At 40.0% G+C, this 288358-nt stretch overlaps 1 protein-coding gene across 2 annotated transcripts; it reads right to left on the reverse strand.

The window, feature by feature from the left end:
• Window positions 1-13184: 13184 nt before the first annotated feature.
• UNC5D (unc-5 netrin receptor D) lies at window positions 13185-181630 on the reverse strand. 2 transcript variants are annotated; one of them, XM_055696359.1, is made up of 16 exons: window positions 181413-181630; window positions 102427-102645; window positions 95517-95660; window positions 91017-91120; window positions 65909-66089; window positions 64878-65045; window positions 63422-63586; window positions 51607-51711; window positions 49089-49466; window positions 47671-47755; window positions 35747-35915; window positions 33796-34023; window positions 30832-30981; window positions 25558-25722; window positions 23492-23670; window positions 13185-21242 (listed from the first exon to the last, which is right to left on the reverse strand). In XM_055696359.1, the coding sequence occupies exons 1-16, from the start codon at window positions 181507-181509 to the stop codon at window positions 21038-21040; spliced, it is 2742 nt and encodes a 913-aa protein (XP_055552334.1). In that variant the 5' UTR covers window positions 181510-181630; the 3' UTR covers window positions 13185-21037. The 2 variants fall into 2 exon arrangements, with proteins under 2 accessions (XP_055552334.1, XP_055552333.1); XM_055696358.1 differs by having other exon boundaries at window positions 51526-51711.
• Between the last annotated feature and the right edge of the window lie 106728 nt (window positions 181631-288358).

Raw genomic sequence — 288358 nt, forward strand, 5'->3', positions numbered from 1 at the left:
ATAAAAGAGGGAAGGAGAAAACTAACTAAAGTGCATTATAAAACGGTCTACATCACAACAGGAACACATTAATTCAGAGTAAAATTAGCAACCTTCTGCTAACAGAATAATGACTATTTGTAAAGGTTTATCCTATTGAAAAAAAAAAAAAAAAAGAATAAAGAAAGGAGAAGCCCTAATTGTGTTTGTTAATTCACAACATCACTACTACTGTAAAGAAAAGGAAATCCGAACAAAGCAGTAATCTGCCTTGTATTCTTAGAAACTAACACAACTGCTGGTTATCCATTGCTGTTATTTCAGCAGCTCCCATCTTAATTACAATGAGAAACACAGAGAACAAAAGAGTAATTTCAGATTAGACAAAACTATCGCTTCCCTAAGGTTCTTAACGTTAGTTCTTTGTGTGGCTTGTTTTGTTCTTTTCTGTCCTCCTTGCCTGCATGTGAGGGTAAATACTGCGAGGGATGTCAGGACTCAGCAGTACCTTACACCTGACCTAGCTTCGCAGGGTCATAATGTAGCAACAAAGGTTTCTCCAGATCTGAAATATTATTTTGGTCTAACTCACATGGTTACCTGCTTCATCTTTTTATTTAATTGTGTATGTAGTTGCAATGCAGAGTTTATCTATAAAGTATTTATCTCGTTGTTTTAAAAAAGACGGTTTTCTGGTAGGTCAGCGTGCGTCTCTTAATCTCTGTCTAGTATTCTGTCCTTACTGTAATATTTAACGTAAGGACCTGAAGAACAACCAAATGCTACCATCCTGGCAATGATAACAGTATTTTGTCTCTAGATGATAGCAAAATGGTAATCACAAGCCCTGGTTTAGCCAGTTGCAGATAGTGTCATGTGGCGATGCTGTACCAATGACAACATAAGCGTCTGGATGTTCCCTGCCCATTTCAGAGCAGAGCACCCGCCTAATGCACCTGCCGCTGCCGTGCCCCGAGCACAACGCAGCGCAGCGGGCTCTGAGTGCTGCCCGCTTCTGCCAGCTAATGCAACAAGGCAGTATCTCTCAACACTAAGCAAGAAAGAACCTTGCAGAAAATTCCTGACACACCATCTTACAACTTAGAAATGAGTCGGTTGGGTTGTTCTGCCTTTCATTCTGCTCGTCTGCAGGAACTGTGTTCCTTACTCCTCCAGACAGACGCTGCCATAATCCTCATACGACTGGGCTGTGTGCCAGTACATTTTTAAAGTGTATTGCTCCTGACTTGTGTGTTCATCTTACTTGTAACATGATTGATTTCAGTCATTGGGCCAGACATGCCCTTCCAAATTGTCACGCTTAAGGGCACCACTCCGGGAAAATACAGACACAAATCATCCCCAAAATAAAAAGGTCAACTAGTATTGAATTAGTTCATTTACAGAACTCTGTGGAATTAGCAATGTACTCTTAAATGGCTTCTTGATTGAGGACTTTTGCCTCATTAATCCTAAAGAACCTATGAACACTGTTAAAGTCTAATAAAATAATGAATGAGACTTCAGAGGCCACGGACACATACTGCACTACAGAAGGCAACAGGCTACTTGTAATACGGAAATACACAAACAACAGTGGAGTGTCTGTCAAAGCAATGAGCCCTTTCTGTGATGAGAATGTCCCCTACTTTTGCTGTGATAAAGGCTCAGAGGCTCAAGTCGATGTTACCTCCAAATATCCAGAGTTCCCAGTTTTGCTAGTATAATCCAGGCAGTCGTGAGGCAGCTGTAGTAGGAGTAGGGTGTGTTAGCACAGACGTGGCCACGCACAACTTTGGGACCAGTCTGACCAATGCAAGGCAAGGTAGACATGCCCACAGATTTCTTCCGAGAGAAAATTAGTAGGATACAATATACTTTATCTCAGTGACTCCCTCCTCCTGTCACTGATGCAGTCGTTCCTCATCTAGTTTTCTCATGGCTTCTTACGTTTGCCCCAGTGTCTAGATCTTAAGCTGTATCATGGTCTTTTGACATTCACTATGAGCTATTTTAGTCTTCTCTTTGTTTCTCATTTCCCTTTCTTTCTTTCTTACCTTTAATAAAGAAAGCCTGTTTTTGGTTTTGATCTTATTTATCAGAAGTCTGTCCTTGCTGATGGCTGTGTACTGTATCATTTGACCTCTTTCACTGGAAAAAGGACTCCAGGTAAACCTACTAGATTTTTCAAGTATTGGCCAGTTTAGAACTGCTGCCAGCTTAATATTGCAGTATTACTTGATTTCTTCAAGTTGCTTATTAACATCTTCCTCCTCTCCCCTTCCCCCCACTCCCCTTACCTTCCTCACCTCTTTCAAAGAAGAAAGGGGTCTGTCTTGGGTGTCTAGATACCACCAGTTCAGCCAAATACTACATCCAGTTTTGCACGTAAACCAGCATATTTACTGTGCGATGTTATTACTCTAATCTTTGTCTTTCCTCACTGTCTTCATAGATGCTGTTTGTGTGTGCATCTGACCTAGAGCTGCATGTGTAAATTAGACTGTAAACTCTTCAGCTCTGGGAGCAGGGCTTTTTTTAAAAAAAATCGCTCTGAAAATACCTCAGAAAATTTCTGGTGCCATTATGAATAATAATGAGGATAATGAGGCAATTTCCCTTGTTAGTGATAAAAAAAAACCCTGAAAGTATTGGGAAGGATGGAGGGAGTTATTAGCGTCCTCTTGCAACTTATCCACAGTCAGCAGGAGCATTCACTTGACTTGTCAAGTAGTCAGGAAGGGCACTGTCCTGCTCCAGGTGCTTACTGCCTCCCACATTTCTGTGGCATCAACACGGCTGAGTGCGTTGCTTCTCTATATATCTTCACAGGTAACACCCCCTCCCCCCCCCCCCTTTTTTTTTTTATTAATGTCAAAAGACATTTTCAGCCCTGCAGGGGACAGACAGCATTACCGTCTGGTCTCATGTTGAGTTATTAATTTAACCAAAAATTTCAATTTCAGATAGCCTGAGGTTAGTCTTCTGCATTGGCAGCCCCTCATCATTCCAATAGTGTCCCTAGTAATAACCTTTGCCTGCCTCATTACCTTTTTGCATGCATAATAGCACCATGTACTGTGGGATTAAAATAAGCATGGATAAAAATGGTGCATGGTTGTCTAGGATATCTTATAGTGGTTTCTTCACCTGTTCAGAAAAATGACAGTCTGTTCAGCATGTAACTTATTCTTCAAGGAGTAACAGGGGTGGGGGGAGACACACTTTCAAAAGACTAACATCCTTTTTTTTTTTTTTTGTACACATCTGTAATCTCCGTAAACTGTATTGCAGGGTTTTAATGAGGCTGCTATTTGCAAAGATCTTTCTCCAAGTGTATTAGATGGCAAAGAGTATTCAAAAGAACAAGTAATTAGTGGAGGACAAAATGCAAGGAAAAAACTCACAGCATCTTTTCTGCAGTCAAAGTTTAATTGGATTTGTATCCAGCAAAACTGTTAAGTTCTTTTTCCCCATAAACGTTAAGTACAGAGGTTTCACCACTCTTATTACGTCCCCATAAATTAGTTTGATCATAGCACACCCTTTAAAGAACAACTGTTGCTTCCTCAAAAAGTTTGTAAATCAAGCCTAAGCTTTATGTACTTTTTCTTCCCTTGAATTTTATTATTATTATTGATACTTTCATAAAACCAGGATCTGTGTGTCTTGTTTCTTACTACGTCTCAGTTCTCTGAATCTGACACTTTTGTAGGTGGCTGTGATAAGCAGAAGATAGTGATAATGAGTAGTAAATAATTGCTAGATGTGGGCAAGCTTCTGAGAAGCAAACCCAAATGTTTCCAGGTAATGAGGGGGAAAATATATCTCTGTATATGAAATGGGAATAAAGAAATTGAGGGTCCTACCTCCAAAAGTGTTCATCACCCAGAAATGGTATGACATTTCTGAAAAGACCTCAGCTTCTAATTAGCACCTTTAAAAAGTCAGATTTTTTCAAAAGGCATGTGTGCCCCAGCAGGAGTGATGGTAACGTTTCATGTATTTTTCAGTTACGGCTGTTCCATGGGTGCAGACTTGGATGCTGTGCTTTTGGAAGGGGTGTAGCACGTGCCTCGTGGGGCGCTAGGGAAAGCTGTGTTTTCCTAGGGGAGGAAGGGCAAATGTGGGTTTGAGGTATGTTTGTGTCTTTCCAGTTGTGATTTGCCTTAGGAGCCGCACGTAGCTTTGAGGATGCGATAGGATAAAATAAAGGGAGTTACAGCAGTCCAGTTGTGACTGCTTTAACGAGAAGAGTATTTGTGTGGGGAAGGGAATGCTGGGGGAAAAGTGTAAAATGGCTTTTCTTTTTCTTTGGTTTTAGAGGAGTCTGACCACTCTGGATGCATCGATAGTAAATAGAAAAGTCTGAGCATGTGCATTTCTTGGAAGAAGTTTGCTTTGGGGGAAAAGGTAAAATCAGAGCAGAAGGACAATGCCTGACTGGCAAGGAAACAGAGATAACAGGAGGAGGGAACTAATGGTATGACTGTGAGGATGAAAATGCCATGTTTTGTAGTGGGCTTCTCTTTCTAGGATATCCCTATGTATGTTAGGGAAATATTTAGTCATATATATGGAAGATAAGGAAAGACATTGCAAGGAAGCAGCCTATTCCAAGAATCATAGATTTGAGAATTGATTTGATGTACATATTCCCAGGTCGGTAACTTCAGTATAAAACCAGCCTTCTCCTCCCTCTATGGGAGTTGCATAGGTCATGTAACGTATATCCATCTTAATGTGCTGTTATACAGAATCATGATTTTTCCATTCATATTTTATTTAAGGGATCATTCTCTTTTTGTATTTTTACTTCATTACAAAAGCATGATGTAAAATGACGTTCTCATTTTTAACTCTCCTTTCAGTAATGGGTGTCCTTACTTTTCTAGCAACAGACCTCAATCTTTATGCAAATGTTATTCAGAAACAGTAAAACCAGTAGTGAAGACAGAAGAAGCAACAGCCCTGAAATGTGCACAAAGGAGAAACGTGTCTAAGTAGAATGATGCAGATTTTCAAATACCTTCAACTCATTCCCGTATTAGAGAAGCTGCAGTGGTTTCCTTAGTTTTAAAGAGCAGTTCTTCAGTGTACATGGCTGTCAGTCGAGCAGCTCAGGCTACCTTGCACCTACCTGTAGCAAAAGGATCGAGCAGTTTGAACTGCTTTTGCCAGCAGTGTGTTGGATCCCCTCCTTTTCAGTTTGAGGAGCAAAGCAACTGCTTTGGTCCTTCTTGCAGACTATAATAAAGATGAGAAAATCGTGTATCTGCTGTGTCATTTTATATGGCTTAATCTTTAGAAAATCATATGGCTGCAGTCAAAAACAAATGAAAATATGAGGACAAGGTACAGGGGCACAGGAGTGATCTTTGACTCATTCTGCCTTTAACTTTTCTAAATTACTTTTTTTTCTGTTTTGTTTTGGAGTGCGCATGCAAGTGTCATGTCTATGTACAATGTAAATGCCAGCTGCTGAAATAGAAGTTATAATGCACCAGAATAGGGGTTGGGGGTGGGGTGGGGGGTGGGAAGGGAGCTGAGCAACACCACATAGAGCAAACACAGAGAGGACTTCGGATAAACATGCCAAGTGTGGTCAGCAGAGGAAGCCGAAGAGCTGGCAGGAAAGGTACTGATGAACAGTAACAGATTTGCCTCTCTGTGCTTGGGAATTTCTGTGCATCTGTCTTCAGTCCTCCAGCTTCTTTCCACTCTGCCTAAGAAATTTTAACTCCAGTCTTGCAGCCTCCAGCACTGGTGCATGGAAGTCTTTGAGGGGTCTGTATTATTGAGTTGGAACTGGACGAAAGGAGAAATCCACTTAAGTATCTTTATTTTTCTTTTTAAATTGTTTTTATTTTACCCTGGTGTTGATTTAGGCATCTGCATCAGAAATTTGTCATAACCCAAAGATCAACAGTCAGTACTCAGCACTTTAAAGTGGATGTACATCATGTTTCATAGAAATACTTGGTTTCACTACATTCATTACATTCAAAACTAAACTAGTTGCAAAAACTCAGTTTTCTTACTACTTTAGAGTATGATTTTAGTTCTTGAAATCACCACAGGCAGCCTGGTGGCATAGGAAATAATGGTTTTAATGTGACTGAAGATACTTCTGCTGTTGTGATGGTAGAGGTGCTCCCAGCCCTGCTGCTTTCACTGGTTTGCTGGAAAGTGTTGAATAATCAAATGGGTCATTTCTGCTCAATTGCTGTAATTTATTGTCCCTCTGAATCCAGATTTTGTGAATGTTAATGAAAAAAATACCTACCACACCAGCTCATGCCATTCTTTTTTATGACCTTATTAAATCTTACACTTTCTTATCATGCAGTGACAATTACTGGAGTATAGGACAGAACTCCTTCTCTGCATCAGCCATGGCATGTACACTTTCTCTTGTCACTGGTACAGGCTGAATGATTTAGATCAAATGAGCAGTCTTGAGAGATATTTTTACACTCTTGACAGGATTATATAACAAGAGAAAGGCCATTAATAAATACAAAGGAATAAGCAGAAGGGAGAAGGCAGGTGAAGAATGGGGAAGTAAATCTTTAGATCTGTCACTTCATAATAAAATAACCTTCATGTTAAGATTTAATGAGCTGGTTATCCCACTAAAAATGGAGGAAAATACTGTCATCCTGCATATCCCAGGGATTTTTGGCACAAGACGTATCTGCCTACCAAGGCAAGACTGGAGGGGTTGGGTTGTGTGCGTGCACATACATACCTAGTGTAGTCTCTCTCCTTATTAGTGTGATATTTCTGCCTCTAAAATCAACCCAGCGCAGACATGTATGTCTGTGTCTGCAGGCAGAACAAAACTTACGCTCTCTACAGTGGTACAGTGAGACTAAAATACTTCAGTAAATGACAGTGTTTTATTTTTACATACTCCTAGAAAGCCAGTGTTACCTTCTTCCATCATGAGAATTTCTTGGCTCTTGTGTTGATTTCAGTAGTTACTTTTCACCTACTCTTCACGTTAATTCTGTAGAAAAATTATCCTTGTAGCAGGCATGATCAAGAACTAAGAGTCCTCATTCACAGTGAAGTATGCTTTACTACTAGATGATTCAAAACAAAACACTTTTAGTATTTCTGATATAAGGAACCAAACTTTTTAAAGAGCCTGCTTTAAAGCGTATTTTGAACTGTATATTCATCAAAAGGCATTTTTGAAGAGCTGAATGATTTATTCGTATGTAAAAGAGCCATGCAAATAATGTGCTTTGTCTATTGTAATATGTAACTCACTGCCACGCTATAGAGGCACTTGTCAGGTGCTCCTATCTTATGAATGCAATCACAAACCAGTGTCTTAGCCATATTGTTTTTTTCAGCCTCCTTACCCCACTAAGAAAAATAGCACATAATTTTTTATGGCATGCCTGGCATAGCAGTGTTGGTAAGTAATAAAGATCATCAGTGCTCTGAAGAGTGAAAATAATATAATTTTTTTTTGTTGTTGTTGTTCTGGAGGGTGGAGGAGTTAGAAGTATTGCTGCGTTCAGTTCAGAGTGAGAAATCAGAGGACCCCAAAATCAGGTTAACTGACATCACACACAAAACGTAGCACAGAATTAGACCCAACTGTCCTGAGTTCAGCTTGAGTAATTAGTGCTGTTTCTCTCTTATTCTCTCTTTTCCAGTAGGTTTTACTACCTTAAGCAAGGTCATTCTAATTTCTAGGCTAGCAGTATAATACCGTTCCACCGGGGAATTAAACATTAAACAGTATGGCACTTTGCAGCCACCAGCACAGTATTGTGTTAAGGAAAGAGCTTTCAGCAATGCTCCATTAAAGAAAACAGCAGAGAATGCAGCAGTTCAAAGCGCTCGAGATGTGCCATCTGATCGGCCCTCTAGGTCCCTCCTCTCTGATCTCTAAGATTTTACACGGTGTGCTTTGAAGCCAGGTGGGGAGACCGCAGGGGCGGAGTGCTGTTTTCTTTATATTATCAATCACATGTTTTGAAATCAAGGCTAGGAGTCAAACAACATACTGTAGCAGAGTTCATGCTTCACTGTGTAGTACTTTTTCCTTCAAGAGGACAGAGGATCTTGATCAAACACTAACCGATATGCTGAATATTTCCAGCACAGCTTTTGGTGTCAGAGGATTTGCCAATGTGATGGTGGCGGGGCTGTGTCTTACAAAGCCTGTCAGATTTTCTAGCACTCATGAGAGGTTCACCCACACTGGAAAACCAAAATGCAGTTACTTCAGGGCAGATAGTTTTGATGCTACGTTAAGTGTGAAGTTGATTGTAACAATTCCTAGTCCACAGATCTCTTCTTTACAGGTGCAGCGCAGTGACAGGACCTTACCAGCCCTCTGACAGCTCTCGGTTTTCTGGGAGGGCAGTGCTTCCAAGAGCATCATGAAAGTTTTAATTGAAATGGGTATAGCAATATATCTGTATCCTATAGTAATATTTTCTTTCCTTCTTGTTGAGTGAAGACAACCATGGGAAAAGTGGGATGTCCAATTGCTGGGTAATTGCAATGTCAAACATTGGTAATCTCTGCAAAATGTAGCCACGCGTCAGCGATTTGGCTTGCTTAGGGTTGGTTGGTTGGTTTGCTTTTTTTACCAACAACGCTTTCTGTAGGACTGCAGGCATTGACCATTACTTAAGGTTTGAATCTGCTAGTGGCTGCTGTTATTTAGTAAATAAAGCTGACAGGGGAAAAAGCAAACAAAAACAAAATAAGGGAAAATAGCCTTGAAGCCGTGGTAAATATTGGAATTCTAACTACATAAAATCAAACCAGTATCGCACAAGTAGAAGAGGAAAAAAAATGCAAAAAAGCACAAACCTCCTTAGCAGAGGACAGATTGGGATTTATTCAGTTTAGTTTAAATTAGTCTGTGGTGTTTGTAACCAGGAGTAGTTCTCTCCAGTGTTGCCTCCTGTCACAACAGAAGGGTTTGAGGATTTGAGTAAGCAACCAAATGGCCGTAAAACAAAACAAAAAATAAACACATGCAGGGAAAGAATCCATTTATCTCCTTATCTTTTCTCTTTCTACCAACCAAAGCCATCCTTCCTACCACATATTCTGTATCAGCTCCATGAACAGCTGTCGAGAACATACTGTACAAAATCCTTTGGTTTATACAGCAGGGCCCTGGGGAAATTTGATGTCACTACACAAGTCTGTGACCTGTTCGAGTGACCAGCCATGACTGTACTGTGAAGGCAGCTCATGGCTTCATTATTCCTCACAGATTCCGTAATTATTCCTTCTCAGTTCTGTGAAGACAGAACAGGACTGAAAATTAGGCAATGGTATGCATTGTATGTTGAACTGAAGCACATTAGACTCTTTAGATGAGCTATCATACATTAAATGACCACATGCTCATTTTACTAGATTATGCTTCACAAAAATCAAAAATAGTTTGTAGGAGGATGTTAAAAGTTACAGGAAATGAGGTAACTTTGCAATTCCATTAAACTTCATAATGCTACAATAGTTGAGTTGCAGGTGTTTTGGGGACTGGACAGCTAATTTCTTTTTTTTTGATTTTGAAGTTGTCATTTAAGTGGTGTCACATGTTCAGTTATTGTTGGCATATTTAAGCTTGAAGTAGAATAAAAGTTTTTTGACGTGATACTTTGTTAAATGCAATCTTTGGGAATTGTTTGAAAATTGAATCCATTTTACATAAGGATTTCTGATATGCTTAACGATAGGCGAGTTTTGGTCCTTTGCGTTGAAAATGTTGTCTTAGTTTTTTGCATTTTCAGGATGGCACCCCTTCCTGTAACGTCTTCCACACTTTTGTCAGTAGCAGAAAGGTGGGCATTAGGCTGGTAAAACGACAGGGACCGCTGCTTTGTGCCTGGCACTCTGAGGGAGCAAGGAGCATGTGTTCCTTGTGCTTCTCCGGGCGAACGTGGTGGGAAGGAGGCAGCAGGGCGAGCGGTCATGTGTGGGGGGTGGCAGCCTGCTTTGTGGAGTTGGAGAAGCAGTTCTTGCAAGACCAGGTTTTAGACCAACCCAATAGTTTTGCCTAGATCCTGTGATCTTCTGTAGGTGGAAATTCTGCCTAAATCTCATCTGTTAGGTGGTTTCAGAGCACAAAAACTTTCGTGTGTACAGTGGCTATGTAAATTCCTCTCGTTTTCTTGGTCTTCCCCATCTGAACTTGAGAGTGACATGTTTTTGACCAAACATCCTCTAAGCCAGACTATGATTTCAGAGACCAAAATCACTTTACTAATCACAACAGGTGGGACCCTTGTTGTATTAAATAACATTTACTAGTCGTTTGAATTACAGTTTAGGTCTCCACCTTCTTTCAATTTTAGGTTTTGTCTTCTTCCAGCAGCACCACCCAGCTTTCACTATCTTCGAAGACAGATCAGTGCTTTATTATACTTGAGTTTGTGAGCTGACATTCTATCTGTGTTCAAACCAGGTATCTACAAACAGCATATGCTTTAATAAATCCTAATTCTTCAAAAATCCTTAAGTATGTGCAAGATGAGGGGAACTGAGAGTAATTATTATTTTAATTGCATCAATAAAGATTACCTCCTGACGTTGGCAGGGGGAAGATACTGATTCTAAGAGTGAGTTAGGTAGCTGACTGTTTAAAAGAAAACGAATTAGTATAGTAACAGTAATACCGAGGTTCTTCGCTAATGTCAGAGTTCATCAAGAAACTGTGGCAGGGGAGGAAAGACACTTGGGGGCAGGGGCGTACTTGGAGTCGTGTGGTGTTCTAAGTAGTTTGCACTAATGCAAAGGTGTGGGTTTGCGTGTTTGTTTTTTTAAGATTAGAGCTCTGCTAGGCTCAGTGCTCCGATGTGCTTTGTGCTCTAGTCCTCTACAGAGAAGATGGATAAAATGGGGGAGGAGAAGGTGAGCAGAGGGAAGCCAAGTATAGAGTTGGGAACAGAAGCTGCAGTGGAACACCAGTAGTCTCCAATCCCTTCCGTAACAGCTGTGTTACAGGTATGCTTAGCTGTGCTATAAATAAAGGGTACAATAAATAGGGGGTGTGTGTATTTTTCAGGACTAAGGAAGGGGGAAGATTTGTTTAATTTTAACCACACCTTTTCCTGAATTCTCCAGTGGTCACGCCTCATGGCTTCATTGTGAAGGTAGTTACAGTACAGGGCATGGAAGCAATGTGGATTAAAAATGGTGAAACCTGCATTCCAGTGGTTAGGGTTTTGGTATTTGTGGGTGTCAGAAGACATGTGGCGAGGACGCTTTTATTGAAGTGTACTTTTCTAAGAATTAAGGCTTATTAAAACATGTGCTGTCTGTAGACACCTGTTTTCATGCCAGTTTGGCTAGAAAAAGTTGGACCCTCAATGTATGGTCAGATGACTCTGTAATACCAGAAGAGGATGGTAGGAGGGGAGCTGGGGCTTTTTGCAAAGTGATAATCTGGTTCTCAAATAATCAAACCTTGTGAAGGAAGGAAAGCAATTTAATTTGCCCATCAAGAACAAAGAAGCCATATCTTATTACAGCAATTTTATAATTGAAGTAGAAAAGCAATTTCCTTTTAGGAATGCAAGATGCCCTTGTATTTTTGAGTACTGCCTCTATTTCTGATGTACGTGAGTGCAGCAGGGCACTAGGCGTGGACTGGGGACTATGGATGTGTGAGGGAATGTGGCATGTAAATAACGAGAATGCCACCCTGCTGCTGTGTTCAATGGGGACCGTAATTCTGTTCAGAAATACTCTTGACAGCAGCCTCTACTTGCAGTATAATTTCTAAGTGGCTGTTCATTAAGTCACGATGCAGTGAACTTCTAACCATAACATACGTTATGTCTCTGCAAACATAATTAATCATGAATAATTTTACAATGAATGTCAAAGGCAGTTAACATGATAGTCCTATTTATTATAAAGGGTGGCCATTACATTATATGGTGTATGGTATCTGGGATGATAACAACTTAAATGCATGCAATAAAATGTTTGAAGGATATCTTGATTTATAACGTCTTGTCCTAGCATCCCTTGCTATGTATATATTAATCATACATTTTATAACATCTCACTTAAGGTGAGTGCCATATCCAGAGTCTCATTTTGTCATGCTAACATTATTTGTAGTTGATGCTTAGTTGTATGTGTTAACGTGACAGAGCGGTAACCAGTGTAGATCAAATCCATCCAGAAAAGGGCTATGTACTATGACTAGCAGAAAGCTAGGGTTTTGTTAAGATACTGGGATCTGGCTGGGATGGCTGTGGTGGGGGGTGTGACGAGGAGTGTGTCACTGTTCCTCAGACAGCGAAGCAAGGCTGACAAGTAGCTAAATTATAAAAACAAACCCAAAAGCCCACGGTGTTGCACTGGCTTGAGCCAAGGGACCGTTGTTCCCTGTGGCTTCTGCCAGCACTGGTGATGGCTGTGCATGCGAAGATAAGCACGGATGATACTTATATTCTTGCCACCTCCCTTGTCAGTTTGCGATGTATCGGTGATAGCTACTGAGAGGCTTCCTGATTGCTCTGTTGCTGACAGGGTATTTCCATTAAGTGGGATCTAAGGTTATGGACACATCTGTATGGGGAGGATTAATTGAGTTCTTATCTGGTGCGTCTCAGTAAAGGGTATTACAAATCAAGAGAGTACATTGGCATGGTAAATGGAACAGGACACGTAGCTTTGTTGCCAGTGATCCAGCATTCAAGGTACAACCACTTACGGAATGTAGCAATGGAGTTACCTGCGTTTCAGAGGGAATTGCCAGTGTATACACATACACAGGGAGGGTCTGTATCTTCCGTCTTGCAAAAAGCAGAATAATATATATTGCTTTTGCAGTGTGAAGGACAAAGATGTCCTCGTCCTGGAGTATTGTACATCTGTTCAGACAAATAAATAAGGCATTTTAGTGAAATACCTTTAATCACATTTTAGGTAGAATGTACTTGGCCTTCTTTGGGGCATAGTTCAGACTAGTATGAGAAAGCAGGATGATGTCCTTGAATTGTTTCAGTGTTGTCAGTAAACTTCACTTCTGGTCCTGTTCCTGTAGCTTTTGCGGGTTTTCTGGAAAAAGGTGGCCAGTACATAGTTCTCCAGCATAAACTCCCATACAGCGCTCACTGTAAAACCAGTGAGGCATCCCAAAGCACTCATTTCAGAACATCTTGTTTTATCACTGAAATTAATGTGCCACTCGTACAGTAATCTAAGATGTCAGTAAAAGACTCTTTATTCATAAATAACTGATATGCAGTAGTTTACGTCTGTACATTTATCTTCAAAAGGCTACAGCCATACAGTTTTTGCAAACTCTACATAAAACATCCAAACTGTCCATTATTACTTTTTCAGTACAATATAACACAGCTGTTTGGCATTACCAAATATATATATGTATATATATTTATATATGTACATGTGCTGAAAAAAAGAAGCCAGTGCAGCCTTTTCCAAGGAGTCTTTCCCAAGTATTTTACTGTACAACATTCAGAATTTACATTGATAGAACAAGGCACAGAAAGTGTGGTATGAAGCCAAGGCCATGCTTTTTATTTAATTATTTTTCTGTCTCTCTTCCCTACTCCTTCAGCTTCATACTAAAGAAAGCATTCAAACCTCTGCTCTTTTTTCAGTTCTAAACACACTGAAACCATGGGGAGGGAAGAATGCTCAGCCAAATGAGCAAGAACCAACATTTTCAGAACCTATTCACTGCGAAAATAAAGGAGCAGAAGAGAAAATAGGTCTCTCTAGAGGAATACTTGTGGTTTTCTCTTTTTTAAAAAATAATAATTTATTTTGTATTTGATTAGGTTGAAGTTCCCCCTCCCCTTTTCACCAAGAGGCTGGTCAAAATGTTGAAAATGCAATGGAAATCAAGTTAGCTCCAGTCCTGCGTAACACTTTAAGTCTCACCAGACTGACCAGCAACACATTTTACTTCATCCAAATTAACAGAAGGTGTACACGTAATGTTTTTGTACCCATGTATAAACAGAGATCAGCAGAGTCACAGTGGGCATGAATTTGATTAGAAGACGGGAGGAGGCAGCAACATCTCCCGAGTCACAAATTCTCTGAAGTCAGTTTGCTGTTCCCAAATATATATCAGAAGCATGTATATGCCACATCCCCGATGAGGCACATATATCTATCTGTGTGTGTGTGTGCATGTGTGTGTGTGTGTACTGCTTACTGATGCATCAGGGAACTTTGTGAGGTTCTGTAATGGTATCCGGGTTCTAGGCCAAAAGTGGAAAGAATACAGAAGTCTACAGCTTAATTAAAAAAATAAAAAAATTCCTCCCTCCCTCTCCAACTTCAGTGCATAAATGGGGAAAAACTGAAGGAGTTGCTTGAAAAGATACCATCACCGTAAGGTTAATATTCCAGATCTCAGTACGGGAAATACTAGGTCTTACTGGTTTTTTAAGCTGCAAAAACAAAGCTTCCGTCAGTTCTAAGGGAGTATTCATTAGGAAACGTTCTTGTTTTCTATAGCAAATACACTTGCTGTTAGATCTGCCTTCCCCCTCCTGCTGTATCAGAAATAAACTTTAACCAGGCTTGGTGCAGAACACCCTTAACTTCATGTTGTGCTACACATTTCCTTTTGGGATTAGACAATAAGATTTATATACAGAGACCAGATAACACAGGGGTTTAACATCTTCTTAAATCTGCAGAAGTACATCCTTAACCAAGGTTATCACACCGGGGGCAGACAAACTAAGTAGCTGCTGACAAAACCACGGCTCTACAGTAGGTGAGTGTCTAATCTCATTAGATTACAGTACACCACATTACAGATCAGGGATGGGTCATCTAATCTCCCTATCCCTTAGCTAAATGTTCACAAGTGACTTCAGCTCTAGTTACCCTGTGACAGCAAGGCAAGGAGGCTACCCATTGAGTCCTGGCTCACCTGGATTCCCTTGGAAAGCACAAACCAGTTATTCAATACAACTGAACAGCTTATTTAAAAGCAGCTTTTGCAATAGCTTGAAAATTACAATACACCCCTAACCCACCCAAGCCCCAGACAAGAAACACTAGTAGAATCTGTACTATTCACCTCTAATACAAAAAATATAGTGGCAAATTCCTAGACATTTATTTTATTTTTGGACAGAACAGTGAACATGGACACCGACAGATTTTTCTTTTACTTGCAGCAATGAGTAGAACATCTGTTCAGTTTTCTGCATTGCGGACACTGTTACTATCAAATGATTTCATAAGTGATTCTTTAATCTTAGAGTGATTTATTTATTTTTGTCCATTTTGGAAAGGAGATTTTTGCTACCATTTATGCTAGTATTGGCAATGAGAGAAAAGAGCTAGACTTTACTAGAAAATGATTAATGATCTTCTGCCAGCATATTGAGTTTTGTTTGTTGCTACAGGTATTGTGTGTTATATACCTAGTATTTTAAGTTACTGTCTTTGCTCAGGAATCCTTTATGTTTTAAGTAATTTCAAGTAGACAGCCATTATATAGCAAAGAAAGGATGTATGTGCCATTTTACATGCTGCTGCGGAAGAACCGCCGGCCTCTTCTGAGGCAGGAATAGTGTCAAGGGAGTATTTTACCAAGGCATGTACCACAAACGAACAACTGATAGAAAACATTCTTCACCGGGTTTAATGTGAAAAAGGTTCTTGGTGAATAATGTTAACTAGCTCTACTGCTGTGTAACAAGTGGGAGAACTTCCCAGGTACCATTCAAATCAGTAAAAGAAAGGATAGACAAATCTTCACATCATTCACAGTTGTTAAGGACTTGGAAATAGTTTCTGGTTTTCCACTCAGTTAATTACCATACAAGAAATAATGCAGCCCTTTGCTTAAATCTATGTTTTACAGGCAGAAACACACTGGAGAAAAAAAAAAATAAAAATCAAACCATGACCAGAAGTCCACAGCAGTTGCTCACTTGTTGTAGCTGCACTATATACATCAACTATATTTTTTGTAGTGAAAAATTGTATCTGGAATTGACCAGTTACTGCATGTTTTAAAACCCTCATATAGCACTATCTTTCAAGTGGAAAAAAAAAGAATAGACCTTTAGTATGATGTTAATACCATGGAGTCCTATGACAAGATCCCTGTTCTAGTGATTTATGCTGAGTAAGCTTCTCTCTTAACCTACTGAGAGCAAGCTGTGCACAGGCCCACAGAGGAAGAGACCAGCTGTTGCCAGAGATAAAAATAATAACAAAAATAATTCCCTATATTTTAAAAAAATTGTGTCAATATCTTTTCATCTATTACAAAAAGCCCAATAAAATTTTTGTGGGAGTACATCTTGGGTTTATGGGACTTGCACTGGTAAATGAAGTTTGAATTTAAATCTACAGAGCAGGGTTCCTTTCCTTGTGGCTTAAAGGATTTTAATGTAAACTAGTAAGACTGCAAAAGCAGTGTTGTAAAAGCTGTAAATTAGCTTTATGATGCTGCAGTCTGGCAGAGCTGTGAAGCACACCATTTTGGTGACAAAATTGTAAGTCATTTTTAAAACACAACTATTAGTCTTAAATGACTCACAGCACAGAAAATATCTGGGAAAGTGCTTAGGAAGATGAAAATATACTAGAGCAGGTTCTTTGGTGATGTAAAATCAAAATGGCTATTTCACCATATCAGACTCGGGGCAGCTAGATGGAATCTTAAGTGTGTAACATTACATTTCTCTTCCTTTTACTTTCTAGTTTTTGAAGAGATTTTAAAAATTATTTTTTGAAAGACAAAATTTATAAAAGAGAGGAAAGGAATAGATTTTTAATTTCTGGCCTCTAATCCTTCTTCAGATGCTCCGACATCTGTGTTTTGGATCAAATCGTAGATAAATGTATAGAAATTTCCAAAAAATAGATGGTAAAAATGTGTTTCTGGAATTTTAAGATTCCTAATAATGATCAATATTATCTATTTATATAGCATTTGCATACAAATTGTAAATTATTCTGAGGGAATACCGTCTTGCAAACCATAGCTACAACATCCTGGGGGGGGGAGCTGGCAAAAGTCAACTGCTTTCCTCTGTAGAAAATAGGAAGCAAACATTTAACATCTTTTACTTTTATTGTTTAGCTGTTTGTTGATATTAACAAAATCCATGTGGCTGCCTCATTTGTATGGTAGCAGATGCATTTACCTAAAAAACATTTTAATTTGTCCAACTCTAAAACCAGGACTGTGCATAATAAAGGGAGGAGAACTGGCATAAGCCTCTGTCAGTAGAAGTGCCAAGTACTATTGATATCCTCCCACGATGCTAATGTGAAACAACAGAAAGGGAGCACCTGAAACAGGCACGTCTGTACCCGACACGTCAGGTAATCAACAGGTGCAGTGGGGGAAAGGGAAAAGAAAAAACCCTGTAGCCTATTTTTCCACTCAGAAGTCTAACTTCATTTCTTATTGTCCAGCTTCTGCCTACCGATATTCATCGTTATCACAGAGAACAAATTATTTCCTTTTATGATTTTTTTTTCTTAATGATTTTTGACATCATCTCTGTCATCTCAGGTTTTTTTCAGCTACACATTTTTTCCTCACAGGTTTTATTTTCTGGCTGTTCGGTATGTATCAGCTCGAGTACTTTGCGTAGTGAAGTCCGTTAATGCATTCTCAGTTGTTCTGCACTCTCTCACAGGTGTTTCTTGTGGCTTTATGCTACAGCAAGATCTTAACTGATATTAATTGATATGTCTCTGATTTGATACTGAGTGTGGGAACAGCAAGAAATTGAGGAAGTGGAGGAACTGCGTGATTTAGCCCGTATTCCTGTTGAAAAGCCAGTTATTGGTCACTCCATCTCCAAAAAGACACGGAACTAGAGGTGGTAGAATAACAGCAAGGATGTTCAAAGATTAGGATGGGCTCACCAGGGCTTTTCAGCCCAGACAGAGTGTGAGCAGAGATGAAAGGTGAGAGAAGCCTGTAAAGGCGTGTGTAATACAGACAAGGAGATTCCGTAGCAGTTCCTCAGCGTTACTTCTTATAGGGAACCGGGGGAGCCCGGGCAATTGTCAGGCAGCACGTGTTAAACAAAAGGAAAGCTTGGGAAGGAAAGGCTGTTTGAAAAACGCAAAAGATGGTTGTGGCACTTGTGTCTCCCAGACATTGCCCATGAAGGCCAAGCGTTTCAGTGGGTTCCAAAGGGATCAGTCAGTTTTTGAAGGACGGTATCAGCGGATCTTAGCTACAGTGGTCAAGGTGCAGCCCCCTGGCGAGGAGGTCCTTTGGGACAGGGCACATTTCTTACGCGGTTTCCCCGAACGTTCAGCCCTGGTCGCCAGTAGATGCCACACACGGTGGCATTCCTGTATGACTCGGCTGTGCAGCCAGGTGAGCTCACATCAGCAATCAGGCTCGTTTGGTTACTGTTTCAAACCCCGTTCCAGTGGGAGAGAGGTAAGTAAGCAGCATTGTGGCATTTCTAGCCCACTTTTCAATACAAGAGTGTCAAAAAAGTAACAGGTTAGAAAAAGTCAGAGTTCTTGATTCAGATTCAGAAAAGTAAGACCAGTAATGAAGAAGCTGCTTTAGCAAAAGTGAAGAAAACTCAGGAAACAAGACCAGAAGGGAAACAACAATACTCCATTGAGCAATGTAAAATTAATATCTTACCTCTGGCCCAAAATTGAACAGCGTCTTTTCTGGCATTGTAAGGAACTTTTGCCAGTAGGTTAGCTCAGAGCCCAGACTTCATTGGATTCTGGGGTGCAGCCCAGGTACCTTCAGCCCGAGGACCCTGGCAGATGCACCTTGGGGGAAGTCAGCCCAGACAGCTGCTGGCTTCACCGACCATTCCGAGTTGGGTGTCACTGTACACAGGGGTTTTTCAAAGCTACCCAAGTCTTGCTAGTAACCACTGTGTGTTTCCTGAGAAAAAGCTGTAAGTTCTGAGCTCCACAGAGCAGCTCTTCTTGACCCTGTATCCTGTGTGTAGCTCACATGTATGTAGAAAACAAGAGGAGAAAATACATACAGCTCTTCAAATGACACGGCTGTGGTGCAGCACCTGCAGGGTCATGCCTGCCCTCCGTTGTGGTGGCTAACCCAAGCTAGTTTGGAAATTAAACTGCGTCTGAGAAGCTGAGAACAAATTAACTGCTGGAGAGTGACTGTAGCTGGTTTCCCAGACAACAACAGCTCACTAAATCTCCACTGCTTTTCTGTGGATGCCATTCCTTATTTTTTTTTTTTTTTTTTAATTCATGACATTTTGCCCAATGAAGAACAGGTTTCTGAGGAGGAGGACTGTAAGTCACTGGAAATATAATTCAAACACAGATAGAACCATGTGCTGCTGAAAACAGTGACAGCTTGCTGCCAAATAACCTGGTATTTTTGTCTCAGTCTTAAATATGCTTGCAGCCTTTATGATTTCCCATTGCAAACAGGAACTCGCATGTCAGGCTGCATGAAATACTAAAGTGCAGAAAATATTTGGGGAAGTCTTAAGTATTTATAAAAGTCTTAAGACTATTCCAGCCTGCTGAGCTGGGAAAGCAATGAAATTTGCAATTTCAGATCAGCAAGAACAAGCAGTCTTACATCAAGAGCTGTTTGTCATATTTTCCGAACTGGAATCCTGGGTGAATAAATAGTTTCAGGTTATTATAGATTTGCACACCAAGTACCTACCCTCAGCCAAAATGGGGTAATCCCGCCCCACCCCCAAATGCTTGTTTTCAATTTCTTGCTTTTCCATGAAGTTCCCAAACTCTTGTGTTCCTGCTTTGTACTGATTGTATTCCTATCACAAAAACTGATAGCCTAGGCACAGAGCTAACGAGCACCTTGGCTAATTTTAAAGAATATATGAGTAAAAACATTGGTTAAATTTGGCTCAGTACTAGTTCCACTAGGACACTCACAGTGACAGCTCTTTTTTTGGTTCAGTTGAAGTAATAAATTATTTTTGTGTGAAATGGATAAAAAATGAGGATTCTCTAGCTAGGTTCTGGGTTTGGTGGTGAATGCAATATGTTTGTAACTAAACCAAACGTAACATAGCCAGCTTTGTATCTTGTGAAGTTTCCAAATTGTACGATGAAATCAGGCCAATTTTTGGCAATACCATGTGGGGGTTATTGTTTCAATCTGAAACAAAACCAAAATTAAGCAGTGCTGATTGACTTCACCTTTACTTTTTAGATTAGCCATAGAACATGGAATAATAAAAAAATGTGTAAGCTTGCTAAAACAGGGCTGGCAATTTCCTGTGGTTTATTTGGTTATTTAAATCCACCCCCAAAGCAACATTTTTTGACCAAGTGAAAGTTTGCAGACCAAGTTAGAAAATTTATCTCTCACACACACTAATTTCACAGAGAAGGGTTCTGTTGTTTTGTTAACAGAATAGGCAGGAAAGCTCTGCAGCAAATGTACGTTCACTAAGTGATTAAATTTTTAAAAGAAATGTTTGGAATACACATGGATACCAATATAAATAGTTACGAGATCTAATTCCTCAAACATCTGAACAGGATAAGGCCAGATTTTCAGTTTTCCTGTAGAAAATGACAAAATGATGCTATGAAATGACATGTTAAAGCTACTCTTCAGGTGTGGTAAGTTAGAGATACAGGACAAAGGGGACTAACAGCCCCAAGATGACAATCCTTTAAACGAGGTTTAACCTCTAGTGGTTCTAAATATTCAATATCCTATTTGTTGATTTTCAGTAGGCATTACATTATCATTACAGTCTCCTAAATCCTTTACGTCATAATATTTACCTCCTATGGCTCTGTATCTCACTCCTTCCTGTCCCAGGAATGATAGCTGTGTAGTTGTGGTTTTGACATTAAAACGTGAATTTTAAATGAGAGAGGACAGGGAGAAGCTTGTGTTTCCCTTATTAGGTGTAACAAGATGGTTTTTAATAGGGCTGCTTCTGCTCCTCCAACTGAAAACTGCATTGTGGAAATGAGTGTCTGCTTCCACACTCACGGTGCAGAAACCCTTATTTCCTCCCTGCCAAAGAGAATCTCTGGTGTAATAGTCAAAGCTGGCCATCAGTTCTTGAATGCAAAAAGGTGACTAAAGTCCATTTTGTCTGCTGTAGTTGAAGTCAGGCTCCTCAATCTCAGTTTCTGTTATGTCTGAGATTTTGGAGTGTGTCCTTCCTATTTCTTCCAGGGCACAGGCTAGGGAGTCAAGGTCGCCGTCATGCTGATGTCGGGCTTCCCAGAGGTCCAGAATGACGGCAGACGGGCTGCTTTGTGTAGCAAAATAGGAGAGATTCCTGGAAGGAGGGGAGAAAAAGGTGAAACAAAAAAGCTGAGGAACAGTATCTACTGTAGCTACCTTGGATGTGAAAGTGCCCTCTGTTGTGCCTCGCACTACAGATGTGTTTTAAAAAACAAAAAACCTTCAGCAAGACCTAGATGAGATGAGTTGAGGGAACCCTCAAGGGGACACACGGTGGTGCATCTATTCTTCACATGTCACTTGTTCAGTTTAGCAGGAGGAGTGAACAAGGACTTGAGTATTCTGCTTTAGATAAAAGCTGGCCAGCAGTACCATCCTGTGTGATTTAGAAAGCAAGTCAGTTTTAGAAAGCAAGTCAGTTTTGGAAAGCATCATTAGTAAACTCTAGCAAGTATTTGGCAGGGAGAGGAATTATATAACTTTAATTCACGCTTGTGATTATGTGAAGATATGACAACTTTTAATTTTAAAATTTATATTTTATTAGCATGTAAATTCTAGGACTTTGCAGGGGTGATATTTGCAAAGGATTTGGTAAACCAAAGTGTTCATCTTAAACAGATTACCCTATAATTCCTGGTATTTATGGGCTTTGGACATAATCATCCAAATAAATACATTAACTTCACATTCACAAGCATAAACATTATTTATAGCACATGCATTATGTATAGATACTTACACATAAATATGGGAAGAAACAGATAAGCCTGTAGCACAGAAAAGGGAATTTGGACTTGAATGCCATTGTTTGGTTTTTTAAACCAACTCCAAGATAATTAAATATTTGCTACTGACCATTTTTGGACTGTTACTCATCAGTAAAAAACAGGCAGATACCACTTTTTTCCTCCAGCTTTGCTAATTACCCTTCCTCAGTACATTAACCTCTATTGGCGACAGAAAGTTAGCACCCCGTGAGGAGTTTGCGCTCGCGTGTATGTGCAGGACAACTCCAGCTCTCAAGTTCCTTGTGGCGCTGACATGGATAGCTTCAGTGCACTGGAAGAAGTTTGCTGTCTGTCCTGAGGAGCCAGGCTGTTGCTCTGTGAAGTAACACCTTGCCTTCGACAGAACTTTGGAATAGATGGGGGAAATAGGATGACACTAATGGATTACGCTGCACAGCAGCTACGTGCCAGTCTGTGAGGTCATGTATTTATGCTTTACCGTCTGGTTTTATAACTACATTTTGGGTTGTTTAAATGGCTCAGCTATCTATAAATTTGATTTTATACAAACAGATATTGCAAAGACCCTACCAGGTGTCTCCAACACAGACTCAAAAGGTAAAGGGCCATCACAGCTGTGGTCTTGCACCGGTCAGTGTAATCGCCTTAGCACGCTGCCCCGCAGTTCCCTGAGAAAGGGAAATCTCCAGCTTCCTCGACACGTGAGGAACAGAAACCAGAGACTGAAGTGCCTGACAATAGGTAGTAAACGCTGCTAAGTAAAGCAGAATTTTCTGACTCTTTCACTGCTGCAAGGCTATAAATTATTTTTCCTTTGGTTCGGGTGTGGTTTATTGAGATACCCTTGCATAGCAACAAGTCATTTTGCTTGACTTAAGTATTCCTCTACCCTCTTGGGAACATATTTGTGGCGATAGTGACAATTAGAAAATATAGAAAATATTTCTGTGAGTGAACTGCCTCCACCAATTTAATTTTGTGAAGCGGAAAGAGCAAAATAAGTAGTAAATTGGTTTTTACAGCATCTTTCAGTTTTAATAATCATAATATTATTACTCCTAAACATTAGAGCATGACTTTGTTTTTTTAAATATGCCTTTTCCTTAAAAAAAATAATGTGCAAAATATGCAATTCTTTTTGGAATACAAAATACATAGGTAGAAGCCCAAGCAACAGGCTATATGATTTTTTTTTTGAGAGAACATGCAACTCCTAAGTCCTTTAAACCACTGCTTTCGTAGTACACAGCAGTGCCAAAATCCTTCTGCAGTCTTGTACTTTACCATGACCCCACTCTAGCTGGTGTTCAAAGAAAAGGTCCAGCCCAGAAGAAATAAAGCAACCTTAGCGGCAGGCATCAGGTGGGACAGGGCACACGTGTTTGTCCCAAGGAGAAAGCAGTTCCTGTTTTCAGCAGCTAGTTGTAAATAAAATAACGTATGAACTGCAGTTTATCCTTGAGAGTAAGTATGTTAATTACTATGCATACATCTTTAATACCAGCAAACAAACAAACAAAAAACCTGTAACGGCAACAAATTATTCCCCTTGCATATGTAAATATTCACCTTTCAAAGTGCCTTCCATTACCTGTTAATGCTGTTTTTCTGTGCTAACATCTGCCAGTCTTTGCCTTTGGCGTTGGGTGTGTCAAATGTTGCACAGATTCGTTGTCTAATAGAGTAGGGGATTTTGAATGCTTTCGGACCCATCTGTGCAGGGAAGTTGCTGTCATCATGTGCAAAGAACGCAATGGTTTCTCGTTCATTCTACACGGAATAGAAAAGCAAAGAGTCAGTCGGGGCATCAGGCTTTTTGCCTGCCCGTGTCTGCAGGCGGCTCTTGCGGGCACCGTGGCAGAGCAACACCAGGAGTCCTGCCGTATGCACCTGCGCAGGAACAGGGAACGGAGGTTTCTGCACAGCCTCTTTGGAATGAGAAGAGCTGTGCGGGCAGACAGTTCTGTACTCTTTTTGCTGCCTTGTTATGCAGGGACCTACCTGCAGCGAGCCTGTCTACATACACCTATTGGTCTATCAAGTCTGCTTCTGGAGGAAGAAAGAATCAAACCTGAGATTCCAGCTATAGTTTGTAGAATTGATTGACAACAGACAATTAAATAGCTAAGAGGTATTTTTCTGATTTGTGAAGGAACTGCTAGAACATCACAAGCACTTCCATATAAAAACATTTTAAATAGTGTCATTTTCCTTCTCCAAGTTTCCCCTTTTTGTTAATTTGTGTTACAGATGAAGTCCAATAGAGACTAGATCAAATGCCGCAAAAGCATATGGGTTCCTAAATTTTTAATTGCTTAAGCCTAAAATATGGACACATAAATCTTTCATTCATGACTTTTTTAAAAACACCTAAATTCTATAATTGTCTCGGTACTTCCATATTAAGAAATCTCTTTGGAATCCAGGTTCTTCTGTAGATCTGGCCTATTCTCCTCCTATGAAATTATACCGGTCTTGTGTAGTAGTCACATTTCCATGCATTATTCGTTCCAGTGCAATGCAACATAAATATTAAACAACGATGCTATAGTCTCTTCATATAACATTTATGACACATCCCAAAAGTCATCTGCGCAAAGTAGTAGCAGTGCTCTAGACATATCGCATGGTCTGACTTTTAAAATTAAATATGCAGAACAGTAGTAGATTTCCATACCCTGCACATGTGAGATAAGCTACTGCTACCTGGTTAGTTCAGGGAACTGTACAGCACTGAGCAATTCAAGTATTCAGTTGTTATTTTTATATTTATTTTACAGCCAAATTATCCTCACTCTTCAATCACTTTTTGAGATAGGCATGAGAAAGCCTTCTGTACTAGCAAATCCATTTTAAGACAGAATGGTAACATGCTCTGGGGACTTGTGGACAGATAGGTCCCTTTAAAAATATGGGGGGGGGGGGGGGGGGGAAGGCAGCTGCAACATTGCATTGAGAGAGAGATATAGATGGAATGACAGACATTTTTTATGAAGTAACAATAAAGAACCAGAAAAAAAGCTTGGCCATACTCTGAGGATATTTTTATACATAATGGTGTTTGTGGTTTTCTTACTCAGTTGCTGCGTGCTCTGCATAGTGCATTTAGCAATGGGCATATATCTTTAATCCAGAAGTATTAATCTGGATCAGTCAACAAAGATGCTCAATAATCTAAAAAGAGCTGCTGAAGCTTTCATTGCTGGCTGTAGGACACATCCCCAGCTTGCTTGACTCTGCTTTCTTTCGCCTGTGCGCAAGGCTGCAGTCCTTGCAAGACTGTGCGTGTCAGAAATGCTCCGATGGGTGAATCGCCCAGCCCAGCAGCACACTGGCCGCAGGCAAGCCCTCTGTCCGCATCTCAGCGCTCTGCAAACTATTAAAAAATGTTTTGCAAGAAAACTATTACCACCAGCTCAAATATAAATTATTTTTAGTGTTGTAGAATATCTGTGCTTTGATTTCTGCTGGAAATGAAATGTGTAAGGCTTTATATACTTGTTACGGTTTTGAACAGGCCATAAGAAACTACATAGAGATAGAAAGGCTAAAAATGGGGAGGGATCACGTCTCGTACTACTTGTACTCAATTACTTCATGTAACTCCTACTACTTAACAGCAACTTAACAAAGCAAAAAGGAGAGAGAAAAGTTTACCTCTAGGATGGATGTCTGGATCTGCAGGATTTGCTCGTGGCCCTTGACTTGTCGGACACAGATCTTGCAGGACAGCTGCGTGGTCGCAGGGGTGTAGCGCTCCAGTGAGAAGGCACAGTGCAGTGGCTTCTGGCCGCTGCACCACACGCGGGAGAAGGGGACTTCCTGAGAGAGGAGAGTGTCCCACAGGAACGGGCAAGCAGGCGTGAGAGAGAGAGAAGTTGTGACAATCACAAAATAAGAAAAAAACTCCATGTTTTTTCTCTAATTGACTTTTTACTAACATCTCTGCAAACTCAAAGCAGGACAAACCAATAAATGACAATTCAATTGATAAACACTGAGATGTTACATTTACTGAAAACTTAGATTTCATTCGGTTACACGAATGACAAGAGACTCTCATCATTAATGAAACTTAAGAAGGATGCACTTTGCTCACTCCTCCTAGGCAGGGACTAGAACTCTAATCTGTGTCTCCTTGCCATCAGCCTGTAACTACAGAATCCCAAAAATCCAGAACTTCCCATCAGAAACTGTACGCCCCCTGTAAGCTCATGCAGCCGGAGCTCGACAGCCTTTCTTCTGTATCAATGTTCCATCCATACTGAAACACACCCTGTAGTGGTTTTTATATATTTATATATAAATATTTTTTTTAAAATATATATATATTTTTATATAAATATATAAATAATTTACCACTGCATGTCACTGGGCAGTCCCAGTTTTACTTCTTACTTACTTATTAGTTTCATCCTGTTATATTCTGTGACTACTTTCAGTGACTCCTCTACTTCAGCCAGAGGCAGTTTATGGGATGAATGCCCTCATCAAATGCTATATAGACAACTGCAGCAATTAATCATCAGAGATTTCTGCTTTGGTTGCTTTGAGTTCCTAAAAATGTATGGAATAGACAGGAGAAGTACATAGGCGCAGCTAACTTCTGTCCTACGATTACTTTGTAAATACCAAACTTCTCTTACTGGTCTCCTCTCCTTACTGCTTTCAGAAAAATTCTTTTTTCTCTTTTTATTTCCAAACTGTCATCAGCTAAAAACCCACTGTGGTGTTCCATATTGTAACCATGAAGGCATGTAAATAATAAAAAACATTAAACCAAAAAAGTTCTCTATTAATTTCAAAATATTGGAAAATAGTGTAGAATTGGCAACCTATTAATATTTCATTTTATTACATCTTAGCATTCCTCCACATGATTATGGGACAGCATTAAACAGCTTCAATGAGCAATTTTTCTAACATGAGAAGAACTAGTTTAAAGATTTTTACGTTATTTTTTCTAGAGGATTATGAATTTTCAGATTGCTCTCTCCTTTTTTAATGCACTATTTTTAAATTTTAGAATTGATTTGAACAGCATGTGAAGCTGATTCTTCAAACAAAACGCACTAATTACTATATGCAGATTTAATCTGGGCATGCATACTGCTTCCATTTTTCAGAGCTTTATAAAGGGTTAATAAATGACACAGACAAGGACATAAAAAGCGCTACCTGTAGGCATCTGTAATTCCTTCAGTATTTAACACTGGCAGTTATAACTGAGTGACCTACCAACTAGTCACTTGTCATAATTAGCTGTTTAGATCAAGTAAACCATGCATGTAGCTCTCATGACCGGTTTATATACGGAAGCTCACCCAAGAGCTTACAGCTCAGAGAACATGCATGTCTTCATTCTTGCCTTCTACAAGCAACTTGTATTGCACCTGGGCTGTGACCTGTTCTTTGTCCCTGAAGAAACTCGGCATGCCCCGGCCATCTGAAAATATACAGCTTCAAAGATCAGCCTCATGCTACGGTTCAGTCTTGACTTTTTATTATTTATTTTTTTTTAACTAGGGAGAATATAGTCGTACTCGTAGCTGATGCGCAGTTTATGGTTTCTTAGGAGAGTCTCAGACTATCGGTAATGTTGCACTAAGTGATAATGATAAACTCTGCATTTAGATCCTGAGGTGGTAGCAGTAGCAAGGTACCAACACTGATAAAGAAAACATTAGCAAAATATTAGAAGTAGAGGAAGTGTAATTAGATTTTTCCAGAGTAATCATCTCTGCTTTCAGTCACAGTGCAAGAATCACTCAGCTGAAAATTATATGAAACATAATACAGGGGGCAAAGCATGGCGGCACGATGAGTGCCTAAAGTATTCCAGAAATGCTTTCAGTTTTATTCTCCCTTTATAATTAAGTCCTAGGGAATGTAAATCACCTCATAGCTACAGACAGACACGGGATCCTCCAAGAGACACAAGGTGCTAGGAGGACAGCTGCTTTTAACCCCCAAAGGTGCCCGTCTGGCTTAACATGCTTGTCGCAGCCTCCTCCTGCCCAACACCCAACCAGTTTTTAAGGGTTCCCCCCGGTTACTTGTGAACATGGTGGGAAGGATGCCAAGCACTCAGCATCTGCTCCTGCAGGACGGCCAGGACAAACAAAGGCACTTGGCGTAGTCTGGAGAAATTCTGACTTCCACCCACCATTTACTGCTTTTATGCCACAGTTTTACATGACGATTTATTCATCTATCTGTTCAAGCCTTGAAGCAGGATCTTTACTTATCCCACCCATTAACATGGAGCTTTCTTCATCATACTATCTGAGAGTGGTTTGATTTGGTGGACCAAATAGACAGTTACGGAATAGGCTCTTCAGTTGTTTGTGACAACCAGAAGCGCCAGCTTCTTTGTAAAGCATGGTATGTAGGAGACAAAGCAAGTACAACACTGGAGGAAGCTGCACATGAAAAACTACTGTTTTATACATAAAGAGGCTGGAACCAAATCCGAGCTGTCAATACAGCTGGGACATTTCACTGGGAGGGAAATACAAAGCCAGTGGAAGTTGTTCTGCAGTTTCTTTTAGAAACAATTATTATATTTCTCAGCTGTCCAAGTCATGCAAACTATACTCAATTATAAGATGTAAATACTTACTTGGCTTCAGTATCAGCACTGTGTGGGACATTTCTGTCAGCAGAGGTTTTGTACATACTTCTTTTTAACCCTGAGTGGCTGCTGGGAGGTGGTGTGCCTGCTACGATCAAAGCCTTCAGCAGGGCTGCCATGCTGCGCCTGCCTACAGCATGCGCGGCACTTGAGCATTCTTCTGTGGGTTATGGCTCCCTCATCTGACTTTTTATTTTTTGTTTTTATCTTGCAGCAATAAATTTAATAGCTGCTTTGGACTGCGCCACTTGCATTAGATTCAGTAAAGTGAGGTCCTTGCAACATGTGAAGATTAATAGAGAAATTTGCATTGGCTATCGTGTCTTGTTTTAACAGCACCCTGCAGTTCAGTTTTGACTGGAAAATCTAGACTATTACTTGCCAACAGAGAACAAAAATACCTGAGTTTAATAAACCACAAGCAATATATTTATTCACAGAAGTTGTACACAGCATTAAGAAAAGTGCTGAACTGCACACCGAGTATTTCAAGGCCTCTGAGTCAGTCTCGGAACTTTGCACGCACCAGAGTCATAACCAGCAAACGAGGTAATTCCCCCAAGAAATAACAGCTTCGCAAAAATTATCAGGCAGAAGTAATCTTCCCTGAATCCTTAACTACAAAGAAACATGGAGGCTAGAGTAGCAAAACCTTTCTTTGGTTATCAGCAAAGTTGTTTGCAGACAGCACGGTAAGTATTCTTTCCTGCGGGCCGTTTCCCTGTTTGATCATGCCATGGTGTTATTCGGGTTCTCAGGGGCTGTTCCTCCTTGGCTACTTGCAACGCCTTCCTGCAGCAGTCGTGGCAAGCGCTATGGACAGGAATTTCTACTGCGTCTGATATAGGGGAGTGAAAGTGTTCATCTCTGAACCGTTTCCTATTCTGTCGCTAGATCTGTTGAAAGAAGTTGCCTGGCTGCAAGAAAAGCATGGGGGATTTTTCACCAAAGCAGTCACCATGGCGAGAAAAGTTTGGTTAAAACTTCGCTGGTTTTTCCTCTGGTATGCTGGACATTTAACTAATTCTGCACAGGGGGCCTGCAGAAGGTGTTTTGTCTGCCTTCTAAAGAAGTCAGAAGAGATTGACATAAGATACTGCTACGTATTTTTAGTTCAAATCCATGTAATGTTTATTATGAAAGCAGTTTTCAGAAAACGGAGGCTTTCTAAATAGAGCTTTGAGGTTGAATTTTATACTATCATGCAGATTTATTCTCCAGGATTGGACAAGGGATCAAGAGACAGTAAATTAATCAAAGTATGGAGCTGTGTTAATAATAGGGTGTGAGGCAAAATTCCATTTGTTCTATAAGAGAAAACTCCCATGATATTTTTTTTTTTTTTTACTGCTTAGGAAGGTACTGGTTTTAATACAGTAGTGGGGCATCCCACTGATCGGTTTGTCTTCTAAAATGAAGTTAAGGGAGTAGAATAAACAAAGCACTTAAAATCAAGCTGTTCTTCATATGAAGCTGAAAATGATGTGGTTTCCATAATTTCTTAAACTGTAGCATAAATTATCCTTACATTCTTAATGATACAATTATTTATCTGGATATAGATCAGGGTTTTAAGTTTCAGAGCCTGTTACACTCATGTTTTGGAGAACACAGCAACACATTTAAAACATCTTTTTTGTCGAAATCCTGAATACTAGATCACTGTCTGTCTCTATGCTTCTATGAAAGGGAAGATTATATAGTCAAATTAAGTTCCATATTTTAAAAACCAGCCCAGTCTAAGTACCAGCACATTGCTTATAATTTCCAGAAACCCATATGCTTAGGAATTCTTTTGTTTGATTTTTACTTTCCTGTTTTCAACAGCCTCTTTAATTAATATAGTACAGAAAAAAAAATTTGCTCCTCCTCAGTTCTAATTTTTAGTATATACATGCTGTAATTTGAACTCATGACATTTAAATGATTACATTTAAATGTCATTTTCAGCCATACGTTCACAGTTATACTGAAATCAGAACGACAAAAATCTTAAAAAACACCTTAATGGGTGATAAATTTTAACTGGAATATAGACCTTCCCTTGGAGGAAATTGAAATGGGGGAAAGTACAAGCTTGCATTTTTGTAAAATGAAAAATTCAAAGCATCCTGTTATATTTGAAATCTGTGTTTGTCAAAATCAGAAGGCAACGCTTTTCTGTTGCATACTCAAGAGAGTAAACCCACACCTTTCAAAAATAAAAGGGGCCGTTGTCTTATTTGGGTTATGCCTATACCAGTGAAAATTTTTACTTCCTCTGAATTCAAATTTAAACGGATAAAATTAAAAAGTACCTGACATGCAGTAAATGGTTTGATTCTCCAAAGGAAAGGAGGGATATCAAGGACAGATATCTGAAGACTGAAGGTGTTCCCTTTGAAATGCAAAAGTTTTGGTTCCTCCAGTAATTGTCCTCCTTGGAGCCTTTCATCCGAAACCACTTCCTGCAATGGCAGAGGAGGAAAGGATTTTTTCAGTATTAGGAACAAATAATATATCTAAAGGAAATTCATCTTCACGAGAGGTGCCTAGTTCACCTACAGCATATCGGGACACAGCAGTGGAGTCTTTCTCTTGTGGGCCAGATGGTGGGCGTTGGCATTTATATTTCACCTCTGGAGTGAAAAGGTTGGTTAGGTGCCATCAGCTCTTACTGCCCGGGGTGTTGTGACAGTGGATGTTCTTTGGGCCACCTCGGTTCCGATACTCACAAGAACTTCGGACCAGAAGGAAACTTTACGGGACTGGCAACACAGGAGTGGCTGTCCTCACGTTTTGGGGTTTTGGGTCAAAGCCAGCAGGTTTTTTCTTGAAAGTTACTCATGTTTGAATATGACTTTTTTTATTGTCCCACAGGATCACTGTTACAAAGAACTCTACCAGAAGTTCATTACCCCGAGTCCTCTCTAACATCAGCACGGAGGGGGAAGCCTACGTCAGCCCATTTCCAGGTAAAGCTATTTCCCTCCAAAGGGAAAATGGAAACCGGTTAAACTGTGACATCATTGTAATTTAGCCCCTTGTCCGTTCTGGACAGAACAAAACTACCCTTGGTATATTAATTAAGCTTTTGAATAAAAAGCTCCTACAGGTTGTGTCTAGTAATCCTTAAACACTTGACGTACAAAGCTCAGTGAGATATTTGCTTAATGGACTAAAAGGAAGATAGACAACATGAGGCATGCTTGGTGAATAGTCTGCACAGTTACAGATCGAGACGACAACAGTTTTGGTGAGAAAACAGTCTCAGGGTTTAAACAGCGCTAGGAACACCACACCAAGGGTACACGTCAGACAAAATGTTTCAGATTCTCCTCTCTTGGACCTTTCAGAATTACCGGACAAGACCCTGAGCAATCTTGGAAGGGCTGACTGAGCAAGTATTTACACTACAGCCCTCTAGAGTTCTGTTCCAACCTTAATTTTTATGTAATTCTGTGAATTTAAAACATCATAGTAAAAAAATCACCCTTGCCTCTATTTACACAATATTTATCCCTGTACTGTTACAGTAAAAACACTAGTGAGGAAGGAAAGCTTGCAGACGTCTTTAAAAATCAGCTAGCAAGCAGTCTTTCAAAATTACCTTTAGTCCACATAATTTATATAAAATCTGTGTATATCAAAGAGGTTTAGTGCTTCTCAGTAGCAAAGTTATTGTTAGAAGAGCTACAGGAATCATTGTGACCTTCTGAAAATATGACTGCTAGAGCTTTCTGAAACTGCAACAATGGATTTCTATTATAACCCAATTTACAGGCGTTCAGTTTGTGTTAACTCCCGATGGCTGGGTTTATATGGAAGAAGGAATAACAAGGGAGACTTTTGTTTTTTATTTTCAACTGCAAAGGGAGTAGCTTATTTCGTATCTTTTCTCAAAATTCCCTGAATGTGTTGAATTCTTTTTTCTTAAATGTACCATAGTTCTATAAATACTGCTCTACCTTTAATAATGCATATGGTCCTCAATTCCACAAACATCAGCAGGACTACAGCAAAATACAAAGGACTTAGTTCTCTAACGTTTTTTGAGAGCCAAGAGATAGTTTCCCAGCACACTAGGAATTACAAAAAGGGCAAAGTCACCTATTGGAAGAGTAAGGAAAGTTTTTACACAGAGACAAAGTGAAATATGAAGGAATTTTGTATCTTGTATCAGACTGTACTGTAAAGGATTAACAGTGTCAAACAGAACTTGGTAAGCCCAACTCCAATACTTTATCCAAAACCATCTGTATTTTCCATGTTTACCATGTAATATTTACATTAGCATGAAGATGATGCAGCACACTTTAAGGGAAGTATAATTTCATAAATATACAGTTGTCTCATTATATACAAACACCCTGTTCTAATTTCTGTGAATGTGGAAATCTGGTAATTATGCTTCTAAGGATTTTCTACAGACTCATCCAGGAAAATACTGGTAGCCCACAAACTGTGTAAATGTTATAAGGGGTATAATTACAAAGCTATTGTAAGACTTCAACAATCCTTTTGGTGGCTTTGCTTTTATTAGAAGCACACAGACATTAGTGTGTACTTCATTAAGATTCATGTTTTATTCTGTTCGATAGGAATAGGAAGCAAAAATTCATCTGTAGCAACTGTCTTCATTTCCATTCCCAAAGGAAAATAATTTTGTTAAAGTGTCTGAGAATCAGCTAATTTTAATCACCACTTTGGGATTGTTTTGTGGTTTTGTTGTTGTTGTTGTTTTTTTAAAGGGGAAATGCACAATTATAATTTAATTTTTGTTTAAAAAGATGGCGAGGCAATCTTCCGTCTTGCTCAAATTGCAAACAGGAGAGGAAATCCTGAACTGACTAATGGCAATGTAAGGGTAACGAGCGTGATAAATACTGTACACCAAATGATAATGACTTACGTTTTCTGCCTGTAGCAGAGCAGCACTCAGTTCCAGATGCAAGCAAGCTCTGCCTGTGCCACGGAGCAGCCAAGGCACCGAGCCCAGCCTAGCATCTTTGCTTGTCAGCTGTAGCTTTGTGCTGCATGAGTTTTGGTTAGGCTAGAATGTGGGCGGAGTGGGTTTCCATCTGACAGTCTGGCTGTCCTAAAGCTCTTGCAGTGTAAACCCACAAGTGAAACAATGGGACTTGGAGCAAGTCACGCAGCAGCAAGATAACAAAAATGCATTCTCATCTGCGTGAGTTCCAGACTGCTGCTGTTGCCCAGGGACTATCCCCAGGAATAAAGGCATGTCAGTGTTCTATGGAAAAATAGATGAAACCATTTACCTGAAATGCACAAGGTGTGTTATCCATACAATATACTCTCAGATTGTAATCCAGAGAATTGCAAGACAGGCAGCCAAAAACCGCTACTTTCAGCTGTCGAACGGCACAGTCAGAGATCGGTTCTCCAATAAGAGCATAAGTTCCAAAGCTGTTTAAGAGAATGTGACAGGCATAAGGATCCAACAGGCAGTAGCAAGAAGTAGTTTCCTCTTCCACAGACATCACTTCCTGCAAAATGAAATTCAGGTTTAAAAAAAAAAAAAAATCAATAGGCCTTGACAATAGGAGTCATGACATTATTTGTTTAATTTTATCCAGCTGGTATGTGAAGTATTTCTGAGAGCCAGTCTGCACACTCTTTACTCATGCTGACCTCAGGGAAGGGGAGAAGGTAGACTACCTATGGGAGTGACTGCTCCCAATTTAGCCCTGAGTCAGCAGTAGGACTTGGGGCAATATATTTTGCAGAATTCAATATGTACAGCATCTAATAATAATGATGATGCGTAAGCAATTTTAGCATGTTTTTTCAAGCGCTCTTGACTTTCTAGCCAATTTTCTTTCCCAATGTCAAGTTAAGAAATTACCTTGAAGACTAAAGTCAATAAGCAAACCTTGAACAATAGTTGGTATTTGACTTCCTTTCAGAACATTCATTACAGTTGCATCTACCTTCATCAAAATCTACCTACCCCCTCTTCTGCCTTTCATGCTTAGTTCTGCATTACAGCATCATTAGATGAGGTCTTTGAGCAGTCTACAGCCTGGTGTTACCTCCTCATTAATTCAAGGGTGTTTGTAACCAACATTGATGGAGCTAAGGATTGAGTACATCTAAAGTAGGAGAACTAAGCTGAACTTCAATTGGTTTAAATGAGAGCAACAAACAACGTAGTGGTTTAGGGGAGGAAAAGGATAGCATGAGTTATGGTATCCATGAATATTTTAACAACTGTTTTTTCCCCTCACAATGCAATGAACCAAATAATTCCATCAGCAGCAGCGCAATAAACTCTGATTGACTATGGATTTGTGTCTAGTTACTGGGTTCGGCGGTTCTAATAACAGGTACAGCGAACACTTTACAGTTGGGAAATTCAGCACCTTTCCATCCTGTGTGGATTTCTGTAGTGCTTCCTAACAGTTTGGTTCACGCTTTAGCTGTCCCTTTAGGAATATTATTAGTAGGCTGTCTCCCCAGATGATGCAGAAAGTTTAATACGTTTGAGACTGCTCCCTACCAAGCAGTTTAAGTCAAAGATGGCCAATGAGCTTAAAAAAAATAGGTGGACAGACACAAATGCTAAATGCCCATGTCACAAATCTTTATTTCTCCAGTAAATCAGGATAAGAAAATACATGTTCAACTAAAAAAGCAAAATATTTTATTTAATGTACACTAATCCCTCAGAGGTTATGAGCACTGCATGATCACTGAATGCCTACTAAAATGATATGTACAAAGAGACTAGATTTTTAAATCAGAAGGATCCTTCTATCTTATAATAAAAAAAAAAAAAAAAAGGAAAGAAATTTCAAGTGTGTATTTTTAACTGGTTCCGGAACTTTCTTTATGTTATGATCAGTTCCTGCATGGATATAATGATCTGTTCTGACTTGAGTCTCTTTGGGAGCTATGATCTATCTAAACAATATTTTTTAAAATAAATGGCTACTGGCTCCATTATCAAGTCATCTGAGAAAATGAGTACTTTCTCATGTCACATGGGCTTGATCATACAATTGACCCTTTTTTGCACATGTTGGTAAAATAGTTGAAAACAGTTTAGCTGAATCTTAATAAAATGCAAAATATTTTGTTATAAAATTGTTTCTTTAAGATGTCTGTTTCTATCACTCACATAATCTTCGACCTGCACCTGCATGAATAAGAGCAATCATGCTTCCATCATTAGTACAACCTTCCAAGCGGGAGCAAGGCTAAACGTACCTCCCATTTTCCTTGCTGGGTCCTTTTTTTCAAGTGAATATTCCAGTGCTCTGAACTGACTTCTGCGCAGTGTGGTATCGTCAAGGCAAAGGGGGTACTGACCGACAGATCCGAGGGGCCGCAGGTTACTTCTGGTCCTAGAAGAACATCTGTGCCTTCTGGCTGCAGGCTTTGTGCAGGGGAGAGACAAAAACAGCTGTCAGGCTCTTTTTAGCAAGGAGTGAAAACTTACTTTAACTGCAAATTTTAAAATATTTTAGTTAAAAGCTGAGTGCCTCGCTTATCTGTTACAGAAAAGGATAAGCAAGCCAATTACTGTGCTATTTTCATGTAGAAGCAGTAACTGGACATGAAACAACTATTAGGCCACATCTACTCACATCGTTGGTTGGTCAGTTTAGAATTCTGCTCTTTACATTGAAATCTACTTAAATCAAATACAACACTAAAATTACTCTGTGCAAGTAAGCTTTGCTTTGTGCACCAGCTGGTAGTATTACCATCTAATTCTGCCTTCAAAGTCTGTCACGAACAATATTTTCACAGTAGCGAAGATAAAACAAATTATGGTTTAAAAACACAGTCTCATAAATTTTTCCAGATTGAGTGTGATCTCCCTGGTTTGAAAACACATTTATATTCTGCAGAATGAACCAGCTAGGTAGCTTGTAGCAGACATCAGGGACAGGACTTCTTTGCTTAAATTTAGAAATCTGCAAAATAGATCTGTGCATGTGGGCTCCATTACAGTCAGTGGAGATCCCATCAGCACAATTGAAGTCTGGGGATTCATCTAATCTGAATGTAATCGCCTGTGTTTGGTTAGATTAACTGCTTACTAAGGTATAAAGATGAAGTATCTGACAAGAATCTTCTTCTCTTTCATTCAAACCTAAATTTAACTCTGTCCCACATCACGTGTTTTCTGTACCTCTTACAATACCTGTGCAGAACCACTGACAAAACAGATGAGGCTCACTACTTCGACATTAAAACTAGCAATTGAAACATCTTCCCTGTTGGATGGGGGGTGTGTGTGTGTGTGTGTGTCAGGGTTTTTTTACACTGTAGTCCTTCATCTGGGTCATATGATCCCAATTTTTTGCTTCTAAATTAGTGAACATGTAGTTCACTCTTAAAATTAAAGCAAATGGTGCTTCCAGGATAAAAATAAGGGGAAGAACCTCAACCAAGATACAAATAAGAAGATACAAAAATAAAACCGAGATATAAATAAAAGGAAAATCCCTGCTTTTAAATTAGGATACACTTCCACTGCCATGCCACAAGCTAACAACAAGATAACAACCAAACCATCCTGCACTGCCGAAGCCAAGCCCAGCACTTCACGGCTATGCTGTTAAATTCCAAGTCACCCAAGCTGGCCTGGATAATACATTTAAGTGAATGTAGCACTCATGTAGGCACACTTATGTGTAGCCCTGCACTTAAATCAATCAGATTCCAATCCTGCAAATTGACTTTGCACATCTATCCGAGATCACCTGGGGGTAGCATTCTCAGTGGAACTGTAATGGTAGGTGGTCAGAAAATGCAGTTAAAAACCACCATGCTCGCTAAAGACCTTAAAAGTTCCAACAGCTTCAGTGACATCCCTTACAAAAGACTACATGTACAAGTATTTGTGAGATGCAGACTGGAATGAAAAAAAAAAGACAAGACGCTAACAAAAAAAGGCCGATTCTGCTTTTGCTTTTTCTTTTTCAAGTGTCATAATAAATGCTCCCCAAGCCTCAGTGCTTCTAAGTGCTTGTAGGATTCTTAGGCTAAAAAAAAAATAAAAAAAATCAAAACACAAACACAGCCTCTTACTACAGCTGCCATGTTCCTCTTGAACAGCAGGTACAGTGAGGGGGAGGGAAGAGTGGAGAGCACAAAGCACATGGTGCTCACGCGCCTTGCTGCAGCAAAGCATCTCGGCCGCGGCACTGACTGCCGCGTTCAGGCACGGGAGATTTGTTGAAGCGATACCAGAATGACTACTCTAAGCAAACAGTTCAAGCACAAAATGCTTTGCTTCTGCTTCTGCCTATGAATAACAATTTTTCACAACTCTTGCATTGCTAGGAAAACACTGGTTTTGCACAAAATACCGTCACTTAACACGAACCAGTGCTACCCTTTACAAATGGTATTTGATTTCCTTAAAACCCTTCCAGCAGTTACCCAGATCACCTCTCCTTCCAGTTAATCTAAGAAACCATTCAGTTATTTACAAATACAAAGAAAAATGTCTCAGGATTATCAGAAACCCTCAAGCCAACATCTATACGTATTTATTTTCCAGTAAGTTGTTCAGTTCATATGATTCCTCTCTGCTGTACCTTGGCAAAGGCTGGTGCCTTCCGTGCCTTATCTCTGTTCGATGGAGCCGCAGGAAGGGGGTAACAAATGCACGTTTCCAGAGAGTCAGACCTTAGTTATTTAACTTGGTCGGTGCATTTCTATCCTATCTCTCTCCCAACACACACGTCCTTTGCCAGGTGGCTGCTGCTGACAAATGCAAAAAATATGGGGAGGGTGGGGAGGTGGTGGTGGAGGGATTTTCCTAAAGTTACCTCCAGTACAAAGCTTGACACTTCATCTTCGATAACGGCAGCCAAGTAGAGATTATTTTGTTTTCAGCATAACAGTCTTAGAGGATGTGAACCCAGAGCTTTAGATATGCCATGGTGATGAATCCCATCAGAAACAGCTCAAATTTTTCAAGCATCAAGAATGAAACAAAACAAATATACAAGACAAAAAAAGAAATTACGTCAATAGTGGTAGGAGAGTCCTGGTAGCAGCCTAGCAAAGCTGATGTGAAAGACAACTGGGAGGCACCCCACCCCCCTCATTACAATAAATAAATTAAAAAAAAAAAAAAAATCCAGTCACAGAAACAGCATAGGCTCTGGTCACTCTGGTCACAGCCGCTGCCAGCCTTCCTGCGTGCGATGGCTGGCTGCACACATCATGGGGAGGAGAAGCGCACGGACGTGTGTGAGTGACCGACGACAAGCCCGTCTGAAAGGAGCTATTTAATTGCCTTGAGAGACTCATTCCCCATGTAGAACATATTGGACAAACATATGGGAGTTATGGGAATTATTTAATGCCAAATGAACTGAAATCAGTTAATTAGATGAACTCTCACACTTGTTGCAAGTAGCAAGAGTCTTTCTGTGCAATAACTGACATGGCATTAAGACTCGCATGCAGTTCTGAGCCATTTATTCGGCAACACAGGCAAGAAGAACATCACCAAATGCGAGTGTTTAATATTCCCATTGTTGCAGGGCAAAACAAATCAATAACTAGCTCTGTCCCCTCAAATCCATCAAAATCAAAGGTCTGTAAGTTTTCCAGTAAAAGAAAGAGAAAATATTTGGTCACTGCTGCTGAGCAAGAATTAGTTGGGTTTTTTTCTAAAAATACCGCACTGTAAGGAAACATTAGGAATTTCACTCCACAATATTCTGCCCTCTACAAAGTACTAGTAAAGAGGTTTCTTGCATTTAGAGCTTCATTTTCAGTTCAGAAATTGCTGCTAGAGGGACATTTGTACCTGAAGCCGGAACGCTGAGGAAATTCTCTGGGGAGGATCTAGTCCCTCCAGGAGAGGTCTTGTGCCACTCCAAGCCCTGCTCATGTCAGCTGCCAAAGCAGCTGCTTCTGCGTCTGTCAACCTGGCCTAAAGCAACAGCAACTGCTGCTACAGATGCTCCATGTTCTTGCCACTTTCTGCTGTGCACAGGCCCTAGCGTTGCAGGTGTGGGGGTACCAAGGCGTGTATTCCACCCCAAAGCGCTGCTCCATTAAAATTCTGTGTTGGGATACTGTGAGTGTTAACCAGAGAAGCAAGGAAGTGAAGAGGAAACAATGCTGAGTGCCCATTCTTCCCTCGACACAATGACTTTCAGAGAAGAATTTAATATTTGCCTTTCAATATTTACTCTCCCAGTGACTTATTACAAGCTTCTGCAGCAGGGACTGGCACATCCCACTCCTCTAAATGAACCGTGATACCTGTCTGGCAGCGAACACACCTCTGCCTGGCGTCTGGGTTTCTCATTGCAGTTCATCCTCTGATGGCAAAAATACCTGCTCTCAGACTGCCACAGACACTGAAACTCTGGTTTTCCCTCCCCTTTGCACTGACACTTACACACATGAATGTGACGTAAAACCAGCAAAATAAATGCACGGTTTAAAAAAATCAATTTGAAAGAGGAACAGCATGATATTTAAACTATACACCCATCGAGCCTGCAGTTTCCAGCTGAAATGGATTCTGTTGCTGTGGGTTGCATTTGTGAGATGAGAGCATTTTGCCTTCAGAAAATAAAGGTACATTATTTGTCACGTTCATATACCACATTGCTTGTAAATGCACACATTTATGAAACTTTCATTTTTCAGATTATGTAACTATGAAATATTTTAAGTCTGGGCAAGACCATCTGGATACATTCTGTGTACGCCACAGAACTCCAGTGTGTGAATAATATGTATAGGCCTTGGACACTGGAAGTTAGGTGTGCAGCAGAAATACATTCCGGTTTTCGTACTGTGCATCCAAACGTGTTCAGTTACCACTGAACCTTCACATTTATGCTAAATTCCCACAAAACAAAAAGACAAAGAAAATGGGGGGGAGTAGTAATATGAGACCTGGTCTTCACAGTCCTCTCAGTTTTCTTTTCTCCTATTTTTCCACTCTAATCTTCCAACTCTAATTTTGACCGTATAGCTGGAATCTCTGAAAATATTATTTTACAGTATTTTCATAGTCATTGCTTCTCGATTAAAATTTTTTTGCAAATATTTAGCATATAGCTGCACATTCACAATTTACAAAGTTTAGTCAATCTAAATTCACAAGTTTCTGTATGATACTAACCAACCACTAATATACAACTCCCATGTTTGATGGCAGAATGCAGTGTGAGGGTTTCTCTGTGTTCAGGGACCCAAATCCTTACAGTTTATACCAGCACATGTAAAGAAAAATATTTTTTTTATACTATAGGTGACTAAATGGTCATCTTAATTAAGAATCACTTTGTTCTCATCTTTCCTTGCATTGCAGTGGGTATGTCATTGAAACATAATGTTAAAATGACAGCAGCACGTAGAGCGAAGCGTAAGAGAAAAAGTTTGCAAGAAAGGAGAAACAGAAAAAAAAATGACAAACAGGAAAAATAGAGATATTTCAGGGCAGATTATGCCCTCTGTTACAGCTCCGTTAACCTTGTTTATGGAATACAGACCGCATTCAACACGGATACTGCGCTCTCTGAATAATTGCAGACCGACCTTTTTTCTCTGATACAGTTTTCACACAGGGTATTTTAGAGAGCTTTACGTGCATTACAGGCATGTAAGAGAACTGCAACAAATCTGCCTACTGCTTCAAAGTGAATCGGTAACATAATTGGGACCAGAGCCCAGGATCCCAAATACTTGCCCATGCCTCGTACTGCCCGCCCCATCAGTAGGTTCTGGCATTAGACGATGGGATTATCAGCCCTCGGACTGGAATATCAAACCTTTCACTGCATCCAAGAACACCTACTTCTTCATTAGCACATGACTAGAAAGTGTAAAATCCAAACACAGAAGTAGATCAACCCTCCCCTGACTGCTGAAGTACACGACAAGGTTTCCCCCCCTTTACCTGAAGAGCATCAGTAAGTGGCAAGTTTTGGGGGGTAAAATACTGTCCCCAGTGTTGCTGACTTAGAAGAAATTATCTCTGCAGGGCTCAGCACATAAGAATCATAATTTGGCACCTTTCAGCCTGTCTCTCTTCAACACCTTCCTTTCTTACAATTCTATTTATATTTTTTTAAATAGAGTATTATGCTCCCTCTATAGAAAGGAAAGCTCAAAGCTGAATTGTCATGCAGAAGGTGTCAGTGCTTCTATTAATTTTGATCCAGCTGTTCTCATCTTATTTCTAGACCTAGTAAGACCAGTTACTCTGCCACAGCTGGCAAACATCTCTCTCTTTCGCAACAATCTAATTGGATTGCAGTATGTATTTTTATTTATTTTTCACTTCTAAAACCTCTTCAAGCATGTATTCTGGCAGCAGGTGGTTGTGCAGCACTAGCATTTTAAAGATGACAGCCACACACCAGACCTTCTGCTGGCTCTTCCAAGAGGAGCACGTGGGGCTCAGGAGTCAGCTGTTGTCAATGGACGTGCCATCTTTAGTAGAATCCTGAAGTATTTTGGTGCTGTCACCTGCGCAGAGCTGCTGTCACATCTGCTGAAACGCTGTTTTGCTTTTCTTGGAGAAATACACTTGACCTGCCTCTTGGTGGGGAGAGTTCGAGATGGGGGGACGTGAACAATGGCCTGGGGGTGAGGAGTCCTTCCATGACAGTAACCTACAGACTCTGGCTGGTTTGTGGTGGGACAGAACTAGCAAGAGGATCTCCCGGCCAACAGTACCAAAACTTAACATCCCCGTCCTGGTAACCAAGTGACAATTTCTGACTGCACAGAACCCCTCACCAGCTGCATTTCCCTGCAGCCTGTAACTAACCGCACTGATGCATCCTGAGGCAGCTGGTTCAGAGAAGAAACCAGCAGACAGCGGTCTCTGGTCCAGCGGGGCTCTGCTTGGGCTTTCTGGCTTCAGTAGGAAGTCAGAATTATGCAAGGAGGCAAGAGACATTTCACTCTAATTCTTGCTTGGGCCAGAATCAATAGCTTTGTTGTTTCTTTCACAAACATCAATAAGCTGTACTTTCTGCCAGCATCAAAGCATGGACGTGGTGTTTGAAGGCTGAGCTTAGCTATTTTTCTCTGTAAGTAGTCCTTCAGAGATTCTTTAGGAAATTCTAGCTGCAAGAAGAGGATCTATGCAGTGAAGCCCCTATATGTGTCCCTAAAACTTTTTGGTTTGATGTCTTTTTGGTGGGACCACGAGTTCCATCACTGATCTGTTCAGTTACATGAGACGCTAAAGAATTTTCAAACCTGAATTTGATTTCTCTTTAGGATAAATGAGTTTCTCATTCCACAGAGGATTGTATCAATTTACAGCAAAACCAGCTGATAATCTCATCACAGTATCTGTAGTGCACAGACAGGGATTTTTTTTTTTTTTTTTTCCCCACTACAAAGTGACAGGGAATTCAGCGTACCTCTGTCAGATCCCGTATCATCTCCATTCCTCTGCGTCTTTGAATGTGTATCTTACACCAACCACCTCAATAGATAAATGAAGATTGGAAGTGACAGCTAACCCACTAGTCCTAAATAATCTAAATCTGACCAATTTGATCCTTATTCTGTCTCACGCATTTAAGATCCATAAGGTACCTTTTACGGCGAGTTCAAATCTCTGCAAGAACAGTGGGCTTCCTTCTTCTGTGCACCTACTGATCTCGTTAACTTCCGTACTACATTCAATTCCATTGACCACCATACGACGTGGACAAGGTTTCATTCAGAAATTACAACTCAAGCAAATTAATTTTTAATGGGTGATACGTCTCTCATCTTCCCTACACACGTACAAACCAGGCACTGGGGCTGAACGGCCACACTCTGCCACCCTCAGTGCGCGGCGGCCGGTGGGCGACGCAGGGGAGGGCTCCCGGCACGGCAGTGCCCGCGGCCCCCGCCAGGAAGGTCTGGTTTGTTCCACCCAGTTCAGGTGGGCAAAGGATACATCGGTCTTGTCTCAACTATGTAAAGAAAAATCCAAGTGTTTTGATGGAAAATGATGTTTGCTTTTGTCTCACTTGATAGAATTTCACTTTAAAGAAGGAAGGAAGGAAAAATCTCCCTGTGATAATCTTCAGTTGGGTTTGCTACCTCTGCTCCTGCCCACAAAAAAGGAAAACAGTAGGCAAAATTTGCTGCTTGTTTTTAATTAACCTATTTTAATTCATTTCTGCAGAACCCTCACGCATAAAACAGCTGGGGTGTTTTTTTCTTCCTTCCTTTTACATATTTTAATCTTTCATTGAAAATGATCAAAAACCTGTGGCAGCAGATGGGGATGGAATATAGAAGTTTTCACAAAGGACTGCAGATATCAGAGGAGAAAAAAAAAAAGATTTCACTTTAAGTTTCGAAAAATATTTATAGGCAGCTTTGTATCTTTCGGTTCTTAAAGGGCAATTCCAGCAATCATTCGGCTGTAAGTTATTGTAAGTAAATATTTACTGGATGTACAGTTATTTTCCTCTTTCCATGTCTCAGGTATACCACCAATTTTTACAGAGCTTTTAGCTGAGTGTATATTTAAGATGAAGGAGATGAGAGAAATAACTGCTGTGGAGAACTATAACCAGCTCTCCCGTCTCCAGTTGTACCAGCCTGCCCTTGATTACTACTTCTGAAAAATGTCCCTCTCACAAGCACTCGAAATGAGGCTTCATCAGTGAACTGCTCTTCTCCTGAAATTATCCTTAATCAATTAAAGTATATACTACAGATTATTCATTTATCTCTATTTGGAATGTAAATTGTGAAAGGGTAGTTTGAGAAGGCTAGGAAAGTTTTTTAAGAACTTTCTTTTGGCAAAACCATTGTTGGAGTCACAGCTAAGTCTGGAAGTAAAGGTAGGACCAATAAATTCTGTCAGTGTACTTAACTACAATTTGCCAGCCTCGTGCAGACTTAGGAGCAGCAGAAGGACCAAACATCAAAATAGATGACATTAATTCAAGAGAAGTTTAGATTAGAGAAAGGAAAAAAAAGGTCAGAAAATTTAACTGAAAAGCCTCAGTGGAACAAAGCTGCATTACAGAATTAACGAGCCCTGTTACAGAACCTGCACATAGCACGTTCTCAGCGAGTTTAACTTTTCACTAGGTGAAGACATGGTCTTGTACTTGCAGGCGTGCACACAAGATGCACCAACTGACTTGTGGCAACTGAAAAAGGGGGACTGCAGAGTGCATTTCAGTAGCTTATTTCAATTAAATAAAGTTTGACTATCCCTGTCACTTGTCATCTGATAACCTCAAAAGATTTAGCAGTCATTTATCCCCCAGAGAAGGGCAGCAGAGAGATTAATTTGTCCATGGCTGAAATGTGGTCATTCGGAAGTGTGGAAGAGTAGTAGTACGTGACAGTTTAAAGACAAAGAACACCCTCCTGCTTCAGAAGCTGATCAGGTACCGAGATGTTCCTATAGGTTTCAAAGGGGAAAGACTCTGCCTTTAATAATTTTTGTCTTTAAAACCATTCTCACATACCTTTAGTGAGTAGAGAAGTTTTGTTTAGCCTTTGAGGCTTACCTGCTGCAGTAGAGCTCTATCTAGCACAGAAAAGGGAGGGATGCCAAGGTGAGCAGTGCTGTAAAAAAGATGTAAATTGCAGTTTCTGCTGCCTGCAGTGTGAGTACATTCCTGAGAAGCCTCGTCCAGGCACTAGACTGACTCTACTTAGTCACAAAATGAAAACCCAATGTAAACAACAGGTCAAGGAGGTGAAGTATACTTAGTGGTAATGAAAACAAAGTCTTAAGTGATCCATACCACAGCCTAGTGGCACAACTTAAAGGCTGAGAACAAGATTTCTAAATGTTCTGTGTTTGCTGACACTTATAATTTAAAAGGCAACATCAAGGTTCCTTAAACTGGGGCAGCGTGGGGAGGGAATAGACCTGAACAAAGTACGTAAGCCAGAATGACTGTGGCTGGCTTTCCTGAGCATACCTCACTGAGAAGCTAAAAGGCAGGGTGTATTTACCTGTATTTTACCTTATTTTACCTGCAGAAGGACAGAAATTCCTGGAAAACACAGGCAGGAAAGGGGGGAAAACCAGACTGATAGAGGGGTTCTGTTGTGTTGTCTGAACACAGATGCTTGCGCTGGGAGAGGGACTGGGACAAGTACTTAAAACAGCAGGTGGAGGTTTGATGCAGACAGCACGACTAGTCATTAATAACACTAAAAGGTGTAGTAATTCGAGAGGTATCTTAAGTATTGCTTAGTGTCTAGACAGTAACTTGGGATCACGTTTCTGTTTTTCTTCCCTGTTCTTCTACTACTGTAATTTCAGACAAGATGTTTAAGAAGTTACTTCAAATCCCTTTTAGTTCTTCATGTGCAACTTGAGGCATCCTGACCCAGTATTGGCACTGCTGGCCAGTCCTGCATCTCAGTCCGGCAACTAGACGCATGATTCAGTCAACAAAAGGTTGCACTTTTCACCCCAAGCTCTTCTAGTCCTTTTCACCTCGCCTCTTAAGAGAGTAGTGCAACCTGAGTATCGCCCAAGTCCCTCAAATTCACAGGGAACTTGCCAAGAACCAAATGCAATAGTTCTCTAAAGTCTTCACTTTAGAGTAAACTTACATATGAAACTAAATAACACATGCTTTCACCTCATGAAAAAAAAAACACCACCAAAAAAAAAAAATTGTCTTAGGGAAAAAAAAGCAACCATAGGTCTAAAAATGAAGAGTATGTTCAACCAACCTTGACGGTTCAAGACTATGTCTAGCATTTCATAAGCTTTACGTTCCCTCTGAATCCAGGTATTAGTCCAGTGAGCATGCTATGCTCAGCCTGAACACGCTCTCTTAATTTGCTGGATTATACTCAATTACATACCACTTTTTTAATTCTACTCTCTTGTAGGGTTTGATCAGTTTGCAGCTGAAAGCGAATGAACCAAGCAGGCACAGAGAGCCGAGCCTGGGCTCTGCTGCTGGGTGGTCTGTCAGGCTCAAAGACGCAGGGAGCGCAGAGCACTGTGGTTCTTCATAATCCATGTTGTCTGAAAATTAAAGCCACTAGGAAGTCTTTTTATGGAAACAGCTATCAAAATCTACTAAACTCATCTCTTTCTCTGGCCACGTTTAGTCTTAAAAATAAAGGGGAAGATCCACTCTGAAGCAAGTGACTTTGAGCCAAATCCCATTGTCTTTCCCATGCAGAATGAAGGCAGCCTGAAGTGATTACAGTGGAACCGATGACAATACCCACTTGTGCAGCTGGCAACAGAATTTAGTGCCCTGCATCTAACAGAACATTTTTGAAAGTTTTAAAAGCATCTAGAAATGAGCTAGGATTCTTTTGTACGACAGACATTTGCAACATACATAATGCACCAACATATAAAAAGCCACCCCTATGACCTCCATTTGCCAAACCATAGTTCTTCTCTTTGTTTCTTTTTTCCTTCTTGTCTTAGAAATAAATATGACAGAGCTGAAACCTTGCGAACATCAGTGAATATTAACTTGTCTATTTATGGAAGACCACCAGTATTTCAAACATCACCTTCCTGCCCCACTAGATGCAATGTTGAAAATACCCTAAGGATCAAAGTACAGTTTAATTTCTGCTTACAGCTGCTGGTGCTGGCAAATCCAGCTGGGGGAACAGATTTATAAAACAAAATATTTTTAGAAATGGTCCTGAGCATTCACTTACACACATCATCTAGGCTACCAAACATCTGTCATGATGTAACAACAATTCAGTACTTGCAGACCATAGGGTCATTCAAAGCGATGACCTGGATAGTGCATTTTAACCTCCTGCCTGCATATTATGAGAGTCTATAGACCCAAAGGTTCTAAGTAATTAATGAAAGCACCTGTGCTGTTAGTACACTTGTGACATAAGTCTGCAAATCAAAAATGATAAAATCATTGACTCAGTATTTAGCACTTCTACATCGGTCTCCTTGAGGTATCCCATCCTTTAACAGCATATGCAATAATTCCATGTGATTTCACAAAAGCATCACACAAAGATCATTTTTGCTGTCATTTATACAGATTGAGCATGTCTCAACAGCGTGGTCACAACCAGTAACAGGGAATATGGAGTGACTCTTGCACATTCCATGCTTTAGACAGTGTTGGCAAGAAATTCATTAAATGAGGCAGTTCCACAGATCGCGCACACATGTGTGTGTGGTTTTATGTCCTCACCTGGACTCCTTTTGAGTGATGGCAAGGTAGATTTCCCACGAACTCTCTTCAGGAATTGCTCCATGTGGTATCAGCAAACTGACTCCTACAAAAGAGCAAAGGCAGAACTTACCTTTGGGAAAGGCACTAGGTGTCAAGAACAATGCGCAACTGGCCTCTGATTTACAAGACCCAGAAAGGCCGTCTACTAGAGCAGAAGAACGCTCCTCTGAAATAGTGGTTCTGACTACAATGTTATCAGATGAAAGGAAAAAAGGTTAATAATATGGTCCAAATAGTTATTAACATTTAACTGTCTTAGAGCCTGGAGTTCTATAGATTCATAAGCCTAAAAACTTCTTGCTCCAACAGAGCTCTTAAGCGGTTACTTCCCATTCTTTTGTGTCCCTAAATGACACTGGATTCATAGTCGAGATGTTACTGAAGGCTTCTCTTCGTCCTTGGGTACAGGCAGACTTCTTTGTCTACTTCACCACTTGCACAAAAAGGAATAATGTACGGAAACAAAAGGTAACATCAGCTGCTTAGTTAAGGCTCCCAGCAAAAGTATCCAACATCAGGAATTTTATTTAGCATGATATGAACACAGTAATGTAGTGCAATATCCTGCAGGACTATGATTTTAACATCTTTTATTTGATTCTAATTTCATGCCGTATGTTTTTGGCTAATTTAACAAACAATTTCTTAAGTCTAAAATATCTCTCCCGAAACTCTGAAGTCACAAAACAAACTCTACTTCTTACAGAATGCAAATTGAGCTTCTCTGCTGTGATGTTTCAGTGCATAGCCCAATCTTGAAATGCCAGTTGACTTTGAAGTGCCCCACTATGGAAATCTGTCAAGCTATTAAGCTAAAAGAAAGAGAAACCCAGAAAGCCAGGAGTAAATGCTAATGAGAGCCACACCAGAGTTTTCACGGAGAGCGGAAGCTATTCTCCAGAGACGTCTGTTTGTTAGATGCTGCAGACTTCAGTAACATAATGAAGTCTGACAATGTTAACGCAGTCAGATGTTGATGCATGTAGATTCTGCTTTGAATATGACCCCATTATATAAGATGCTGATCCAATATCAACCTCCTTCCTGGGGAGCCCTTCTTTTGGATCAGGATCCAAGTAAGCAAAAGCTTTGATTAATATGACTTTCATGCTGAAGACATCAAGAGAGGCAGCAATTTATAACAGTTCAAATAGGCATAATGCCTCTTCACGACTCATCCCAAGCTTTCTTCTGATCAGTCATCTCCTGTGTGGGCAACATGCTCTACTTCCCAAAATCTGTATTAAGGGAGACCTATTTTTTCTCCCCCCCCCCCCCCCCCCTTTTTTTTTTAAACTTATAGAACACTACATCAGAAAAGATAAGTTTAATCTAGAATTATTTTATATGCTTTTAATGAAAAAGGATCTACCCACCTGTGTTTGGAACCACTAAACGGCCACCCAGGTGTCCAAAAATGGCAGTTGTCTTCAGCTCACTTGTTGTTGAAATAGAAGACAGGTTCTGAATATACGTCGCCTTGTTTCTAGCCTGTATTGTACCAAAAGCTCTATTATTCCCATGAGGAAAAGTTCCAGAATGCGCCTTTCCATGATACTCAGCCCTCTCTGTCACCCCTAGGGACACCATGAATGAACTCTGAACTTTGACTTTGATGTCTGACAGTGGGTTGAACAGTGAAGACTCTGTCATCAGCTCCTTGTCCATGGGATCCTGCAGGCAGATGGGCCCGCTGTACGTTCTGCTCACGGTCAGGTCAGGCTGCATGGAGGAGTTCAAAAGCAGGGAGTTACCTGGCAGAACGAAGCAGATCAGGGCGTCAGTTACGGCACCGAGATGTTAAATCAGAAATCTCTTTCTGACCTCTGCACCGTCTTCTTTATGACTTGCTCTTCCTGATAGCTCAGGGCTCAAAATCACAGAAGGCAATGTTGAAAAACCGGATGAAATGATGCTGTAGAACTAACGGGTACTTGATCACTATGTTTTCACACTTCAGGCAACTCCAGAGTGCATGAATCCAGGAAGGAACTTGCTTTTTGTTTTGGACTCAGGTTTGTGTGTATGCCTTTTTTTTTTTTTTTTTTTTTTTTTAACATTAAAACCCATTGGGTGAATACATGTCTTCCTGCAGACTTTCCTTGAGCTTACACAAAACGATAGCTTTGTGCCTGAGGGAAACCGGCTTGAAAAGAAAGTGGGACAAGAATAATGTAGGAAAAATTATCCATTTTGGAGCATTTTAGCTCAGAAAACACTCTAAAAAAACCAAAGGAATGGATATCAGATTTAGGGCCTGAATCCTTTAGCTGGTTTGACCTTTTTTTTGTTTGTTTTTGTGGTTGGTTTTTTTTTTTTTGGTGGTGTTAGTTTTGTTTGTTTGGTTCTTAGTAAATAAAAGCTTTCTGAAGTAACTAATTTTCTGGAAATTATCTGTGCTGTATCCTTGAAAATCTGATCACTATAAGGGACTGCAGGCTGGGTTGCTAACATTATAAATATACTTCTCTGAAGAACAAAATTTGGGTCACACTAATCCGTTGTTCATATGTCAGGATTGTGCTCTCTTTTCTCAGCAAACTGAACAGAGAAATGGCCTTTTTTCAGCTGAATTGTTTTGTTTACAAATGCTTTTACTTAGAAAACCCACAGACAGAGAACCCAAAGTGAGTGAAACTGAGCTAACAGCATCCTGGCATGAGAGAAGTTAGCCTGCTCAGGCATTTTCAGAGGATCCAGAACTAACGTTTTTGAACCATTAAGTCACACAAACAATTCTCCAGACTCAAAAGAAGACTTTCAAGGCAAACTGAACAGCAAAGGAAAAAGTTGCTATTTGAGGCAGTCATTGAGAATTACATGACTCTGATAGAAGGCTTAGATTTTTAAATGAATGAGTAAACATCCTTCGAACATCCTTGTCTACCAAGCCCTTTTTCCAATTTCTTGCAATTTATGCCTGGCAAGGAACGTCTCCCAGAAAATAAAGTCACTGTCAAAACAACAACAAAAAAAAACTTGCACAAAACAAACTCTGCAACATATTTTACTTCTCTGAAGAGAGAAGAGACACGGGGATACTTCCACACTCCACCAACACACCCATCCACTCACAGTAAGGCAGGTCTCTATGTTAGAATGTCAGTACAGGATTAAAGAGACGTATCATTTAAAGGTAATCAACATTTGTATCCCTCCCCACCTTTCTGACCAAAGGAAATAATATTCCAGAAAACATCTGAGTGCTGCTTTTATTAAAAGTAATTATTTCTTCCATATTTTATTGTATTGTGACTTTTTGAAGTTTGGGTTTGTTTGTTTTTTTTTTTAAATCAATACACATTTACACACATTTATTTCCCACAGACCTCAGAATGCAGGTGTTTGCACGCTAACAGCAGCTTATAAAAATACTTAAAAGTTGTGTTTGTCAAATTAACAGTTAAAAACTAATCGCTTTTACTGCAGCAAAGAAAATACGAGATCTGTAACTGAATAGGAAGGAACTACAGGCATGCGCTCTGGGTTTCTTTGGATTTGGTTGAGCTTTTTCTAAGTCACAAACGTCAGCGTGGAAGAAGCTAGTGACAGTATTTCTAAAGCACTTAGAGTGTGGTCAGGAAAGATTATGTGTTTGTCCAAGTTGCCGTGAGAGATCAGTAGCAGAGACAGTACGAGACAGCTCTAACCACCAGATCGTGCTCCGTGCGCTGCGGCTGCCCCTTCCCTGGCTGCCAACGCATCTGCTCAGCAATAAGCTGCGATGCCTTCCCACCGCCAGGCAGAGCAGGGGCTCAGTATCTCTGGGCAGTAGGAGCTCTGGAGAGAAGAAAATGAAATCACAACACTAACCTTGTCTGACTGTTTTAAAATTAAATGTCTGGAAGCCTCCTGTCAGTGCAGATGAATCAATCACATCGACGCCGTACTCACTCTGACTCCGTCTGTAAAGGGTGACGCCAACCACCAGCACAGCCACAGCAATGACTGCTGCTCCCAGGCCGGAGTACAGGGCAATGTCACTGGCGGTCTCAATATCTGAAAGGAGAGAGAGCGGGTACCAAGTCAGCAACACTCACGAGGCCGTTCTGGCTGGCCGTGAGCAGAGGTGATTGTATGAGGCCCCAGATGTGGCCAGGGAAGTAAAGCTTGGAACAGAAATGTGGAGCAGATCACAGCAGGATAGTGGAGCACAAAGGAACACTGAAAAGCAAGCACTGAAAGCATGAGCAAATTTCCTGCTGCATCACTCCGTACAGGCGAGCATACGTTGTTTCAGGGATTGCATCACGGTCTTTACAGTTGTGGGTTTTTTTGTTTTGTTTTGTTTTTTTGTTTTGTGGGTTTTTTGTTTTTTTTTTAATGGGGGAGTTGGACTGGTAGCAGTCAGGAGCAGAGCACTTGCCACTGAACCGCCTTCTGTCTCAGCAGCACACCCTGCTAGCTCAGGCTCCTTGCAGAGGTGCGCCATCGTTTCCCATTCCAGCCTGGTGGAGATCGTCACGGTCCCTTAAAGGGAGGACATGGGACAGCTGCCGCTAGGGAGGGCTGCTTTGGCTATCGGCACAAGTCTCAGCTATTGCCAGCTTCCAGGGACATGCAAGGTTTAAGTCTAAATTCTGGAGCTAAATCCAGGAGACCATGAATCCCCTGACAAAATCGTAGCGAAGGTTTCCATGCCCCCCTCTTTATTTTCTGTGTGAGCTTTAGTATAAGAAGAAACAGTCCATCCTCTCAGCTCAGAGAGGGGCCAATTAGATCCCATGTACTTTCTCAGACTCCTCAAGCATCTTCAGTCTTTAAAAACAGGTTGGAAACCAAACCTTCCCCGTGACTGCACCCATGCATGCGTTAAGCTTACAACCCAGTTTTCCAAGACTTCAGACTTTTACAGCAGAGAAAAAGAATTCATTGCTTTGAAAGAATGAATCCAAATGAAACCTGCAATATTATGTAATTGAATTATCCAGTCCCGCTATTCTAGATCTTCAGGGACTTGGGACCACGTACCATGAAATTAAATTACTTGGCAAGTACACTTAGTGGGTCCTTAGATAGTTCCCTTAATGCCAACCTCCAGTTTAGAGGAAGAGATAATCATGTACTCACCCTATACATCATCTGTTATCCTACTATGCGGTGCTTCTGCTGTCAAGTGAGAAGCACTTGGTACAGAGAGTGCATTTATTTATAATGAATGACAGTGACAAAAAATAACTAGGAAATCCAGACTACTCAATATCAGTAAATAAACTGCAATGTACAGAAATAGGGTAAGAAGTTAAATTCGGCATTTAATAAATAGCCAATTACTGAAATTACTTAATTAGTATTTGAGAGGAGGCTTCTGTTGTGCGTATGTTTTTCTGCAGAATTTCAGATAACTTAATTTTAGCTGAATTTTTAAAATGAACGTGAAACTTCAGACCATTGAGATGAAAGAAATGAGTACCTATGGGCAGCATCAGAAAAGCTAATTTTCCTGGCTCACCAGTTTCTTACGTAAATGAGATGTCTGGCAAGTAACAATCCCAGCAGCTGAACTGCCCAGGAGGGCGTGCGGGCTGCCAGCGGCGGTGGCCGAGTACCAACTGCTCTGACAGGAGCGAGATGCCGTATGAATTGCGGCGACGAGGAAACCCAGCGTGTAAACACTGCTTTAAGTGGGCTGGAGCACATGGGAGATTTGCTGAGAATAAGGCAATGTCACTGGTTTTTGTTGTGTATTTTGTTTTTTTTTTTGTAGTTGGGCAGTTGAATCAAAATTAAAATAAACAGTTTGGCTCAAACATCCCTAATAGAAAACACCCTTTCCATCCCCATTCTCTAAGCGCTCCCTGTCAACCCCAAATACAACAACACTCCAACACCACATTCAACCCCAAATAGGCATTCTGAAATCTATGCTAGAACCACTGTTTAGCCCAGAAAATACTTCTACAAAATTCTGTTGAATTTTCAAATAACCTCATACTGCAAAAGTTTTCCATTTTTAACATGTTTAGGATGTGCTGAGAAGGAGAGAAAAAAATAAATCACAAAGTTTCCATGCAAATACCAGCTTTCAGAAGAAATCCATCTTCTGTGGCATGTCACAACAAGTAATCACAACAGAATACACTTGTAAGTAGCTCTTATCCAACTTCTTAGAACATTACGATTGCTGCACAGTTCTACTAAAGAAATTACTAGAGAAAAAGACTTTCTGAAGGTTCCCCCCCTGATTTTTCCATGAGATGCCCCCTTGAAAAATGTTGTAAAGAGAATTGCAAGCATTTGAGGTTCAGATTTAGGAATTCTACAAAGTACGCCAGTAGCTGACAACGTAAATGCACTAGACCAACCGTGGGAGATGCCCATGTTCTCCCACGCCAGATGGAAGAAGCAAACGCAAAGACAGGCCAGGCAGGCGGACGGGCCGTGCCACCACCAGCCTGGGACAACCCGCCCCGCTGCCCAAGGGCCTCTGGCACACGGGGCTCCCTCCAGCCTACTCTCGGATCAGGTGCAGAAGGAAAAGTACAGACATTAATGGCATTTCTCTTTCTGTTCCCAAGCTATATCGTTGTTACAGGGAATCAATTATCAAACTCTGCTGTTAACTTAATTTTTGTGGGTAACTAGTACAATGAGTAAGCCAAGAGGAGGAATGTTCTGTATCTCTGGTGGTAGAGGAAACCTAAGAGCAAGTGGGTTCTTCTCCTTTCCAGAGGGCCGTAGTGAGCTGATAGTTACTTCACCGTAAACCATCTTTAGGTCTTCCATTTTGATCACTACTTTAAAACAGAAAAGTGCTGCAAATTTGAATTACCTCTTCTACCTTCCTCAGAAAATAAATTATGAAGTCTGAAACATGCAGAAATAACCTTTCAGTAAAAAATTACTGCATAGTGGCAACAGGTAGGAAATACAGGAGTTGATCTTTCCCTATCAAAACCAGAACATAAAACACACCTCAGGTTCTCACCTGTAACTGCAATGTATTACTCTAAATCTGCTTAAATAGTTTAAGTTCTTCTTTTCAATTGCTTCAGGTGTCAGGTAATTTAAGTTTCATACTTTTACAAATGTACAACACTTGCACACAGGGGTACAAGATGAGAGCAAGAATACAGAATTTTAAAAATTGAGAGCAGTCCAACTCAAGCAAAATTTTTCTGGAGATAATTTTGTTTTCAGTGACTACACTTAAGTATCCCTAGAACTTGAATTTGACACTTTTCTATAAATCGTATTATTAAAACCTCTTACAGTAATTCTTTCCAAATTATCTTTAATAAAACGGTCATTGTTCTGTTTCCTAGAAGAACTGGAAGAGTCATTCAAGTGCTCCCATAACTATTCCATTGCACAGGGAAAAAAATCGCCCACAAACCCAAAGTAACTATTTGAGAGGAAAAGGATATCCTTTTCAGAATTCAGGAGATTTTTAAACAGCTTTATCTTAAAAGAGTAAAACAAGAGTGACATGGTGTTCCTTTGAATTGTGCCTATGGAATACAACTGCTTAAGAAAGTGGACTTGCATTTTTTTTTAGGATGTTAGTATTTCTTTAGAAGCAAATACTGGGTTTTTCGAAGTAATTTTAATCTCGTCACCTTTCTGTCTTTTCTTATGGATAATTCCTTTTATGGAAGACTAAAAGAAAGTAAGAAAAGCATGGCAGATTTGGGGAACGGGGTAATTTTCTGCTTTTATTTTTTCCCAGAAGGGAACAAAGTGAAAAACAAACAAACTAAAAAAGAAAACATTTATAGTCAACCAATTACTATTTAATGAACTGTATCCTCCCAGCCCAGAGGAGGTAGGGACTCTCATAAAGCACTACGATTTTTATACATTTCAGTTACAGGATACGTGTTTGTGGTAACTGTAGCCTATATTTCACTCCACCTCCTGACACTGTTACACAACATTTATTGAAAGCACATTTGATGGTAATGAAGTTTCTATTAACTATGATTAAGTTTCATAAAGCACCTGAAGATAATTTAAGATGTGCAGGAGCAGAAAATGAAACATTTGGTTTAGTACATTAGGAAACATAATTGATTAAATTATCTCATTTACAATAAGTGCTTTCCAGGAGCTATGCAGGGCATACATTTCCCCCCACCTGCCATCAGAGTTTGCTCAGAGATTTGAAAGATTTTTCCAGCCTCCCATCCTCCCCCACGTCCCTGTCACTCTCACTTTCGGTACCCCTTAGCAACTTGAAGTCCATTTCTTCATATCGCCAGTCTTTGAGAACAAGGGTCAAAAGTCAGGGAATCACGTAAGAGGTTATTTAGTAGAACAGGCTGTTTCTCAATTATTGTCATAATTGACTTTGATTTTGCATCAGTGATGATTCATGCAGTCTTAAACTAAGTTCCTGTTTTGCTGAGCAGCAACAAGCTGTATTATATGTTTCTAGCCCCACAGTTATAAAGAAACCCTTTAATTCTCCTAGGTATCTCATATGCTTAAATCAATCCCAATGAAATTACTTTTTTAATAAATCAGAAAATAAAGCGATTTGACTGATACTTTTTCAAGATTCTCTAATTAAATGGAAACTGCATAAACTAAACGATACCAATTGCCTGAGCTAAGTTATGACACACACCAGTTGTATGTGACCAATTAGGGATGATTCCAGAAAGACAAAGACAAGACAAAATTAAAAATGCTTAAGCAGGCAAGACAGCCACAGCACCTTTTTGAGTATCTACATTTGATTCTGTCTATCCTTAGAAATACTTAAGAACTGGAAATGTAAAGGACAAATACTCTCATGCAAGCGTTCTGTGCGTTTGTATCTGTTAATGGGTGGTTATCATGCACCTACATGACTACACCGTTTCAGAGCCGAGAGCCTCTAAATTTAAAGTCACGTGCGTTTCACTCACCAAGGGCTGTAGCCACCTGGGACAATAACTATGCTCCTCTACAATTACTATTTTAATTGCATCCCAATTTCGCTGCAATTTGGTTACGTTCCTTTGTAACTAGTTATGGAGTTGTCTGTGGATTACACGGATTTCAACCTGACCAGTTCCTTTATGAGCCTTTACAGAGAGCGGAGGTCGCTGGGATCTGATAACCAGCCAGGCTCCCTTCGAGCCAGTACGAAATTCTGCTGCAGAGCGGTTTGACGCTGCAGCCTGCAGCGTGTGAGCTCCAAGGAAATACAGTTCAGATTAGGATCTCCAAATGTTCTTCTAATGATTTAGGGCCCAAGTTCCATAAAATTTCAAATAATCTGATCACCGTATGCCCCTAGATCCTGGAGGAGTACGACTTAAACCCTACATATTTTATAATACATAATAGGAGATTTTGTCTTCAAAGACGATACAACCAATTGCATGCATTACTTCTCAGTACAGGTGGATTCTTGTTTTAAGTCCTTCAAAGGAATTAAGCCAAAGAGTCAACAATCCTCAAATCCTCAAAACTTTGTGCACTGTTTATGAAAAAAAAAAGCAATGTCTTTGCTTTAAAACAGAAAGGCCTCACAGAAATTGTGGTTTTGATGAGATTGTCTTTTTTTTAAACAAAACCCAAAATCTTTCAGTTAGTTAGTTCACTCCAAATGTGCTGCTCTAAGCTAAAATTCCACTGAAATCAATCTAAGACTAAGAAACAGAGTGCAGGATAGAAGCCCCCCCAAGCAGGATAAAACCAATAAGTACACGCTCTTTACAGGGTAAAAGAATAGAAACACCCTTTACCCGTTGATAAATGGAGGCCAAAGTGAGCTGAACAAGATCAGAGCGAGCCAGTCCTGGAAACAGATTTGAACCAAGAAAGCCAAACTCCTATATTATATTCTTTTTTTCTAATTACAGGTTCTCAAGAGATCAATTTCAAGGTAAGCATGCCTGTAGAAAGGGCTCCCAGTCAGACACAAATTACTAAAGAATGGTCACTTTGCTATTTTTAGTCTAAAACTTACGATCACAAAGTTGCTATGAAGATGCTTTCAGTAGATGTGAAAGCCTTTCATATAACCTTCGGTTTTATTTATCTCCTAAACAAATAAAACAGAATGGCAGAGAAGATGAGAAAAATCATATTTACAAGAGAAAAAAAAACCAAACGAACTTACTTTGGGATTTTATTTCATGAAGAGGTTTTTTATCTGAGAGAGAGAAAGAGAGAAAGAGAGAGAGAGAGAGTTGCACTTAATAAATTTACATGGAGCATATCTATTTCCCATATCGCTTCTGTCTAGCTCTATAAATGAAACATTTTCTCCTTGTTTGCTGACAATATGAATATTTTATATTGTCCATATTTTTCCCCTTCATCTTTTTTTTGCCCCCCTAAATCTCTTTCAGGATGCTTCTTTGCAGTAATTTCTCACTTGGTTAATTCAAGTATTTGTTAGCTTTGTTGGACGCTTTTATTTAGAATATTATACATCTCAGCAATAAGGACAATACTTTGAAGTGGATCACTTGGCAGTTTGGAATTAATTATTTCTTTGTAAGTTAGATATACGGAAAGGACACTTAAAAAGTAATTTATAAAATATAAAAATGTACTATATATTCACACCTATGTATCTAAATGTACACCAATAATGACATATGTGTGTGCATATAAAGAATGTACAGCATCAATATACTATGATAGATACACAAATATATTGTTAAATAGTTTTTCTACAGTAGCGCATCTCTCAAAAATGATGCTTCTCTGTCTCCCCCGCAATAAGCACTGGGGTTATCGTTATAACCCGGTACCTGAAAAAGCCCCCCCGTAGCCAAGGGGAGCTGGGGCTGGTGCAGCCCCGCAGCGGGCCCGCGCAGGCTCCAGGTAACGAGCCGCTCTCCGCGCCTGTCGGCCCCACGGTCCAGGGGGAACATGCCTGCCATGCCCGAGACCCTGCGCATGAACCCAGGGTCCGAGCGGGGCTGCCCCCCCGCTGCTCCCTGCTACCCCCCCGCGCTGGCGGCTCAGGCTCAGGCGTGAGCAGCCTGACTGGCAACTTCCCAGCGCCGTTCGGTGAAAGGTGGTCTGAAGAAAACAACACAACATGTAACTTATTTCTATAAAATTCGACAAAGGCTAGCAGTTCGGCAGAATTATACTAGTCTATTAGACAGAATAAAATGCAGAATATAAATCCTTAAGCAGATAGACTATATCAATTTGTAGGGGCTTTGTGTTGTAACGAAAATCCCTTTGAGCTGTTCCCTGATTTATCTTTTGGATTTCTTAATGTACGAAGGATCTGGAACTGGCTACCTCTGGCGGGGTGTGTGCAGGGAGGGTTCTTCTTGAGGTGGTTTTTATTTCTGCTAGGAAATTATGTACATAAACACCAAATTAATAGTGTCAGACTTGAGCTCTGCAATGGAAACAGACACTTCCATGCTGCTGACATAGTGCTATCTACAGAAAACTGCAACAGGATTGAAACGTGTTCGCCACATAAACCGGCGGCATTGCCAGATCCAGCAGCCTCTGGGCAATATTCAGTGTCACGGCTGGTTGAAAAATGGAAAACAAAATTATTTGTGATTTATGATGCATTAGTAAAAACATATTTATAGTTCATCTGCTTCTGGCCTACTTGTTTGTTTCTTTTGGGGGCACTGGAAAAAGAAATCAATAGGTTTTGAAGTTATTACAAAATAACTTTAAAGCAAGGAGATAAAAGTAAAACAAAAACCTCTACAAACCCCTCTCTTTTATTAAGCAAAGAAAAAGCTTTCACCTCTGCAAGACAGAGAGAAATCCACCATGGAAAAAGAGTACTACCGAGATTACTGGTAGGGAATAAACGATGGAAGAGCAAATAAGCAAGAATCTAGTACATTATTATGATTTGGGAATAAAGAACCTGAGAGTAGACCCTGTTTTATCACCATGTCATTTACTGTCTCCAAATTTGAAAATTCAAGCTAATGATTAGTACTTTTTCTGCTAGCTCAGAATCAGGCCTGAGCTTTCCATCCTGGCGTATTACATTCTCACCTTTACTTTCATTTAAGTTCTTATTTGTTAACCGAAGAAATGTTTTGTTTCTATGTTTGCCTCATGAAAGGAACAAATTTAACAAGTTCTGCCTGATAAATAACCTCCAAGAGATTAGTTTTCTGTAGCACAGTACTGCATTTCCCTCACAATTCCCCATGGGATGAGAAGCAGAGCAGAAAAGGCACGTATTGGAAGGTGAACAGGGGAAAAAGATTTTTAAAAAATAGGGTAATTGCATCAATTCTTATTAGCTGAGAAAGCAATTACAGTCCTAAAAATAATTTGACACAAGTATATACATACAGCACAACCTGTAAAGGAGCTATAGTATCGCACTCCAGGACGAAAGAAACAAGAGGAACTTAATACTTCAGTCGATCCGAGTGCCTATGGAAATCCTCCTGCCAGAACCACGCACTGCCTGTCCCTGCCCGCCACAGCAGCAGCAGGAGACGAGCTTATCTCAAACGCAAAGAACTCGCAGCTGGCTGGCTAACGGGGGCAGCGTCCCTATCGCCAGCCTCGAGCATCCCCTGCTTAGCGCGGCGCGTTCCCTTCCACCCGGTGCTGTTACCTGGGAAGGGTAACACTGACAACATGCTCAACTTCAAGTGACACTGGAGTAGATAATTTTTCCACGAAATACCTGGAGATCAGTTTCTGATTGCAACACTAAGTGAAAAATTGCTGGCGTGTGCAGCAGAGCGAAACCGTCCATTATATATGTCATCGAATTAATTGTAGAGTTCAGAGCTTCCCTGTCTCCCATCTCGCCTTGTAAAAGGAACAGAAATGCCTCACCCGGTGAGATTTCTGCAGGGAAAATCCAGCAGCAGCAGATTCCATGCCCCACCCCCCCACATTCAGCATAAACTGAGAATTTATTTTTTAAAATTTTAAATAGTATCGGTTTGATGTCAACATATGGATCCCTAGTAGGTTTAGATGTTAAATGGCTTTTCGCTTCAGTCATAAAATGTGGGGTTTATTACTTATGCCACTTATCCTTTGTGAAATGATTTTGATAGTTCATTTTCAACACAGAAGTTATATTTTACAGACTATGTGTTTCGCAGTTGACACTAAGATGATTAAATCTGTGCAAAATTTACTCATATTTTAAAAACTGCTTTTTGTATCTTTTTACCCATAATGATCCATTTCTTTGTTTTACAGGCGGCAAGTTCTTCACACGTATTGTATTAAGAACATTTAAAGTCTATTAAAAGCATTTTAAGTCCCATGTGTAGAAAAGTGATTTGCTTCTGAAAGAGAAAGTTTTTGCTATTCCAGACATTTGTTTTCAGACATACACATCACTTCTGTTTGCACATGGTTGTGCAGAATAGTTATTTTCTTAAAATGGCATCTATAAAGTGATTCTAAATATTGATGAAGAATTTTATTTTTTTTTTTTTTTTTCAGAAAAGACAATGATGAAATCTCATGCTAGTTCAATCGATTTCAACTTGTTGGGGCATTTTTCTTTTTTACTGCAGTGCCATTAGGTAAGTTAGTGGTTCATTACTAACAATATTCTTTGCTCCAGTAGCTGTACAAACTCAAAGCAGAGGGACAGCACCTGATCCAAAGAGCTTGATTTTGCACAAAGCATATGACAGACAATGAAAATAAGGATTAAAAATTTAGGTAGTTATTAAAACTCAGTTAGTTGCCATGTTGTAACTACTCCAATAGCGCATCTATCAAATAATTAGCCCATGTGATACAATAGCTTGTTGTTTTTACAACAGCGCTCAGAGACCAGACTGTACCTGAAAGCAGCTGTGCTACAAGGACTCGAGGAGTGTCAGTGGTTTCCCCCATGGAACGAAGCCATCGCCATCAAGTAAAATGCGCATCATCGACTCTCAGTGCTTAAACCACCACAGCTCTTCCCCAGGCCGTGCGCTCCCTTCAGGCTACCAAAATAACCATCACACCGTATTTGCTCTCTACCTCTAAAGCGCAAGTGCAGCGTGGAAGGTGACAGCACTGAGATGCAACTACCCGACAGGAAAGGCTGCTACTCTCCAGGGTGGACAGGTGATCTTTACCGTTATTTTTCATGGAAGCAGTGCCCTGAGTAGAGCCACCTCTCATTAACTGCTGAGAACCACAGAAGGAGCCAACTAGATGGTAAGTCAACCCATGGCTGTCACAAGTAACGGTGACTGTGCAGACATCAGCTGCATCTTGTCATGCCCCTTTCAGCATATCCTTCTGACTGCCTTCCAATGGATATGCTAATCTGCACACATGAATGGATTCTGGATTTATCAAACCATCTGCAGGGAAGGGTATTCATTTAATGTATAGGAAGGAGAAAGACCTCACAAAACATCATGTGATCACCGCATTGGTCCTCAAAAGTGGAATGAATCGCAGCGCTTACAAATTCTCACTAGTTTTTCTTGTCCTTTTGAACACTGAGGCTTCTCTGCCCGACACCTTGGAGCTGGAGAGCTGGTTCCGTTAACCCTGGAAACTTTAAGTAGTTAGAGCCATATAGCAAGGCTGCGGGGTATCCCCTCCCTCCAAACCCAAACAAAATCTTACTTCATGTCTCAGCTGAGGTACACATGTTTCTGAAGCCTGAATAAATATACAGGATACTGTCTGCCATTAAGAATGCCTTTAAATCTCAGGGCAAAGAAGGGAGTTCATTTTGTTTAGAAAATTATTTTCCTCATCTCACCAGATGTACTCCACTGAGGAACTGGCTGGGCACAGTGGCTGCTCCTTTCTCACTGAAGCTGCCAGCCAGTGTGAGGAGGGTGCACGTGGGGGAAGGCCAGAGGCACGCACACTCCTGTGAACGCCTGTGTGGTGGTTAGGAGCACAAGGCTTGGGGTTTATAGCCATACTCCTCTGTTGCGTGCACCATGGTGGAAGAAGAAAATGACTGCTGGGCATAACATGAACACATCTATGCAAAAGATCAAGAAGGAAGGGTAATGCCGTACTGTGGAAACAAACAAAGAGGACCACTTAAACAGAAAATTAAAGTAGACATGTCAGTTTACATCTCTCAGCCCCAGCATTCCTGATTGCTCCCGTGGCTGCCATTTCATCACTAAAAACCGATGAGGTGGACGGTATCACTCTATGAACAGGGAGCAGCATTCAGTGCAGGAACAAACTTGCAAATTTCTTGTTCCTTTTGAGATTCTGCAGCCGTCCCGGGTAGTCTGCGACTGTGCAGCTGCAGGGCTGATTTTCTTGGCTCCTGGTTTTTCGCTTATAGTAGCAACTACCAAATGCCAGATGCTTTCCAGACATTTATGATGGGCAAATCCTTTCACAGGGAACTCACCACGAAGTAGATTTGCCTTTATTTAACTTCTGTGTTCAAGACAAGAAACGCAGCAAACTTCCATCTTAAAAACCTCTTGCACCAAGAATATCTGTGTTGGTGCTTTGCCAGTTTACTTGGAAGAAAAGGTAGAAGGCTAAGTAGTACATTCTGTGAAATATGTTGCAGCAGATGGCCGTAATTACACATTGCAAAAAACCTTTATTTGGATTTTTAGAATCATCTGATAATTAATAGGTAAAGTATGTGCTACACAAATCCAGTGACTCAGAAACCACTGTGAATTTCAAACTTCACATATGCAACCCTCTGAAAAAGATCTATTTTTTCCACAGTAACATTTCAGCCAGAAGAGCTCTTCTCACATGGCTGTGTGGCCGATATGCCACGTTACCTGGGTTACAGTACACGTTTTAGGCTGTACCTCCTAAATCCAGTTCAGTGCTACCTGTTACTCACCTTGAATGCAAAGCCCTTCAGTGCAATTCTCTGACTCTTGACTCAAGCCCTCGCAGTACTTTCCTCCATTTCTTGGAGGCGGTGCGATACATTCCCGAACTCTCAGATGCTCGCATTCTGGGCTGCACACAGACCACTCGCTCCACACCTCCCAGTTTCCATCCACTAAATGGGGAGGAAGGAAACACAAGCATCATCACTCACGTCAGCTGGTGTAGTGAAGAGGTCCTACCAACAACGCTTGTTTCATGTTCCTCCTCAGGTCCCAGCAAGTAAAACGAAGTATAATTCCCAGGAGAAATAACTACAGTTTTATCAGATGTGAAGTTAAAATCTAGCATTAGAACATACCACCTCAGGCGTGCAATATGGAAGCTTTTAAAATAGCACCAGGATAGAACATTCTGCAAATACAGTCAATTAAAACTGCAGGAGGAAACACTTCCTTTGCCACCCAGTCATTAGCTCCTAATGTTTCAACACAAATTCTACCTTAAAACAGGCTGATGTAGAGAGCCCACACATTTTCCTACCAGAGAAATGATGCTGACATTTAAAAAAGCAGGAGCATAGCTGGCCTTGTAGGCTTCTGGCTAATGCCCTGAGCAACACAGCGGATCGGTATGTTGCTTTGCTGACTGGTATTTACAGCTGTCTCTGACCCCGTCCCAAATGAGAAGGGTTCCCACAGTTCCCTTTCTTTTTCATGCATAAATCTGATTGAAGGACAGTGAGATGAACACAGAGACATATAAATGTAATACTAAGTTCTTTAAATCCCAGTTCAGGACACGTTGCATCTAAAAACTAATAAAAGCTAGAAGAGAGATTTGCCAGAATCCAGACAAGTTACGCAGTGACCACAGGCAAATGTAAGTCTCTTAAAACATACATACATACAGTCCTCCTGTTTTCAGCTGTATATGCGAAACACCAATTCCAAATCAGGTAAGGGAGGTTTCAGGTGAACAAAGGAAATGTACAGCGTCCAGGGATGTAACACCAGCCTCCACAAATACCATAAGCTCGCTTTCCAAAGGTTAATCTACTTGCAAGCTAAAGAGCACTTTTTAAGTCAAGTTCTCAGCTTAGGCTTCTATGTTTCTCTTTCTAGCGTTACTAACATCACCTCCCCTCTCCCCATACCCCCACCCACTTAGATGATTTTTCACATTACATCAGTTGCTGTTTTGTTATGAGTATTTAATTAGCTTCAGTATAAGTTAAAGCACCGGCAAAGCACTGGCAGATGAGGCCACAGGTGCTTGTCCCTGCTGCTCAGGCCCTGCACAAGGCTCTGAGCTGTAGACTCAACAAGGATGCGAAGTATTTCCAATTTCCTTTTTGACCTCAGTGGGCTCTTCAAAGCACAATTGTCTACCTGGCATGTCAGACTGAAAGAGCTCTCCCTTAAGCGTGACATCCAGAGTTATTCCTTAGACTGTGCATATCTCACCAGGGCAAAGAGAAGTGCAGGTAATTTTCTGCACTGACATTCCTTCACAAAATGCGCCTCCGTTGAGTGGAGCAGGGTTGGTGCAGGTCCGCGATCGCTTCTGCCAGCCCCGACCGCACCGCGCGTTGCAGTTTGACCACTCGGTCCACGATGACCAGCCTCCGTTAACTGCAAAACACAAACATGCTTGAGGTTGCGGTGGGTGTGCTGAAAGACATCAGCGAGTCTGACCAGATCATTTCATTCAAAGGCAGAATTTAGTTTTTACATTCTACAGGTAAATTCCAAGCTGAAGTAGAAGCATTGCTGCCTATCAGTACACACCTGCCTAAAGGCCACGGTGTCAAAGAACATGAATGTTTGTTTTGGAAGAGTAATATGCTGAGAAGTGCAATGACTGATAGAGTCTGGGAGGGATGTAAAAGCAGGCATCTCAATTCTCATAAAATAAGTTTTATAGAAATAAAGCTTTATATAAACTTTATTATAATAAAACTTTATATAAAAGATCATAAACAACACCTATTCATTTTTTAAAGGGTGATTTAGTAATGCTCTGCCTCCACCAATAGAACGTCACACGCGGTAATAACCGTGGCGAGCAGCAGCGGCTGGTAATAAAGCAGCGGTTCCGCTCCTTTGTCCTTTGCCACGTAACACCCAGTAGTCACGGCAGAAGGAGAAAGGCAGCCCCTCAGGTACCTCCTTCAGGTAACCCCTGGGGACGTGCTTCAGGGCTTCCTGCTACACGCGCGGCTTATTTAGGCGGGTCAGCGTGTCATTGGATCTTCTTAATAGCTGAAGCAAGGATTGTTACTGATGGCGTAACTTCTGGGAATCCACCCCAAACAAAGTCGTAATTCTAACCACTCTAAAAGCAGGCGTGACCTCAGCCCTGAACAGCAGAACTGAAATTCATTGCAGCAGGAAGGAGGTTAGCCATTTGATTTTGTACCAGGTGTATGTTAAAAATATAAAGTACTCCAGCAATAAAAACACACACATGGATTTTTTCCATAATTATCACTGACCATACACCACAACTGTTGCAGACATGCTCCTTCTCTTGGCAACAATGTTGGCAGCCATGCAGGTGTAGTTCCCAGAGTCAGACAGACGTGCCTGTCGAATGATGAGGTTGTGGTCTGCTCTGGTGTCAATGTTCTCATCCAGGTTGGAATCTATGGGCTCCTCATTCTTTAGCCATTCCACCTGGGGAGGGATGGAGCAGAGAAGAACATGAAGTAGGATGAGATGGAAATCTGCAAAATCGTATTTCAGTGATTATATTATCTTTATTATAAACATTAAAGAGAAAACATTCGGCTAGGAAGGGATTCCCAAAAGGTAGACATTCACAAATTCTGAAAAGAAACTAGTCCCCTTCTGAAGACCCTGGAGCTTATTAACGGAGGCACACCAAATGAAATGCTAGGACATAGTAAAATAACCTTAAAAGTACAAAAAAGAAACTGGCAAAGAGCACGTTCAGAGTTGCAAGGGTGAGGATCATAAGGAAAATACTATTTTTGTTCTACTGGGAGGAAAGAAAAAGGAGATGAGAAAGAAGAGGACAGGAGAAAAAAGGAGGAGAAAATTAATCACACTTTTCCTTGTGTAGTAGGCTTCAATATTTAATCCAAGGAATCAAGAAGTGCTCATAAAAAATACCGGACCATTCTAGTTGAATGCATTTCATTTACCTCCTGGTTCTCATCACCGTAAGTATTTAAGCTTAAACCTGAAATAATTTTTCTAAAATAATTTGCATCGTATTATTTCCTCTGTATCTGTTCTTGAATCTATACCGTGTGATTTGGTTTTATTGTAAATATTCATCTATTCAATTGTTGTCCTAATTAGGAGAGCCCTTTCGGCTTCCCTAAGAGAATGAAATAACAGGGGTAGAAGTTTGTAAACCTGTAAAGCTAAATGAAGGCACTTGATGTCTTGGGCTAATGACCTCATTAATCTGCTAGGGAAATACTTCCTTCGACTCAAGGAGCAGGAGGAGAGACAGGACCAGCGGAGATTAGCAGTCCAAGTGAAAGTCAGCTAATGATTGCCACTTCCCCCGCCCCCGCCCCCCCCCCCCCAACCTCTTCACAGTTATGCCCTGTAATGGATTAGGGTAACACGTAATAAGAATTAATTCCACTTTTTTAAGAAAGAGAAACAGAAGGATGAAATCGCGTGACATCACAGACAGTGGAAGAGCCAAGTCATCATAAAGATTCCCAGTTTACATAAACATTAAACCAGAGACCACTGGTATTTGTTGTCAAGGTACATAACAGCCATGAAATGCCATGTACAATACGTGTCAATACATCTTCTCTAGCTGACCATCCAACCCATCTCTGAGTAGACCCAAGAGTTATCTGCAAGGCATTTCTCTACAAACATTAAAAAAAAACCCCAAAACAGTTAAGACACGCTAAGGTGCTGTTACAAAAGTGAAAAATTAAAAACAGAAGGGGAATCCACAGATTCTATTAAAAGACTGAATAAATATGAGTTATTTTAATAGCTTTTCTAGACCTGAAGGAGGTATGGCTGTACCCTGAGGTCAAATACACTTCTCAGTTCAGATGAATAACCTCGTTTAGGAACTTGTGGAAGGGTTTGGAACTTTGTGGTAATAAGCTTATGGATTTGTTAGCTACAGGCATTCATTAGCACACTGCTCTGCGCAGATGGTCTGCAATTTGTAGATTTTCCAGTTTATAAACAAATCTGCAAAAGCTGACCATCAAAGCCAATTAGATTTCATGCCAGACAGCAGGTTCCCCTTCCAGCAGCATCAGTCATTTTGGTTAGCTGGGGACAGGAGGTGTGTGACCGACACATCCATAGCTTCTCACGTCCCGGCACTGCAGCGGTCAGCTGGGAGCTTACCTTGAAAAGAGTCTGCAGCTGTGGCACTCTTATCCTGCCTAGACGGTGGCTATGGAATTCAACAGATTTACACATCTATCAAAAGAGGCTTTACCTGAGAATGAAGTACTCGTATTTCATACTGGAAGTAGTTAAAAGATTTTAGCTTTTTATACCCTTTTTCCCAAAACCACAGTTAACCAGAAACGGTAACAGAGACAGAACATCGCCGTCCAAGCAGCCAGGCACACCTGTCCTTTCTGCATTCTTACAAGACTGACAGAACGCCGCTTTGGTTTTCCTCTCAAATCCTTTTAATGATTTTTCACACAGTCTCCATCACTAAAGTTTAAAGCACTTTCGTACGCTGCAGTGCACATCAGAATAAACATTTAGAGTGAAGCTGCAAGGCAGTGAGTTTCTAAGGTGTGCCCACGGCATCCCAGGAGGCAGCGCCTGGCACAGGTACGCTTATTTAGGCAAACCCTGAGGAGACTTTTCACCTCTCTGTGCACCTCTGTCTCACTGTGCATTTGCTTTCCTTAGTATTAGGAGATGCAAGCATACTTTGTTACGGATTTAACACACCCAGTAGCTTAGGCATCCGAATTTCCATTGCTGGAAGCGCCCTAGGCAGTCCCACGGCTAGCACTCATACGCACCGCCTCTCATCCCCCAAGCTAAGTGACACGGCTGACACTTCCAGCTGCATTGACCGCAGGTGGCCAGGCACATCCCTGGAGAAGTAACCAAACTGCCTTACTAAATCCAGTAACGCTAACCTCTTCCCTTAGTAACAGCGATTTGAATGTTATTACATTTTCCTTTGGTCTTGGAAGATGAGGAATCACAGACCAGTCTGGGTTGGAAGGGACCTTTTAAAGATATCCAGTTCCAGCCCCACTGCCATGGGCAGGGACCCCTCCCAGCAGCCCAGGCTGCCCCCAGCCCCGTGCAGCCTGGCCTGGTACCCTGCCAGGGATGGGGCACCCACAGCTGCTCTGGGCAACCGGTTCCAATCAAGTAATCCATTTATCATTCAGTTTCCCTTTTCTGCAGTTAACTTTAATACTAATTATCAGAGGGGGTTTCAGCAAAGAAACTAGGAATGCAATTTAAATTATGGAACAGCAGCAGTAGTATAAATCAAGTGACAGAAATTCAATGGTCGCAGTCAGAATTAAACTCACTTTACATGCTGTGTAATGACAAACATAGTAATGTCCAAAGAAACGACTAAACATCTAATATCACCAGAGTTCATCATTTCACAAGTATATTTACAAATTTTGCATTTTGACACTCATCAGGTCAGGGGCTTTTGCAGGGTGGCGAGGTGGAGCACAGAAGTGTTTGGGGTCCTCATCACACAAGCACCGTGGGCTATTTTTCCTGTGGACAACTTTTCCAGGGGGGAGTGCACACTGATCTGTTGTGCGCCGAGCCTAGGACTGCAAGGCTTGGTGAATGAAAAACATTTACATTAAAGCAAAGCATTTAAAAGAATGATGATCACAGCGAAGGGAGAACATTAAACAGACAGAACACAAACAGGAAAGTGTTGAGAGATGCACGATCAAAAGATGATTTATAAGTGAGGGCATGCATTGCCTTTTGCTTCTTATCTGGAGGCTTGACGACACCGTGAAAACTCATCTCTAATTCCAGCCTCCCCCTCCCTTGAAGGAAAAACAGACTTATTCGAACTCATTCACTGCCTTTGCCTCAGCAGACAAATGCTTTCAAAGATGGAGAACTAAGGGATGAATTTATAGGAAGAAACTGATAGAGTCACGATGACAAAAGGTTGTTGTTGCTTGCAGTGATGGAACCTTTGGAAAAATTCAGTGCACACACAAATACACACCCCCACCCACCCCCAACCAGGCAAAATAAAGGCAAGAAAGAAACCTAAAATGTCTCTGTGCTTAAATGAGAATTGCCAGCCTGCAGTGGATGAAGAGTAGACTCAGAACTCATTAGCATTTAACTTCCCTCGCTTTATCATCAGTGGAGGTCATACAGTTGCTTGTAACACAATGAAATACATTTCTTTTTAAAATACAGGCTGTCTGATGATCTTAAATCTTGAACAAGACTTGAAAACTGCTATAATATGCCATAAGTTTATATAAAGATATCTGATTTTTCCCCCCTGACATTAAATCTGCTTGGAATTAAAATACCCCCATCAATTTCTAACAAAGGCTAATCACGTAATGATCTACCAAAGAAATGCAGAGGCAGATATGGATTAACTCAGCGACTGCATATTGGGTGGCAGCAGATGAATTAGCATAATCATAAATTTGTTCCAATTACAGAAAGCAATTATCAAAGACCAGCTTACAGCATTATCAAAGTAAAATCAGTTAAATACACCATGTCCTAGGTAGATTATGATGGGAGTTACCAAACTCTTTTTCTTTAAAAATGAAGCTTATCACACCTCATCCGTATTTCTGTCTCCTGTATACACATCAGAGCAGCCTGTCAGCCTCACATCACAGGAACACAACTGCTGTTTGAGCTGCTGCAGGTGATGGAGTCGCACTGTGCTTAGCATGTGCAAAATAATCTGTATGCATACAGATACTACGGACATACATCTTCTAGTTGCCATGTAGCAAATTCAAACACTCTAGGGAGTCACAAATATCTGTGAGAATATTGATGAAGGCAGAGCCGAGCTAGAGGCTGTAGGAAAACCCTGGCAGAAGTTGCTACGATGCCCTTAAAACTGCCCACTTTATGGCATCCGCGGGAGCAGAATGCTACGCCCCAGAATCTCAGCTGCTCTTGAGCCTGATGGCAGTACCACCAGGAGCACTTTACTCCATGCTGACAGGCATGGTGTTAGGCCTTACACAGACATCACCTAATTCAAGACAAAAGCTGAGTAACTGCAGATGAGGAAATACCATTCTTCTGGCTACGCATTACTCCTCCTTTGCCAGATTGGAGAGGGGGGCCATACAGCTGTTAAAGCTTTTGTAAGACTAAAGAATATTCCTACCTGCAGTAACAGAAATTACTTTTTTTATTTGGTTGATTTTAATACCAGACTTACTATTTAAATCTTAGAGATCAGAATAGGTCAGGTGTTAGTTACAGGCCTTTAATGATCTGATGCACTAAGAGTTCTTCATCAGTTGCTCAATCTAATTTAAACATCCTGGAGCTGGCTGCCCATGACCTAATTTTCTGTTCTTTCTTGCGTATCTTGTTTGAGACTATAAAGAGATTTAATACCCAACAATACACCTCAGAGTTCTTGTGGGCACACATGATAATTTTGTAGGTCAGAAGACAAAAGACCTTAGTACTCCTGCTTCTAAATTATACTATCCTGCCCTTTAAACACATCTGACTTTCTCAGGTGGTCAATAGATAGAGTACATATATATCAAAGATAATACAGTTAGAATGTCAGCTTCTCTTGAAGAAAGAATCAATTTCTTTCTCGATTCATGATAAACGGTTCAGGATTTTAAGATGGGAAAGGTGAACACCTGACTTACAGCAGCACAACTGTCTCTTACAGCATTGCCATTTTACAGATTTTAAATTCCGTCACAGATGGAGAAAGTAGTACACAAATCCTCACCCCTCCTTTAAGCCAAAACCACTGTTCGTTATGTTCTTAGAGAACAAGCCAATGTTTGTATCTTTTGGATAAAACTGCTTTGTCAATCCCAGATTCACGTAATATTTTACAAGCGCGTACAACAGAGCAGTGTTCAGCGCTTCGGGCAGGGAGTGCAGCACAGAAGCAGGTATGCTGCCGCTCGCGAGGGTGCAGCCGACACCCCAAGGGCAGCTCGCGCCCCGACACCCTCCGTTTCCCTGCAGGGACCGTGTTTCAGCGAACCAGACACAACCAGAAGCAGCACACCAAGGAGGATGACCAAACAGCGAGTTTACAAGTGACAATGACAGTAAATATTTCTCAGATATTTGGTCACACCTGACTAGACGTTAATTTAAAACCAGTGATCTGAGATGAAGTGCTTTGTAACCCCACATTTTGTCACTGCCTCATATATTTTCCAGGCTTTTTTTTTTGTTCTGATTTCTTTATTCGCAAATTTCTCCCCCTCCATACATCTGCCTACTGTAGCTGATTGTCTTGTCATTACTAACAGTAGCTTTAACTTTGCAAGGGTCAGAACCCTGTATCTGGTAAGAAATATGATCCAAAAGACATGTTTAGTGTGAAACTGTTAAAAATACCTGCATTATGTTAAAGATAAATGCAAAGATTCCTGCTGCAGAGGACAAAAAAAGTGTGGGGGGCAGAAAGGGTTGGTGGTGGGGAGATACCTTGACACGTAGACCATTTAAAGAAAATGTAACAAGAAATGGAATGTAGGTGCATTTTTACGTGTGTCCTTTGTCAATAATATCTGTTTCACATACCCATCATCTCTTTTTTAATTGAACAATCCTCCCCCACAACTTTCAACATATAGAGAGGAATAAAGTTTGCACATCAAACTTTGACCTGACAGAACCAAGCTACCCCAGACTGACAAAGAATCACTAAAATAGGTAAAACTTGGAGACACCTCTTTGAACATTAATTCTGCTTGCACTGCTGTAATGGCAACTGCAGAACGGTGAAAAATTACCTCATTTTACCTGGTATTCCAGTACCAGTTTTGCTGTTGCCCATGAAGATACTTATTAATTCAATATAAATAATAAAGAAGGCATCTCTACTTGAGCTTTTAGCTCCCCAAGAACAAAACCAACAGTGCTGTATATACAAAAGAACCAGGCAATACCATATTTTCCCCTCTGGAACATGACTTCGCATTAAAAAAGGAGAAAGAAAAAGGCCGAGAACTTCTAAAGCTCGGAACTATCTAATTTCTAGCTGAAAGCTTTTTTTTTTTTTTTGTAACTGCAGAAGAAAACATGATTGAAGCCAATTTCTTTTCTACAAAAAGGTTTATTTTCATAGGAAATGTTTGCAATAGATTCTCCTCCAAATCATGATTAACAGCAGGTATATCAGGCTCTGACACTCTCCGCTGCCTCGGGAGCAGGCAGACAGCATCGCTGGGGTAACGGTACCTTTTATGAATATTCCCTCCCACACTAATCAGCTCAGGCCTCTGGCTAGAAAAAGTTCTTTCTATCTTATCATCGATTGAGGTCTCATATTCCCCAATCTTTAAAAGACTTACTAAAAATGGCTTTTTCAATGACCTATAATGTTTAGTGGAAGACAGCAAGATACATTCCTTTTAATTCCTTTCAGATCTAGCATGAAACTCCTGTTTCTGAAAATTCAAGTGTGTCTAAGCTGGAGAAATCTTCCTTAATGTTACAGTTAGAATGGATGAATATAATTGGAGCACCTGCACTGCCTACAGTGATGCATTAGGATGGCAGCATATCTTTGTTACAGTTTTATTTTGCTTTCGGCTCTAAGACTCAAACAAATAAGTAGCAGAAGCCACCATCAGCATAAATCATCATGGGAGATTAATATAAAAAACAAAGGCCAGTTTGCTGCATACAAACCATTCATTTCTACCTTTATAATCACACAGTTATTTTATAGACACAATCAAAAAACATTAATCTTCCTTGCTAGGAGCCTATCGCTAGCAACACACAAGATGCAGGTCAACTGTACCTGCTGCATTTTTTTAAATTAATCCACTGAGGGAATACTGTTGCCGAATCGTTTAATCACAGTGCTGTCATACTGTTCTGGTAAGCATATTTTTCCTTCATTAGATTGAATATATAATCTCATTACATAAATCTGACACAATAACTAACTCATAAATCAGCCTGGGCTTTTACTGGTTGAAGTGTGGAAAGCAGCGCAGGAATCTTCTCTCTGACGATGCACTCAGTTGTTGCAGGAGGGATCACCTGAAAACTCAAGTGCTGCATGCTGCTAATACACATTTTCTTTCTTATTATTTCCCTTTACGTGGCATGTAGCTAGTGTATTTGCTGCATAAACCTCCGACAGCAGGGAAGCCAAGAGCGATGATGCTCGCTCACGGCACCCTCTATGCCACAGCTCACACTACGAGCTGTGTCCAGTTCACAATGATGTTGGCATTTTTTGTGTGCTTTAAAATCACAACCAAAAATTCACATTGCTGAAAAATGCAGAGGAGGGGAATAAACACAGGATGGGGTGAGTCAAAATGAAATTAAAATATGCTTTTGAGTAGGTATAATGGGAGAGGTGACAGCCTGTGTGTATACGTCAATTTATAATGCTAAAGGTGGGCAAGGAGTTGACTCAGACATGCTATTTTAAACAAATTGTTATAAAGATACATTGCTAAATATGCCATTACTAATGGTACATTGTCTGATTGTCAAAGATATAATCAGATCCCCTAATAAATTTAATCTTTATTCCTATTTTGGGAGGAATAAGTATCTAACATTAATTGGAATACTGTTTTTTTTACCTACCTGCAAAAATTATGAATGAATCAGCATTAAATAAAACCAAAGGTTATTATGTGGGCTTACATGGTAGTTTTCCAGTGGGACAGTGCACACAAATGACTTGACTTCAATTATTTCATGGTAAGCAGAAATAATCTAGTTGAAACTCAAATCCTAGTCCCTTGACTATAAAGCTCAGAAATATGGGTAAACAGATGAGACTCATTCTAGGGCTTTTCTTTTTCTAAAGAACTCAGAATCTAAGGCTATACGGTAATCCACAAATCTTGTTTTTAAAGTATGCAATGCACACCCAGTACTGTGAACAAGGATGGTTAGCAAGAAACAAACAGCTAAAGGCTCCAGGGATAGCATCATGGTGCCACACAAGTGAGGCTGTACTTGTTTTTCAATGCACAGACAATACAAAAGCAATTATAAGCGTGGTTGACACTGAAAAACCATTTTTAGATAAGATTATTGGAAATTATGTTGACAGTGTTTTGCTAACATGGCATCCTCATAGGCAGAATCACATTTAGACAAAATTCTTAGAGATAAGAAAATAATCACAGAAACCTTACAGTAATTGAAAACAGCACAAACTGAGATCTCTCTTCTTGCATTTCTAACTGCTTCTGATGAAACAGCACCACACGGCAGTGCAAGAACCCAGTACTGTCCCTACCCACACTTCAGGTTGTTGCTCTCAAGAAAACTTAGAAGAAAGGTCCAGGTCTTTGAAAACTGAATGTCAGGAGCATTGCTCAGGTAGTGTGAATATGATCCTGCCTAGAAGTACAGTCTTATTTGCTTTCCGTAATCACACCTGAGGTCAGCTGGTTAGTTGTCATTAGTTTGGCTGGTTGCATGGCCTCCTCACCTTGACTGTCACAGCAAGCTCTGTACTCCTGTTCCAACTGTTACAGCAAACAAGGCTATAATTTTACTGTTCTCAAGAGTTATGGTGAATCATCAATACATAACGTTGCTCTTTTTTTGTTAGTAGCCTTCAGATATGATAATTTCAAGAATATAACTGATAAGACCAGCTAACAGAAATATCCTTTAGATCCATTAATGAATCATCTTTTCCTACATATTGGAAAAAATATTCAAACTCTATATTTAAAGAAATACAATGGTTAGTTAGCAAATGTGTAACATTTATGCTGCATCACTAGATGCATACTAAATGCAACTGAGCACCAGATTCACAGCTTCCTGCTTTCTCTTGTAACATTTTTTGCAATTAAAAAAGGTGTTGATCTATGTCCAGACAGGTAAAACATTCCCTAAACATTTAACATTATGGCATTTTCACAGTACCCTAAAGGTATTTATTCCAGATTATAAAAGGACCAGGCCAAGTATATTGCATCAGCAGAATCTGAACAGAGAGAACCCTCCCTACCTTAGACACAAAATGCATGTTGTATAAAGAAACACAATTTGAATAGGAACAGGGAAGCGATAAGAATCTTGGGAAAAAACTGAACATAAGGGCATATATACATCTCCCTTGCTTCTGGGAGAAGACAAGCGGTTGGTCAGAAAGATCAACGTATTTGGGGATTCCTGATCTTGAGAGGGAGACAACTTGGTAGAGGAGCTTCCTTAGCCATAGAAAGGAAAATTCAGTTGCACAGAAATTACAAAAATAAAAAGGAAAAGCAAGAACAGCTTCAAGGGTGATTTAAAGAAAAAATACTACAAGGACATGGCTTCACCACAAGATACTTTCTAGCAGAAGACATTTGAATCTGCACTGCAGTGTAGTAAATACGGAAACACTTTACTCCAAGGACATGCTGCATTTTCTCCTCTCACCTCTCCCCTCCTCGATTAGAGCATTCGTCACAGGTGACAGTAAACCGGCTGCTCTTGCTATGACTGTGAGGTGCCATTTAGCAAAATGGGCGCTGATGTGACAGGATCAAAAATCGCTAATGCAGTCTGGTTTACTTCGTGCAAGCTATGCCCAGGAGACGTTTTTGTCCGGGTGAGTAGCAGTGCTCTCTCAGAACCCGCACTCAGTCTAGAACTGACTCCTAGCAGGTTTGTCCCACTCTCACTCAATCCTCCCTGCAGTTCTTCATGCACCTTCCTTCCTTTGCTCCAACACAAACAGTACTTGGCATCTGTTCCTGACATCTTGAATGACTTCGGCTAGAAAAACCAGAACCAACTCTAAGAGAAGCTTTCTCTGTAGCTTTGAAGATGTCCTATATCCTTCCTGCCTGTTTCCGAATGTATAAAATAGGGAAGGTTTGAGGAACGCTCTGCCATGCTTCTCTTTCACTGGCTCTTGCATCTTGTCCTTTCACAACAGCCCACTCCCCAAGCAAAAGATAGCAAATTACTGAATTCTAGTTGCCCATGTGAGATCGTCAAGACTTTGTCAAAGTACATAAATAAACCAACAATCAGAGGATAATACAGCTTTCTACCAAATAGATTTGATCCTCACAAACCTTTGCTTTCAGCATTCAGATTCAGAAGTTTGAATCCCATTGAAAAGGGAATAAAAGCAGCTGCGCATGAAAGTATTGTGCAAAATGTTCTATATGCTCTTCACAGACTCGAGATACAGCAGGTTTGTTGCATCAGAAAGTTATAAGTATCAGAAGCCTGCCAAACATGTTGCAAATCTAATCTTCAGAAATCAGGGACAAAAAACCCAACCACCAAACAAACCTCTAGGCACTGGCACAGCGCCAATAAATAACCCCAGCACTCAGTCCTCTTGCTGACCAGAACAACAGGCCAGTATTGATAAAGCCTCCAACTATCTTGTTCAGTCAAAACATACACCACAGTAGTTTCCAGATGCTTGTAGACTCTCACGCAATTACCTTTATTATTTAGAATTACAAACATAATGATAAAGTCTTGTAACTCATCCTTTCATGTTCAAGCATTCAAAATTAAGAACATTTCTGAAAACAGTACCAGAAAAATATATGCCACTGCAAAACAGCATGTCAAAGAAAGAAAAGCCCCAAAGCACATCTCTTTATAAAAAGGAATTATCTATTCAGGGGAACTACAAAGTTATCTCACACCCCCCACCCCTCATTTTAGCAATCTAATTCAGAAATGTTTTGCTCCATATTTTTTATTTCACAGCCTCAGTACCTCCTGGGTATACTGATTCACTCAGAAAAAGTCAGATCTCAGAAGGAAAACAAACATTTTTTCTACTGGAGGAAAACACAGTACACAGTTTGCTTGCTTGCATGAAATCCATCACATATACTCATTTTGGAGAGAACATCCAAGGGGTTTTTTTCAAATAAAGGGTGTATGTGCAGGGACTAAGATGCTTCCAATAGCTGCAAAATGTACAAAATCAGCAAAAGAGGCACCTGGAGATATCACTAAGGAGACAAGAAGTGAGCTGACAAATGCCATTGTTTCAAATAATTGGTACCGGTAAAAAAAGGGGTACAAGGTAAAAAATGAAGTGACAGATTCCGTGCTTTCAAGCAGCACAGTGGCAGAATAATGGAAAGAAGTATCATCTCAAACTGCATATTAGGATGGCAGAAGGCAACAAACACGGTGTAAGTGTTCCTCCTCTCCCTAGCAGCTGGTCTAAACGGGAACGCCGAGGCTGCAGTGGCTCCTAGAGGAACAGCTCTCAGTCAACTCGGCAGCATTCCGCATACTCGTGGTAAAGTACATGGGTTGAAACCATGCTAAGTATCTATGGATTCCAAGACGAACCATAGCTGGAACCTAATTATCTTTTTTACTAAATGATAAACATGTATCAGAAGCAGTTTGCACAACGCTGGTCTACTGTGTATCTCTTCTGGCCAGCAGACGTACCAGTGCTGAACAGACAGACTGCATTTAGGCACAGCCACGAAAACTGGAATTCGGTGACATCCGTGTTACCGAGCGAGAACAACTGTTGATCTAACGCATACAGAGCACACATCAATAGGTTAGTTTTATGCAGCTTTTATACAGTCTGTGACTCCCTGAGATCGCTTGCATAGAACGCAGTGCATTTTGTATATGAGGCCATGGAGACTGGGGGGTCTTTTATGATAAGCTTGAACGATGGGTCACAACCCAGGATACATGAAAAGTGCTCAGGGCATCCCTAAAAAAAGCCACTTAGAAATTCCTCTTGACTCAAATACTCAGAAGGCATTACTTTATCTGCCCATGATGTCACTTTGTTAACACTGCAGTTTAAAACAATATAAGACAGTCAAAGTCTTAAAATACATTATTATATGCAGAGGCTCAATAGCCAGCTATGTGTGACTCGCAGCACACCTGGCCGACCTTGTTTGCTCATTCAAGTACGTTTTAAAGGAGATGCTTGTTTGCTACTCAGCTGTCTGCAGTGGAAACAAGGATAAACATGAGAAAAAAAAGCATTGTGTTAACAACATGGGCCCTCTAACATTTCAGAGTTGCCAACATCCAAAAAAGAGTATCCAAAACATGTTCAATGTTAAATAGCTCATCAATACAATTTTTTTAAAAAAGTGATTGTAACAAAAAACAGGGAAAAAAATAAACTCGCCATTAATCTAAGTGGCACCACCAGATATCCAAATTTATGTAACCGGCTGTGTTGCCCTGAAAGGCATAGAGCTAACAAAACCCACTAAAATGTGTGTAATGTATTTAAAAGACTGCCAGTTCTATGCAAGACCACATCCTTTTTATTCCCCACTTACACAGAATAACTGAAATCTAAGGCTTTTTATTTTAGCATATTGAGCAATAGCATTAAAGTGCTTTTTACAAGCCCTGATAATCACAAGCCTTTTGGCTTTGAAACCTGTTCTTTGTTTGAACCTCTACAGAGTATTACTCCAGGCTGTATACTGCGTGTATTACAGCTGCTGTTGTAATACCTAATCCATGATCTAGGTTGAGTTAAAAAAAAAACAAAACAAAAAAACCAAACACACACCAAAGTTCAGGGTGTTGAAGATGAAGTACTTCAGGAAAAAAAGACAGAAATGTAATGCTGAAGCAGACATTTCTCTCTAAGAAGACAGGTGATGAAGGGGAAGGAAGGAATACTAGATTTGACCAAAGATGAAACAGCATATAAAATAAACTGAATCTTGATTCTGGTTGTCTGTTGTCCACGCTTCTGTGAAGTAGTCACAGGCTTAAACAAAAAGTCTTTAATTAAGCAGATGTTTTATAGAATAAAGCCCTACATATTATTCAATTGTCATGTTCTGAACACAGTCCGTCCACACCAGCATGTCATGCATTATCCGTAATAACTGCACACTTCTCAGTCTTTGCTAGATGTGAAAATAAGCAAAATCAAAATCATGGAGTTGCTCTTAAAAGCAGCTAAAAATCTGAACAGGGCCCATCTGCATGTGTGCAACGGAGAGAAACGGCAGACTTTTAAAATGCAGAGCAAATAACATTGGAGAAGAAATTACTAGAATAATTGAGCAATTACGAGTAAGTTGCCACATGGTTTTGGTAGAGCAGAATCAACATTTAGAGGTTGTTCTGTTGCATTCGGTAAGGTATGCTGAGAACTGATAAACGGAGATTAAAGGGAAGGTAATTTGGTACTTCTAAAACCTGTAAGGACTCTCCAATAGAATTTTATGTTCAAAGTGGGTTCAAAACTGCTTTGTCCACACACTCAGCCATTCAGTTTCATTAGCCTAGTAACCGCTGCTTTAATCTGTGGTATTTTTCACCGCACATACTGTGTTGGATAATGTCTAATAATAAAAAAAAAAAAAACCAACAAAAAAACCCCCCGATTTTTTTTGGATCCTTGGAGGAGTAACAGAAAAGAGGCAGCAAAGATGTACATACCTGGAAGAAATACCTATTTCCCCCAGCTAAATGAATAACTGGGCTTCAGTCTGCAAGTGGTGCTGCAGTTACCAGAACCTTCACTCCTCAAAGACACAGGCAATTAAGTCTATGAAAAATCACAATCTGTTCAAGGACTCACAAAATGTGATTTGCCTCTGGAAACGTTCCTTACACTCAGATGTGTGTAGTGACTTCCAAAGTGATACCTGTACCTCACAGTTCTTTACTACTTTATGCCAAAACTGATCTTACATATGAGTGTTTTCCATGTAGAATTTTAAGTTAATTATTTGTGCGTTCCCAACATCTCCAGAAGATTCTGTGGGAGATATATATATACTGTCATTAAAATGTTTTCTAGAATAGGGGATTTCCCCCCCCCGACATATCAGCACTGTAAAGGTATACTTCATATAGAACACCACCATAGAGCATACATACCAATTCGACCAGAACGTTGAGATCTTGTATGTGCCAGCTGGTTGTCACCCAAATAGCCCGAAGGTTACACGTGGCTACTCTTAAGTGTAGCGCCTCAGAAGACCTTATTGATCATTTTAATACCTTTGTATCCTGTAAGGCTGACCTACTAACCAGCCATCACAACATAGCATGGACTATTTCAAGGTGAATGCATCTGTTTAGAGCCACGGAATCGGTTAGGTTGGAGAAGACCTTTAAGATCAAGTCCAGCCGTTAACCCAGCGCTGCCGAGCCCACCACTAAGCCATCCCCTAAGCACCATGTCTACGCGTCTTTTAAAGACCTCCAAGGATGGTGACCCCTCTGCTGCCCAGGCAGCCTGTTGAGACATTAACAATTACAATTAAACTTGGATTTTTCATACAACCAGCTTCTTTTCCAGAAACAATGCTCCTCATTAACAGTTTGGAATAATGCCTCGGTAGCAGGCTGAAGATCTGAAGGGTAAGACGACATTCCCTCCCACGGAGAGGGGGTGCTTTGGAGACCGCAGTGCATTAATGGCATGTGTGCTGCCAGCCCGCTACAGAGAAACAGCCAGGGGTTCTGAAATGTTGAAACCTACTTTTTGTTACTAACAGTAAGAGTTAAGAGTTTGCATAATTCCTTCGCAAAGCAAAAGGAATATATTTATTTCACTGTTGCAAATGCAATGACATCTAGTTTTGTCGTGTCTAAGTTAACTTAAATTTCTTACAGCTTCCCGTAACTTTGTGATTTTAGAAATGTGAACGTTGGCTGCAGTGGTTGCTTAAAAATACAACCAGTCCACAGAAGAGCTTACCATGTAGATAAATAATAATTGAGGCATATTGCACATACCTGAGCTCCGTCCTGGAAGTGAAATGTTTTCAGTGAAAAATGAAACACTTTTACTGTATTTGCAACTAATATACCTTAAAAGTAAAGCAAATATTGATATTCCAGACACAAGACCCAGGATCTATAACTAACTATATAAAATGCATGCTGTTTGCATTTAGTAATCATACTCTGTTTTCTATAACTAGAAACAAGATTCATCGAGGACTATAATTCACCAGCCTTTTTTGCCATAGTGTTTTACTACAATACCATTATCCTGCCATATTACATTTTACTGTATGTATACAAGTCCCATAAATACACAAGCCTATGTAAAATAGGCAGCAATGACTCTCAGTACTTTTGGAATACTTGCAGCTTTTGAATTTTATGTGGGTTTCACATTTTGTTGATATGTTTGCAATGGAGTATGTACTGCCCAGAAGAGAAATGATTTTTGCATTTCCATTAAAAGCTACAGCAGTAAATAAACCATTGGAACTCATGCAGATATTCACTGGAACATCTACAGCAGTCCATTAAAATGTCAAAATCTGTGTTAAACATTTGAAAAAGTAGCACTGGATGCAGCACATTTAAAACTTAAATATATGCATATATTAAATGATAAAGATATTTTAAGAGTATTCCACAAACCTCTGCAGAGCACTCAACACAAGTTTACACTCATCAGTAATAGTTTAGCACAACAGCTGCCATTTTATTGAGAAAAAAACCCACCCCAAAACCAAAAAAAAAAAAAAAAATCAGACAGTTGATGCAGAAAGAGCTGCAAGTTGCTAATAATGCTCAAATATGAGCTATTCAGAGATTTACACTCAGAGAGTATTCATTTATAATAAAAGGGATTTAGAATAAATGTTAAGGTCAACTTCTGCTCAGATTTGCACCTCATGCATCACAATGGACTTCAATACTGTTACAAATCAGGCATTTCTAGTTGGGAATTGGCTCCCTGGAACCAATACCGTATTCAGCACAAAGCCGCAGGTCCACATTAAGCACCGCAGCATCAGCCCAGTAAAGATAAGCAGAGTCTAGTAAGCTAAAGATGTTGTGTTTTGGTTTTATTTATTTGAAAGCCTGAGGTTTATGAATGCTTACCTCTAATTATCATGGCTTAGATGCCACTTCAATACAAAGGGACTGGCATTTCCAAGAAACAGTATAGGTCTACACTACCGATGACGACAGAATCTATCAAATTCACCACAGGCCAGCTGTGCACGTTTCAGTGGCTGCTCCAGAAGGTGCTCCATTTTACAGGACTATCAGTTTCATACTCTTCTTCAAATTTAAGACATACTAAGTTCACATTAAACCCAGGTCTCGGGAAGGTGATAGAAACTCCTTCTGATGGTTAATTTCAGCACAGAACGCAGACGTTCGCTATCGAATCAAAGAAGCATTTATAACTCCGATTATCAAGTCCACTGAATTCAACAGGACCAACCCTATGACAGCTTGAGAAATCTAAAGCCCTTTTGTCACCGGTGGAAAATTCAGCAGTAACATGCCTCCAGCATACCGCAACACCTGTCTAAGATTACTAGCTACCAAAGGAAGCACTTTTTTTTTTTTTTTTTTTTTTTTGGCTCTTGCACCAAAAATCATTACTATTTTACTCTCTGAAGCACTAATAAGGTTGAACATAAGGAACAGAGATTACCCTAAACTTAATTAAATGGATATTAGTTGAGTATTTTCCAGGCTACAGTTCAAGATTGGTTTAACAACAGTCATGGAGTGCAACATTATGACTATTAAGAACCAGAGAGTAAGAAGGAATTACCATCAGCGAACTGGAGAGGATGTTATAATTTATCCTGTTTGTTGACTCTGTCCCAAACCATCAGGATGTATTAGTCATATTGATTCCAGATGCTACACCTAAGCTGGTACAAAGCTGCTCAAAATGACGAATCAAGTTGTCCACATTCTTCATTGTTTCACTTTGAAAGTAAATGATTGTGTCACTGAGAGGCAGTGACTCCAGTGCTCAGTATGTTCTTAAAATTAATAGAAAGAAAAATATCCTTTGGCAAGAGTACAGGAAAACACTCCGGTGTGATTAGGGTTACCAGCCTGCCAGCATTACAGATATGAAATCATACCAAAGCTGCTTTTTATAGTCAAGGTAATAGGTATGAACAGCACTATATCACGTTAATGGCAGGACTGTAATACATAGAAAATAGCAGTACAACATGTATTCCTCAAGGATGAGGGCTTAATACCTGTTTAGAATCTCACGGCTTGCATCTCCATTGCTTTGCACTTTGCCTATCAATTTAAATCTGAAATTTGTAAAAAGCGGCTGGGTGAACTCGACTGGCTGAGGCCCCAGATGTCTTTAACTCCTTTAAACGTCTTTGTGATCTTAATGCAAAGGGTCACAGAACCTTACGTAATGTGGTGGCACCCAGAACTCTTCCCATCAGACTGTACATGGTGTCAAGCACAAAGATCCCACCACCGTTCCCTGGCCCTGCCACCCGACCCACGCAAACGCTGTTTTACACCCGTAGGGGCCCCAGGGGAAGCCAGATTTATGCTGAAGGTGAACAAAAGAAAAAGGACCTGGAAGAGTATTCACTTAAGAGCAGAATGACTCAAAGACAGGAGGAGGAAGGAGGAGAAAGTATTAGAATGAAGAGGAGACTGAAAATGCTGATACTCGGCATATACAGAAAAAGCAGCAAGCTTGTCAAATGCAGCAAAACCAAGGATCTGTTTTTTAAGTCTTCCTCCACCCCCATTCCACCAAAAGAGGAGTTTCAAGAAACTGAACAGAACAAAGACTAGAGAAAAACTATTTAAAGGAAAACTAAAAGGTCAGCTGAGAAGATAAGGAAAGAATATGTCAGGAAATTCACTTGAGAAGATGTACAGGAGAAGAAACAAAAGGTTTCTATATTGTACTCCACAAACCAGCCCTGCCTAAGCAACACCAGAATTACATGGACAGAAAGCAAAATCGAGCTGTACCACTTGCCGACTGAACCACACACCGAAGCTCTGACTTCAGCGCATTACTACTTGCACGATCCCAAGACGGAGCACACAACTGCCTCTTGATAAACCTTTTCCAGGATTGGGATAAACGAAAACGCCTGAGAACTTGAGAAGCAGGGGTGGGGAAGTGAACAGAGACTCCTGAGCTCCGTTAGGCACCATGCAACTCATTCTCTGTTTATAACCGCGCTCAGCTATGCCTCATTGCCTCCAGCCAGTCTTCATTTCACATTTTCAAGGCTGAACTGTAGCTGTTTATAAGCCACACACAGGACATGAGAACCTGGCTAAAGCTGAATGTGAAGTATATTTTATGCAAGGCTGTAGGTTAAGGATATGCTCTAGAAGTCATCTGAAACCCAAGTAATACTTTGTTGGTGCGAGACAAAGAAGTGCGCCATGAAAAACTGCTGTGTCTTCCTAGGAACAGTGTAAAGTAATAAACTAAACTTACCCAACAACAACAACCACCAAGCGCAAAACACACACAGAGAAAACTTAGCACTGTACACTGGGAAAAAATAATATAAATCAAGCATTGTACCTCAATAACAAAGCACTTTTCATAGCACCTGAGGCCAGTCGTCCATGGGGCTGGCTGCCCACTAGGACCTGCAGCGGTATCCGAGCGATGGGCTGTCCGAGCCACAGAGCCCGGCGCATGCCGTGCGCGAGCCCAGCGTGCCGCGAGGACTGGACAGGCTGGTGCACCTCACCTCAGCTAAGCTGCTCTGCGCAGACCCTGCAAGCTGCAGCAAAGGTTTCCAGGAACAGACGCTGGCGTGTGAAGGAAGGCTACCGCAAAGGCGGGCCAGCAGGTAGCGCAGCTTGAAGAAATGCATCATGTATTATGTCACTGTCAAATGCGCCGCTTTTAAAAATGTCTTTTTAATAGAGAGAAGCCATTCTTCCCTTCACAAACTTCTTCAAAACGTTCCCAAAACAGCAAGCTGTGTATAATGAGCAAGGTTAGTCTTGTGAAAAGATGCAGATAATCAGCAGCAGCAAGGCTAAAGATGTTCTGGCAAACTCAGTATTCAACTCCATGTTTCCTGAGCGGAGAACTGAGCCCTCCCTTTCCTCTCATTTTCATCATGCCAATGAAAATCAGAAATACTTTCTCTGATATCCACGGAGTGAAACAGTCTTGGCAATACAGGAACTGGGCCCAGAGGTCCAAGCCCAAGGCACCCACCTGGCAGCCCAACAAAAATGACCAGCAGACGAGGATTCATCAGGGAGTTTAGCTGATTTGTACACCGTGCCGCAACTGCCTCTCTGCATACACTCCAAGCTAAATGAGGCCTCTATTGCATACAATTAATAAACATATCTATGCGGAGAATCTGTTGTGGGACTGAAAGCCAGAACTGACTCTTCCCTTGGCCAACTCTGCATCAATAGTGAAAGAAATGGCTCCGGTCCCATCAAGCCTGTGCCAGCAGAGACTCTGTTATATTTAAATCAACATTTGCCACAGCAGGGAATTATCAGATGCTCTACTTAAATTCAGTTTTTTATGAGTTAAACAGCAAAATAAAAAAGAAAATCCAGCATTTATTTGGGTTGGGTGCTGATGCCTGCAAGCACAGCTGCTCACCAGCTCTGTTTCGCTTGCCATGTGAATGCATAACAAGAGGATTTTAAACCTTTTTCCAGTTTGCCTAGCATCAGGATTTGGGTTTTCTTACTCTTACTGCTGTAGCAATGCACCCAGAACGCCCCAGCCCCTCAGCAACCTTGCAAAGCAGAGATGTGCACAATTTTCTCATGTTCCCTTCTTTGCAGAGGCAAACTCTGGAGCTGGAAACCTGCAGACAAAGGCTGCAGAGACAGAACTACAGGGTGGGCTACAGCGTGAGGGCGGCTGACCTGGACCTGCACATAAACTGAAAGGCAGCATGTTCCAGGAGCTGAGCCATGGTGCTCCAAGAGATGGTATGAGGTCTTACCACATTCAGAGGTAAGGGGCCTGTCCCGCCCATACAGAATTCAAAGCAGTTTCAGAATTTGCCAAGGTTTCTGAACGATTTGAGAGGGTCAAACAACGGGGAACACCTCAGCTACTCTGTTTCCTTGACTGCTGTTCCCACATGAGGTTTCGTTATCGGTAAAATCAGGTACGTTCAACAGTGTTTCATGCACAAGAGATGGACTTTGGCTGCATGAACTGTGTAATCAGATTCTTGGAAAAAGAACGCAGATCAAGAGAGATGCTCCTTTATGTCTTTTACTTAAGACCTAGCAATGACACAAGCAATGAAATTTGCTGCTAAATGAATCAAGACAGTACAGTGCATTTCAAGGCAGCATTAAAATCAGTGCTTGCCTCAGCAGGATTTGGTGCTCCCGATTTGTGCCTGTACAACATTAAAGCTGAATTAGAACACTGCCGTTCTTTATTTGTAATCTTCCTTGTTTGCTTTCACTAATGTGCTATTTGGCTTAAAGACTATTTACTAAAACTGAGCTGTATAAAGACCATTGACAATGTCACATGAGCTTCCATTATTTGTAAATTAATTTACACAAGCCAAGTTTTAAGCCATATACAGTTTAGATACATTTAAACTGTGGATCCAAACCTTTAATCTGTATCCTCCTAACTCCTTTTATACATATTGTGTGTGGAAATTAATGCATATAAGCAAACTTAATCTCCGTATTTTCATTGCTACTGGTGACGAGATACAGAAACCTTACTTGTTCTGGAACAGATGGTAGAAACAGAAATTTCTCCCAATGAAATTAAACTTGATCTAGAGCAAGTTGCTTTAAAGAACCTCTCTGTGAGCTGTGGTCTTGATCTCTGTCTCATCCCTGCTGTCCCACCCCAAAAATAAATAAAAAATAAAAATATTAGTACTGAGAGGCACCACTGGCAAAAACGCTTACTGTGATGACAGCTCAGGAATTCTCAGATGCTGCTACTCAGTTAAATGCTTTTTTTCTGCGGTAAGAGGTTGCCACTGATGGCACATAATGGCATAAATACGCCTGGGAATCGCTGATCTATTTAGTAACGAGTTCCTCTGCCTACTAAGAACTGCTGAGATCCACTCACGCAGTTTTAAACAAGCACCAGCAGTGAGTAAAGCCACTTAGGTGAAATATTTGAGAAGTGACTAGATATGTGGAAAGGAATAGTGGGGAAGAAGGGCTCGCCCATTCCTGGCGATTCTGAAGATACTATTTTGTCAGCCATCACTAAAAAATATCCCTGCTTTCCACATCTTGTAGGACTAAGGACAGGATTTTTCATTAAGAACATTTACTTTTAATGCTTCTATCCTTGGATTTAAGAAATCTTCAGCACCTCTAAGATGCAGAAAAACAATTCCAGAGATGAAGATTTATATTCTTGGTAATGGGGCAGACTCACATAAATAATTGGGCTGAATCTGAAATTTCATTCCAGTTGTAAAGTGTCTGTCTCTTATTAAGCTGCAGTGCATGATTAGAGGTTTGACTGTATCAGTCAGTCATAGCCACTGTCAGAAATAAATCGCTAGATTAACTTGTGACTATGGCAAGCACAGGAAATGTGTGCTCTTCAGGAAAATAATGTTCCTGAACTTCTGCACTTGATAGAATAATCAAAATCTTCCCAAGGGATTCAGACAAATATTGGCATGATAACATTAAAGGGGCTGGAGTCTCCTATCCATTTTGTTTTCAGTTTGCATTTCCAGGTCCAGGCAGAGAATGGATTAAACAGACAAACAAACAAAAAACAATGCCACAATTAGCATCTATTTTGCATCTAATGAAACAGAAGACGAGCTTCTTTGTCCGTAGTTATTTCAAGCCTTATGTTTTCATCTAGGGCTTCATCCAAACTCTAATGAAATCAGTTCTTGGATCAGAACCATAGATTTGTTGCCAGCACAGGGTCTACACTTCTCAGTACCCACAAAACAATTATTGAGCAAGACTTGCTGGCTATCTCAGTTATTTCTCATCCACATGTTCTACAGAACAGGTCATTTTTAACTTGAAAACAACAAAAAGAGTTTATAACCTCAAGCTTACTGCCACAGACCAGAACCGTTACTTATTTGAATCTGGTACCCAGTTTCTGAAACACTGAATTATTTCCAGTAGACTGTTTACCTTGATGAACACAGAATTAGCCTTGTATCCTGAGCCTTTATGTGAAATTTAATTGTCCAAAGCAAATATGACCTGTTAAGATTTACAGGCTTTATTAGCAGCAATAACAATTTTACAAATCAACATCAGTAAATCAGGGTTTATTGAGAACTCCACAATTTTTATCTGTAGAAAGCAATTAAAATGTCAGTTTTTCATTGGATACAATTCCTAACTTTCACAAAAGACAGATATCCTGTTTAAACATTGAGTGTAAAGCAGTGTATTTTGAATAATTCTAAAATTCTCAGTAAAAACCAAGCAGTGCTGACTGAGAATTACCATTTTTTCCCCAAATGGCTGAATTCCAACAAAGACAGCATTTTTGGCTACTTAACTATACAGAAATTGGAAAACAGTCAAAATGTATGCAATCAGTTCAGCAAACCAGACTTGTTGGGTAGAAGTGTACATATCATTATTTGCTTCTTCAGGTCTCAAAGAAAACAGATTTTATACAGTTTTTCCACTTTTAGCTCACCTTTAAATGCTGTATTTTTAGAATTAGCAAGAAACCCAAACTGACAGACACGGTAGCATGCTCTTCAGACCATGAAAACAGTCAATGTAGAAAAATGCACTCAAATCTCCTAAGGAAGGTACTAGGATCCTTATCACATCAAGGAACATTCCTTCAGTGACCATACAGTGCAATGCAAGACACAAGGGGTACTTGAGCCTATAAAACTTTGAGAGAGTAGATTAGGCAACTGAACAGAAGAAAATTAAACGGTGGTGGGTGAAAGGGGAAGGGAAAGAAGAGGAAGACGACCAGAATATGAAGGTGCTGGACAAGGCAGAGTTCCCCCATGAACACTGGGCTGCCAGCTCCCAAGGCTGACACACCGCCAGGGCTGCAGGGCAGATACATTTCCACAGCTAAGAGATCTTTTGCAGTCCAGCAGTGGCCATATCACACCTCATTTCACTTCGTAACTGCTTGTTTCCAGCCTTTTTCCTACAACTCTGCTCTTGATTTGGGGCATTTTAGTAGTAAACATTCACTTCTTTTACTATAAAGTCTGTCTAGTTTTGTGGAACAACGTTAACCAGGGTGAAAGGAATAAGCATAGCGGAAGGTTTTACCAGAGAGATAGCAAACTTATCTGAGAGAGGATACGCTGGCAATCTGGGGGGACATGCATTCAGAAAACCTCGTTTAGCAACGTACAGCGTTCGAGAGAAAAAGGTCACCGAGGTTGCCAGCTGGTGGCTTTGGGGAATCTCCACAGGCAGTGATTACCATCCCTTCTGCAGAGAGCATGGGCAGGGAATCCTTCACAGACCAAGGATGTTTAGGCAATTACACTTTTGGAAATTTGTCGTCGACAAAATAGATATATTTACCAAAATACAAATTTCAATAATGTTGGCAATTCTCTGTAACGCAGTATCCATTTTTCGAGTAACACAGGAATAAAAATAATGCATAGCTGCAGAAATCTGAGTGACAAGAGTAATGCACATTAGATGCCTAGAAGCAAATTCATCTGCTCACCATTCTTACTTCTAACTCATTTTCCTTTTGGTCTTTAACACTTTTACCTGCTTTTCAGTGGCTTTAGCACCCTAGTTTGCTGCATTTCTCCTCTCTTTATTTTCAATGGCATCTGCTCAACATGCTTCTCCTTAAATGAAAGGACACATTTGGAGCTTATTTTTCCCTACTTTTTTTGTTCCTTCAATCAGAACATTCCACGGCAATTGTGGAAATAAGGGGCAAAAATAACCTCTGAGTGATACTATTTCTCTTACTCATCAGCACATGCTGACGAGCACGCTGCAGTGTGCAATTAGGAACAGGCACAGTGTTCCCGGGGCTGCACTGCAGCCTGCACGTGGTGACTGCAGCACACCCAGGTACGCAGGAGATTGGAACTACAGGTCTCAGCCTTGCCATGGCAGCACTGGCTCCAGACTACCACCACCGGTCTGCTTTTGATGGGTAAGAACAGTGTGATGCCATGCTAGCTTCTACCGGATTATTTTTTTCTTTAATGCCTCCCTAGCAGATTTTTTAAACACAACCCACTTCCTCCAAGAATAGTCTGGCTATTATCATTTTAAGGCATCCCTATTAGTTTCCTGTTAAGATTCCGCTCTCTTGACAAAAAGCGTGTTTAGAGCTAAGCAAAAAAACCCCAAATTATTATTTGCAGCCGATTTTCTCTCTCCAGCAATGATTTATCATAATATTTTCAGTTTTAATTTGTTTCATCTTTCAATGAGAAAAGTAATTTCTGAGAAAATAAGTAACAATCTGTTTTTGGTTTGTAAACATAAAACTTGCAAATTGTATCAAAACTAGGATTTTTTTCAGCAAACATTCCTGAATTCTGATAATAAGCTATACTTCTTTAAAACATATCATCAAAAAAACCTGTATTTAAAGCAGGCTGTGAGAGAAGAACACGGTAACCAACACAGGAGCTTGAAAACCACATGTTAGCAAAGCCCTTTTGCTTCCCTGCTGGCTTGTCACCAGCCCGGAGGCATCAGCCACCAGCAGTGACTTGCCCGAAGCCTCACCTCAGCTGCAGGGACTCCCTCGGGTGGCCGACAGTGGAGAACGATCATCCCTTCGATAGGAACCTCCTTCCCTTGTGGGTCTTGCTCAAAGTTTTTCCGTAAATCTGCAGAGTTTAATGCAATAATTCATTATACCTCCAGAAGCCGTTACTCCCCAAGCAATACTACACAGGCTGCAGAATCGAGCAGCCATCCCGCTTTGCCATATTCTCCTCTTAAGTGTGTGCAGAAAGCGATGGGCAACGGAGAGCTACGCATTCTTCCCTAGGCGAGAGGCTGGGGGACTCCATCATCTTTAGCTGCGTTTCCATTTCTGCACCTTTAGAAACGATGTGCGTGTGACTACAGAGACAATTTCAGAACCCACAGCCTCGGTGGCTGCAGTTGTACATTCCATCCCTCCAGCTCCTGCCTTTCCAGAACAGGAGAATTAAATGCAAGAACAACCACGTGGCGCTGTCAGGGTGCTGTTAGGGCCAGCTGAATGAACCCCAGACTGGGTGAAAAATTTTCCTGGTGTATGCTACTTCAGAAGAGTGCCAGGGTATTTTATACAACATTCTAAGCTAGGTGTTTCGTTTAGATCGCTGACGCACTGCACGCTGTAGGGGAAGGAAAGGAAGGGCTGAGCCATTCCACACGTGCCGAACTGGCCGATCACAAGATCGCTTCGTTTCAGATAGGTGGCCCAGCCAGGCATTCCGGGTAAAAACAGGGTGAATTGTCTCAGAGTCACACTGGTGTGGCCACAGCGCTCCTGTGTACAAGTGCCTGGGCAAACCAGAACAGACACAAAAAGGAAACCTGTGTCCGATGCCACTGACCTACCCCAGGTACACCAGGAATATGTAAAGTTTTGCTTGCTACTCGCTACGCGTGCTTTGAGAGTTAGGAAGTTTCCATTGGACATACTCATTTTCTTCAAACAGTGTCTCAGATTCCACAGTGTGAATTTACTGATTTAATTTTCTCCATTGGTTACATTTCATGAAATAAAACCCCTTAAACAGCAGAGGCTCTGAATCAGTTACACTTCAATATATTTTACAAAATACATTAAGACTTATTTTAGCAAGCTGGTCACTGGAGAAAGATGCACACGGTGCATGTATTCTCCTTTTTATGATTCCTTGCTAATGTTGGTTTTTTTTTTTCCTCAGAGATAACCAATATCTTTTCCAGTACTCTATTTAAAAAGTCATTCATTAACAGTCAGGCTGCAGTTGTGCCTACAAATGCCTTTATTAGGATGAAAAATGGAGTAAGATCCATCTTCTCATTTTCTCTGCATTCCACTCTATCATAAAGAAATACTTACCTGCTTTTTCAGAGAAATATAAAGTGCTGAAATGCTTTGGACTTGACTCACAATTCAGAAACTCTATGCTTTAAGCACACACCAAAAAATAAAAAAAAAAAAAAAAAAAAAGAATAAAAAAGTCGACACTACCACAGCATGCATCACAGTGATAGGTGCTGTGAAAAGTTATGGCTTCTGTGTGTCATCACGGGTTAGACCTACACATTCTCATCTCTGGTCCTCTACAGGGTATTCCCTCACACCGAAATCCACGCCCCAGATTAAGTAGCCGGGGTGTTCAGCACGGGCAGGATGACAGAGGTCCATGAAACGCTCTGCCCTGGGAACAGTGCGGGAAGTTTACAGGTGATGGTTGGCAGCTACGATTTTTTTCTGCCTGGGGTACTAACAAGTCCCATCATCTCTGCACTCGAGAATTGCTGTTCTTTTCATTAAAAAAACCCAAACCAACAAGGCTTCAAGTAGAAGTAGCAGAGCAAATGGCCAGTACAGGAACGCAGTTCTCAGGTGAAACATTGAGCCCCGCTCAGCACCGTACATAAAGCAGAAATGAAGAGCGCTCTCTGGAGCGCCCGCTAGGTTAATGTGATGTCTGCCGTTATGGATGGCAGCTGGGGAAGTGGTTTGCGGAAGAACCGGTACCACAGCGATGGGTTTAAAAGTCCCAGCACACTGCTCCACCTGCTTCTGCTCATTCTGATTTTTACTCGTATTGCCATATTATGGGGTTGGGAAATCACAGTGCAGAGAAAAGTCAATAAAAATTCAATTCAGAATAATAGTCCTTTGCAGCTTAGTAATACAGGGGAATTATTAGCTCATTCAGTGTTATGACAGTTAATGCAGTAAAATAAAAAAATTGAATTTACACATATTTACACATTTAAACTAAGTCAGCCAACAAAAAGATCTGTCATTTATAAAATCAAGGAGTTGCTACATTGTCCTATTACTTACCTCTAATGTTTATTTTAAGTTACCCTCTTAAAAGAGCATAATTTTAGAAAGATTTATCAAGAATTGCTAGAACACTACCTGATACAGTTACCATTCAGAGTTTCTTGCTTGAACTTCCCCGACCCACTCCTCCACCCCCTCATCTCCTTCAAGAAGTATTTCTCCCAGTTCTTTGCAGGTTGTTGCCATCATTTCCTTGGACAAGTTCTTTAAAGACCTGAACTGGTGATTTAAAGGAAAAGGGTTCACAACAGACTGGGGGGAAGTAATTTCCTGAATTCTCTGCTAGTGCAAAAAGATGGTTTCAGGCTCTGATTCTGCTATAAAAATGTAGCAGATCTAATTGCAAGGTAAAAATTGGATGAGGCTTTGAGTATCTCCACAGCCTCATAGTAACAATTGTATTTGGGTTCTGTCTTTTTTATGTCCCTTCTGCTATGATGGCATTTATTGCATTTTCCATTTTTTGCGTCTTTCCAATAACGATCTGTTGATTGTGAGTTGTAACACTCCAGCACACTATTTCAGATTTGAAGAACAGAGATAACAGAGTCTGAAAGCTTCCTCTGAGGACAACGGTTGTCCTCTGCTCCCCACTGTATTAAAAATTCTGGAATGAGTCTCCTATGCTCGAACAGATAAAACCAAATAACCCCCCTTCCCTCGTAACTCTAATTAACCTACAGTGCTGTTACTTAAACATTTGTCAGCCTAAAAGACCAGAGTTACTCCCTTTGTGTAAAGTAGCAAGTAATGGTGCCCCCTAAGCCAACAGCGACGGCAGCTACCGTAACCACGTGGCCTTCTTCAGAACCACTGCTGGTAATAATGACCATCCCTGTTTGGTGTGACTAGAAAGACGTACATTTTAACTGAGTAATTCACAGTTCTGCACAGTGGAATTCCTTTCGAATCCCATTATGGCAAGCAGCAGGCACATAGAATCGTAAGTAGCTTAACAGCACAGCGTAACTATATAGGGTCCAGTTTTTAATACCAGATGTCACATGCAACTGGCTCTGAAGTCAAAGCACAAGGCCTGGTGGAAGGATATGAAAAAGCAGATGTTAGCACCTGGGAACATACACCAGCCTCAAATCCACCTCTGTCTCCCTCCAGTAACCTTCGGTCACAATGGGGTTGGCAGTGAGATGGAGCAACCCCACCACCCAGAGGTTCCCAAAGAGGACTGCTGTCAGCTGTCTTCCCACACCAGAAGGGCTGATCCTGTGTGATGTCCAACATGGGAAGCACATGCTGGGCTGGTCGTTTCTTCATTATGACACAGGCAATATTATGGGCTGATTTTGAAAAGCTGTTGTCCAGTTTTCCAGTCCAAGGATGAGGCAATAATACTTTCACCTTGTTACAAGAAGGAAATTTTTCCGAAGCCACATTAACTTGTCTGAATGACAGATTCCACCATCTGATGTAGATTTCACATCAGCTACATAGTTAAAGAAGTGGAAGACTACCTGCCTTGCTTATGAACAATTCTTCTATCTTCACTAGTGGCTCTTGTAAATGCCTACATGAACAGCATTTAAAATTATTCTTTTCTAAAGAACGTATGCTTAGTTCCATTGAGGAATGACGGTGTTTCTGAAGCAGTCTTAGTTCTGTTTAGGATGTTTGGATCTCATGTCCTCAGAAAAAGGAGGGAAGATATTTTTTCCTCTACTGATTGGAATTATTCTATTTTTCCTACTTTTATCTCATTTCCCCCACAGCTTATCATACCTGAAGACCAGCGATATGTTTCGATATTGAAAGCCAGATTTAAAATACTATATGACAAAAGCTTCTAATGTATTCTTGCCTTTTTTTTTTTAAACGAAGTGTAGCAGGCAAACATGGTCAAATAGTTTTTCTTTTTTTTTTTTAGATCAAATGGGAACAAAAGGGCACTTCTAAGGGGATTTTCAATTTGCATTAACCTTTTCAATTATATTGCACTGTTGTGACACTGTGCACAATCCAGATTCTCTGAAACAGATTTACCGAGTGTAAATGCAAATCAATCAATACACATTAAAATAAAAGAGAGCTCTGAAAAACCCCCAAAACACGCATGCTTCCCACAATACTCCTACAGCAAGTCATAGGGAGGGCCTGCAAAGACAGCACTACCTTACCAGTATCCATTTATATTTAATCCTAAAGGAACAGTGTGTTTCCATACCTTACAAAACCTGGAATAGCAGAACATTTACTCTACTCACACGCTATGCGGACAGATGCCTTCCTACTCTTCGAGGTCCCTAGATGGCTCCACGCAACACATTGACACCAGTAATCTTCTGGCCCATGAAAATCTTCCACCTGCTGTCTCGTCACGTTGATGAAAACCTCTCGAACTTTCAATCCTGAAGGGGAAAGATACAGAAAATTAGCTGATACAGGCTATCGTACTTGGGCATAAAGCTAAGGTTAACCAAACCTTTTCTTTTAATTAAACAATCCCATTTTTAATCAAGGCAAAGCTTTAATTACTTTGACAATAATATATCGCCACTAATTAAACTCTAAAAGCTGATTAGGTCATAGTGCATTGCGTTATAAGAATTACCCACCCACTGTGGTGTTTGCAAGAACTTAACGCCTCCCCCTGAAACCTTGTCTCTTCTGCCTTTTTCACCCAGAATGTTTATCTGGAATTTTATAGTATAACATACAGTAAAAATGTCTCCTGATCTAACATCTCGGTGCCCTTGAAAACGATTCTGAAGCACCCTGGTAGGCCCCCAATCAAGTCAAACAGGCAGAACTATGCACGTATGACAGGAACTAATCAAATGCCCCACTGAATTCAGCCTGTTCCAGCCGCTGCTGCCGCGGTTCTGTCCAGCAGGCATCTCCTTGCACGTGGGTCATGCTGCAGCAGCCCCCTCCCCCCAAAAGCTAAGCTCAAGCCATTACAGCCTGGAAGGAGGAGAAAAGAAAGAGAGGGGAATAAATTTCACAGCTCACAAATGGGAGATGGTCCCCTTTGCCACCCTGTCCTTCTGGGAAGCAAGTGAAGCAGCTACAAACCTGGAAGTCTTGCCTTTCTTAACACTCACAAACAGAAGCGTGTATTACATCGGACAGATATCTTGCTTATTTTATGCAGTTTCCCAAAGATAACCTTGCTAAATTATCTGCAGTGCAATGTTGCTGCTGTCTACTTCAAATTTGCTTGTTGTCTATCAAAAAGGATGCTTACCCCTTTCCTGGGGTAGGAATCAGTCACACCTAAAGAGCTGACAAAGTATCTAAGGGAATAATCAAGGCTAGCCAGGAGTAAAGATGGGAATTTTTCTTAGCCTGCTACCAGTTTTGTAATTGCCTGGGCACAGGTGGAGTTGGGCAGTGTTGCCCCTCAGACAAAGCTTGAAGGTACATCAGTACAAGACGCCAAGAAGCCTTGTAAACCTGACACGTCATTTTATACACTTGGGATGTTTGTCCTACCTGCAGCTACCCTTGCATGAGAACCTCGGGGAGAGGAAATATACTCCAAGCCTGGGTTAAAAGGCATTAGGAATCATTTGAAAGAGCTAGTCAGAAAAACATTAATTTGAAAATAGAAAACATTCATGCCTACTACTTTCTTCTTTCTTCTCCTGTGCAGTCCCAAGATACTTATTTCCCCTTCACTAGAAATGAATGAAAACTCAATCTTAAAATATTTCATGCCTGTGAAGTTTATAAAGCAGCAAGAAATTTCTAAGCCTGAACTCCATAAAAATTGGCTTCCACTTAATCTCAGGCATCATTAACAGCTGGGTATTTCACTTCTGAAAGGCACTAGGAAGTCAGCGTGCTCCTCTGGTAAACAGGAGAGATGCGGCCCACTGGGGATGCTCACTGAAGGGGCAGGGAAGGTCAGACAAGCTTTAAGTACTATAAAGCAATACAAAATTTTTGCTGCCTTTCCAGCAACAGGCAAAGGGAATTTTTACTTCTTTCCATTTAGCCTGTTTGGCTTGCTATATTTCACAACAATACCTGAAGACATGGACAAACGTGGGACACCTTCCCTAAGTTGTAGCCATAATTATTTTAGTCACTCTAAATATTTATTCACTCTGTAATAAACAAACAGAGGTTTCCTTGTTGGTTTTATTTGCATTTTGTTTTTTTTTAAAATATGTCGATGCAGTCTTCAACAAAACTGTTTACAAAACGTCCCTTTATTTTCTGACACGGTGAAAACAAGCCATTATGAAATAAACACAGCACATGGAACTCAGCAGTTCTGTCAGAAACTCCCCTCCTTGCTGACACACTGACTGTAGAATGCACGATGGAAATGCATCATCTCAAACTGAACATCCAGGCTGCTCCGCCAGCGATGACTCCTTGGATTCTTCAGTCACACAACCATTCTGTAGAGGGATCTTCACGGGTTAAGGATAAGAGCAGCTACAGTTAATTTCCATTAGAGACCATGAGTCCTGGTGACCTGACGCAGCAAGTCTTGACTGGCTGAAGATTTGGCACCCCACCATGCTATACGACAGTGACAGACATACACTTTCTTCTTAATTACCTACAGCACATCAAGCTGTGTGCCTGAACGACTGCAACCCAAGCTACAGCGCACCAAGCTCCAGAGCCTCCAAATCCCAGCTAACCTGCACCCTTGTCCAACACGGTTGCAACCCACCTACGGACAGATTTCTTCGACACAGGTGTAAACGCATCAAGCCCTTGAGAAGCACCGACCTTTCCAAGCTGGCCCATCTCCAGTCAGGAATCCCTGCTCCGGCACCCTGTGAGCCGACACGCACTGCTGTGCAGCCATGCACATCGCATCTGCCTGCGTGTCTCTGCTGCCTGTACACACAGCGCTGCTCTGTGTGTTGCTGTGAAGGTACAGCCGCTTGCTCTACCCGAGTACCTCTAGCTATTGTGCCATCCCATCATCAGCTTGTTCCCACCATGACCTCTAAGTAGCATCTTCCAAGGCAGAGCATACTCCTCGTCACCAGCCGCTAACTGCAGCCTTGCTGACAGCGCTGCCGCTCGCCCGCCTGGTTCTGCTACACCATCTTCTCAACTCTCCGTTTCTGAGCTACTCTAGGAATCTTTGGAAGCAGCAAATAGTAAGGAAGGTACGAGAACTGCGTATCATACAGCTTACTGGTGCATCCATGCTAACAATGACAGAATCTTTACTGATACCAGACAAAAACAATCATCACATGATGATGATTTTCTTGCGAAGCAGAAGCCATTTCTGGGCTTATTGGTTCTGAGCAGTCATCAGTGAATACAGGCATCTACAGCTTCAGATTGGTTAAGGTAGAAAATTCTCCAACTGAGTTCTGCCGTTCATTGACACCTTATCTAATTAATCTATATAGTAGCCTGTATTTTCTGAGGCAGCATTTAATGTGGTTTGAATCAGGCAAGTGAACAGCACATGCTTCTGAGAAGCTGGAGGTTCAGCATTTTGAGAATAGGACGGGTAGGAATTCAGGTCCTTTTAAAGGTCTCACAATTTGCCAATAGACAAAATAAATGTATCCAAAATAGCAGAATCACAGAATTGTTGAGGTTGGAAGGGACCCTCTGGAGAACATCTCATCTTTGGGGAAAGTTATGTTTTGTTTATGGAGAAAGTACACCCATTTTCATTTGTTTTAGAAACAACTACAGAAAGCAAACCTATTGGGAACAGAGACATATTCTTCATTTATCATCCCTATATTTCACCAACAAATATACCCACCTACCCTCTGCATCCCGAGAAATGCCAGAAAAATTGTTCATAGAAAATGACACAGAATGAAAAATCCATGCAAATAAAACCAGGCATATAATAAACAAGAGCAACATTTTACCTGTGACTTGTATAACTCTAATAAGCACTGCAAGTCCAACCCTTTAAATTATTGTGCAAATTATAACCATCATCTTTTGTTATACAGTACAGCCTTACAGAATATAAAATTATGACTATGGTACTGATATGCTAATAAGCTTTCTGCACTGTTGGATGGTTTAGCTGCAGATAGACTAATGCTGGCAGCAGATGAATAATTGCTCTCCATGTACTAAACATAACAGAGCTGCACAGAACTTCAGCATTTGTCAGCTTTATTTGTTTAAATGAGAAAAACACTGACAGCAGTTATTGCTGTAATCCTTTTATTTATCAGACAAGAAAACTCTAGCTAGTCTTAGCAGGTCTGATCCTCTGGTGAAACTGAAAAGTTGAAATATTTGCAGACTAATTCTGGGGTGCATGCTGCAACGTTCAGGCAAGAACAATAAATCTGAAGGAAATTAATCAAACCATAATTATTATATTTTTATCACAGTAGCATCTACTAGCTCAGGCTCTCACTTTATGAAGCAGAGTACTCAGAGAGCGCCAAGCTCCTGCTCTGCCACGTTTACAGAATAAACAGAAAAGGCAGGCTACGGATCACTATCTTTTCTGCAACTCAGGAAATAAGGCAGGAGAGGATGAAATAACTTGGTCTCTAACTGACCGACTGCGGCAGTGCAGAGATGGGAACCTGCGCCCATCGCAGCTGCAGCACGTGTTTTCTTGCCTGCACTGATTTTCTGCTCAAACAGCAGCAAACCCACAACAGCAGAGACTTCAGCGCTAACTCTTTGAGCCCACCTGGACCCCCTGCATTCTCAGGCAGCCAACACGTGCTGCAGCCTGCAACTGCAAAGCTTAGAAAGCCACAAAAATCCTTCCTCTCTGGCTGCTCCTCCTCTTCAAATTAACAGTGACTCCTGTGTTACTCATAAGATTTTTATTTCTGTCCTATAAAAACAAAATCATGCAAAATTGGATTCCATGTTCATCACACTGACAAAACACACCCGTTGTCTACCAACAGCTGTCCTTCCTGTCCTTTTCTGTGTACACAACACAGTGCTGTAGGTAAAATCCATCAGAACAGCGTGCCTTCAAGTGCCATTGCCAAGTACTTCTTGCATATGCCTGGCTAAGAGCTTGCTGGCAGGGATTTATAGAGATGCTAAGATAACATTTCTTGTATTCAGCACTAAATTCCCTCTTGTTTGGGTTTCTTGTTGCTGTTTTTCACCACTTTTCTACACATCTCAGGATTTTAGTCCCATAACAAAGAGTGGAAGGATAGAAAAGGACAGACCCATTTTAATTTAGTGTAGCTGCCCTTCAGTGAGCACGCCAGAATCGCACCCTGAACCAGAGGCACCATTCCTGGCATAAATTCTAGTGCAGTTATTCACAGATGGAGCCCACGCAGTACGCAGAACGCTCTGCATGCTTGGTAACAGACATATTTATGCCCCAGATTTGACTCCAGAAATGAGGGCACTGCCAGGATGCACATTAATTCTAAAAAACCCCAATAGTCTGCTATTTACTGAAGGCTAAGAAAGAGTTCCAAAATAATTTATGGGTACGGATACACCATGGTGAGAGAATATCCATGTCTGTCCTTCAACATTACACTGTATATAGCCTTTACTTACATTTTTGTGTCCTGAGGACCATTTTGGCAGGTTTTGGAATACACACACACTGCACTATCTGGACCGCACTTGTGTTTCGAGAACAATACTTTTAGGTTTAGCTCTGTCCCTGGGCTAAATTCAGATCTGCAACATTTATATTCCAGATCTCACTTGCTAAGCCTGTGCCTCCATGTCCCAAACCTCAATGTACCTGGTGTTATTTAAAAAAAACCCACCTAATGTTACTTTATCTTTTTTTTTTCCTGTTATTAATCCAAGGCTTAGAAAACATAATTGCAGTATTCACAAGACAGTTTTTCATTAACCATATGGAAGAAAAACATTTAGGGACGACATTTCTTCTACATTGATTCAGCAGTGCCTTTAGAAGTAAAGGTTATGCCTATTAAATTATTTTCGAAAAGGTAACTGTAAAAATTAAAATTCATCCAGATTAGCATTTACAAAAAGCCTTTAGTATGAAGTTTCTTCAGAATGTGTCACTTAAAGAATGCCAAACACCACTTTAGGAGACTAACTTCTTTTTAAATGGCATTTTTTTCCTCTAAAAAGGAAATTCTTGTATTGATAGAGAGGATGTTATACATACACTGCTATTTCCAAGACATGGAGTTGCCTAGCAATCCTGGAATTTAAGGAGGAGAGAAAAGCAATAACAAAACAGAATTGTGAAATTACAGGACGGTGCAGCATTAAATTGGTTCGCAATACTTACCAAGATGCTTCTAAATGAGAAAAGATATAGGGTGTGCTGGGAGCATGATAAAATCTGTTGATCATTTTCAACTTTCCCCCTTCTCATTCTCCTCTTTTAACTACACACTTTCACAGAATGGATCTCTCCTACCTACCAAATAGCTATCATGCTTGGGGGTGAAGGCAAATTTCAACCACCACATTGGTGATTCTTCATGGTTCATCCTGACAGAAATTTCATAAAAGCATATGTTCCCTGGTTTCTAGTTCCCACTTTAAATTACACCATTGAAATACAGAGAACTACCTTCCCCTCCACAACTGTTATTTTCTTTCAGAAAGCTCACTGTCTGCGGTTAGTGTTCCATCAGGCCCTACATCTCCCCTTGGAAAAGTTGTTGGTGCATATCCAGTTTGTTACAGTCCCTGTGTAACACCTCTGACATCTACAGTCATTGTAATTCCCTTTGCTCTCCCCATTTACACTACGCTGCTTCTGCCAGGATCTGTATTCCCCCTCTCTGCCTGTCACCTCTGTCCTTTTCTTACCCCCCTCCATCCACTGCTTTCCCTTTTGCATTTTGGCAAACTGCTTCTCCCAGCTCTGCAGAGCCACGTCTACGTGGTACATCACAACCAGATGAGCTGGTTTTACAGACACACCAAGCCAACCAAAGCACGCTGCCACAGCTGCCCAGCAAGAGGCTTGTGCTGGTACACTGTGCCCTCCTGCCATGGCTTACTGGGTGCACTCAGGGCAGAGCGGACACTGGCGCGTGACCCTTGAACGGGAGCCAGCTCCTGCTCCTTTAGCTCTGTGCAACCCTGCAACCATCCGCTCAGTCGCATGACTCTCCCGCCTGTGCATCTCTGAACGCCATCTCCTGGTCTTTGCTCGGTTTTGTACACTGCTGACAGACACTGCCTTCAGATACATCTCCCGAAGGACAATTTAGCCCTTACCTGTAGTCTCATCCATGCTTTCCTCAGACACGTGCTCATTTTGATGGACCCATTCACCATTGCACTTGAAGAAAATCTGCATAGCTGGCATAGCTTTACAGCGTAAGACAATGGGGTTGCTTTTTATAATGTAGGCATCATCTGGTTCCTCCATAAAATGAGGCAGTGTTCCAGGAGCAGATGGGATAGACTCTGGAAGGGCTTCACTGTTATCATTTCCTGAAAGGGAAGGAAAGGAAAATACACATTTTTCATGTTGTTGCACCCTTTGTATCATCTCATGTAATTGATTAAACACCATTTTGGATTTTACTGTGAACTAATTTTACTAGAGAAACACCTGTAGAACTCAACAGCTGTCAGGATTGTGCTTTGCAAGGAACCTGACACACATACACACACAAAAATATCAACTAATTTAAGAGTAAGAACCATCAAGGAAATGGACAGAACAAAAGCAGTTTTCTGATGATTCTGAAGCATCATCGCTATTGTCGATTTTATAGATGGAGAACCGAGGCACAGAAAGATTACATGAGTCACCTGAGGTCACACAGATAGCCTGTGGAAGAAGGAGAAACTAAACCTTGCTCTCGAGTGACTGCCCAGTGCCTTAACTACCAAATCTTCCTTCCTTTCATGAAATTTAATTTCCTTCAGACAGTTGCTGCAGATTTAACTACAGAGAAATATATTGATACGAACAGCATTACTGTAGCACTCCAACACTGGAATAAGTAAACTGTGATTTCATACCCACTTAGAGGAAGTTTTCAATATGCTTTTACACTGTTCCCATTTACCGCAGCCCCTTTTAAGGTGATACAGAAGTGGAAAAGTGGTTTCTGTAGGGCCAGAAACTGCAAGACAGTGAGCGTTCTCAGCTTGTATCGCAGGCAGTAGGATCCAAGGGCATTTGTTCCGCAATGCATAACCCTAGGTGTCTTATTTTCTGAATTCCTGTGCTTAGACATGAATTTAGAAGCACTGGAGTACAAGATTTTCCTTTACTGCAGCTCTTCTAATTGAGTCAAATCCTAGCTGCTGCTCTCAGAACTGGGAAATTCCCATTGATTTTTAGCAATGCTGGGATTTATTTTAGTAGTTTTTTGAGAAAATTCAGAGAACAACAAAAAAATAAGTCAGAAGGGATCAGTGTATGAAGGAAGATTAGAAAGTACTGAATACACACAGCATAGTCAAATGATAACAGGAGGACATGGTCTATATGCAGATGAAAGGGATGCAGAGGAAGAGGAATAGCTGAGGGCAATATGTGTGATTTAACCAAAAATGATGAAAGATAAGTTGTGATGATATGAAGTAAGCCTAAGAACCTTCACAGGCCTAGTAGATTACGGAATAATGAAAACATACTTTGTCTGTATTAAAAACAGGTATCACTTAACACTCAGTATATCTGCATATGCAAATAAGGCGCTGTGTGTGTGCTGTGAAATCATTACGATTTTCAAATGAATTCAATGCTTTAAACTGCATTCATAGTGTATTTTATAAAATATTATCATAATTTTTAGTATTTTACTACTAAACATTTATGCCAACTTTCATCTTGTCAATCTTCAGTAATACTGTGTCCCTGCAGGCTTTATTAAGTCCATGCTTTATAGGAAATAACAAAAATGTCATTAGAAGACTTTGGAAAGTCTTGAAATCCCATGCTCCCATCAATGCTTTGAGTGCTTCACAAGGCAGCAACACGCTGGTATTGAGGAAGAACAGTGGACAATCGTTCAGGCAGAGAACTTAGAAGAACCCATTGATATTCCACCAAGTTTGCAATTCCGGGCAAGAAGCAAAGGACGAAATCCCAGCCCCAATGAAATTAAGGGCACAATTCTCCTTGCAAGTGGCATCCAGATTTAATGTTATGGCTTTACATTATTTTAAAGTGTTATTGATGAGAACCTGAAAACCACAGATTCTTCACCTCTTGTAGGATTGCCAAGCTGTTTTCCAGCTCACCTCACCAACAGATAAATTGAGGGAAGCACAAAATATTTTATGCTATCACCAGCAGAGCGGTTTTGGGCTGTGGAAGTGGCTTGCTCCTAAAAAAACATTTAACATACAGAGGTAAGTCAAGGTGCATCTTTCACTTAAGTGTAACTGGCAATACATTAACTGCCCTTGAAAATCAAGCCAACAAAGACCACAGTATACAAAAGGAGGAATGATTTTCTATAGCCTACCCCCAACAGGCTCACAGATAGTTATTACTGTATATTTGCATGCTGTACAAATGTAATTGCTTGAATTCCCTGTTGCACGACATTTTATAATCCAGATGAAATCAGTATTTGGCAGGAATTTACTTCACTGAGCACAAGTTTGTGCAGCTGTTAGCAGGGGTAAGCAAAGCAACTCGGTAGCCTGTCCTGCGTGAGGTCAGGCTGGAAGGCAACTCTGTGCCTGTAAGAAAATTCACAAAGGATTTGCATTCCCTGCTTGTTGTTTGTGGAGATACTGCTTTTCTCCATATGGCTACCTAATCAGACAGGGACTGCAAGGACACCCATTCAATGTGCTGCGATATTTGGGAGTTTTGCATCATAAATATTTAGTGTGATTTATGATACACAAGACTTACTTTATTGGCCCCTTTATCATGCTTAAAGGTAAGAGTCACGCAGCCATATTTCAGATACATTAAAATAAATACTCTTCTGCATTTAAATGTTGCACTCTAACCCTAATTAACATGCCATTTCTTGCCATGCACACTCTAACCCTAATTAAGATGCCATTTCTTGCCACGCACACTACCAAAATGTTTGATGACGAGACAAGCTGCAGTGTCTACAGCTCCCTGGGACTGGAACAGGTATGACCACACTCTGAACAACTGCTACTGTCTACTTAAGCCACAGCTAGAAGAGGGAATTCATCACTGAATTGAGAATGCATACTCATGTCCATTTTCAACAGTTTCCTGATGCCAAGAGTGAAGTTAGATTAAGAAATGAGATATTTTTTCCTTCACTTTCAAAGGCCACCCTTTTCTTTAGTCTTACTTTTTTTTCATCCATGCTGCATCTTCTACTAGCAAGGACTCCTTTCCAGCCTTGGAGTCTTTCCAGCTTTTATTTCAAAGCTATATGTTCTTACCAGTCTGTATAAGTGTGTCCTGCTAAAGAAATGACAGACCTGTACAGAACTTGTCTGCGAAGGCTCTCTTGAGTGCTTTACAAATCTTAAAAACCACAGAATAAACTAGAATACTTTGCTATAGCAGAAATGTATTTGTTTCACACACGACCATATCAAATGCATTTAAAAACAATGTTAAGTCTTACCTCTGAAACATTCCTGTTCAATGACCATAGTACAACAATTAGTAGAAAAAAAAAAAAAACCCCAAAACATTAGCCCTTGTACAAGCTATCCACCGTGAGATGCTTACGCAGTGGTGTTCTGCAATTACCTTAAATTGCTTTGGTGACAAACACTGGTAAGATGTACTTTCTCTTCTGGTATCACCTACCAGATCAACAGACTCCATACGTGCATGCAGGCATGACAGAGCTGAAAAACGTAAAATGTTCTTGTTCTAGGGGATACTTCTCTCATCCCACTATTCCACTAGTTGGTATGTTGCAGTAAACCTAGAACTCCTCCCCTCAGTACACTGAAGTTCATTCAGTCTTACTGCAGTATCAACAAAATTCAAATTTGCTACATCCTTCTTCCTGGATTTTTGCAAGTGTTGAAGGGCAACCTCTGACACACTGGTACCGCTCTGTGCTGACCATCACTTTTCTGAGCTGATGGGCCATTTCCTCAAGACCACAGGAAGAACTGGTCTCATGGCTTCAAACTGCACTGGCTAGCGTACTGCTCATCTTGATGCTACCGCAATCGGAGGTCATGCAGCAGACTTGTACAAGCTTCAGGGAAGGGTAAAATTATGTGAACAAAGAGACTAAAGAAAGGAGTATTTGGCCCAAAACATGTCATGGTCAAGTCCTAAGCAATCTGGCCACTGCCCTCGATAGCAAAGCAAGATCAGACTATTACGAGGCATTTCAGTTCTCTCTAAAAACAATCCAGAAGTACTTAGCTGAAACAGGAAGATTTATTGAGCCAGCCAAGTCTGTATGATGGAACTCGCCTCCCTCGCTGATCATGTGAACCGAATGCAGTGCATTGTTTCAGAGGCACACTTCTTGGAGATACACTACAGAATCTGAGCACTCCTGAATATAAAATAAAGAAGCCATATTTACATCTCTATGACTATACATGATTAAATATGTAAATCACAGGAGCTGTCACAGACCTTAATCACATCAGTGCCAATTAGATAAACTGTAGGAAGATAACATCTAGACTGATGTTCTGACATTCTAAGGACCAGATACTGCCCTAAGCAGATAGAAAAAAATCCCAGGGTCAAATCCTAAAAAATATTATTCAGAAGGCTATTACTGATGTTATATAAATATACACACGTTTCATGATAAATTGTATTTTAGCTGAGATAACTACAGTAGCTGCTGACCAAGGCAAAGCCTCTCCTAAGGTATACTTAATACTTGGAAACTTAATGCATCTCTCTTTTGTGCATCATGTTTTTTGTAGCCTAACTTGTATTCAAATTCATCTGAAAGCCTACTGGAACTTTGCAAGGATTCTGATTTCAGCTTATTAAGGTTTTCATTTATAACTGTCACTTTTCAAGATTCAGACCATTCATAGTTATAGAAAAATGGCTGGTTTAATTCAACAGTGAATGACAGAAGACCAAACCATCAAACAATCCTTGTATTTTTCATTCCTGGAAAATTACCTTTCAGGAAGTGCTTTGTGTTTTATGTTCCGCACACTAGTCCAATAGGGACTTTAAATCTTTTTATGACAATAATAGAAACAAAAAATAAAGGAGAAAAAAACCTTAGGAACAAACACTGGATTCTTCTATGAAATAAATATACTGCTGTTAGTTGTCAGATCACGTTAGAAAATCTTCATAGCAGCAGACCTGAAACCTCCAGTATTTCAAAACTGATCAGGCCATAATTTAGAAGTTAAAGTGAGATTTTAAAACAATGAGAAAATCCTGAGTTCAAAACTTTTTTTTTTCAAATTAAGAATTATTAAAAATAAGTAAGTAGCATTACTTTTTATATTTAAAGTCAGAAAACTTGCTGGAAATAAATGTGAATAATCCTTTTGCAACAATCACCCTCATAAGGCAACTGCATCCCTCAGTGCGACCCATCGTGGCAGATTCCATTATCACCACCATCACCATTCACATTATAGACCCCAGTACAAAGTGAAGTATTCTCTAACCCCGTTATCGCTCCACCTCCTTCCTCCCACCCTTGCAAGAAAGAACACAGAGTTGTCTTCGGGTTGGAAGCACAGATACAAAGACTTCTCCTAAGTTTCTAAACACAGGCCCTTTTAAAATTTGGTGGTACAAGAAAAACAAAGCTCTAGACAGAGTACCAAACCTGATTATTTTTCTACCTTAGCTTCCTCCCACTCTAATTAATCATTCCTAAGATCTGAGGATCCCTGCTTTCCCTTTCTGCCTGTGGGAATTTTTCTTTGGGTTTTTTTTTTTTCCTAATTTATGTAACTGCCCTGAAGACTATTTCCTTTATTAGCTGTGCCCACAAGGAGACAAAAGCCATTTTGACATAAAAGCATTCCCTCTGACTCCCTTGTCTTGTTCAAAAGTTTTTTGCCCTTTGCTTCCTTTTTCCAAGTCTGCTACATTTATAGATCTTGGCATTAGCATTTTATTTCTTTGTCAGTCTTTTGGATATTTTCTGCACTCCAAGGCTCACTCCCCTACAGACAATTCGTTAGGAAAAAAAAAAGCCTTTCCCCAGATGTAACATCCTAACCACTCCTTTTGCACAGGTCTGTCCACTAATTGAAAGACAGCTGGTGATAACCGAAGTTCTGGACACGCTTTCTGCCCTTTCCATGCATCTGATGCTGCTGATGCCTGTTGAACTCTGAACCACCTGCAGTCATCATTTTCTACAAAACTAAATAATGTCTTATTCTACACGTAAGCTCGTTTTCACAAGGAAGTCAGTAGATAAAAACCCTCATATTACAGAATACATAAATTCTTTATGCGTGGAATGGTTTCATAATGGATTTGGGGTCATTGTTTAGTCAGAAAAGCAACTTAGTGCGATTTGTCTGTGTTCTTTTAATCAGATGACCCTGTCCCATTGCAACAACGGGGGTTTTTTGGAAGTCACTCAGATATTGATGGAAATATGGGATTTTGTTGCCCACATAAAATCCTTTAATGCCTTTGTTATTTCCTCTAGTACGCGGATTTACTAAAGCCTGTAGGGACACATTTAGCAAAGATTGACAATACAGGAACAGTAAGAATGGTCAGTAATATAACAGGCACGCTGATGAGTTTCACTGCCTGAATTCTTTTAAACTCTATACATTGAAGGGGAATCCAATTACTACTTATTCAGCACTCCTGGTAAATGATACAGAACTGCTTAATTGGTATGACGGCCATAGAGCACCTACTGTACAGCCATTTCCATTTGCTGCCGAATCTGTATCAATATATGACAGATCTGTGGCCAGGCAAAGGGGCAACAACTGACGTTCTGTTCCAGACCCTGCAATCTCAGAGCTGGTGTCTCCTCAGTGCTTCCTGCTTTTTCTACTTCAGTATATTCCCCAAAGATATAATCTTTAAACGTAAGAGGAGTGCCTTAATTTTTTAAAAATGTTTTTAACTGCATTCCTGTTTTTTCTGGCTACTGTATAGCACAACGCCAGATCTAGTTTTATTAATGCATATGTCTGCATGCACCTCCAGTGCCTGCATCAATGCACAGATTTCTATATATATTATCTATGTACTGTGATCACTACTATGCTGATACTACATTTGTGGTACACATTATATGCCTCTTTCAATGCACTCCATTTTATCTGTGCAACCTGACACATAAGGGCACACAAATGCAAAACTACCATGCAAATTGGTTCTCCCCTTCTCCAAAGATACATACTTTACAGCAAATTCCAGAAAAACTTCGTAAGACTAGGAAAGGGAAAGAACAAAATATTTAATTCACTGCATTGGGGATTAGGATAAATAATCTTTCATATTCTAAGAATATTTGATATTCAGTTATGTCCTGTGCTGCATGAAGTTATATGTAATATGCTGAGGAAGAAAAATGTCCTATAGCTGTTTGGTGAGCACGTGTGAATGATGCAAAACTATGGCATCCAGTGAGGAAATTCTTGAAAACTGTTAACTACATATGGCAAAAGCTAAAAAACTTTCTTCCTCCTGCTCCTCAACATTTAAGAAGACCACAGTCAGTGTGGGAAGGCTATACTAGAGTCATCTCTTTTACCAGCATGTGATCCTGTTGAGGGACTCACTCATGAGACACAGACTAAAATTTTCAAAATTGTTCCAGTAACTCGGCCTTCAAAGTAATTTCTGTTACCAAAGGAACTACCAAGACTTTATCCTTGATGCCTTTAAATATTTATAAATAAATCTCAGCCACTGGTGACTCTCATCATACATGTCAGAAATAGTCCTCATGCGTTCCTAGTCCTGTTGGGAAAGACAGGCTGGAGCTGGGAATGAAGAATCCACACCATTACCTAAAACATAGTGGTTTTCACTAAACGCAAGCAGAAGACACAGTATGAATATGCTACAGCAAAACAATGAGTAAAGAAATCAGTACTGCTTATGTTCAGACACATTCAATACCCAGTGTTATTTTCCAGCAGATTCCACATGACAATGATTTGCTTAAATGAAGACTATTTAATTCAGTAAATAAATATATTAAAAGCAGCTTGGGAAGAATATTTTCAGAAAGAAAATGTGCTTATATACCTGTAAGTACACTATGCATTCACAAGTAAGAACTACAATGTGTGTAAACCTTTTCTCATTAAAAATTTTCCCACAATGCCTATAAAATTTCCATATAAGGTTTAATGGATTAATAAAATCTGGATTTAATTTAATCAGTAATTGATTCAGGGGACTCTATGGCATTAAATTTTACTGTCGGTATGATCTGATTAAGCATAGCTGTGTTCGCTTACATTTGTGCTACTATGAATTACGTCTACTTTGTTTTGGTACATGAACCACGTTATAAAAAACTGGACAGTTTTAGAAGGAAACGCCACTGTGTGTGAAAGGTATGGAAGCGAGAACCCTTCTTAGTGTGACTTCTGTGCCTAACCAAAGGTTATAAGATACCTGAAGCACCTCCAGGCATATGGAACAGGTAATTAGCACTGAAGCATGTACATATATCATAAATATATATTTAGGGTCATTTTTCTTCCCCCCCTGAGATGTTTGTTCACTTCTCAATTCAGTAGGGCCTGAAATCATAATTAGACAATATCCCATAAGTATAAGGTAATAATAAAGCATCAAAGTGGAAAAACATAAAGTGTCACTGATGTTTGAGCTGAAATGACTTTCTGATAGGAAAACAGAACAATGTCAGTGTAAGCCTGTAGAGACGATACACCAGTAACGCAAACCCGGCGCTGCTAACAGACATCTGCATCGACAACAATCTCCTCTGCAGGAAACACCACAATGCCAGTGGAAATGAATGTGATGTCGGTGAAAGCATCTGTCACCTATGCACTCCGCTTCACTGGTGCCTTGGCGCAGGGCGCAGCTGAGCAGGTGTGTACAGCACATGAAGGGAAATCTTCCAGAGGAAGACCTGGAGATTCAGTCTCATCCCGACTTTCCAGTGTAGGACAGTGCACTTAAGGAAACCTCCCACTACCATGTGGCAACTGCCCACCAGGGCTCCGCTGAAGAATAATGCTTAACGTACCAAACACAAAAATAATTACCGGCTATATGTGAGATACACATGACCTAAGAGTATTCTGGGTTTGCTGTGACACCGAGGCAGAGACAACTGGAGAATTGTCAAGCAGATGAACTTGCTTTGGAATAAAAAAAAAAACCTCTGCAAGCAGCAGACATCAAAATAACGTATATTTGCACTGGTTCTCTCTGTTTGTGTGTATTCTAACTGTAGCTTTTACAGTTGTGAAACACAAATAACCTAAAACCCAAAGAAATTAAAACCCAGGATCATCTTCCATGACCAACTCTGCTTTTTTGAAAAAAACCTGGCTAATAGCACAGTGAAGATTCTAAGCTGATAAAATCATATTACAGTTAAATTATTTCTACTCAGTTTCCAAAACGGACTGAACCTTGTGGCAAAACTCATGGCTTAAGTGTTAAGTACCTACCAAAAATGTTGTGAGGAAAACCCCTCTTTTTGATGATGTTTTTATACCCAGGAGCAAGGAAGACTATGAACAGTTTCAGAGCATTCTGCAAAGCAGAGAGAATTTGGAAATGCCTTTGAAATCAAATAATACAGCTGCCTTTTTTTTTTTTTTTTTAACTGGATATTCACTCTACCTTCCAAGGAGAGGGCATTTCTCCTGTTTCCCAGTTCACATGCAAGGTAGTTGCCACTTACCTTTTTAAATGGGTCTGAAACCTATCCCTGCTTGAAAAACTTGACCATGGCAGTGAAAACCCACATGCCTCCATAACTAAGTCAGGCACTTAAAAGGATGGGTGTTCCTCTGAACAAAAGGATTGCCTAAAAACACACTACTTTTTGTAAAAAGTAAAAAAACACATGATGACTTCTGTATTTCACATCTTACCAAAGCCTCCTAAATTTTCAACACATGTTGAAAGTCACAAGTGCTGTATATACATCTCAGCAAGCCAACTTTTGATATCAGTATATTAGTTTCATCAGACCCTCTTGCTTCCTATGGATATAAAGTATAAACTTCCAGCAGCTGTACCATAATCCTTCTCATCAAATATTTGGGCGACAGGTGGAAAATTGTTCTGCCAGCTGAGGAAGACAAAATCCATTCCTCCTGGCAATTTTCTGCAATGAAAACTCCAAAAAATGAATGTGCAATAAGTTGTGGAAATAAACCTAAAATATTATCACACAAAAGCAGTGTGCTCAGAATCTTTAGCTGCAAACTAACCCTGCTTATCTGAATTTTAAAGAATCTCATTTCTTCTTCTGTGTGCATAGGACTAGATATTAAGCTGGATGCTTCTACTTGAAACTATTAGTTACATACCTGGTGGATTTTTTTTTTTCTTTTTCATTTTGCTTTCCTTTGAAATGCACTGTGGCTTCTCTGATCATTAGGTGGGGTTTTGGGGTGGTTTTTTTGCATGCATCAAGGAAGTCTGACAACAGATCTGGGAAGCACATATTATCAGTTTCATTTTACAGAAGGGTAAGCAGTCAAGTCTGAAAATGAACTATGTGACTAAGAGCAAGCCATGAAAACAGGAAGCAAATGCCACAGAGCTGTTCCAGTACACAGTAAACCCATGCTAAGCTGCAGACACTATTCCCCTGTTACTTGGAAGGCTTCGGATGACACTGTCTCTAGCTTGTTAGCAGGAAAGAGGAGTGAAAGTCAATATATAATCATGGAAATAAGCTGTCGCAATAGGATTAAAAATCAAGACAACTGTGAAGTATACGATGCATAACTTTTAAGTGCCTGGTCCTCTATTCACTTCAACAGTCCTTTCCTACGTAACCAACTTCACCTCTACAAAGCCATGAAAGGTTAAATGCTTTTTCAAGAGTGATAAAACAGACATGCAAGAGAAAGGCACAGTGCACAAAAGACTACCCACAGACTCACAAGCAGCAAGTGGAACTATCTGGAGAATGACAGAATGACCTGCCACAGTAGTGAGCAACTGAGTGAGCCTGCTTTAATAATTCACTGCTCCTTGGCCAAAACCCCACGAGAGCTAACCATGTACACACTGCTTGCCCATTACAAGGCAAGGCAACGTGTTAGTCTGACCACTGATTCCTCTCACTGACAAGGAACACACACGGAGCCCCTTAACTGGAACTGAGCAGAAAAGCTGTACATCCTTCATACAGTCCGATTTCTAGTATTTCTCTGAACCAAACCCTTCCCCCCCTTCACCAAACAGCGGCAACAACATTACCATCCAAATGTCTCCTCACACAGAATCCATTGGAGAAAGACCCTATGAAGTCAACACAATTTTGCTGTGACTATTCTTTAAGAATACAAAGCATTACTCCTTTCATGAGCAGGACTTCTTCCATGGAAAGGATTTTTATGCTAATATATGTGAGGCCATTTTCTAAGTCCTCATTTATTCCATTTTCCTTACTTTTTAATATCTTATGAGCTTTAGCTAAGGGCTCTATACTTTTGGCAGAAAGCAAAATTTAGTTACATTTATTTATATAAAATGGAATAAAGTTTAAAAGCAGCACACCTTTATACACAAATTCTAGCCTCAATTCTCTGATTCTGTCAAACAACCCAAATAAAAAGTACTTCTGCAGCTGTACACAGGGCTACACTTCCAGGTGTTTAAGTGACTGTGACAAAGCTGATACCTACAATTGATCACATCACCTGCACTGATCAAAAGAATGAAAGCGGTCACCTTCCACCATCTCCACCGACTCTTAACACTGACCATAAACCACCAGCTCACTTCATACTGCCAGGTCCTGGCGGGTTTATCCAGCAGTTTTGGCAGAGAACCAAGGAAAGAATGGTACGTGGAGACCAGCTCCCATTCACACAGCTAGAGTGGGCCCTTTTTATAAAAAAAAAAAAAAAAAATGGAAAAGAAAAAAATAAAAGCAACACTTCAGCAGCACCGCCTTCCCTCTAGAATTTAATATTCGGCTGACATTGCTGTGCCCTCTCTTTAGCCATTTCACGAGAAACCTACAGTTCAATGAAATTCATAGAAGTAACTTTCCATAAACCACACTGTTAATGGGTTGCAGGAGGGTAGGGCATTTATTTTCACCAATGAAGATTAATACGTTCATAAAATATTAGTGGTCTTTCCTGTGCCAACAAAGATGAATGTGTTATCCTATTGTAATCGCTTATGTATTCTAAATCTATTTATATCTAAGTTATACATATTTATAAAAATGATATATTGCATTTATTAAATATTAAGTGGATTACAAACTTGAAGAATCTTTCATATATTCATACATTTATTTAACATCTAGATTTTTTCCTTAAGCAGTACACAAGCAATATAAATCTTTAAAGGAAAAAAGATTCTCCAGCATTCTAAATAGATGAATCTGTAACAGTCTTCCAGCACGCAATGTGTGAAGAGTATTAAGCTAGAAGAAAAAAAAAAAACAAACCACTACTTTAAAAATTCTATGAGAAAATATGTGGTAATATCAGACTCGTACATGTAAAGAGGATCAACTGGATGAGAACGACAATGTGTATCTGGCTAACAAACAGGACTGAAAAGACCAAAGCCTCAAAGGATTACTGAACGACCTCAAAACAACCCTGTAATTCTAGTACATATCAAACACCTACTATCACATGCCAGCTACACAGGGTTTGTCTTCAACGGCAATAGCATTAGTTATACAAATTTTAACAACGGTTCCCTGGAAATATGTCATATTTATCAGGTGGTTGTAGGGAGAGAGGGGGGAAGCTTTGCTATCCCACTGTGCAGCCGCGTATTTCCAGATGGTGTAGTAAGACCACCAGATGCGTCACCTTTGGGGCTGATCACCTTTGGGATCAACAAATTGCCTTGAAGATTCAGGCTTTGTTGTTGCCTAGGATACTTAGCCTGTTTAAGGTGACAAGAAATGAACTCTGAATAAATTAACCAGTATCATTTCACTAACTGATGTTCCATGTGCCTCAAAGGGCTGCCAGCTATAACGGTTGCCATTGAAAAGTCAAATATTTATTTACAGTTTCTACACTATGAGACAGGTCTTGCATGCAGCTGGAGACAGTCTCTACTACAATTTAGCACAGAAGCACAAGATAAAGCAGGCGATATAAAAGCGAGGGAAGGCTTCCCTGGAGTGCTCTACTCGGATTTTCTGTAGATTTAGAAGATAGCTCACATTTACATTGAAAGCTATACATGTAATTCTTCCGCACAGAAAGGCAAATAAACTGTCTTGCTAAAGTCTACATTTTAGGGTGTTTTAACCTAAGGACATTTTTAGAACTTTAATTTTTCAGTTTACATATTAAAAAGTACCTTTGAACTTCAAGTGTTTATGACCCAGAAAGGGAATGAATTAGAACCAAACTACAGCAAGGCTAAAATGCTCATTTTGATCTTCAACAACGAAAGAAAAATAGTGGACTTTTTCCACCTGTAAGAACATTAGGAAAAAAAAACCAACCAACGATTATTTTACTAATGATACTAAGAGTGCAGCAAATAAAATATGAAACTGCTTGGATTCCTTTCAAGAATAACAAATAATTCACCAACAGAAAGTGAATTACGTTAGGATAAAGTTAATGTGTTTATTAACGTAAAAGCCAAGGGGAAATGATCATAATGTAACTTATTTTTAAATATCACCAACTCATTTTTATTAGTACCCAGCAATCTGCAGAATGCATTTGAGCCCAAATCTAATCAGATACACGCTAACAACTCTAATCTGCTGCTCTCCTTCCACGTTCCCACCCCCCAAAGACTGAAATCAACTTTGAAATTATGAGGATGGGATTCTTCAGCTGCTAGTACTGCTTGAAAGACACTCCACCTTGATTGCTCTCCCTTGATCGGCAAGACTGTAATACTAATTTGGATCAGCTGCACTGCGATACACCAAAGAGAATAACTTCCATGGGCAAAATTAACCTGAAGTAAACTAAAAACGCCGATTTCTCTATAAGTGATGAGTGTAAACTAGGATTTCTCCCAAGTACAATTACTGACTTTACGTCTCCTCTTACTAAACCCTGGGCCAAAATACAGTACCTGCTGATGCAAGTACTTCTAGCTCAGCAACAAAGCAATAATAAATATAATGAATTCATACCCAATTCATACTTGCACCTGTGCTACAATGCTTTGCTACACCAGCATTTTATTTACTGAATGAGCCACAGAGCTCTTTCCTTCAACTTAATTCACAAATCAGTTGTTGTTATTAAAGCTAAAGGCTTTGATATGCCCAACTACCAATTCAACTGCTGGAGGAGATGCTGACTACAGAGCTATTCTCATTCTGCTTCAAACTGGACTACAGACAAATTGTTGTGTTGTTTGCAAGCAAGTGATAAGGCTGCTGTTCAACTGCTGATAATGTATTAAAAAAGAGGGGGCAAAAATAAACCACACATATGCCAAACTGTTCTTCTCTTAAAACTACTGCAGCATCAAAGCTGTTCTGCAGACAAATGTCAGTTTAATTTCTTTTGTAAATGTTTGAGGGGAAAAAAATCCCCACCTTTCTTCCTCCACCACCAATTGATAATGCATACAATTCTTGACAACAGATGTTGCACAACAAGCCACATCAAGTTTTTTTCTTGGCTGCCAGCACAGGAAAGCTAGGCAGTACTTGTTTAATGCTATGTTCATAATCTCAGCAGAGATCTTCCCAGCCTGTCCATTTAAACTCCTCAAAGCCCTGCATCCCTGTAAGAAAGGCAGGTATTGATGACCCATTATTCTCAAACACCGTGGGCACGCGAATGCATTGGAGCCAAGAACAGCGAGTAGCATACAACATCCTTTGAAACAGAAAGATCAGGGAATCCTGATTTGTCAAAAGACTGATGTTTGCATGAATAAAGTAGGATTTGTCTCGAGACAGTTTCTAAATATGCAAACATTAACAACTAGCCTTATTATTTCTAAACTCAGATAAAAATACTGTTCTTCTACAAAAATGTATGGAGATCCTACTTGAGATTTTCAAAGCGTTCTAGAATTGGATGTTTTCATAACTTAAGTTTCATATTAATAAATACTATCCTTTATCTTCTGTTCCTTTAAGAAAGAGCATAGAAACCTCAGGTTCTGTGCCGAATAAAAGTTAAAAAGCCAATTTCTTCCCTTGTAATTCGTATTTAGATAAAACCTGCAGTAATACTATGAGAAAAGCCTTGAAAATAGGTGAATTGGTTGAATATAAGTTGCTATGAAACCAGCTCAAACCTACTTAGTCAAAAGGCTCATTTTAGTACTTGTCGGCCCTAAGATTAGTTAAGCTTCACCAGTGTGGAGGCGATGCCTGATTTGGCATTAAAACCTGGCAAGATCATGGTTTGATCCCAAGTAACTCAAGGCAGCCATCCCATCCAAACCCATGTGGGTTATCACATATGTAGGAGCTGTGATAACTAGGGATAAGACAAGAGAGATCCTGAGCGGTATGCCTATAGTGATTTAGGCATACTGACCTCATTCTGTTCAGATACCACTCTTATACCTGCACGCACTACTACTAATATCAGCAAAAATATTGTTCCCACTTGAAAAGTTGGCATTTTTCATTTATTTTCTTCTTTTGCCTTGTACAGTAACCTTGCTGTGAATCAAGCAGCAAAATCAAATACCAGCCACTGTCACAAGGACACTACGGCATGGAAAAAAGTGGTATGGTGTTTAAATTGTTAACATCTGAATAGACAACAGCACAATTCCAAATACAAAAGGAACTTTCCCTCCCACACATTCCCTTTTTTAGGTATAGCCAGCTACCAAATACATGAGTAATGTGGAACAAAACGTTAATCACAGAGCTTCTTTGGGTTTATTTAAAGGTACTGTTTTATAAAGGTATAAAGTAAATTAAAACTGGGTCCTGACCTGAGAAGAAACAGATACAGTGACTTTTCTGCCAAGTAAAATACATAACAAGGAACAGAAGTAAGAGGAGGTTGTATTTCTTTCCTGGCACGTACAAACAGCTCTCTCCATCTCCTCCTTAGCTAACATAGCCTCATATAGTCCACTGTGTCCAAAGGTACGCTAATAATTTTAATTACATGCAGTTGTTATGTAATAATATATTATTACCATCTTTTGTTAAAATTCCTGCAGTTCTCACTGAATAAGCCAATCTGTTACTGTTAATTCCTTCCAGGAAAGTAAAAGAGGTTTTCTTTTCAGAAGTCATAACAAATTCCCTAAAACATAACAGTAAATACAGCATTTTCAGCGCACGGTGTTCACCAGCAAACATTCACCCTGTTATTTTACTAGTCATAATGCTATTAAATAACAAGTATGTTCCTACGACTGACAAATACAACTTCCAGAAGAAATGGATTAAAGAGAAAAAGATGATGCCCTAAATTAACTCATCTGCTACTGAAACTTCTAGGTTTCTCCTGATAAAGTAATGTTCCTTCCTACTGTGTTCACAGAAGACAGTATTGTGCCTGTGAAGAGATCTGGGTTCAGTTAATCTTAATTACTGAGGCAATGATATGGAAATGGTAATTTGAAAAAAAACACAAGCTAAGAGAGAAATACAGTTTTGTTTCTTCTAGCCTAAAGTGAGAAAACAAGCTCTTAAAAGATATGGCCTTTATTTTATTTTAATGCTGATAGCTTTTGAGACCACTGCAGCAATGCATGCATCAAAACACAATTTAGGTACACTCAGTATCCGAGAGTAAGACATCACAGTGTGATTCTCATCAACTGAGTCTTAAATCCCTAATGATCTAATTAAAGTTGGACTAAAGAATGCTGTAGTTATTTTTGCTTCTTGAGGTAACCCAACCTTTATAAGAAATTAGGTGTTAAAATACATCATCCTAACTATAATATACAGTGCACAATTTAGATAGGGTTTAGATGAGAAGAACACCAGATTTCCACATTCCTATAAAATACAGAATGGCAAATCATGTTAGCTGTATTTGCAAGCATTTCCATTTCTTGTTGCACTTTACACAAATTAAACAGAGAGATGAATTAGATTTAATGATGGATCCTGAGATTCTGAAATTTTATTTTATTTTGATTAGGGAAAAAGCTTTATCTGCAGCTAAGTAATACCAGTTTTGGAAGCAAACATTCACAATGCTTTTTTCTTACCAAAAAATGAGGTATTTTAAATACTATCCAGTTTATGAAGTATACAGTATCCCTCATAATGGGAAAGACCCAATTAACAGATGTTTTCTACATATGGAGAGACCTGAATTTTTTAGATCTTTCTGTAAATTCCAATCACAGCAACAAGTGATATTTCAAATATTCTAACATGTGCAGCAACTGAACATAACACGACAAAGGCGGGGTGGGTGCGTGGGAGTGGAGGGAAGCCAGCGCTACGGGCAATCTTAGCGCTTTCACTCTAATGGATAAGCCTGTACTGGCTATTAGTTTTATATCTAAATACTTTTTCAAGGTATCCCCCCTGCTTCAATTATTGTATGAAATAGACACACGAGTGGCTGCACCAGCTAAATGAACTAGACACAAAGATAGAAGCAGGACAAGGACATAGTACAATACACATCTTTTATAGTTTATTGGTATAGTGGCACTGCAGACTGGTCAGTTCTTCATTAACCCACCTGCCATGTACTGGTCAGCCTTCATCCAGAGCACTGCTACCCTTGGCTGTCACGTACATAACCCAATCTGTCTAGGTACTATAATTCAAATTCTGAAACAGCAGTTCAGATGAAAACCCAAAGGACAATCCAGAAACAACCACATTCACATATTCCTGTGCTCCCTCTCCAATTAAACGAATGAATTCACCAAGTCAGACATAACAGGGGAGGAAAGATAAGGCAACACAAGGAAAAAGAAACAACAGGAAAATTGCTCCAGAAGGAACACTGGACACAGTTACCATTAATGTTCCAAATCAGCACAAGTTATCTCCATCCAATTGTACTCCTGACACATGCTGCAAGTGAGAAATAATACAATACCTTCTCAAAACCAGATTGGCTTGCCATATCCACAGCTGCTGAAATACCTTTTCAGGAGCATCTGGCAGGTTCTTCTCAAGCCCCAGAGGAAATGGAACCCAATTAACGTGTGGTCTTTACTCTTAGTATTTCCTATTGACTATGCCAACTTAGTCTGGAGTTGAAAGCTTGGATCCATTACATCCTTCCTTCTGGCTCCTAAGTATCATGGAATCTCTTCTCTCAAGACAGACAGCATTTAAATTCACACGCTTCCTAACAAGTGGTAACCAATTAATAGGTTGAAAACTGAAGGCATTAAAAGCCAGGAGAATAGCTGTGCTTACTCACCTTAATATCACTATTTTCAAAGCATAATCTTAAATCAATCTGGGTTTTACTATTATTCTGCTGAAAATGTCCTGTAGCTTTATTGGCCAGCTTGATTAAGCCAATACATCTGCAGTGTCACAGCCTACAGTAAGCAGATGTGCTCTACAGATTCAAGATTTACTGCAAAGAGTATTTTCAACTTTAATACCTTAGTGAATTTCAAGGTATGACTCGGGCTATTTTCCCACCCAGTATAGCCTAAAATTTGCAATACATACTAGTAAAAGATCTAACCTCCACAGAACGTGTACTATCTATACACGTATATAATTAAATAAGAAAAAGCTTATAAAACACACCTTATAATGTATTGTACATAATAACAGTGGTCGTTTAAAAAAAACCAAACAAAAAACCCACCCCCAATAAACCAAAAAACAACCCACACACAGAAAAGATGAAAAAGATGCATTTATGAGAATACAATGCATTAGCATTGCCCTCCTTTTTAGATTTAATTGCTATCCTAACCTCCATGCAATTAAAATTGAAATAGTAAAACATTCTAGCACACTGTAATATTATACACATAGCCCTGTGAGGCATTTCAATTTATGTATGTTACTGTAGTTCTCATAAGCTGTTTTCTGCACTAGAACATGGTAAGATTTCTGTAGTGCCCTCCAGTTAATTGTTTGAACAAATAAATATTTTGCAATTCTACTTTAAGTCTTCTTACAATGAGGTATCTTTTCCTAAACCCTGGAAAAAATTAAGGTAAGATACCCTACCTGAAATGAGAGAGTAAATCCTTTCAGTTTTCTTGAGCGTGCCAATCTTAAAGATCCTTCAAACAGAAAACCTAAAAAACTCATTCCTCAACAGCCATAATGATCATGCAACACAGCCTAGAAATACCTGGCAGATCCCAAGGAAGCAGAGTTACTGGCGGATCGGTAACACAACCCTAGTGCGAACACCTCTGTCCTCAGCTCACACGATGCTCACCGCGCACCGCGTGGCTGCTCTGCTCGAAGCACCAGCCCCTGATGTACCTGGTTGGGAACGGAGAGCAAGCTTCCCTGCAAAGAGCTGTTCCTGTGGTCAACGGGATACACCTCGAAGGAATGCTTCCTACTGTGGGCCTTGACAGCGACTGGAACCATTTCACCTTTTTGACAGGCTAAAGCAAATTCAAATTCAGATAAGCTTGTACAGAAACCATCCCCTATCAGCAGAAAAGAACAATCTAAGGCGTTCCAGATCACAGCCATGGCAGATAGCTAGCTTAGCATCTCCTACGAAAATGAAATTTCTGTAATAACTTGGCACAGAATGATTTCTCATTCAGTTGCTTACTGATTTCTTAAATAATTTCTCCCCGCCACCCCCCCCCCCCCCCCCAGCTTACATTTCCTTTAGGGTGATTCAGAATCCAGGGGCGGTAACACTCCCGTGTGATTCCAGTGAGCCGTAACTAATTTGCCTCAGTTTCCTGTAACTTTTGCTACCTGGCAGCTACTGTCCTAATCATGAAGTTAAACTACCTCTGTATTCAGCTACCAGTGGCGGAAGAAAAAAAAGAGCCCCAAAACAAAACAAAAGAGAAAAAGAAAAGAAAAAAAAAATCCATTTGAAAATACTCTCTCGAGAACCTCCTACACTAAACGCCCCTACAGCTGACAGTTCTGTGCAGCACAAAGATTAATAATTTTCAAAACCTGACATTTTCCATCTGAATCGCATGCTACTTTGTGAAAAATCTTTTCTATATCCTGCTCCATGCTGCTTTTCAAAGAGAAGGGCATTTTAGGCTTTGACTGCTTTTGTCATGTTAAAGACCTAAAAAGATTTACAGCTGTTGGCTCTGCAGCAAGTTGCTCGTGCTGCAAACATGCACTTTTGGGTAATACTGGCAATCTCTATTTGAATAGATTATCCACTGATGATGTTCACTTGTACTGAAATCTTCAGACTGGCAGATACACACCTGAATTAATAAAACGCACCCACCTTTTTCCCCTTCTTCCACGCAAATGACTTCAGGCATTCACCAGCACTGCAGCTTACCCTTGGATGAATTTCATTGTTTTCAACTTTGTCTACCCATGTGGTTTCAAGCAATTTTACCAAATGCTGTGTGTTCTGATCTTATACAGTGCAGAATGCTTTACAAAGAAGCCTACGGCTGGCTGCTCTCTAATGCAAGCTCTGGACCCCAGACCATTTAGCGACATTACAAATTCCTGCATTTTGAGTAAGGAAGCATTTCGGAAAGTGCCAGGCCAGCATCCTGAGAGCATTTATCCTCTAAGCAAGACTGGAAGAAACTTTGAGGTGGGCTTTTTGGTTGATGTTTAAAGGAATATTTTTGCTTTTTCTTTTTTTTGGATTCCATGAAAGTAGAACCTCATCTGCTCTTACTCAGTTAACAACCTCTATTTCTTTACTGCATAGGAAAAGCCGCACTATGACCCAAAAAGGTTTTCTCACAGATAGAAGGCTCTCGGGAAAGAAGCCACAGAGCAGTGATTTTCCTTAAGTCTTGGTAAGGATTGTACTACTTCTTCTTGCAGAGGAGAATGCAGTCCCTTCGGATTCCAATTCACAGTTCAGTTTTTCTAAGCTGTATTACTTCTTGTCCAATAATACAAGACATCACATTCTTCTTCATAACTTACCCCAAAATTGCTCGTAATCTTTACACAGAACAAGCCAAATGAGTAAACAAAGCACCCATTGTACAGGGGTTTTCATGCCATTAGGAGCTGGACTATTTCAATTTTGAAGCGGAGGCTACCTGATGGCTTGAGAGGCAGTGTCATTATATGTAATGCAACCTACAAACTAAAGTACTGGACTAAATCAAGAACAGGTCAGAAATACAGACTCTGGTACTGAATGCTGTATAATTTATAATGCCCATGATAGGCCTGTATAACCCATAGCTAGAAACCACACCTGATAAAAAAAATACTTCCCCCCCCCGCACCGGGGAGGTGAAGAGGGCTAAATGGCCACCTTTGTGCACTCCCAACTCAAGCCCCACTCTCAAAACAAAAAGCAGCAATAACATCCCAGAATACTTCCATTTTTTCCCCAGCATGTCAAAAATTATGGAGTACGACATTAAAATCCATCTCCTTCAAACTCTACAAACATGATATTGAAGTTCAACTTCTCAACGTTAAAAGGCATGATGCTTTATTAGCTATAATAAATGTCAATTTTCAGTTAGCAATTTGATGAGTAAGACACAAATTACATTGACAGCTGAACCCACTTAAGTCCAGTATAGTCGGGGTTTTGTCATACCTCACCTGCCAAGACTTTCACTCGCAGGTACAGCAACGTCCTGGTGAGGGACACAGTGAAAAATGGGAAGTTGATCCAATATATCCCCCTAATTCCTTCATTTACCATTTAAAGCAGCACATATTTATACCCTGCAAACCCTGTTTGTATTTCTATTCAAGTACTGTTTATCTGATGACCCCTAATTATCAGTCTGCAAAAGGAGAAGAGATGCCACACTTCCAAGAGAAATATCAGCACAAAAATCTTAAAAGTGACGTTGGTTAGTTTCTTCATCATTATGAAGACACTAAGTGTCTAGAACCTTGTTTTCCTGGTACTATGTGAACAGCTAAAAATAAATTCAAACTGATGACAGTGAAACAGCATTAAGTTTCCAATTTAGCACAGAACAGCACTCATATCACTTTTAAAAAGTCAATGAGATTTAAGCACATGCTTGACTTACAGCTTATGCTTAACTCATTTGCCAAGTCTAGTTAATCTGAAGAATTGCATTCTATCAGTGACTGATACATCTGACCTTCCTGGAGCTGGTATCAATTTATAACAGAATATTTAACTCTTAAATAGGATGTTATTTAGATACATGAATGAGAGTTTGAGTCAGTATCATCCCTCTATACGCCTCCGCCTTAAAACACTTAGGATCAGCAGCATGGAAAATTGCACTGATGAAACAGACTCCCTGCAACTTGTCTGTGCTGTAATACTGGAATTTTTTATTGCTTCCCAGCTTGATCCCATTGATCTATATCACAGGAAACAGACAGAAACACAATACTATATATATACACACACACACAAATACAATATATAATACACAACATATTAAAAAAGACAAGTACCTATTACAAAAGCATGGCAAATCTATTCTGATTTGCCTCAAACCTCAGCAGGTTTGTCATACACCTAGAAGTAGCTCTGCTAAATCAACAAATACGCATTTCACATTGGGAACTGAGAACAGAAAGAAATTATACTGATGACAATCTTTTTATTAATAATGTACAAAGCCTTTCCTCAAAAATCTTCCATAGCATGTCAAAGTCAAATAAGCATTTTCAGTCTTTTTTTAAAAAAGCAGAACAGAACAAAGCATAGAGGTTTTTATCTTCCCTTCCAAATGCCAACTGATCCTAGAAAGTCTTGCAAACGCTACTGTTGCCTTACCTTTAATAAGTTAATGATGCTGAACAAAAACATTGCCACAGATAAATGACTCGCTGAACTAAGTCAGAAGAGATGACATTGACAGCTAATCCCAACACACTGACTACATCCATCTATTCATTTATGTGGTCTCCGATAATGTGGTAGCTGACTACCTTCCAAAAGAGCGACTGCAGTGAAACTTCCCTCTTCCCACTTCCGCAGCAGGAGGCAAGCCTGATTAATATTATTCCAATTATTATTATTAAATTTTAGGAAGAAAAAGGAAGTAAAATAGCCATAAAGCCCTCTATTCAAATAGTGGCAAGTCCTTAAAAAAAAAAAAAAAAAAAAAGAGTCATGCAATTATAGGAAAAAGAATGCTATGTTAAAAAAAAAAAAAAAGTAATAATTCCACTGGGATTCTGATCAATTCTTTTTGTACTTAACATCACAAAGTTTTCCAAGACTGTGAAGAAAACAAGGCTTTTGACTTCCTAAAGTCTGCATGTTTGATTCCTATTTGATTTTTGCTTTAAGCTTCAGTAACGTTTGCTTCTTTCTGTATTCTCCCATTGTTGGAAAACCCCATAAATATATATGTATAAATATATACATATATAAGGAAAAGAAAAAAAATTGTAGCTAACACTGGCCCTGTGCATGAGGCAAAGAGATTAGGTTTCGGTTTCTGGCTTGCCAGAGAGAAAGTGAATGTGGGTTTGAGCAAGTACCTTGTTTCCAAGCTTCAGTTTCTGATCCGTAAAATAGCACTTCGTTCTCTGTGCTTTTTCTGTTGCAATCTCTTCACAGGAAAGCTCTCTTGTCAGTACAATGACTTGCATTGCTTAACACAGCATACTGTAATTTAATTATGTCTGGAAACTGCAGCATACCAAATAAGAAAGCCATTATAGCAGTACGAAAGGAAATGAGCACCACAGAGAGAACAGAACAATAATAAGCAGAAGTGCAAAAAGCACGTATTTTGAAAAATAAGGATTTGAGTGGGGATTTTCATTGTGTTTTTTTAAAGCTGGAAATCTGCAGCCAGCTCTCTAATTAATGCTTGCATTGGTGCTGCTTGTGAACTATGAACGTAGATACAATGGTTGGATCACACAGCTGCCAACATTCTATTACTTCCTCCAACAGTTTCTGCAAGTACCTAATATCCTCAGACATAAACAACAAGAATTCAATATAGAAGTATTTTGGGCCTCTTCACCAAAGCAATAAGCTAAGTAACAAAAAGAACTTGCATTTCAATTCAGAGATGACAACTTCTCTGGTGAAAGTAAATCGATGCATACAATACAATTCCAGACTACGAACTGTGTTTTCAAACAGAAGTTCTTGACACCACCTGCAGCACAAGATACGCACACAGCCCAAGCGCTGCACCACTGAGTCACACGTCACTGTACATGCTACGTGAACTGTGGAATGAAAGAGAAATTGCAGGGAGGAAAATGGAATTTCACACAAACCTCAGCACAACACCACAGCCTTTTTTTGGAAAAGTCATAAAATTAAGGATTTTGTGCAGGAAAAAAAAAAAAAAGCATAGCTGTATTGGGTTTGCACAACAACATTTTGGTAGCGGGGGAATACAGGGGTGGCTTCTGTGAGGAGCTGCCAGCAGCTTCCCCCACGCCCGATGGAGCTGATGCCACCAGCTCCGAGACGGACCCACTGCTGGCCAAGGCCGAGCACGTCAGCGGCCATGGCAGCGCCTCAGGGATAACGGATCTAAGGAGGGAAAAGCTGCTGCACAACGGCAACGGCAGCTGAGGATGGGAGTGAGAGTATGTGAGGGGAGCAGCTCTGCAGCCCCCAGGTCAGTGCGGGGGGAGGCAGGAGGGGCTCCAGGCGCCGGAGCAGAGGTGCCGCAGCAGCCCATGGTGAAGCCCATGGCGAGGCAGCCTGTCCTGCTCAGCCCATGGAGCCCACGGGGGAGCAGATACCCACCCGCAGCCCCTGGAGGACCCCATGCTGGGCCAGGGGGATGCCCGAAGGAGGCTGTGACCCCATGGGAAGCCTGCGCCAGAGCAAGGGAAGAGTGTGGAAGCCCTCCGCGAGAAGGAAAGAGCAGCAGAGAATGTGATGAACTGACCGAAGCCCCCATTCCCCATCCCCCTGTGCCGCTGGAAGGGAGGAGGTGGAGAAAATCAGGCATGGAGATAAGCCTGCGAAGGAGAGGTAGGGGGGAAGGTGTTTTAAGATTCAGGTTTATTTATTTTTATTGTACTCTGATTTGATTGGTAATGAATTAAATTATTTTTTTCCCCAAGGTGAGTCTGTTTTGCCCATGACAGTCATCAGCGACCCATCTCTCCCCATCCTTCTCTTGACCCATGAGCCTTTGGTTGTATTTTCTCTGCCCTGTCCAGCTGAGGAGGGCAGTGACAGGGTGGCTTTGGTGGGCACCCAGCCTCCAGCCAGGGTCAATCTGCCACAGTAGTTTTTGTACGTTTGACCAACTAGATGAAAACACGTGCCACTCCAAACTAAACTATTAACTTTTAGCCAGTTTCCCCATTAGGAGGAAAGAAATAGTATATCCCAGAATCTGCCAGCCTACAGTTACCCTCACCTATTTAAAAACATACACACACGCACACATAACATTGCACCTGACACCTCGTATCTAGTAAATGATCACAAACTGGATCTAGAGTGCCCCAAGCCCCAGCAGCCACATCCCTTCCTCATCTTTTACAAGAAGCACTGGGAAGAATATGGAATTATTCAGGAACTATGTTCAAATGCTCTGTTAGCAATATTCTTTTCATATCTGCAAGATGATAAAAATCACTTGTTACTTCATTGCTGTTTGAGTCATCTTCTCCCTATGAAAAGCAGCATTATTAACCTAGTAATGTTTATCGCCAGCTCCGTGACTGAAAGCCCCTTTGTTCCAAGACTTGAAGATTTATTTGTCAAGTCTGACAGCTCTGATGTGGCCTTGCAGTGAACATCAGTGTTTGAAAAGGAATTTATAAAATCATGAACTATAAGAAATAGCCAAAATCATGATGAAGCTTGGTATTTGAAATAAGGAGACAAACTAGATACCTAGATAAAAATCTGCATTTCCATTAAAGACTCATTAAGATGACATGAAAGCATTATGGAACACTGAAATGCTAGATCTCACATGTGTTTAACATATAGATTTTTATAGAAGATATATGTATCTCTCTAAGTTCCATCTAGAAATCTTCCATTCTAGATCTTGAAAAATCAACAGATATAAATGGGACATAGACGCTTAGTGTAAAAGATAAGATACAGTCTTTGCTCTTGCCTGTGTAGTAAAATTAGTGGTGTTATCTTAGGCTGAATTTAAATACTTGAGTTTGGATAATAAGCCCTTGATATGATTAACCTTATCACGTTTTCACAGTGCAGTATTCTGACATATTTTAAATAATTTTCTTAATCTGAAAACTCCATAATATCTTGTGAGAAATCTAACCTATGGGCACAGCCAAGCCCATAACCATTCAGTTACATCAGAATCTAATCAAAAGCACATAAACCAACTTCAGTAGATTCACAACACACAAAAGTCAACGCATACATCCAAAGGAGTGTTACACACTGGGTACTCTTAAGAAGTCATATTTAGGCAACATTTGGTAACGTATTCCCATACATAATTGCATATCACATAAACACAGAAATTATGAGCCACCAGATCCCTCTCTGGTATGAAGTTGCATAGCTTCATTTAAGTCAGGAACTGAATATACAAATCTTTTTATTATCCACAGACAGGCTTATAGATTTATATACATCTATAATTGGCTTTAAGACTGGACTTGACGTTAAATCTGAATCTGTCAGAATCTCCATTATGAGACATACACAAGCTTGAGTGTAATACAGCAATGAGAGAAGCTGCCAGGACTCTGCGTATCTAGCTGGACTTGGACACTCTCCAATTCCACCAAAAGCTGTTTTGTCAATGCAAGAAGAATAAATCAGAGAAGATGTATTTCACCTTTCCGAAAGCCAAGCAATCAGCTCATCCATCATCTTCCATCAGTAAGAACTTTAGTAAATAGAAGCAGAATAGGAGTCGATAAAATATGCTTAAATACCACCCAGGCCTTTACTTGCTGTGCTTTTAATTTGGTAAATAAATGCCTTCCGTTGGGCACGCACCCTAGAGTCTTTGCCGTGACGTAGATTAAGTGCTCTGTTAGCATTGCATTGCTGAATGGATCTCAGAGGTATAGCTAACTATAATGGCCTTGAAACATTCAGCCTAAATCTCCCTGCTGCTTAATTTCAAACATTAAAAGGTGCATGTGGGGGTAAGAAAACTCTGGAGTTAAAAATATAACCCTTTTTATGGTTTTATTTAATCTGTTAACTACACAAACAAGAAACGTGTGTCTTACAGGCAAGAAGCAGAAGTGTAGTAATATCCAAGAAATCTGGTAAAATATATTGTTAATTAAATTGAGTTTAGCCCCAAAAGACACATTTTGTCTCTTTTTTTCAGGCTTAATTAAGAATAATATCAAGGGGGGGGGGGGGGGGGGGGGGGGGGGGAGGGAAATTCACCATGAAGTCACCATGTATGAATTAAGCAGGACGGGCAAGAAAAGGGGCTCTCTGTCGTGAGAGTTCTTGCATGACTGTGAGGACTTCTCTTTCTGGTCATCTGTTAATTGATCTGTTTTTAAAGAAATGCATACTAAATGCTGAATATTTAGTTAAGTTTTTATTATGTTTATACAAAATCTAGTGCCCTGTCCATAAAGCGTAGTGAAAGAAGGAAAAAGAATGCACAAAGTCTTGATTTTCAAAAGCACTCAGCATCCGTGGTCATAGCTGCATTTCAGAAGGATCAGTACCAACCTGGAAAAGAAACCAAGCAAGTGACAATCGACAGCGTCGGGTATAGGCAATATTTGGACCCAATCAGCCAAGAGGCTGGTAGCAAACCACCAGGTTCTGAACATTTAGGCCAGTAAATGAAATCATAGTTGCTACGATCATGAAACCTATTCACACTTCGGTTGACTGAATTGTAAAAATGTTCGCGTGTGTTGCTGCTTTGATTTTTTTCAGACTTTTTTCCAGTTAGGCAACTGCAGGATTTTTACAAGAAAGGACTGATGTTATTAGCCATCTCTGAGGGACTGGTGACCAGAACAATGCTGCACTCCCTCCATTTCCAGGACAATCAACGGTAGCAGTGAGCTCCTTTAGATCATGCTAGAAGCCATCATCAGTTGATGGTAGAGTAAGAAGAAGCAGAGAAGCCCAGAAATTAAAATGAAAAATGGTAAATAGAAAATTCACTTTAACCTCTATCTACCAAAAAAAACAAAACAGCAACTATAGTCTCTTGAGTAAAATGATTTCTTTGAATAAAGAAAGGATGATGGAGACAGGATGGTAAAGGAGAAAGAATTTATTTATAGTTAAACCAAAATACAGTAAGTAAAGGGGAGATGCTGACAAGTGAAAGCATCTCTTTTAGTAGATGCATGTGATTGTTTCTAATGTACTGTTGCACTTCAGAAGAAATACAGGCCATCACGTAAAGAAGACGGCACACAGTGACAATGCCTACATAGTCAATGAGGGATTTTTCACAGTGAATTCACAGATTTTGATGGACATCCAGTGGGCTTTTAACACCAATTTATTTTGAGATGGGGCTTAGCAAAGCTGTGCCAGACATATGCTATTTGTAGAATCTTGTTTTCTGCCGTTTAAATGACCTTTACTCTTTTTTTACTACTGTTTGCCTGTAATCCATGCCTGGCATAATACTGAATTATTAATCGCAATGCCTGAAGTCTGGGCAAAGGCTATGTGAACGCCAGGATGCACCACAATGCATGCTCAAGAAAGGAGGCTCCGAAGAGGTCAGATCCCATGAAGGCCACTGGTACAGGGCTCACACTATTGCAAGAACAGTAAAACACTTTGGATAGAGGAGGACAGAATGCGCTACTTCGCTTTGTCCCTGGACATGCAGGGATCCATTACCTATGCCACTTCTCCAATTAAGAATTTTACAGAGGTGAAGAGTAACCTTTTGGATTTCATTGTAAAGACTGGCCATAAGAGCTTCCTGGTATTAAACAGCATAACTGCAACTTGTTCCTAGGGTAGGAAGAGTTTTATTTGCAAAATCACATTCTAACTGTCACAGGGTGGAGGTTGTAAAGCGTTGTGGGGTTTAGTATTAGCCAACAGGGCTGCATGCCCTAGGAAAGCATATAGGCATTGATACATCAGCGAAGGGCATTTAGCACAGCATGAGACAGAATGCCAAAGAAATAGGTCAAAGGAGGAAACTACAACACTATCAAGACCAGGATTTATCTAAGGGATTTCTACAGTTGATTAGCATCACCCACCACAGTATAAGTGTTCTTTCCGTTCTCCTTACTACCACACTGCAGCTGCTTCTGGCCCTGCCAAGCAATGAGCTGAAAGATTTCTTTCTGGAATCGCATAACCAAAATGCCTAAGTGTCTTTGAAAACACACAACTGCTTAGTTTCTTTATATTGCTGGCAGATTTCATACATAAATTAGCTGATGTTATGGATGCTTCAAGAGTCACTTCTTTTTGTTCCCCACATGCTTTCCTATTATGCTTAGTAATGCACTACACAAAACACATGCATTGTGAAGCACCACAGGGAAAAGTAATAAAAGTATCAGTAGGGAAGTAGCAAAATGAGGAAGGGCGGGGGGAAACATTCAGCAATCTTTAATGAGGTCCTTCTGGTCTCTAGCCGCAGCTTCTAAGAGTAAAGCAATGAATTTTTTTTTTTTTTTTAAATTAAAAATCCTTAAATATAAACTTGATCAAACCTCAGTTTTTTAAGGCAACAATACACTGCTTCTTTTGCAAGTGATTTTGATGTCAAAGAGCAGTGTACGTAACAAATCCCATCTTTCTCATTTTTATTAGATTTCAATATGTAATTCTGAATTTTAAATTAGTCTTATGTCTGGAATAGACAGTCATAACCTTGTTTGTCCTTTTTTTCTGGTTCAAGAACAGAAATTTTCACCAGAGTACAACTTTCTAACTGGCAGTGGCTTCTTCTATAGGGTGAGAAATGTGTATTTCAAAGACAAAAAGCATAAAAAGAGGACCATAATCACAGTCTCCTGGCTGAGTAAATTTCTCTATCTCGATAACCATGCCCACCAAACTGAGCAAACTGAGCAAACGCTTAGTCTGTTTTTCAAAGGACAAGTCAAGAGAATAGCTGAGGCTACAAAACCCAATGTAGAAGATCAGGTCAAAAAAAAATGTAAGTTGCACCCCTGTCTCTTGGGTCACTGGGGACAAGTGACTATAAAGTGCACATGAGCTTGCTGGGGAATTTCTGTCTGAAAATGCTAATTTGTTGAAGCTGCAACTGGAATTGCTCAGGGATTTGCTCTTCTTTCCCCTTGCCTGTTGGACCTGCTCCAGTGGAACCTGTTCCATGTTATATGGTTAATAAAATATGAATTGAGCAAGAGAAAGACGAGGCTATTCCAGGTGAGGCAAGTAGGAGAAAAATTCAGCTTCCCCTGAACTTTTCACTACGTTGCAGTGACAGCGTGGCTTTTTGCGCTTTTGGTTTGTAACACGATCTCAGATGAAGCCCTCTAGACACTGCTGTGATCCCACCAAATGCCAGGCACTTCAGGCCAAGCAAAAGACAGTAGATAGAGTTATCAAGTATTTCTTGCACTTAAAACAGGATTCATTGCTTCCAGTACAGAAGGCAAATACCCTTTGCAAAACACAGACTTGATTCAGCAATACAGGCTCAGCATCTGCACATGCAGCTCAATGACAGATTTTCTCCCCATACACACTAGAAGCTCTCTCCCTCCCTCAACACCACCTCTCCTGATGCTCCGTTGAGCCATTCCTCCTCTCCTGCTGTTCCACAGAACTTTCCTCTTTGCCATCAGTTGGTTCTTCCATAACCTGAAACTCTTGTTACTGCCCCGTCTCCTTGTCCCCAGAAAGTAGTCACACTCACGGTACTTTTTATCTCTTTTTAAAACCAACATAAAAATTTATCTCTTCCTCCGTAGCGATATAAACAGGAAAAGCTAAACATGGATGCTCTTAGGAGAATTCAGATGGCCTGGCCAAGTTTGTTTCCTAAAAGTCACATTTTATGGGAACTATATTATGACTGTGAAATATCACCTCCTGGTGATGACACAGCAGGTAACAAACTGCCTCCTACTGCCAGGATAACAGCTGGGAGCTATTAAGGAACAAGGGACACAGAAAGGATAGGAGTGCAACAGAAAAAGCATGCAAGAATTGCTGCCTTTTAATACTCATTAGTACAAGACTGAGACAAAGAAAGGCATTTTTCAACTTCATAAATACTTCTGACAAGATGCATCTGGAATAAAATAATCCACAGTTCTGTGAAACTGCTGCCAGTAGCAGGCAGGTCTGTGATGGCAGCGTTCCCCCTTCCAGGCACCAAGACCAGCTGCATGGACAGGGCAGTGCTATACCGAAATCCCGAGACACGCTGGGTACAGACATGGAGCGTGAGCAACAGAACAGGAGTAACAGAAGGGAAAATAAATGCAAGGTATGAAAGAGGAGCTGACAGCAGGATAGCTTGCTAGGGTCTCCTTCTCATATGCTCCTCTTCAGAGTGCCAGGTCCCACAAAACCTACCGAGACCCTGTTCAAACCCGCTTTTTTAAGGATGCATTGCAATAGCTATCAGAAATCTGGCCTTACTTTGCTCAGTATCAAGAGCCCCCAAGTGCATCGAGTCAGAACTTTATTATGCCAGGATTAGGAGAAAAGGCCAACAGAACACTCGGCTGCAGTATCTACATCTGGATTTATCCTCTACAGTAATGTTTTCCCTAGAGTCCACGTGCTTGATTAAAATTTTGAAACCTGACATTTAATGCTCGATGAACTCTCCCCTGAATAAAGGAGCTTCTTAAAAGGAAACAGCTAATTTGAAATTGTATTTTATTTTCTTCAATGTAAACTGTTACAGGTTTTCAAGTGGCTTCTGATAGCTGCTGCTTATATATCAAGAGAATTTCTCACCATGTTACAGTGGTTTCCCTTCCAAAACAAGAACAATTATTCTGCTTGCAGCACACAAAAATTGTTCAAATTGGTTCTGTCATCTTTTTTCCTTATTACAATCCTTTTCTAAATATCAGTGTTGTTAATATTTTTCTACACCTCTTACTAACTGTCCTCTGATTTCATGGGCCTCTTCATGTCCCTGTCACCTGGTTTAGAAGCAACGTCTTCCATGTATGCCAAAGGACTTGCCCATCAAGAAACCAGATTTTCCCACCTGTGGAATGGCAACACCCATCAGGAAGACAGAACAGGCCGGAGGAGGTGGGACTGGCCCCTTCCTCTGCTGGAATCTGTCATCATGGACCTGCTGGAGCCCTGATTTCAGGCTCTGAGTTAGGAAGTATCTTTTTTAGAATTGGCACGCTTCCACCTCTGCTGATTCCATGTGGGATGGTAGTGTTTAGCAGAAGCACAGAACAGCCTGTTTAAGTTTTCTAGCAAGATTCAGAGTTAACCTAACAAAGCTTTCAATGCTGTCGGCACCTGCAAAATATGACTTGTCTGGAAATTATATTCTATTTAGCACACTACCAGGTATAGCAGGCTACAGATTTTTATCTCAGCATGCCTTTCCTTATTTTATGTTGTCCTATTATTTGTGACTGGGTAAAAGCGTCATGTCTTTATTTTAAAGATGTCGTGCTATGGGAAAAACCAAGGTCGACAGCTAAACTCAAGAATTAGAACACCAAGTTTTGTTTTTGAAAGCTCTCAAGTCAGCTGCATGCACAAATCACCCACTGTTCAGCACCAGCTTTATGTTGACCTTACATCTGAAGAACACTGAAACACAACAAACCAACTCCATGTATTATAAACACTCCCTAATGTATTACAGTTACAGTGAACTTATTTAAATCGCACTTTGTTTATAGTTGAAGAAAAATTAGCATTTTCCTATGTATTTAAGAACCACCCTGTACTTTGTACCTTGAAGTCTCTCTATCACTCAGCATCTTATCCAGCCTCAAAAATCACCAAAGCCTTTGCAGCTTCTTAGAAAGGAAAAGCACTGATCTCCTACTATTAAAAGTTTATTCAGATGAAAAATTTGCTCATTTGCCAGAATTTACCATCAGCTTGGTATTCATGGGAATAAAGTATCTGCAGACAGCAAATTCTCAGATATTTCACATTTCACAATGAGTGTAAACAGTACCCTTTTGAACAAAGTATACTCTGGACACTTCAAGATTCCATTTATTTTTCCTCATCCAGGACATGACAATCAATTATATAATCAACTCCATAATTTACTACAACCCCAACCCTTATGCCTGTGCTGCAAAAATGGGTTCTATGAATTGTAAAGAGTACAGAACAATTGAAAATTTGCTCACAATACTTGACATGTTTGAGGGTTTGGAAAATTTTGAATTAGACATGTTGTATGTGCGTCCTCCCTTTAGCATATTCAACTTCCAATGGAGAAAACGAACAATAAAGTTCAGTCTAGCACTGAAAGTTGCTAAAATGATAATTACATGAAACAACACCCCTCCTTACTCTCAAAGGTACATATGATTCAGCCACGTTTATCTGTATCAGGAAAAAATATTGAATGGTAGTGTTCTATTTCCAGAAAATACTCTTAATAGTAGGTATCACACCTCAAGAGCAGACTGCTCGCTCTGTTTGGTGCAGTAGCTCCCAGTTGCTCCCCCTCAGCCCCTGGAGACCTTCCCCAGCACTACGCTGATTATAGCCTTTTCAGCGCATTTCACTGTCGAGCCTGCTTCCCGACAAAGCAGTGCTCGCATCTGTATTTTTTGTAATGAGGTGATCCTATACTAGGTTCCGGACAGACCTATAAAGGCTACCGAACAACAATTAACAGGATAATGACTATGAGTTACCAGTTTACACCAGCAAAGAAAATAATCCTATTTTGGGAAAGCCAAATGACTCCCCGAATGATTTTGACTAACGACACTGTAATTTACTGTAACCTCCAAGTTTACAATTTTATTCCATTCACATGTTTCCAAATTACACCAGAATTGTGTTGTTTGCACTTTTAATCTTGTAAAAACTCTCTGGCAGCCATACATATTCCATGGGGGAGGATTCCTAATTTATGTAAAGTATTACAGAAGATGATCTATATGACAGTTTGGTATAAAATGCTAAATGCAAGTCATTACTCACTGAAGATAATTTGAGAGTATTGTGTCAGGGGAGACATTAGATTACAGCGGATAAAAAGTAGGAATAGGTATTCACATATTTATTCATATTTGCATAATCAACTGAAGGAGATAGTGGATGTTCTCTTGGGCCCAACTAGCATACAATGAACTGAACAACAGTTTGGAAACTTTCTATCATTTTTCACACTATCAACACAATACTACTATTTTTTTTTTCCTGGTCTTGCAAAGAGAGATGCAGTTCTTATCCCAGAAATCAGTGCACTCCTAGATTCTGTTATTGCTTGCAACTAGCAAAAGACATGGTGTAAGCTAGATGCTGACTAAGGAGATGTAAGTGGTGCAAGGCCATTTTGGTAGCCTGCATGATTAAAGTTTCTTTCTTTATTGCTTCAAATCTACAGTTGTAGGATTTACCTCATTCTCCACCATGGGGAAAGGGTACCCCACATCTCCCTCCTTTCAAGCGTTAGAAGAAAGGGTAGCAATACAATAAAACTAAGCAATACTTATTTATGTGTCTATCCATGAAATTCATGGCTGTTTCTGTGCTTTATGACACACAACCCAGGGACTTTTGCTGAAGTGGCTAATGAACATATCTGAAGAGTTTGTCTCTACCAGCTGGAAACTTTATCATCTTCCTCTTCAAATAGGAGCTATTTATTTTATACTTCAGAATGCGACACTCAAAATTACAAATGTCCCACTGCAAATTATTCCTTTTCTTCCCCTCCCCCCCCCAGACTACATACCAGCTCAAATGCATTACAAACCAATTCTATTCACCAGCTGCACAGCTGGGTTTACAGTAGTGAACATCAGCATTTTACCTAGGCAGTAGTTAATGAGATATCTGGAAATGGCACCCACACATCAGCAGATTTAGAGCAATTTCTCCCAAATTAACGACCTGTCAGAACCTCACAAACACCCAGAAAGCTATTCTTTCCAGTTCTGTTAACCAGCCAAGAAGAACTACGTGGGCTCCCTGTCCCTCCACTCTTTCCCAATTCTCCCTATGCTTATTCCAGCTTCCACAGCCTGAGGGTTTATTTTCCCGTGGCGTTTCTGTACTCAGAGCTCTGTTGGTTTAATGATTCTGTGTCCTGTTGTGCCCTCTGTCACAGCATACAGTTTATACAACTCTTTTTCAAATGTCTTCCAGAAAAGGAAGGCTGGTAGAGCTGATGATGTTTTGTCTTTCTTGGTTCCTTCTGGTTGTGATTACCCCAGATACACACAAACACTGTCTCAGACAGATAAGCAGCTCCATACTTCCAGTGCTCTAATAAGCAAGTTTAATTGAAGTGACAATGCTTTTATTGGGGCACATTACTGTTCCCTGCATCTCCAAACTTAGGACTACATTGGTCAATATATAATTGGGGTAGGGAGGAGTCAAAGGGGGGCCTGTGCATCCCTCTAAGACAGCAGGATCCCTCTGCAATGCATTAAAAAAGATTTAGAAGGAAGAACTAAATCCTCTGTGCAATTGCAATGATGCTTTGGTGCATATAGGTACTCCCAATAGGTATTTCTTACTGTTTGATAGGACAATGTATCTATCTGGCCCAAAGAGACCCTTGTGCCACAAACATGCTTCTTCCTGAGCAAATAAGTCATTTAATAATACACTGAACTTTGTCATCACAATGCCAATTGTAGATTTCATTTAAAAAAAAAAAAATCAACAACAACATGCAGTTCATCTTGCAGATCTAATGGCCAGACTGCAACTGCAGAAAAAGAACCAACCTCCTAATGGTGAAAAAACCTACTTCATTACCCTCCCTTGGCTATTTAAATACAGGACTCTGTATTTAAATCCACTTAAAAGGAAATAAGAATTCCATTCATAATGTGTAAACTACTATTCCAACATGAAATGCTTAGGCAAGAATGTAATTGATTTTCCAAAGACAGAGGATTTGGCTGGGGGGAAGAAAGCCCCAAAACCCTATCCACTACTGGAAATGTTTCAGAGAAACACCAGCAACTGTAGGCTTCTTTTCCAAACCTGTTGGTTACACGTAACACCTCAAGAGGAAGTTTTGGGGAACTTTTCACCCTACTGAGTGACTGAATCACTTTCAATATAGTTTCTAATATATAAGCAACCTTTTTGGTCCAGTTGTTGCCAAGAAATTAATGAGGCAACCCCCCCCCCCCCCAACTGAATGACTTTCTTATGCAATTCAAACACGAACCTTCTTTAACATAACATCTCTCAATATTTTTATTTGTAATTTAAACAAAATACACCAAAGCCAAATACATTCTAAAGTGTCAAACCTAGAATGCTGGCAAAGCACTCTACATACATACTACAGTGTATGCATGTAGAACGTTGGCAGCAAAGTGCACATCTCACATTTTTAAAAAGTTGCACACCACGCGTACAATCTGACCAACATCTTTGCTTCAGCACTTGTTACACGCATGCTAATATAAAAAGTCATCAGACAGATTTACAAGCTTGTATTGATATACCCTTAGATAAGCCAAGTTTGAAGTCTTATGACAACACTGGTGTATAAATAGATTATCTTCTGTAGAAGACAGGGCTCCATGCTTTCCCCAAGACAAACCCCTCTGAACGCTCCGGAGCCATCCTGCTGCTCTCTGTCACATAGGAAGTGCCACAGCCACCCTTGCAATTTCTCGCTGGCATGCATACATTCAAACATAAAACACTATCCACAGTAGTAAATGTCATTTGCAATACTGGCTTTATTTTTGTTTTTAAAATCCATATGTCTAGAGGATGATATACTGACAAGCGGATATTTTTTAGTTAGGTCACATTTCCATTCCATGATTTCACACCAATTCATAGATAACTTAGGATAAGTTATGATTTAGACTTCAGCCTGGTGAACTTCCTTAAATTACCCTTTCACTTTTTTAAAATAATGTAGGCTGCAGAGGGTTAAAAGCTACAGTTTTCAGCATCTAAAAAGCCTACAAACATGCAGCTTAACAGAGTGTTTCTTGGGTAGGTGGTTGAGCATACTGAGGAAGCACAGATGGTGTCTGGTGAATAGTGCAAATTCGGGTATCTGTGAGCCAAAATAGACACAACCTGAATTTCACTTATGTTTTCACTGATTCCATTGGGCCTTGCTGTCTATGAAAAACACTGGGACAGAAATTCTTCCATTCTTACTGGTCCAGCATAGAGTATAGGAAGAGGCACCACTACTGCTGCAGAGCTCCCACTGCAGGAAGACTTGATATGGAACCTCATCAATCTCGAGGAGATTTTCAATCCACTATTCAAGGCTATGCAGGACAAGACAGAGCTGTCACGGACAGTTTGCAATAATGCGTTCTCCAGTATTTTTTCCAATGCTGCCCAGAAAAATCTAGAAATGTTTTGTATATCATTTTAGTACGTTTAAAAAAAATTATCTTTAAATCAAATTTACTTCAGATTTATTTTGACCTTATATGAATTTATATTAGTGCAAAGAAATGCAGCGAGTTAGGGATTGTGGGTTGAATCTGCTTTTACCTCCTGATTTTAAGATCTGTTTGCTAACTTCTCCCATATTGTTACTATACAAACGTGAGAAAAGAATATTGATCACTGTCATTGACAAATCATTGAACACTGTGTATTTTTTCCCAATATATCACAATAAACATCTGTGATAAGTAATACTATACCAGCAGCAGGCTGTTAATACACACACACGACACATTACTACTACAGGTTTAATGTTTCAGTATTTCTCAAGCATTGACGGTAGCATGGGAGGCAACACACTGAGATGAACTTGAAAGACTACTTGAAAAAAATGCTTGAATGAATGGCGCTTTCTTAAAAAAGTAAAAAAAACATAAAGAAAAAAACAAGAAAAATAATCCAAGCACAAGCTACCTGCAGTGCACACCCGTGTTTCCTTTCTGGAACCACAGCAAGTGGCTTGAATCACTCACAGACTGAACAGAAATCATTTTCAGACATATTACATCCACATAGCTTCCCTGTCATTCTTCCTTCTTGTCCCGTCTTTTTCCAAGCCCACTGCTTTTGCCATCCCTTACCAGTCTTTTGTATTATAAAATAAAATTAAAAAAAGAAAGAAGTGCTCCTTCAAACATCATAGAGCTCCTTAAAGAAATCTATGCCTACTTACACTGTTCCAAGGTGAGCATTCCTACCATGTTTGAGAGAATTAAATGTAACTTCTTAAATTTTGTTTTACTTGGAATAGCCGCTGTCCGCACACCAGAAGGACTGCGGACAACCTCGGCTGGAATGACATTCAGAGCTCAGGACAAGTCCACCCACCAGATGGGAGATTAAAGTAATTGCTCAAATCCAGTTTTGAGTGTCTGGCTTTTGGACACAGTATCAGCTGCTTAAGGCTTTGTGATTTCACTGGGATGAAAAGCAATAGTTCTATAATTTTGTAAATTAAAAGTATAGACAGATGTGAACTAATTTCTCCAACATCAGTTCTGTAAGAGTATTGTTTTCTAGGAGCATTTTGGAATAAAATTTGCACTCCTGCTCTTATGTCTGTTAATTTACAGCTCCAGGGAATGTTTTACCCAGGTTTTTCCCTGGTTTCATTCAACTGCAGCAGATGAGGTTTATACATGAAGGTCCCACTACTCTCAGACCCTCATACACACAGAAATTTTTCACTGGTGTTTGGTCCCAGTGAACTCACAAGACGGTAGTGCAATCATTCTCAAACAGTAATGCAGACATTATGGTGAGATAAGATACACAACCCAAAAAAGGCAGATTAGCTAAACCCATTACGGTTATACAAAACCCAGTGCGATGGGGAACACTGAAAATGGTCCCAAATGCAGCTTGGTTACTATGGCTGGTTGAGCTGCTGGCCTAGGACTGGGATTAAAACGTTTCATTTTATTTCTAACTTCTTTACTGTCATAGGCAAGGGTTTTCCTTATGATGCCTCCTTTCTCTTCTGTTCTTTCCTCTTCCATACTTTGGCAAGCTGATGAGCAGGTCTGTTTTCAAGCTTGCAAAGGCTTAAATGCCATTTCAGGTTTCAGAGAAATTTTGAAACATTTTATGTTTTCAAATTGGAGAACAAGTGAAGCACTTCAACTTGTTTTCCTTTTTTGTAAACAAACTGCCTAGAAAAGTCAGCTTAGAAGTTTTGCTAATTAAAGAGTTAACCCTTTGTTTCCTGCACTAATATATTTAGTATTCCTTGGAAACTCAATAGCAGAGAATGCAAGTTACATCATGCCTGTTTCCACCCAGAGGCACTTGGTAATTTTAATGCATTCAGAGTACGGACTTAATTGCATCTTTCACAAAACACATTAGGTTTTGTTTTAATATTATTACTGTTGCAAGAAGTTCTGTAATATTTGAGCTTTTTTCCAGCAGACAAAAATCTAGTATTTGAGAAGTTTTCTAAATTCTTTAACATCCAAGTTAAAATTAATTCAGGAGGAAATGCTGGCAGGACAATTTATTTGCAAGGAAAAAATTTTAACTCTGATAAACTCAGTTTGAAATATTTCTGAATCTCAACACGGTATTTTCAAGAGCTTGATTTCATTTTCTAGACTGCAGAAGCATACATTCTACAAAACAACCAAAGGAATATCAAATTCATAGCCAAGAAACAAAAGTATCTCAAAGCTCCTTCAGATGCTCTGGTGGTCTGGGGGTTTTTGTTGTTTTGGGTTGGGTTTTTTTTTCACATGGGCTATATCCATTTGCCTGTTATTTACTGGCAGTCCAAAAAAAACCCCAACAAACCAAACGCAAACCAGCTATAAAAATATTTTGGGTTTTTTCCTTACATGAACACTCTGAACAGCAAATACGCATCAAAATTTCAGTGAAATTACTTTTCTTCATATTCTAATGACTGTCTAATTTTAACCACTCAGTATTCATACGCAATTTCTAGACAACTGTATTGGAAAGGCATCATATATTTTAAGAGTATGACAGAACAGTTAGTTAAATGTTGTATGAAAGATTCATTGTAAATTAAAAATTAAAAAGTATTCAACAGCTCAAAAAAGACCCATCTGTTACTATAAATAACTCTTTTTTTCTTTATCTTAATGTAACCATATGCCATGGGATAGTAACCAATATTAAAGCATTCTCTTCAAATCTCTGTTTAGGATTAGAGCATACATAACTAACTCTGAACATTTAGCACAGTAAAACACATGTTCTGCATTTTTTTCTAAAGGTCTATGACGGAAGCCTCAGGATGACTTCATGACAAGAACATAATTCAGAAACAGTTCATAATTACTGTACAGGGGACATGTGGAGAGCGCCGTTCAGCCTTCAGCCCCAGAAGCTACAGTTGGGTATGGCAGGGCAGGAACACTGGTCGCCAGAACGACTCTCCCAGCCTTCCAGAGCTTCTAAAGCTTAAACCCTTTAAAGGCACGTCTGAAACACAACTTTGTAAATATCTGCATATTAGGATTATGCAAAATCTGCAAAGATTAAAAGGGATACTCAGAGCAAAGGGAAGCACAGTCAAAACAGAAACAGAAAAAAGCTCATGAACTACTTCTCAGAAAAACTTCTCCAGTCGAGATCTTTCCTACGGAAAAAAAATTTTCTGCATGTGCTTAGTGTTTCATGAAGTAGAACTATTGCCAAAACTTGCAGCAGACTACATCAAAGAAAAAGAAAAGGCAAACTATGCTTAGCCTTGAGCTATCAGACAAAAAGACAAGCTTTTCAAAATAGCACCCATCCTCCAACTGTTAGTATTTAAAGTATGCACCACTGCTTCTTCACTGTCACTTTTACTTTTTCTAACCACATTCAATTAATATAACTGCACTATCCTGCACTACAGTTACATCTCCATTTTATTATGTAGGCTTAGAGTTTTGTATCTTCAAAGGATGATGGGACAAGCACTACCTCTTAGCTTTCAAGAGGTAAAGGAAGTTAGAGATATAAAACAAAACCAAAAACAAAACAACAAAAACCCAACTAAACCCCCCCCCATGCAAAGGAAGACCATCTGGATATCTTGTTTTATAAGCATCATGTTTTAGATTTCTGACATCATTTTAGGTAAGGTAAAAAAAGTCCATTCTGCTACCACATGACTATTATTCTTACCACTGTTTCAAAAATGTCAGCAGAAAAATAAGAAATATTATTTTGTTTCACAGGAAACTCATACTCTGTCACACTTTCATTACCGTATAAGTAAAGGCACTATCACTGTGGTGTCAAGCAGGCAATCTTAATGTCTTACATTAGTTATTACATATAGTTATCCTCCCTGGTATGTGATAAAGCAAGAATGCATGACTGCTGATATTCACTGTTATGACGAGTTGAGAAAATAATTTCCATTAATCTGAAGTGATTAAAGTTCATTTTGCTTCTGTCTGCTGCACATCACAGAAGAACATATAATATGCCTGAAGTTTCTCCAACACCCTGTAATAAACCTGCGCTGAGTTCAGTTTGTTTAAACAGTGCTGTAAACGTTCACATGTAGCCATGCAGTGATTTCCCAAGTAACTGAAATTAAATAGACAAAAATTCCCTTTGGATGAATGTGAAACAGTACACCCTTAAAAGACTGCCACTGTTAGAAATGCAGATACACAGACAGGACAATCTTCTTGCCTAGCAATGACTAGAAATGAACCGACATTGTACTAAACAAGGCAAATTGTAGAATACGGGCACAGCCAGCGTTCTAGAAGAACGCAAACACCACCACATCCACCTAGGCAGTAATTGTAGCCAAGTACAAAACCACATACCATGCCTTCCACAGCATCAATTTAAGAAATAATACTAAAAAACCTTTCAAAAAACAAAACAAGACCCAGGGATTTGACCAACTTCCAGTTTTGCTGATTTTCTAAATTTAAAACCCACATGAAAGCTCTTAAACAAGAAAAAGATGAGCTTGATGAGCTAAGTACAAACTGATCCAACATTTTTCCTGAAGAACGCATTTGAATCCTAGTAGTGTTAAAGCCTGACAGTGAAGGATCGGTACAGACAGAAAGGAACATGTCCCTCCCTCCTTGATCTCTCCATAAAGATTTATCTTGTCATGTCACCATGAGGCTGGATGATCTCAAAAGTCAAGTCACCGCTCACTAGCCCGGCCAGGGTAACAAGTGATGAGATTACAGACTGAAACCTACCGAACCGGGAATCACCGCTGTCACTGTGCGGTCTGTGAGCAACTTTGACACTTACTACGCCCAGAACTATCATGGGCCAATTATCACTCTTGTCGTATTTTAAGTCATATTTTTTACCTGAAAGCATGACAATAACCAGCCTTAATGACATCAAAAATATTACAGGAATAAAAAACCTTAATACACACCCACCCCTAAAATCCCAAACCACCACACACACCCCAATACCCCTACAACCCATCAACCCAAAGAAACCCGTCAAAAAAACCTTTATTCCTATCATTCAGCTCGGTGATATCTAGTAACATTTTAAACTTTTAATTTTACATACAATTGATAAAGCTGAACACCCTATATTTTACTCCTAAGTATGAATGAAAACCAACACAAGGTCATCTCCACAGAGGTCCCCATCCATTCTTGTTAGCTTAAACAACAGCAATTCCACACCTGCATACTCATGACTTCTTACTTAAAATCCTAAATTAAGATTTAATACTTCTTGCCAGTGAAGATGCATATACTGGGCTAAAGAGAAAATAAGACAACAGTCCTGCCTCCTCTGCAAGGTCAGGTCATATGGAAAGACTCCTCTTTCAGGGAAATAACATTTACAGCAAGCCCTGACTGCCCTTCAAAGAAAAGGAGGAGAATTACTGGAAGGAATGTGTCTGTGTGTTTGTATAGTAATCCACGATGAGGGTGATATAAACACACAAGCCTCAGTTAGGCTCTGTTTATGCTCATCAGAAGTCTTCACAACACTACATGTACGATTTAAAAATAACCTGCCAGTGACGGGAAAGAAGAAAGCTGACAGGGGTAAAGATGAGTTGAAGACATAAATGTTCACTTCCAAGTGTTAATGCAACACATGTACTACACACTTACATACAGCTTGTCTCAGATAAGTACGATGTGTATTTTAAATTACCCAAGTTTTTGTTTTTCTACTCAGGAGAACACTGCAGTAAGACTTCACAGGGCAGACCCGACAATATAAAAAAAAAAAAAACCTGACTGTTTTGCAAGATGTCCAAACAAAGTTTACCATGGATTTACTGTACTGCTCATGCCAACAGAGCAGACAACTGAAGGCAGAAGCAAACAACGCAGTCTCTTTCCAATGGAAAGAAGCAAGCTTTCTTAAAAAAAATGATTTCAGATGAACAGGAGGCAAAGCTTTCTTGACAGTGAGAACTGAGAATGGGGAAGTTTCTCTATGGAAAAGTGGTGGGGACATCACCGGAGACTGTTGACGTTACTCTAGATACCTTAGAAAGGGTTCTGTAAGGAACAATTCTGCACCGACAGCCAGCATGAACTAAGGTAAATTACAGGTGGAGCCTGAAACTACAGCTCTCCAGCTAAAAGTCATGTGTATATACACACAAAATTGCACATCTTGAGGAAGGATCATCTAAAGCAGACATGAAGTGATGTAGGCTTTATGCAATTCAGACTATTCATATTCATTAATGTAACAATAACAAATAATATTAAACCTGCTTCTCAAAAATGCATCCAGTTAGGAAAGGTCAGCAATGAAAGTGAATATGCAGGTGGAACTGTAACATCATTACTATTAAGATCAGAGATACAACAGCTTTGTGTCCACTCTCACAGCTGTATTATTCTCTAGTACAAAAAATGGTCAGCACTGTAATTTTTTAAAACATTTTACTATTAGAGTCTAAACTATATTCAAAGCATCAAATGACACCTCCACAAAATGTGCTTTTTCAGCCCCCAACACAGTTTAAAAATAAATTTTGCATCTGTTAGCATTCTATTTCTGCATTATAAAAATAGCAGGAAAAATCCTCAAAATTTTAAAGATAAAATGTTCAATTGAAGATAATGCTATTGCATCAGTGTTAGATAACTGTTCACAGAAGCTGAAGATTCAATGTTGTAAACCTCTTTATGAGGCTTTAGTACTTAGAAATGAAATTGTAAATGGGGAAGCTTAGATTGCTTTGCTTTAGAAAATTGTTGCCATTAAACAGTTTACAAAGAGCCTAGTGTTTCAGCATCATTATCCCCAATGTGTCAAAGTAAGCGGTTTCACAATATTTAAAGCACTCCCGACTTCCTCATAAATATCATTTATATTCCAAGGCTGCTATTCAGTGTATCAAGAAATATCATTTACATTCCTCTATAGTTACATAGCATGATTACCTGAACAGATATACCCTTACCTGACATAAATAATGAAAAAACAAAAGGCCACAGCTGTTTAAAAGGTTTAATAACTAACACAGTATTGAGTGTTGCACTGCAGTTTGCTTGTTTTATAAGCACAGAAAATATCTCAGCGTATATAATCTGAAAAAAATTGTTCAAGTTCTTTGGTCACTGTGTTTACAACTAACTTCTAGTTGTATACATAGGACTAGTACATACTGCAAGGGATGGTCAATAACATGTGGTGTGTAATTTTCTACCTTTCTAGAATTTCATCTAAGATTTGCTGTGTAAACTAAACTGACGCTTCCTTTACTTAATTCTATTATAGCTGAGCATCATTTGCCACCCAACCTAATATCAAAAGATGCTGTTGGTTTCTGTGCATCACACCACTGCAAGTACATGTGCCTGGATATGCACACATCTTGGAATTTAGATTTGGATTTATCCTTCAGCTTCCCTATCATCCATTCCCAATTCTACATTTCATTCTTTGGACTGCTGACATTCAGATGACAGTGTTGGGTAATCAGCAGCCATACTGACAGATCATCAGAATGGCAGCTTACAGTACAGGATACACAGTGAATACAAGGTTAAACTCTGAAGAACTGGGATAGGAGGGAAGGGCGAGAATATCTATGTGAACCACCGTCACAGCAGCATCTGCACACATTAACCCACCGGCAGGGAGGAAGCCAAAATCCCTGTTCCAAGACATCAGTGTGTCTGTAGTAGGTCTGTAGTAAAAACTGTCACTTTACATCAGTGACCTCATGATCCGGGGAAGGGAGAGAGAGAGAGAAAGGACATCAGTTATATTCCAATTAGAGAAAAAAAAGCTCTATTTGGAGCACACAGGATACTAGAGTCTTTAAGTCAATGAACCAGACTTCACAAATCCCCGTGTGCATGGAACTACTAATTTCAATTTGCTCCCTGCCTCTCGCGTGGACACCTGGCATAGAAGCAAAGGCAGGAACAGGCACTGACAGAAAAGGGCTATCTGTTAGCCATAAATCGAGAGGCACCTTTAAGTAGACACTCATCTTCTTAATACAAGCAAATGAATACTACAAGGAGCAAACCAGATGGTTTAAGTAAACTGTTATTGCTACGGAAAAGGCTGCTTGCTGAGAAAATCTTGACACAGGTCAGATAAATTCTTCCAGAACGTATTAAGGAATCTAAATGCATCAAATAAGGATAGACGATCTGCTATCTAAGTTGTTTTACAGGCCATTTCTCATGAGCTACATTGCTGACCCAATAATTCACTTTCGAATGGTGACAAAGGGAAAGGAAAAGCACCATCACATACAGCCTAGAACAGGAAAGATGAGGTTGAAAGGGAAAAATATTAGGGAATGAAGAGAGGCATAATGACAGAAATACAAATGTAGAAGATATTTCCCACAAAACTTCCAGAAGTAAAAATAACTACAGGAGATTGCTTCACTGAGAAAGTGAAGCTTCCTTGCCCGCAAACATCTCCAAGAAACTGATGTGAAACAAGCAAAATTCATAGCTCAAGTTGCTGCACTGGGACGGTCCTCTAAGACAAAGTAACAACATAGCATTTGTGTCACAAGGTGGGTCCAAGCAGGCTTGTCGCACTCAAAAAAGAAAATTCTGCATTGCTTATTGAATCTGTTCCACTGTGCTTGCTTTAACACGACTGAAGTCAGATGCAGGCTGCCATGTAGGAAGCTTTGCTAACAGGTTGTGCTGTTACGTTTCTCCTGATCCTACTAAAATTTGTGAAGCATCCCATGAAAACTACCACCTCCCTGGGCAAAGCATTTTACCACCAACTATGGCTAAGAGATGCCTTCTGAGCAAGAACAGCATTGAACAGTCAAGAATATAAATAAAACTTAGTTGTTGATCCACTGTGCAGCGAACATTTTATGTCATTGTCTTGTTTGATCTCATTCTCAAAGTCTACTCCATAGCCAGTTGTTCCTACAGTCTTATTTGCAGAACTTACTATATTTAAACTGTTCTGAAAAGGTTTTTATGTATGGCAAAATAAACACCACTCAGATCGGGATGACAACCACAGATCAGTCTGGAGTGGATTCTTCAGCTACAGGACTAACTGAGGATTAAGAAAGACTAACTAGTTTGTCTTATAACAGCTTGTTAAAGTACATCTACCTGGAAATAATTTTGTATCATTTTTTAATATAAACTCCATTTATTTCTACCATGCCTGTTCGTAAGTTTCGCTAAGGGTAACAGAATATGGCGTTCTGCTTTAACAATGGAAAGAAGCATGGATTTAAGGAAAAAAAACAACCAAACAAAACTAAGGAAGTAAACTGATTTTTGCAAAGAACTATGAGAAAAGCTTCAGAACTCACAGGACAGTTTAACATGGTAAAAATTAAGCTGTAGTTCATTCAGGCTTTTAAAAGGTATCACTGTTTTACAAACAATTTATTATCTTTCCACTAGCCCCCTTTTCAGCTTTTCCTTTCTTGTATAATCACTAGAATAACACAGGAAAGAAGCCAAATCGTTTTCCTGTTTCAGATATTACATTAGTTAAAGCTTCTGTGAAATTATGGGGGGGGGGGGGGGGGGGGGGGAGGAACAACAAAACCAAAAATGCAAAAACAAAACCAAACCACAACAGATTTGTAGTCTTTAAGGAACTTTTTAGCTCCTTTGGTTTTTCATTTTAAAAAGTTAAATCATACCAGCATATGATATATTTAAACTTCAAATAACAATTATCTTTCTAATAAGGTGATTTTTGTTATATTAAGTTAAAATTTTGGACTCACATGGTTCGTAACATCCCATAAATCATTATTAAATCACAGCATAATACAGAAGTCACTTTCTCCATGTTTCAGGGAATAAATTTAATTATTTTACTCTAAAATTTAGGCCCACATATTTTCATCCAAGTCTAAGGAGACAAGTGAGCCTCAACTAGTGCGTCACACAAGGAACGATGCGTGCCTGATTAGGGGCAAGCATTAGAACTCTGCTGAAAATGATTCTGGAAATGGCCACCTCTGCTTTAGAGAAGCAGCACTGCTCCATCTTAACATACAGGTCCTTTCCCTGCCATCACCCTTCAAAGGCAAAGTCTCCTCCTTCAATTCCCCAAGCGTTGACCTGTGCATTTTACAACTGCCATGCTTTATGAAACATTTTAAGGCAGTACAGCCTCCCTGTGCAAATGCAAACACAACAAGAAATGCTTCTATCAGTTCACTCCCTCAATTACACCTGCAACAGCACACTGCATAGCATCAAAAGCATCACCTATGTCATAAATATATGAACAGTGTCTGCATGAAAGAAGATAGGACAGAAACACAGATATTGCTTTATTTTCCAGCATTCATGACTTCTCTCCCTACACTCTCCCGACTGAGATAAAAAGAAAAAAAAAAATATCACATGGCTAACCCTGTGAGTGTCCAGCTCCTCCTTCCTTTCCATGTCTTTGCTACTATTCTGCTTGATTTTGCCAGGAGCAAAAACAACCTGGGGAGTAGCTACAGAAAAAGATATTTGTCCCATTTTATTTCTTTACAAGAAGACATCCAAGAGAAATCCAGCAGTTTTATATGTTTGAGGGGAGAAACCCATCTTTCTGCACAGATGTGCATCTTTTGTCATTTGGCAGAGCTGAGGCAATTCAAGTCCTATGACTCTGCAGAGAAACTCAATTGCTATGACATCCCAAGGCAGTTTCAATTTACAATTAAATTGTTACAATACAGAGGTTTGTTTCACTGCATCACTGATGCAAATTCCTGCGCACTGGTTAGTTTAGGGGGTGAGCCTTCTACACAATTCTTCCTGTTCTTGCCCATCTGCTTAGCCTGGTTTTCCACCTTATCACACCTGCCACGCTCAGTCCCACAGGGCTTACACAGGAATTCTTCTCCTACTTCTGTATACAGCAACTGCTTAGGAATAGCGTGGTTTGGACCCAATGCTATAAAGGATAAAACAGTATGGCAGCTTTATAAAATCAGTCAAGATTCTCAAATTTATCCATCAACAGCACAGAAACCCTGATCGCTGCTCAACAGGAGCACAGTGTTTTACTTCTAAGCATTCGCAGAACACCCCATCTTTCTAGACTCTGAATGCTTCCTTGTGCAACAATGACAAAGACTACCTGATGGAAAGCACAGCACTTGCATTCCAGGGAACTCACTTCCCACAGTGATACTAGTTTATTTTGTAATCTGAACCAAATGATGCCCTTTCAGGTTCCCCATTTTAAAGGGGGTCACATTCTCCTGATAATAATCTGCTGCGTAACACCAACACGTCACACAAGCTACATTGCGCATGTAAGTAATTAATTTATTAACAGTCACTGTTAGTACAGTGTGTAACCTTATCCAAGAGCAGCAGCTGTGCTATCTCTGCTTTCCAGTTGAGAAGTTACCATTGTCTGAAAATCAAGTCCTTTAAGAGAGTACTTCAGAAGGTCAACACCTACAGCTTCTAATCAAACTGTGAAAACGTTATATTACTTTATAGAGGCTGGACTGAAAAGAAAAGCAATTGGTATTGACCTTTCAATAGCATACTAAACTTTACCCAGGCCTCTTAGGACAACCTTACAACTGACCTGGTTTTGCTCAATTTCTCTTGAAAAGCAACAAACATTACATAAGCAAAGTGAAAACCACACAGTTTCTTCTGTTAACATCGAAGTAGATTAAGTAAAACAAACACATAGAAGGCTCAGAAGAGTTGTCATAATTCTAATAAAGTACTGTTTTAATAATCCAAACTTGGGTATGTCTATAGCTACAAATGAGCAATGTACACGGCCAATTATGAACACATGGAACAGTTCGTAAGATTTGCCTTCAGTGGGCAAGAGCTTACATACATTCCCAAGAATGTTGTTGTTCCATATACATTAAAAAAAACCAAACCAAAACCGAAACAAAAGACACTAAACAGCCAAAAAATGAAAACCCAGCCTGCTGAAGACAGGGCACTTCAGTCTTACTCTCTGTTCAATTAGGTGAGTTCAGCCACACTGGAGAACAGAGCAGTACAGTGCTGACCACTACAGTTACCCAGTGCTAAGTAGTAAGCAACGCATACCCTCACATTCTTGACACCACTAATACCATTCAGCATTTGATAGCCCACTCAAAAAAGTAAAATGAAAGAAACACTTGTGTATCACTGGACAAACACAGTATTTATATTCTGTGAAAGATCTGGAAATTTTAAAAAAACAAACCAACATTATACAGGTATTAGATTTTCACAATTGACCTACAAATCAACATTCCATGTTTCTAAGCCAATCTTCACATCCAATTAGCTATTTTATATAAGATGGGTTAGATTAAGTGTTTTCACAAATTCTCATCTGTTCTTAGGAGCTACTGGATGCCAAATAGGTCTTGAAAAAAACCTGACTGATAGCACTTAACTTACTCAAAACCACTTACAGTAATGCAGTCATTGATTCTATTACTTCTCGTCTTCACGCTCCTCAAAATCCAGGTGGAATAAGGGAAAAAAAAAAATCTAGCTTCTGAATAAGTATCAGAAGACTTAAATAAAGTAAAAGAAAAGTATACAGAAGAAGCCAGAGGAAGCCCTAGATGTCCTAAAATCTACTTTTTAATCATTAGTGTATTAGCCAATATACCAAAGGGTGTGGCCTACAAGACCAAATAATTTGATCAATTTTTATGAACCAATGAGGCCTTACAAATGCTGAGAATCTAATTCATTATTTGATCTTTCTCACCTTACTGAAGGTCGTGTTTCAATAAACAGACTAATAGGGAGATACCTTTCATCATATAGTAAATATACAAAAACTAGAAAAGCACAGTTGAAAAAATCAAGCATAATGAAGTAATTAAAATTATAATCCTTCATGTAACTCTTACTCTTTATAGAACAGACCATATATGTTTTCAGTGATTCCCTATTTATTCATCCTACCTATGATGTATCATCAGAGCTCATACAGTGACGGTGGAATATACAAAGAGGATGCTTCATCTAAATCCAAACAAGATTAGAAATAGAAACCATCAACGAGATACATTTTTATCAGCAAATTCTTTCACACAGACTCTGTAATTTTCTCCCGTTTGATCCTTTAATATTAAAGATGCTTTGTGCTTCAAAAGATATTAAGTCAAGGACTTTGTTTCTAGGCTTCTAACAAACCTTTACTGCCAGAGTGCTATATCATAGTGAGTTTCCTACCAGAATGAAACCTCAGTGCTTCAAGAGGGTTGTTTTGTTTCTTAATACCACCATCAGTTATAGAGCTCTAAAATCTAAACTTGGATTAACACTGATTGAGTTTTGAAATGTTATTGATGAAAACACTGTTTCATGCAACTTAGTCTTACAAACATTATTTAAATTACATGGTTTTGATGGTAATTTAAATAGTTACAAATGAATAACAATTTAAGAGATCAACAAGTACCTCAATTGTTTTTAATTTGTACATGACAAATATCTTCTCAGAACAAACAGAAGAAAACAGACAGGCACAAATGTGAATTGTCAAGAATAGATGTTACCAGGTCAGGTTTTCACTATTCTGATACTGTCCAGATTCAATTTCATCTTGAACTGAGTAATTGGTTCATACCACAAATAAATTGAAAGGCATGTACAAGCACTCAATTTCTAAATAGTCAGGCCTTCTTTTAATCTTCTTTAAGGACAATAATTATTTTTATCTTCAGAATTGTGTTTATCCTCCTCTTTCCAGCTCACAATGTAACAGTATTTTGAATAGGAAGAAGGAGACAAACAACAGCAGAGACTTCAAGGAAAGAGCAGCTGCAGAAAACAGGCACTTTCAAGGGATGGAACAACAAACACCAAGCTACATACCATTCCCCCCAGGGTAAAAGCTTTACTGTATGACAGTGTGCTGCACCTACACAGTAATTTTTAACCAGACATCACTTCACCCCCATTTTGTATAAAATACTGAAAAAAAACCCTAGAAAGCTCAAGCATCAGCACATTAAACAGGCCTGTCATGGTTCATATCAAGTTCAGTTTCATAGGCCTTTATATTAAAGCCCCCAGCACTATCACTATACGGTAATCAAAAAGCTAAACTGATCCCCTCTTCTATGTATATTTCAAATCTTCAAAACACAGGTTAGAAATCTAGACATATAATTTGTGGCCTTCTCTACACAACATACGGAGCTTTAAAACAATTTCAGATTAGATCTTAATGGAATTACACCACTTTAGTTACTGTTGAAGCAATAAATGCAGTAATCCTGGACAGCATCTCTTCACCCGGCAGTTGCTGTGCAAATGATGGGGCTGCCATTTGCATACACCCTGCTTTAAAGGCCTTAAGGCTCCTTCGGAACAATCCAAATTGAGCTCCCAAAGTTCTCAGCTACATTTAGATGGTTTCAATTACTGTATATACCCCATGGGCTGCAATTGTGTTTTCTTTTCTCCTTGCAACTCCTAAATTGGTGATAATGTAATGTATTCTCTCACTCTGAGATCAGCTTTTGGTATGAGGGGATTTTACCTGAGCTAACGTTCATTGCACCCATATTTAAAAGCAGCTCTGGAGCTCTTACGCTCTTACTCAGGAACACGCAGCCGTTCTTGAAACAGGATTCACGACAGCCATTTGTTTAAGTGTGGCCTAGAATCAGAACTTAGACGCCTTTCTAAATAGAAGAGAAATAACAATATAGAACGGGTAAGGAAAGATTTTGTTTGCTCTGATCATAAATATTTGTTAGCACAGAAGTTTTCACCTGCCATCCTAGCAATCACCTGGTCATCATCATTCGAGAGAGAGAGTTCTATTTACAGATGTTTTATGCATACATCATGCTATCAATAATGGAAGATTTTACAGCACGTTTGTACATAAATCAAGACTCTGGCAAAGGTTCTATTCGTAACTCTCAAATACACAGCCTACCCTTAGCTACTACAAAACAGGCAAATATTTTATAAAAAGAACACCGCTATAAATTGCCGAATTTCCAGCTTTCTAAACATTTTGCTGCCATAGCTCTCCTGAGAAGCTGACTGTATGGATTCTTCAGGACAGCTTCCAAGAGCTTAAGCTTAAATAAAGAAGAATAAAAAACGATGTTACATGCATTTGCAAGAGCTTGCAAAAATGCAGTCATCATCATCGTCTATAAAACATTTTAACTGAACACTAATTTAAACAAAACCTTTGGCAACAAGCAGCTTTACACCCAACTCACTGAAATAGTGCTTCTACAGCCAGATTTATCACTGAGTTGAGTGATGGCACATGCCAGAAAGATTTACCTTTTTTAGATTAATCAAGTCATGGAACAGGAAAGTTTCTTGCCTAAGGTCATCGTTAAAATCTATAAAAGCAGAGCCAAGCCTCCTGCATTTCAGTCCAGTGCTTTAACCAAATAACAATGGATACTTCTACATATATAAGCCAAAAACTATACCGTAAAGTAGCATTTTTGCATAGATTCTTTTTAAGGATTATCTGAAAATGCCACTTGCATACCAGTAAAAAGAGAAGAAAAAGTCATAAGAGAAAAAAAATCCAACTTTTTGAGCAAAGTGGAAAAGGAGGCATTTCTATGGTTGCTACCATGTTTGTGTCTCAATGCACTTCAAAGTAGCAGTGGTAGGTGTGGATATACACAGCTAGTTAAAATAGCAGAGAACCACCACTTAGACGAAGCTGGCTGGCAGTTCTGATTATCTTCCCCTCAAAGTAAAATCACATATTGTAAAGAACAGCTCCTTGATTTTAACCTGATGCGTTCCACCTCATACTTATATGAACACTAAACCCTTCTTCAAACTCCCAATTCCACACCCTTCCTCTCTAAGGTACCGCAACACTCTTCACGCTACTTCCATCAGGTTGTCTTTCAATCTCTCTCCAGAGAATAGGTGTCTGCACACTCAACAGGTGCAAAGGTGCGGAGCAAGAAGTGCTGCGTAATACCAATTCACACCAGCTGAGTAGCACTATTTCACTTTCAAAAACTCAATACAGATATTAAAGGCAGCAGTCAGGAGTGTCTCTTCCCTATCCAGGATGAAAAGAAAGCACTTTTGTTTTGCAACGAGAACCTATTTTGAAAGAGAAAACTTCCTACGTTACCTAAAACAAGCACTTCAGCTTGACTCTAGGAAGAAGGAGGGGGAAAAAAATCAGACAGACATAAGAAAAAAAAAAGAGGAAAACCCCTGTGCTGCTAAGTTTAGCTACTCCTTTTCACTTGACTAGATTATGGAAAAACGACTGTCAAAGCCCAGACAGGGACTTGGGTATTTCTTAACCTGCCATTTAGAACTCTTTTGTCTCACATCAGCATTCCTGCTTTCAAAGAGAGCGGTACTCAGAAAAAGTATTTTTGAAAGACAGCGCTGAATGGCACAGCTGTCAACAGTTATTTTTTCACAAATTTCTAACCAGCATACAGACTTCCAGACATCATTCCACACAGAGCTATACCACATATTTTTGCACCTGGGGATGCTAGTAGGTTTGAAGGGACAAACTCCAGAAGACAAAACGTAGGCAGGGGATTGCCAGAGTTGAAAAAGACTGCCTTCTGGATTTACTGCCCCCAGCAGCGCACACTCACCTCTCACACTTGGTGCTTTCCCCCTCCTGACACGGGTTGTGTCAGAGCTCAGCCTTAGCAGGGGGAACGAAGCAGCAAGACTTCAAACAGCCCCAACCAAAAGAACAGGAAAATAGCACAGGGGTTGTGTCATTTTCTTCTACAGACTTTTCAAGACTCCGTGCTAAAGGGGTGTGAACTGTAAGGCCACTTTCATCAAAGCTGAATAGTAAAGACAATACTTAAAAAACAAGATGAAAGGAAAATTTTCAGGACAAGAAAAACACGAGAGGAAACACTTAGGGAGTTAAATACATGGGTAGGCAGAGGGCAGCAGAGCGATACCGGCAATCCTGAGCTCTGGCTGCTTCCCAAAATACAAACCTTTGGAAAGTCTCCCCATTGTTAGCTCATATAGGTTCACTTGAAATACTGTAGTTGTCGTGAGACACTGAAGACTTCTTCAAGCAGATGGACTCTTAGAAGTGAAGCTTCTAACAAAATAACAAAAATTACCCAAGTATCAAGCTTAATACAGACAAACAGCTCACAGAAAAATGAAGAAAAAAAAAGGGGGGGGGGGGACGGGGGGACGACCAACAATATTCCAGGTAGGTTTTCTCTCCTCTGAAGAACACAAGTTAACCATACCAATTATTACAAGCGCACGTTACCTCTAGCACTCGCTTTCCTGCTCTCTAACCCAGTAACAATATTCCTGGCTGGAGCTTACAAAGCAAAAAAGTTACTGTGGAGGTTTGAGTTCACTGACAATAAATGGGACGTTTAGGGCATTCCAGAATGCTTCAATCTGTCTGTAAGAAATGATGATGTGTTAGCAGTGTATGTTTCCTATCTGTAACAGTAAAATCTGTTTCCAAAAAACAGGTTTTGATGGTCCTTTTTTCATAACAACAGTGACTGACTTGACCTCAGTAAACAATTTGCTTCTCGTTAACACGGACACTTAAAAGAGCAATTCCAGTATCAGTTCACAACATCAGGTTAGGTGCACCCACGGAGCAAACCGGTACCGGACTGTAACAGTGTCTGTTAACACGCCGTCGCGATTCATGTGTACAATGAGAAACTAGGAAATTATTTCCAACTTTGGAGCATTTGGCAGATTTTTGTTTCTAGTTGCATATTATGACAGGTCCTATGCTGAATTCTTTTTAAAGGATTCTAAATCCAATTCTATCCAATGAATCAGAGCTCTGTACCTTATTCAGAGGCTTTTTAGATGAAATCTAAAATGATCCCCAGCCATCAGGACGCATGCACTAGTACACAAGGCATTGAAATTATTTTTCATCAAGCGAAGAATATCCTATGGACAGATACTTAAATGACTGTGTAGCCTATGGTCATAGTTTCTGACATTTTCAAGTGACAGCGAGTGCTACAGGCAGTCAAAGCACAATTACGTATCTGACAATTATGTCATCATGGTTAAGCAGCTTGGATATTTTTGCAAGCCTGTGAGAGGAGGTTGCAGAGCAGAGGTCATAGTTTATGAAATTCATTGACAGCAGTAATCCTTCTAAAAAACCCTTAATTCACATGCAATTAAATCATTCTTTAAATGGGAAAAAACAAAACAATGCTCTTCTAGCAAATGCTTCTGTAATTCACTTCTGAGGCCAAGTGCTCTCATCTTTCCACTTCTGGTCTGCAGATGGCCTGTAACCATCCTCCAGCAGTAGAATCTGGGGTTTGTACCTTAAAGGCCCATCGCTGAACCTTTCTACTAGCCCGTGGGGAGGCAGCTGTCACACTGCTGTACCTGGCTGGACACAACAGTGATTTCAAGAGGTCAGACAGCAGCACCGTTAGCATTCTCAACGATTTCAGTGAAACTACATGAAAAATCTTCACTGCGTTGGTCAGACTCTCTTTGTATTCCGAGCAATAGCAACAGAGCCACCAGAAAATTCAAGATTCTGGGTTTTTTTCCTGCCAAGGTATCCTATTCCACAGCTACTGGAAGACACATTGCCAGTCACAGGGAGATACTGTGAAATACCTAGCAAGGTATCATCCTAGGGCCGTGTACAAAGAGCAAGAGAAGCACGACTGAGTTCTCAGGCAGCAAAGCCACAGACCACAGCCCTTCTACCTTAAAATTTCTTCCATTAACAGGCTGTAGCCAGGAATGCTTCTCCCAAACTGTCTGAAAAATTGACAAGCTATCAGAATTAAAACATTTTACGTCTTAGCAGGCACATACATGGCCTAAGACATTCCCTCAGGAGAAAGCTCAACTACTTTCTGTTCTGGCAGTCTTACAAGCGTGACCTTGGGCACAGAGAGAATGAACCCCTTGCAGTATGTTTGGTGTATTCACACTGCTACCAAGTATGCTCACACAGGCTGCTGGGAGACAGTCTGACGAACGGAAGGGGAACAGAATGCAAATACATTCAGCTGCTCCATCGGCCAAACACTCAGAATGGTACAGACTTACGCAATGATACATTCCAAAATGATTTGGTGAAAAGTGACAAAGTTCCAGATCAATACAGCTAGTATGATGGCTTCCAATAAGGCCAACTATTCCCAAGGCACTAAACTAAAGCTGGTAATTCCAAGCAATACTCTTCATGACTACAAACCCGAGCTACACTTATTCAGCTGACCTAGTAACAAAAAAACCCAAGACAAAACAACACCCAAAAAAGAGATACCCAATTCCCTTAACTTGTATAATCCTATTTAAGCATATGTTGGATACTGGAAACATACAGTCTTCTACAGTCAAGACACAAAATTCTCATTTTATGGATTTCAGAACTCCGAGAACAAGCAGATTAATCAGGAACATGGTTTGGAACATTCTAACTAAAAATTCCTGCAGCTCTTCCCTCATGTCACCCATGTTTTTATCTTTGACAGTAAATCAATACTGGCTGTTAATTCAAAGCATAGCATTTATGTGTTTGCACACGTTTACATAGAAAATGAGGGGCAGTGATTTCCCAAAAGCTATACTGCTTTTTACAAAAAGCAAGAAGTTAGATTTGTGGGACTAATTAAGCATAAGATGACTCTTTTTTGATCCCTTTACACTGTATGCTAGCCTTCAGAATGTTATTATCAGCACTGAGGCATAACTCAGGAACTCAAAGCCACCTTATAATCAACTATGGAAGTAATATGGAATAGATCTTATTCTGAGTGTATGTAAAAAAATGCAAGATCAATCATCTTCAGGTAAAGTAGCACTATTGTGCCAATTACATAAAGTATAATTAACCACAGAGGATAGCTGTCTTCACAGCATTTTGTAAATAAAGGTTTACTTCTCATCTGTCAAACCTCTTGTGGTTAACCAAACTTTTTTCAAGTACATTTAGATTATCTGATCTGTGGTAGTTTGCATCACACGTACACCAGAGTCTGCAGAAGAAAAATAATGGATGCAAATCCATTCAACAGTTTGTTTGCAAATCAAGTGTAAAGTTAAGAGTCTGCTTCCCTATTCGTTGTGTCAACCCACAAATCCTCAACCGTCTGGTTTTAGATAATATTCTGCTAAAATATTAAAATACACATTAACAGAGTAACACTAATCACTCTTCAAAAAAACCCAACAAAACATAGCTATGGGACTATTGATGCACCAGTTCTGTAATACAACATCCACACTCAGCTTTTTCTCAGAAAGAAAACAGTTTGGCCAAATACTTTGTTTTCTATATAACTTAAAATAATACAATTGCCAAGGACATTAGGGACAGCAATGAACATAAAATTAGTAATTTCTTTTGCTAATTGTGGTGAACAGAGCCACTAAAAATACGGTATTTTGTTAAGACTTTAAAAGCCAGCCAGTTCTAATTTAAAATCCTCAGAGCTTCAAGCTGCCCATTTATTTCACTTACATGAAGTATTTGCCCCCCTTCCAATTTGTCGTTGCATTCTCTATTCCTGTCAAATCAAAAGCCTCTTTCTGTTCAGGCTCTGGTGTCAGGCTCTGGCACAGCTGCCTAGAGAAGCGGTTGGATCACCATCCCTGGAAGTATTTAAAGGTGTGTGGACGTGGCGCTTCAGGACATGGTTGAGTGGTGGGCTCGGCAGCGCTGGAGTAACGGTCAGACTTGATGATCTTAAGGGTCTTTTCTGACCTAAACAATTCTGATTCTCAGAAGCTCTGCCTTCCATGAACTGAATCTGTTTCTACAGCTTCCAAAGTAGCCTCCTGCAAATGATTCTAACAACTTTCTTTTGTTCGTGACTCAGTACATTACATGAGCAGGCTTCTAGGCCCAGCACTGCAAGACTAATTGGTTTTCACCGTATATATAATAGAAAAGCTTGTAACATTCTCAGTCATAACTGTAGCAGGATAAAAAAAAAAAAAATTAAAAATGTAAATAGGCCTGAGAAGTCACATACTGCAGATGTAATTTAGGAGAGGCTATTTTTATACTTTAATTTTAATGCAATTTAACATATTGAACTAAAAATGGTTCCTTTGAGATGCACTGCAACATTCCAACTTTAACAGCTTCTCAAGTCTGAATGATAATGCATTGAATCTTAGCTGTGTGCCAATATTTTATTATTTAAAAAGTCATTCTCATTTAGGTTTTGATCCATTTTATGTTCCTTGACACAGATTAAGTTATTACAAAATTAATGAAAATTGTCTGCATGACAGCAGATTTTTTTCTTTGGGCCTGCAAATATAATTATCCACCCACAGAAGAGAAGGAAAAATGAAGAGAGGGTCTCTATTACTGACAGATACTGCCCTACATTTTTAACATAGGGAAAAGAACCTGCTGTCAAACATGCAAATCATTTCCGAGTAAGCACCTTCCCAAGGGACCATGTTTACAACAGATAAAGTAGTAATTGGGAATGCAGCAACTTTTGTTGTTATATTAGCAGGAAACAAGGCAGCATCAAAGCAAATCTCTGGTGAGGCTGCAGCATGCAAAGTCAAGTCTGTGGCAATTTTCCCTGCCAATCAAAGGATTTCCTCTGGATTTCACAAGCTTTGTAAGCCAGACCTCCTCATGAGTAGATCAGCGCTCCTCCCTTGAGGAAGGCAAACTAATATCCTTTGGTTTTAGTACGAGAAAGACAAGGAGAACTATGACAAGGGCGGACATCACATACCATTAACAAAGTATGAAAGAATACTGTTTACTACAAAAAGAAGAAAAGTCGTTTAGCGGACCATTTGGCTTACTCCTATATTCTAGAAGTCGGAAACAACCAGCTTTACCTCTAGAAAGCATTATCAACAGTGGCAACTAACAAGGCAGTCAAGACATGACTTCGGATGCTGTAAATACATATAATTCACATTAAAACGTCCGTACACCGCACTGTACTGTCACCAGTGTCACAATCCTAGATATCAGTTAGAAATATTTACCAAATGCATTCACTAAGCTATCTTCACCTTACAGATAAGAAAAAAAATATTCTGTAGTCTGAGTGTTATGCATTTGGATCACAAACAAGACTTCATGTGATTCCCTTCCCTAAAGCATTATCAGCCTTCACATCACCTTTCTGAACACAGGGAGGCTCTCACAGAGGTGCGGTTGTAAGGGTGACCCACAACACCTGACCTGCAAGGACAACAGAAAGTCTCCTGCCTATTCATTAAAGAGAAAAAAATAGGAGTTAAAAGGATGGGTTTGTACAACAACTTGACACCTGGGAATGATGAAGTCTAAGAGCAGTTGGGGGATCATAGGGACAGCTTCCAGAGAGAAAGCCCATAGCACATTCAGTGCAAGGATAATAAGCATAAAGACTTCTGAAGTGAGTTGGTTTGGAAAGTAATAACTAAGAAAAACTGTAACATTCAACGTGCTCTATTTTTTTTTATTTTATTTTGTTGTTTGGAGTTTTAGAAAGTAATATCCACTTACAGATGCAGAATTGTTTGGGGTGACTTAAGGCTATTTAATAAAATTCTGCAATAAAACTATTATAGAAATATGTGATCTGGACAGCTAATACACAGCTTAAAACTTTTCACGTATTGTGAAACATGTGGAACATGTCAGGCCTAAAGCTTGTACGGTCACCTGAAAATGAAACTAATTCAGGGAAAAAACCCTACAAAACAATCAGCGCCCATCACGGCATCGCAAAGCGCACGGACACATGCTCCCTTGCCAGTACCTTCTAATCATACACATATTCCTGAAGTCCACACAACAGCCAGCTTTATGTTTTATTCACAACCTGCTCCAAGTCAGATCTAAAGCCGTTGTCCAAGAGACAGAACTGATTTCAATAGTAAAATTTTAGTGAGTTGTATGCTTTCTTCTCTCCCCCATCTCACAAGCACTGAAATCCTTCCCCAAAAGCTTTAAGCTGAAGAACCCAAGTTAAGAGCTTGAAATGAGGAAACCAGAGGCTTATTGTGCACAGCCTCAGGAGTTATGCTGATCAGAAAAATGGTGATTAGAAACTGAGCCCATGCTTCTGGATAGTACGTTAATGCCATCACCAAAGTACCCACACCCCCGCTCGCTAGTCTTTAGTACTGTTTTCTTTCCATCTTGCTCTCTCTCCAGCTTCTGGCCTACCACGCTACCATTTACTACATTGGATATACCACAGCTCACAGCAAACAAGATGAGTTTAGCCTTTAATCTAGCTACTTTCTAGGCAGAATGCCTACATGAACTCCAATGACATTTAAAATTGCTCACATGTCTCCAGTGTTGGTGAAGGCCATTTGTGATGATAATACCATTAAACAGTTGTCAAGACAGATTTGAGAGAAGTCAGCAGTTTAAGGTTCCAGAAAGTGTTTTTCAGCCTTTTATAAAAAGCTAGGGAATCTGTAAGACAAAGATATTCTTTTGAAGTTTCTTTTAAAAATGCAGACATTGAGACATGACATTCATATTTCTGATAAGCAATAATTTATTAGTTCACAGCGTTACTAAGAATTTCTCAAACTTTTTAAAAGCCAGCACTGTTCTGTATTTTTTATCTCTCACGGCCAGACTGATACAAAGAACTGTCTGATAGCGATATTCATAGGTGAAAGGCATCTATTTAGGTCATCTCTTCTGCTTGCCTTCAAGTGCAGAATTATTCCTAGTAAAACATTATTTGTATTAGACTCTCTGGGGCTAAGATAAGTCAAAAGAGGACAAAAGACATACTGGCTGTGTTTACCTTGCCACTTTAGCAACTGTAAGGCATCTCTGCAGACCAGACGCAAAAGTTATGCATGCAGAGACCCTGAAAGCATGTCTCAAGTGCCTGTGGCTGCAGAACGCCTTTTCAGGCTGAGAATTCTCCAGATGTCTCTGTGCTCTCTGAAGGTGCGTACGACTCTAGACAGTCACGGAGGATACTGGAAAAAAAAGACACCATGTGGCTGGAAGGCAGGAGGGACAGGGCTCATGGCAGGCTTACAGTCTTCTCCATAGCCTTAAAAACCACCTGCATTGATAGAGTGAACGTATCTTCCTGAGCGTGGCCTGATGGCTGGGAGTTTCAGCACACTGTGAGTTTAATTCCTAAGTTTTTGTAAACGTTTTGATAAAGGACAGTTCTAAGGAATTATTTTTAGAAAGACAAAAGTAATAACTTTGCAGATATTTGTAGAAAACTCCTTTCGGAACACAACATAAAATAAAAATTATTCTCACCTGCCTACTCAGCACCAGCTGAATTCTTTCTAGAGCAGTACCCAAATTTGCAGCACCAACAAACAGCAAACTACACATTCGTAACTCAAAACTTTTATAGGTTACTTTTGTTTTCTGTATATGATTTATAAACATACACACATAGACGTAATGCTTTGTGTACAATATTTAGGAAGTCTCATCCACAGAGCTGCAGCAGAAAACAAAGTCTGATGCAGTATCAGTATCTTGATCAAAGGAGTATGAAATTACCATGTAGCCTCCTTACGATAGCTTTGGAAATTTTTCTCTCCAAAGCCCTCTGATAAAGGTGAAAACTAGGAAAACTGTTTCTGGAAGAAACACCATACATAGACAACCAAATTAAAGGTAATCATGACAGACTCAAATGAACTCACTTTGGAATTAGTGCAAGACGATTTAGTTTGTGCAACAAAACCAAACTCATGCTATAAACCTAGATGAAAGAATTAGAAATACGTATGCAAAAATGCAAAAAGAGGTGCAGTAGGTCAAAGAAAATACTCTATCTGCTTCAGTCTTTCTGAGTTAACGATGGAAAACAGAGGATGCAAATCTCATTGATAACTCAGCAATCCAGTAAAATAAGGAAATTTCATTCAGACTCTTTCCTTCCCTGCTCCAAAACTTCACAGTATGAAGTATTTGAATAACTACTAATATTTTTTCTTAATAATTACAGAGCAGTTGATAAGCATACTGGCATATACAGAAACGTCTGCCAAAAATCTAATATAAAGAAATTCTCTGCAATTTTGTAATAATAGTCAAATACTGAGACTACTGAGGCAGGCAGACATCTTAGGTTTCACACTGTTTTTTTAAAGACAACTACCACTTCTAGAGAAACAGTCATACGACAAGATCTAGATATGAAGAACCTTGAGGTTTGAATTGCTATTAATAAAGACAAGAAACCAAACACAGTTTAACAATGTTGTGACATTTAAACAGCAGGGCACCGTGCTTTTTTGCTATTCTAGTCATGGTAAAAAGCCACTCAAATACTACTTCACAGGGCAACTTAAAATTAGGGAAAACTATTAATAACAAGGAGTTACTATGTAATTTTACAGAAGGAGGAGGTATATGTAAAACAATCATGTCTCAAAGAAATCTCAGAATAATAATCAGCAGAAAACCTGTTCACAAAATACATGTAACAGAGATGTTCCAGCACTCAAGAAATCTCACTGAGAGAAGCTGGGAACATAACCCAAAGTCTCCTGAAAGGTTTTAGTAAGCCAGGGCAACACTGGGATTTCACAGCAGAGTGGAAGACGGACAGAATATTCTACAATATCAGGCAAGATCATAGTCTAGGTCACATGTAAAACCACAAATAGAACCCTTTCTCTACAGAACATAATAAATATCTTTAAAACTGCTATTGCAGGCCCTGTTGAAGCATGTTACGGGGTGGTTTATGTCCTGATTACATGCAGCTGCTTACACAAAGTCCATCTTTTCCTTGTCAGATGGATTTCTTCTGCAGCTAATTGGAAGCCAGAGAACTCTGCTTGTGAAAGCCAGCAGCTATTGCAGCCTGCCTCCACTAGAATTTGTCTTCTGAAAATATAATGAGGTCATTTTTAAAAGATGCAAATAAATGGAGAGGGGAAAGAGGAGGAGAATCCAATGAGCAATGAGACAGTCCAGGTTATTAACTAGCATAAGATGAGAGAAAGGAGGTGGTACTATTCAAAATCCACACCTTTGCTCAGTAGTTGTTGCTGTGAACACAACTAAAACATAATACTGGCAATTGGTCTTCATTTGGCAAAGTGTGATGCAGGCTAGGAACAATTTACAGGCTACGGGCAGTTAATTCTTTCTTTATTCTCTTGTATATTACAAGTACAGGTCTACAAGAACGCAATGGTGGTTTTTTCCTGTTTCCTCCACTCAGAACAGATGAGCAATGCGCACAGTGTTTCCTTCTGCTATAAGTAAGTGATTATTGCTTTTACTTGACATTTGTTATCCATTTTCCCATCAATGCCCAACCCAGGGAACTGACTCCAGAACCTCCCCTCTGAACGCCACGTGGCACACGCTCTGCCACAAGTAAGTGTCCTTCCATAAAGTAAGTACAAACCAAAAAAACCTAAAATGTAAGTGAATATTTGTTGAAATAGCCCCCACCAGTCTTTCATTTCTGCTGTGCTCAAAATGCAGGCTAAATCAAGTAGTTTACAGGCATCTACTGGAAGATATAAACCAAGCAAGAGAACAGCTTCAGCACATGCACTTTCAGTGTTTCATTAATTCAGTAGCTTCCTAGCTTATTCCAGTGTGGAAGAAGACTTATTCTTTATAAACATAAGGATTTGCTGCATAGTATTCTATGAAAATTTAGGATTGAGCTAACAATTGTACAGCTTGCCCAAACTACTGCAGTATCAGGTTCATTCTTTGTATCCCTGCAGTACTGAAGAATGAGGGAGAACAACAAAGGAGGAACCAAGGCACAAATAATGAATTTCACTTTCTTAAATTTCACTCTAGACCATCGCTATCTGTTAAGAGGAAAACAAACCATAAAGGGTGATCAAGCGCTCTAGACAACCCACTGAAGGTAGTCTAAAGCCTTACTCATTGGCTGAGCCCATCAACCAGAAAAGCCTTGTCAGACCAGATCTAGATGTGCTGAGTTATAGGTTACAAGGGGGTAATCTCCTAAGAGCAAGATAAAGGGGATTTCAGTTTAAATGCCGATTTCATTATGCGACTAAGCACATTGTGTATTCTCACATCAGCATCTCAGTTATCACTTCAAGCATGGAAAGCAGACACAGAATCAGGGACAGCAAATGCTGATTATGAACTCAGTTTCGTACTGTAGCAGACACACTACATTTAACTTACATGCTCACAATGAGCAGCCTACGAGGAGTACCACCACCAGCAGGACAGTTACAACTTACTAATTTATTGACTCATCTTGCGCAAAGGGAAGGGTGTCATAGATGTTTTAAAAATGTAATGTGATCATTTCTATAGATACTACGCAGAATAACAAAATAACACAGCATGTTGGAGATTTCTATTGTACCCCAGCTTTTCAAATGTATATGTATTACCTTGTTGATTTCTGCACAGATACACAGTTAGGTGTTATACTCCAGTGGCTGGAATAAAATAGTGGAGGTTTTCTTAATTTTAACCCACTGTACAACTAGGGAGGCACTTTTTATATCACTACTTACATTCACCCAATTATGAAATGAATATTTGGTAGAGACTGAATTTACCCGAGAGGTACTGACCCTGTTTAAGTAGTGAAGTTTTCATTTCCATCCATCAAGAAGCTTGTCTATCATTTGAAAGCAAACATGAAGATAAAGAAAAGACTGCAAGTAACCATACTATAAATGAAATTACTTTCATTCTTACTTGCCTCAATGTCACTCATGGAAACCAAACCTTTCTGGATGCATCTTAGAAGTCACATACAGCAAATGAAGAATTGCTGAAAGATCCACATATCCTCCTCTGACTGCTGAACTGGAGGTAGGAAATATGTAGGCAACTCATACACCTACCCAACTGCGTAATCTTCTGTGAATCCTGTAGATCTCTAGTCTTCTAACCAGTCCCACAAAAACTATGCACAAATATGCAAACGTGTGTCTGCAGGACCACTAACAGCTACCCAACTTCTTCAATTAAAGTCTTAAAAGATTCTTGACATGATAAAAAGACACTCTCAATAGTCACCTTGTCATTATCTTCTCTTTATGAAAAGAACTCACTTTGTGTTGTTACTGAGAAATTTGTATTGCCAAATCAGTGGAATAGGTTACTACAACAGTAATAGCCACAGGAGATTTGCTGATCTCCAGCAGAAATAGCTTAAAGATAATGCAGAGGTCAAAATCTGTTTTCATAAATACAAGACATCACCTCAGTACTCTGTATAGAAGTCTATTCATGGAACAGTCTAAATCTTTATTAATACTTGCCAGTGACAAATCTGTTTTACTGGGAAGCCACTCAACAGCCAATATAATACATTCACCACCTAAAAAATAAGGCTACAATCCTTTGATCAACCCTATTTGCTCTACACTTCTAAGCAAGTTCTTCCAGACAATGCACTAAAGCAAAACAAGTACCCTTGTTTCCAGTATTTTAGTATTAAAAACTATCAAGATGCATTGTCTGTGGACAGCTACGTAGCAATAAATATTACAAAGCAGTCTACACAAAAAGGGTTGCAAAGGTGACTGTAGCCTGCTTAAAGTCATAGCGCTACTAGCAAGCGGAAATCACAGATACATTAGGACAGCAGCAGCAGAATGCTTAGCTGCCCTGATCAAAATCCAGCTTGCTCACTAGTATCTTGTACTTCCTTCACAAAACCAACACACATGTAACACTGTTCTGTACCAGTATTTCAAGGACAGCTGGGGAATGGCTGAAATACTACATATGAGTTACCCACTTTTTCTGCATTAAGGAGACAACAGAGACAAGGAATTGCAACAGAACTTCCTTCACTAACAGAGAAAGCGGTATGTTGCAACATCCCTTTTGAGGCACACATCACTATCAAGAGCAAAAATAATAGCTGTGTTTCATTGCTATGATACGTGCAGTATCAGATGCTTGAGCAGAATTTCATGAATTGTTTTTATTAAACCACTGAGACAGCACTTTAAATAGCCATGAAGAGGGTTTCTCTTACTGCTGCAAGAACAGCTTGGGCTTAAAACAAGTTCTGTGCTTGTTCCTAGGAATGGAAGCTATTTTATTTATATAGATTGTATTTCCTCATCCTCATTCCCTGTCTAACTGCTATCTCTTTTCAATCTCAGATCCAACTTAATCCCACAGAGGCAAGAGAAAAGAAAATCTTCAGCCTAAACCAAGAGAAAAGCACTAGAAGACAAACAAAAAAGCAGCTAACAAATAATGAAACAATGTTTCCACCTGGAGGTTTTTAGATGTCAGCTACATTTTGTTGAAAATACTGGAAATTTGAAAGTCACACTGGAAACTCCATGAAGTAAGCATGGTGTGTGAGCACAACGCATGTCGCAACAGATAATAAAGGATTTCACCACAAAGCTTGGTTAAATAAGAAGTCTTGATAATACACATTGAAGTGTTTTGAAAGATAGTGCAATGTGTTCAATTCATTCACAGCAAAAAATCACCCTCTCTAGCTTGATTTGAAGTTTTTTCAAGAATGCACTTTAGCATTACCAAGCTAAAGTAATTACATAAAAATGGAAGCAAACTTCCCTCAGCTGTGGCAGATCTCATTATAACAAACTACTGTTTATAGATGTTATTTATTCCATATGCACTTGACTCCCCTTTATTAAGTGATCCATTTCTCTTGCATTATCTTATTAGAGATACCTATTTTAGAGGCAAAAGGTTGCTTGGAAGTAGCAACATGCCTATGTGGGAAGGGAACTTTTTCTCTCCTTTCCTTCCCCCTCCAACATTACTGCAGGAAAGAACAATCAACTGTGGAAAGACTGGAACAGTTCAATGGGCATAAAAGAGGTACTAGTAATAAATTAGAATATTGCAGCCCTCTTTATGGGTTTCAGACATTGCTTCACAACTGATACCATACATGAATTTTAAGCTGGCTGCTGGGTCAGGCTAGCTCTGGAGAAGCACGACAAGCCATTACTATGCATCATCATCAGCTAGGGCTTAATAGTGAGCCTTCACCGCAGAGAAATACAGCTTGCTTGCAGGACACTGGAGCCCAGATCAGAATGAGTATCTCCTAAGTTACTCTAGCAACAGCAGAGCTTTTTGCTCTCCCAAAAGTTCAGATTCTTTGCAGGTGGAATGCCCCTTTACAAGTACCTGTGCAAAGATCAACCCCATCTAAAGTAATCAGAAGCCAACTTAGAGCACAGGGTCCCCATTATTATTATTATTATTTTAATCAAAGCTTGTTTCTACAAGTTTCATTTGAGGCTGAGTCAAAATTCATTGCTTCCCTTTTTGTGTGACATGTGACATTCCTTCTGCGTGACATGGCAAAAAGACCCACAGGGCAGCAAACTGTAGTCCTATGTGTACAAGCCAATGTTTTGGCTGGACACGATATGTCATTCTGTCACTGGCCAGCTTAAAAAAAAAACAAACACACAAGAACAACAAAAACAGAAAGCAAGAATATGCAGCTGTTTACTTCCAGATGTACTGCGCACTGAAAAAAATGAAGCAGGTACTCCCCCACCTCCGTAACAACTCTTGAATTAATGGGGTTCCTTCCTGTCTACCCCATATGAAAAACAGCTTGATCCCCTATAAAACATTTTATACCTTTAACAAAGCATTATAAATCTAGATCAACTAAAGCATTTCCAAAGAAAAACAACCACCAAACCTCCACTGTGTGAGCTGTGAGCATTCTGTGGATTTTTACTGTGTATGCCTGCAAAGAAAGCAGGGGTTAAAAACACGAACCAAAACCAGGCAAAGTCCTATTTTCCAGTAGCAGCTTTTTCTACCTTCTCATGTGAAGTTGCTTTAGAGGTGAAGTGTGACAGGCCAGGATGACGGAACATTCCAGGTTGCATGGTACTGCAGCAGGTGCAGTACAGCTGAACGCAAGGGGACCGCAGAGCGGTTGTTACTTGTTTCCATTGTGACAGGTGTATCTTTTGTCCCCACAGGACTGAGGAGACTGTAACTGTAACTGACATTCTGAAAGCACAAAAACCTCTCGAGAATAGTTCTGCTAGGTTCTTAATGGCTATGATTTCATTGAGGGGGGCTTGTAGGCTGGCTAACCACCACCACAGCAGGCAGCAGCAGGAGTCTGAATTAGCTCCAATACATTTAGTCTTATTTTATCTTTTACGTGAGGTAAATCTCTAAAGAGAAACAGCAAACAGTCCACACAATGCCAGAACATCTGGGCAGCAGAAAGAAGGTCCTTCACCTTTCACCTCCGCTACCCCTTCATTCAACTAGAAGATGCCAGAGAACATTTATAGAGTATTTCAGTAACAGTACTTTCAAAAAAATATAGAGGGAGATCAGTCAGTTTTCTGTACCCCTCCTCCCTTTTACTAACATTGCTCCTGCCCTTTGAAAAAAAAACAAAATCTCTTGAGTGCTTTCATATCTTCAAGGGGTAAAAGTGCTAAAGAGCATGGCTGTATTTCAAACACAAATGCACAAATCAGTTCATGGCTGCTGAAGCTGTTCTACTGGAAATGGTAAAACCAGCCAGCTAGAAATGTCACACAGTTACAGACACAACCTTACATCAAATAGGTGATGAGAGCTCAGAACACTGTGGTCACCATTTACAGTGTTTTACTAGTCTGCTCCCCTCCTACCACAGTATTCCATCACTGTTCAGCTTGTGAAGGGGTCTTGCTCTTACATTTGCCAGCTTTTCTGCATTTAATGTATTCATCAAAAAAAACCCTTGGTGATTAGAAACAGCAAACTAGAGAAAAGCACTAAATAATATTGGAAACTGAAAGTCCTTAAATTATTCACAGATTTCAAACAGTTTTTTAAGTACACCGTGGCATTTCAATAGCCATGTAATTCAGTCTGACATCATAAACTACAGCACTGTGATGCTAATTTGGGAGACGATTACAGCTGTAAGAGGTTGATTCAGTCTTCATTTACACATAATCTGTGGTTTGTCTTACGAAAGGACTAAGGATCTGCTAAATTCTAAATTTTAGGGGTGCATCACTCCACCCAGATGTAGCTAAAATAATTCCACTAACCAAACAGTAACAACACCTCATTACAACTCACTAGTGGTTAGCATCACTGAAAACTTTCTAATTTTTACCTACAACTTAGTGAAATATCATATATGCTGCAAAATCTCATGATAACCTTCTGACGAAAAATTCAGCATGTAATATGATAGTGAGATCTTACTTGCTGGGACTAATATCTATCACCATACACTCTCCTTTTACTACTGCACTTCTAATCGTTGAACTGCAAGACCTTTGTGAGGGCATTATTATAGTTACGTAAGTCAAAAGTTACAGCCCAGGGCTCTCACTAAAATCAGGGAGTTTCTCCACCTACTATGTACTCTTCTCTCTCCTCCACAGAGTTTGTATGGGGAGGTGGAAGGAAGATACAAGTGTTCGCGTTCTATTTCTTTAGGGCATCAAATGAAGTTATACCAGTTTATCTCTTAGAAACTTAACACATCGCTGTCCACTTCAACATGTGGATGAAGATATGATGGCTCAGAAGATAAGAAACCCAATCTTCAGGGCCTTTTCCTTACACTAGGGTACATCAATGGGAATTTTGCTACTCATTTTATGGAGTAGGAAGAAAACCATCACAAGGGTAACCCTGATTTTTATTCTCACTATTCCAATTTCTCATTAATTCCTTAGGAAGGAAGCAAGGAGAGGTTGGCACGTCAGTTGCTAAATTACAGCTCTCAAGCTTGAACTGTTAAGCCATGTTTAGTACAACTCAAAACAGAAAACACTACACAATCTTTAGGAAGAATTAAAGATACAAGAATGAGAGCTTGCATTCAGGTAATTGAAACAAAGTTATCAAGCTCAGCATAAGGCAGGTACCACGTTACTAACTCCCAGATTCAATCAAAATAGAGCAGGAATATTTAAATTGTAGTCTAAATTAGATCTGCAACAATCTTCACAGAAATAGGCAAGTCAAGTAGCAAAGTTATCTTTGGAAAAAAATCTATTAACCATAATGGAATGATAATCCTCTTAGATTCATTGATGCTGACAGATTAAATACTTTAAATTCATCTTTTATTTTGTTAGCTCATTTGACACAAAATAAGTCCTACGTTTTTAATATTATAGTGGGAGTAGAAGGAGTTTTGCTGTTACTGTGGCAAATTCAGTAATAATGGAATGCCTCTGGGTATTCAGTAGAACTATAAACGATGTTACCAGATGACAACTGGAAAGGACTAACTTGCTTCCACTTTCAACATACTACCACTATTTATTAGAAACCAAATTAATTTTACTGAATTTGCTTTCTATTTAGAAGAAGCCTAAAAAGCTGGACTGATAACAAGAAAGAATGCACAAATAAACATGTTTTCCCTATAACAAAGTTAAAAATAGGGTTACATATACAAAAATAGGGTTAAATATACTGCCAACCTTCTGCTCCTGAAGTCAGGCCGGCGTACCTCCAACAATGGAGCAGCCTGAAAGCTCCAAGCAATCCTCCTCTGTTCTCCTCCGAGAAACCGCCGTGCTTCAGCACCAGCAAAACACCTTACAGCAATGTTTCTCAGTCCCAGATGCAACTGCCAGACAGACTCCCCAAACCTACATACAGACCCTTTCTGCTCTACACGAAAGCCCTAGCTACAAGATTACTTACTGTCCTGGTATTTTACTCACAAAACCTTTCAAAAGGCTAGTTTCATACTTTGGTTGATCAAAATTAAATGTTGAGACCTGGAAACTTTTCGTTATACAAAATTATTCACTGCATAGCCCTTTGCAATAAATTGAGATGTTAGCATTCACTCAAAAATAAATAATATATACCAGGCCTGATACCGCTCTAGGTTATTACAGGTCCCAAAAACCTCAACCAACATCAGAATGAATGCAGCAGGCAGAAAAAAAAAGACAAATCTCCAGCATCTCACTTCATGTTACTCCATCTTAGCTTAAGATATACCAAGTCACTTCAACCTTGGATCTACACATTTGACCCATTGATTCTATCAGGATTCTATAGTTTATAATGCTAAATACGCATTTTTTTCACTGCTATATTTATCACCAGAATACTTGTCAGCTCCTTTTACTCTTTTTATAAAAGGGAAATCACTTATTATTTGACTATGAGCCATATAAGGAGGCTCAAAGTCTTAAGAACGCACAATTTTCCAGGAAAAGAATATATCCAGAATTATAAAGCTATTTTAACAAATCTGTATTATTGCAAAATTACTTTGCTCTGAGAACTACATGATGTGAATAACAACATTCAGAATTTTATCTGGAAGCCTTCATTTAGGATGTACTGCTAAAGAGGAATGACATGCATTAAGTATATGCACCGGCTACTGCCTTCAAGTGTGTCCCCCCTACTCACAACTGACCTGCGGTACAGAGCTCCGACAGGCGAAGTGTTGTTAACCGCTACCCAACACAACGTTTTTATTTCAAACAGCCCATGTTCTTTACAGCCAAGTTGAAAGACACAAACCAAAAAGTTCCAACTCAAAACTAGCACTGTATGTGTCAGCAGCAGCAAATACCTCCTGAATCATAGAACGGTTTGTGTTGGAAGGGATCTTAAAGCCCACCCAGTGCCACCCCCTGCCACGGGCAGGGACCCCTCCCAGCAGCCCCCAGCCCCGTCCAGCCGGGCCCTGGGCACTGCCAGGGATGGGGCACCCACAGCTGCTCTGGGCAGCCCATGCCAGCACCTCACCACCCTCACAGCACAGAATTTCTGCCCAATATCTCATCTAAGTTTACCCTCTTTCAGTGTAAAGCCATTACCCCTTGTCCTATCGGACAAGAAGGTAGAAGTTGAAATTAATATTTCAAAGAGTAACAGCTTACCACAGATCTTTAGCAGTTTTAAATCTGGCCTAGAACACAGCTAACCTGAAGCATCTGTCACCATAAAAGTCATAGACACATCTGTGGAACCGCAAATCAGATACGGCTTTACATGAAAGGTTGAATTCAATTAATAGAGCAAATTTGTTTTTCTGTAATGCAATTCATTAATTGGAATGGTGCAAGTATAGAAGCAATTTTGTGAATAACTGTTCACAATTTATAAGAAATCTCCATGTTTGCTCTTTTTATGTTCACTGTCTGCCAGGATTCAAGCAATTCAATTCCACATGCAGAAACGCTCACAGAAAAGAAGTTTTAGATCCACAAAAGCACTTTCTGCTGAAAAAAAATTAAGCATATCTAACCACACAACAAGATAACACTTCTTTTAACCATTTACACATGAGCAACCTGCAATGGTATTTCAGTTTTCTGTGCAGCGAGTCAAAGAGCACTAAAACATGCACAGTACAAAATCCAAAATATTTGGTTTATCCTTCTACAAATAAAACTCTCATCAACCAGAAGCAGATTTTTCTCAAAAAGCTTTTTGACATTCAACACAAGTTAGACATAAAAGCCTGTTAAATGTTATTTTAATTCTCCATTCAGCCTAAAGACAAAAAGCAGGTCTCCTGGAAAAAGGCAGAAGCAATTTTTAAAAAGTTTTCCTCTTGTTGTTCCTATTGCTTTTTCAAAACAGGCATGGACGCAACAAAACAAAAAAGAGCTCGGCTATACTATTTCCATTCATTTTGACTACAATTTTTATGTTTAGACACATTCAATAAGCTCTATCTACAGATTAATTATGCACTTCTATTATGGCAGTTCAAGTATTCAAGCATCCATTGGACCTTCAAAGTACAGAGACCATTTAAAATTACGCCCGAACCCTTACTGGGCCGATACTGTACACAGGGCCAGGGAAGTTAACTCTCACCACAAAGTCACTTTCTGCAAGGTTACACACCGGTCAGCTCTGGAGCTGCAACTAAATCGCAGGTTCCCTAATTCCCTAGTCATGACAGTTACAGAACTGGTAATGACTGCAATTATACAGTCCAGACAGGACAGAAAACTGGTCTGTAGCATTCACAGACTGGCTGCTACAGCTTTATGCCACCTCCACCTTGTAAAGCTGCCTGGCATGCCCATTAAAGGCAGAGATTTTACTCAAAACATTTTTTTCTGTGAAACAGTAGATGCGTAGAGCACATACTTGGCATCTAAAGCGAGCCCCTTCACAGGCCAGCTTCCCCTTGGATGGCAACCTAGTCGTGGCCAGCATCAGTTGGATGCAGAGTGGCTAACCAGCATTAGGACTTGCCAGTTTGCATTGGTCTTCCATAGGAACTGTCCAGATGCAGGCTGCTTCTCCTTCAGTGGCTTGCCATAGGTTTGTGTCTTTCGAAAACTCTTCAGGACATTGTTATCCAGAAATTAAGGTCATTGGCGGCTTGTATTTTTCTCTTTCCGTGACACACTAAGCAGAGGTTTCCAATGAGATGTTCACAGTAAGAATTTCAAACATGTACGGTAACACTTCAGCAAAGCATATAAAGGGTAGGATAGCTGTGTGCTGAAATTCTGTTTACGATGCATGCATGTAATCTCACATATATATTCTTGTCTGAAAAACCACGTTAATACATCATTGTTCTACCTCAATACAGACACAGTATTGCACAGAGAATACCTTGTATAAGTAAATTAATTAGATACTGCCTATTCATCCTCTTCAATAATCCAAAAGCAAGCTAATTGCTGAATAAATTCAAGCCATGCTAAGCTTCCTAACAGAAATATTTTAACCGAAATGAACTCAGTGCATTAGGGCTTCACTGAGGTCTATAACTTTCTAAAATTCAAAAAAGAAACAGGCAAAAAGCAGACAAAAGCACCTACAGCAGTAATCGGCAGAATACTCATTAGGGTACATCACATTTGAGTGTAATTGCCCTCCAGCATCCCCTGCATGGAAGTTCCTATAAAGCATTTGGCACTAAACAGTATCAGGCAAGTAACTGCACTCCACCAACCAGAAGCCTGCAATAACGGTTTCTTTATTAACAGAATTTTTTTTAATGGTGTCAAAGAAGGCCACAAAAGGGTGGGTGGGGAGGGGAAGACGGTTGAAAATGTCATTGATCATAATAATGCAGGTGAACTACAAGGTTTAGATTACTTCATCTTGTACATGGTATTTGCATCTTCTAATGCCTACTTGCAAGTGCTCTGAAATGTGGTTTATTGACCTCTAACAAGATATGATGAAGCACAGAAAAATTCATACTTGCAAATACTCATGCTTTAAGCCAAGGCCACATGATACATGACTATAAAAGTTCTTTAAAAGAATAAACAGAAAACGAAACATTTTTGTATTTTATAGAAATGAATCTGACCATCTGCTTCACTGCAACAGCAGCAGCATCTAAAAACAACTGAAACAGCAGCCTCTGGTGTTAAAACTCTGTTCTTTTCCCCAGACTCCACCTTTCAACAGAAAGCAGGACTCAAAATACAGAAAAGATACATCAAGTGGCCCTGTGGAGTCCCTCGCACCATAAGTAATTTTCCATCTTAGCATACACCATACTATTTGTATTTGCCCTCTGCAATTCACTGTGGAAAATATCACCAGATTAGCTTCTATTCTGCCCTGGTGAAAATTCATCTTGATACGAGTCCTCATACTGTAATGAAGACGGAAATTTTTTTTCATGGCACGGAAAGCTCATTTCACCCCTGTACATCTCAAGCTTTATTCTCTACATCTGAAGAGACAGAAATTACACATCTCTTGAGGACATATATGAACAAGCACGTGTGTACAAAGGATAAACCAAGAAAAACCACCCCTGCAATACACCACCTTAAAGGGAGAAATTATCCTGTCTTTCCAAAAATTAAGTATTTTCACAGAGATGCATGTGTTAGAAAGCACATGATGGAGGCTGTGCACACCTCGCTTCCAGGACAGGATCACATGCGTAGCTCTTCAGGTTTTTGTTTGAGTAAAACACGGAAAACTTACTGCCATTCTGATCTGTGACATTCCAGAAATTCATAGTATGCTCCCTGTGCAAAGCAGTAATGTACTCAAGTATTATCAGAGTGCAAACTAAAACAATCCTCATAAGGATTATCATTCTATAAGAGACAAAACCAGAGCACATTCATGTCTTACACTCAAAAGGAATGTTCAGACTTTCCCACTCTTTCCTATGTTACAAGACAGCAATGAATGCAGAAAAAAATTCAGGACTGAACAGAAGCCTTAACAAAACTGGACAATGACTTGAAAAAAGATACACACATACATACTTCATGAGTTCCAAAATGTAATGTGACAACTTCTGCATCCTGCACCCAGATCTTTAGAGCCCCCAGATTTCCTGTGGTTTTAGAAAAAAATTATTTCTTTTGAAACCTTACTGAGCAATGCTATCCCTGTCAAACTGAGCCTGTATCATTGTGAAGATCTCAGAAAGGTGATAAACTGTTTAGTAAACAAACCCACATGTAAAGGAAGTTTGTTTTCTGAATAGTTACAAAGTTAAGCAATACAAACATTGACAGAGAAACCCATTTAACACACGACACACTTCAACCCTGAAGGATGGCTCAAAGCAGAACATGTGGTTTGCTACTGTAATGAAAGTTTTGTCCTAACAAACCAAAAATACAACATTATCTGAATAGAGTGATTTGAACAAAGTCATAAAAGAGATTCCTAAAGCACCCATGTCTTGCCTTAATTTTTGTTTACTCCTATGTCACTCATTAAGAATATTTCAAGTCTACACCTAGCTGAGATATTAATAACATGCACACTTTAAGATCAAATAAATCAATATGCTGACACAGTGCGTATTCAGTTGGGGCTGGCATGTCAGGAATATTTCAAATAGTAAACTGTTGAAAGTACTTACAAATAATCAAACAGCTTTACTCTCAGCAGGGTATCAGGAACAGAGAAAGAAAACTTGAGACAGTCTAATAAAGCATCAGAAATAAAATACTTTCTTTTGGATGCAGAAATCAGGACACCTAAAAAAACCCTCCCTACTCCGCTAATGCAGTGTAAACTCTGAAGCAGAGCTGGCCGCAGCAAGTCAACAACATTCCTCAAATAGAGCACCAGTGATAGCTCCTACACGGCTCTAAGCTGGTAACAATGAAGTACTCTGCAAATATGGACAGAATTCTCAGATACGCAAATGAAATTCTAGCCCACTTGAAATAAATGGAAGCTCATCTAATTTGCACAAGGGCATTATTAAATGCAAGACAAAAGGTACAATCAGGACACAGATAACTTGCACACCAATCCTGTCTTCACCACTAGATTTATTTCAGCATCAATAGAATTTGCTATTTTTACTTTCCTAAAACCAGCATTATTTCTCCAAGAGCTCTCCTGTCCAGAGGCTGGTTTGTTGTCTTGTTTGCTAGATGCAGAATAATACTTCAAATATGCAGCTTTCTGGACTGCATGTTATCAGTGCTTTTTATGTTAAAAAACAATTTAAAAAAATACTGCAAAATTTTCAGGCTCAAAGGAGATACTTGCTTCAACAGCTTACTGCCCACAGACCCACCCATATTCCATTAGGTAGCTTAGTGAAGCCTTTTATCATAATAAAATCAGCAGCAATATGCAGTGGCTACCAAGCCGTACAGTAAGTGCCATACTATTGGAAAAGGAAAATCCCTAAACAATGCTTGTTTAGAACAAAACGTACTCAGATCTAAGCCCAGCATGTAACACATAGCTTTAGGCTTTAATATCAAGACACAGAAGAATACTAATGTTCATGTTTTACAGACATCTTTATTCAGACACATGCAGCCCCAAATCAGTTCAATGCATCAATTAGATAATAAATATTAGCGACTCATTTTCAAATTACCATAGTGTCTTTGTAATTTTCCCTGTAAAATAAATGCCCAAAGCTATATATATGTATATTAATTCCAATAGATCTAAAATGCTGTGTGAAGAGTATCTACAATCATTTCTTTTTTGAATCCCCATTCAGAATAGAATCCTGGAATATAATGTTTCAAAGGCAGCTTTTAAACAACTTCATAAACTAAAATCTCACAGCTCAATGGGTTGTTAACTGCTTAAGCCAAAGCTACAAGTAAACACTATGCAACATCACAACTGACAGACTGCAGGCACCAAACTGATGAAAAAACCACACTGTTCTTCCTCAGAATAACGTCCAAAACCAACTCTGCTCCAGTCTAGAACTTGAAATGTCCTGTGTGGCAGATTTTAATTAAATAGTTGAATTTTTTTTCCTTAACAGCAACAGAAGAGCCACCCTGCTACACATGACTTGCAGTATGAAATTTCAGATGCTTACAGGGCCTGATCCTGACGTACCTCACGCAGTGCAAAACTGCTACGGAGTTGTACCAGACGTGTAAAACAAAAGGCAATAACCACCTCACACCACTAATACACATGCATTCTTTTGCAGTCACAGGTGTTTCTTGACGAAAGTGCTAAGAAATACTAGACTTCATTCTAGACTCATCATTCATTTCACTGTTCTGTGAAGCGTGTGAGGGGTTTGTTTGTTTGTTTGGAGTTTTTTGGGGTTTTTTTCCAAAGAACCACCAAAAGGCCATATTTTATCCGTTACACAGGAGCCTCTCAGAACTCCCCTCTGCTGGACCAGTCACTGGACTTGACAGAGCACAGCAGGCAAGGGGCCAGCGAGGCTCCCAGGAGCTGTGGCCAGACGCCACAACTTGCCAGCTGCCCGCGGATGAGTTCCTATACAGAGCCCAAACCCAATACAGCGCACACAACAGAAAATGGAAGCACAGACACAATGGGCACGCAGAGAGCCCTCCACAGAGCTGCTAGCATCCAAACAGCGAGAGCAATCTTTTAGGACTTAACAAGTCCGATTACTCCGTTCTGTAAAAATAAGCCATCTGTAAAAATGTGTGATTACAGACTCAAAATACAGAAACTATGTCTTATCAACAGCAGAAGGGATAAGGTAACGCTCGGTTGCCCCCTGCTCCCCAGGCACCCCCAGGACTTTGACAAGTCCAGCAGCGCCAGCCCAGGTGTCAGGGATGCCAGCCGGCGAGGAGCTGCCCGCATCCTTGGGCTATTTACCCTAAAGAGATTGTGTCACTCACGTGATTTACCAGGGAAAAGTTTAATTAAAAAAAAAAGGGCTCCCAGCATGTCAAATACCTCACAGGTACGTTAAAAAATACACGCGCTCAGGTGTATGCGCACCCAGCCTCAGGCGCTGGCGTTCTCTGCCAGGTAATCAGATTCCCGCTGCCAGACATCACCGACCGTCCCCAACCCCACCATTTCGGGACAGCCCCAAGTCGCCAGGGCTATCGTGACTATGTCACGAAGACGGTGCCCAAAGGATCCACGCACACGCTGGATTCCCAGGGATGCTTGTGCACCTCAGCCTGGAGCCCTCCCTGCCCACGAAGCCACCACTCGCGGTACGTTACCTCGGCTCCCGGGGTCGGAGGGACCGGCGCCACCACCGCTCCGGCCGCCGTGCCCCTCGCTCCCCCCGCACGCAGCTCCGCCCGGGCCGTCCCGCCGCAGCGCACGGTGCCCCGGCCCGGGGGGGGGGGAAGGGAGGGGCCGCCCCGTCCCCGTCCCGGGGGGCTGGGGGGGGTCTCTCTCCCTGCCGGGGTCTCCCCTCAGCCCCGCAGGCGACAGCCGCCGGGCGCGCGCCCCTCTCCCCGGCCGCGGAGGCGCGGGAAAGCGCACGCGGCAGCACCGCCGGCGCGCGCGGAGCAACCGGTGGGACCCCCCCACACACACACACCCACCCCGCACCCCCCTGCAAACTTGCCGCCGGCACGGCTGCGGGCTGCCCGGCCGGGGGGACAGGCGAGCCCCGGGGGCGGCGGGTGCCCGCTTACCTCGCAGCGCGGCCGTCCAGCTGCAGAGCCCCAGCAGCAACAGCAGCCGCCGCTCCGGGCGCGGGGGGCAGCTGCTCCGCGCGGCCCCGCCGCCCATCCTGGCCGCGCAGCCCCGCGCCGCCGGCGGCGGGAGCGATGCAAAGCTCCTCGCGGTCCCTCCGGAGCCGAGCTCAAGCCAGACAATTCGCCTCTTTTTTTTTTTTTTTTTTTTTTTTTGTGGGTTAGGGGTTTGGTTGGCTTTTTTTTTTTTTTTTTTCCTTCCTCTTCCCCCTTCTTTCCCCGCCTCCCCTCTCCCCCCCTCCCCGCAGCGGCGGGAGGCGCCCCGCGCCCGGCCGGGCGAGGCGAGGGCGGGCAGCGCCGGTGCAGCCGCTCCGCTCCGCTCCCCGCTCCAGCCGCCGCCGGCTCGCGAGCGGCGCGCGCGCCCGCAGCCCTAATGAGCCGCCCCGCCCCCGCAGCCAATTAGGCGCGCGCTGGGCGGGCTCTGCCGCGGCAGCGCGGGGCCGGGATGGTTGGGGGGGGGGGGGCAGGGCAGGTGCGCCTCGAGCCCCCCCCGCCTCCCCCCGCGGTCGGGCCCGGACCCCGTGCCCCCTCCGCGGGGGTGCAGGCGCAGCTGCCGGCGGGCGCACTGTGTGCCCGGCCCGTGCCGGGGGGGGGACACACACACGCGCTGCCACCGCTCTTCCCCCGTTACAGTCACACACCCCTTAACCAACAACAACAAAAGAAAAAAAAAAAAAAGGAAGTACTACTGTTAACAAGAACATGAGGAAAATACTACAACAGCCATCCCCCACACCCAAAGCAAACACATTTTGTGCCATCTTTATTAATATTGCATGGTCCTGTGATCAAAAATTCTTTTTCTTGCCAGGAGTGTCACTGTTTCACTCTCCCTTCCCCCCCAACTAATTGCATATAAATATTTTTATTGCATACCTGATAAGGAAGGATGACACACATCCAAGCAAATTATAAGGCCAAAAAATCACCGGTTTGCTCAAGTGAAATTGCTGCTGTTCCTACTCTGGATAGATTTGATCGATAAGAAATCAGAAATCCAGGGTAGCGCCCAGAACAGGGAGGCTGCCGGAGCAGCCCTCGACCAACACACCCCATTCCAGGCATTAGCACGGTTGTCCTTACCCTAGGGGTGGGGGCAGAGTGGGGGAGGAAAGGGAAAAAGGCCACAGCGGAACTTGGGGTGTCAAGTGCTTCAGTGGGATGCAAAAGCTGCAGTAATAGAGCAGAAAAAGGTACAAAATGAGGTTTCAGACTAACAAAGTATCTCACCGTGAGATTCCTACCACGCTGCAGGATCCGAACAAATGGATCACGTTTGTATCATTGTGACTAAGTTATCGCCGTGGAAGCCAAACACGGAATAGTCCTAGCCAAGCTATTACAGCGTTCATACCCCTGAAATACCATGTTTGCTATCCATTTCCTTTTCTTTTGGAAATAAACTCTGTTTTCATCAGGTGCCAAGACCGCAAGAGTCAGACGGCAGGGTTTATTCCCATCCATGCTTTACACTCGAGCAATTGCACTGAAGCTCACTCTGCTCCAGCTCCACAAAACCTAAAGCGTGCACATATCTCAAGTTGAGGGGGACTCAGTTACTATTTACAAAATGTTCTGAAATCCCTGGCTGATAAATTCAGGAAAAATGCAGTAGGGTTAGTTACATATATTTAAGAACAAGGCTTGTCAATTGGTCCTCCTGCAGGCTAGCTTTGTACTGTTTTCAGGAGAAAATAATTAAAGCAAAAGGAATTTGTAAACAGAATTTTAAGAGGAAAAAAATCAATATCCCAGAACATCACATCAGAAGATCTTATTCCCTTTCCATCATGTGTTTGCTAGACTTCAGCTCACAATGAAGAGCAAAGCTGCAAAGGCAGAGAGCAAATATATGAAAAATACATTTCCTTCAACAGCCTTTTAGATCATTCTCCATATTCAATGGGTTCCAAGGAAAGGAAAAAACCCCACAAACACAAAACAAAAAAACATTGTGGACCAGAACTCAGAAGCTCCACAGGAAAGTTTTTAAACGTCAGAGCATCTAGCATACTGCCTTTAAAGTCTTAGCGTGTCAGCAACATAGTGCTATTTTCTAGCACACACATACAGCCACTTTTGCTTCAAGCTTATCTAATTATCTATTTTTGCCTATGCCACCAAGTCCGTGTTTGGTGCTCTAGATAAAAATATCCAGCTCTCAGTTTATAATGCAATTATGATTGGGAAGAGAGAGCAAAAGTAGAAAAAAGGGCAACAGCTGGTAACTCCAATCAGTGCACTTGGAAACATAAATAAGAATATTCCACAAAGTTAAAATCTCAGGGCAGGGGAAGCACGTGGCAGTCTGAGCTGGTGAAATCAGCTAAAGATGAAATTACACGTCCTTTAAGCACCGATGCACACTGATAACGCACAGCACTTTACAGAAACAAAGCTCGATATATGCTATGGCAGTCCAACATGCTGCTGTATTTCTATGAATGGGGACTATTTACACAGCATTTCAACAAGTGGAAAGTCACAGGGAAAGCAAGAATCTACTTTTCATACCAGGGTGTAAGCAAGAATGAAAGCTAAGACAGGAATCCAGCCAAAGTGGATTAATGTCATTAATGGAGGAAAATTAAGAAAAATTAATGGAGAAGCTGAAAATGCTGCAAGGAAGACATTTGTTCTTCTCTAGCACTTCAAGGGTTAAACTTTACAATAAGCAATATTCATTTTCTGACAAAGTCCATATTCCACATCTGGGATTCTAGACTTCCTAGAATTCAAAAGTCTAAAGTCTGATGCAGCTGCTGAAAACAACATAAACAGAAATTAAAAAGAGAAACAAAGGAAACCAAAGCAACTTTCTTGAATACCTTAATTGCATCAACCATATACCCAGGCAGTAGGAAAGTGCCTACAGGAGGGACAGGCAGAATCTGTAACTGAAAGCCTCAACTCTGATCTCCAGCTCTGCCCACCACCCCACTCAACAGATGCTTCTAAGCACATTTTTCCCCACTTCTCTGCATCTCAGGTCACCTCTTGGATGTGCCGTTGAGCTGGTTGCTGAAGAGATTTCTACAGTCTTCAACCACATTAACTTACTAAACATACAGCACTTGACAACCGTGAAGTAAATTCTTCTAGCTAGAATATGTCAATACCCTAATAATTTTCAATAAACTGTACAGCTACAGCCTAAAGGAGTAAAGAAAAATAAAAAATAAATCACCTCCTCCACCCTGGAAGCTCGGCAGAATGTTCCAGCTGAGTTTGCAAAGGGGCTTTCGGTCTCTCTCTCTCTCTTCTCAAGAGCAACATAAAAATTTGCAGCCAGGTGATTACATTTTGTTTCTTATTTGATGTATGACCTTGGAGTAACCCACCTGTGATTTGCAATAAATCAGAATGCACCTCACCTGTTTGTCAGATAATAAGCTGGGGGAGGATCATTGCTGACATACTCTCAGGAGCAGATGAAAAGACAGCTGCTTCATTTTGCAGCTCTTGCAAATATAAACATACCTGAGATGGCACTGGAATCTGCTAGAACGTACTATTGTTCTGCTTACCATATATAATGATAAAAGGAGAATAAATGCTTCTGAATCATTGATGTATATCACAGAGAACATTAGACACATACCAGTTGGCACTAATGCAAGTATTCACATGCGTACAAGAGGCAACTCACTCAGGAGCAAGTAGGAACATCCAACTGTAACAACAAATAAGTTGTGCAATTATGTGAAGCACTTTGAGCGGGCTCAGTTGTAGTGGAAGAAGCCAATAAAAAGAAAAATCCTGCTTGCTTTTAGCATATTTCCAACATTTATCCTTCCCCTTCTCTCTCTCTCGCATCCTAAACAAAATGGGATCTGAAAAATGACCCACAGCCCCAGAAGAGCCGTAATTCTAAGCAAGTTGTGATACTGCCTGGCTTGATTCAGCAGCACCTACAAGCCCCCAGTCTGATTACACACAGAAATAACATAGGGTCAAGCCTTTGTCCTCAAAATGCATTCCATTGAATCGGGTGTTTCATTTTATGGCATCAGACTAAAGAAATGGCTCCAGTCTGTGATAATGTAAGAAAAAGAGGAAGTCTGGGCTCACATGATTTATTACAAGTTCTTGCCATGTAGCAAAGGTAAATGTGGATTAAATTCCCCTGTGGTAGCTCTCAGCACTCCCCACGTACTGAGAAGGCATTCTTTTGGTCTGAAGACCGAGGTGTGCGTGCATGTGTCAGAAGAAAGGAAAACATTCCAGTTTTCTCTCCACTGCATTCCAAACATAGAATACAAACAATGCATTCGTTCTGTAGATGCTAGTATAAATGAAGTGCTTTAGCACCTGAAGGACAGGAAAGCCGCCATCATACATGTTCCAAGGCTGTACAGGACGTATGAGATGGTATTAGTGTCTTAAGGGTCCCCGTCTTCCACAATGTGGTTCAAGATACTACTTGCTCACAGCAGTTATAGCTTGATTTTGAGTTTTCCACACATTTTGACAGTAGGGTCTGTATTTGGATCGCCCAAATGTAAAAGGAGTGCTTCCTGGACCACACAGATGTGCTCTAGATCATTACTGAAGAGTAACTCCAGCCTGATACATTTTCAGTTGTGGAGATCTTTCGGAGTCCTATACACGTATTTTATAAAGCAATCCTAGAGGACACGAGAGCAGGGCTCAAAAGGAACTAGCCAAACTGATGGGCAATAAGCACATCAGTGAATATTAAACCCAATATATTGTATAAGCAACCTCCACTCTGGGAAGAGCCTGTACATCAATGGCCAAATTATGAGAGCATGAAAAGCATACTATACTTTGTGTAAGCGTGTAGTACTTCTCTCAGAGATGGGTTACAGGGCAGATGAACCATTAAGAGTCTGACCAGCAAAGCTATTCTTATGCACCAAACACACAGAGGAAACGGATGAGTGTAGCATTCCACAAGACATCATGAATACGCAGAAACACAGCTGAAATTCAACCTGTTCTTTTACCTTTGCCCTCAAGTTTATGATAGTATATAGCTGCCTCTGTGCTCTTCTATAGGGCTGTCTCTGAACAAAATACAGAGATGGATGTATTAGTGAGGAGCTTTGGATCCCCTGACATTTAAAGAACACAGTCCCTTATCCCTCTCCCTTTAAAGAATGCGCTCTGCCAGGCCAACAATAAAAAACAATGGCCAGGTATTAGTTCTATCCAACCATTTCTCCATCTCTGCAACAAGGTCTGCCTCAAAGCTCTTCCTAAGCATGGCGTACCTGTTCTGCCACAGCTGCTTTCACTGCGCGCATCATGCAGGCAGTTCTGTGTGCTGCCAGCCCCGTGAAAGCTGGGATTCGGTGGGCAGAGCATGCAACTTCAAAATGAGGGTCTTGCATTTCCACAACTTATAACATAGACATTTAAAAAATACAGTATATCAAAGAACCGTTTTATCATTTTCTTCTCCTCTTGTGCAATATTCCTCGCTCCTCTCCATAAGATCAGGGTTGCAAGGATGCGTTTCCTCTAGAACTGTCTGTATCTTTACGTGACTTTGTAAAATCTTACAAAATAGTATGACCTATCACCCCAAGCACAACAAAAATATTTAGCAGCAAGATACAATACTGGGTCCAGAAATGCGGTACTTGGAAACAATGGCTAACGGACTGAGTTGCCATAGCATCTGCTATACCAGTATCAAAACATAACATATACATATGATGGGGCAATTAATCAGTCAGCCACAGCCTGCATATAAGCCTTCCATGAAGAGTTTCATTTTCAGTTGTGTTTTACAGTCTCTTAGCAGTATTCTAGTAATTGAGAGTACATAAGCTAAAACCAGATCATCTACGTGTTTTCAGTCCCAGCTTTGTACTTTTTGTGCACCGTTGCTCACATTGGATTTGCAGCTTTGCATTAGGACATCTAGGGGCTGAATAATTTACTGTATATACACACATATCGGAATATATTATTTAGATTTCCTGTCAGAAAGCTCATATCTACTTTTCTAAAGCTTAGTAAGACTTACTTCAGAGCATCTCAGGATTTTTGCATTATTCTGTTCTGCAGTATAACCCCGACTCGTTGCTGGACAGAGTACCATGAGAGTGACGGGTACATATGCCAATTTCTGCTTTAACTTCCATCAGGAAATCACAGTAGCATGTTTACCTCCGATTCATAACGTAGTCTCACTATTTGCAAGGTACCTAACTCTGCTTTGCTTTACTTCAGAAAGCTTTTTCCTTATTCTACATTTTAGTAAGTTGAAACGAGAGTGTTGCTTTCAAGTTTTGTATTATTTTATTTCCATATAAATAAAAAAGTTATAGAAATACATTTATTCCAAAGGATAAACTTCAGCTTCCTCAGAAATGGGGTGGGAGGGAAGCCTTAAAAAAGCCCATGATGTTATTTTTAACAATTCTGTCCCACTTGCTTTAAAGTGAAGTCAGCATTTCAGCTGTCACAAACCATCATTTCTGATGAATTAGTCTATTTTTAATTTTTTTAGATTTAAAATTAAATGTAAACATTTTTATATTGATTAATCTAAGATGAAATACAATACAAACTATTTGCATTTTCCTGTGTTTACTCATTCCAAAAATCGACAGACACCACACAGCAAAGTTAATCTGATAAAAAGCAAAATGCTGAAGTGGTTGGCTGTGCATACAAATAGGAAACCATGGATTAACATGCCAAGGGGGTGAGGAACATCTGAATTTCACTAATCGATTTTAAGAATCATAAGACCCAGGCATTTAGAAAATGTCATAATCTTAATACCTAATTCACTCCTTGATTTGCAATTTGGAGAAATCAGATGCACTTGAAATTTTACCTGCAGCACTTCCTTCAATTGGACAAAGAAAAATGCCTACTTTAGCATTAATTATTATTTTATTTCCATGCCCTTTTAGATTTCTCCACATAAAGCAATACTGATCCCACCTACATTCACTCGTCACACATCCAGGCATTTTTCTTGTGGCTGCAGCTGGATTACAGGCAGAGGGTAGTTATTCAATACGCTCTAACCTCTGTACAAAGGGCTCGGGCTGCAAACGGAAAGCACGCTTCACCGGTACTCCCCACCTTTTAAAGTCACTCACTGAGTATCTATTCCAGACTTCGCATCCTGGCTCAGATCTTCCTCTCTGAACTTTTACTTGGAATAGGAGGTGCACGACAATAAATAGATGATGCAAGGGTGAGATGCACATGCATTAGAAGGTGTGCTTTGAGAGCAAACAAAGAAAATCAAAAGCAGCAGGACATTAGACAAGCAATTCAGTAGCTTAGCTATCCGTAATTTGTGGTTAAGAAAAAAAAGAAAAAAGGTTACATGTTCAAGCAGTAAGAGACTATCTGAGAGATTCTTCAAAACATTGCAGACATTGCTGTGCAGTTCAGAGCTGGCAGGGATGCTACTGTCTGTGAGCAAGAGCATAGTTAGAGGGCAAGGGACAAGAAACACTGGGCAAGTCTGTTTCTGTTCTGCCAGCACAGGAAAAAGTGAGTGACATGTCTAGCTATTTCAGCCTCAGTCAGAGGCAGTGTTATTCTCAAAAAGCTATTACTGAATAAGTTCAGAACCTTCTCATCAAGTGGGAAGTTATTGCCACCTTTTTTTTTTTTTTTTTCCATCCAAACTTACACAGCACTGAAAAGCAGAATCCACCAAGACCTTCCCTCTGGCAATTAACCAGCGAAGGCTGAGAGATATTGAGTAACTACGCACGACTGCAGTCCGGTCATCAAATGCAGATGGATAGAATCACAGGTCATAAGACAACAGAAACACATAAAGGAGTTCCTTTATAACTGGAGAGCTGAATCTCCCCCTCACTCCTCCCCACCTCCCCCCCCAAAAAAATCAAACCAAAACAAAACCCAAAACCAACCTGAAAAGGCCAGAAAATCCTTGGATGGAACCTGGCAAAGAAAGATCATCAGCTAACTTGCCAGGTAAGAGGCTTATGCTCCAGACTAGGGCTAATGAGCCAGTCTGAGTTTTAGGCTGGACGTTGCCATGTTTCCTGCGAAGCATGAGGTGCTTGGGGAAAGATGCTGAAGCAGGCACTGGTCATTTACATTGTAAACGTGTTTAGCTTGATTAGGGACACTTCACCCTGCTTTGATTTGCTGAAACTATTGGACTAATCGCACGCAGTCTCCTGTCTCCCCTTTTTGCTAACCAGCGCGTGAAGCCTCACGGTGAGTCATGAGAAATGGGAGATTATTTTTACCCTAATTAAGTGCAATTTTGTCAGAACTGGAAATACACAGGTGTCATTATTAAGTTACCTAATTGTGCTTCTGAAACAGCCACATAATAATGACTTTTCAGTAACGAGAGGAAAAGGGGGAAGCGTACTCTTTTCTTTATTATTTTCATTTTAATCTCTGGCACAAAAGCAGAGGGCATCCACCTAGTAACTACAGTTCTGAATTATTCATAATTAGTCACACATCATGAAATGAACTGTTTTACGATCTCGGGTGTGAAAGACAACAAGTAGTTGAGTAGTTCCTTAACTATTAAAACACTATTTCAGCTACAAGGCAGTGAAACAATAGAAGCCCACTTCGGTGCAAGCGATACCATTTTCTGGAAAGTGGCAGTTAACACGTATCAATCAAGTACCAAAGAGCTAGCTAAGCTGTTCTTCCCATTTAATGTGATTAGAAGGCAAAGGACCCAATTATTGACAGCTCCTACCATTCTCATGAAGTGTGCTTGCTAACCTCTTGCCACTCCCTGAACACTGCTCTGGTAGATGACTGCGCTGGTTTCTGCTGCTAAGTACACGTCCCTTAGGCTGTTTCCCAGGCTGCAGAAGGGTGGAGGAACCTGCCCATGCACCGTTCTGGGGACCACAGCAGGAATGTGGAGAACCTGATAAATCATTCCCAGACGGAGGTCACTGTAGCAGAGAAACCATCATGCTGTAGCACGTCCTGCCATGGAGCCACCCGCGTTCTACCACAACACATAGGTCTCTTGCTGGGAAGATTTTGCCCTCTTCCAACGCAGTTGTGTACATACAGGTGGAAAAGGAAGCTGTAGAAGTGTAACATAGCACATGTCTAGAAGAGTGGCAGATCCACTGCCCGTCCACTCACTTCTACAATTGCTTGAAGATTTTGAAGGAAAAAAAAAAAAAAAAAAAAAAAGAGAGATATTAAAGAATCTCAAACATGTTAATTAAGAAAGGAACTAAGTATCTCTCAGGCAACTGTAATTTAAAAAAACACATCAAAGGATCCATATAACTCCACTGCAAGATGAACAAGTGTTGCGTGGCAGGGATGAGGTACCATTGCAACACTGACAAAAGATTTTCAGTGACTTTCTACAGCTGAGCAAGTGATGCAACTGTGCAGAGAGATGGCAGCTACACAACCATTGCAACCAGCTCCTGAATTAAGAGGCAATTCCTGTGAGAAACACTGTTCAGACATCAGCTTCTCCCACTTTGTAACAAAACATGCCCTCTGATAACAGACACATACTTGTCAGTCACTTATTTCTATGTTTCAGCTTCAGTGCTTTTTTGTATAATCGTGTTTTTTACCCAGTGTTTAAATGCACAGCAGAACAAGAAACCGTGTAATAAAAGAAAATTTACTTTCAGTCCTGTAGCCTGCAGGTGATGCTTGACACCGAGCAGCTGGCTGTGAAGAGAAGCACTTTTTGGCCCCTCTGCCCCAGCTCCTCGTTCCCAGCCTCACTACACACCAAGGGCCGTGCCAGTACAAGTACTGGAAAAGCCATGTCAGACAGCAGATATCAAGACAGATACAGATGAAATATGCCACTAAGAAGGGTTTTTCTTCAAATCAGATTAATTCCCTGATGTGGTTCACCACATAACAGAAATGCACGGTGCCAGGAGTGGCATGTGGGTGGAGATGACAGGTCTAGGTCATAAAATCCTGCTTAATTACTGTATAGCAGTAGCTCAGCCTGCATGTTCAGGAAGGGGCAAACACGGTCCTTCAGCACTGCAATTACAGCATATTCCTAGATCAGGAGAAGCACAGCATATGAGGGTGTCACTGAAAAGTCCTCTGACAAAGCAGATTTTGCGACATAAGCTCTCATTTTGAAGTTGTAGTTCAGCTTCCTTTTTATAAAAGTTCTCATAGAATATAAATGAGAGTTCACTGCTGGACGGTGCCAAACATTCTGAAATTTTGATAGAGAGTTTTATAACCAGCATAGAAGATTTGCTGTATTTTGTTAAACCTGTAAGTTTCCCAGCACAATTCCTAACACGACAAATTCAGATAGCCCCACAGGCTTTTGCTCCTATTAAGCTTTACAGGGTTTTATTCCTATTACTAGTATCCAATAATAAGAGTACACTGCACACAACTGTATCAGGCACACAACATTCATGGCCTGCTAGCAGTCATAGCAAATTCTGCAGCACTTTTCTGAGCTTTCTAATTCTGGGCTAATGAGTCTGTCCAGACTCACACCCTGTTTACTTTCTCAGAGGCAGAACCGTTGCAAGCTAGAAAAAAAACCCAACCAAAACCCACACCACAAAAACCCCAACAACAACAACTAAAAAAACCAACCAAACAAAAGAAATGAGAAGTGAAAAAAAATACGTGGCTAATATTGTTCATGTAATGGGATGACTCCCTCTACCTCAAAATCATTCATGATACTAGATGCTCTTAAGCTGGGCATTATCATCTTTTCCTCCCCACCCTGCAACATCTTCAGTAGACCATTTGATGAGGAAATCTCTCAGAAATTAAGCTAATGTACTCAAATAGTTTACAAAAAATAAATAAATAAATATCCTGCATATGTACAGAAAATGACATCAGTTGGTTTAATAGGCTGTGGTGACAGTGTTCACATTTTCAACTTAACCCAATGTTCCTTGCCTCCCGCGTACAACACTATCAATACCGGTAAGAATAACAGCACTCTGACGTTAAAGCTCGCAAACCTGTGACACGACTTCACTGTCTAATTTGTCTTGGGTCCACTTTACAGGGTTTGTGCAATTTAGCTAAAGTGAAGATGAATCCCACTCTATATCCCCTATCGGCCTGCAGTGTTTGGAGGCTGCTTACTGGAATTAACTCTTTCTGTTGTTTTCAGCAGGTGTGGACAAGTGGAAAACACTGTTCTGTCCTTGCACTAGATAACAGCTAGCACAATGCTTAGCAGATGTTTTGCAGTATCAGAGAACCACCCTATAGGGATGTAGAAAGCAAGCCTGCCTGTCCACCATTTCAATAATCTCTTTAACATCCAACTGCTTCTTTTTCAGAGGAATTAACCTATTCCACCTGTCAAGAACAGGCCATACAAATGCTTCTCTGGGGTTTGATATATACATTACAGTGAAAACCGATAAAAGGCTGCACAGGATTTAGTAAACCTTCCTGCAAGCGGCACCAAGCCCTAGGTGTTTTTTCACCACCTCCAAAAGATTCTGCAAGTTACTAAAATCACAGTGACATCTAGCAGATTGAAATGCAAATGGGCCCCAGGTGCACTAAGAGCAGTCCTTCTAGTACCGTGTGTACAAACCCTCCCAAGCACCAGACCAGTAAAGGCCAGTAAGATCTGCCTCCCTGGTGCACAGACCCAATGGCACGCAGCTCAGAGCCTTGGCGACATCGGAACGTCACCGGCAAGAACACTCAGTGATGCAAACCACTGCACCACCCAAGCCAGACTCTCGGCTGAAGTTACCTGGATCAACTGGACCTTTCCCGGGAAGTTTCCAGTCGAGGTGGAGCCAAGCAGCACGGCAGCACAGCGGTGCCGGGGCTGGCGGCGGGGGAAGCAGCAGCACCGTGACGCGGCCCAGCCAGCCGGCTGTCACGCGCTACAGACTTAATTATGTTCTCAAACAAAATACAATGAACTCTGTCACAAGTAATCACACAAGAGACCGCAAAGGCAGCGGCTTAGCGGGAGTGGCCTTCTGCGAAAGATGAAGGAGAATTTGCTCAGGCTTTAGGGAAAACTCCCCACGCTCTGAAAAGAAAGAAGGGGAACGCAGGGGGGTTTGCTTTTCGTATCAAGACCTGACTTCATGTGTTGGGTGTTTTACCAGGAAAACTTGCTAACAACAGAAAAGAAATTTCCTCTAATCTTAAAAGTATCTTAAGGATTTACAAACACATGTGCTTTAGTACATGAAAATACATCCCTATATTCAAGTGCTGGCAGAGAGACAAAGGAGGAAATACTTTGCTTACAATATATTTTTAGTATTTAAAGCATGCACATTTTATGTTTTATTTGAGTGCAATTTACCTCTGTACTGGAACTAAGCAGTGCATAAAACTCACCTGCAGTATGATTTCGACCCTTTTCTCCCATAGTTCAGGTATTTGTCATTGCAAAACAATTAAAAGAATTGAATGCATTTCATCACACACAATTCTTCTTTCACTTTTATAGTAGGCAACAGGGCCTACAAGAAGTATTTCAACTTCTGTAAGTGGATTATAACTCCCAAACAGGTAACAAACACAATTATGACACTGAAAATGGAATTTCAACCTAGACAAATGAAAATTTAACTCTCCTGCTCCCACTCCACTTCTTGAAGAACGATTCAAGGTCAAACATTCCCTCAAAATTCATGGATAAGTTATCTGAGGTCACTGGTATTTTGTTTTGGTTTGGAGGTGGGCTTTTTGGTTTTGTTTTGGTGTTTTTTTGTTTTATTTTTATTCTTCCTTATAATAAATAGAAGAAAGAACACTAGGCCACTAGGCTGGGCTGCAGGAGACCACTAACCTGGTTGAAGGCTTCAGGGCAGGTCAGTTCACTCCAAGTCACATCTCCCCTCTGGTTTCTGGGGCTCTGTTACACATTTAAAGCCCAGTGCACTTGGGTCAGGCATCATCTCACACTTTGCATAATTTCTACAAAGCAAGGCTCCAACTTTTGCTTGGAGAATCTAAGTGTGACTGTAATATAAGTCCAGAGAATGGGATAATTAGAATCATATCAATTCAAATATGACCTTTCATTGCAAAAGATGTTACACAACAAAACCCAGAGCACATACTGAAGTACATAGTTTTGAGATGTGTAGTGCTTACCATGGAGTTTTTCCTTTAGCCTCCAGCCAGGGCACTTCATGCTTTGAGTCTTCTTTATGCCTCCAAGCACAAGTAGCTGAAGTAGACAATTCCTTGATCATGCTATAAAGAAGATTTGCGAGGAAGGGAGGCAGAAGATGACAGTCCAGGTAAAAAAAAAAAAAAAAAAAAAAAAGTAGTTATTAGAAGCACACATCATATGATAAAAACTTAAAAGTAAATTGCTTTGAAATACAGATTTTTACTTTCCTCAACAGTTAAGATACAATAATATTAAATAACTGCTGTCTCAAGTTAGAACTAAAGGTTAAAGGATAGTAATTACTGATTATTTAAAGGGTAGTTGTAATGAACTAAGATAAAAAGACATGTCACATTTCTAAGCCAGATACTATATTTTAAGCTGCAAATGTGACTCCAACCAGGTATTACCAGGAGACTGCACTTGGATTAGAGGCAAAGCTGTGACTTGCAATAAAGTTCTTACAGTAACAGAAAGTCTACAGTGCTTCAGTTCACAGCACAATTTGTGCTCTCCAGATCAGAACACAGATGTTTTTTAATAGGAAGTTTGTATTTCACATGCAGTTAAACACACTTACACATATATTTTAACAAATCCAAGAGCTTTGCAGAGTAAAACACAAAACCAATTCTTCCAGTGCTCTGTAAGTGAAATCTGCACTGCAAGTGACATGACCTTGACATGAAAACATTTAAAACCAATCTAATTATTGTGTATTACATTATATCACCAAAGTAGAAAATCACATCAGGCTTTCAGAACATGATATTCAGCAAGGGAATAAACCCTATAAATTCAGGAAGAGAACTACATTGAGTGATTTTCTTTAACCTCTGATTTCAAAGCCAATAATAACAGGATATAAAGCACTTTTATTTAGCTTTTTAAAGCCACAAAATACAAAGGAATATAACACAGCAAGAAAAACTGCTAAGATTATTAGGAAAAATTCCTTCTCTTAAGAAGTTTCTATCAGGTGGTTCAAGGCTTCAAAAATATTAACTTCAGCTTTGCTGAGTAAAAGTAATTAGTTTCCCTTAAGTCAGCTGATTTCTGGTGTCTTTTCATCCATTGTCATCTCTTGTTATTTAGGACATCATATAACTAGCCTTGATCGTGTCATGGTGTTAAAAGAATGAAATTCCAATTTAGAAGATGCTTAGTACTTGAAAAAACTTAGAGTGTGTCAACTTGCTTAAAGGTAGATGCCTGCTTTGATGTGTTGCTGTGTCACAGTTGCACCTTCAAAGACTGAAAACTTCCAGAAGTTAAGAGATGACTGCAGCTAGCTAGCAGCTTTGAAAATTAGGTTTGACATCAAGTCCTGCACAAGCACGCTGTCTCCTAGGACTTCTGGGGCCCCTTGCCCGTTAGGAAGCTGGGGTTACAAGGAACCAACCTTTTCCAGAGGGGAATTATTACTGAAAAAATTCCTGTTCTTTCATCAGCTATCAACATTATCACAATCTCAGTAAGGTCCGTAACCAGCAGTACAACACTGTCTCCTATTGATCTTTGATGGACAGGGCGAGGGAGAACAGGCTGTTGTCAATATGAAACTGAATTGGGGAGTAGGAACAAGGACTGCAGAGTTCTTGAGATGGCAGATGGGAAGAGGAGGTGAGGCTCTGCATATTGCAGATTTTTTGATAGCCAGCCTTTTGCTACAGATAAGGCAGGACTCGCTATCCCTTGCCTGATTTCTCTAGCAGCAAGCATTAAGTAGCACAAAGATAAGGAACCTTCGCCTGGCTGGGGGTTACTATTGATTTGTGAATTCTGATATGTGAACTTTAAAGAAGTTGGAACTTTGACTGTATGGGGCATTCAAGAGTGTGTTCACAGAGCTGCCAAAAGCTTCTCATCTACCTAAGCACTCAGCACCAGCACAGATCTGATGTAAGGCGCCGAAGAACTAGCTTCAAGTTATAAATCTACTTGTGCACTGTGCTGTGCATAGAATGTGTCCCCCTCCCCCAGCTGTTTTTTCAGAGCCGGGCAAATTCAGTCTTTCATAATTTCTGAATTGCAAAGTTGATGAACCGTGAGTAGAGGATACTGCTTGTTTTCCAAACCACCCCACTACCTTAGAAATACCGCTTACAATGCTTATTTCTTTTGTGATAGCACGCACAGGCTCGAACCACATTGCCTGTTATATGCAGCTCAAACACAGAAGGTATTGGAGGAACAGCCATAGACTTGCAAGGAACTCCAATAGTCTCGTGTTCCACATCACAAGACCCGAGGTTCCCATCACTAATGATGGAAAGGAAAGGCGTAACCCCTGCCATTTCAGTTTTGGCCCATTTTGGGACCCATCAGCAGGGTCTATAGTTACTGCATGCCTTCACAAACAGCTTACCTTAGACCATGCAAGTGCAGTAACTGCAGCAATAGATGATTAATATGTCAGCAAAATAGTTCTCTGCCTTCTCTCTAATACCAGATGAAAGACATTTATTACCCTGTCCCTGACGTTACAAAGATGCCAGACTAGGGAATCTAACCTCAGCTGTCCCATATTGTCATTTTAATTAAAGCCATATCCTGTAAAATGCTATATGCTGCTGAAGCCCTGATAAGATCCTATTATCAGAAAGGAGCAAATTTGTGATGCTATCTGGGCCAGCCCATGATTATCTGCCAGAACAAAAGGAAATGTTATTAAACAAACTCCGTTAGATCACTGGGGGACGACAGAGTGAAAACCACACTCCAACGAAATCCCTTATTTCTCTGGGGTCACACTGCAGCATGTAGTCACTGCTCTGTGCTGAAAGCCAGAGCAGAGAGAGCAAGAGGAGTTGCTGGATGCTGTTTCCCTGTGGAAAGTTTTGTTCCTTTCCTGTAATTTATTAGTAGGAGAAATACCAATTTTAATATCAATTAACTCCTGGGAGATGACAGGTTCTTAAGTACATTTTCAAAAGTCTCATTAAAAACCAAAGTGACTGTATTTGTTTTTCTAAATACAGCCATTAGTTTTTAGGACACAAGGAAGAAAGGGTTACAGCATCTCTCTTACCTTTAAGGTTTAACGATCTCCTGTGGAACAGAAGCAGTAGGAGGGAATTGCCACACTGCGGTTTCTATACTTTGACTTCATTCTTTCACTTCTCTGACTCAGCCAAATAAACTGACAGCCCCCTCGAGGTGGTCTGGTCTTTGCACAGCCAGAACAAACACTCAGCAACTCCAAAGGAGGCAGAGCTGTGTCGCAGCCCTGGATTCCCGCAGGTTTCTTGGTGTCACAGGCACCAAAACCAACCTTTTCTTTTTCAGGTAACTACATCCATGCATCCGCAAGCCATATTTGTTCTTCCAAGCAAGCACAGAGCTAATGCAACAGAGCAAGCTGGTGTGCCTACCCCATGCTGAAAAGCCATGCTTCTGTGACTCCACAGCTACTAACAGACAAGTTCTGAATCAGGGAGGGAAAAAAGCCATAAAGTACAGCCTGAGTATCTTTCTGATTTTTAATTACTCTGTCTGTTACTACACGAGTAGCAGGAACAGCCCTACCACACTATTCAGCTAATTAAATATCCTCCTCTGCTGGGGAACCTAAACAAAGAGCTTAAACTACTTTGGGAGTGGTGTTGTCTGGGGTCTGTACAGATGATCACAAACAGCTGAAGCACTCTGGCTTCATTAGTTACCATTCATCAGCTGAGCTGCATTAACTCCCTCGCCATGCTCTCTCCCCACAAGAGAAGGCAGTATCTAACACCATCAGGTGGCTTAATGCACACACACAGCTGCCTCTACTTAACTGCTGCGATGGGTGGAAAGCACCTGTGGACCCTTAAACATAGCTCAGCTGGAGAACAGGAGTTCCCTGCCTTTGTGGAGTTCCTGCATATCCTATCTCCACTTATCCAAAGATAAAGCAACAAACCCCCTTTTTTGGGAACGGAGCTCCTCCTCCTAAACTTATCTTTCCCCTTCTACTAAACTCAATAGCAGTCCAACTAGTAATAAAAGGCTACTAAGAGGGGTTCATTCAGACCCCAAATAATTTTCAAACTGAAGATGCATGAGAGAATACAGTTTCCTGGTCAAATGTTAGATTCAAGGTGTCTGTAGCTTCTCTAAAATGCATTGGTTTATCTCAAAAAAAATCATGAAAGGAAAGTCACTAAAGGAATTTGGCAGCTGATAATGATATTCACAATAAAATAAAGAACAGTAGCAGGTATATTATATAAATTAATCAGAACTTAATGAAGTAGTCTTCAAAAAAATAGTTTTATCTTCCTCATCCATATGTATTTTGATAGGATAACAAATGCTGATACAATTTAAAAGAGGTACGGGTTCTGTTTGATGTTTCCGTATTTCTTTCTGAGTGCAGCAAGCACCGGAGCCCTTCCCTGGCTGGCTTCTCATTGGCGGGCGCTGCAGCTGCTCCAGCTACCGATGGAGGAGAGGGAGCCAGACAAAGCTGGCCTTCACTGATGGGAGCAAATGTCCTGAACGCCTGAAAGCACAATATTGAGTGTCTCACAGAACTGAGGTCCTGGGGTTTTGTTTAAGCTAGATCGCAGTTGTAATGCTGGCGTCTGGCTTTGACGTCACCTACGCATAAGTGAAACAGGGGAACCCTTGCTGCTTTGTCCGCTGGATTTGTGCTGGGTCTCCTGCTCAGACCCTGAGGTTTTCTTGACATTTTTTTAAGTTTGTGGAAACAGTTCAAACTAACAAACCCTGAAAGTATTGCTGCTGTCTTGCAGCTGGCCTTGCCAATCCTTACAGCTGAGGCAGCAAAAGGCCCTTTTTGAATCCACGTAATGTGCATTGTGAGAAGAATTCTGAAGTTTTCACGAGTGCTAGACACAAAGACATCAGCATTTGCCTCCTGGTGGTTCAATGACGAGCTGGGAAAGGCTGCTTTTGGATTTCATCCAGGAATATTTGTACCAGGAGTTGTTGGTAGCATTTGTTCTCTATACCATATCTGAGAAGCAACAATCTATTACAATGACCCAATTCTGGTTGCAGAGATGCGGTCATTACTAAAATAAGCTTGCAAGGGGCTGTAGAAGCCTTGCAGTTCTATTTTACTTAAACTGTTTGCCATTCTTCCTAAAATTGATTTTGACCTAAATAGATTTTTTGTTCACAGAGTCTTGGCTCTGGTATCTCTCCTTTTACTGACATATGATGCTATTTGACCCGTTTAACCTTTACTTCTACGTGATCTAAACAGTGCATGCTTTCCAATATCTGTCTTCAGTCATGAATGTTATCTTTTCACGTGCATATTTTTCCTACATTATTTGGCTTCAAGTCCCATATGTACAAGCCTAGTTTATTCATTCATCCTAGTTCCTGTCACCAGTACACCAGCATTTTGTTCTTAGTGATTGGCTAGGGAAGATAGGAAGAAAAAAAGTCTTAAAATTAACTTGTATCACTTGTGTTTTGCAGACACCCTTCTTTTCCGAATCATCTCAAAATATGTGTAATACCATTTGTGAGACAGGGCAGCTGAGCTCACAGCCAGCCAGAAACTTACTAAGTGCCTGGAAAGAATCTCTTTGGTAGGATGCTGGTTGACTGTGGCCAGCGTCAGCTGCATCAGAGAAAGGTGTGCATGTTCCAGACTCCATTTCAACTGTCCATTTTAATTTTTGGTTCCGGTGATTTCTTACAGTAATATTTTGTTTCTTGTTCCTCGCTTCTAAATTTATATTGTAGACAAAACATAAACAGCCAAAGGAAGTAAATTTTCTAATTTTCTCTTAGCCTGCTCCTAAGTAATATTTAATTTTATTTAATACTAATATTGAAACTGAATTTTTAATAGAGAAATGCCTCTACCTTTCAACTAGCCTTGAACACACACTTTTTGTCACAATCTTCAACAAAAGCTTAATATCTAACCAAGCATCAAGCATTTCTGCATATTCAACTTCACTGGCTATGAAAAGGTGAGAATTCTGTATGCTCAGCTCTAAAAACACAGTAAGTCACCTTTAATTCTGAAGCAGTTTTTTAAAAATACACAGCTTCCTCAAACAAAAGAAAGGGAAAGCACAGACAGATAAATTGCAATTGCATACAGTATAATTAGCCAGGATATTCAGAATAATATCTCCTCTTCCAAAAAGTACCAGGGGACCTCAGCAAGTTACACCATCTGCTTTTGCTGCTGCAGTTGGCATGTGTGCACCTGGTTTAGAAAGCTAAGTAAGATAAGGATTTACATGTATATCAGTAAGAACACCTACTGAGAATTGTATTTTAAAAGATGGAAATAAAGAGTTAACAGAGAGAAAAGGGCAGGATAATATTTCCTCCCTCTAACTGGCTGACTCCAGGATAGATGCACACACAGGCGGTTACTCGTTTCAGCCAGGATCTCATCCTGTTGAGAGAACTGATCCCCACATTGGATGGCTCATCCATGAAGCTGACATTTCCCCACCGTGGAACATCGTGTCACTAGCACAAGACAGCAGTAAACCGAGCAGCTCGGCAACAACAACAATCTGCCAGCTCTACTCTGAAAATACCAAGACTTTATCCCTTCCCCCTACCGAAGCCAGCAATGCTGTGCTTAGCTCATACGGTGGATTTCCCCAGGTGAAATGCAGATGGACAGAGTACGGTACAAACCATAGGAAGCCTAGGAGATAATTACCCACTGCAAGGACCAGAAGCAGCGCAGATAATTCAAAACTACTTACCAATTCCACTATCAAAAATAAATAAATAAAGCATAAGCTGCTCCAATTCATTACTGTTTATTCATCCTTTGAGTGCACTACACACAGCTGTTAAATGGCCAATAAATTCTCCCCATTGCAGTCAGCAGTCCTCAAATTCAGGAGGACTGCCTTGGCAACTTTTTTGGCAACACCTAACGTCAAGCCGTTTTTGCACAGAGGAACAGAGCAACCGCTGCTTTGGACTGAGCTCAGGACACAATTCATCCCATTTTCTTTTGCCAGGAAAGGTGTCGACCAGACATTTTGCAGCATCCTGGGGAGCTACTTTGGAGTAACCAGAAAACAAGGAAAACTTGCTTGTCATTTATGCCAAGAAATGTGAAGGCTCATAGGCCTTTTAACATGGTTTTATGTGACTGTAAGTGCTCTTATTTAAATATAATGCCTTTAATATCACATATCAGAATCATTTTAGTAAGCATATCCAACATGTCACTGCAAGATGAGTTATTGACAGAAAGCATACTTGAATGGAATTTTAAGGATATATTTGCTGCTTCTCATGAAGACATTTCAGAACTATCAGTTCTCACTGATAGTTCACACTCGCTTGCTTACACTCAGGCACACAGAACGCAACAATAGGAACCTATGCAGAATCTGTCTTGATAAGAAAAGCAATTAACCACCCTCACTGCATCACCAGCTGAGGTAATGTGTTTACTATAAACAGAAGTATGGCTAAACTTAATGAGAATTCCCTTTGATTTCTCATTTCTTAATTTCTTAAACCAGGAAGGGAGCTCCTCATACAACACAGCTTTCTTCAAGCATCCAAACTGATCTCCATCGCTACAGAGCAGTAGAGAGAAAAGCCAAAGGACAAACTACTTTTTGAAGTAGGTACAAACTTTTTTCTGTTTGTGCAGTGCATAGTTATAGACAGGTATATAGACACACACAATATTACCATCGCTGTTATTAACGTTTTTAATGTTGAGGCCAAGAAAGGGGTAAAAGATGTTCCTCTGGCCCCAGCTCTACCACACAGACAAGGCATGAACTCAGGTGAGCCCCTTGATCGCTGTCGCTGTGCCTTTACCTATAAAATGAACGATCATGAGACTATACCCATCATCCTTTGTCTTATCTATTTTAACTACTTGGTAAACATTTTAACTCTAAGTGCATGCAATGAGTAGCATTGAGGGACCCTACTAAAGCTTTTTGGCATGATTTTAATACAAAAAAACTGATGAAACACCTAAGATTATTGGCAAAGTTGGAATATAGAAAAAGTTAATAAGAAAGACATATCCATGCATATAATTTCATTGTAACCCTGTGAAAAAATCCCTCTGATAAACATGTTTGAAGCAAGAAAAGAGGTTATGAGAAAACAAGGAATTGAGCATTTTCTTCAGATTTTTAAAAAGATTGGATAATAAACCCAGATTCCACAAACCCAGGGCTCTGGAACAGACAATGTTCCTTAGAAAAAAAGGCTTGCTTTCCATTTCATTTCACTTTTTGAGAACAGTAATAAATAAGTGAGTGGGAGAAATGTATTCCAAACCCCAAAAGAAATAAAGGAGCCCAAACCTAAATTTACCAGTGGTAACATTTCAAAAAACTAATGAATAAAACCCTCCATCATTTCCCAAGGGAAACACATGGCCACAGTTACTGCATCAAAGAATGTTTATGTTCTACCTGACTGCACCAAGTCTTGTTCTTGAGATGGGAAAACTAAGGAATACCCTTTGGGAACACCCTTTGGGAACACCCTTTAGGGAGTTCCCTTTGCTGCTGATTCCCAGTAACTTCCTGTGAGTTGGAGGGACTGAACACACACGCTGGCAGCAGCGTGTATCTACTGTGTTTATGCACAAGAATCCTACAGCAGACTTATTTACAAGCACTCTAATTTTCCTGCTGCAAACACAAACTCAGACCGCAGCTGCTCCAGCACTGGGAACCTGATGCAGACAGCCTGCCGCCTTCTTTGTCTGTATCACTCCGTCAGTTTGTTCAGAGCCCAACCAACAGCACCAGAAATGCTAGCGGCCCTCAGCAGGGCTGTCGGTGTGCTAGCGCTGACATGTTGAACTTGGGGATATGACAGCAGTGCATTTTTAGAACATTTTCATGTCTTCGCTAGCTGAAAAGCCAGCTATCAAAAACACAAGTAAAATGAAACAAATTTTTTTTTCAAAATAAAATGTGGCTGCGGTAATAGAAACGTGCATGCACACACACACACAAGTTTAAACCATTTTTTTAAAGTGGCATCAATATTAGAACTCTGCGCAGCCTGCCTGTGAAAAACAAATTCTTAGCAATTTTGGCACTTAAAGTGTAGTTGTCACCTAGCTATATACTTCAGAAAACTCTTTTCTGTTTTAATCACCTTTTGTGGTGTTTACAGATCCTGCATTGAAGGATGCCAAGCTGAAGCACCAATGTCCATGTGTGAATCCAGCTGGCACTGATACGGGATGAAGCACAACCAAATTTAAGTATTACCTGTCCTCTGCTTATCTAGAATTAGACATCATTAGGTGTCAACTTAAACACTGTAGAACGAGAGGGGAAATCTCTCACCATTTTTTAGAAAGCTCAGATGCAATTTAGTGTCAAAAAATAAGCTTTTAAATCTAGCTTTTGAATTCTTTTTAAATATAAAATTCCTCAAAATATCTCTGAGGAGGCTATTCAGGAAGCTAAGAATTTAAGAGCGAGATGCAGAGCACTGTCGTGATTAAAAGACAAGGAGTAGAAATAAAAGATCAATTTTCACCGTGACCAAAGGTTAGAAGTCAGATGCTACCAAGTGCACATTTTGTTCAATATATTTATAAATGAACTTTTTGGCAGCCACTCAGAAGAAATGCTGCATGTCAGTCATTGGAGGCTTCTAATCTGGTTCTTCTCATTCTTTCTGTTTACCTAGACATAGATGTGAGCTGGCTTTTAATTGCATTTTATGCTATTTTTTTTTTTCCTTTGGTCTGCCTGATTTAAGATTTTAATGAACATTTAGAAGCTCACCACAACATGAAGTCTTGAACTTACCAAAATGAGTGACACAGCTGCTTACAAAATATGTGCATAAACAAAGTCTAATCATGTCTAAAAAGGCAAGCCTGTAAAAAGGAGAGGAAAAACAGAGAGACTGATTAACAACGCTAAACAATATCAATAGCCAAGATTTAGAAAACATGGGTGAGAAAAAATGGGATAGTTGCACTTGATATTATTACCCCCATGATCAAGAGTCTAGAAGCAGGAACAGATGTTCTGAAAAAGTATCAATTTTATCCACTAATTTAAACAAAACCCTCTCTAGAGGGAAATTACCCAGCTTGCTTGGGCTCTCTGCACCAGTTGGCTATTTAGTGAAGGCGATGACATCCAATTTTCATGAAACCCATCTTGTGACTGCTAAGGCATCTCTTAATCCAAATCGCTGAAAAAAGTGTGATAGTTTTAAAGACAAAACAGAGACCCTTACCCTCATCCGCAGAATAAATAATATGAAAACCCTGGCCCGACTTCTGTCAGAGACCACATTAATTCTTTCTGTTACCTCATCCCAAAATAGCCTAGCGTTCTGGCACTCTCACAACACAGGAGATAAAGTGTGCCCTGCTCATTCACACTCCCAGCAAGCACCATGTGTTTCATTTAAGACTTTTAAATGAATCAGTAAGCCCTTCACTAACAGTAGTTATTCTGGTAAGTTAAGAGAGCACAAATACTAAGCAGGGTTAAACACAGCCATGTGGTGAGCACAGTACCGGTGTCGGTATAAATCAGAGGAGGCTCCACTGACTTCTGTGGAACTAAACGCTCCTTATTTCAGTGTGAAACTAACAAACAAAAATAACAACAAATTCAGACAATGGAAAGCTGTCATCAGTTAGGTTAATGCAAGTCAGGAGTAACTCCTGTGACACTCATCAATGCAACTTTCTGAAGCTTCGCATTTCAGGCAGAATTAGTACCAATTTTCTTTCCAATTGACAGTCACAGATGCAAGGGATTGGGTGGACAGGATCTCAGTTATTTCAGTATAAAATTTGAGATTAAGTCAGATCACATCTTGAGTTCATTACAGTTCACATTTTTCCTGGATAAACACTGGTGCATTTGCTGTTAAGAACCAATACGGACAGTTTATCTTTTTAAGCACAAACACAAACAACTAAATCCAAGTGATCATTCCAGCATAAGTGGTACGTGCCACCTGCAAATTCATCTGTTACTGGTACTGTACATGGAAGGCATGTGAATTATTTTTTTTTACTATTCTCTTAAGCCATACTTTTCTACTGACTCTCAAAGGAAAAGTAGTAGTAGGTAGCCATTTCTAACTGTAAGTCTTTAGAAATGCAAACTGAATCCTTCCTTTAAGCATTCAGTAACTAGTGAGTAGGCTGTCTGTAATTGCTCAGCATCTTATTTTAATAAAGCACAATCATGAGATTATAATGATGTGAGTGAGTATGGGTGTTAATTCCTCACCTACCATCAGACTACATGTTTTGTTGTATGAAAAAGAGATGAATTGCTGAAACCCAAGTATTGCCAAGGTATCAAAATCACAATTCCCTAATGAACTAAACCTTCAGAATTCAAGAATCTATTTAGCTTGATTGAAGGATAAGACAAAGTGAAACAGTTGAATGTCATTAAGGAGCAGGACAGGAAATAACTGGCCTAGAGATTTAGCTATCAGGAATTTCAGGTTTTAGTATGTCTGTATATGTTAAATGTATAATGTAACATACGTGTAGCAAAATCTTAAATCTTGATGTGTCAGTACTTTGCTCATCTAATACTGCTTTTTGCACCAGAGCATTTTGTGCAAGAAAGATTCAAATTTTCTATTGAACACAGATGTGATGCTACATGAAGTGATAATGAGAGAGGCATAAAACCAAAGGAGCAAGACCAGCTCACTCTCTACATGTTCTAATGCCCTCCCTTTTCATTCCCTTTCTCCCCAAAAGATTTGATTTCTATCTGTTCCATTCCATTGAAACGAAAACAAAAGAATTAAAAATAACCCTATACACTAGCACATTACCTTGTAGAAATAATTCAATTAAACTTTGATAATAACAGCTTGTTGACATGGTTAGCCACTCAGGGGATCAAGAACTATGCTTTGGAGTGAAGATGTGCATTTTGGGTCATTCTTGCTACAGCAAGGAACTGGGTTTTTTTGCTTTTACACATGAACGCATATAACCCTTTGGGGAATGTTAAACCCTGTCAAAACAAAAGCATGCAGATTTTTAAGAAACAGTTGTGTGAGCAAGTAGGACAAAATTTATAAAGAATAAGCATAAGAAAATTCAGTTTGTGTTATAAAACGGAGTCAGAAAGAAGTAATGAATTTTGCAGTATTTTTAATGTGTATATATACACATATACATGCATATTTACTTGTTTCTTGTTCATAACATACGTATGGGTGCACTCATAGGAACTGAAGTCATAATTCTCCCTATGATTACTGTAATGCTGCTGCAGAAAGCCAGCAGCAAAAGATAATCCTTACTACATCATCCAAATTCCTCGAGCCCAGATCTCCTTAGAAGCTGGATCATACCCCAGTTACACACTCATTTTTTTCCTTCGTCTTCTTACAATACATCCTGCTTTATCTGTTTCCTTCGGTCTCTTTCCATCTCTTTAATTTGTGTTTATGAGAAGTAAGCAAGCTTTTAAAGGCTTTAAAAAGTTAGGCGTCATGCTTTTTAAAGTATTTCTGTTCTGTGCCTCTGATCAAAAACTTTTTCCAAGGGCCAGCCCAGTCGAGCAATATGCATTACCCGACCTTTCACGTGCATGCCTAAGGCACCCTGATCTAGGGGAACAAGCAGCAAGCTGGGTACCAAGAAGCTCCTGTTAATAACCCAGCACTGTTGCTCAGGTAGCAGATCACAGCATCCTGTCTAGGGTGCAATTTTACTCTTGAATGCACAGATAGTGAAAGGGAACTGCAAGCTGTAAAGTCTGGGGTTAGGAGGAAAGTAGAAACCTGAAGGTTTTTTCATTTTCTTTCTTGCCTTGCCTCTATTCTTCCTGCCCCCTGTTTTTGTAGCATGGATATGACACAGCAGGAGATTTTTCCAGCCTACCCCCCTGTTCATGGTATTTTAACCCTTCCATGGTGCTACTTTAAAATAATCTAGTGTTGCTCAGGTCCCCTGGGCAGAATCCTTCCAGTGCAGGAAGGATGCTGCACACATGGGAAAATGCTTACAAATGGCACCATAAATCCAACACGGAAGCTCAGGGCTGATGGCTGGGAAGGCTCAGGTCACCTCTAGGCTTGGGCAATGTCTAAGGAAAAGAAATCAGAATTTCACTTTGGAATTCAGCTATGTAATATTTCCAAGTCCAGTTTTAGGTCCCTAAATTAATAGTTACACAGGAATGAATCATACAGCCAGCACACTGACAATTACTAAAGGTAATATCGGTCAGGAACATTAGAAGAGAAAGGGTTTTTTTCCTAACCAGTGTTCTCAAAGGAACAAATCAGTTTCCTATTCCATTCCTCTGACACACACACACACAAAAACCTCCCTAAGGGTGTAAATACAGTGAAGAAAGCAAAACAAAAGAAATAAAGTCCAAGCACTGCCCTCCACATCCAGCCCAGCTGACCCTTCAACTGATGTCTGCACTTCCCACTGCACTTACTTTATCTGTGAGTTCTTGTACATGCTGACTCCCACCCTAAAACAGGCATGAATAAATATTCCACATAAAACAACACAGCATGATCAAGGGAGTTATAAAGTGGTTTTTGTTTGACATCTTCAAATTAAATAAAGAAAAATAAAACCAAAGAGACTTCACGCAAACTATCCAAGCATCTTTCATTAGTAAACTGCAATGACTTCTGGCAAAACTTAATCTTACAGCAGTGTGTGCTGGGCAAGGTGATCTGCGTAATGAAGTGCTGCTGGCCAATTTGTTTGTCAGAGGCAGTTGACTATAAAAGTACTATGTTACTTTCTACTGCCTTTTATTTTGGCACATTTGCTTCCCATTTATAAATAGTATAGTGAAAACAAATCTTTTGCCCGGTTGCTCTACCACCACCAACACTCTAGCACCACAGCAAAACACATGTTCATAACCAGGCTGCTGTTTGAGGTGTCTACATTAAAAAGCTCACACTGGAAGGATTCATCCCCCCTAACGTGAGGCGCACCTATGGCACAGAGCAGCACACGGGCTGCTCCTAGAGAGCACCATTTCCACAGGGGGCTGGGGTGTCCCACACTCAGGCTCTCTGCCAGAGAGCAATATAATCCTCATTTCCAGTGGCTGGAAAGGTCTGATCTCCCAATGACTCTGCAGTCATAGAGGTAACAACTGTGTGCTCATCCCCAGTAGCGTTCCCCTCTGCTCAAACCTGAGATATGTTGGCAGGGTAAATAAGGAATTTTGGATGGAGAGAGAAGACGGGGGATTTGTAGCACTGCTACTTGCTCTGGGTTCACAGCAGAGATAAATACAGTCTATGTTTTTTAGAGCTGCCTATTTGGAGTCATTAACTATGCCTGACCTCCTGCAGACACATTCTCCAAAACTAAATGAGATGATACATATTTCCCTATCATGATGGGGTGTCAATATAGTAAAGTTCCATGATGTGGTTTCTGATAGCAGACAAGCTTATTCATAAATTTTTCAGCAGCTATCATCAAAATTAAAACCAGTGTGGAATAATTTCAGAGAAGCATGAGAACTTGGGGTTTTTTTCCTGGATAGTATAAAGCAGAATTGCCATAGGAGATACTTCTGACATCAGCAGGCATTTTAATTGTCATGAGTGTCTGTGGCATATTAAAAATATTATATGAGAATGCTAATGCTTAACAGACTGCAAAAGACATTTTTCCCAGGGTTTTATAACTCTGGATTGTAAATTAAAACCATCACAGGAGGTAACATGCAATAAACCCATGAAGACACATACATATCATATAGAGTCAGCGATGGGCCAAGGACTTGTTCCTCACATATCACAAACAGTTACATTTTCCAAAAGGTAATTTTCTTCATAGAAAGCAGGAAAATTGTGTCTTTTGGGGATGCTCTGAATATTTCAGCTTCTTACCTATTAGCTCTGTCAAACGAGACATTTACTGGCAAACAGATATTGCGATGGGGACACGGTCAGAGGTGCCTGTGCCTCAGCTCTGTTACAGTCCCACCACCAAGAATCCCTTCCCACCAAGAGAAGGGGCAGAGGCGGGTTGGTATATACCTGGTATATACTGCTGGGTAGGAGTCAGGCCAGCACTGAGCAGCATCCTGGGTCATGCAATCCGTACACAGACTGCGGTCAGAGACCACTATGCAACTACTGGAACTTGACAGTCAACATCAAAGCAACGGGTCCTGGCTAAAAGCAATAAAGGTTTATCACCTTCCCGGCTTCTTTCAGATGTGCCATAACTGCACAGACAAGCTCTGAAGAGCAATATCATCATGTCACCAATTTAGAAATCTCTGTCTAATTTTAATTTAGCAGGACAGAAAGGCTTGAAATTTCATAGTGAAAAACACTTGAAAAGATCAAGTGCTTAAAATCCCTTAGTGAACACATCCATTTACTAAGAAAAAACCCCAAATATTCAGAATACATAACCCAACAAAGAATCTACATCAGTTGGACATTCTACCTATTACAGAACAGAGGAATCTTACAGTTAAATTCCTTTTGGCTTGTACAGCTTTGCCTCTATAACTTTTAAACCCCTGAAAGAACATAAAGTTAAAATTTTAATGGTATTTCAGCAGAACCTCTTTGAATTTTGTATTAGATCTCAATTTAGCCTCCAGTAAAGCCTTTAGAAAAAAAAAAATCTGATGCTTAAAAATGTAATAATCATACAGGAACCTTCCAAAGTCAGCATCAAATAGAATAAAATATATTTTATTAATGATACAATTCACAAAATTACTAGTCCTGCCACTCTCTGCCCACAAGAGATACTTCCTCTGCTGTATTATATTGCATATACATTAGCTACTGGTGTTTGTTCTGTATGATTTAACCTCCTGATTGCTTTGAATGCTTAATGAACTAGGCAGCTTTCACTAATGATTAAAGAGACATTGTCCATAATAAGGACGTTCTAGTCAGGAGTCTCCCCTGTAAAGTCAGTAAGAGATCGTTCTTCATTAGGTCAGCTTCAGTCTAGATTAACACAGATCCAAAGACTAAAACCAGAGAGAGAACTGGAAAGACGCCCGAGTTCAGCTGAACCTGTTGATGCGCAGAAGAGCGGGCGACACCTGCTACTGAACTGCAGTGCTGGCTTGGGCCCCGTCATGTAAACATTTAATGACAATGTTTTATAAAGGCCAACTGACTGACATATCTAAAATGGGGTTTTAATGGTTTATGGAAATGTATAAAGCAATAAATAAGTACGTTGTAATGTATCTTCACTCATCAACATACTCTTTTACCAGGGATTCTTCTTGCAAGTAGCAGCACTAGAGAGCCCTGTAAGAACAACTCACATTGATGATGAAAAATTAGGCCCTTTTATAAATTTGTTTTATAGAAAATCGCATATTGCAGAATATGGCTGATACTCTTTACTTGCCAAAGAGCTCTCGGGTTACTAAGCAGTGATGTCTGCCTTTTGTCTGGCCTCTGACAGGGGAACAGAGCCTTCCCAAGCTGGGTTGTTTTCCTAGTTAAATGTATCTTGGGTTCTACTCCACTTCAGCAGAACTGACTTACTCTATATTGGATGCTGTCCATGCTGAGATTTATCATTTAATTATAACAAGGAACACTGAGTAAATCCCAGTTGCTGGGGGAAATTACTTAACAGAAATGTGGGATTCTCAATAAAACACTGGGAACTTATTGCTTAGACATCATCTCAAGGCCTCCCCCCTCCTTCTTCAGCTTTCTGTTTTCCCAGCAGAAGACAGGCAACTAATTATGAGGAGCATAATACATTCCAGAGGAAGTCTGAGAAACACGCTAGGAACAGACAAAGGGCAAAGGCATTAGAAAGCTTTCTAACATCTTCAGATTATCAGAAAAGGAGATTATTTGCTACCTTTTGCCGGTAATTCTTTCTTTACTTATATCACCTGTTACTTGTGTAAATTGTTTTGACAGGCCCCTGCCACACTAGATCACTTGAAATAGCAGCACAAAGTATTTAGAATAGATTTACCATTCTGTGTGCCTTCTGCACCTCTGAAAAATAACTGTGCCACTGTCCTGAAGAGGTAACATTTAACACATTCATTGCTGTAAGGGATGACACAGGATGTCACAATGTAAAATGCAAAACACTTCAGATACACTCCGTTTGCTTTCAGGCGTTCTCTTTTATCTGTGGGAAAGGACTCAGAGCCTAACTGATTATTGTTTCTATCCTGAAACCCCCAATATGTAAGGAAGACAAGAACTCTTGTCAAATTTTGGATAGTAACAACTAACCACATCATGTTCCTCAGGATTTCTAAGGGTAAAACTGAGGCAACTTCTGTCTATGAAGTTCTGAAGAGCAGAAAACTGCAAAAACAAAGACTGAGTTTTAAAAAGCATGAAAGCAATCAACTGCCCAACAGAATGAAATATTCTAAGTTTCCCCCAAGCTTCACCACAAGTCAGAAAGACACAGTGTTATCATGGGAGTGATTCTGAGCAGTTCCTGACTGTTGCATATCCTGGTTATGGTATGCCTAACAGCCTGCAAACATTCTCTGTGCATGATTAGGGCAAACAAACAGAAAAAAAATTAGAAAAGAAAAGGACAGATTTACAAACATTTACGCATTGAATGTCAAATTTGAAAGAGTAAGGAAGTCTTTTCTTTCCCCCATGAATACTTACAAAGCAGCAATTACATGCAATTGCAGTTTGTAATATCTCTTCTATTGTCTGTTTTTTCGGGCATCCCTTCCTATGGGTTTGCAAACAGTGCTACAAAAAAAAGTTAAGGAGCTATAAAGTATGAGAATAATTTATCACAGAAAATATGCCAAAAACACAATTAAGAGAATTTGTTGTTAATTTAAAGCATGACTGCAACCGGGTCAATACAAGAGATTGCAGTTAAATATTCACCCCTAGTTTCCACATCTCACAGCTGCAGAGTCAAGGGACCTGTACAGTTAACAGCATCATCCAATAGACCGGAATCGTAGATTCTTCCAATAATTTACTTTGGAGGGACCTCTGGAGGTCACCTTGTTCAATCGCCTGCTCAAAACAGGACCAGAACATGAGGTTAATGGTCCTTATAAGCGTTGATCATCTAAAAATTAGGCTGATTGCACATTTTGACCTCAAGATAGAATAGTTTGGAGGAGTTTATATCTCTTACTCTTGTAGCTTCCAATATCAAAGAAGAAATCAGAGTTCATTGTTGAAAAGTGAAAGGCTCTTCTGAGAACTGCAGTCACTGGATGTATATAAGAAACAGCAAAAATTTCTCTATTTCTCTCTCCAGCAAATGGACAAGAATTTAGGGTTAAGAAAAGGAAGGGAAGATAGGGATATAGGGGAGAAGAAAATAATTTAAAATCCTCTAAAGCAAGCTAGTACTTCATGCTGCTAGAGCAGAGGGGCATCAAGGCACAGAACAGTCAGTCTCAAATTGGAAAGACCAAGCAGACTTAATGCATTCATATTCCACATGTGCTCTCTGCATGCTTCTCACTTTATCAGTAAGGTCTCTGTGAAAGGCAAGGCCACATGTTGGTAAGTCTGAGAGTATCTTCTATTAGTTAAGGCTGCAGCAACACTTCAAAGCAACTGGGGTGCTTGATGATTAAGTAGGTTTGGCTGAAGAAATCATAGTCCTTTCAACTTTATTGTGATAACGTAATTTAGCTCAAGAAAGATCACTGGTGAAAGCCTTACAGTAAATAGGAGGCAATTCACAAATACAACTCATTTACCATCAAACACATGCCTCAGTGGACAATGTTCTTGCTTGCTTGAAATCCTGCTTGTTAGAAGTACTCCCTTGTGTAGTGATACCTTTACGTGCTTTGCTAAGCCTTATATAATGCATTTATTTTTTTGGAAAAGAGATAAAAATCAGCAGGTAGAATAAACAGTCCAGCCTAACTGCCAGAGATTTACCTTACTTTACCTTTAGTTGACCAAGAAGTGACTTTCAGACAAGACGACACATGGAACAGGTGAACTTGCATTCCATCTCTGGCTTTGTCTTACTGCAAAGTAAATCAGAAATTCAAGTCATATTCAGGAAAACTTCATTGACTCCAATTACAAACTTGCAATGTTAAACACAGCTTTCATAAGCTGCCTTGCGTGTGGCAGACCCTAATCCTTCATTCAGGGAAGCTCTGCAAGGTCAAAGGCATAGATGAGATTACAAGGTCAGCGCTCTTGGCGAGCTCAATCTGAAAGACAGTCAATTTGAAGCAGATGGTTCTGTGTAAAGACCAGGCAAGATAAAGGGCACTATTGGAATATAAATGCTTATTGTTATTCAAGTAAACAGATGGATAGGTCTTTGCTGGATCAGGGCCACTTGTAAAACATTTTGGAATTATATAGTTGTAAAGCCTGGATTTTTGATGATAGAATGAAACACTAAATACCTGTTAGAGTGATAGAGCTAAAAGGAAATGTTCTTCTTCACACAGGTTATTAAATAACAAAGATGTTAGTAATGAAGAAAAAAAGAATACTTATTGTACTGGAAGGAAGAGTGTTTTGCAAGAAATTACAAGTTCAATTCCATTTTGGTCCTTGATGGCCCATGCAGTTTGCCGTCCGGTACAACTTCTACATGCGAACTGTCATGATCCTCATTCAGGCACTTGTCAGAAAGGAGTTTGACAAGTTCCTTTTCTTTCCAGAATGTTATTCTGATTTTCACACTTAATTCATTGCTCACGGTGTCTACTAGAGAAGATTTAACACACACAAGTGTGAAATTGTGCTGCTATTTAAATAGAAGGAAGAAACCTAAATGTGGCGTGGAAAGCATTGACTATTTATTAGCTGACATAATCCACCATTAATACAATGTCACTTTAATTGAGTTATTTTTCCTCTTCCTTTAAAGGAGAGCAAAAGCGATCCATATTTGGATGAATTGAAGCAATTCTCCTCTGTGAGAATAACTCCACTCAACTGTAACTGCAGTTGTGGAATTTTAAGTGGGAAATAGAGATCTCACATAAATTTCTCTCAATATAGTCAGACACCATCTTAGATAATTAGGACTAAGACATGGGCCGTACTATTTTCAAAGACACAGAAGGCTGAGTTACACATTTTAGCTAGAATTAAATTTGAACATAAATGTAATGTAAAAATGTTTTAGACTGACAGATCTTAGATGTTCAGTCACATAATGAGCCCCTTTTTTTTTGCAGATTTGCTACCAGACATTTTAAAAGCTAGTAAATTCAACTGTTTGTAGCTGACCTGGAGAGTCTTGTGCTTTTAAGCAGTTTCCCATCACATATCGATTATTAAAAGTATTACATATTTATCATTCAATAAAGTTTCCATTCAGCTAAATCATAAATCCCACCCATTGATCCTCTTTAAGAATTAAGCCACTAGTATGTGTACCTACAGGACTAGAGCAAAAATGATGAAAAATAACAAAGGGGCTTAATTAGGCATGATTGTGCCTGTAGCTCAATAAAAATGCACAAGCAAGGAGCAAATATCATTACGGGCTTTTCTCTTCACAATTTCCTTTCCATAAAAAATACTGGTAACCTAGGCCCTGTGTGGGCTTATTAGAGTAAGTGGTTAAAGTAACAAGCTACATTTCTTTAGAGGACTCCTGCACCTGATTATAGGGCACTGGGTTGTTTATAAAGATGTTCATGTGTGTGGGCAGTTGCAGCTTCGAATTTCAAAGGAAAATGTAAGAGATGGGGTACAAAAGGACTGACAATAAACGATTGACTTGTGTTTAGTGAAATAACTATGCTTAACTCTATTACTTTTTAATCTGTAAAAGGTTTTAAACTGTTTTATGACTGTATCAGTTTCTATCCAAGGTATTTACATGGCCTCATTACCATAGTAATCTGCATACCTAGAGTCTTTAATGTATTTATGTTCACATGCTGAGAGAGAGAAGTGCTATTATCACTCAAAATTCTCACGCAGAGATTGAATTATTTCTTTCAGACAAAAGAGGGAAACTACAGCACAGTAGGATGTTGAGACCATGAGATCAAGGTGCCAGGTTTCAATCCCTTTGTGGGTCTGGAAAGGAGAAATGAGAGAGGAAGAGGTCAAGCAGAGCTACACTGAAGTGTTCTCAGTGTGTTCACCAACACTTGACATTTATGGTAAAGCTGTAAAAAAAACCCCTCAGATTATTTGACTTTGCTTGCTGTCTATGACCAGTGGACTGCACTGCCTCACATACAGTATGATTTAATCCAGTCAGCAAACACCAGCTCTGCAGCCTACCTGGTCATCAGCTGTTGCACACCATCTTTAGAGAGCAAACTATGAGTGGAAAACATCTTGTCCTGGTCCATATAGTTAAGATTTTCCAGCCCTATCCCTTTTCCTTTACAAGAAGTATTTTGAGAAATGCTGAAAGCTCAAAAAGGAATCTCTGGCTGGCTGACTATCTTAGAAATTAATACAGGGAGAGATTTCACAGAGTTATTTTTTTTTCCAACTCCCTTAAAGATTAATGTCTACAGTCTCTTATCCCTAGGTACATTCAGTATAATTCATTTATATATTTATAAAATACCCATCCTTTTGAGAGTGTTTGCTGCTAGAGAGAATGTAAGTTAAATGTAAGTTGGATTTAAACAGCCTCTTTCACATTCAAGGTGCTCTTATCCACTTTACAGTAATGGATTCGGTGCCAACAGCATGAGGCATATACATGCAAACAAGCAAAGCACATAGTCACAGACAGCTTTGCACGAAGTCATGAGCTCTAGATAACTCCTGTAATTGGAGGCAAAATACAGGAGAGGCCACAGTACTGTAATCTCTATAAGGACTATTACATTGATAATTCCTTGGGGTGCAATCAACAGCAAAGGGCTTCTTCCAGTTCTTTACATTTGGGTACACTCCTCAGAAGAAGCATCTTCCATTGTTGATGGAACTGGGAAATTAAGAGCTGCCTTCGTGTCCTGAACCTGTCACAGATCTGTGGTGTGAACTTGGGCATTTCACCTTATCTCCATTCCTCATTCAGGAAGTTCCTATTTCATTTCAAAAGAATCCTTTTCCTCCAGGACTCTTGAAAACAGTTAATCAGTTCCATTCTTAGAGCATCATCCAGTTTTCCTCTTATCTCATGTCTGTATCCAACTGTTGTCAGCTGGCTTATACTTACTGTAAGCTCTTTTGAGGTTAAAACCACACTTTGGTTCTGAGTTTGCAGTAATTTCGTTGAGCAAAGAAACTCTTAGGCTGAATGAAAATCCATACAATATACGTCTTAGGAAGTATCACAAATTACAACACCACGGCCAAGATTTAACGAGCATCTGAAGACAACAAATCTTGGCTCCAGACCTGAGCTAAAGTAATTCATTATAAACAACATTCAGTGGTGTTGCTCAACTTCTAGTTAGCTCGCTCCTTACATTCCCTTTCCGTGATGCATTTCACACCTTGAGAACCAGTGCACAGTTGAAGTCAGAGGAGCAATGAAAAGACGATGCAGCCTTGCTGATAAGTAGGGGTAAACCTGGGTATAACATCAACCCCTATGTCTACACCCCTGCTTTCAATAAAGGACAAAGCTTTTTACCTATTATTTTCATTCTGTGATACAAAATGAAGTGTCTTTTGCTGCTCAGCTAATCCTTACACTGTCTTGGAGAAGAGATATGTTTTTGTCACTTCCTCATGCTGATAAGACTTGTATCAAAGTTGTGGGGGAATGAATTGCAATTTTTCAATTTAAGAAACTGCTCATATCAGCCAGAGTCTTAGTTAAACAAATCCCTTGTGAAACAAGAGATAAGGTGCAACATATTTGTGTATTAAACAGAAGATTTGTTTCCTGTTTCCTGCAGAAAATAAATATATTAAAATTTCTTCCAGAGTTCATTGATAATAACTTACTAAATAGTACAATTAATGTGATATCCAGTCAATTAGGCTGAAACAACTATTTGCTCTGGTCTGCACTTAATGTTGATAAGTTGAGAAAGATGTCTCAAGCACTCTCTCTAGAGCATTTACTTGATCTCTACACTGTAATACTTTGCTGTCAGTATCTGTCAGGTTTGAGTCCTGCCTGCATTAATAGAGATACACAGAAACACTATATAGCACATAGTAGTCACAGGATCCACACAGTTTTAAAATGGAATTCATGCTGCTGCCCATTTACTGGATTATACTTGCTGTAATTATTTTTATACGGGTGTGTTATATCTTTGTACGAGTTTGCCTAGCCTGTTGCAAATTAATTTGAAAAAGGATAAATTACTTCTGAGTATAGCTGAAGAACTTTGTGTTACTGTTTGCCAAAAAGATTCAGACAGAATCTGTTTTCCCTTGTCAAGGTAAACAAGGTGTTTACCCTGCTATTGAGAACAGGATTCCAGGGTTCTATTCCCAATTGTACTTCTTATTTCATGTATTACAATGGATTGTTACAATTATATTTAAAAAAATAAAAAATTAAAAATGCATTACAGGGAATGAAGTTTAGAAAGCACAAAGTTAACACACAGTTCTGTGTTGCTACCCAATGCTACTAGAATACTACTGTTTCTTCACTGTCATCAGCAGTCAGGAAGAGAAGTCAACTGTATGATATGACACCGAGTGGCTTACCTGCATGCTTTGTATTGGCTGGGGACAGGGAAATTATTACATCTTCTTTGTGAAGCATCCAGCATTGTCTGCTGTCAGAGACCAGGCACAGGGGCACACAAATCATTGTTCTGTTCCATTCTATTTCCCTTTATAGCACTCGGTTTCTCAGTGATAGCCTGGCTCTTCCATTTGAGTCTGAAATGAGAGCCTTCAAAGCAGTGAAGTATGTCAGGAAATTGTCAAAGGGGATGGACAGAAGCGGAGTGCAGGTGCCTTCTTAAGATACAGGCAGGGCAAGATGATCTGCAAATTCAGGTATCATTCCTCTTGAATGCTAGGTGGATGATTTTATTTTAATCCACTGATGAAAGGGTCCGTGCACATATTAGTGGTCAGAGGTCTATATGACCTTGAGGAGAGCAAAAGATCAGAGCGCTGCAACTAATAGTCTGCAATGTACACATGCTGAATGAAAATTTGTAAAATGTACCCCTGGTCTCTCCCTAAGTCAATAATCAAAGCCAGCTATTGGTGGCTTTGGACCACTCACTTCATAGGGTAAAAGACTATTTCCAGGATTTACCTTCTCAGAATTCAGTGTTTTAAGAAAAAAGTTTAAGAGAAAAAGAAGAATTAAGCATTGTTGTCTGTCATATAACAACCTTGCCGAGTGAAATAAGTAACATCGTGATAATTTTTAAGACTCTAAGCAGTTTTCATTATCCAGTTATTCCAAACCCTCTCAAATAGTTGGCTGGAGTTGTGACATTGCAGTCCCCGTCACTCTCTAGTTATAACCTGGCTGGTCCTCAGCTCAGAGGTTTGTCACATAACCTTGTGCACTCATCTGGATAAAAGGACTTTGATCCTTACGGCGCAGAACTCACAGGCATTCAATTTCACACCTGTGATACAAATACAGAAGAGCGGCAACAGCCAAACTGCTATCTTCCTTTGGAAAATGTGATTAAGTGTTTCCACCGGGGTTCTTTAGAGGAAGGAAGAGCTAAAGAAAAGAAGTTGAGATGATATTTTCAGTGGGTGAGTTTGTAAACCTGCTGAATGAATCTTGGGCAAGAGGGACAAAGCTTTCACTGAATACTTAACAGAAGACTAGCTAGAAAAAAACACGTTAAATAAGAATAAAAGTTGGCTGTGTGCAGAGGACTAGCATAAGACTTACACACCACTTAACACCTGGATCATTCACCAGAATAAAACCAGAAAATGTGCATTGGCCTGTTGAATACTTTGTATGGAAAAATGAAGATTAATATGTCATTTCCAGCAAGGCCCCTAAAAAGCAGGAGACAAACCACCCTACAAGAATCACACCACCCGACGGGTCTCCTCTCTGTCATGTAATAAATGAGGGTGATAGTCAGGGCTACGGCACCATATCTGTGGTTGTTTTAAGCTCTTCCCATGTGAGGCCATACTAAACTACACCGGTTTGTCTGCATCCATACGTTGTACTCAACACCTGCCTGCCGATGGGAAGCGGTGACTGAATTCCTGGTTCTGCTTTGCTTGTGCTGCTTTGGCTTTACCTATTAAACTGTCTTTATCTCAGCCCACAAGTTTCCTCACTTTTACTATTCCAGTTCTGTCCCACATCCCACTGCAGGGGAATGAGCGAGCGGCTGTGTGAGGCTTAGTTGCCAGCTGGGGTTGAACCATGAAAACCTAAAAATAATTATTTAAAGGAGTTTTTGAGGAAAACATAGCATATCCGACATGAGGAAATCGCACCAGATTCACTCTGAGTTCTAGTCCTGCTTAGCCACAACAATAACAGCATCTTGTGAAATGCAGTAGCATAAGGTTTTATCACCATTCCATACTGCTGCTTTTTTTTCAGGAAGCAAAGCTGTATTTTCAAGTATGGGTGCATCTGAACAAGGCACAAAAACACCACTGGGAGTGATCTGATACTCAGAATTCATCCCAACGCTGGGAGCTGAAGGAGGAAACTTTAAGGTTGTTTCTCTAAACATAATTATGAGACTCATTAGAGGAAAAGTAAGCAGTAGTGGAGCGAATTATGAAAAGAGAAATATTAAAGGCAATTTTTCCATTACCTTGTTGGCTTCCAAATACAGGGATTTCAGCAGGTATAACCTCAATTTCTAGTGAAATGGAACTGCTTTGTCCATATTATCTTATTGCATTAAGTCTCCTGCAGATATCCATTGTGACCTTTAACAGGCTGATAATCCATGCCAGTGAATGACAGATCATCCATCAGTTTCCTGGCAAATGCTGATCTAGCAAATGGGAAGAGGCAGAACCTAGCCTGAACCTTTTTTCACTTCACAAAAAGAAACCCCACAGCAACACCCAGGCAACGCTGGTGAAATAGCTTCACACGCTGGGAAATACCGTCACTATCAAGTTGTTCAATGTGTCTCCAATACTGGTGGCCGGGACAATGAGTTCACAGAATAAATGAATGCTGTCCCAAACTGATTTGAAGATCAAAAAGTCTGCAGGGCCAGGATCGCACGGATGTTCAAACCTAGCTGCAAATAACGCCCTGTACTTACCCTGCACAAGAGACCCTGCAGGAGCCTTTTGCACCACTTAGTTGCAGAGTGTACAGACCATGTTTTATCAAGTTCTGGTCTGGTATCAGGGTTGCTTCCAGCTTTCATCTCTTTGCATTCACATTTGCTTTTTAAGTACAAATCTGACCATTTATATTCTTATTACTGCCTAACCTTTAATTTACTCCCTGGTTACCTCTGAAGTTCAGTGGCAATTCTTTTGTGATTGTTTTTTAGTTCTAGCACCAGGCTGTTCAGAACTGAATGTAGTACTTCAGATTCCGTGAATGCAGTTACTCCTGTATTATAAACAATGAAAGGGGATTTGTTATTAAGTTATTTTTGGTGTGGTTAAATTTATTTCTCTATTTGAATGACTGCTGTATTCGTGAAGGGCTGGATTTTTTTTGGAGACTACCACTTTATGTTCTTTACAAATTAAATCTTTCACAGTTACCACAGTGTTATTTTTATTTATTTATATTTTCTTCTCTTTTCCAGGCTATTTAGAATAAACTGCTTTCCACAATCCCAGGAGAAAATCCTTCAAAGCTAATGACCTTGTTAAAGTTTCACTCATCACAGTAAAACGTCAAACAAGGTACTTTAAGGTGGTAGAATTGTGTGGCAAATGTATCTTTTCATTATTATTTAGAAAAAAAAAAAATCCAATAAACGCACACCTACAGGTAGGTATGCCGATTCCATGCATTTAAATGTCATTCTTGCCCATTTCTTGGGATTTTATGTCAGGTTGAATATAACAGGGTCTCTACCAATGTAAGTTAACAGAGCTGCTTCTGGAACTAAATATAATTTTCCCCTGGAATAACGTGCAAATGCAGACATCTTTCCTGAAAAATCCTCAGGATTAAAGTATCGGTTTATTTTTAGACAACCACTCACGTCTCAGGGGATACATCTTAGCTAGCTAGTGTTAATTGTTAGTTTTCCCCCCCTAATGACCCAATGAGAACTATACGTACAAACCCACATATGCCTGACAAGTACTTTTCTGGTGTGCGCGCGCTCACCCGTATCTGCCTCCAGGCATACATGCAATGCTGCCTTTAAAATGGGATGGAAAACCTAAAGTTCTTACAGATCTTTAAGGATTTTATGGCATTCTTTGTAAGCGTTGACTTTTAATCCTATTAAAATATTATACCCACATCTGTTTACATTTTAATTATAATGTGGAACACCCAAGAAAAGGCTTTGAGAACACATAACAGACAGAAGCTTGGAGGAGATGGGGGAAAAGCTCGCTGTTTATTTGGCCTGGCAAAACTATAGAATTCATAGTCGTTGTCATGACACCATGCATTTCTTCCAATGGTGATGGCACTCAGATGATTTAGGTTTTGTAAATTTTACATCAATTTTCAGGTTGACTCACGAGAGTTCCCTCAGACCACCTAAGCCTTATGCACAACTTACATTCTACCTTGCGCCTACACCCATGCCAGAGCTCTATCTACTCTTGCGCAGGTTTCTAACAGCAGTGACATAAGGAATCATCTCCCTTTCCAGACTTACCACCAGTTACAGGCTGCAGAGGCAGGAAGTCAGGAACCTCAGAGCCCCATATAACACAACACGTCTAAACTCACAACTGTGACCCGGCAGGGTTAGAATACAAGGTTTTCAGTGCAGCTCATCAGTGGGCACCAGTAGGTTTAGGAGAAAGAAAAAAGGAAGGATGGAAAAACAGGGCTTTACAAATCCTTTTTCTATGTTGACACCGTTGGACTGCTAAGAGTATAGCTATTCATGCAGTTTAGATGGCATGCAGCTGTGGATCCAAACACCTTTACACTTTGCAGATCTCCAGATTCAGAACTTTTGTTACTTGAACCATCTCCAGAGCTGAACATAATTGAAGTTAGGTAGTGATTAAATTCCTCGGCATTGCATGCAAGTGTAATGTGTTAATAAAAAAGTAATTGCACCTTCATTGTTTCAGCAGGTTTGGCTTAATTACATGGCAGTTATATTTCTCTCTACTTATTCACTCTCAGCGAGGGCTCTCCTTACCATCTGCTGATATTTAATTAATATATGCTAAATGTCCTACTATATTATTAAATCTCATTTAGAAGTGTCCTTAGCATCTCAGTATAGGACTGCCTATATTGCAGGAGAATGAGCAGGGACCTTGCCTTGTATTTAAATAATTTAGATAAAAGAAGGCTCATTAATGAAAGAGAGGTGTTATCTTTCCCTCTAGAAATGAACAAAAGGGGAGGACAATTATTCCAGAAATGTAATGAAAACCCGGAGATTTCCCACAGGTAAAATTTATCTAAAAATCCTTATACACTATCAGATCTAACGGTCCTTCCGGCTGATGCAAGGCAACCCCACTAATTGTAATATTTGTGTTGCTCTTCATCACCGGAGAAAGCAACAGATTCAATTTTGGATTTGTGAATAAAATAGAATTAAGTCTTCTTACTCTCAAGTAACAGAAGATTTGCACTGGGACATAACATGAAGTCAGCCAGGATAAAGCTTGTATTTCTGAACATCACTTCCCTGCACAGCTTTATTTTAACCCTCTTTGCAAAATATCACCAAGGAGATTTTACATATATTATTGCATAACTCAGCAAATCAGTTAAAATATCACTGCATATAAAAAATGGTTAACAATAGTGACGTATAAACGTGACAGAAACAGGATAAAATCTTAAGGCTCAGAAATAAACACAATGGCCAAGATTTTTGAAATTGTCCATGGGTAAGGGAGAAAAGGAACTGAGTTTCTAATCATAGCTGCAGAGGAATGGGAATCTGAAGTCAATTCATTTCACTGCTTTCATCATTTCCTCACAAACTCATATGGTTGAGGCAGAGATCCAGCTGTCTCCAGCAGAACCATGATTTCACATATCAAAAACCTCTGCAATAACGTCTCACTTTTTTATCATCCAAGCAAGTAGGTTAATTATTTGTCATTACTGGCTGAGATCATGGCACAGCCCTAGCAATACACAATGTTTCTTTGCCCAACAAACTAAGCAGAACACTGATGGAAGGAAAAATGAATGGAGGATGTGGGAACCAGACAATCATTTAAACTTCCTCAGAAAATAGTAAGAATTAACTTTTGTAAAACTAGAATTTAAATCAGCAACAGTACCAAAGTCAAACCCAACTCAAATTACCTACTTACTTCACAGTTTCCCTTTGGGACAGTGTTTAACAAAAGATATTAAAACCTGGAAGAGTTATGAATGCAAATATATTAACTTACAATATTATTTGTATTCCAAAATTCTTTTTCCATCTTTAAAAATGCTGACTCTAGCCTTTTTTTTAGCAACTGCAGGTTTGTCTCATATTGTTTTGCCAAAGCTGTCGTGCAGCATATTTCACGTGGAACAGAAAAGAAGGCAAGTACTCCCAGCCATTAAATATCATCTTGTACATGAGAACAATTAAGATGGTTTGAAGTTGCCTCTACTTGTATCTTACAGGTCTGATGCAAAAGTCATTGAGATGAATAGAAAAATTTCCACTGACTTCAGAAGGTTTTCGTTCTCTCTGTATAAATAAATATAATTCCCAATGCTTCATTTCCCCTTGAAAGATTACACTTTTAATAAGTCATGCATTTAAAAAGGAAGGACACAGAATTTTAATAAGTAACTTTTCTTAGCGCACCTTACAAAGAATGTAATTAGATAAACCTATTAATAGCTAAAGTACGAAGTAGTGACAAACTAAACGTCCATCCAGACCACGACAGTTCTATACGTACAGACTACAGAAAATTAGTGGTTTTAAAATGATCCCAACAGAGGCAAGTTCCATTTTGTTTGCATTTTAGCCAAACCACAGTGGCTCTAACAGCTCAACCATGCTAATGCTGCTTAACCTTACATGGATATTTATACTCTTACCTCTGTAGAATTCTCTTTAAACAGGTTTTGAAGCAGCTTCCACACTCCTGAGGCAAATTACAAATGAAATCCATGAAGAATTGGCAAGCAGCTTCCTACAACTCTGAACAACTAATTATTTTACAATACCTTTCAGATGGCTTACACAAAATAATCTCTCTGATATTCAAGGAGTCGAGGCTTGGTAGAATTTCCCTGATGGGCTTCACTTGATATGCTTTGGGAGTCTCCTACATTACACATTAATGCTGGAAACAGTTGTTGGTTTTTGTACTGCTTAATTCATTACTTTGTTTTACTTATGCACCTCCTACTCTCTAGTAGTACAGAAATGTTTCATTTACAGATTTAAATCCTGAATATTGGTGGCTGCTACAGTAAGTAAGTGGGCATTAATGCTAGCAGGAGAGTGACTTAGTGTACAGAAGCATTGCCATATTTAATTAAAATTCAACTCCTGCTGGATTCACAAAGTTCTCTTAAGAAAAAATAGACAAATAATGGAGAAATAGTAGGATGGTACTGTATATAAATCACCGGTGAGGGATCAGACTTTGGTTCTAGTCTTGGTGTTGCTACAGAGTAATGAACCCAGAACCACATAGTCAAAAGTGAAGAGATTTAGAAGTATCTAAGTGATGCAAGATCCTCATTCCAATGCTAACAGCGACTCAGACATTTCAGAGACCATGCTTTCCTGCTGTTTGCTGACTTAGCCCACCAAATGCAGAACAAGGTATGAGTTCAGTAGCCTTTAATATCTTGTTAAGTTACAGTATCTGATCCAAGACATCTTGGATCATGTGCCAACGCCACCTGAAGTTTAAGGATGTGCAAAAAATGAAAAGATAATTTGCTTTTATTGGCACTGTGCAATGCATGTGTGTCCACAGGTCCAAGGCTTTCTAATATATCTCAACTGCTATAAGGGTAAATGCTACAAACAGGTTTTGGTGACTGCAGAAGCCATAAGGCAGATTAATCATACAGGCAAAGATGATTTTATTGGTATTACCTACGGTAACAAAACCTGAGGGAAGAAAAAGTGGAACATAAGAACAATTATATCTAACAAGGTCTTTCAGATATGTCTATGGGGATTCAATGCATATTTAACTCTGGTTCCATAATTTGTCTGTTGCTGTTTTTGACAAGTACCTTCATTTATCAAAAATCTCTTAGAAGCTACTACTATCAAATCATTACATTTATTATCTGTCTTTTTGAGTAAAAATAAGTGCTAAAAGGTGAAAACAGCCTACCAGAAACTTGGCGTTATCCATTCCTTCCAAAAATAGCTAACAATGCATTCAGATCTGTCTGTACAGCACCACACACTCATCCACACAAACAAACTTAAAGCACAAATTTCCCTAATGTATCTTACAGTCCTCTGCAACACCTATGACGCATTGACTCGGATGTGTTACTCTGCTGCTATCCCCTAAGCAGCTTTCCATGGTTTTGTTTATGTAGACTACTCTGATATTCCTGTCAATTCTTCCTGTCTTCCTATGGGTTTTTTTGCTGAACGGCTTCATACTCAGCCCTACAGCTTTTCTAGGCCACCCCTATTAGAACCTCCAAGTGGTTTTGGCAGTCTACAGATATGAAGGGGTTTGGGCTTTTTCCTTTTATAGAGCAGTTCCAGCTATCCAACCTGGGTTTTGCTCATGGGAAATGAATTTAATTCAAGGTGCCAAAATATTTTGGATCTTTAGATGACTGCAACAATCCTCGTGTTATGAGTTGTCTCCATACTGGAAAAGTATCAACAGAAAAATTTCAAGAGATTATTATCTTTTTAGTAAGCCATTTTCATCCCAGAGCTTTGCCATTTTTCAGCAGTCCCTTTCAGAAGGGTAAGGCTAATATATTTACTTTGCTTTTGATGACTTTTGATTGTGCTCTACTTAATAAAACAGTCAGAGTATTTCCATTCACTGTTTTGCCTTGGTAACACCCTGTCACATAGATCTTAGAATGTTTTTAGAAATGGCTTCTGTTTCCTCCTTTCCACCTGCTCCTTCATTTCCTCCTTGAGCAGTTCACAACCGTCCCACATTGTTCCACAGCTCATCCCAAAAGTGATTCCCTAGCAATGTAGTTTCAACACTGGCCCACTGTACACCATGAAGAAAGAAGATATCTCATAAACAGCTTGTCATCATAACGTTAAATAAAAGACACAGAACAGTTCCCAAAAGAAAGAAAACCCTCATCTATGACATTTCACATTCATTCTTACCCATTTTCATAAGGATCACTGGTTTTGAGGGAATACTTAAAAATAATAATCTTGATTTAATTATACAATGTAAGTGAAGAGATAAGGATTAGCAGCTGATTAAAATGCTTGCAGAAAATAGTTACGAATAAGTGAAGTAATCCTTCAAGAGACCCAAGGCTGCATCAGATAAATTTTGCTATGGAGATTGCACCCAAGCATTCAGCAAGGCTTCTGGCACCATTTTGCCAAGAGCCCAGATTTATTTAGGAATCAATGGGATCTGACCTGCACTTACACAAAATTGTAGTCTAGAGGACAAAATAAGACCTATTCCCCAGTTCTTTCCACCAATATTTAATAATAGAGTGTAGACTTTTAAGAGCTTTGGCAGCTGCAATTGCAATGCAGAGTTTTCCATAAGATATTTTATTAATTAATCTTATTTACTGACTCACTGAGCAACTGCCCTCTAGCTTGCCCTATTCCAGCTTTAGGAACAGCTTCACAAAGTTATTAGATATTACACATTTTCTATTGCCCTTTCCTTGTGTTTTCTTCATTACTCTGAGCAGGCAGAGATGCACTCTGTAGGGTGCTCCATGATTTCCCTGCAGCACAAACATGTTCCTAATTGGGATATTACTTCAGGAAAGTGAGCTATGAAAGGCTACATACTGAATGCCAGAAAGGCACCCTCGCTCCTGTTTCAACCTTGGTTACAAACTGACCAGCAGATTTTACTGTCTGGCACCTCTTCAGAATTCTGAGGCATTTTTTCTGGTTCCCAGGTCACAGAGATGTTTATTTATTTTGCAAGCACTTAAGATGGTTTAAGGCACTGCTTGTTCTTATCTTTATACCTGAGCTGACAGAACAAAACACCTTCTTCCTCTTCACCTCTTCATATAAATTAACATCAAATGCTGATGAAAGTGGGTTTATCTCATTTGGGTGATTTTGTGCACTAGCAGTTTAGTGCACACTGTTCTGCGGGCTGTTCTGTGGAAGGGACTCCGAAACCTCCAGCTGACAGCCACCAACAGGCCGCCGGGCACTTTAGTACCTCTGACTAGTCCAGGTAGCTCTGGAAAAGAACATGTGCACTCAACCCTGAAACCAACGGCTACAAAATCCCTCACTTGGATATAATGAAATTTATCTTGAAGCCCCGAATTGGACTGAATGCCATGATGCCGCATACAGAATATGATATGAACAACTATTAGGGCACAATATCTGACTTCAAGGAGTTTGCAATCTAAGCAGACGTGACAGACACTGATGAAAGAAAAAAATTGTATGTTCATAAACATATAAGGAAGAAATCCTTAAAGAACATAACTGACTTGCCCAGTGTCACAATGACCTCGGAAGTCAAGCTGGACATTTAGCTTGCATCTTTCGATTGCTAACCTACCAGACAGAAAGCATGAACATCAGGTATAACATATTGCCACCCTGACTTGATAAGGGTTTTCAGGAAATAATTTGAGGGCAAATATATACGCACACTTTGCACCGGGGAAGATAAAAACAGAAGATACAAGGCAATGAACAGTCAGATTCTTACTTTTAGAAACGTGTTGCTGTTGTAACTTGCAGAGAGAGGCAAATGAGAAAAACAAAACAACTCTCCCAGTAAGTCCTACAGAATCTGGTAGAATTGAAGCTGACACGTGACAATGGAAACCAGCCACAGAAAAACCTGCGTTCTTCTAATAGTAAAGAAAATATGTCGTGATAAGGAAACCAGTATTTCTCCAGGAAACAACTCTTCCATTTCACCGTAGTATTTTTCAAACTTCCCCAGCCTGAACTAAGCAAATTTTTTTTTTGTCTGAACAAACTGATTTTGTTTAGAGAAAGGAGGAAATTCAGTAGTATTTCTGCCATCTTTTCATGCTTTTTCCAGTCATTGCAGTTCATCTCTTCCCTTATTTCTCCTGCCTCACATCCTATTGCATTCATGTTTGCATAAAAGTTCATAATGAGGTTTTCACTTGAAGAAACCTGGGACTTTTCTAGATTTTGTCCTTCTGAAGAATCTTGTAAAACATTATAAATGCAGGTAGAAAATTTTATTCCTGATAAATAACTCTCTGGTCCTTCCTATTTCCTTATAGAACATTTGTTCTCAGTGAAGTTTTATAAGACTCTTGCACAGGAGAAGGGTTTAGTTTTAATTGGCATCTACAACACCAGCTTCACTGCATAAGATGCCAGTTCAAATCCATCGTCTTTCATTAAGCCTAGCCAAAGCCCTAAAGAACTTGTAAGTGCACCAATGGATCCCTTGAGAAATAGGACAATGTTATTTGAATATAATACAGAAAGTCAGACAATCAGCCTCTCTGTCACTAGGCAAACAGTTTAGCTGTGAGTGATGCTCATGAACAGCAATAATTTAATTGCACACTGAAATCCATGCTTTCAATGCTCCAGTCCTTCTGATTTGAACTACTACGAAGCAGGGCTGCAGCCAACATGAGAACCATGCTTGGGCTTCTTTGTGCGGTTGAAAGTCAGAACAACTCAGAACAAAGATGCTGCAGTTAGTGCTCAGGGTAGAAAGTTCCGTCGAAACAGAGAATTAGTTGCTATAGGAATGTCTTGCACCTCTTGCAGTAAGCAGTCAACCTCATGCAGGGTTCTCCTGGCAATATTCCCTTCACATTCAGCATCAGAACTGACCAAAGCAAACCCTGAAGATTCCCACAACAGTGGAACCCTACCTTTTTTGTTTGTTTGTTTTGTTGTTATTTTTTAAACAATGAGCCTTCCAGTCAAGAATAAGTGGGAGTGCAGCAAGGTTTTTTGAACTACCCTCACCTTAATGATTGAAGCTTGTGTACTGCAAGAAGCTGTAAGAACACAGAGGATGATTTTGTTTTCTTTTTAAAAAGAAAACAAGCTTATCAGCAAAAAAGAACATTTTGCCTCCATAGGGTATTTGGAAATTCTTGCAATACCTAAAAAGTAGTACCTAAAATCTATTTAAAATTACTTCAGTTCTAGAAGACAATTTCTGAAGCAACGAGAATTACAATTACTGTATTTCAGAGCTGTTCCAGTACTTCAGGAAAAAAAGCCTTTCTCAACATAAACGTTCAGTGTTTCTAGCTAAATGGTTATTTCTAATGGAGGCACAGAAGCTTTTGGGCAGATTATTACATTAAAACTAAAACAATAATATTGCCCTGATATGCGTACTTTTAACATTTGCAAAGTGAAAACATCGAGGTTTTTCAATGAAAAGCATAAATTGTAACCATCATAGGGAATTCCCACCTATCAGGACAAGTGTTCTGGAGAGGAATGCACAGCACCGTACAATTATTCAAATGCATTTTCAACACCTAATTGTCTGCTGTCCATAGACAGGAACACAGATACCTGCTGTACAGACACCTCCCTAATCATCAAATTACTTGATGCGCTGTGTGAAGTTTTCTTCACCTTGAAAACCTCATCTAATTTCCAGGCTTTTAAGGCTTTTACAAGACTTCCACTTAACAACAAACTACTTGTGGAATTGAGAATTTTCAACCTAAGCAATTACTTCTGTAATTTTATTTGTAGGGAAATCATAAATTAAATATATTGATTGCAGAGATATGCTATGCTAAAGATTTAATGGCAAAACACATTATGCAGGCACTTTTTTTTAATAAAAAAGCATCTTCAGGTTATTCAGTTACATTTTTTTTCTTGGTTTGGTTACAAGGTTCAATCACAGAACATCTTAAGCCCAAAATGGAAAGGTGACAAGCAATTTAAAAAAAAAATAAAATTGACCACCTCCTCTGTTTTTATAAGCAGTGAAAAAATAGTTTATCTTGTCAAAACTTGACAGGATAAAGAAAAATGTCATGAAGAAATGACATCAACTCTGGTTCTACAAGGATGCATACTGCAAGCAAAACACTGGGAAAGGATCTACACGCTTCTGACAGGAATGCAATCACACAAAGAAATATCGGGTGCTTTAATAAACAGACTTCAGCATCAGAAAAATGGTGGGAGTTGAGATTAGTTTGCACTGATGGTTACAGTCACAGTAACACAAAAGAGATTGACTAATTTGCATAAACCAGATGCTTGCCTACTCCCTGTTTGAGGAAAGATCCACTAGACAGACAGTGGTAGCAGATCTGTTTCAGCAAGTCTTTTTTCCTCACCCTCAAAAAGAAATTCTGCTCACGTGTACAGGGTTCATTCTGCGTGGTGTTAGACGCTCAAAAGTGCCCAGGCTGACACCACAATGACCTGGGTGATCTACATAGTCAATGGAAGTGGTAGCAGTCCTCAGCTCTTAGCAGTGAGTAAAACAGGAACTGCTAAAGGATGATTCTGATGTTAAATTGTCTGAGTTATTCCCTCCATTGAATACAGTTTAAAACTACAACTCTAACTAAAGCACTTCAGCTGATGTCAGACCAGGGATGAATCATGGATAATTGTGCTTTTCTTATTTTGTCTTCTAGCAACTTTCCTTGCTGTGGGAAGGTACTGCATTGATTTGGGGGTATGGGTCCTGCAGGTAGGAGTCTGGTAGGACAGCCCAAGCAATGTGAAAGAATAGGTATCAGGGGAAAAGCAGTTCAGGAGTTCTACAAGTTAGGGGCTGACAGGAGAATCATCGACCTCAAGAGCCCTTCAAGTTTTAGGGACACAGTGTGGTGTGTGGCCATTCTGACAGACACTGTGCCAAAGTAATGGAATCTGTCTAGCTAACATCTTGATAAAAGTAATCAGAAAGCAAAGACTGAAGTTTCTGAAATTACAAAAGTTTGCTGCTGAACCATCCAAGCAGCTGCAACTATGCAAGCTACACAACTAATGAGAAGTTTTGGGTACATATTATCATGAAATACTTTGAATGTGTGCTTGTAAGCAGCCAGGAACGGATGCAACAGTACTGGGAGGGGAGCAATAGTATTTTCAGAATGCAGAGTCCTTACTGCTGGAAGGGAAGAGTATTAAGGAGTTCAAAACAGGTATCACTCATAGTCTGGAAGTCTATTCACAGCTAATTTCTCTAAGCAAAGTTTTAAACATGGTATGATGATGGTTTTTACTTGCAGACAACTACATTGATGAGATCAAAGATCAGTTCTATGAAAGCCTACAAACAGTGACTGATCGCATGCTCAGATGAGCCATATGTTCTACAATGGTGGTTGCTGTTTCCAGTATTAGTGCTTACAATGCTCAGAAGAGAAAGGAATACATAACAAAATCCAAATGATGAAAATAATATTGGAAGTGGTTCTGGGATCACAGCTTATAAATGATTGTACAGCATTCCAGAAGAAGCCACACACAAAACAATCTGGGATGCCCCAGATGGAGTCACCAGAAGCCAGTGATCATATTTATTACAGAAGAACATTAAGACCAATCCTTCCAAGTGTCAGAACATAGAAAATAACTTACATTGGAAGCAATCATCTGCGTGGTGACACTAAGTGTCAAACTCCAGAAACACAGAACTGCTGAGAGCATTGCAAAAAGTGACGTGATGAGACCTACAGTCACCATTTCAAACTGAATTTGAAGAACAGATATCAGGCACTTTAAGACTCCCAACTACAAGTTATACCACAGTAATCAACGTTAGTATGACATAGTCTTTCATGCTGGACACTGTAATAGATGTCACAATAACAGGTGTACAAGGTCAGGAAATCAGAGTTCAAGTAACTGAGAACATGTGGAATCATATGAAAGAAAAAAAACAGGCCAAAACAAGGAACTCCTCAAAACAGGGAAAGTAGAATGGAAAGCAGCAAAACAGGGAAGATGGAAGAGGAAGCAATTCATCAGAAAAAGCTGAAGAGGTGATGTAAGAGATAAGAATAAACACTCTGGACTCAAGGCCACTTTAACCGGTAAGCTGAAAAGAGCAAAAGGTGCTGGCAAATACAAGCAAGGAAAGGCTTCAATGGAAAGAGTACGTAAATGGGCAGAAACACTTTAAGGCTGGTTCAACAGACTCCACTTGGTTGCCTGTGTTGTAACACCTTTAGTTAGGCACTGTACTATCTCATGTTGGAAACAAAGAAATGGAAGATATAATTAGAGGGTTAAAAGGTGAGAAAGCTACTAGCAAAGAAAGCCATTGTGAATGCTAAACAAGGCGATAAAAGCACTGTTCATATCTTGGAATTTTTCAAGGTGTACTAGCAGGAAAATGCTACAGTGGGAAAGTGAAATCACCACTACAGCACAGAATATATACTCAGTTTGGTAAATTCAGATCTTCTCATAAGCATCGGTGTCAAAAAAATAGGGGGGAAAAAAACCAAAAAGAAACCTCACTGGGAATATCCACATTGCAGAGCTATGCCAGTAAAGCAAGTTTACTTTGACTGAAGCACTGTTTTAGGACACAAGGAGAAGGAAAAATGGACATACTTAATTCTATGTAGTTTTAAGACAAGAATGCATGAAAAGTGAATAACATTACAAGACCTAGCCACCAAAAATCTAGATTATAGTATCATTTCAAATACTGCCTGCATCTTAGCACTAGGATATACAGAAGCTGGACACAAAAAAAAAAAAAAAAAAAAAAAAGCAGACAACTATTTTTGAAGAACAAGTTACATGAATACTGTGTTAATAGATGGAATGCATTTATCTTAAGTAAAAAGTTTGAGGAAGAAAAGTTTGATTAAATCTTTATAACATTATCTAAAAAGCCCTAAATCTCAACAACGTAACTAACACCTCAGGCCTTGGAAGGAACACCAACAGGGAAAGAGGGACTGTTCAATTAACCCTTTCACTGAATGCTCTCTCTTCTGACATGCCTTTTGGAAACCACCTGTTTTCTGCCTACCTTCCACCATGTCTGCATGTCCAGGTGAAGGGGCTGCGTAGCTGGGATTACTGAGTCCAGTTTGGAGCCTGAACATGCCCTTTATCTGAGGTCCTCTGATACCAACTGAACCATTTTTCCAGCCTGCATATCCCCAGCCTTAATTTGTTTTAATGGAATTTGGAAGATGCTTTTAACATTAAAGTTATTGAACTTGTGCTTAATATCTTCACTCAGTTGCATTAGAAGGTAGCAGTGTACTCATCTGTGCAGAATCCCAGGATCAAGGCCCCAGTTTATATGATACCTCTAGCCCTCGCTACCCATGTAGAACCAACAGCATTCACAAAGCTGGCATGCCACTTATCCTTTTTTATGTTGCAAATTAAATAGACATGCTTCACTGCTGTAGCTCAGCAAACTGGAGTGAAAATTCACCCTTGAATGTACAAATCAATTTTGGTTTATATTTTACTCCTGGATGCTGGGCTATGACACTGACAAACACAGCGTTGCTTGACAAGTATCTTTTAGAAAACGGGAAGGATGAAATATGGTGGAGGGGGGAAAGGCAATTCCTCTGTGTTTTCATTTACAAGCTGTTTACTAAAACATCTAACATCTCCAGCATGCTCTGGTGATTGGCATTATCTGCAATATGCACATAGCAGCTGCGCAGAGATGTTGCCTTCCCTCTACCCCCTCCTCATTTCTATTTTCCTGTAGATGACAAGCAAATGTCTTCCCTTTCAGAGTGTTAAAAATCAGTAATGTAAGGGAGCAGGAAGACTAGCAGGCTGGCCATTCATTCCCTACGAATCATCCTGCAATTTCTTAGTTTGACAATTGTGCCTCACATATTTTAATATCAGTTTTGAAAGAAGAAAGCAAGTCAATTCATTCCTTAAAAGCTCCCTGTAACTTCAGCTCTCTCTTTACTTATGTATGAAACTGACTTGGGTGAAAAAGGTTAGCGGCAGATGAATTTCAAGTTTCAGAGCTCAGGAAAGGCCAATAAAATGTGCAATAATCTTAATGTTTGGGTTTCACTGAGCTGCAAACACCTTTTATATTAACTGATAAAACACCACTGATGTTGCAACAGATACTTTGAGTTTTAAGGAGATTTCCTGAACTCCTTTGTAAACTTTGAGCTACCCAGTACTCTTTTCATCTGGCAAGCAGACTGGCAATCTATACCCCTTAGGTTATCACATATTTAGATTCTTAAAGCATTCAAGACATTGAATTGACATTCAACATTACCTTTCTACTTGCATAAAAACACAGTACGTTCTGTATGCCAAAAGACATGTATTTTGAGTCACAAAGAAAAAATAAGTGGGAATAAGCTGGAAGTTCTTTGGGCTAAATCCTCTCTATTTTACACTTTTTATGCTTGCAGATGCTCAAATACAGGGACTTTCATTTTCAAAGTTACACCTGATTCTTTAAAACAAGCACTGGTAAAGAAATGAAATCTTCCTTACAAGGTCAAAACCAAACAGGTCAGCCATCTAAGCAACCTCGTCTCCCCAGTCTGAGCTGCAAAACCTTCAATAAGCTCCTGGAAAGCACCAGCACTGGAAGGCGTAGCTGCAGAGGCTATCTGTCAAGCACAGGATGCCTCTTGATCCTCCAGCCATAAGAGAATGAATGAATGATAAGATATGATAAGAACAATGAAAGACTTTCTGCAGCTTTTCTTGTTTCTGACCAGTTCCTGACCATGACAGGTTCTGTTTCTTATGCAGTGGCTTTTTTTCTCTTCCAGAAAAAAAATGAATGATTTGATTACACCAGAAAACAGAAGAATGGCTTGGCTGGACTGAGCATGCTGGCATGTCTGTAATGTCAGGGGTTATTTAATATTCTGACACTAAGCACTCAAATGCATAACTCCCCTGCAAGGCCCAGTGTAAAAAGCCTGCTCCAAACAAGTCATAACACTGAGTTCAGTACAAAGTACAGTAAAATTTGCTATCAAAGATTGAGTATGAATTACTTTGAGATTTTTCCATGAGATAGTTGGATATGTATTTTGGACCAGATCTCCTGCTGATATAAGTCAGTATAACTCAGCTAAACTCAATGCAATTACATCTGTTTACTCTTGGAGAATACCTGAGGCTCTCTCTCACAGGCAGTGAGTTAGCAATATTTGCATTTGCCCAGTTAATGGTGTAGTTTCTCCTGATCATCATTTGTGAAATTTATTTAAGTCATAATGAATTTGGCACAATATTTTGTTATTTTTCTCTTGTAAAGTTAAAATAAAAGCTCTCAGCCACTGTGTGGCCAAGCACAAAATTGTTGTGAGGAATAAAGGAAGGGGTTTTGCTGATTTCACTGCTCTCCAAAGCAGACTAATGTCATTTGGATTAAATGATCCAGAAGCTTTGTTTCTCCTACTTGCCTGCACTTATGCCATCATCCTGTGTTTTTCGTGTTCCCACACCACTCTGAGTAACCCAATCTCAATGTACCAGCATAGGTAATATTTATCATCTGCAAGGTCATTCCTTGGTTTGATTTTTTCATGCAAATGCACAGATAAAAGTATCTAATATTGGGTTAAGCTGTACTCCCTCCTTTCCTCTCCTTCCTACCCATCACCTCCCACAGTTACTTTACATGCTGCATTCAGCAGCAATGGGTCTGAAGAACAGCACTGCCAATCCTAGCACCATGAGGCTTTTCAATGGATCATAAAGAATGCTATAATAACAAGAAAAACAGCTTCCAGGAAGAGAGAGGGAGAGTTATGGAGGTGGTGGAGATACAGAGATCCTCTCTCCTGTAAGCCAGCCACACTGCCCTGCCCATAAAGCAGGACATAACAAGAATATCAAACATACCTGAAAGAAGGGACAGGATTTTTGATTCCCTACTTACACAATCCATTCAGAGATTAGAAAATAGATATGGGTTGTTTTTCACACTGCAGGATTTCTGCAAACAGATCAGAAGAGGAAAATTAGCAGTATTAAATGCTACCTCTTAAGTAGGCTGAGCTCATTCATTGCCAAGCTACTAGCAATTCACTTCAATGCCTGCAAGAGAGCTATCAATCACAAGAACACTTGCTTTTGTATCTGTGCTAAAATCCATATACTTCCACTCTATTTTCTGTTTTATTATATTTGAAGCCATAGTTCCATAGATCATCTGGATGTCTTTAGTGCAGCCATCATCATTTCATGAGATGAAATTACATATATAAAATCTCTACTCAGACTGCATGTCTACCATGGTTATCTCACACACAGATCTACTTGGTAGGACAAAAGTAAGGAGTCCCACCAGTTTGAAATTCTCCTCCTTTCTCCTTTTTGTCCCCACTAGCACCAGCTGGCACTATATGCTTGCAATCACATCGTGCGGTCCAACGCTGGCAGCACACATTATCACATTACCTCTTCCTAGTTTAAACCCACGATGAAGCCATTCACACCCAACTGCTGCTGTTTGGTTGTGTCTGGCAATATCTGACCGAGGTACGTGGAGTCCTCAGTCCCCAGACAGAATAAGCATCCCAAGTTTTCTTCAATGAGGAATGTATTTCTAATCCTTATGACTTCACAGAAGTGTTTGAAAACACCGGCTGAGCAACCGACTAGTCTACAATCTAGAAAGCAAGTAAGAACTTAGCACTTGAAGTAAACATATGTAAAGTTTATAACCCATGACTTTAAAATTTCAGAGCTTGGTTAATACTGCAACCCTCGTTAATTTAAATTCAGGGCTACTACTCAAATGCTGTTTAGTGCAGACCAGCCAATTCAATAAAAAACAATTGATAATTGCCACAATCACTCCCTTTCCGGTGTCTTTTAAGCTGAATTTGCATTGGAAAGTTCCATATAATTTCTTTTTTTTTTTTTTCTTCCTGGGGTATATGCATAAGCGGGGAGGAGCTCAGAAGGATTATGTGGTGCCTGAAGGGATTGCCAATATCTGCGTTTGAGGAAACTGGAACCTTCAAACAATACATCAATTTGGAACCACCCACAGACAGCCGCAACTTCAATTCATCATTTACTTTCTCAGGAAGAAAGAGTTTTCAAGAAAGACAATTATGGATGAGCACAAGTAGCTGATAATTGGGGTTAAAGATTGTGCAGGTAATTTGTTACCTACAAGTCTCTTTTCAGAGCTGATTATAATTGGAAATATGTGAAATAATCTTGTCTCCTGAGTTTATTGGATCTTTAGTTTGGATTCAGAGGAGAAGGTTTAATCTAGGATGTACATATAGACATGAGTGTAGTTGGATTCTATCTAAAGCAATGACTGCAGTTTGAAAGCTGTACCTTGTCAAACTAAGATTCACAACCACAGAAAACAACTATCCTAAACCAACCTCAGAATAAGTTTGCACACACACACCCGATACAGAAGTTTCAAAAATCAACAGCATTTCTGCAACCCATATCTTCTTGTACTGAACAATGAAAGGTCACAGTAATCTTTCCCATTTACGGGGAAAGCAAGTGGTTGTGGAGATACTACCTGAGATTACCAAGAAAGAGAACTTGAGACTCTCAGTATGGGAATTTCACCAACAAGACACAGTGCCCCTATTAAATTTGATCTATTGAGCAAGGATTAAACTGAGTTCTCCCTTTAATTTTATAATCCTTCTTATGTTACATTTTGCATGAAGCACATCTTATGGATTTAATGCATCTTGGCAGAGCTCATTTCTCGCAGCGAAGACAACACTGAGCACCAGGAATGAGCACCACTGATAAAACACTCTTTCTGCCCCAGCATATTGTTGGGATGCTGCATCTGGCCTGTGTGAATGGCATTCATTATAGCTGGTACACCAAGATAATGATATGCTGCAGCCAATTATGTCATTCACTTGTGTCTTGCCAATTAGCTCTGCCTGCCTGTCTAGCTGGTTCCAGTAAAGACCGTTGCCAAGACCAAGAAAAGAAACATTCTTTAGCCTTTGAGAATATGCATAATGCAGTTTTAGTCAATTTTCAGCCACCTTCAGGAATCTCAGGGCATAGACAGATGATCACAATCAATGAGACCAAACTTTTTTGGAAAGCACCAGCTGAAGTGCATTTTATTTGAAGTAAACTGGTGCTTTTCAAAATAATTCAATGCTATACTGCAAAATGACAAATTCTTATTTACATAGACACCCCTTTATTTACTCATGGCTATCTTCTAAAATGGATATATATTTCTTTTGCAGTCAAAACATGTTCTAGATATATTGTTAACAACAAATCCCTGGTACTACGATCATCTGTATCTCCTGTGACGGCAGTTGCCAGACAAGGCTCTGTCCCAGTGTTTCTTAAACCATCTGTGGTGTAAACAGAAATTCAAAAAATCTCATTTATATCTACAACTGCACCACCACAGGGACACACAATATACATTTCTTCCATAACAAACTGACAGAATGAGTTTGGAGATACATAATTCAATCACAGTACAGCAACACTTATCTTATTACTTAACTACACCATAATGTACTATTCAAAAACACATATACACTTGTACACACACAGATGTATATCTATGAAAGAAAGAAGAGCAATAGATATAATTAGTGTACTCCATAACTTAATGACCATTAATTGCTTTTATAGCTGTGTAAGATAAATTAATACTACATGCAGACACAATCAGATGTCGACCTTTGCAAGTAAATGATCAGCTGTGGGTGTTGAAAAGGAATCTCACTCACTACTCCCAATTACAACAACACACAACTTACGGGTGGGAGTATGTGGAATAGATTCTGTGGCTGTAGCCTTCTATGTGGAAGTTATGTATATGTTCAAAATTAAGCAAACATTCATTACACATTACATCAATTCATCAGTACATCTTCCTGATCTGAAATCTTTGCATCTCAGTCATTCTCACCTGTAAAATGGGAATTACAATACGTTTCTTCTTTCTCTTTCTTCTCTCCTTTTCCTTTAATTCCTTCTCTAACCTCCCATTAGATAATTCACTGCTCTTGCAAACTCATCAGTACGAGAACTTTTTCTGAATATATACTTGAATGTATTGAAAGAACAGAGCTGTAAGGCTCACAGGAATACAAATAATAAAGTTATGGTACAGAAAGTAGAGACTTCTTGGTTTGAATCATTCTTAGAGACTAGATAAAACAGTGACATGACAATTCAGATATTCCTTTTTTGACAGCAAAAAACTGGTTGTAGATATATCCTAAAAGCTTAGCTGTGGTCAAATAATAATTTCCAGATCAACAAGCCTAATGCAATATTCATGCAGGCTCTATACTTTAATTATGCCAAGATTGTAAGTTTAATTTAATATTAGTCCTGCTGCGGGTGTTCAGAGGTGGACACTTAAAAGAATGCATGTCCCTTTCAATCAGAGCTTGTAGAAACAGGACTTAATTTACTGCTGCACAGCATAGTGATTGGGACATAAAAGGAGTATGACTTAAGATCGTTCCAAAGACTCAGTAAAATTTCAGAAGAGTGGCTAGGAATATTTATGTTTCAGTAGCATTTTTCCAGAGCTAACTTTGTTTCTAATGTACCTGCTTTTTTGCCTCTTATTTTCTTCCTCCAGAAAATATTATGGTTATATAATCTTGTTTTTATTTTTCTCTACATGTCACATATGTCTGTCACAGATGGACTGAAAACTTTTTACCAGATTTAACCTTAGTTTGATAGACTGGGGAAGAGTATGAGGGACAGGTTATATGAGAGTCCATGCTCTCTGTGATCATTTCGGGGGGCGGGGGGGAAAGAGAGAGAAGTGCTGCCAACAGAGAGATGTGACTAGGCATCATGGATAGAGAAAGAGACAACATGGACAGATAAAGAAATAAACTCGACGCTTATAATGAGAACAGTGTGAAAAATAGAAATTACAATATGCAAAATTCCAAGCCAGTTCTTCACATTCTTAACCTCAGCATGTCTGCGTGTATTTACTGAACTCCCATTGTCATCAAAAGCCTTATGCCCCAGAAGCAAAACCCAGTTAGGCATCCCTTTGCAGTACTGTCTCATCTGATACCGTATAAAAGTAGCAATAACAATGTACATAACGGGGGAAAAAGAGAGATGAGTAATTGTGGTGGATGGAAAATCACAGACAGATTAGCAAGATCACAGCAAGAGCAATCATTTCTGTCATCAACAGAGAGAATTTTTTCAGGAAAGGATAAGAGGAGTTACTAGCTCTGTCACCGTTATCTTCAGCAGGATATTGTTACCTGTCTTAAGGCACCAAAAGAGTCTACCAGCATTCCAAAGTTATGTGCAATACATCTTTTTAAACTAATCAAAACTTCACTGCTCTAGCAATACGTTAAAGCATTTAAAGTCTGCCCAGAGTCAATAGTAATTACAGAAATTTATCATGGTTGCCAATCATGCAGTTCCAACCCAGGGTGCTTGTTGTTGCTAAACTACAGTTTGTCAGCCTTGATTTATTTCTATAGGACACCAGCCCCTTGACAGCTGGAAGCAGGACTGCTTACAAGATTGGACAACAGGCGTTCCACGTGCTAGGAAATGTTTCAGTCAGGTGGCTTGCTTTGGCTTCCTAAACAGGCACTGGGACCATTTTCAGATTCTGATTTTTTGCTACACAGGGGAGCATGCTAACGGGTTCTCTTAACCAAATACAGCGCACAGAATAACCTTCAGTGCATCTTCACCACATAGCAGATGTTAAGTGAATGCCTCAGGTTACAGGAATTTCATTAAACGTGAGAATCACACCTCTCTCTTATCAATATGAGCTTTGCCAATAAAAAGACAAGTCTTCCTAGGGGAAAATTCAGGCCCTGCTTGGCCAGGACTTTATTCTTCTCTTGACTCTCCCCTCAAGCCTTCAGACTGCAAGAATGATACAAATAAAGTGATACAAATCTCTGAGCATCCATAGGAAGGAAGGACAGAAATGAGGGATAAAGATGTGGGCAAAGGCACTTAAAATAAATTAAAGCAGTTCTGTAGAATCTTTTCTTTTGTATTTCACAAGGCAATGCCCTTGAGCTTACATTTCCATAGCACCTTCATTTTCACACAGGGCACAGTAACCTTAACGTTATCTACCAATTTATAAACCCTGTGCCGGATCCTGACCCTGTGCCAGCTTTACACTTCTGCATGCTGACACATGGTGCGGATGCCCTGTGCACAACACTGACAGAAGAACACAGGGGCATGAGTACTAAGAGCCAGAACAAAGGGAGCTGAAGGGTACCGGGTATTCTGAAACTCTGGCTAATGTTAAAGTAAAAAGTAAGATGACCCAGACAATTCAAATGGCGTAACTGCCTCTTTCAGCTTCTGTGTCACTAGCTGGAAAGCAAGGCCAATGTTTCAGAACTGATCTGTACAAATATTTCCATTGAAATAACATAAGCATAAAAACATTTTTCAGCAGACAACCACTTATCTGCTTAGCATATTTCATTGGGATATTTTTGATGTAAAGCCAGCTTTTTAACAAGCAACATTTTGTAAAAATTTCTCAATTTTTCTCAGAATTTTAAGTGTTTAGATGAAGAGGTGAAAATGAAAGTATGAAATTGTTCAGTCTTTGAGCAAGTGGGAATGAAAGCTCCCTGTTACTGCTGAAAACACACTTTCATGATAAGATTCGCAGCCTCTTAAACTCTAAAGCTGAAAGGCAACAGCATAATCATCTGGACAGATGTGGGAATAACAAAGGTCATAAAAGCTTCATTCATTAATTTTTGTTTCTACCTCAAAACTGCAGTATGAGCTAAACTTTTTCTTAGAAAGACACAAAGTCTTCATGTAAAACCTAAAAACTAGGGATAATTGACCTTGGCCTCATATAAAACTTTACCTCTGGAGACTGAAGTTCCATTCCTATTTCTTTTAATAAATTTAAGGCACATTTTAAGTGGTTGCTGTGCTGATCATTTACCCTCCTTTGTAATTAGATGCAACCAGGAATTACCCTCTTTTGTAATGAGATGTAATTACGGTTTCTGTGATAGTATACCACCCAAGGCAATCTTCCTCTCACCCCTCTGTGTTTACAAGGGATTTTTTTTCTGATTGTTCCAACTAAGGGCTGTGGACCTTCTAGGGCCCTGCTGCAATTAGCTGAATGGCCGTGAACGAGACACACGGAGGAGCATGCACAACAGCTAACCTTCCAAAGGCTCAGAGAACATTCAGCAACTCAGTCCTGCTTCAGGTAGCTACATTGACTGAAACGTGCCCTGTTTGTGTACGCGTGTGCGTACAAGTACACGAATAGGAACGATGTGGAAAAGAACTACGCTAAAAGCGTGATTTTAAAACAATTATGCAACTGCTTCTTTCCAAACTTCAAAACTTGCTTGAGGAAAGTGTGACATAGTGTGTAGACTTCCACAGACATTTTTAAACTCCCAGTTTGCTGCAGCCTACATATTTTGCAATTAATGCAGGTAAAATAAGATTGGGTCTGAGATAGCCTTTAAAGAACACAGTCATTTCCATGGGGCACTTCCACACTTTCAGATACCCTCTTAAGTATGTATCAGCAATTTAACACCAAAGTAGAGCAGTGAATTCCTGCAAAATGTGTACAGAATGATACAAATGGCAGCAATCATACCTTTTTACACAAGAATCAGAACATAAAAAAAAAAAAAAAAGCTTATCTAGTACTATCTTGTATTGTCTTATTCTGTCCTTATCTTTGTGGTATCTGAATACTTCTCGCGTATTCAGAAGATGTATTAATGAGGTAACACAGATATTAGGATCCATCACAGAAGGATCATTCTTTGTTTCATTCTGTTATGCCTTAGGAAAAGAGACTAGCATGAAAGAAGTTGAAAATTATGGGAAAGGTACAAAGGAAGTAGTAAACACGGCAGGTCTGCAGGACTCGAGCTGTAAGCAATGGTGTTGCACAAAGCCTTCCTGAAGTAAGGGTGATAATTTGAGAGTATGATACCTAGTATATCAGAATTTACAAACTTATTGTATACGATTTACTTTAATCAATATGTAATATACATTGAAAGTGAATAGGAGAGGGATTTTTATTTAATTGTGAATATTATTGCATTAATTCAGGATACTGATGTAGTCCAAAGTTCTTTTCTGAGTGAAATCCCTCCTAAGAGGCATTTCTTCTGCTCTTACTTGGTCACTGCTGCTTCTATAGAACAGACTGGCATGATTAATCCAAACAAGAGGGATTAATTGGACAACCTTCTGTGTCCTGTGAGCAGCTCAGGGAATTGGCAAACTATTATCTGCTCAGATCTTCTCTTTCATCACATGAATCGCCCTGCCTTGAGCATCACTCTATATAAAGCAAAAATGGAGTGGCTGCAAAGTGTCTCTCCTTTTTATTTATTGTGAGCACTTCTCAAAATATGTATCCACTTTATTATTTTTCTCCTTCCAGCCCAATTAGTCCATGTTCTCACAGCTGATTTTTCTTTGTAATTCACTTATTTTTAATTGGTGTGGAGTTCTGTGCTGCACCGGTTTTGCAGAAATGAAATATCTGAAGAGCAGTTGAACTGTGTCTCTTTACGCCTCTATAATTTCTCTCACCTCAGAAAAAAAAATAGTGCTTACTGCACAGATCAGTGGATGTGGAATGCCTTGAAATTTCTGGGACAAAACCAAATGCCATTTCTAACTGATGCAGTTAAGCCAAGGGGTTAAATTCAGATTTACATTATCAAAATTTGGGAAAATGCCAGTTCCAACATTCTGACTGTAAAGTTACCAAGTTGTGCGTATGTGGGCTAATATTTGTGCACAGTCACAGAAGGACAAAAGCTTTCTAGTATTAAAACCTTTTCATTTTTTTGCCTGTTGCTTGTGAGGTCTTGGTACGGATTCAGCAGTCAAACTCTATTAATGACCACTGTTAGAAAAACCTTGTATAGTATTTCAGCTTTTCACTCTGATACAACCAATATGTGAAGTTTAGCCCTTTCATCCATTCAGTTCTGCTGTTACTAAAAATTACTGTCTGAGTTTTTGAGGTCTAGTCCAAAAAGGCTTGCTCTAATGTCCAATGGAATTAGCTGGAACCATTCTGCTTACTTTAGCTGGCGTTACCTCAGGCAGTTAATCACATTCCTCCCAGTCACCAGAAATCCCATTTACCCTTCTGGATTCCTTTCCCTCAGTAGGTGAAGATGCAGTCAATAGCATTATCTGAAAAGTGCATATTGTGTACATTAATCCAACTGCCAATGTTGCAAAAGGGTCAACTGCTTCGGAGAGAGCAAAGAATAAAGTAGTACACCATGGGCACAATTCTTTGGATTGCCAGCTCTATGCGATAGATCACAGGGGATTTTCTGTAACTAGCTTGAAAAAGATACTGAACAGGAGGCAGAGTCCATTACTGACGGAAGAAAAGGCCTGTCAGAAAACCCCAGGCAGCAAGGATGTAGCTAAGATCAGTACAAGAGAAAGTTTCTGCTATCCATCAAGAGAACTGTGTGCAGGTGACCCACGAATCACCTCACACCATTGTACTTTGCAGCAGGCAGTCCTTGTTGGAATTGCCCCTCTGGGCGATGAAAGCACTCTATGTGACACCTGCGAATTTGCCCTTTACTGCTGCAAACCCAAGCTGTTAAATATCACGCTCTTTTGGCTGTGATTTACTCTATTTATGGCCCTCCTTCCACCCAACCTTTCCTTATCACAAGGGATCAATTCTGGACATACAACAAAAGGCAACAATGGTTTTAATAAAAAACAGAAGGACAGAAAAGATTGATTTTGCCAATGAAGACAGGCTGTAGCAGTGGTGAAAAAGAAAGCAGGCAAACAAGAAAGAATAATATCAATAAAAAAAGCACATTGGTGGCTATACCAATCCATAGGCACATTTATAGTAGATGAAACCAACTGTGTTTTATTAATAACCCTTGTTTCTTCTGTATTCAACAACTCTTCTAATTTAAAGGTAGGTACCTAAAAATGTTCCTGAGGTTCTTCCGTTTGACAAGAAACGACTTCAAGGAAGAAGTATAGTCCTGTAAGACCTATAAGTCTTGATGCAGAAAAGCTAATTTCTCTTGCGACCTTGTGGAAGTCTTATTAAACTTTGGTGTTATTCTGCTTTAGACAAAATTCCAGACTTGGCAAAGTGCTATCAAAATAAGGTCCACTCAGAACTCTGATTTTTTTTTTTAGACCACACATTAACAAAAAGCATTCAAGTACAGCATGTAAGTAGTCTACAAAAAAAAAAAAAGTACCTCGCATTACAATTCATAAGATATCTGATAATTTTCTTTGGTTTTTCATATACAAGGTCATTTTCTTGTAAACAGAAATATATTTAATAGTTTCAGGTATTTAATGTCATCTCTAGACAGTATGTAAGCAGAAAAGGAATTTTGTTCTGATGAAAATATTCTCCATGAAGTATTTTGCAACATCTGTGAAAGAGATGCTTTATGTGTAATAAGAAATAATAAATATGGAAAAGAGCTGTTTATAAGATGGCTTTACAGTGACCTGACAAACTTCACGTTGACTTGCATTTCAGAAAATAGGAACATCACAAGTCTTAAGTTACCATAAATAAACTGCTAAGACTTACCTGTGAAATGCACGTATTTCCGTTGCTGGTTGCTCGGAAGGCCTGCAATAGCATGTGAGTGGAAATCGAGGTTGTTTCTATTTTGTGATGTCTATCAGGTAGCTCATCAGGATCACACTGTACTGTCTCTAGTGCCAGTCTTCAGCCTCCTTGCCATTTGTAATCATCTGCAAAACCAAAACATGTTCTCAAGCCAGATAAATCTTTAATAGTTAGAGTCAGAGATGTTGTCTCAGTGCACGTAGCTATGTCTGGCACTCTCAGAAACCGGTGCTAGAAAACTGTAGAGAAGGGTGTAAGTCAGTCTTGGAATTTGCCACCATTCATGTGAAACAAATGTGTTGCTCTGCAACCTCAACAGCAACGCACTTTTCAAAACAGCCCATGGCAAATTTTTCATGAAAAATTAAACCAGCTACCACAAAAACCTGCCTGTGGTGGGAGACTTTTGATTTCATGTGTTTGAAAGAGCATTATACTCCATGGAAGAGAGAGATGTAGTACTTGTCAAAACAAAGCATCCTTGTTCCTTTCTCACAAATTCTATACATATGCACAAATTCATCAGAGGATGCATCTTAATAAAACAATTTCATCAGCTCTAAAGAGGCTGTGTTTGAATAAATAAAAATAGGCTTACTTGAATTTTATTTGCACAGAGGCAGAGTCGTCTAAGGGTTTCAGCAAGACAAATGGTTTTTATGCTGTGTATATTCTTGCAAATCTGAATTTCTTCTGAAAAAGAGGGTGGAGTACTGATTTGTCAAGCAGTATAGATGACACTCATTTTTGTTGCAGAGAGGAAGTAAAGCTATGACCCTTAAAATGGTACATAAAAATGGTGCCTGCCCTCTTTAGTGAAGATAGATTTCATCCAATTGGAGTGCAGGTTCTTAAGAGCAAATATATAGGATGCGTATTTGTGCACAAAACACCAATATGACCAGTTTCAAGGTTCTGTAAAAATATTAATTATCATCATTTAAAGGGCAAAAATAACCCTGGCATGAATTGGAAAATTTTAAAGAAGCTACACTAATTTACATCAAGATTTGGCTCATATTTTTTTATACAAAGCCAACAGTTTATCCTGAATCAAATGCCAACTTGGAAAATAATGTATTTTTTTCAATTTCATGTCAAAATTGCAAACTTTCTATCAGTTATTGACTGACAACTTTTATACAAAAGGAACCTAATGTAAGGCACAATAGTTTGTTTATTGGAGTGGTAACTAGTACTGCAAATAGTGACACTATATTTTTCTGCCCATCTTTACACTGAGGGTCAAGTCCTCCTCTTGCTTTTACCACTAAAATCTACGTTCGTTCCAGTGGTTTTCAGAAGAGTATTCCAGATTCATAACACTGAGTTTAAAAGGGAGTGTGTCCTCTTCCCACTTAAGTATACAGCAGCCTGAATTAGAAATTAATTTTCTATGAAATACAATACTTTGTAATATCACATGTTGTACAATATAGAATACCAGGGTGGGAAAGCAGTTTTAACAGGTGAAATTCAGAATTAATGTTATAATTGGGGAATATAAATGAAGTGTGACTCAGTCCCTAGGGAATCATTATTTTGGCAGATACTGTATAACTATCTGTATCTCTCTATTACCCCGTTACAAAGTACAAACTCTGAAGGACTCAAAGCCTTTTTAGGAAACCAATTTGTGTAAAGCAAGGTAGAATAGCTTAGAAAAAATCCTTGCTATTCAAAGCATGAATGCCCCCTCAACCTAGTATTTCTATTGAATTTATAGACTGTTCTTATGAATACATGTCGGTCACTCTGGCACGCTGCTAGGTTAAGGGTTCTCCCTTCTATTGATCTCAGCACAATAAGGAGTAATCAGAGCCACTGAAATTTGATTTTTATGTGATGGAAATGTGCTGAATCACAGCATATTGTTACACCCCTGTGTTTCAGAAACATTTATAAAACAGAGGTGGGGGGAGGGCTAAATCAAATCACATTCAATGCATGTAGGATAAATGTCTTTAGAAGACATTGAAGGGTCATCAAAAAAACCCTCCATGGAGAAAGGAGCCCTAAAATAAAAAACAGTGGGAGCAGCACAAAGACAGACAAAATCATGGAAATGAAAGCCTAATTTTTAAAGTTTCTAAGAACACTCACAGAGTTATAAATGTATATGCGAATGATATTATCTCAAGAAGACATAATTACTTGTTGTAGAGTTGGATACACTGATGAATGTGGTTTATTTTAAATCCCATACTAAAAAGGGGTTGTGAGCTCAGCTCTCATCACTGCAAAAAAGAGCTGAAGGTGTTCAGCAATTTACAAATTCAGGCCAAAGAGACAGAGAATAATTGATGGTAATGCTTGATATGAAGAACTTACTAGCATAAGACTGGGACAGCAACTTATGGAGTGAATGCCACTGCATGAGGAAGAAGACAAATTTCAACCCAAATGAGCACAATGAGGCTATTAAGACATTTCATGTCTGTTCTTACCGTGATAAATGCTGCATACATGCCAGTAAATCACACACAGACCAAATTAGATACAATTCAAACAAGAGAGTTTTCGTTGATATTTGGATTAAATAAAATCTATCCAAAGCCATCTGCACCAAGGTTTCAGAAGTTGAACACACATCACTGAAAGAGCAGAGGACGTGTGGCATCATCACAGAGAGGAGGTAATGAATTTGAAAGGCACGCTATGTATTTCATGACACAGATAAATTAGTAAGTGGCTAACTAGTTATAGCTAAGGGTGTGTGTTCATGATTATACACACAGACATGTATGCATGTGTGAGATATGCACCTATATAGGAGAGGGGTATGTGATGGTTCACTCTGTATATAGAGCTAATTACAAGCATAAAATAAATATAACTCACTTTGGCAAAACCAGATCACCATGACAAAAAGAGTTAACAAATGTAGAATCTCACCAACACAGAATGAGTCTTGGTTTCATGTGACAACTAAGTTTGGTTTTCTTTTCCTTTAAGAATTTAAAAATTTACAGAGGTTTTAAAACAAGTTCTCCATTTGTAAAAGCACAAATAGTATCTGATTCTTCACTATTTACTCATTGCTTCCGTTTCTTTCCCTGAGCTGTTAGAGTGTTGTGCTGGTTTTGGCTGGGGCAGAGTTAATTTTCTTTATAGTAGCTGGTATGGGGCTATGTTTGGGATTCGTGCTGAAAACAGTGCTGGTAACACAGGGATGTTTCAGTCACTGCTGAGCAGCACTTACACGGAGTCAAGGCCTCTTCTGCCTCTCACCCCACCCCACCAGCGAGCAGGCAGGGGGAGCACGAGAAGTTGGGAGGGGACACAGCCAGGAAAACTGACCCAAACTGACCCAAGGGATACTCCACACCGTAGGACATCAGCATGTAAAGCTGGGGGAAGAAGGAATGGGGGATGTTTGGAGTGATGGCCTTTGTCTTCCCAAGTCACCGTTACACATGATGGAGCCCTGCTGTCCTGGAGATGGCTGAACACCTGCCTGCTGATGGGAAGCAGTGAATGAATTCCTTGTTCTGCTTTGCTCGTGCTGCTTTGTCTTTACCTATTAAACTGTCTTTATCTCAGCCCACAAGTTTTCTCACTTCTACCCTTCCGATTCTCTCCCCCATCCCACTGTGAGGGAGCGAGTGAGTAGCTGTGTGAGGCTTAGTTGCCAGCTGGGGTTAAACCATAACAGAAGTATAAATACTTCACGAGAACCTTACTTATATAGTCTCAAATAAAGTGAAGTTCAAACCCAAAGATATTAACTCTGGGATGCTCAGATATAATAATCGGTTTCCTGTAAGTATAAAAGTTAGTTGAAAAGTGTATAAATATATCACAAGGTACAATTTAAATTAAAATGAAATATTTAGATTTAAAAAGTTGAAGGCAAACATACTAAAAAAAGCAATAAGCACAGTCACATCTAAGAATAACGAAAATAATGTTGCCTTTCCTTTGTGCCAGAAAGACTGACAAATGTGATCAGCTATAGCAGGATTTAAAAAGCTTTCTGAGTAACAAAGAATATTATCATTATTATTGTTAATATTTTTACTGTTGTGATTATGTATTAGTGGAGGTACCACAATGACACTGTGTAAATTAAGTTCTATTAATTAGTTGCTATATTTTACCCTTGAGATGGCATCATTTCAGAAATTGCTAACAAGAAAACTTAATTAATGTCAACTTAGTTTAGATGATAGCTTCTCTGGCCTGGATATCTCCCGAACAGGGGCAAGATTTGGATCCTCTAAGTCATTTCACCAAGGTCACACGTTCACTGAGATCTTCAGAGTCAAGGGCTAAAGGAAAACGCACCAAGGTCAGGTTGTCATACAGGTCTCCACCGCCCTTACTTACCTCGGACTAAAAACCAGCCTTGACCTTCCAGCACAATGACAAGCGCCACACGTTTTGCACTCTGAGGAGCGCTGCTCTTCCTCAGGCTGCTCCGCGCATCGAGGGAAGCGTGGAAGTCCGTCAGGGAAGCCACCACAGCAAACACTTGGGCTGAATCGCTGGGAAGAGAAGGGCAGGAAATTCAGGGGACTGCTGTTTGGCCAGGAACACAGAACCACAGCCTCCCAATAGCAACCCTTCTTAATTTTGATGATCAGTATAATAACTCATTTCTCTAAGTCCATTATTAACTCCCAGGAAGACAAATAAAGCATGCTATCAGCACACCGCCTTGACTTTGGCTGCGTTTCTAGCGAGTAATAAAAGGGTGGACTGGATGAGATAAACATGACAGACATCCCGAGCTCACCAGCAGCAATTCAAACCTGCGGCTCATGCTGGCGGCGTACCCAGATGCGCTCTCGTATCCCTAATCCAAACCGCATCCCAGGCAGGTCAGCTACGCTGGTTTGTATCGAAAGCAGCAGCCAAAGCCTGCAGGCCAGCTGGAGCGTATCCTTTACTTAGCTCTGGGTAACTTCTTCTATAAAGAAGTACTCCTTAGTATTTCTTGAGAGTATTTGCTATACATCTTGTGAGATTAGACCTGAACACAAAAACATAAGTCTATTTAATTTCTTGGAGTGAAATAATGAGCACAGCTCTGTTTAGCTGCAAAAATAGCTTAAAACTAAAATAGGTGGGTGTTGACATTTTTGTCTCTTACAAAATGATTATGAAATTAAGCCTTTTATTTGATAACACAGAGGCAATACCTTGGAAGGTGGATGTGAGTGACTTGTAGTAAAGACAGACTCTCTGTGGATTCAGGTATGAAACTACTAAATCTAACACGGGGCAGACTGCTGTGGAGATCAGCCCTCTCCAGCTCACTGCAGGGAGAGAGCAGCCTGAGGGGAAATCCATGCAACAGCCCACCCACAGGATGCATGCAGCCTAGATAGTTACTTCTAAGCCAGCCTTAAACTACTACATTCTTCTAGGTGATCTGAGCTCAGAGTAAGTCATCCCCGTCAGCCCATTCCTCCCTCTTTTCTCCCGCAAATACAAACCCATGGCCACGTTGTGCTTCTGGGGCCTGGCCCGCGAGCTTTCAAACTGCTGTTGCTGCCCGAGGCCCATTGCTCCCCATGAGCAGAGCCTGCGCTGCCCTGAAACCCACCCAAGTCCAGAGCACCCAACGAACTCTGAGGAGAAAAAAAGTACAAAAGAGGAATTTCTGCCCCAGAGAGCTCCTCGGGGACACTCCTTGCTTGGGGAGAGGAACACAGCTCAGGACAGGGACCCTGGGCTTGCCTGGGCAGCTGGAAGACAGAGACAGCCACAGCAGAAGCTTCTGGAAGCAAGGGTGTGACGACCAGCTCAGGCACAGCCAGCCACGCCCACGCTGAGGGCAGGAGGGGCTCTGCCCCATTGGCTGGGGCGAGGCGGGGCTCAGCCCCATTGGCCAGGGCAGGGTGGGGAGGCGGGCTCAAGCTTTACCTCAGCTCCCCAGCGCTGAGGGGCTCCTGGAGCCTCCGCTTCTCCCCCTCAGTGCTTTAAGCGCAGTAACTTCATGCCTGCTGCAGATTAGTCTGTTTATCCATCCTCACGTTTAATGCACTGTTCCCTCCGAAAGCCCACCATTAACTTTTAAAAACAGGCTGATGTTTTTATAATGATCGCCGTATTTTCCAGCCGTACTTGGCGTGAGGTGTTAACACGCTGCCCAGCGCCAGAGCCAGCACCACGTGCAGCGCGCGTGCTCCCTCCTGTACTTTGTTTTCATGAGATTAGATAATTGATTGTGGTCTTCCTGGCAGTGAGTCACAGCCCATCAAGACAATTGCTCGAGCTTCAAAGGGCTTTGTAGAAAGAAATCCCATGTATTGATTTGTTCAGCAAAACAGGGCTTTCAGCACAGAGAGCTGCAGATTTCCTGAACAATTTTCAAAGGGACAAGAGAACAGACAACTCTGAAGGCATTTGTGGAAAGGCTGCTATTCCAGCAGTCCAAGTTTTCAGTCAGTTTTGCAAAATTTCCTTTTGAGTTTATTCTTTTGAAGAAGGAAGAAACACTGCTCTCCTTCTTCTGGAAATGACAGTTATTAAATAGTTTATAAATGTATTAATAAATCACTAATGAAAATAAAAACAGCAAATGTTTGTTATTTTGTTGCCTTCTAGAAAACAAAAGCAGGAAAAAAATCACTTACGCTTGCCTGTTTACCTGGGGAACGTGTAGGATGAAACTGATAAATAAGTCAGCATTTACTTAAGCCTTATTTTTGCCTGTATATCTACTCATACAGCTGTACTGGTGGAAAAGCAACAGAAGCTTCTGAAAGAGACAAAAGCATGAAAGAAAGATGTTGCATTAGATGCCGCCTTTTGTAGCATCACAATTCACATCTGTGCAGAGGCCAGAACACCCCTCCTTTTGCACCTTGATCACTAAAATGATGTGATCTTCATTCCTTGAACCAACCCATTTCATTTCAGGTGGCAAGACAGGGTTAAGTACACTCTTACATTTTGTTTTCAAACAATCTTGTGTGTATTCCCTTTCTTGAGAGCATACAAGCTGATCTCTTTAGCATACTGCCTGCACCAAGAGGGTACACAGGTGTTCTGTACTCATTACAAACTCGATACAATTCAACTGTGTCTAGTATAACTTTTCCTTTAAAAAATTAAGTTGGCTGGAATAATGCAGCAAGTGGATGTAAATCATTTAATTCTTCCTTTAATCTCTCTTTTCTTAAATTTGTAGTGTTCTCTTCCACCCTCACACACCTCCTTAAAAAAGAAATAAATAAATAAACACACAACAACAAAAAAACAGGTAGGTATCAGGACTGTTAATAATTGATGAAGCATTTGTAAACCCTTAGCAAATGAACAGTCAAATGACACATGAATAAAACATTTTTTAAAAAGTCTCTGTCTGACAGCTAACAGCATTCTGAAGCAGAGTGTAAAATATTACAGGTATTATTTTTAAGCAGCATGTGTGCAACATGAAAAATAAGGCTGGGGAAAGAACTGGACCTCTGCTTTGTACATGTTGCATAGGGAAGGTTGTGTGGAACGGGACTTCGCTAGTTGCTCACTTGAACATAATTTCTACAGGTTTCAGCACAGTTGGTATCTCAACCCTTCAGTAACAGCCCCCCGGTATGAATCTTCTGCACCATTCTGTTTCTTAATAGTTGCTGCATGATTAATACATCCCCTAGCACTGACGTTATACTGATGCAGAGGCTCCTGTATTGACATTATTTAGTACTCACAATTTACTGAAATAATATTATGATGCCAGTACTATTTCATTATTATTTAACCATAATACTTTTACATTGCCATACAGACAGAAGTCTCTAAGTCTGCTTCTTCCTACCACGCCACAGTAAGTGTAAAAGACACAAAGATAACACATGCATGAAACAGAGAACAAAGTGACTAATAAAAAGGTCTGGAATTGACATGACTCGGATTTCACTTAAGTATTATCCTACAAAATACCAACCTTGCTCCTGTGTAGACAGAGGATCTTCCTTGTTCCTTCCACCAAAAAAAATTGGGACATTTCACTGCATCAGATTCTAAACAAAAAGATGAAAGGAGGCATCAGCTGTCATACAATTGAGATTTTATCATGTTGTCAATGAGAGAAGAATTAATTAATTTGTTTTACCTGTGTCAGATCATACTAGACAAACATAAAAGGGACTTTACTGGAGAATATTAAACGTGGAGTTTTAAAAGAAAGTTGCTGCATGATGCCAGCCATGCTAGATGCAATGGACAGCAGTCAATCACAAACCCAACTTCTAAACTCCTCCATTCCTGAGTTCAGATAAACGGTGGATGTTGAAATGCACGTTTAAGGCAGAAAACCAGTGGCTTTATAATGGGAAGATGAATCACACAGGAATTACGATGCTACATTACTAAATATAAAAGCATCTTTTGGCTGACTTTTTTAAAATGGACAATAATGATATTTAGATGTAGCCTGCAGAGTTTGAAAAAAAGCGTTGTGAGATCCACACACACTTTTATGGTGAGAATCTCGGCAGCCTGGCAGTGCATGATTATCACTGCTGTTTCCTCTAAAAGGTCATTGGAAGCTCACAAGGTGGTGCTTCCATTACACACCAGTTACACTCCTTTCTTTTTGCATTTCCATTTGCAAGTTATAGATTTCCTATATATTTCAATTACAGTCCTCCCCCCACCTCAGTTAAATACATTGCTGGGGTAACAAAGGTTTAACAGAGCGACAGCAGAAATAATTACTTATTTGATAACTAGTGTCTTTCAGTGGGGGCATTAGATTTGATTTTTATAGGGCAGGCTCTGCAAAGGAAAGGGAGATGTGGGGAGGGAAAAGTGGAAGAACTGACTGAGCTTTCATGCAGTTTTGATCAGAAGTCAGAAACCATGTTTAGCTGTCAAAGGTACTGTCAGGGAAAGTTACCACAAAAGAATAAAAGGATGGAAGAAGAAAAGAATCTCCCTTGTTCAGGAATGTTTGTACATTTTAAATGGCAGTTTGAAATGTTATGCAGAAAACGCTTGACTGAATCTTGCATATTTTTCTTTTACTTCAGTTCTAATACAAAAAGGCTGCTGAGGAGAATGTCCTGATGATCCTGTCATTAGAGTCACTGGATCACAAATTTAAAGACTTGTTGTTCTAATAAAGAACAGCTAGAAGGAGGATAATAAATATATAACACTTAGTTCTGCTTTTTAAAGCACTTAAATACATTTTTCATGTAGATTTTTTTGTTTAATATCAAGCTGGGGGAAGGGTTTATGCACCATTAAACAATCTGATTCTGACAGGTTTTTTGACTGGGTAGACTGGAGCCAGATTCCCAATTCTGATAAATGAACTGATTTAAGTAGACCGTTAATAGCAGATCCATGTTAATATGAAGTAACCGGAGCTTCACAAACTAACTGTAAGGAAACTCATTTCCCCACTTTATTGTAGTTACAGATCCTCCCAACCTTTGTTACATCACACAGCATCTCACAAAACATAAACAGAATGAGTGCGGTGTTAATATGTAGGATGATGATATTTTTCCATTTGTATGATGGCAGCACCAGGAGATGATTTTCTATGATAAATCCTCGATGCTATTGTAATACAAATGAATGCTGTAATAATCCGAAGGAATTTCTTTACAAAAGGATCATATTATGGGTTAAATCAATACATCACAGTAGCGTAACTTCCTAAAGAAACTTTTAAAAACTTCACGATTCGTTTTTTAAACTGATCAGGAATTTCAGAATTTCAGGCAGTGTACACAGCACCGAGCCTTTCAACACACACTTGGTACGGGACTTCTGCAGGACCCTTTGCAGGAAGGTGAACTTCCCTCAGCACGAGCTTTATCACCCAAGGCACACTGTATACTCCCTGCTTTTGATTTCATTTTTTTCATTCCCCCTTCACAGGTATTGAATGCTGCCGGTTTTGGATTAGCATGTTAGTTCAGATAAGGAATGTGCCTTTGAAGTAAATTGCCCGATCATCCCTATTTCCTATGCTTTGGTAGACATGTGGAGTGGTCTCAGAGTGTCTAAACGAGATTGGTTACAAAAGCCTTCCTCTTGCATCTGGGAAGGCTGGAGATAAGATGCCGCTTAAAGATTTAGAAAAGCCAGAGTAGATCATTATGATCCAGACAGCCTGACTTATACAATATGGGCCAGCAAGTGTCATGAGATGGTTTCCCTGTAAAGCAGGTATCTTTTTGATGAACTGCCTCTTAGAGAGACATATCCTTTCTATTTAAAGAATGCAGGTACCAATTAACCACACACCATCTCTACATAAATTATTCAAGTCACTCATTACACTCACTGTTAAAAAAGAAAAAAAAAAAAGGACCATTGATATTAGAGCACAGACTATTTCTGCAGGAGTGGAAGGGCGGGCAGTTCCACTACCCTGTCCCTTGGCCCTACAGCCAGTTTCCAGCTGGGTACACCCAGCATGGCCCCACTGGTGCCCCTGAAGTTCACTGCATTTACCTTCCACGTAACTGAGCAAACTACTGCCCCAAACCTGATTTTGTCTCCCGCACTACTGGAAATGTGATTCCCTCTCCAGGCAGTTTCTCAATAAACATTTGTTAAATACAATATTTTACAATTAGGAGTTGTCCTGTTACATATTCAGAAAAGATAGCATGGAGGTGTAAATCGCTGGTTTCATCTTCATCAATATTTCTGTCCCTGTCTGTCTCTTTAATTGCTATTGACTGCAGAAGGTATTTTTTCATTGAGGCATGAGGTAAAGTGATATTGATTACAGTAAATGAACTTTTCTGCAGTCTGAGTCAATTGGGAAGGTGCAGGGAGGAAACTGCAAGATCGTTTACCTTGTACATGAATAAAATTCCTCTTTGGAAACTCTCTGCTTGCCTAAAGGACTGTCTGAAGTAAACCCACATTTCCACTGTTTAATGCAAAAAAGTCAAGCTGCTGTGACTTTGGACAGAATGAAAATCAGCTTCATTTGCTCAATGTATTGAAATAGAAGAGAAGAAAATTAGAACAAAAACAGAGTTAACTTTTAATCCCTCACATAAGGAGCTTTTGCCATGTCATTTTTTTTATCACAACTGCATATTTCATTTTGGGGAAACAATGGTAAGAAAACAAAGAAATCCCTACCAGCACCACACTTGATTTTATACATTTGCTGGGAGCTTGTGCCACATCCAACTTTGTTTGTGGCTGACAAAGTGCAAGGATGTAGGCACCTGCCACCATTCATCGGTGCATTTGAAATATTCTGGACACAGAGAACGTCGCTCCGCATTTCAATACATTTTAAGATGTATGGCCGCATCACTCCCCTCACAGCTGCACATAAGCCTTATTAATTTAAGCTTTCTGTAAACTAAAAAAATAGCCCACCTGGGATCAAAAGTAACATGAAATAGTAATTTATTTAACAGCACCATCTAAACATGCGAGGTGAGGGCTTTATTTTGCTTCATACTGTACAAACTCATAATAAAAGCTTACAGCCAAACAGACAGATCACAGGTAGAAGAGCACCTTCTCTCTTTTCTACATTAGCTAAGGAAAATCAGAAAAAAGACACAATTCAGCATCCATGAAGTTATGTATTTGTGCACCTAAACCTGTGTGTGTAGCTGTCAGTCTGTATCCAGAACTGGCCCTGCCCTCAAAAGATCTGTGGCTTCGCCGGATGCTCCTGGAGACATACGATCCTTCTTACTTCCCAAGGCTTAATTCAGGGAAGGCATTGAAGCTCACTCTTCACACATTAATTAAGTCCCATCTTTCTAGAATTGTGCCAATACACTCGATAAACACTCCTCACAGTTTTACCTTCATCCCTGTGAAGCTATTTGCTAAAACGGTGACTTAATTCATGGTTTTCAGTGCCCTCTCTTTTATTTTTCTCAGAGAATGTTTTTAATAGCAGCTGTTTGTGTACTGATTAATCATTGCATTTCACTGCAGGATCCATAGTACAGATGTAGGAACAGGAAAAAACACATCTTTATTATGAAACCTATTTCCTATACTAATTTATTGCAAACCAATAATTCAGGGAGTGAGATTACTCCATATAATTAATCAAATCATAACATTTCTATTGCACTGTTATACAACATGCGCTGACTTATGTCAAGACACTAACAACCGATGCACTATTTCATTTATATTCCAAGTTCTTCAGTTCAGGCAGTATCTCTTCTGTATCTTCCACAGTGCCTTAATAGATAACAGTAATCAACACAAGTAACTATTAGTCAAGACTTGAATAATCCTTTTCAGGTAAACTAAGTACTAATCAGAACAGCTGTCCTCAAGTTTTCCCAGAGTTCTCCTTCAAAACTGTAATTCACAAAGTTCTGGAAGAAGGACTTGAATGACTTCTCAATTTTCTAAGGAATATTTAAAGAACATATAAATACAATATTAGGAGAACAGATCTATTTGTTATCATTTTCTTCAGTTCAGTTTTAACTTTTATGGCATGAGATCAGCAGTAGAACCAGCAATGCTAAGAAGCCACCTAGTTCTATCTACTGGTAATATAAATAAGGAAAACTAAGATCGTATGTGCATTCAAATTCTTATAAAGTGCATGTGGTTAATACATTTCTAAAAAGTGATCAGTAATTTTTCAGGCTTTCCAGCTTCCCCTTGCATCTGCCATTCTGTTAACATTGGACTGGAACACGCTATTTTTCATGTAAGTGGAAGTCTTCAAACCTCTTAACTGCTCATCACCTCAAATTTCTGGGGAGCAAAGCCAGGGAGAAAAAAAGTGCCAACCCCCCTTATTTCACAAGTGATGACAGCTGGTGGGAATCAGTCTCCTGAGCTTCACATTTCAATTATCAAGAATCTAAACACCTCCTTTCCCTAATAGAATACAGTCCACCTTTATCAGGCTCCTGTATTTACATTCAATAACAGATCCTCCTTCCAGAGGCTCTGTGGAGACTTTTTTTTTTTTTATGGGAAGGTCAATAGTTGCCACCTCTCTCTGGACTCATTTAGTTTGTTTACAAAACACTATCAAATGTTGGTATCTTATTTGCGATTCATTTCCTGACATTTAATTATTGTTCTGTAAATCACTTTTCTGAAGAAAAGAAAAAGTATAATGAGATTTTAAAAATATTGGTGACGTTATAATTATTTTCCACTTAATATTATGAAACTCCTTGGTGCTGTTAAAGAAAACCTCAACAGGAACCACTACAAATAAGTCTCTTAAATGTTTGCTGCTGCTAGAGGAATGGAGGATTTATAAGGTTTAGAAGTGTATTTATATGGAACACACTAATCATAAAATTATATTTTATAATGTCTTTCATCCAAGTGGATCTTACTGCATTGTGAAGACGATGCCTTGAATTCACCAGACTCTTTGCTCCTTATGTACTTTTTATACTACTGCAGAATGAATAGCGCTTGAGTGACAAATACGACACGTTCAGATAAATATAAGCCCTTAAAAAAAATGAGCAAAGCTTGTTTCATTTATTGCTTTCCTAAGCTGGAAAATGCAGAATTCTATTTTGGTCTTCACTGCGTGCTTATTTTGCATGGGGAAAATAGAGTGAATCATCAGTTTGGGCATAAGTGATGGACTCATAATTCCAAGCAGTAATACAGGTGGAGAGCAGTACACTTTCCTTGCTAATGATGATATAAAATTATTTTGGAGGAAGGGAGTAGAACGACATCCTGATTTGGAAATATGGAAAATTAAAGGATCTCTGACAAGCAGCAACTGTTACTGTTGGTACCATTAACTCACATAAAATCTGTGATGGAATTTTCAATGAGGGAAAAATAAGTTAGAGTGAAACTCATTTTTTCATAAAGGCTCAAAAATTCGCACTGGGTATAAATAATAATAAAACTTAATATTTAGTACTTGCAGATTAATTTAAAAGTGTATTGTTATTTTCCTCAGTTTTCTAGACTCACATCTAAGTGCTGCTGGTTTTCTTGTAAACACATAGATTAGAAAAATTATGCAAGGATGAAAGTGTCATGTTGATTCAGCAGGAAATATTTTTGCACCTGAGAAACTGGGTAATATGGAAGGATAAGGAAATCACTACACGATTTTTATTTTTAATCTCGATAGGCTAGAGGCCATCCACAGTTGAAAATTTCACCTGCCTATCTACAGCCTCAGGTGTTACCTCACTGAAAAAGCAGAAGAGCCACCAGAGTAAGGGATACGGCTACACAAAAGTAATGTATGTGAGTTGCCTTTTTGGAAATCAAAGCCCAAGATAAAGTACTGGATATTTTCTTCCCTTCTGTCCTTTCTGCATTCATCAAGGGCTGCAGACCGAGTATAAAGAACTAGCCTTTAGGGCATAATTATACAAGGAAAATCAAACATTAGGAAAAGCAGTTTGCAGGGTTTCTTTTTATTTGACTATCATTAAGTGAAGTGAGAGTGAAAGATGTAAATAACTTGACTAATTTATAATCACTATGAAAATTCAGCGCTGGGAGGAAAATTCCTTTGAGAGCATGTTTCAGTATGATGTCAAATTATAGTTTGAGTCCAGTATTAGGGTTTTCAATTATTCCTAGAAGGGCAGAGAGATGAGATAGCTTGTAAACATGCAAACCACACCGCCGCATCAATATAACCATCATCTGCAGGGATTAAGTCTGTCCTCACCTAACATAAATTGAATATTCCAACTACGTGCAAACTTCAATCACTCCTCAAAGTTTTTCCTTCAAAATATGTAATTTATAATGATACTTGCTCTTCTGTGATATCTTTCACCTAAGATTTTAAAGTGCTTTGCAGACGTTAATTAATTAAGCCTGAAACTGCACCTGGGAATCAGGAAAGCCTTTACAATCATTGCATGGAGCAGTTAAACGGTTTGTAGAAAGTCACACAAAATCATTCCAACCACGGCTCCATGGTCATTAACACTGAATGTATGCTCTGTCAGATGAACCCAGTGGTATTATTTTTATTTGGATCAGTTGTGACTGATCTTCCAAACATAATACAGAGTTTATGCCAGCTATATACCTTTTAGGACAGCTTTATGCCATTTGCAAGATGACTGACGGTACTTGAACCAGCATAAACTACTTTGGGAACACAGGGAAGGGCTTTCTCTCATCTAGCAGAAGGTTCATAACCAACACGCACTGCAAACGAAGGGTCTCGCTTCATTTTCCTCTACTGAGCCTTGCAAAGCGAGGAGGCAGAAAACAGCAACGTAACGACTGGGCTGGATTCAGAGCCCCTAAAGTCCATGGAAACACTGATTTTAAAAGATATGGAGCACAGATATCCTGGATTCACACACGGGCCCAACACAGAACTTGTTACAAGCAAAGGTGACTGCAGCTTACATCCTTATTCTTTCATCACACTATAAGGAAAAGTACAGAGCAGAGTTATGCATCTTGCTTCAAATGGTAAACCTGAAATTGATTTTTTTTTCAAGTCTGTTATGGTATTTCTAGAAAGGACTAACTTGAAAACAGGAGTGACAGTATCATTCTGACATGGTACAACTCTAAAGCAAATCATTTGGCTTCATGGCCTTCACAAAGCTATAGTGAAACAGAGGTGCCTACCTTGAGATAACCTGAGATAAGTTTAAGCACCAGTGAAAGCACTCAAACTGCAAGCAACAGCACAAACTGTGTTAACTCAAATTATCAAGCTTGTCTCAGAACAGGTATTCAGTTATTTGAGTGAATATATAGCTGTAAAAACAAGCCAGGCTGGACTGGTTACTAAAAACACATTAAATCTCTACAGAATCAATTGACCTCCCCCTTCTCCTTTCCTAGGTTTTAAATGGATGTATCTGTTATTGTGGATACCACCTTTTGCTAAAAACCTGACCTGCAATAATTTATAATTTATAAGCAAATTAAGCTAAAATATAAGTTTAGCAAGCCTTACACTGCCAGAATTTTCAATATCCTGGCACAGATCAGACTTTTTCTCCTGCAAGTCAGTAAGTCTTTTATCCAAAACTTTGCAATGTGACTCCAAATACACTAACAATTTCCAAGTGATCTGCTGGAATTAGTGCAACATGTTGTACATGCAAATCTGGCCTTCAAAGGTTTACTTTTTGCTTTAATCACCAACACTAAAAGGACCTAGTGTTTCCTTTTCATCTGGCAGCAAATTAATTATAAAAGCTATATGGTAATACTAATATTGTCTTACTGTACATCAATGGTTTCATTAACTTTGATTCTAATATTAAGCACTTGGTGACAAAACCTGGAGAGATATATATATATATATATATCTCCAAAAAATTCAAGGTGGTCAATTCAGGTAAAAATTTAAATAGAAGTGCTTTATCTTTTAACCTGATGACTCTGTTTCAAGTTCAAAAATATTATTTTCTTTATTCAACTGTAAGGAAAGTAATTTCCAAGAATCCTAAATATAAATTTCCGGTTTTTTAATGCAATTTCAGCACTAAAGGAGCATAAAAGCATCCCTGGCCTGGATATCTCCCGAACAGGGGCAAGATTTGGATCCTCTAAGTCATTTCACCAAGGTCACACGTTCACTGAGATCTTCAGAGTCAAGGGCTAAAGGAAAACGCACCAAGGTCAGGTTGTCATACAGGTCTCCACCGCCCTTACTTACCTCGGACTAAAAACCAGCCTTGACCTTCCAGCACAATGACAAGCGCCACACGTTTTGCACTCTGAGGAGCGCTGCTCTTCCTCAGGCTGCTCCGCGCATCGAGGGAAGCGTGGAAGTCCGTCAGGGAGGCCACCACAGCAAACACTTGGGCTGAATCGCTGGGAAGAGAAGGGCAGGAAATTCAGGGGACTGCTGTTTGGCCAGGAACACAGAACCACAGCCTCCCAATAGCAACCCTTCTTAATTTTGATGATCAGTATAATAACTCATTTCTCTAAGTCCATTATTAACTCCCAGGAAGACAAATAAAGCATGCTATCAGCACACCGCCTTGACTTTGGCTGCGTTTCTAGCGAGTAATAAAAGGGTGGACTGGATGAGATAAACATGACAGACATCCCGAGCTCACCAGCAGCAATTCAAACCTGCGGCTCATGCTGGCGGCGTACCCAGATGCGCTCTCGTATCCCTAATCCAAACCGCATCCCAGGCAGGTCAGCTACGCTGGTTTGTATCGAAAGCAGCAGCCAAAGCCTGCAGGCCAGCTGGAGCGTATCCTTTACTTAGCTCTGGGTAACTTCTTCTATAAAGAAGTACCTCTTTGCCATTTGTTTGGATTATTTTGTGAGATATGTGCAGGTGCTGTGACCTTTAGAACAAGGTTCCCTTCTGCTTGTGTGCTTTCCTGATTCAGGTCCTTCTACACCATATTTTAGTGGCTACCTTCTTCTCTCTTCCCTCTGCTCATTTATTCCTATCTGTGTGCTCCTTCTCCTCACTCTTCTGTGAGTTTCATCTGCTCTTTTAATTCAGCAATGACACAGCATGGAGAGAGACGTGTTTCCCCTTCCTTGTTTCCACTGGCTCATACCAAAAGGCAGAATCCACCATGACTTATCACTTCTCCTGGTAAGACAAACCAAATTGCACCTGAAAGGTATGTTTTTGAGCACAGAGAACCCAGAAACGTCTGCATCTTCACACCTTTGGCAGGCAACTTACTTCCTTGTGACTCAACTCTGCACTGATAAAACAGGGGTGATCTTATTTCTGTTCTACCTGAAGTGAAGCATTTGCCACAAGCAATAGTAATGGGGCCGTTCTAGAATGCGTATTCACACACAAACACACCTAATGCGAGTCCCCCTGTCCACTGAGTTGCCTTTGTCACACCTTGGCTTTAATTCTGCTATATCCCACTGTTTTAACACGTTATGTCTGACTACAAGCCCATTTCAAAGAGCGTCTGTTGTTCTTGAGGGGAGGGGTGGGGGCGGTGTCAGACTAGAAGAGGAATAATGAAATCTTTCATTGTTACCTTCCTGTAATGCAACTTTAATGAGCTTTTTTTTTGCACAACAGTGTAATAACAAAGCCAGGCTGCGGACTGTGCAGCTCCTGATCTCACTGTGGGAGCTTTTTCCTTTGATGTGACTGTTAGAAACACCTTGAGATGGTAGTGACAGTTTTGATGTTAAAGCTTTGTCGCGCTCTGTCTGTACATGTCTGATGACAGTTAGTCATTTCGCAGCAATAAGGGCAAACCACTACATTAAAAGCTGTCTAATCACTCATCTGTATGCTGGATATGGCCTTGTAGATTAAGCAACCCTCCCCTCCTTCTTTTAATTATTATTTTGTTCTTAACAAGATAGAGATTCAATTGAATGCTCCAGATCAAGGCAGAGAAAATGACTGTTTTAGTGTACCTTGAGCCATGGCTTTAGTAAAACATGATTATGGGAGTGCTTTACCTGTTACAAGTGAGGGAAATCAACCAAGAAGTAAACAGTTTCGCTTTGCTTACAGCAGCGTATGCCCATTCCATGGCTTTTGGATCACTTTCCTAATCATCGCTTCTTAAATAGCAAACAGAAAGGATGATAATATTATGAACAATAATAAAAATTACCTCCTCTCCTTTCAGATTGTTTATGCTACCCAGTACTCTCAGTGTCTCCTGTGTGAACTCAGATCTCCAGACTGCGCTCCCACATTTTCATCCATGCAGATTTTCACCCAGTAACTGTGGCCTCATGTGAATACTTGCGTTGGGCACTGTATAAACATGAGGTGAAAAAAAACATTCTTGAGCTGAAGAGCCAGCAGCCTAAATATAGGATAAAAGACCCTAGCCGGATGCAGCACATAATTGAAGGTAACAAAAGATCAAAATCTGAGCCCTGTGTTTATAAGCAATAGTCTTAACATACAGGTAATCTAAATTGCAATGAAACTATTTTGAAGGTATTACAAGAGAGGGAATTCTTATGTGGGATGCGAAGGGAAGAATGTGATCTGAAAGTAATACTGGCTTTACAGATATTTATAGAGAGCTCTCTTGGTACAGAAGTGTTATGGGAGGTGGGGGAAAAAAGATAAGGTATTCCTAAGAAAATGTGGCCAAGTTCTGCATGAATTTGGAAAATGAAGGATAATAAATGATATGCATCATATGTATTTGCTAATGGCCCAACAAATCATACACATTCATTTGATTCCAGTCTCTTTTCTGGTTTTCACACATAAGAATATTCATGCAACCCTGCTTTGCCAGGTCTTCCCATATCCTCTTTTTCTTTTCACCTCGCTTGAAAAAAAACCTTTTGTTTTCTTTGATTTTCTCTGTTAATGAATTTGCAATACCTAAGATTTGCTAGGACTGTAAGTGATCGCTGATAATTCATCTAGTCCGTTAATCTCAATCATGGCCAGACCGGTTTAACTCTCCCAGCAATATTCCGATACAAAGCCCTTCCTACAAGCTGATCAAGAACTTGGGGTAGGAAACTATGGTTCTTTAAATCGCTGTGTGGTCTCCCACTTCTCTCCCTTCACTCCTGACTTGGATCAGTTCAAGGTAAATACAACTACTTCAGCTACTAAAGGGGGATTATTTACAGCTCAAACATCATAAAAGTGTGCCTGGACACCATGGTGATGAATATAATAGAAATGAGAAAATATTGTTCTTCTTATATTCCCTCAGCTACTAAGCATGCTATTCCTCTTCAACATCTGCACCCCAGAATAAACAAAGTTTTGGATATCAAAAGTATTGTGTGCTTTTGTTATTACACAGTACAAGTCTTGACAATCTGTTTTCTGGATCATAATTTTATCTTGTATTTAAAACTTAAGAGGTACCAGAAATGCTGTAGAAATCAACTCAAAAGAATTCTTGAGAGTCTGAATTATGTACGGAATGCATCTGCTTGGACTAACATTTGCCAGAAAATAGAAGCTAAAGATGAGCTGAAAGACTTTTCTTTTTTTTTTTTTTTAACCAACCTGGATAATGAGCTTTTTTTCTTTTGCAAGAGATGACTCCACTAAACAGATGAAGGCAGGGAGACTTCTTTAACTTTGGTTTAGATGAAAGTGGAGCCACCAGCTGCTGATGGAGAACTGTAAATCACCCATGAACTCAGCTGTTTTAGTTCAAAGGCTCAGATAATTCACTTAAATCATTATCTTTCCTGGAACGTGTGAGTTCGGATTTTCTTATAAGCAGTGTTCTAATTGTAAAGACTGATTCTGTTCTAATAGCCTACCCTGTGAATCTATTTTACAGGCCATCATATAAATGCTACACAACATGGCTGTGTTGGCTGCCACTCCCCAGGGGTCGGTTACGCCAAGCTTCATTTTTCACTTGTTTGCCAAGCTATAAGTCTTATTCCATACTGCTAATGGTTTTATAATAGATGGAAATGTCTACTAATTGGCACACCCTTGTTTTTGAGTGGAACAGGGCAAGGGCAAGCAGGCAATGTCTCATGACCTCAGTAAATACAGGACTGAGGAAGGCAAATGTGGGTCCTTCCCCGTCCTGCTGCGCTTGCGAGTCCATTCCTGACCTGACCTGCCACCCAATCTCACACAGAAAGCAGCAATCCAGCACATAGCATTTGTCCCTGTGAACTCTCATTGCTCCCTTACTTTCCCACTTAATTTAAAAAGCCTTTCTCTGAAATAAACGTGTACCTTCCCCACCGCTTCCAGCCCAGAAGAACGTGTACACAGGGATGTGACTGACACACAGTGGCAGTGAGCCACTGCTCTGGCAGGAGAATACATTTGGTAGAAGTATGCTGCCTGAGATTTACCCAATTTCTGCTTTCTGTCACTGAATTGTTGTCCATCTAGCTTACTAATAATTAATAAACATTACTATAGAGATGATACCCTGGAATCTCATTCCAAGGTTGTATTGGAGTAGGACGCTTATCAAAAAAAAATGTGAATACAAGTTGGTAATCTCATGACTAAGTAATGGCACTTATTCCTGGGTTTTGTTACACTACAAAATCAAAATTGCATAAGTGATTTGGAGCCTGAAGCTCTAAACACGAGCCTTCTCCCACCTGCTTTACGGTATTCCGGATTTCAGACAAGTGCTTTGGATTTAACATTTATTACTGATATGGAACCTGCCTTGTCTTTAGCTATAGATGAAGCAAAAAGAAAAAAAAAAGACAGCCACCCTGCAAACTTCCTTTCCACTCTGCTGCAGTTTGGGATCACAGAAAAGCACACACCATGCACAGAAAGCAAAGCTGCCACTGTTACGTTCCACTCTTCAAGAGGAGATGCTTTATCTGAAATTGAATCCATGATGCTGGATTATTGGTAGATACTCCACAGCTTTTGCACAAAAATATATCCATGTCTGTTAACTGCAAATAAGCATGTGTACTTTAGGCACAAGAGCAAGTAGACAGCTAGGAAGAAAGACAAAAGCAGCAGAAGTCAGCCATATGATTGATTTAGAAAATAAAAAATTAAAAAAAGACATAAGAAAGCAGGAAAAAAAGCCCATATGCTATTTAAATAAAATGAAAAAAGGACAAAGCTAAGATTCAAAAGGTCAGAATCATACTTTCTCTACAGTGTACAAGAATCTACACAAATAACACTTTGGACTTCACGGCGGGACGACCATGGCTGGATGAAAGCCGCTCTGTCACTGCCCTCCTCAGCGGGACAGGGAAGAGAAAATATAACCAAGAAATGTAACCAGGGGCTTCACCATGGGCTGCTGCGGCACCTCTGCTCCGGCGCCTGGAGCCCCTCCTGCCTCCCCCCGCACTGACCTGGGGGCTGCAGAGCTGCTCCCCTCACATACTCTCACTCCCATCCTCAGCTGCCGTTGCCGTTGTGCAGCAGCTTTTCCCTCCTTAGATCCGTTATCCCTGAGGCGCTGCCATGGCCGCTGACGTGCTCGGCCTTGGCCAGCAGTGGGTCCGTCTCGGAGCTGGTGGCATCAGCTCCATCGGGCATGGGGGAAGCTGCTGGCAGCTCCTCACAGAAGCCACCCCTGTAGCTACAAACGTCTTGCCACACAAACCCAACACAGACTTCTAAGCATAGCGATGTGAGAAATGCCTTTATTTGCATATAATATATGAATGACTACGGCAAAACATATCTGTGTCCAAGCCTTTTGGGTTATGGCAAACATGAATTTTAAGGTTCCTTTCCCCCACGGGTATAAGAAAATGCCTGTGCTCTGCTGGCAAAATTCCTTAGCATTGAGACAGATGTTAGTGATACATCAGAAGTATATGAGATATATATATGTGTGTGTATATATATCATATATATATATATAAAATGTACATAATGTCAGTGTTATTTAAAATCTGCATGAGGAATGCTGATCTCAAATCTCTGAAATATAAGGAGAGGCTCATGTTAACTACGTAGGCTCCCATTCAGGCTGTTTGACAATGTTTGCTTAGTGTAACCAGAGGGTTAGCAGGAACTAGTCTCCACTGACATCCTCAGAACACAGGCTTATTCCATGCAAAGTGTTTGCTGCCCTTCTGTGCACATGTGGCTTCAGGACTGGAACCAGCTAATCCCAGAATTTACTAAAACTTTAAAATCTCAACAGTTTATATCCTACCCACTTCTTACAGACTGAATCTGAAATAAGAGAGAGATGTTATTACCAGGTGAGACTTCATCTGGCTGTTTGGAGAATGGTGTGTGTTGGGATTTGTTACTTAAGCATGTTGGTTGGAATTGTTATTTCTGTGGAACCTGCAGGTTGCTGGATTAATCCTAATGAAAATATTCAGAGGAAATCACCTCTGCCTTTCTCTTCTGGGAGATCCTGTATTTGTTTCTCTATCCCTTTAACCGTGCGTGTACTGAAGGCATGGAACGAGACACAAATACTATATTTGACAATATTCGTCCAACCACACCATGTCATTTCCAAATAAAATATACCTCAGCTGAAGCAAGCCGCACCAAATCCTACAGCTTGCTCTTTCATTCTGATACGATTCTTTGTTCCTCGTGCTGGAAATCTCACTGACTTACTGGTGGTGTCTTGCACATTTTTCTGACACAGGCAGGAAAGTCTGAAGGAAAGCAGCTGAGGAGGAGCCAAGTACTACACATATTTCCCTTCTGACTACAGGATTTCTGTATAAGCCCACGGAGGGATTTGCTGTAACATGCTTTTTTTCTTGGCAAGATCATTTATATAGAAAAATATTCTGAAAGATGCAGTAAACAGCTCAGAATGTGCTAGGCTTAGGTAACCTGAGCAATACCGGTGTGTCTGGTAAGCCAAAGGAAATCAAATGAGATCAAGGACACACAGAGATAAACTAGGAACTAGCCTGCCAAAACAAGTTACAATTAGAAGCAATCCACTTTAACTGGTAGATTTGAAGAACTTTTCACTCCCTCAGCTTCCTGTATTCTTTTTTTTCCCCACAATAACTGAAACCTGGTATGTTCTGTGGATGATTGATAAAACTTTTTAAATACCCACATAACATAGGAACACAAAATCCCCAGAGAGTCAGCGAGAGTTACACCCTGCTGTCATCTGAACTCTTGTTATACTCTAAACAGTATATACAGAGCTGATTTAACTGGCTCCATTCTTTCTTTCTTTCATTATTTCAGTCTGTTAATAGTTTTAATAGTTTCCTTCCACCAGCTTTAACTGATGTTTTAATGGCTAAGGTACTATTTTGGTTTTTTAACCTCAGGCTTCTCCTGTTTCTGTCAACAACTTCCATTAATAGTCTTCTAAGCGAGTTTTGCTAACATCCCTGCCCACTGCTGTTGTATTGAGAATTATGCTTTTTGACTTTTCAGACATGCTGTAATTTTTCTTTTTAAAAAATGCTTCACTTTATCCTAATCATCTTTATAAATTGGCACCTTTAATCTTCAGAATGACATTCATTGGCCCTTGAGCAGAAAGCACCTGAGTCCTTTATACTGTGATGGGCAACAGGTAAGGTAACATTAAGCCACACCTGCCTCACATCTGCACAGAGTTAAAAACAAAACCAAAAAACCCACCCCACGCCACCCAAGGGATGGTACATTGCCTAAGGCACAGAAAAGCTGCATGCTCCTCTCGGTCCTTGTCCTCAGGTGAAAGTGCCTGCACTGAGCACAGTGCACAGAATATTGAGTTGCCGTAACCAGCCACAAAGGCTCGGTTTTGTTTCTCAGTGAATAAACAGCAAAGTCTTCAGAGTAGGCACCCTAAATAAACCAGCACCCTAGGATCTTAAGATCATCAATCCTAGAGATTATATTTTGAATGTCCAAATGTTTCCTGCAAAGGCTTTTCCTCCCTGTTATGTTTTTCATAAAAATTTGTTCCTGTTATGATGAAATTGCGTGAAATGTTCTATTTTCATTCTGAAAGGAAACAGCCTCTCATGTCCCTGCAGCAGCAAAGATCCTGAAAGCCTGGCCCAAGTATAACACCCCAGGCTCAGAGGGGGAAGACCACACAACATGAAAAAGTTGTCTCGATATTGACACGGCATTTTTGAGACGTGACTCAGGTTTGTTAGTTGGTTGTGGTTACCAAACCCAGATGAGCTCTGAACGCTACCGCACAGCTCTCAGAGGGACTCAAGGGAAGAAAGAGGGCTGCCCTCATGACGCACCAGTGACCCACCAACCGTCTCAATCAGAGCCTCCATCCAAACCTGCCTGGCTACATCTGCTGAAACCCCAACTCAACCAGCCTAAAACTACCAGGGTTTCCAATATTCCCTCTTGCAGACACCAGTAAGTGAAACCAGAACGAGTTGTAGCCCAAGATGAGAGGGGTAATGAGTTTTTTAAAATTTATTATTTTAGAGTGAGTTTTTTGGTGGGTTTGGGGTAGTTTGGTTTTGGGGTTTTTTTGCATAGCCTCTCTAAATAGGTTCCTCATCACATTTTCTTTCTGGATTCTGTCACCTGAAAACCTCAACAATAAGCAATATACTGTTGCTAAACTCTCTCAAGGAGAGAGAGGGATACAATTTTCTTTTCTTCTTTTCTTGTTATGTTGTACTATAAGAACAATAATATTCATTCCTTTGTAGCATAATTAAAATAAACTGCTGTGCTGTGGCATTTAGTCAATTGTAGCAGTCGTTTATTGCCTCATATGCAACAAATCCTCAGAGATTACAATTTAAAGCACATATGAATTTTCACTTTCATACTCTTACTCAGAAGGAAAATATAAAGGTGCAGCAGCAACTCATCCATAACCCGCTACACTCACGTAGATAAATTACATACACCCGACATGCATTACAAATGATAGTTCCAGTGCAATGAAAGGAGTAACCTAATTAATTCTGTGGAGTTATACATGCTTAAAATTCATAGAAAGAAAGATAATGCTTTTGATCTTAAAGTACCAGGGCAAATGAAACTTGCTGGTAACGTGTGCTTTCTACGTGCTAAACTCTTGGGTGCGGCGTTTCATTTGCATAACAGCGATGTAACTGTGCTTCCCGGCGGTGACTGTGACATAACGGAGACGAGTGAGGAAAAAACCCAAACCACACATGACAGTGTTTGTCCTATTGGTAAATATATAATTCAAAGCACTTGTACTCAGTCCAGATTATAATTCTAGATGGGATACACTGACGCTGACCATAGAGTAATGAGGCCTTCCTTAGGAATGGGCAGTGGGGTTCGGGTTCTGATTTAACATTAACGTCTCACCTGGACTTGGGTCACAATCTGAAACATTAATGTACTGAACGTTGCTTGTGATCGTAAGATGACTTCAAAGTCACCTGCGAAGGTTAGGGTCTGCATTACCACAATGAGCTTGAGAAAACCATTTATCCACCTGCCTATTAACTACATAAAGCATTTTTGAAAACCTGACCTCTTTTATAAGGAGTCCTGCCATGCAGACTGAAATCCCTTACCTTAGCCCCCGTAGGGATTTTGTGAGAATAATCATAATTATGCAAGGACTGCTCAGATCCTACAGTCATAGATGTGCCATTAGTACTGGATGGAGTCCAAACATCAAACAGCTATCAGCAGATAAAAAATGTAGATGATGACTCAGAACAAAGTATGTAATTAAATTATCTGATTAAGACACAAAATAAAACGAACTACATGCTATTAAATATATCAGGTGTAGAGAATTTGTGAGCCACAAGCTCAGCACATGAGAACCCCCCTGAGTTCTGCTGTGAACGGACACGTATACCCAGCATGGTACATAACGCATTGGGCCTTGAAACTCCATCCCAGATTTCTGTGAGGCTGAGGAACACGAGCCAAAGTTAATTCAGCAAAGGCGCCTTTTCGCCTACAAGATCCCACACTGCCCCTTTACTGATGTACAGTAACCACAGATTTTCTAGCAATTCTCTCCTGACAGAACACAAGACAGCCCTGCACAGAGGATATGAAAAGCTGGTCATTACTGAAGGGAAAAAAAAAAAAAAGGACACTAAATCCATAAATTTATAGTATACTTTTGCCCTAGTTACAACAGTGTACAACTATCTATGACAAGCAAGGCTGCTTTCCACAAACAAATTTATCACCACTGGTTGCTCTTTTATTCCTTTCAATAAGAAATACCAAAATAAGCATGATTTAAAATTGCTATCAGCTGACTGGAATACTCAATAGATTTGGTGCATTACAATAAAACTGGTCTCTAAATGTTGCATTAAAAATAAATAAATAAAAAGGAATGAATATGGGCCTAAATCTGCCACTTAATGCTCCACAGTTATTCCTCAATATTTACTGTAAACCAGTAGAAGATTGTCTTTGGATCCTAATTTGCATATTCATAAGGTTGTCATACAGCTTGAAAGTGGGATTTTTTTTTTTTCCTGCTTTGTTAGAACACTTTAAATATTAGGGTTTTTTTAGTACACAGTTTATGTAAATCCCACTCTGAGCAATATGGCTTTCAGTGATACTGACTTTATAATTCTGTGGCAGTCTGGCCTGTTGATTTACGGGAAGACGGCGCCTTGGGTAAAATCACTGCAAGAAAATTCAATGGCAAGTACATAGATGGAGCAGGATAAGGTGGATGTAAACAAGGTAGGAGAGACAGGAAGAACCAGGTCCATGCAGAAGTTCCAGGCTCCTTGACATAGTACCTGTTTCCCAAAGTAATTTTAATATGCTGCTATTTCTTCAAGCCTCCACCCCATCTACAGTTTGTGGTGTTAGCACCTGGCACGATTGTGATGAAAGATTTGCATCTAGTCTCTGAACCCCAAATTATTGACTGGAAAAAGCTTCTTTGAGGAAGAGCAAAGCTAAGTGAAGTATGTGAACACAAGTTGATTGACTAACACCATACTTTGGGTTCCGTGCCCAGAGAAATGTCAGAGATAAAAACTGTATTATATTACCAGCTACATCAGCCTTCCATCAGAAACTCCCTAAACATGCTACACTTATCCTTTAAAAAAAAAAATAAAATATATATATATATATATGGGAAGGGTTGAGTTATTTGTGGAGATTTAACAATGTGAAGTAGAATGTGTCTGGGGGTCAGGACTGTGAAACAACAAACCCCCACTCACCGACATGCAGGGTGACTTCAAGCACAGCATCCCCCTGTGCCTCTCTCTGCTCCTGGTCTCTGCCACTCCTGTTTATTTGAAAGGAAATCTCTCTGGGCGCATGCTGTTTTTTACCATTTGTCTGTACAGTGCATAGTATAATTCTAATAATTCATCATGTCAAAGACAATGATTTCCTCTTACTAAAAGAAAACCTGAGTTCTTGAAGAATCTGACAGCTGGAGAGTACAAAGCAGAGGGGGGGCTGAGGTTAACACAGCGATCCCCTGCCAAGGCTGCTTGCAGGATTTGATTTGGGATGCTCAGTACTAATGTCATAGACTCCTACATCCTGAATTCTTCCATGTTGCAGCAGCAAATTCTTATTCTATTTATTTCATGACTAATACATCCACGCTTACTGTAATGTCCCAGTCTTCCACCTTAATGAGTCACTTTTTTTCTTACAAACCCATACACGGTGCTGAAGTACTGCTCCCAGCTCACACAAGAGAAACTCATGTGGGCCACGCTTCCTAACTAGCAGTGTGCTTGGCCAAAAAAGGGGAGGCAGGACATATGTGAGGAAAAGAGTGGCAGAAACCCTGTATAACATCACATCTTTCCAAGAAACAGGAGAGAAGATGGCTCTTGAAATTTTAGTATCTCTAAACAGTTTGGGCAAATGTGATCTTATGCAATTGCCATATTATCATCCGATGAGACTGATGCTGAAATACAGCTGTGTCTGCTTCCTTGTGTGTGGGAACAGTGATATCGACATCTGGATCATACACATCACATCTCCATTTTCCAGATCGTATTCAAGAGCATACAACAGACAATAGCTTTCCTCCAGTGAAATGAGAAACCAGATGGCTTCAAAAGACCCACTCTGCCTCCAAGGTGGCATACAGAATAGTAATTAATAATAGATTAATAGACCTTTCCCCACTTAAAAATTTAATCTATTTGTTAGCTGAGTTGTTTGTGCCATGGAAGTGCTACAAAACAATGGTTGTATTCAAAGAGCCATGTCATCTCTTTGGAGATGTCCTTCACAAGCCCTTGAGGAAATCACATCAGAAGGAGCCCAGAGACAGAAGAAGAATCACAAAGGCTGGGGTTTTGTCTCTAAAAGCAGTGGCTATTTGCAAACTTCAGAGAAGTGGAGTGCGGAGAGAAGAGGGGTGGATATTATAAAACAGGAAGAGCTGTTAGCCTTCAACTTAACTGCAAGCAACAAAGTACAACAAGGAAAATAATTTGTCTGAGGAGTGCAGAGTCATGGCAGGCCCATGTACATAATCATTTAAAGTTTTCCCACTGTCACCTGAGTGATCCAGAGTGAACAGTGGCTAACAAAGTCAGCACCAGAGCAATGCCAGAGCACGTCTCAGGGCTCCAAGTCCTTGCACCAAACCTTTGGTTACCAAGGAAGAGCAAATGAAGTTGAATAATTTGAACCAGATTTTTCAAGTCTTATTAATTTATTTTTTTTTCCTCCACTGGGATTTCTAATCCTCTGGTTTTGCCCATTGATGCACTAGTGGGTGTGCGTTTCCCTCACCCTCTTTCTCTCCCCTAGGATCTCACCTCCTTATTATGAGCCTGGATAAGCAGCTTTAATGCAGTGTCAGCCTCCTCTACTGAATTAAACTGGGCCCAGAAAAATCCTATTACCATTGTGAGGGAAGGCAAATAAATGTGTATCTTGACTGATCATGTATTAATCCTGGTATCCACTTAGGGCCCGAAAGGAAATGCCTGCTCAGTTGCCTAGCAATATCATTGAATGTAAGTCTTAGCATTTTGAAAAAAGGGTCAACTGCTAAATAAGCCCCCAGAACATCATTTTCATGTTGTTTTTTTCCCCCAGCTTTATGATTTCTAAATACAAAACAAATAGCTACCAGATATGAGATTATGAAATAAGACAATGGTGAAAGCTCACATGTATATATATATATACACACACATACATAAAAATGCTGAGTGTCTCACTTATCAGATGCAGAGCTCACATAAAAGCAATACAAGAAAAGAAAGAGGCAAGGTTGCCAAGGTGTAGTAAAGAATAGCATATTATTTCATAAAATGTCAGACACTGGTGTTCACTGGTTCACATCCATTTTCTATAGCAGACCTGTGCCTACCTGCAACCAGCCGAGGAGTTGGCCCAGGTGATCTGGACATCAGACCCAGTTCCTGGCTTTTTGCTAAATCATCATGGTGACACTGCACAAATTGCTTCAAGGCAATCAAGACTATTCCACAAAAACATTCTCCTTCCTGAAAACTGGCAGGTAAAGAGATAGCAGTTTACAAGGGTTTTTTAATTTGTATTTCAATCATTTAAAATTGTTTGTTCAGAGAACTTCCCCCAGGAGAGGATTTGACTTTGGCCTAGAGCACATCTGGCAAGAGAGCACTGAGTGAAAGGTGCCTCGTGGGCAGTCGCTAGGAAGAAGCAGTAATTCCATTTTCTGTCGAGAATTGAGTGTGTGCTGCTAAATGTCAAGTGTTTTCGTTAACAGCTGGAGAGATGAAGCCACAGAAATTCTTGTTTATAACCCTGCAGTCTCTTATCCTGTATTGGGATGTAATTTGGTTCAGCCATGTGGCTCAGCATATTAATCACATTTTGAGATTGGTTTAGGCCATTTTATAATACCCTTGTTGTGTGGCAAATATGGGAGACAAAACTCAAGATCTATTGTTTAAGGTTTTCTCTGTTTGATATGTGCCATTCTTCCCTGAGTGCTTCCAAGAGATTCACTCAAAACATGCTAAATATCAGAATGTCTATGAAAGACGTTCTATCTCCTTGCCCCATGGCTTCTGGAAAAAACAAACAGCCACCTAAGCAGGTATTTCTATAGCAAGTAATGCCATGAAATCCTTCAGGATACAGGCTATCACCAAACTAATTGCTATCAAACAAATTCATCTTTTTTGATCATGGGTTGTAGTAGAAAAAGGACTGACAGGCTGATGTGCCGTTACCTTTCAGATAGTGTCTCTCACATCGCAATCATTTTCCCCTTCATTAGCGGTTGTACTCTGAAAGAATCTGAAAAAGAAATGAAAGGAAAAGTGGATAAGAAAATGTTACTGGATGCTGAGTTCTTGTACCTGTTTTGGGGTTCTGGGTGCTAGCTCATCAGAGACTAGTTGGATTTTTAAGACAACGAGATCTGTTTCATCTGGGTATCCCTGTCACTAGAGAACATCACCTTTCTTCTAATTACCACCTTGCTCAGCGTGCCATCAGTCCCACCTCTAGCTCTTCCTTTCAGAGCATTCCCGATACAGTAGTAGTGGTAGCGTAGTACTAGTTGTGTCTGCTCCCTTCTGGAACAAACACTTACCATACTCCAGATAATCTGGTGTCCAGAAATGTGAAGAACTGCCAAAATTTCCAAGCCATGGAATCAAAAAAACTGCAGAGAGCTCTTGTACCATTTTAAAACATGTTTAAACTCGGAAAATCTTGAATATTTTCCCTACTAAAAAAATAAATACTTATCTAGAGTTTTTCAACTATGGGGTAGCAGTACACATGTGGAATAACACTAGGAAGGGTCTTCTCTCTCAAAGGCACACCTACTCTTGGCTGGCACAGCTGAAAAAGGCTCAGATGGGAAATAAGGTGCCACTTCTTTAGCCCTAAGGGCAACCTAATACTGAAAGAGTTGGTGCATCTGTCATCACGAGGTATCTCACAACTGAGATGAGATACCTTCTCATATCGTAAGTTGAACCCAGAAATAACTAGGTGAAATCCTCTACTTTGCATTACACAGAACAGCTAATAAGATGTTCATAACAAGCTATCCTTGAAAATACGAATTTAAAAAGTACAACTTCAAAATCTGTGAATGCTTTCAGTCTCTCACGCTCCCAAAGGGAGTTTGCGGTGCTGTTGTATCAGCAGAGTTCCAAGAAAAAAAACCCTCAGCAACCGCTTATTCTCTTAAGATTTCGGATTAGTCAAAGAAATATTATGGATTTTTATAAAGGTTTGCCAGTTTTACAGAAGCAAATTCCTTACCAGCCCTGCCAATATTTCTGACAGTTAAAGTAATTGCAATACTTTGCAGATCTCGATTTCTAATCTGCTTTTTATTGCAGTAAAGATCACATCTGATTATGTCTTTGTATATGCTACATGCTGGTATTTTAAACACATTTTTTCTTCATAACTGGCATTTTTTAAAATAACTATTGAGTTCGAGTTGTATCTTATCCAAAATGGGTCCCTCTATTATGCCAGGTTCTGTACCCATACCTAGTAAGAGAGACAATCTCCTCCTCAAAGAATTTACAGTCAAAATAAATAAATAAAGTAGATGCACTGTTACTAAATAAGTAAGAATGTATACATACTGATGTTGCGAAACACACAACTGGGAGCTGCTGGGACCCAGAGGAACCTGGAAAATGAAATACTAGCCTTTAAGCACTAAACCCAGTCTTTTTTTTAATGTCTTTTGCATGAAATAATATAAATCTCTGATTCCTCTAAACAGATCTCTGGACACCTGTGCTACCAGTAATAACTTGGGGTAAAGTACAGTGCTCATTCCAAATGTACACACTTCTTATTAGGTATTAGTGATCCCAGTACCTTCAGAACAACACTGCTACGCCCTGTGTTTTACTATGATTAAACGTTTTATGTTTGGCTTTTGATTTTGCATGTATATGCACAAAAAGCATCTTAACACCAGACATTTAAGAGTGATTGTGCACAGATTCTGGAACGCAGCCAACAAATCGCTGATTGATCTGTGCTGGAAATGCTTTGTTACATAAATAAAACGAGGAACAAAATGTTAAATCCTGACACTTAGATTACTTTTCTTTCTTTTATGCCTTGAGACAATCACGCAAAAGGCCTGCCTGCAGGGAAGGGAAGAGGAGGGGAAATACAGCTTTATTTTGTCCAGGTTTTTTCATCACTGACATCTTTCTTTTTCCCTTTTATTTTTCCACGATCAGATATTCATGAGAAAGAAACAATGACCAAGGTTTCAATATTTCTGTAAAGAGTGAAAGCATTGTATAATCCCTCAGCTCTACAGCACGGTGAATAAACAGACCTTAATCTCAGTGCAAATTCAGTAATGTTCTCATGCCCTCTTTTGGGGGAGGGAGTTATTTTCTAGGTAGCCTTCAAACAGCAAGTGACAAGTTTCAGTACTGAAATATTACAATTTGCTAACGTGAACTCTTATTGGAAAAGATGAGCTAAGCCTCAATTTTTCCTCCACCCACACTTTCTTTCCCTTAGATACACTCAGTGTGCAATTTTCAAGTGATTGTAGTGAAAGACTGTCATCTTTATTCCCAGTGGAGGACTTTCTTCTGCATCTTACAGTCATCATTAGTTAGCACTGCTTGCATTGCACTGATACTAAGGACAGACGTAAGGTAGGTAGCACCGTTTGTATTACACCAGCACATACAGACTTTTAACTAAGACTGAGCAAATACTCCAGACTTGAAACAGCACCAGCAGTAGATGTTGTGCGCATCTGTAGTTCAACAAAAAAGCTCTACAAAACAAACAGCAGCAGAAAGAAGTATCATTATCTCTGTTTTATGGATGTGGAATTGATGCATGTAACTCATCCCTTTTGCAGCCCTTCCAAGCTAGTGTAATTGTTCCCTACAGCTAGATTTCTCCAATGGCTTGGTACACTTAGAGTAAAATCCACCCATGATCATATTGCTTTCACAAGGTATTGCAGTCCTGAGAGAGATGTGAGTGATGTAAAGCAGCAGTATACTGGCTGGCTGCGCAGGGGTAAAATTCACCTTTGAAGGACATACTCCCTAAGTACAGACTCAACAGAATTTGTGGGTGGAATTTTCTGAATGACTTCCTAGACATTAGCATTCTTGGCAGTACTTCTAAAATTTAAAAAAAAAAAAAAAGAAGAGAAACTACTCTTCGGCTCTTGGAAATGCAGCTTATGTATGTGGTGTGTCAAGAATGTCTCACTAATACCTTATGATTTCCCTAAATATAATATGAAAGGTGCATACGTAGCAAAAATTCATACAGCAATTTGCATCTATTAAGCCATATTAGCAGGTTTTTGCAAATAAAAGTTTTAGTCACACAAATGCAACTCTCCTTTAATTAAGAAAAGTGACTAATAACTTTGGACAGAAGACTGGATCTCTATCTCATTGCAAACACTACAAAACAGCTCCGTTAAGGGCCATAGCTTAACCACCAAGAAACCAGATTCTAGTAATGGGAGGTCCTTTGTATATATACACCTTTGGGGGATATAAAGGTGTAAATCCCAAGGTGGCACAGCCTTTTGAGAGGTGGCAGAGAGTGGAGAGGGTTACAGGCTTGTATTAATGCAGGTACAGCTCCATACATCTTCAGGAATACAGAGGGGGAAAGAGGAACGGTTGCCTTCACACTGCAGGAAGAGAGAGACAAACTGAATCTCAAAGCTCTTGAACAAGTATCTCTGCTCAGGTAAAGAACCACTGGATCCAGTGCACAAATCGTAGATCACAGAAGGGCTGCCAAGTGTTTTGCTCCTCCAGCATCTTGATCGTCTAACTAAATAAGGAGGACAATGGTATTGACCTACCGTCTGGTTTAACCTCAGTAAACTCTACAGAAAGACACCCACAACCTTAAATAAGCTTTTCATTAATGCCGAGCTCTACAAAGTTGCATTTGTTCACCCCCCAGATAGCGCCCTGAGATCCCTGAATGAAAAACTTCCTGTGCCTGTGTATTCAAGAACCTTTTTCTTGCTCCCCACCTCACCTCCTTCTCCCCACAGATATCCATGGATCTATATTTAGATTTAATTTAAAATAGGTCTGGAAGAAAAAAGTACCAGTAAGGTTGCCCTAGCAGGAAGCCCAATTAGCTAAAAATAAAATCTCAAATGCTGAAGCAGTGTGGGCAATAGCTCTACTACAAATGCTGTAATCAACCTGCAGCATTAGTACGATTTTATGCAGTTTTTTCCCTTTCAATATGTTACTGTCCTTACTGTAGAAAACTTAGATAAAAAAGTCCTAAAATATAATGAGGGATTTGTGGGTTTTTTTCTCCTTTGATTGCTCTTGCTTGGAGTTACCTGGGCAGGAAACATCTGCCTTTTTCCCCATTAAAGAGCAAAGATTAGCAGGTTTTAGTTAAACCTGGCACTCTATAGTTATTTACTGGGACTCGAGGAGGAAAAAAAAAAAAAGAATTTGGAACCTAATTACATAGCAGATGCTGAGAGTGGTATTTATTCACCAAAACCACACAGGTCATTCATTAAAATCTCAGTTTTAATTAGCAAACACCTGTTTTGTGTTTGATTTTACACTGATACGTACTGTCTGCAATTTGCTTTCTTCAGTACAAGCAATTAGATAGCCCTGACAGTAACAGTTAATCTAATTAGAACCGGGGTGCCTTGGGAGTCCAGCCCTGACTTCAAGAAATTACACACACATGATCACAGCTCCGTCCCATCATGGCTGTGGTGGCTGTTAGGGCTGGAGGGACAGTATTTTCTTCCTCCCTTCTGAATGACACAAAGGTGTTGCCGTGAGTTCTAGCATTTTCTGTTTTAAAGAAAAATTTATTTGCAGAAAATAAAGAATCTGAGCTACAGAAGGACACGTGATGCTGTTGCTGCTTTCAAACATGACCTCTAGTCCAGAACTCACATTAAGAGTGATGCATTGCAACAGGCTCATTCAATGCAGGCCATTCACTCTCTTCTTGTTGCCTTGAATCATTCTTCATTGGCTTCCCACAACCCTTTCAAGTTCTTAAAGGAGAATTGAAAAGCAACTCTTCTCCTTTCTCTATGGTCCTTGCTAGCTAAGAGGGGGGCCTGAAAGGATGGCAGAAATTATTTCAAAAGGTCTCCCCTGCGCAAGAGTGAAGAGTAACTGCTGTCAGCCTGCACTTCCTTCTGCGGGATGCTCCCGAATCAAGTCTTAGGTCAGAAAGCTGATCCTCCCAATTATCGTTCACTTTGGAATTGCCATACTCTATTTTTTGTTTACTGACATATATAACTGTGAAAGAATTTGAGGTTGCAGTTCTTGGAGACAGTTACATCCTCTGACTGGGGTGTTTAATAGAATGCTGTGCCTTTGGGAGTTTCTACGATCCAAAGTGTTTCACTTTAACTTGTTTGCAGTCTAATCACAAAGAAGATAACCAAGGTAAGGTACAGGTCACATTTTAACGTAAGGAAAGAACACAGAATACCTGCTGGAACCCAATGAGCATCTTGTTTGTAGGCTTTACAAATTCAAGTACTTGAAAACTGCATTTAACAAAACACTGAGCAATGAAAATGAATTTTGATTACAATGCTGAGATGAACTACATTTTTGTGGATGCAAATTAGTCGGTATAATGAATTCTTGTTTGAAATAGATGTATTTGAAGCTTGTGTTCTACATCACAATCACACATTGCATATTTTCCTCAAAGCACTTGATTTTCAAAAAATTTTGGCACCCATATAATCACTGTGCTACAGCTTTTTCAAAGCCCCTTAATCAATACTTGCCTCATCCTTTAAATAAGGATGAAATAATTCTTTAATTCAAAGAATAATGAGGCAGTAAACCAATTACAATAATGAAAGTATTGTTGCAATAAGGGTCATCCAGAAAGGCGATACAAGTGATACCTGTGATTATAAAATTATTATAATTTAGGATATATTTTCTTCTGAAAACATTCCTTGCCCTACATTTGTGCCACCGCTTTCTTTTTTGTTAAGCACAGTAAGCTGGCCTCCCCATCTATCACAGAAATCCACTGTAAAAGGGTGGTGGTGGCAGCGGTGGAAATATCTCCCTGGGGTAGGTGAAGAGATTTTGAAATAAAGGAATAAGCTAATTAAATTTAACTGTGTCATCCTGGGTAGGCTGAATACTATAATTAATTAATCCAGCCCTCTGCTTGTCCTGGAGGAGAATGGTGTTCCTAAATGCACAGGGTGAAATCTGTTTAAAGAGATGTGGGGCAGATTCAGTCCTCTCTGATGAAGGGAGACGTAAGTCTCTCAGCAGGAGAGTGTGTAGGAACATTGAGAACTCATTAATATCTGAAAGCAGGGCATGTTGCTGAAAAGCTAGAGAAAGAGAGGAGGGTTGTAGGGGGGCCACTCCACAAAACATGCAAATACATCAGTGCAAAGAGTGCACCTTGTGAGTTTGGAAAGCGTATTTCTGCACAGTGTGAAAGCACAAACCCGGGAAATAATGAAAAATTTGCATTTCAGAGCAATTTCCTGCTTTATCTGCATATCTGGCCTATTAAATTGTTGTAAAGTTACATCATGGAAAACAGCACATAATCTGATGATGGATGTGCTGTGTAAATCACGTCACTGGAAAAAAGTTCGTAAGGGGCTTGTGTGGATTTCTTCCTGCCTGGTTTTTAAGATCATCACAAGCGAGCAGAGACCATGCCAGCCTTTCTTTTGGCTTGTTGGTTCCATTTAGTGACCCAGACACATCTTGGGCTGATGCTCCGTGTTTGGGGCTTTGATGCTCTGGCCATAACTTACACCATACTCTGCTATTACACCATCATCTCCTCGTTACCCTCACAGCCCCGGGAAGTGATGTGGCACAAGGGTGCTTTAAAGCCAGCTTGCCCAATTCCTTACATTTCATTAACCTATAACTAGCATAGCTGGGAATCCAGGCCAAGGACTTCATTTTAAACCCCGGATTCTACTGTCTAAGGCAACGTTGCTTCCCTTCCGCTGATCAGCTTTATTCCTGCATACTTTTGGATTATCTTTAAAATACATATGAAACCTAAACAATGTGATTCTGATGACATGAAGGTGCCTGGATTATCCCACATCCCTTCTGCTCATGGGAGAGCTGCAACTTGCTGCTCATAGGGCTAAAGCATAGCGACACCTCATCCCTTTCCCTGGGACGGGTGGAAATCTTCCCTGAACACGGAGGTGTAACAAGATGTACGTGGCACACCGTACCAGACAGGAGATGTCCACCTGAGCAGTGTCACACAACGTGCAGCAACCCGAGGTGACGAGGTACCTGAAACAGGGAGCCAGGTTTTAAGATTCTGTTCACAAAGGCTTATAGAACCAGCCTTTTAGTTTTAATATCCCCTCAGTCTGATGTTTTAGCGTGCCATATCAATATAAACAAATTTTAGAGCTGTGACTTGTAGTTCTAACCGCATTTTAGACTAAATTCCTGCTGTTACATAAATCTTACGTTGTAATAACACACGCTGAAGTAATTATGTCTGTCTGTGCATGCCCTGACACCCTCAGAGAAATGATGGCATAAATCCACAGAAACCAACAGAGCTACAATGCTTTACACCAGCTGAGGAGCTGGCATTTCAGATGGAAATCACGTGATGAGGAATTAAGTTCATATAAGCTTAAGGAGCAGCCTTCCACCTGCAGCAAAACCAGCCTTGTATCCTAAAATCTTTTGCATTGGTCAAAGAGCCAACTTCTAATGAATGAGGACAGGATCTAACAAAGTTACTTACCACAAGATCCCACATTGATACACACTCTCCAGGACTGCAAATTTTGCTTCTCAAGGGATTCCCTCTTTGGTCAGAAAGAAGAAATAGCTCTAGGTTACATGGAGTAATTGGAACTGAACAACCCAAAAGCATCTCTCTGGAGAATCACAAAAGACTTGGGCTGCTTGCAGTAATCCTTTCCAGAGCTTGTTCAGAAATTTTGAGATGGTCAAACACACAAACAAAATACAGACCCCTTCCCAGCTTTTTATCCTGATGTTCTTTTACCCCTTCCAAGCAAGATAAAATAAAATAAAAAACAGCACAAAGAGAATCTTCACAGGTAAGTATTACTTAAGCGATACTCTCTTCCAGGTTGGTACTCAATAGTCCTGTCAGTTCAAGGCATGCTTTGGGTCACAACAATTCCTCCCCCCAAGAATAGCACAGTCTTAAGAAGACATGAACTAGTAAAGACAGGTCTTCTTTTAATCAGCTCTAATATCAGAGTAGCAGCAGCAACCTCTATGCTTAGGCCACAAATGACAGGTTTATTATCCTTTCTTTTGAAACTGATAAATTGGTTCAGACTTTGGGATGGCTTTTTAGCTACCACAAAAAACCAACCAACCAACCAAACAAAAAAACCCCCCACCCCACCAAACCAACAACAAAAGAGAAAAGGAAGATAATAAAAAAGGAAATAATAAAGAAAGCAGCTATCTTGTGAGATATTTAAAGCTTTGTAGAAAATTCAGATTGACAGACTAGTCGTGTTGCTGTCATCTTGGTTCTACCAAACTTTGGAAAATTTCAAAAGCAAATGTTTGGGTTTTTTTTAACTCTCCATGTCTGTCTGCTACTTTGGTAGATTTGTCCAGCAGGCTATCTCCCTTTGTGAAGGAACAAACAAAAGGGTATTTAGCTCATGGAAAACAGTGATGTTTTATTTAATTATGTAGATTTATATTAGATATGTTTCTAAATACAATCATAATTTGGTATCAAGATAAGAAACTTTAGGCACTCAGGTTGCCCACAAAGTCATCAGGCCAGTTTTAGTTTTGAGTATTAAATGAGGAGATCTTCTTAAGGATTTAATGAGCAAAGAGGTCCCAGCTGGTGAAGCCAGTGGAAAAAAAAAATTCAAAACATGATTAAAAAAAGCAGTAGCTGTTGGCAATGAACAGAAAAGGGAAATTTTAGATGATCAGAATAGGAAAAGTTACTGTTCATATCAAAATTGCTCAATCAAAGCCCACTGCAGTAAGTCCAGTAATTTCTTCTCATTGTCAAAGAGGTGCTTAAAGCCTCACAGAACAAACTGCAACATGCAAAGCTTTCGACTAATACTATAACTCTTAGGACCAAATTCTTATTTCTGGCTGATTTCTACCAACTGGGATGAGTTTCAGAAGTCATCACCGTTGTTAAGCTTTAGACAATCAAAACACTCCCCGACATAGAGGGCTACCCCACTGCCTCTCCTTCCTCGTCTACCCCGCCCAAGGGGTTTAGAGCCATCCCTCGCCACAGTCCAGTTGTGTGAGCCACCCCACCACAGTTCCGTGATGGCACCTATATCATGGTTTTCCTCCTGTTTGTTGTCCATGCCGCATGCATCGGTGTAGATGCACGTCAGTTGGGCTATTGACCCTGCTACCTTTTCTGCAGGGGGAGAAGCCCTAACTCCTATGTGACCATTCTCAGGTGCATCTGTGGCTTGTAACACACTGGTAACCCTTGCATCTTGGCTGCTGCATGGATCTCCATCCCCTACCTCCAGTGAGACGGCAGATCGAAGGACCTGGCTAGCACACCGTCTCTCAAACACCAGCAGGCTGCCCCCAGGCTTCTCTCTAGCAAGGCTGGTTTTACCCCTTTCCCCTTTCAAATCTAATTTAAAGCCCTTTCAACAAGCCCTGCTAACTCCTGCTCCGAACTAATGTCCACCAGGCTAACAGCAGCTTCGTCATCCTTGCTATGAGCCAAGCAGCAATGCTGCTTTCACACAGACAGGGAATTAAAAGGGCTAGTGAGGAGAAGATATTTAGAAGCAGTGACAAATAGTGTTTCTGAATTAACTTTAAGCCTCACATTAGTCCCAGTAAAGACAGCAGGATTATTCAAATGCTGATTTTCTCAGCTGATGAACTGTTTAATTGGACTGAAACCTATTGGATAAACATCTACATGGACATCCCTGAGAAAATACAAAGGAAAACAAATTAGTAATGGAAGCAGTTCCTTTTCAGCAGACTTCACCATGGATGTTTATGAATTACCCCTCCTTTTGCATAAAGGATGGAGGAACATGGTTAATCAAAGGTAATAACAATTAATAAGCTGGCACTTTTATGGTGTCATGGAGGAACATTTATTGTGCACTATATGTGCTTGTAGAGGGCAAAACACCATTCTGAGGCCACAGCACCGTCTCCTTACGACCCTGTAGTGGTCCCTTTTCAAGGGAAGGGCTTAACCTTGCCCTGCGGAGGCCAGGTGGGGCAGGCTGCAATAACAAAGCAATGCCACCGAGTGGCAGAAAGCTCCGTTTATGTAGACAACACAAAACCATTGCTTTTTCCCCCAGAAGTAATCTTAACCTTATCGTATTGATTTGAAGGGGCAGCTGCCCATGTGATGAAACTCAGCAGAGGGGAAGACTGGAGAGGAAGAAGCTTCATCTTCTGACAAAGAACAAATATTTGTCTAGTGGGACACCATAATCATCTGGTCGTCTTTAATATCACAAATGAGAAATCAAAAACTACAGTACTGTTTAATCAACATGTTTGAGCACAAGCAGGGAACATTTCTACACAAACCTGATAGAACCAAATAAAGTTTATGGACATAACCCTAATTAATTTAGTGTATTTGGATTCCTGTCCTCCAGTCTCTGTTGTGTAAACTGCAGCAGCTGCAGCTGTATTGCAATGAGGATCAAGTCATGCCAAACATTATGTGTATTTCAGTTTGCAAATATTTGAGGCTTCTGCGTGGGAAGGTTGACATAGCATTGCAATCAATTAAACAAACAAGCTACAAGGGTACTATTGACTGGGAGCATAACGCTCCAACAAATCTGGCCATTGAAGTGAATGTATACAAAAATATGAGGGGGTTTTAATCCTTTCACCATCAAGGAATCCATCATCATGCTCCACTTCAGCATGCAAAATCTAAGGTCTTGATTTATTCATGGCAAAGACCAACATGCATAGCAAATGGTAAAGAAATTAAAGGACATGCTGATTTAGAAATTACTCAAGCAGCTCTGGGAGTTGGTGAGGCCAGCTGGAGATAAGATGTGGTAAGGACATGCCAAAATCTCCTCGTGTTCCAGAACCAATATCCATATAACTAAATGCCAAACATGTTTCACTCAAAATACCCAAATAGCATTCAGGTTGTGCTGGCCCTATATATCTGACTGAATTTCATCTCTGCGCATGAAATAAGAGGGATCACCACTTATTTATTAATGCAATGTGTTATTAGCACATGCTGCTTACAGAACACCCAGGTATCCAGCCATGGCCACGATGTCTTATTTTGCATCTAGGATGCTTGTGTGTTTACCCATAGAAATTTCCAGTGTGGTTATAACAACCTGCCCAGTGACACCCAAACCACCAACAAGGGAGAGACTAGCATCAAAAATGCAGCGGTTTGCTCTTCAACAGGACTAAACTGAGGAATAAGAACGTGAGTCAAAAAAAACCCCTCAAGGCTATATTTTGAGCAGGGATTATGCTTAAATCAGAATTGCCTGAAAACTGCCCAAGACCCGAGTTTGCTACCAGCACATACAGGCAGAGGCTGGCAGGGAAGCTGACCTTGCCAGACCCGACTCTTCTCGTGACACGTCTTTCCCAGTTTTGACATTTGTCAGACTAGGGCAGGAATCTCATGATGTTGACAAGTCCTTGCAAGAAAGAGCGGTAAGAGTCCCTTGATGTATATTTAAAATACAGTGGATCAACTTTTCTGTCCTGCTCTTACTGGCCCTGTCACCGGCGGAATGCGTGAGGGCAGACTCCAGACCAAGCTGTCACGGCTCCGCTGTCCGTTTGCATTAAGCTCCGAGCAACGAGCAGAGAAGCTGCTGCTACACTTGGTATTCCTCAGCTGCCTGGCACAGCCGGTGGACGAGCACCTTGGTTGAAAACGGGCGCACACTTCATCGCTTCGCTTGTGGATTTGCAGACAGCCACAGGCCCA

This window comes from Falco cherrug, chromosome 18, assembly GCF_023634085.1.
Source record: "Falco cherrug isolate bFalChe1 chromosome 18, bFalChe1.pri, whole genome shotgun sequence".
Taxonomy (NCBI): domain Eukaryota; kingdom Metazoa; phylum Chordata; class Aves; order Falconiformes; family Falconidae; genus Falco; species Falco cherrug.

Coding starts and splice junctions, on each gene's coding strand:
- UNC5D (XM_055696358.1), bottom strand. CDS start 181,509: ATGGGCGGCGGGGCCGCGCGGAGCAGCTGCCCCCCGCGCCCGGAGCGG. Junction 63,587..64,877: donor CTGCACTTCTCTTTGCCCTG/GTGAGATATGCA, acceptor CTCCCCATTTAG/TGGATGGAAACTGGGAGGTG. Junction 21,243..23,491: donor CAGAAAAACAGCATTAACAG/GTAATGGAAGGC, acceptor CCCTCCTTCCAG/GAATCTCTCCTATTTTGCTA.